This window comes from Caretta caretta, chromosome 25 (genome assembly GCF_965140235.1).
Source record: "Caretta caretta isolate rCarCar2 chromosome 25, rCarCar1.hap1, whole genome shotgun sequence".
NCBI classification, from domain to species: domain Eukaryota; kingdom Metazoa; phylum Chordata; order Testudines; family Cheloniidae; genus Caretta; species Caretta caretta.
This window is the reverse complement of record NC_134230.1, coordinates 6777370-7060047: the sequence shown is the minus strand read 5'-3', so window position 1 is coordinate 7060047 and position 282678 is coordinate 6777370. Positions and strand designations below refer to the sequence as shown.

At 50.9% G+C, this 282678-nt stretch overlaps 7 protein-coding genes and 1 long non-coding RNA gene across 15 annotated transcripts; 3 read left to right on the top strand and 5 right to left on the bottom strand.

Annotated features, from left to right (window-relative positions):
- Nucleotides 1-12208: 12208 nt before the first annotated feature.
- CACTIN (cactin, spliceosome C complex subunit) lies at nucleotides 12209-21075 on the bottom strand. The gene is made up of 10 exons (XM_048831142.2): nucleotides 20856-21075; nucleotides 19739-20228; nucleotides 18990-19085; nucleotides 18389-18534; nucleotides 18125-18287; nucleotides 17773-17887; nucleotides 16154-16346; nucleotides 15463-15585; nucleotides 13703-13980; nucleotides 12209-13013 (listed from the first exon to the last, which is right to left on the bottom strand). Exons 1-10 carry the CDS (start codon nucleotides 21035-21037, stop codon nucleotides 12523-12525), a joined length of 2277 nt encoding a protein of 758 aa, XP_048687099.1. The 5' UTR covers nucleotides 21038-21075; the 3' UTR covers nucleotides 12209-12522.
- Nucleotides 21076-25006: 3931 nt separating this feature from the next.
- Nucleotides 25007-27550, bottom strand: LOC125627240 (uncharacterized). Its single transcript, XM_048831153.2, has 2 exons — nucleotides 26250-27550; nucleotides 25007-25667 (listed from the first exon to the last, which is right to left on the bottom strand). Exons 1-2 carry the CDS (start codon nucleotides 26833-26835, stop codon nucleotides 25150-25152), a joined length of 1104 nt encoding a protein of 367 aa, XP_048687110.2. The 5' UTR covers nucleotides 26836-27550; the 3' UTR covers nucleotides 25007-25149.
- A 14152-nt stretch (nucleotides 27551-41702) lies between these two features.
- On the bottom strand, nucleotides 41703-118272 carry PIP5K1C (phosphatidylinositol-4-phosphate 5-kinase type 1 gamma). Of its 6 annotated transcripts, none has more exons than XM_048831143.2 (19): nucleotides 118110-118272; nucleotides 78723-78754; nucleotides 74192-74284; nucleotides 73677-73807; nucleotides 72865-72982; nucleotides 70300-70452; nucleotides 66670-66969; nucleotides 65786-65991; nucleotides 64008-64091; nucleotides 63449-63497; nucleotides 62418-62502; nucleotides 61303-61464; nucleotides 59135-59276; nucleotides 58825-58857; nucleotides 53093-53197; nucleotides 52548-52680; nucleotides 50574-50648; nucleotides 48167-48250; nucleotides 41703-47756 (listed from the first exon to the last, which is right to left on the bottom strand). In XM_048831143.2, the coding sequence occupies exons 1-19, from the start codon at nucleotides 118201-118203 to the stop codon at nucleotides 47754-47756; spliced, it is 2082 nt and encodes a 693-aa protein (XP_048687100.1). In that variant the 5' UTR covers nucleotides 118204-118272; the 3' UTR covers nucleotides 41703-47753. The 6 variants fall into 6 exon arrangements, with proteins under 6 accessions (XP_048687100.1, XP_048687101.1, XP_048687102.1 ...); XM_048831144.2 differs by having other exon boundaries at nucleotides 59135-59273; nucleotides 118110-118270; XM_048831145.2 differs by lacking the exon at nucleotides 118110-118272 and adding an exon at nucleotides 81399-81438.
- A 12388-nt stretch (nucleotides 118273-130660) lies between these two features.
- On the top strand, nucleotides 130661-190247 carry TJP3 (tight junction protein 3). Of its 2 annotated transcripts, XM_075123164.1 has the most exons (22): nucleotides 130661-130758; nucleotides 131750-131795; nucleotides 142831-142930; nucleotides 151031-151087; nucleotides 151542-151666; nucleotides 152399-152501; nucleotides 161637-162150; nucleotides 162687-162790; nucleotides 176006-176168; nucleotides 176880-176970; nucleotides 178272-178336; nucleotides 179484-179562; nucleotides 180050-180206; nucleotides 181431-181539; nucleotides 182703-182922; nucleotides 184867-185063; nucleotides 185637-185732; nucleotides 186428-186498; nucleotides 186908-187219; nucleotides 187659-187907; nucleotides 188340-188392; nucleotides 189667-190247. In XM_075123164.1, the coding sequence occupies exons 3-22, from the start codon at nucleotides 142832-142834 to the stop codon at nucleotides 189767-189769; spliced, it is 2967 nt and encodes a 988-aa protein (XP_074979265.1). In that variant the 5' UTR covers nucleotides 130661-130758; nucleotides 131750-131795; nucleotide 142831; the 3' UTR covers nucleotides 189770-190247. The 2 variants fall into 2 exon arrangements, with proteins under 2 accessions (XP_074979265.1, XP_048687097.1); XM_048831140.2 differs by lacking the exons at nucleotides 131750-131795; nucleotides 142831-142930.
- A 2138-nt stretch (nucleotides 190248-192385) lies between these two features.
- APBA3 (amyloid beta precursor protein binding family A member 3) lies at nucleotides 192386-206978 on the bottom strand. Its single transcript, XM_048831141.2, has 11 exons — nucleotides 206829-206978; nucleotides 203216-204494; nucleotides 202223-202262; nucleotides 200856-201001; nucleotides 199480-199566; nucleotides 197459-197617; nucleotides 196601-196780; nucleotides 195978-196190; nucleotides 194735-194854; nucleotides 193862-194002; nucleotides 192386-192590 (listed from the first exon to the last, which is right to left on the bottom strand). Exons 2-11 carry the CDS (start codon nucleotides 204446-204448, stop codon nucleotides 192519-192521), a joined length of 2391 nt encoding a protein of 796 aa, XP_048687098.2. The 5' UTR covers nucleotides 204449-204494; nucleotides 206829-206978; the 3' UTR covers nucleotides 192386-192518.
- An 11648-nt stretch (nucleotides 206979-218626) lies between these two features.
- MRPL54 (mitochondrial ribosomal protein L54) lies at nucleotides 218627-221829 on the top strand. The gene is made up of 3 exons (XM_048831162.2): nucleotides 218627-218785; nucleotides 219978-220134; nucleotides 221484-221829. Exons 1-3 carry the CDS (start codon nucleotides 218686-218688, stop codon nucleotides 221614-221616), a joined length of 390 nt encoding a protein of 129 aa, XP_048687119.1. The 5' UTR covers nucleotides 218627-218685; the 3' UTR covers nucleotides 221617-221829.
- Nucleotides 221830-229194: 7365 nt separating this feature from the next.
- LOC125627251 (mucosa-associated lymphoid tissue lymphoma translocation protein 1) lies at nucleotides 229195-259962 on the top strand. 2 transcript variants are annotated; one of them, XM_048831170.2, is made up of 17 exons: nucleotides 229195-229336; nucleotides 233934-234155; nucleotides 239031-239197; nucleotides 241126-241256; nucleotides 241682-241832; nucleotides 242697-242875; nucleotides 243175-243271; nucleotides 244212-244259; nucleotides 244607-244645; nucleotides 245417-245620; nucleotides 247122-247299; nucleotides 248576-248650; nucleotides 249968-250095; nucleotides 250224-250373; nucleotides 250949-251106; nucleotides 252103-252237; nucleotides 253208-259962. In XM_048831170.2, exons 2-17 carry the CDS (start codon nucleotides 234019-234021, stop codon nucleotides 253565-253567), a joined length of 2337 nt encoding a protein of 778 aa, XP_048687127.1. In that variant the 5' UTR covers nucleotides 229195-229336; nucleotides 233934-234018; the 3' UTR covers nucleotides 253568-259962. The 2 variants fall into 2 exon arrangements, with proteins under 2 accessions (XP_048687127.1, XP_074979276.1); XM_075123175.1 differs by lacking the exon at nucleotides 242697-242875 and having other exon boundaries at nucleotides 243175-243219.
- Nucleotides 259963-265839: 5877 nt separating this feature from the next.
- Nucleotides 265840-281562, bottom strand: LOC125627253 (uncharacterized). Its single transcript, XR_007353963.2, has 4 exons — nucleotides 281397-281562; nucleotides 269949-270003; nucleotides 269815-269868; nucleotides 265840-269526 (listed from the first exon to the last, which is right to left on the bottom strand). It is a non-coding gene; the product is annotated as an uncharacterized LOC125627253 (long non-coding RNA).
- Nucleotides 281563-282678: the final 1116 nt, after the last annotated feature.

The following is a 282678-nucleotide window of genomic DNA, read 5'->3' as shown; positions in this document are numbered from 1 at the left end:
TGGTTATGAGAGTATTCTATAAAAAGGAGATGTCTATATCTGTTTGATTAGTTGGTTAATAGCTAAGGTGCCGATGGACACAAATATATCTGGGTTTTGTAAGACCAATAAAATATCTTGTTGTGCACTGCAAGTGGCTTTTTGGGTGCAGCTCTTAACAGGGCTCCCCCCAGTAGCCTGGCCCTGTTAGCTCTCTCTGCCTCTCTTTGTCCCAGGGAAGGGGTGAGGAATATGTGGAGAAGATCACATGGCCCCAGGCTGTATTATGTTTCCTGGGGAATAGCTGTGGGGCTGGATGGGGGATAGGTACAAGCTCTGCTGGCTCTAGCCTGCCTCTACCCCTCTCTCCTGCCATGGAGCCAGGGTAGAATTAACACTCTTTTTAGGGATTTTTTTACTTAAATACATTTTTCTTTTTAAAATTTTATTAAAATTTAAAATTTGAAATTGACAACCCATGTTAAGGCCTAGACTTCATATAATCTGCTAAGATAATGTAAGCGAAATTAAAAAATACTAAACATGGTTCCTGCCAAAGTTTTTAAGAAAGTCAAAGCACTGGATAGGTGGAAGTCACTGGTCAGCACCTGGAACCCGAATTTGCTGATGGGGTAAATCAGACATTGCCGGCAGATGCAGAGAGACGATTTACTTCATTTCAGTTTATTCAACTCGTGCAATTCAACGACTAGGCCATTCAAAGTTGAGAAGCTGCTTGGGAGCTGAAAACCCAGGGAAGCTTATTTCCCTCCTCTAACCAATGAATAAAACTAGGGTTAAGAGAATGAGATCTACTAGTTCTAAAATCTTGAAGGACATGGAGACCAGAAACAACCAGTTCAAGTCACTAAACGCAGATAATACTTCCTTTTGTTTAATAAATCAGTATTAAATGCAGAACATGGTGCTTTTCCCCTACATATTCAGCACCTTAAGTTGGTTGTATTTAATTAATGAAAACAATTTTAAGATGCTGTTTGTGCATTTGTAATTGAATTCTTTCAATTTCCATCCAAATGCAGTTTGACACAAATTACAAGTGAAAAATTAATCATATCTAGTAAATAAGAAACGAGTCATTCACCATTTTCTAATGTAATAACTGTAAAAATTAAGAATCTCAATAAATGTGTGCTAAGCTATATAATTGCTTAAATAAAGATATACGTGTACAGATATAGTCTATCCTCTGTGACAAAGTTCTACCTTGGTGGGTCTTGTGCTTATTGGAGGATTTGCTCACCTTGGAGCTTCACGGCAGCCCCCAGCTTGGCCGTTTTTCTGAATTCACAGTCCAGGTCAACTCTTCCTGTGTCTGACCAGGAGTTGGGAGGATTTGGGGGGAACCCAGGCCCGCCCTCTACTCCGGGTTCCAGCCCAGGGCCCTGTGGATTGCAGCTGTCTAGAGTGCCCCCTGGAACAGCCGTGCGACAGCTGCAACTCCCTGGGCTACTTCCCCATGGCCTCCTCCCAACACCTTCTTTATCCTCACCATAGGACCTTCCTCCTGGGGTCTGATAATGCGTGTACACCTCAGTCCTCCAACAGTCCGCATTCTCACTCTCAGCTCCTAGTGCCTCTTGCTCCCAGCTCCTCACACGCACACCACAAACTGAAGCAAGCTCCTTTTTAAAACCCAGGTGCCCTGATTAGCCTTCCTTACTTGATTCTAGCAGCTTCTTGATTGGCTGCAGGTGTTCTAATCAGCCTGTCTTAATTGTCTCCAGAAGGTTCCTGATTGTTCTGGAATCTTCCCTGTTACCTTACCCAGGGAAAAGGGACCTACTTAGCCTGGGGCTAATATATCTGCCTTCTATTACTCTCCTACAGAAGGACCTAGACAAATTGGAGGATTGGGCCAAAAGAAATCTGATGAGGTTCAATAAGGATAAGTGCAGGGTCCTGCACTTAGGACGGAAGAACCCAATGCACAGCTACAGACTAGGGACCGAATGGCTAGGCAGCAGTTCTGCGGAAAAGGACCTAGGGGTGACAGTGGACGAGAAGCTGGATATGAGTCAGCAGTGTGCCCTTGTTGCCAAGAAGGCCAATGGCATTTTGGGATGTATAAGTAGGGGCATAGCGAGCAGATCGAGGGACGTGATCGTTCCCCTCTATTCGACATTGGTGAGGCCTCATCTGGAGTACTGTGTCCAGTTTTGGGCCCCACACTTCAAGAAGGATGTGGATAAATTGGAGAGAGTCCAGCGAAGGGCAACAAAAATGATTAGGGGTCTGGAACACATGAGTTATGAGGAGAGGCTGAGGGAGCTGGGATTGTTTAGCCTGCAGAAGAGAAGAATGAGGGGGGATTTGATAGCTGCTTTCAACTACCTGAAAGGGGGTTCCAAAGAGGATGGCTCTAGACTGTTCTCAATGGTATCAGATGACAGAACGAGGAGTAATGGTCTCAAGCTGCAGTGGGGGAGGTTTAGATTGGATATTAGGAAAAACTTTTTCACTAAGAGGGTGGTGAAACACTGGAATGTGTTACCTAGGGAGGTGGTAGAATCTCCTTCCTTAGAGGTTTTTAAGGTCAGGCTTGACAAAGCCCTGGCTGGGATGATTTAACTGGGAATTGGTCCTGCTTCGAGCAGGGGGTTGGACTAGATGACCTTCTGGGGTCTCTTCCAACCCTGATATTCTATGATTCTATGATTCCTATAGCCATCTGGCCTGACTCTGTCACACCTCGTTAACTAAAAAGTACGAACTACTGTGAATTGACCTTTCTTTAGCAAAATAACTGAAAGTACAAATGCAAACCAAAATTTAAACTGATTTATTTTTATCAAGGTTTCCAGCTTGGTGATTTAAATCAATCCATACGGAGCACCTGCTGGGAGCTTTGGGGTGGGAGATGGCTCAAGCCCCAATCTACGGTTTCTCCAGTGTGGCCACCATGGCCGCATGTGACCACCAGGGGTTTTCCCTGCGGCCATGGCAGTTTCCAGGGCAGCATCATCCCCTCCCCTTCCTACCTGTTGCTCCTGCGTGCGCCGCTGGAGACATAGGTGGGACACACGAGCCTTAAGAGCAAGGTGAGGCGGCGAGGAGGGGGGGAGAAGGCAGGCAGCGGGCGGCGGGGGAGGAGGTGAATGGCGGGGGGGCCTGGCAGATGAGTAAGGAGGAGAGCGGTGAGCAGAGGGGGGATGAGGAGACAAAAGGGGGGGTGGAGTGAGGAGGCGGGAGGCAGAGGGGTGAGGAGATGAGCAGGGGGGTGAGGAGGCGAGCTGTGGGGCAGTGAGGAGGTGGGAGGATGGGGGTGAGGAGACAGGAAGCGAGCTGTGAGGGGGTGAGGAGGTGGGGCTGGGGGTGAGGAGATGAGCGGAGGGTGAGGAGGCGGGGGTGGGGGTGAGCAGGGGGGTGAGGAGATGGGAGGTGAGCTGTAGGGGGGGTGAGGAGGCGGGGGTGGGGGTGAGCAGGGGGGGTGAGGAGGCGGGAGGTGAGCTGTAGGGGGGGTGAGGAGGCGGGGGTGGGGGTGAGCAGGGGGGGTGAGGAGGTGGGAGGCGAGCTGTGGGGGGGTGAGGAGGCAGGGGTGGGGGTGAGCAGGGGGGTGAGGAGGTGGGAGGCGAGCTGTGGGGGGGGTGAGGAGGCGGGGGTGGGGGTGAGCAGGGGGGTGAGGAGATGGGAGGTGAGCTGTAGGGGGGGTGAGGAGGCGGGGGTGGGGGTGAGCAGGGGGGGTGAGGAGGCGGGAGGTGAGCTGTGGGGCGGTGAGGAGGCAGGGGTGGGGGTGAGCAGGGGGGTGAGGAGGCGGGGGTGGGGGTGAGGTAAGCAGGGGGGTAAGGAGGTGGGAGGCGAGCTGTGGGGGGGTGAGGAGGCAGGGGTGGGGGTGAGCAGGGGGGTGAGGAGATGGGAGGTGAGCTGTAGGGGGGGTGAGGAGGCGGGGGTGGGGGTGAGCAGGGGGGTGAGGAGATGGGAGGTGAGCTGTAGGGGGGGTGAGGAGGTGGGGGTTGGGGGTGAGCAGGGGGGGTGAGGAGGCGGGAGGTGAGCTGTGGGGGGGTGAGGAGGCAGGGGTGGGGGTGAGCAGGGGGGTGAGGAGGCGGGGGTGGGGGTGAGGTAAGCAGGGGGGTAAGGAGGTGGGAGGCGAGCTGTGGGGGGGTGAGGAGGCAGGGGTGGGGGTGAGCAGGGGGGTGAGGAGGTGGGAGGCGAGCTGTGGGGGGGTGAGGAGGCAGGGGTGGGGGTGAGCAGGGGGGTGAGCAGGCGGGAGGCGAGCTGTGGGGGGGTGAGGAGGCGGGGGTTGGGGGTGGGGGTGAGCAGGGGGGTGAGCAGGCGGGAGGCGAGCTGGGGGGGTGAGGAGGCGGGGAGTGGGGGTGAGCAGGCGGGAGGCGAGCTGTGGGGGGGTGAGGAGGCGGGGGTTGGGGGTGGGGGTGAGCAGGGGGGTGAGCAGGCGGGAGGCGAGCTGGGGGGGGTGAGGAGGCGGGGAGTGGGGGTGAGCAGGCGGGAGGCGAGCTGTGGGGGGGTGAGGAGGCGGGGGTTGGGGGTGGGGGTGAGCAGGGGGGTGAGCAGGCGGGAGGCGAGCTGGGGGGGTGAGGATGCGGGGAGTGGGGGTGAGCAGGCGGGAGGCGAGCTGGGGGGGGTGAGGAGGCGGGGAGTGGGGGTGAGCAGGCGGGAGGCGAGCTGTGGGGGGGTGAGGAGGCGGGGGTTGGGGGTGGGGGTGAGCAGGGGGGTGAGCAGGCGGGAGGCGAGCTGGGGGGGTGAGGATGCGGGGAGTGGGGGTGAGCAGGCGGGAGGCGAGCTGTGGGGGGGTGAGGAGGCGGGGGTTGGGGGTGGGGGTGAGCAGGGGGGTGAGCAGGCGGGAGGCGAGCTGGGGGGGGTGAGGAGGCGGGGAGTGGGGGTGAGCAGGCGGGAGGCGAGCTGTGGGGGGGTGAGGAGGCGGGGGTTGGGGGTGGGGGTGAGCAGGGGGGTGAGCAGGCGGGAGGCGAGCTGGGGGGGGTGAGGAGGCGGGGAGTGGGGGTGAGCAGGCGGGAGGCGAGCTGGCGGGGGGATGAGGGACGAGGGACGAGGCAGCAACGGATATTGGGCCGCTCTGCAAATCATAACATCTTTATAGGCACAGTTGGTGTCAGCTCTGCCCAGCCTGCCGGATGGCCCATTAAGACCACCAGCTGTACGAGTGACCCACTGCGAGACGGCAGACACGCCTGGGGACTCAGCCAGGCGTGCAGGGACCTGCCCATGGACAGAACTCGGAGGTGTTTCCAGGCCAGGTGCTGGGCAGCTTGTCCTTGGGACAAAGAAAGCAGAGGCCACAGGGCAAGAGACTGTACAAAGCTGATGCAGCTCCTCCACCTTGTCTTCAGTCCTGCTTCCTACCTCTGGAGGGACTTTGCTACAGACTGAAGCTCTGAACAAAGGACTGAAAGACCCATCCCAGGTGTGGACGTTCTCCAGAGGCTGGATTTGAACCTGCCGTTTATTCCGTCACTGCTACAAGCCTGAACCAAGAACTTTGCCATTCCTGTATGTCATTGATTCCATTTAACCAGTTCTAGCTCTCATCTCTATTTCTTTCCTTTTTATGAATAAACCGTTAGATTTTAGATTCTAAAGGACTGGCAACAGCATGCTTTGTGGGTAAGATCTAATTTGTTTATTGACCTGGGTCTGGGGCTTGGTCCTTTGGGATCAAGAGAACAGTTTTTCTTTTACTGGGGTATTGGTTTTCATAACCATCTGTCCCCATAACGAGAGGCACTGGTGGGGATACTGGAAAACTGGAGTGTCTATGGTTAGCCAGCGGGGTGAGACCGAAGTCCTCTCTGTTTGGCTGGTTTGGTTTGCCTTGGTGTGCAAAGGAACCCCAACCTTGGGCTGTAACTGCCCTGCTCTGAGCAATTTGTCCTGAATTGGCACTCTCAATTGTGTCCCACCGAAGGCTGCATCCTTATACCAGGACTCCTGGATTTTCTCCCCAGCTCTGGGAGGGGAATGGGGCCTAATGGTTAGAGCAGGGGGCTGGGAGCCAGGACTCCTAGGTTCTATCTCTGGCTGTGGGAGGGGAGTAGGGGCTAGTGGTTAGAGCGGGGGGGGGACTGGGAGTCAGGACTCCTGGGTTCTATTCCCAGCTCTGGGAGGAGAGTGGGGTGTAGTTGGTTAGAGTAGGAATGTGATATAGCCCACCTAGGGACTATTCTTAGTCTCATCTGGCTTTGAACTTTACCAAGTGTGACAAAGTTGGGGATTTTTGTAGTGTTTTACATGAATAGTGTGTGTGCGCCTCAGTTTCCCTGTGTACTGCATGTTTAACAACATGGTGGGAGAGGATTTATTGTTGCAGAGGACCAGGTGTGACCTCACCTACTGGCCGGGACCCCTGGACATCAGCCTGGAGATGGGGAACCCTAACAACTGGTGACCTGGTGACTAAGAGGCCCACCCCAGCTTGGCAGTCAGTGGGTTCTGGCCAGTGGGAGGACAAAGGGCTGAGGAGAGAGGACCCCAGTGACCTGACCAGGCAGTTCCATCCAGAGGGAACAAAAGACAGAAGAGAGTGGGCTCCAGCGACAGTTTACCTGGGATGGAAGACAAAGGACAGGGGAGGAGCTGTTGGGGGTGGTGATATCGAATGCCCAGCTGGAAAGCACAGGGTCTCGGGACTGGACAGAGAGAGCAGGCAGAGCCTATGGGACGCAGGAGAGACTTAGATGTACTTGTCCTGAGGAAGGCCAGGCCTGATGCCCGGAGAGTTTCCTGCGCTGGGGTCAGACGCTCACTAAACCCTCCTGTGTTACGCTGGCTGAGAATCGCTCCGGTCTAGAGAACAGGGGGGGCATTATTCCCTAGGGGAGGCCTGGCTCCCACCGCCATGCTCTAATCACTTCATCATTCAGCCTCCCTTGTCCTCTCCAAGCGCAGGAAAAGGGTCCCTGGCCGATGGCCCAGCCATCCAGAAGAGGCGCAGCATGGGCAGAAGCCACTGAGCTCTTCGTTGTGCAGGTCCATTCACCAGTGCTGTGAGATGCCCCTGGAGCAGATCACGGCGCTGCGGCAGCTGCTGGCCACCATGAAGGATGAGGAGATCACCCTGCGCTCCAGCCTGGGCATTTTCAAAATGGGACGGCCTGCTTCCAAAGACCTGCAAAAGCTCGAGAAGGTGGGAACCCCTCCGTGGCACGGCAGCCTCCAAGGCCCAAGCTCCCCTCTCCTCCTTAGGGGGCAGCGATGAGGCTCAGTCAGGGTAGGTTGGAGGGATCATGCTTGCTCTGCTGCTGTCTGAGAGCAGATCCACATCCAGCCCCCAGGGTCAGCGCACTACCCTTGGAAGTGGGGGTCATAGCCAGCTGAGGGGGGTCCACTGCTGGACTGGCCGGAAAGTGGGCCCAGGTGTCTCTCCAGCTGTTGCTAAGCTCTCTCTATGCAGCGCCTTGCAGGCGCCGGACTACCTGCAGCACGTGTGGGAGATCACCGAAGAGTGGGAAGACAGTGGAACGAGTGGAAGACAGGAAGCTTCAAAACCCCGTGTAACGAGGCTGGTTCTGGTGGGACCCAACTGAGAGTGCCAATTCAGGACAAATTGCTTCAAGCAGGGCAGTTACAGCCCAAGGTTGGGGTTCCTTTGCACACCAAGGCAAACCAAACCAGCCAAACAGAGAGGGCTTCGGTCTCACCCCGCTGGCAATTCCCTTAGACACTCCAGTTTCCCAGTATCCCCACCAGTGCCTCTCGTTATGGGGACAGATGGTTATGAAAACCAATACCCCAGTAAAAGAAAAACTGTTCTCTCGATCCCAAAGGACCAAGCCCCAGACCCAGGTCAACAGACAAATCAGATCTTACCCACAAATCATGCTGTTGCCAATCCTTTAGAATCTAAAATCTAACGGTTTATTCATAAAAGGAAAAAGATAGAGACGAGAGCTAGAATGGGTTAAATGGAATCAATGACATACAGGAACGGCAAAGTTCTTACTTCAGGCTTGTAGCAGTGATGGAATAAATGGCAGGTTCAAATCAAGTCTCTGGAGAACGTCCACACCTGGGATGGGTCATTCAGTCCTTTGTGCAGAGCTTCCGTCTGTAGCAAAGCCCCTCCAGAAGTACGAAGTAGGATTGAAGACCAGATGGAGGAGCTGCAGCAGTCTTTTATAGTCTTTTCCAGGTGTAAGAACCCCTCTTTGTTCTTACTGTGGAAAATTACAGCAAAATGGAGTTTGGAGTCACATGGGCAAGTCCCGGCATACCTGGCTGAGTCACAAGGCGTATCTGCCTTCTCTCAATGGGTCATTGTATAGCTGATAGTCCTTAATGGGCCATCCAGCAGGCTAGGCAGAGCTGACCCCAACTTGTCTGGGGTGTCACCCAGAAGCACAGCATAAGTTTGAAATACAGATAGTATAGAGCCAATATTCATAACTTCAACTACAAAAATGATACACACATATAGACAGCACAATCATAACCAGCAAACCATAATCTCTCCATAGATCCCTTACACGACAACCTCTATACAATATTTGCTGCAAATATAGAACAGTGGTGGCAACAGTGATCTATACAGTTACAGGTTATGTTAATAATGTCACACCCTGCAACAGAGGTGATGGATGGAGACCGTGACTTATGGGCTCTTCCAGAAGCTCAACAAACTGAGTTGGGAGCTCAAGGTAAGAGAGGCTCCCCTGGCCCGGCACTGCTGGCTGGTCCCCTTGTGGTGTACAGGAAGGGCTCTTTGGAGGGCAACAGCTGGGGAACCAGGGCACTTGGAGGACAGAAGAGAGGGGGGCTCTGCACCCGGTTCCTGCAGACCGTAGCTGGAGGTCATTGGAGGGGCACTGTGGGATTGTGCTGGGAGGACCAATAGGACTGGTGCAGCTGCAGGGCCCTCACTTCCTGTCCTCATTAGACGTGGTGCAGAGGCTCACCCCGAGCAGCCCACTGGGGACGTGATCTCTTGTTCACACTGCATGAAGTTCTAGGGGTGGGTGTGATGCACATGAAAGGTGTGCCAAGGGGCCACCCAAATGAGTATTCCCCCCTTCCTGCTAACACCCCCCTCCCCAACCTGACATTGCTTCCTTTCCAACCAAAGCATCAGAACTGGGAAAGTACTGAGATTTCCAAGGTGAAGGTCAGGCAGTTTAAGAGGACGTTGCCCCTGATCTCAGGAATCTGGCCTTGCAGGAGAGGTAGGTATGGCTCATCCAAGGGCACTGTCTGCACACTCGCTGCTGGCCCAAGCTTCTGGGACATTGGAGAAGCTCTGCTGCCCTCTGGAGAGTGGCTGAAAGCTGCTCCTCCGTGGAGTAATATACGGGATACTGCGCCCCTAGCTCTGTCTGTGATGCCGCAGGATCCCACTGACGGAATGAATCGTCCTCTGCCTTTCCTTAGCTCCTGTCATCTGAGAAGCTCCCACACCTTAGCATGCATTTAAGAAAGAAGTTTCCCCACCCCTCTGTGACATGGGTAAATTCGCTGATCCCGTGAGGCCCAGAGAGGAGAAGGGATGTATCCAAGGTCACAGAAAGTGAGTGGTACGAATTGAAACCCGGAGTCCTGAGAGCATCCCCCCCCCCCCCCCGACTACGCTCCCCTTCCCCAATAGGAAAGAGAACCCAGGAGTCCTAACCTCCTGCTTTAACCACCAGACCCCACTCCTCTCCCACAGCTGGGGAGAGAACCCCAGAGTCCTGGCTCGCAGCCCCCTGCTCTAACCACCAGACCTAGATTGCCCCCAGCCCAGTCAGGCCTGTTGACACACAAATTGTCTCACTCTAACCACGGCCCACCCAGAGCGTGGATGCATCAACCCCGGTGTAAAGAGGACTTATGCCTACAGAGCTGGCCCTGAACAGGAAGGGGAACGAGCTATACTGGGATATGGCGTCTGTAGATCAGTATAACCCTGGCTCCAGGAGAGGCTGTGCTGGTCTGATGCATGGTTCAAAATCACCCCTGAGCTCCCAGGACAAATGCTGTGTTCAAACCAGGAAAGTCCTGCCTTTGCCTGTCTCCAAGCCCATACACCGTCCCAGTATATATGCTGTCCCCTCCCACATGCTATACCCACTCATACACTAGCTGGCGGCCTATATACCAGCTTCCAGCCCACATGCTGCCCTGGCCCAATACTAACGTCCAACACATACAATATCTAGCCCATATGCTATCCTGGCCCCCAACTGGCACCTCCCAGCCCACAGGCTCTCCTGCTTAAAAGCGCAGGCTCCTCTGCGGGCCAGACTTTGCTCCCAACTGGAATCCCTCAAGCCCTTGTTTATTGTCTCCTAAATCCTCGTGCTCATTAGCAGCTCCAAGAGATCATCTGTTCCCCGCCCCCATTAAACAACCCCAGGGATGCGCTTCACACTCTTAGGGGAGCTGGGGAGGATTGGCAGCCAGATTGCAGGCTGGTCTGGTCCACGAGGAATCTGAAAGCGGCGGCAGACAGCACTGGCCTTGTTATTTCTGTATCCACAACAGCCTTGGGGCTTGCACAAAAGCTTCTGCTTCTCACATCCCGTGCTCCAGCACCCTGGTGACCTAGAGGGTTCAATACGCTGAGCTGCGTTTCCAGCTCCCCGGCCTTTGCTGCCTCCTGCTCACGGCCAGGAAACTGCAATTCGAAGAGCTGAGGGGCCTGGGAGCAGGCACTGGGAGCGTGTGCCCTTCTTGGATGGGGGCAGGCCCTGGGCCCTCCTTGCCGCCCTCTCCCTGGGCCCTCAGCCAAGGCGAGATGGGTCTGGAGAAGGAGCTGTCAGGACCAGCCCGTGAGACTTCCACTTGGCTTAAAAAGGGGGGTGGCAGGGGGAGATGCAGCTGGAGAGGGGCAGCTTGGGAGGTGCCAGCTGCTTACAGGCCAGGACTGTCCTAGGCACGTGGCCCAGGTGACCGTCTGTAGAACCGGACAGCGCGCTCGATCCAAGTTCAGCAACAGAGCAACAGTTGGCGGGTAAAAACCTCCCTGCATGGCCCCGTGCTCACCCTCCCAGCTAGACACCAGCCCTCAGCTACTTTCATCTTAGCCACGGAAGGCAGTGTGGGTCCTGGAAAGGGGCAGAGGTGATATCAGCAGGAGCAGAGGGTGCTGGGCTCCCAGCAGAGAATTGAATCTAGGCTAGCTGAGAAGGGAGGGAAGCATCCCAGGGCAAGCTCCCAAAGCAGGATCTCTCATTGAAGGCCCCACAAGAAAGGGCGTTGAGGCCACTTCTGGGGAACATCTCCATTGAGAGGAGTCTGGCATGGGCTGCTCAGGCCTGGAAACCATCAGCAGGGGAAGGCCCAGTCAGCTGAGGACACAGAGTCAGCTCCTCGGTGCTAGGCCTGTCAGCACACAGGGTGCTGGCTGCTAGTGCGTGACCCTTGCTCCCTACAACAGGGGAGTTAGGAGCTTGCAGAGTGGCCTGGCAGGGCAGGCTGGGGTAGCAGGGGATAGCCCCACATTGAAGGCAGCCCACTGGTGAGCATATGGGGCAATTTGAGTAAAGAAGGCTGGGAGGCAGGATGCCTGGGTTCTATTCTGCACCTCTGTACCCCTCTGGACAATCAGGTGACAGTGGGGGGGGGCACAGAGCATGGCAAGGGGCTGGACTGATGCAGTCAGACTGGGGCAGCAGGTGCTCAGATGACTGATAGGGAGCCAAGGAGGCTCAAACGGACCCTGGAGAAGCAAGGCCCCAGCTGAGGGCTGAGCCGGGAATGGAGCGCGGGGACCTGTGTGCCGAGCAGCAGTCGCTGGAAGCTTGCAGCACTGTGCTGGCTGCTCACCATCCCCTCCCCCTGAGACACCAACTGACGCCTTCAGCCCCGCTACGCTCTCACTGGCCCCCAAGGTTGGGAATCGTCCCAGCAGCGAGGGGAAGGGGGCAGGTCTGGCACAGTGGTTTTACCTCATGCCATATCCCTCTGCTTGTGCACGCACACTTCCACACTAGTGCACCTGTGGGGGGGGAGGGGTTCTCAGGAGCGGCTGGTGGCAGCTCAGCGTCTGTGGTTATCTGGGATGGGCTGATGGCTATGGGCGGCGCCCTGGGATTCTAGCTTCCCACAGCAAGGATGGACAGGGGAGAGGAGGGGAGCTCCCATGGGAGCAGATGGCTTTTCCAGGGAGCGACTGGTCGAACTGAAGACACAGTTAAGCATGAGTGCTGGCCACCCTCCAGCAGCTGCCTTGCAGATGGCAGGAGGAGGATAGCACTGCCTCGGGGCTCTCCTGGCCCCTTGTGGCCCAGAGGCCATGCGGGGCTCTTGCTCACGGAGTGCCAGGTTTAGAGAATCGAGGTTTATTTTGCTGGGTGAGTCGCACCACACCCATCCCAGGATCCCCTACCAGAGCCCATTAAAAACACAAGGAGAGGAGAGCCCCCTCTCTGCCCTCCTCCCCCCCCGACACGAAGCAATATACAGAGTGCGCCAGAGGGCCCACTGGCAGGGAATGCCCCCACAGTACAGAGCAGGGGCTGCGTACGCAGAACCTGCACCCTTTGAGGTGAAAGAGCTCGCCCACGGCTCCGGCAATGACGCAAAGGGACCCCCCAAAAGGGAGGCAGCCCAGAGTCAACGGGTGGAAGGCCGACGCCCTCACCTGCGGTAACGGTACCGCTTGAAGTGGAACCAGAGCTGGAAGATGCCATTGGCGAACTGGCAGCGGAAGCCATGGCGGTGCGAGTACTCCCACTCGCGGTTGACAATCTTGAAGGCGATGTCCTCATAGGGCGGGCCAGCATGGAAGCGCAGGATGGCGAAGTCCTTGTTGTCCTGGCAGGCCTCCAGGAAGTACTCAGGCGTGGAGCGCTTGTCAATCAGGTCGGGGTAGAAGATGTTGAACTTGTAGCCCTGCACGATCTTGGGTGGCGGGTTGTCGAAGTCGTAGTGTGTCTGGTTGTACTTGTTCCACTCAAAGCCTGTGTGGACCCGGTTGAAGAAGCGGGGCTTCCGGGGCCGGTACTTGTCGGCCCATAGGTAGGCCTTGCCCGTCAGGGGCATCTCCACACTGAACTGGGCCTCGTCGGCTCCCATGCCCTCCTTGGCCCTGCGGAAGAAAATGTCCTCGGCGCTCTCGCTAGCATCTCCTGTGGAGAAGGGGCAGGAGGTTGGTTAGAGGGAAGCCTGGGGGGCAGGGCCTGCAGCACGGCTACTCCGGGGGCGCAGGCCTGGCACCCTCCCAGGGCAGCCCAGGATGAGGCAACACCACTGGATCTACCCCAACAGGACCCAATCTGGGAAGGGGGACTTGAGGCCTGACGGCTCCACCCCCAGCAGCCCGAGGCTTGCGCTGGGGGCCGGTCTGTGGCATACTAAGGAGGGAAGGGAGGAGCCCCTTCAATTGGTTACAATGCAAGTGGCCACGCTGGAGGCTGCTGAGAACAGGGGAGAGCAGAGGGCTCCGGCTTGGGCTCCAAGGGAATGGGCTGGCTGCTTGATACCCAAACCCCAGGTTAGTGGGTCCCAGGTCTGCTCAAGCTCCTCCAGCCCCTCATCCCACACACCCTGAGGCAGGCACAGACTCCCCAGGGCTTTGCCGAGTCTGTCCCCAGCAAGGAGGCTGCTAGGCCTTCCCCAAGGAGCTGTTCTGCAGCCCCCATGCGAACTGCTGTTATCTTAGAGACCCAGGCCTTGCGCCCAGTGGGGAAGGCCCTGAAATCTGGACATAGGCAGTGCCTTAATGAACTTGCCAGCCAGCACCTCTCAGTGACACAGAGACCCTGAGAAGATGAGCACACCCAGGCCATGGGGCACCCACGCCATCCAGCAGCTGTACCTGTGGCCTGGAGCTGTTGTCTCAAGAGCAGCAGCCGCTGGAGATCCTCCTCAGCCTCTAGCACATGGGCGTCGCAGGGCAGCTCGTGGGAGTTCAGCAGCCTGGGGCTGTACCTCCCGGCATCGTAGTCATCCAGGCTCTGCTGAATCAGGTCCTCCTCCATCAGCACTGCTTCCCCTTCCCCCTCGCCCTTGGCCTCTGCCTCTCCACCCCCCTCCGAGGAGGCTCCCGCTGTGGAGGGGCCAGGGTGCGCTGGAGCGCTCTCCTCTGGGTCCGGCCTGCAAGGCAGAGGGGAGAGAGGTTACGGCGCTGGGGGCCGGGTGAGAACCTGGACGGACAGGTCACACAGGGCAGGCTCAGGCAGCGTGGAAGGACAGTGAGGACAGCTCTAACGCCTGCGGGTGTCTGTGCTCCCACAGGGCACTGCCTTCTGCAGGGTGAATCCACCATGCCTCTTCTGCAGACACTCGTCCTACCTGTGCCGTCCTGGCACCGTCCAGCTTTTGCAGCCTACAGAGGCCAAACACAGTGAAGCTGCCTCACAAACATGAACGTTCCATGGGCTACTCCTGCTCCAGGGCAACCCCACCCTGCCCTTCCTCCCAGGAGAGAGGACTTCTGGCAGGCGGGGGCATGGGGATGGGCTGTTGATGTGACACCCCCAAAACACTACACTCATTCTGTTGTCCAGGGCTGGTGCAAGGCTGCTGAGGGAGGGTGGATGATCCATGCCCCAGAAGGGAAGAATCCACCCTGCAGTGCTCGTGACAAGGCACTGATGCTGGCCTCTGGAAGGATGGTGGCACCTTGATGGATCCATCGTCTGGGGGTCAATGGGGGGGGGGAATATTTGCCTAAAATGGCAGGAACTCGACTGGAGGGAACCCCCTCAGGTGCCGTTAGCCTCTGTGATTGAAGAGGAGTAGGTGGAAACGAGGAGAGGTAAGCCCAGAGATGGAGGGGGTCACATGAAACCTGCCCATACCTACGCTTCCTATCTGTGTGCACAACAATGCTCGAAGCCAGCCGACCTTCCCACTGCTTGGGAGCTGGCTCTTGGGAACTTCTCAGTCCAATCAACTCCCCCCAGCCCGACACGGCAGCTCAATAGTCAACCCAACTTCACAGGTTGATTTTAGAGAGGTTTGGGAATCCAACTGTTACTAAAAACCTCATTGCAAACCTTGTCCATGGGACACGCCAGCAACCCTTTGCCCTTCATCCACAGATCTCAAGGCACTTTATGAAGGAGGCTTCACTTGGTTAGCACTGCTGTGCAGATGGGGAAGCCGAGGACAGCAAGGGGAAGTGACTTCAGCGAAGTCACAGCGAGGCAGCAGCAAAACCTGGAACTGAACCCCAGATTCCCGTGCTCTACCTGCTAGGCTGTGCTGTTCAGCCATCACTAGGCCTTGGGGGATGCTCAGCAGAGGGAGTACTCTCAGGGGTCGGAGCTAAATAACCCTGCTTAGCTTCTGGCATCAGAAGGAAATTGCCCACCCTGTCGGATGCATACCGTGGAAACTGCAGAAGACATTATATACACACAGAGACCATGAAACAATACTTCCTCCCACCCCACTGTCCTGTGCATGTCTTCTGCAGTTTCCACGGTATGCATCCGATGAAGTGAGCTGTAGCTCACGAAAGCTCATGCTCAAATAAATTGGTTAGTCTCTAAGGTGCCACAAGTACTCCTTTTCTTTTTGCGAATACAGACTAACACGGCTGTTACTCTGAAACCTGCCCACCCTGTGTACCTGTTGCTGGGAGAAGACGGCTCCTTCTTCAGGATGGGGAAAAGAGGCTCACTCTCCACTCCCTGCTCCTGCTTCAGCTTGTACAGCTTCTGGCGCAGCACGTCCTGGTGCCGCTCCCGAAGCCTGCAAAGAAGTGACGAGAGCAAAAGGGTGAGGCCCCCAGCACAGCCTTCCCCTGAGCCCTCCGGGCTGGGACCCCCTGGGCATCCAGCAGAAACTCACTATGTTTCACTCACACAACACCAGAACAAGGTGCGAAACATGGGCTCAGCGCCCAGAGTCCTGCCCCGAAGGTTTCAGCAATGCTCCCAGCGAGACCTACACAGACAGGGCACGCAGCTGACTCCTGCAATCTGATGGTTCGTGATCAGGCAGCTTGAGCCCCAGTCATTGTGGGGGGCGACGAATGAAGAGCGGACTCCATATTAGCCTTTGTCCTGTGCAGCATCTGAACCAGTCACCGAGGCTAAAGGAGACGTTAGGCACTCTCCTTCCCCTCAACCCCAGAAGGGAAGCAACCCATAACCAGCTGGGAGGGGACTAAAATGCCCACGTCCGACTTGGCATCTTGGCACACCTCCCACTCCCGTGATCTGTGCCACAATTCCCCAATACCACCCACTGCAGGCAGGTGTTGATACCCCACCTTGAGGGTGCAGCCCTGACGGGATATGTTCCCCCTCCTGCTCACCTGGCCCGGGCCATATACGCTTTAAGCTGCTGCAGCAAACTCTCCCAGTAACCGATGTCCAGGTTGGGCCCCCCGGCTCGGATCTTGCCCTCGATCCCTTGGAAGATCACTTGCAGCTGGTTGTATGTCTTCCCCTTGAACACTGACTGCACGTCCAAGCTAACGGAGGCATTGACTCCTTCTCGGCGCTCTCCTGTCGCAAGACAAATGAGGGTTAACACGAGTTAGTCTCAATGGGCGCTAAGGGGGAGAATGACCCACCAGTTACTGAGCCACAATGCAGAGTCTAGGCCTGCACTGGGCCACCCTCCAAAATCGGACACTCCATCAGTGCACCTCACTGCCTGGTGCACGAACCCCACCGAACCCCTGCTGGATTCTCCCTGCCCAGATGTTAGGTATTGCTTGGCTAATCCCAGCACTTTCCGTCCAGCCAGAGCCCACCAGTTACAGACTGAAGGCCATTTGAACAGGGTCATTTGGCAGGGCCCAAACCCGCCTAGCACAGATTGCCCTCGATTCAGAGAATATTAGAGTTGGAAGGGACCTCACGAGGTCATCTAGTCCAACCCCCTGCTCAAAGCAGGACCTACCCCAACTAAATCATCCCAGCCAGGGCTTTGTCAAGCCTGACCGTAAAAACTTCAAAGGAAGGAGATTCCACCACCTCCCTGGGTAACCCATCCCAGTGCTTCACCACCCTCCTAGCTAAAGTTTCTCCTAATATCCAACCTAAACCTCCCTCCCTTTGATGTGCATTGAGTACCAAGCACCATTCAGGATGGGGGCCTGGGCTACGATGCACATGCCACACCCAGTCTTTTACCAGGCTCTTGGCAGAGAGTTCCTAACCCAGGAGCTTTGGCACAAGCTTGGGTTCAGGTGACAGGATCGTGCTCTGAGCGTGGGAAGCTGTCGCTCACTGTGCCAGTGGTTCTGCAGCGACCTCCGGGCCCCATCTCTTCGCAGGCAGGACGGAGCCATGGGGCCTCAGTTCCACTTAGCTCAAACAGGAAGAGCAATAACTGCACATGGGCACTCCCTGGCAGCAGCAACAGAAATTGCAAGTGCCAGCGAGCAAAGCTCTTTGATACAGGCCACAGAAGCAAGGCTGGGGAGCCGCAATCATGAGACTCAGGATTTTACCTGCCAGAGCTGACATCACCACTGGGCAGACAAGCAACTGTACACGTTACTGAGTTCTCTATACAAAGGCAAGGGAATTCACTTGGCTTGGTTACAGCCTCCAGGCTCAGCCTGCACCTGCATTCAGGGACAGCTGAGGGCTCTTTACTAGAGCCAGGCAACCGAGAGTTCCAGGCCCGGGAATCGCCCACACGCCAGAACCACGGTTTCATGTAGCTCTGTGATTATTTTACAGCACCCTCAAGCCTGCTTGGCACTATACAGACAGTGCAGACCTCACAGCAGGGAGGTCACCGCGTCAGTGACAACAGCTCAGAGCGGAGAAGCAATTTGACGAAGGTCAGAGAGTGAGATGGGGCAGAGCAAAAGCACAGGCCTCTACTCTAACTACTAGGCCATGTTCCCCTCTCTCACCCGCACTGCTGTGCATAAGCAATGCAGGTGCCAACAGCCAGCATTCTCCTCCCCCTTACCTGGGCCTTTTCCAGAAGCCTCTAGTTTACGGAGTTTGGCTATCTCGTCCTCAGTGATAATGGTCATGTCCCTCCAGAAATCCACATTCTTGCCCTGCTCCAGTTCCATATAAACCTGAAACAAAGAGCCATATGAAGTCAGAGGCGAAGCCTGGCCTGGTGCTGCTATTTGAATCAGGCCATTTGCAGCTGCAGGTGTTGCTATTCCAGTGAGCACTGGAGGCAGGGCTGATGAGCACCAGAGGTGGGGCACAGGGACAGCGTGCAAAGGACAGGAAGGAAGGTCGGACAGCACCTAATCTCCCCAGCTAGAGAATGGAGGCCTGGAAGCAGCAGTACTGGGGAGAGGTACCTGGATATCCTCCAGCAGATCCTCCATGTCGGAGACCGTCAGGCCATTCAGGAATGTGTATGGCTCATGCATTTCCACCGCCAGGTCATCATCCTCTGCACTGATGTACTTGGCCAGCAAGTCGATGGGTTTGGCACGGCCATCCCGGATCCGGATTTTTGATCTGCAGGTAACAAGAGAACACGCTGAGCTCTGGCTACCAGGTCTCAGACCGTGCCTGCCCCCAGCACACAGGCCTGAGACAAGTCGCTGGTGCCCACCTACCGCAGCTTAGCCTGGTGGAGGTGGAAGTTGTCCTCTTGCTCCTCCCAGGTTTTGAAGTGCTCCGCCTCCTTCTCCCGCTGCAGCATCTCCAGCTCCTGCTCGCGCATTGCCTTTTCTCGCTCCCGTTCCAAGCGCAGCTGCTTCACCTGTCTCAGAGAGAGGGAAAACTGTTGCAGTGCAGAGCCTGGGGCACCATCCATTCCCCAAAGGCTCAGCCGGTCCCAGCATGTGAACTAATGGATGCTATCTTCAAATCCAACCCAGTGCAAAACTGCCCCATTCCCCACGACTGGCCCTGCTGGCTGGGGGGCACTGAGATCTCTATTGGTTTAATAGCGTGTCATTAAAGAGACCACGGACCAGCTCATTCTGAGGATTCAGTATTGAGAATAGGACACCATCTCTGTGCGGAGACAAGAACCTGCTTGGACCACCACATCCCTGTCACCACACATGCCAAAGATGGGAGTGTTAGACTTGGTGGAGGCAGGGGGGAATAAGACAGCCACCAGTAACCAAGTGACTTATATTGGGGTCAGTGCCCTCGCCCGCATTAAGCTCCGCTGCAGATCACAGGCAGAGAAGGTCTATTGGCGCTCACCTTCTGCAGCTCCAGGCGGTTGTCTTCCTGGATTCGTTTGTTTCTTTCCTTCAGTTCTTTCTCCTCCAGGTGACCGATCCCTTTCTTCTCCAGGGCCTATAATCAATCACACACCAAGAGGAATTAGGCCCCCAACAGGCCTCTCAGTTGCCATTTGTGAAGTGGCAGGAAGTCCCCAACACAAGCCCTCTGCAGGGTGCTAAGTACATACCATCCACACACTCCACCTCACTGCAGATGATGCTGTGAAACTAAAACTCAGCCAGTGGCCCCCAGGAATTTAGCTGGGGCAGCCTCAATGTGGATACACAAGAACCCACCATCCCATTTAAATTAAGTTCTATGTAATGCATAGGTTTTCAGTGGCAGGCTGAATAAAACTGCACTGGATCTTTAAGAGAATTGCTCAAAACAAGTGGGTGCCTCTCCAGCATGTCCTCAGTGCAGGTTTCACCCTCACTTTTGCTTTGCTGTTCCTAGCATTTTCCAATTCCTCCCCCAACTCACTCCAGGCAAACGCGTACCTCCCTGCGCCTCATCATCCCTGACCCTGCACCATCACCCCTTGGCCCTCTCCGCAGCAGCTCAGCCAGTACGTGCAATGCTGAACAGACTGAGGGTCCATGGGGGAAGCTCTACCATGGGGAGCTGCACGGCCCTGATTATCTCAAGAATTGGGATGCTTGGGGGAGGGAAGACCTCATTTATCCCCCCACCTCACTGCCAGCTGAGGTAGAGAGAGGCCTCACCTTGCTCCAGATGAAGGTGCCTAGCAGATTGTTGTCCCCGAAGGGGTTATCAGTGTTGGTGTAGCCCATGTATTCCTCCCCCCAGCCCATCTTCTCACGCTTTTTCCTCTCCTTGGCTTCCTTCTTCGCCAGCCGCCTAGCCCTCTTCTCCTCTGGTGTTTCCAACGCCTTCATCATCTCAGCCTGCTTCTTCTTCTCCTCTTTCAGCCTGAGTCGCTCCTGAAGGCTCAGCTGTTGCCCCAGCTCCTCCCTGGAGCTGTGGGAACGTGAAGGAGAGGGAGATGTGACGGAGGACACAGAAGACCTGGAATGGGATCGCTTTCTTCTCCTCTCTCTGCTGCGGCCTCTTTTTTTCTCTCTCTCTGCCTCAGAGTCTGAGCTAGAGAAGTGATCCCGTGACCGAGAGCGGCGTTTCTTCTGGCTTTTGCGGTGCCGGTCCCTGCTTTTGCTTTTCTTCTTTCCCCATCTCTGCCTCTCATCAGAGTCAGAGCTAGAAAAAAAACAACGACACTCTAGTGACAGCTACCACCTCAGAGAAAGACTGCACAGCAGCACAGGGCTGACATAGCACCCTGCCCATCTAGCCGTGCAAACGTTCGTTCATTCACTCATCCTCACAACAGCCCTGAGATGGGTAAGCGCTCGCCACGTTTCACCGGCAGAGAAAGTACAGAGGTAAAGCGGGCTCCCTAGAGCCACGCAGCGAGTTAATGGCAGAGCCAGGGAAAGAACCCGGCTCTCGTGACTTTCGGCCCTGGGCTGGTGCCTCGCAGTCAGGCCGCCTCTCCTGCTGCCAGCTCGCAGCTTGCACTGGGGATGAAGCCACAGCCAGCCCGACAACGCACGTACGAGACTCAGGCCTCCAGGGGTGACCCAGGAGAAGGCTGCGGGCTGGGGCTGTGATTTCTCAGAGCCCTTCCACCCGAGGCTGGGCACAAAGGGGCTTGACGCCGCTTCGCTCTCGGGCCGGCTCGGACTGTCCCGGCACGGGGGAGGCGCTGGCGCTTTGGAGCGGGGCCCGGACCCGGGAGCTGGGCGTGAAGCGACGCGCCCCAGGCCAGAGACCCCCGGGCTGGGGCTGTCCCGACCCCGCACCGCGTCCGGGGCGGCGCCTCACCCCGAGCCCGGCTTCCTGCGCCGCCGCGTCTCGCGACCCCGAGCCCGGCCGCCTCCATCGCTGCTGGCGCCGCTGGAGCCGGAGCGGGACCGGCGGCGGCGCCTCCTCTCCCGGGACCCGCCCGCCTCCCTGCGGCTCCGGTGCCGCGAGCGCCCCGCGGGGCTCCGCGACCCGGACCCCATCAGCGCGCCGCTGCTCTCCGCCGCGCGGCCCCTTCCGGGCCAACGGGGGCCTCTCTCCCCAGCGGCGCATTCCCAGGCGCCTCCCAGCGCCTGACTGGAGCGGGCCTTTCCCCAGCGGTCCCGGCCGCCGGCTCCCACGCCCAGCCGCCCCCCCTCCCCGAGCCTCAGCGATACAGAGCGGCGAGGCCGAGGCAGCAGCAGCTCCGACCCCCTACTGCTGGGCTCTCCCGACAGGCACCTACTAGGGCAACCATAAGCGCCGGCGGCCTCGCAGGGATGAAAGCCCTGAGCGGGAGCATCCGGTGCGTCACGGCGATGAGGGGCGGGACCAGCCCTTAAAGGGGCAGGCGCCAGGAACACTTGCAGGCGTCGGGCCCCCGCGGAGGCCAGAGGCTGCAGCAGCGGGTGCTGGGCTCGACGCCGACCCGACCCGCGCACAAGGGGCCTCCGGCTCCCTGGGGCAGGAGCCAAGGGCAGGGCTAGCTCAGTGGTTTGAGCATTGGCCTCCTAAACCCAGGGTTGTGAGTTCAATCCTTGAGGGGGGCATTTAGGGATCTGGGGCAAGAATTGGGGACTGGCCCAGCTTTGAGCAGGGGGTTGGACTAGCTGACCTCCTGAGGTTCCTTCCAACCCTGAGATTCTATGAAGCGGGAGGTGATGGGCCAGGGCCCTGGTGTAGACAGCGCTCTGCCCTTGGGGGGGCTTCCCCCACTGGGCACAGCTGCCCCCGCCCGTGGACGAAGCTCTCCCGTCAGCAGAGGTGAAATCTTCGCTAAGCACTACAGGGATGCAGCCGCACCAGTAAACAAGCCCTGTGAGCATGGAGGAGCCCTGAGAAGGGGCTGGGGGAGGGGAGGAAGAGGAGGGTATTTTTACCTAGTTGTCATGGTCGATCCTTGTTTTTAAACACCCCTGCCATGCAGAAGTCTTGAGGTTAAACTATCCACAGCTTCTTTGCCACTCCTAAAGTCGGTTTCCCCTTCTCAGGCCGGACAGTATGGAAGCTTCTTGCAGCAACAAGTCCTGTAAACAGGTCACCACACCCTGTCCCCCCTCTTCCAAGAGGCTCCCCCTCTTCCAACACAAACTTCTTGTTATTACTTACAAAGCTTCCACAATTTAGCCTCACCCCCTCTGACCTGTCATAAGATCATAAGAACGGCCAGACTGGGTCAGACCAAAGGTCCATCTAGCCCAGTCTCCTGTCTTCCGACAGTGGCCAGTGCCAGGTGCCCCAGAGGGAATAAACAGAACAGGCAATCATCAACTGATCCATCCCCTGTCGCCCATTCCCAGCTTCCGGTGAACAGAGGCTAGGGACACCTTCCCTGCCCATCCTGGGCAATAGCCATTGATGGACTTAGGGTATGTCTACACTATGGAATAAGGTCGAATTTATAGAAGTCGGTTTTTTAGAAATCGGTTTTATATATTCGAGTGTGTGTGTCCCCACAGAAAATGCTCTAAGTGCATTAACTCGGCGGAGCGCTTCCACAGTACCGAGGCTAGAGTCGACTTCCGGAGTGTTGCACTGTGGGTAGCTATCCCACAGTTCCCGCAGTCTCCTCTGCCCATTGGAATTCTGGGTTGAGATCCCAATGTCTGATGGGGCTAAAACATTGTCGCGGGTAAATTGATGGGGCTAAAACATTCAGGGTACATATCGTCAGGCCCCTGTTCCCTCCCTCCCTCCGTGAAAGCAAGGGCAGACAATCGTTTCGCACCTTTTTTCCTGAGTTACCTGTACAGACGCCATACCACGGCAAGCATGGAGCCCGCTCAGGTAACAGTCACCGTATGTCTCCTGGGTGCTGGCAGACGTGGTACTGCATTGCTACACAGCAGCAACAACCCATTGCCTGCTGGCAGCAGACGGTACAGTACGACTGGTAGCCGTCATCGTCATGTCCGAGGTGCTCCTGGCCACGTCGGCCACGAGCGCCTGGGCAGACATGGGCACAGGGACTAAATTTGGAGTGACTTGACCAGGTCATTCTCTTTAGTCCTGCAGTCAGTCCTATTGAACCGTCGTATGGTGAGCAGGCAGGCGATACGGATTGCTAGCAGTCCTATTGCACCATTTTCTGCCGAGCAGCCATGAGATGTGGATGGCATGCAGTCCTTCTGCACCGTCTGCTGCCAGCCAAAGATGTAAAAGATAGATGGAGTGGATCAAAACAAGAAATAGACCAGATTTGTTTTGTACTCATTTGCCTCCTCCCCTGTCTAGGGGACTCATTCCTCTAGGTCACACTGCAGTCACTCACAGGAAAGGTGCAGCGAGGTAAATCTAGCCATGTATCAATCAGAGGCCAGACTAACCTCCTTGTTCCAATAAGAGCAATAACTTAGGTGCACCATTTCTTATTGGAACCCTCCGTGAAGTCCTGCCTGAAATACTCCTTGATGTAAAGCCACCCCCTTTGTTGATTTTAGCTCCCTGAAGCCAACCCTGTAAGCCATGTCGTCAGTCGCCCCTCCCTCCGTCAGAGCAACGGCAGACAATTGTTCCGCGCCTTTTTTCTGTGCGGACGCCATACCAAGGCAAGCATGGAGGCCGCTCAGCTCACTTTGGCAATTAGGAGCACATTAAACACCTCACGCATTATCCAGCAGTATATGCAGCACCAGAACCTGGCAAAGCGATACTGGTCGAGGAGGCGACGTCAGCGCGGTCACGTGAGTGATCAGGACATGGACACAGATTTCTCTGAAAGCATGGGCCCTGCCAATGCATGCATCATGGTGCTAATGGGGCAGGTTCATGTCGTGGAACGCCGATTCTGGACTCGGGAAACAAGCACAGACTGGTGGGACCGCATAGTGTTGAAGGTCTGGGACGATTCCCAGTGGCTGCGAAACTTTCGCATGCATAAGGGCACTTTCATGAAACTTTGTGACTTGCTTTCCCCTGCCCTGAAGCGCATGAATACCAAGATGAGAGCAGCCCTCACGGTTGAGAAGCGAGTGGTGATAGCCCTGTGGAAGCTTGCAATGCCAGACATCTACCGGTCAGTCGGGAATCAATTTGGAGTGGGCAAATCTACTGTTGGGGCTGCTGTGATGCAAGTAGCCCACGCAATCAAAGATCTGCTGATATCAAGGGTAGTGACCCTGGGAAATGTGCAAGTCATAGTGGATGGCTTTGCTGCAATGGGATTCCCTAACTGTGGTGGGGCGATAGATGGAACCCATATCCCTATCTTGGCACCGGAGCACCAAGCCGCCGAGTACATAAACCGCAAGGGGTACTTTTCAATAGTGCTGCAAGCTCTGGTGGATCACAAGGGACGTTTCACCAACATCAACGTGGGATGGCTGGGAAAGGTACATGACGCTCGCATCTTCAGGAACTCTGGTCTGTTTCAAAAGCTGCAGCAAGGGACTTTATTCCCAGACCAGAAAATAACCGTTGGCAATGTTGAAATGCCCATAGTTATCCTTGGGGACCCAGCCTACCCCTTAATGCCATGGCTCATGAAGCCGTACACAGGCAGCCTGGACAGTAGTCAGGAGCTGTTCAACTACAGGCTGAGCAAGTGCAGAATGGTGGTAGAATGTGCATTTGGACGTTTAAAGGCACGCTGGCGCAGTTTACTGACTCGCTTAGACCTCAGCGAAACCAATATTCCCACTGTTATTACTGCTTGCTGTGTGCTCCACAATATCTGTGAGAATAAGGGGGAGACGTTTATGGCAGGGTGGGAGGTTGAGGCAAATCGCCTGGCTGCTGGTTACGCGCAGCCAGACACCAGGGCGGTTAGAAGAGCACAGGAAGGAGCGGTACGCATCAGAGAAGCTTTGAAAACCAGTTTCATGACTGGCCAGGCTACGGTGTGAAAGTTCTGTTTGTTTCTCCTTGATGAAACCTCCCGCCCCTTGGTTCACTCTACTTCCCTGTAAGCTAACCACCCTCCCCTCCTCCCTTCGATCACCGCTTGCAGAGGCAATAAAGTCATTGTTGCTTCACATTCATGCATTCTTTATTCATTCATCACACAAATAGGGGGATGACTACCAAGGTAGCCCAGGAGGGGTGGTGGAGGAGGGAAGGAAAATCCCACACAGCACTTTAAAAGTTTACAACTTTAAAATTTATTGAATGCCAGCCTTCATTTTTTTCGGCAATCCTCTGTGGCGGAGTGGCTGGTTGGCCGGTGGCCCCCCCACCACGTTCTTGGGCGTCTGGGTGTGGAGGCTATGGAACTTGGGGAGGAGGGCAGTTGGTTACACAGGGGCTGTAGTGGCAGTCTGTGCTCCAGCTGCCTTTGCTGCAGCTCAACCATACACTGGAGCATACTGGTTTGGTCCTGCAGCAGCCTCAGCATTGAATCCTGCCTCCTCTCATCACGCTGCCGCCACATTTGAGCTTCAGCCCTCTCTTCAGCCCGCCACTTACTCTCTTCATCCCGCCACTTACTCTCTTCAGCCCGCCACCTCTCCTCCCGGTCATTTTGTGCTTTCCTGCACTCTGACATTCTTTGCCTCCACGCATTCGTCTGTGCTCTGTCAGTGAGGGAGGACAGCATGAGCTCGGAGAACATTTCTTCTCGAGTGCGTTTTTTTTTCTTTCTAATCTTCACTAGCCTCTGGGAAGGAGAAGATCCTGTGATCATTGAAACACATGCAGCTGGTGGAGAAAAAAAAAGGGACAGCGGTATTTAAAAAGACACATTTTATAAAACAGTGGCTACACTCTTTCAGGGTAAACCTTGCTGTTAACATTACATACATAGCACATGTGCTTTCGTTACAAGGTCGCATTTTGCCTCCCCCCACCGCGTGGCTACCCCCTCAACCCTCCCCCCTTCCCGTGGCTAACAGCAGGGAACACTTCTGTTTAGCCACAGGCAAACAGCCCAGCAGGAACCTCTGAGTGTCCCCTGAAGAAAAGCTCTCTATTTCAAGCAGGTGACCATGAATTATATCTCACTCTCCTGAGGATAACACAGAGAGATAAAGAACGGATGTTGTTTGAATGCCAGCAAACATACACTGCAATGCTTTGTTGTACAATGATTCCCGAGTACGTGTTACTGGCCTGGAGTGGTAAAGTGTCCTACCATGAAGGACGCAATAAGGCTGCCCTCTCCAGAAACCTTTTGCAAAGGCTTTGGGAGTCCATCCAGGAGAGCCGTGAATGCCAGGGCAAAGTAATCCTTTCACATGCTTGCTTTTAAACCATGTATAGTATTTTAAAAGGTACACTCACCGGAGGTCCCATCTCCGCCTGCCGGGTCCAGGAAGCAGCCTTGGGTGGGTTCAGGGGGTACTGGCTCCAGGTCCAGGGTGAGAAACAGTTCCTGGCTGTCGGGAAAACCGGTTTCTCCGCTTGCTTGCTGTGAGCTATCTACAACCTCATCATCATCATCCTCATCTTCTTCGTCCCCAAAACCTGCTTCCGTGTTGCCTCCATCTCCATTGAAGGAGTCAAACAGCATGGCTGGGGTAGTGGTGGCTGAACCCCCTAAAATGGCATGCAGCTCATCATAGAAGTGGCATGTTTGGGGCTTTGACCTGGAGCAGCCGTTCGCCTCTCTGGTTTTCTGGTAGGCTTGCCTCAGCTCCTTAAGTTTCACGCGGCACTGCTTCAGGTCCCTGTTATGGCCTCTGTCCTTCATGCCCTGGGAGATTTTGACAATGGTTTTGGCATTTCGAAAACTGGAACGGAGTTCTGATAGCACGGATTCCTCTCCCCAAACAGCGATCAGATCCCATACCTCCCGTTCAGTCCGTGCTGGAGCTCTTTTGCGATTCTGGGACTCCATCATGGTCACCTCTGCTGATGAGCTCTGCATGGTCACCTGCAGCTTGCCACGCTGGCCAAACAGAAAATGAGATTCAAAAGTTCGCAGTTCTTTTCCTGTCTACCTGGCCAGTGCATCTGAGTTGAGAGTGCTGTCCAGAGCGGTCACAATGGAGCACTCTGGGATAGCTCCCGGAGGCCAGTACCGTCGAATTGTGTCCACAGTACCCCAAATTCGAGCCGGCAAGGCCGATTTAAGCGCTAATCCACTTGTCAGGGGTGGAGTAAGGAAATCGATTTTAAGAGCCCTTTAAGTTGAAATAAAGGGCTTCATCATGTGGACGTTTGCAGGTTTACATCGATTTAACACTGCTAAATTCGACCTAAAGTCCTAGTGTAGACCAGGGCTTTTTCTCCATGAATTTATCTAGTTCTTTTTTTAACCCTGTTATAGTCTTGGCCTTCACAGCATCCTCTGGCAAAGAGTTCCACAGGTTGCCTGTGTGTTGGGTGAAAAAAATACTTCCTTTTGTTTGTTTTAAGTCTGCTGCCTATTAATTTCATTTGGTGGCTCGTTCTAGTTCTTGTGTTATGAGAAGGAGTAAATAACACTTGCTTATTTACTTTCTCCACACCAGTCATGATTTTATAGACCTCTATCATATCCCCCCTTAGTCATCTCTTTTCAAAGCTGAAAAGTCCCGGTCTTATTAATCTCTCCTCACACAGAAGCCGTTCCATAGAATCATAGAATATCAGGGTTGGAAGACACCTCAGGAGGTCATCTAGTCCAACCCCCTGCTCAAAGCAGGACCAATCCCCAACTAAATTGTCCCAGCCAGGGCTTTGTCAAGCCTGACCTTAAAAACTTCTAAGGAAGGAGATTCCACCACCTCCCTAGGGAACACATTCCAGGGCTTCACCACCCTCCTAGTGAAAAAGTTTTTCCTAATATCCAGCCTAAATAGAGGGGAACGATCACGTCCCTCGATCTGCTGGCAATGCCCCTACTTATACATCCCAAAATGCCATTGGCCTTCTTGGTGACAAGGGCACACTGTTGACTCATATCCAGCTTCTCGTCCACTATAAAAGACGATTACTCACCTTTGTAACTGTAACCCTTCTGCCCATCAGAGTTGGCAGCAAAAAGGGCCAGGTTCAGTATCTAGGGGTTCCATTCCAATAACACAATGCAAAACCAGCTCGAGCCCCCACCCAGTGACCTGGGAGAAATATATACCACCCCCGCTGGGCGCCTCTAAGAGAGGAAGCCCTCTCGCAAGCACAGAGTCTGAGTGTAGCAAAAGCCTTTTAATAACAGAGAGAAACAATGTGGCATTATGTTGGGGAAACACCACCAACAGGATTCATAACACAAGCCATGAGCAAAAAACCCACCCCAAGCAAATTGGGGGGTGTCCTTTCCCTTTGGTTCTTGAGTCCAGCAACCCAAGTCCCAAAAGTCCAACAACCCAAAAGTCTCTGTCCCTGGTCAGTGCAGCGCCAGAGTTCAAAAGTTTATCTGCAGAGTTTTACCTCCCAACCTGGGTGGAGATGGGGGATTAAGGGGCACCTTACGTGGTCCAAAGCCGATTGCCCCACCTCTCCATGGGGCTCCGCTCTACCAGCCATCGCTCCGCTCTGCTAGCCACACCCCATGAGCTGCTCCAGTTGCCCCACAAACCGCTCTGCTCCACCAGCCGCTCTGCTCCACCAGCCGTCCCATGAGCCGCTCCAGCCATCTCACGAACTGCTCCGCCATATATCTTCCGGCTCCCCCGCTACTGAACACAACACTCAGTGATTTCAGCTCTTAGTAATTTTAGCTCTTTTGTGATTTCAGCATGTAGTAGGGGAGTTTCAGTGCTGGTGTACCATTGGCCAAAAGTGAATTCAGCTCAGTACAGAGTATAAAAATATTGCTCGGGCATGTAGGAATGAAATTAGGAGGGCCAAATCGCACCTGGAGCTGCAGCTAACGAGAGATGTCAAGAGTAACAAGAAGGGTTTCTTCAGGTATGTTGTCAACAAGAAGAAAGCCAAGGAAAGTGTGGGCCCCTTAATGAATGAGGGAGGCAACCTAGTGACGGAGGATGTGGAAAAAGCTAATGTACTCAATGCTTTTTTTGCCTCTGTCTTCACAAACAAGGTCAGCTCCCAGACTGCTGCGCTGGGCATCACAACATGGGGAAGAGATGGCCAGCCCTCTGTGGAGAAAGAGGTGGTTAGGGACTATTTAGAAAAACTGGACGTGCACAAGTCCATGGGGCCGGATGAGTTGCATCCGAGAGTGCTAAAGGAATTGGCAGCTGTGATTGCAGAGCCATTGGCCATTATCTTTGAAAACTCGTGGCGAACGGGGGAAGTCCCGGATGACTGGAAAAAGGCTAATGTAGTGCCAATCTTTAAAAAAGGGAAGAAGGAGGATCCTGGGAACTACAGGCCAGTAAGCCTCACTTCACTCCCCGGAAAAATCATGGAGCAGGTCCTCAAAGAATCAATCCTGAAGCACTTACATGAGAGGAAAGTGATCAGGAACAGTCAGCATGGATTCACCAAGGGAAGGTCATGCCTGACTAATCTAATCGCCTTCTATGATGAGATTACTGGTTCTGTGGATGAAGGGAAAGCAGTGGATGTATTGTATCTTGACTTTAGCAAAGCTTTTGACACGGTCTCCCACAGTATTCTTGTCAGCAAGTTAAGGAAATATGGGCTGGATGAATGCACTATAAGGTGGGTAGAAAGTTGGCTAGATTGTCGGGCTCAACGGGTAGTGATCAATGGCTCCATGTCTAGTTGGCAGCCGGTGTCAAGTGGAGTGCCCCAGGGGTCGGTCCTGGGGCCGGTTTTGTTCAATATCTTCATAAATGATCTGGAAGATGGTGTGGATTGCACTCTCAGCAAATTTGCGGATGATACTAAACTGGGAGGAGTGGTAGATATGCTGGAGGGCAGGGATAGGATACAGAGGGACCTAGACAAATTGGAGGATTGGGCCAAAAGAAATCTGATGAGGTTCAATAAGGATAAGTGCAGGGTCCTGCACTTAGGACGGAAGAACCCAATGCACAGCTACAGACTAGGGACCGAATGGCTAGGCAGCAGTTCTGCGGAAAAGGACCTAGGGGTGACAGTGGACGAGAAGCTGGATATGAGTCAGCAGTGTGCCCTTGTTGCCAAGAAGGCCAATGGCATTTTGGGATGTATAAGTAGGGGCATAGCGAGCAGATCGAGGGACGTGATCGTCCCCCTCTATTCGACATTGGTGAGGCCTCATCTGGAGTACTGTGTCCAGTTTTGGGCCCCACACTACAAGAAGGATGTGGATAAATTGGAGAGAGTCCAGCCGAAGGGCAACAAAAATGATTAGGGGACTGGAACACATGACTTATGAGGAGAGGCTGAGGGAACTGGGATTGTTTAGTCTGCAGAAGAGAAGAATGAGGGGGGATTTGATAGCTGCTTTCAACTACCTGAGAGGTAGTTCCAGAGAGGATGGTTCTAGACTATTCTCAGTGGTGGAAGAGGACAGGACAAGGAGTAATGGTCTCAAGTTGCAGTGGGGGAGGTTTAGATTGGATATTAGGAAAAACGTTTTCACTAGGAGGGTGGTGAAACACTGGAATGCGTTGCCTAAGGAGGTGGTGGAATCTCCTTCCGTAGAAGTTTTTAAGGTCAGCCTTGACAAAGCCCTGGCTGGGATGATTTAATTGGGGATGGGTCCTGCTTTTGAGCAGGGGGTTGGACTAGATGACCTCCTGAGGTCCCTTCCAACCCTGATATTCTATGATTCTATGATTCAGTAGCCTGTAACTATATTCCTAATGGAATCAAAATTAGCTCTAAGAAAAGGAGTACTTGTGGCACCTTAGAGACTAACAAATTTATTTGAGCATAAGCTTTCGTGAGCTACAGCTCACTTCATCAGATACATTCAGTAGAAAATACAGTGGGGAGATTTATATACACAGAGAACATGAAACAATGGGTGTTACCATAAAGGATTTGTGCTGGAAATGGCCCACCTGATGATCACTTTAGATAAGCTATTACCAGCAGGACAGTGGGGTGGGAGGAGGTATTGTTTCATATTCTCTGTGTATATATAAAGTCTGCTGCAGTTTCCACGGTATGCATCAGATGAAGTGAGCTGTAGCTCACGAAAGCTCATGCTCAAATAAATTGGTTAGTCTCTAAGGTGCCACAAGTTCTCCTTTTCTTTTTGCGAATACAGACTAACACGGCTGTTACTCTGAAAACTGTAAGGAGAGTGATCACTTAAGATGAGCTAATACCAGCGGGGGGGGGGGGGGGGAGTGGTGAGAACGGGATGAGACAACGACATTCTACAGTGGAGAGAGAAGAAAGTGCAATTAGCATGTAAGGCCTTCACCAAAGGGCCCATACCACCAAGTATTAATACCTACCCTCAGCCTCTCTCAATTTGCTGAGTTTTGGACCCATGTCCCTTGCCTAGTGATTGCTACTCAGTTGATGGCGAGTCCCTCCATCATAACAAAAGGCCAAGTACAGTTCCAGTGTCCTTGATTCACATAATCAGGATAATAATAATTTATCCTTCCTGCCCCAATAACAGAGAAACTGGGGATCAGACAGCAGCCAAAGTGACTATTTGGGCTCATACTAGGAGCGGTGGGTGTGCCTATGCAAATGAGATCAGCCCCTGAAGTTCTTTTCCATAACTTGCCACAACTCACCACCAGATGTCAGGGTGGAGCTTATCCTGGCTCTGCTTACATAACTGTTGTTCTTCGAGATGTGTTGCTCATATCCATTCCAATTAGGTGTGTGTGTGCTGCGTGCACAATTGTCGGAAGATTTTTACCCCAGCAACACTCAGTGGGTTGGCTGAGGCACCCCCTGGAGTGGCGCTTCCATGGCGCCGGATATATGCCCCAGCCGATCCAGCGCCCCCTCAGTTCCTTCTTGCGGGCTACGTCGACAGAAGGGAAGGAGGGTGGGTTTGGAATGGATATGAGCAACACATCTCGAAGAACAACAGTTACAAAGGTGAGTAACCATCTTTTCTTCTTCGAGTGCTTGCTCATATCAATTCCAATTAGGTGACTTCCAAGCCTTACCTAGGTGGTGGGGTCGGAGTGAGATGTCGCTGAGTGAAGGACTGCTGAACCAAATGCAGCATCACTCCTGGAATGCTGAATTATCGCATAGTGGGCAGCGAAGGTATGCACCGATTACCAAGTCGCTGCCCTACATATCTCCTGTAGGGGTACGTGTGCCAGGAAAGTAGAAGATGAAGCCTGAGCCCGCGTGGAGTGGGCGGTAAGGTGCGTAGTTGGGACACCAGCCAAGTCATAGCACACATGAATGCATGATGTGATCTAGGACGAGATGCGCTGGGAGGAGACCAGAAGGCCCTTCATCCGGTCTGCCACAGCAACAAACAGCTGCAACATTTTCCTGAAAGGTTTCATTCGCTTGATGTAGAAGGCGAGGGCCCTGTGAACGTCCAGGGAGTGCAGCTGTTGTTCCCGTCGAGAGGCGTGTGGCTTCAAGTAGAAGACGGGGAGGAAGATGTCCTGGTTGAGATAGAAGACAGACACCATCTTAGGGAGGAAGGCCGGGTGGGGTCACAGCTGTACCTTGTCCTTATGGAACACTGTATACGGTGGTTCCGCTGTGAGTGCCCTGAGCTCAGACACACGCCTCGCCGAAGTGATAGCTATGAGGAAAGCTGTCTTCCACGAAAAAGTACAGGAGTGAGCAGGTGGCCGTCAGCTCGAATGGGGCAGCCATGAGTTTGGAGAGAACCAGGTTAAGATCCCACGTAGGGACCGGTTGTCGAATTCATGGGAACAGGCGCTCCAACCCCTTGAGAAATCTGCTGACCATGGGATTGGAGAAGACCGAAAGCCCATTTTCGCCCGCGTGGAAAGCCGAAATAGCTGCCAGGTGCACTCTGATGGATGATATTGCCAAGCCCTGCTGTTTTAAGGACAGGAGGTAGTCCAAGATGATAGGTACTGACGCCTGTAGCGGGGCCGTATGACTCTGAGCGCACCAGCAGGAAAAACGCTTCCACTTGGCTAAGTACGTGGACCTGGTAGAGGGCTTCCTGTTACCCAAAAGGATCTGCTGTACCAAGTGAGAGCCGCACAGCTCAGATTGAGTTAGCCATGCAGAATCCACGCTGTGAGGTGGAGAGATTGCAGGTCAGGATGACAGAGTCGTCCGTGGTCCTGAGTGATCAGGTCTGGCCACAGCGGGAGTGGAATTGGAGTGTCCACCGACAGCTCTAGGTGCAGGAGCTGTTACTTGTCCTGTGCGCTCCAGCAATGGACGCGGCTCCAACTGCAGTGCGGGAAGTGTCGGTGGCTGTCGAACCGACAAAGATGAAGATCAGTCAGCACCTGCTTGGGCTGCTTCTTCTTCTGGCCCAGAGACAGGGACCGGCACCGCGGTGGTGGAGGTGCCGGGGTGGCCTGACGCCACGAGTCTTTAGCAGAGTCTGAATGCGGTGCTGGACCAGTCGGTGCCACAGGGGCACTCCACACCAAAGACGACGCCGAGTCCCGGTGCACGGAGGAAGGGACCAGGCTACGTGCCGCCTCCATAAGGAGATGCTTGAGTCTAAAGTCCCGCTCCTTTTCGGTCCATGGCTTGAAGGCTTTGCAAATGCAGCACTTGTCCGCTTCGTGGGATTCCCCCGGACACCCTAGACAAGAGTCGTGGGGGTTTCCGCTTGGCATCGGTTTCAGGCAAGCCAAGCAGGGTTTGAAGCCCAGGAGAGGGAGGGATAGCTCAGTGGTTTGAGCATTGGCCTGCTAAACCCAGGGTTGTGAGTTCAATCCTTGAGGGGGCCATTTAGGGATCTGGGGCAAAAATTGCAGATTGGTCCTGCTTTTATTCCCACAGTATTCTTGTCAGCAAGTTAAGGAAGTATGGGCTGGATGAATGGACTATAAGGTGGATAGAAAGTTGGCTAGATTGTCGGGCTCAACGGGTAGTGATCAATGGCTCCATGTCTAGTTGGCAGCCGGTATCAAGTGGAGTGCCCCAAGGGTCGGTCCTGGGGCCGGTTTTGTTCAATATCTTCATAAATGATCTGGAGGATGGTGTGGATTGCACTCTCAGCAAATTTGCGGATGATACTAAACTGGGAGGAGTGGTAGATACGCTGGAGGGGAGGGATAGGATACAGAAGGACCTAGACAAATTGGAGGATTGGGCCAAAAGAAATCTGATGAGGTTCAATAAGGATAAGTGCAGGGTCCTGCACTTAGGACGGAAGAACCCAATGCACAGCTACAGACTAGGGACCGAATGGCTAGGCAGCAGTTCTGCGGAAAAGGACCTAGGGGTGACAGTGGACGAGAAGCTGGATATGAGTCAGCAGTGTGCCCTTGTTGCCAAGAAGGCCAATGGCATTTTGGGATGTATAAGTAGGGGCATAGCGAGCAGATCGAGGGACGTGATCGTTCCCCTCTATTCGACATTGGTGAGGCCTCATCTGGAGTACTGTGTCCAGTTTTGGGCCCCACACTTCAAGAAGGATGTGGATAAATTGGAGAGAGTCCAGCGAAGGGCAACAAAAATGATTAGGGGTCTGGAACACATGACTTATGAGGAGAGGCTGAGGGAGCTGGGATTGTTTAGCCTGCAGAAGAGAAGAATGAGGGGGGATTTGATAGCTGCTTTCAACTACCTGAAAGGGGGTTCCAAAGAGGATGGCTCTAGACTGTTCTCAATGGTATCAGATGACAGAACGAGGAGTAATGGTCTCAAGCTGCAGTGGGGGAGGTTTAGATTGGATATTAGGAAAAACTTTTTCACTAAGAGGTTGGTGAAACACTGGAATGCGTTACCTAGGGAGGTGGTAGAATCTCCTTCCTTAGAGGTTTTTAAGGTCAGGCTTGACAAAGCCCTGGCTGGGATGATTTAACTGGGAATTGGTCCTGCTTTGAGCAGGGGGTTGGACTAGATGACCTTCTGGGGTCCCTTCCAACCCTTATATTCTATGATTCTATGATTCTATGAGACCCAGGCATGGGCCCCGGTACCGGGATGGGGGAGAGGGGAGAAGACCCCGCTCCACCCTACTAAGTACAGTGATCTAACTACACTAACTAACTACTAACAACTATAAACAACTATTAACAACTAATTACAACTATTAACAGGTACTAAGAGAGAAAGCTAGGGAGAGTGGAGATCAGCTATGCTGTGCTCCACAGTTCCAACGGTTAGAAGGAACTGAGTGGGCGCTGGGTTGGCTGGGGCATATATCCGGTGTCATGAAGGTGCCACTCCAGGGAGCGCCTCAGCCGACCCACCGAGTGTTTTTGGGGTAAAAATCTTCTGACGATTGTGCACGCGGTGCGCGCACACCTAATTGGAATCGATATGAGCAAGCACTCGAAGAAGAACCCCTAGGTCCTTTTCTGCAGAATTGCTGCCTAGCCATTCGGTCCCTAGTCCGTAGCAGTGCATTGGATTCTTCCGTCCTAAGTGCAGGACTCTGCACTTGTCCTTGTTGAACCTCATCAGATTTCTTTTGGCCCAATCCTCTAATTTGTCTAGGGCCCTCTGTATCCTATCCCTACCCTCCAGCATATCTACCTCTCCTCCCAGTTTAGTGTCATCTGCAAACTTGCTGAGGATGCAATCCACACCATCCTCCAGATCATTTATGAAGATATTGAACAAAACCGGTCCCAGGACTGACCCTTGGGGCACTCCACTTGATACCGGCTGCCAACTAGACATGGAGCCATTGATCACTACCCGTTGAGCCCGACAATCTAGCCAGCTTTCTATCCACCTTATCGTCCATTCATCCAGCCCATACTTCTTTAACCTGCTGGCAATAATATTGTGGGAGACCATATCAAAAGCTTTGCTAAAGTCAAGGAATAACAAGTCCACTGCTTTCCCCTCATCCACAGAGCCAGTTATCTTGTTACAGAAGGCAATTAGATTAGTCAGGCATGACTTGCCCTTGGTGAATCCATGCTGACTGTTCCTGATCACTTTCCTCTCCTCTAAGTGCTTCAGAATTGATTCCTTGAGGACCTGCTCCATGATTTTTCCAGGGACTGAGGTGAAGCTGACTGGCCTAGTTCCCTGGATCCTCCTTCTTCCCTTTTTTAAAGATGGGCACTACATTAGCCTTTTTCCAGTTGGGAACCTCCCCCGATCGCCATGAGTTTTCAAAGATAATGGCCAATGGCCATACCCCTAATCATTTTTGTTGCCCTTTTCTGAACCTTTTCCAATTCCATTGTATCTTTTTTGAGACGGGGCGACCACATCCGCACACAGTATTCAAGATGTGGGTGTACCATGGGTTTCTATAGAGGCAATACGATATTTTCTGTCTTATCGATCCCTTTCTTAATGATTCCCAACGTTCTGTTTGCTTTTTTGACTGCCGCTGCACATTGAGTGGATGTTTTCAGAGAACTCTCCACAATGACTCCAAGATCTTTTTCTTGAGTTGTAACAACTAATTTAGACCCCATCGTTTTATATGTATACTTGGGATTATGTTTTCCAATGTGCATTACTTTGCATTTATCAACATTGAATTTCATCTGCCATTTTCTTGCCCAGTCACACAGTTCTGAGAGATCCTTTTTTAGCTCTTCGCAGTCTGCCTGGGACTTATCTACCTTGAATAGTTTTGTATCATCTGCAAATTTTGCCACCGCACTGTTTATCCCTTTTTCCAGATCATTTATGAATATGTTAAATAGGACTGGGCCCAGTACAGACCCCTGGGAGACACCCCTATTTACCTCTCTCCATTCTGAAAACTGACCATTTATTCCTCCCCTTTGTTTCCTATCTTTTAGCCAGTTACTGATCCATGAAAGAACCTTCCCTCTTATCCCATGTCTGCTTTCTTTGCTTAAGAGCCTTTGGTGAGGGACCTTGTCAAAGGCTTTCTGAAAATCTAAATATACGATATCCAGTGGATCCCCCTTGTCCACATGCTTGTTGAGCCCCTCAAAGAACTGTGTAGATTGGTGAGGCATGATTTCCCTTTACAAAAACCATGTTGACTATTACACAATAAATTATGTTCATCTATGTGTCACAATTTTGTTCTTTACTATAGTTTCAACCAGTTTGCTGGGTACTGAAGTCAGGCTTAGCTGCCTGTAATTGCCATGGTCTCCTCTGGAGCACTTTTTAAAAAATTGCATCATATTCGCTATCCTCCAGTCATTTGGTACAGAAGCTGATTTAAATGATAAATTACAGTCAACAGTTAGCAGTCCTGCAATTTCACATTTGAGTTCCTTCAGAACTCTTGGGTGAACACCATCTGATCCTGGTGACGTATTACTGTTTAGTTTATCAATTTGTTCCAAAACCTCCTCTAATGACATCTCAGTCTGGGACAGTTCCTCAGATTTGTCACCTAAAAAGAATGGCTCAGGTTTGGGAATCTCCCTCACATCAATCATGAAGACCAATGCAAAGAATTCATTTAGTTTCTCTGCAATGGCCTCATCGTCCTTGAGTGCTCCTTTAGCATCTCCATTGTCCAGTGGACCCACTGGTTATTTAGCAGCTTCCTGCTTCTGATGTACTTAAAATATTTTTTTGCTTTTACTTTTTGAGTCTTTGGCTAGCTGTACTTCAAATTCTTTTTTGGCCTTCCTAATTACATTTTTACACTTCATTTGCCAGAGTTTATGCTCCTTTCTATTTTCCTCATTAGGATTTAACTTCCACTTTTTAAAGGATGCCTTTTTGCCTCTCACTGTTTCTTTTACTTTGTTGTTTAGCCACGGTGGCTCTTGTTTGGTTCTCTCACTGTGCTTTTGCATTTGGGGTGTACATTTAAGTTGAGCCTCTATTATGGTGTCATTTTAGTGTAAGGTTAATGCCTACATTTCCAGTGTTGCTGCCCTCCAATCTCTTTCATGCTCTCTCTCATGCTGCCCCTTACAAGTGAGCAAAGCTTGCAGAAAGCCCCCAACTTGTCCTCAAAGTCCCTCTTAGGTAATATATTTGGGAATGAGAATGGCTAAGCAAGGGAGAGATTACTACTACTGCCCAGATTAACAATTCTGCACATCCCCTTTTACCCCATCCCACCCAAGCCTGCTTCTTGTCTCATCCATTTGTTATATTTGATTTTGTTTCGTGGGTCAGCTCTTTGGGACAGGGCCGTTCATTTGTTTGTACATCACCTAGTACAATGGCTTGTGGCCTTCAGGTACTACTACAATGTTAAATAGTGAGCTCTGGGAGGTGGTTTCTCCTTTCCCATCTCCAGATCCCTGAACAAAACAAAGAACCCATGGCATGGCTACATAGTGACCACTTCCTGTATTAAGCTGTTGCATATATTAACTTCTCACTCTTTAAAAGACATTTTTATTTAACAAAAGGGAAGTGGCTTTTCATGACGTAACTGTGGCATTCATTTGATTTCTTGCACACACTAAAGAAGTCATAACTCACCATCTAGTTCAGGGGTGGGCAAACTTTTTGGCCTGAGGGCCACATCTGGAAATAGAAATTGTATGGCGGGCTATGAATGCTCAGAAAATTGGCGTTGGATGTGGGAGGGGGTGAGGGTTCTGGTTGGGGGTGCAGGCTCCAGGGTGGTGCCAGAACTGAGGAGTTCAGAGTGCGGGAGGGGGGTCTGGCCAGGGGAGTGGGGGGAGGTGAGGGCTCCAGCTAGGGGTTCAGGCTCTGGGGGTGGGAGATGAGGAGTTTGGTGTGTAAGAGGATGCTCTGGGCTGGGACCGAGGGGGTTGGAGGGCAGGAGGGGGATCAGGGCTGGGGCAGAGGGTTGGGATGCAGACTCTGGTTCGGGGTGCAGGCTCTGGGGTGGGGTTGGGCGGTTTGGGGTGCAGGAGGGTGCTCCAGGCTGGATCGAGTGATTCAGAGGGCAGGAGGGGGATCAGGGCTGGGACAGGGGCATGGGGAGAGGCTCAGGGGTGCAGGCTCTAGGAGGCGCTTACCTCAAGTGGCTCCCTGAAGCAGCGGTATGTCCCTTCTCTAGCTCCTACGTGGAGGCACAGCCAGGCAGCTCTGCATGCTGCCCCGTCTGTAGGCACTGCCCCTGCAGCTCTCATTGGCCGTGGTTCCTGGCCAATGGGAGCTGCAGGGGCGGTGCTTGCGGCAGGGCCAGGGGCAGCATGCAGAGCAGAGGCCCCTGGCTGCTCCTATGTGTAGGAGCCAGAGAGGGGCCATGCCACTGTTTCTGGGAGCCACCTGTGGAGCAGCCCCCGACTCTGCACCCCAGCTGGAGTACCAGAGCAGGGTAAGTCCCAGACCCCACTCCCTAGTGGGGGCTTAAGGGCCAGCTTAAAACAGCTGGATCCAGCCTGCTGGCCGTAGTTTGCCCACCCCCAATCTAGTTCTTAGTTGGCCAGGATGCCAGTGTTAACACTTCTATTTTAGGAAACAAGTGTCAGGGGACTGGGATCTCAGTTATACATTTCATATGAAAAGTGAGATCCTTCTGTAGCAGTGTCCCATTCCACCCCTCCGGGGGTATTACTTCAACACTCTCTCTTCCCCCATGTGTACCACAAACGGATTAATCATTTCTTGCAGCACATCTGAATTGCTCCTAGGAGCTCTCCCATGCAAGACCTAGGTTAGATTAATTCTTCTTAGCATGCAAGAGAACAGGATCACAGCACAAAGCGATACACGCACAGCCATATCACGTGAGTGAAGAGGGACTAAGGGTATGTCTACCCTGAAAAGTTGACAAAACTTTTGTCTTTCACAGGTACTTAAAAAAGCCCCTCCACAAAAGACAAGTGTTGCCGATTCAAAGGGCAGTGTGAATGCGGCTTTGGCAGTAGCAGCACTCTCCTGCCAACAAAGCTAATGCCTCTCCTGGGGCTGGGTATATTTTGTCAGCAAAAGTGCCAACAAAGAGCTTTTACACACATTGACTTTTAGCGACAGCCTTGTCACTAAAAGCTGCATGATGTAGCCAGGCCTTAAGTGTGACGCTCTGTACCTCAGTGGAACACCCAGCACCCCCATACTCATCCTTGTAAAATGATGGTGTGGTATCTAATGCAAAGTTTGTCATGTTGGGTGTCTTTGGAAGACTGATGATGCCTGAGCATGGTTGTGACAGTAAGGTTATAGTAATGTTATAGGTTATAATTTCATGTGTATAGTTATGAGGCTGAAAAATGTGTCCTCATGGCTTAAAGCAAGCCCAGACAAAAACTCTCTAGCAGCAGAGAGGCAGTTCACACCTCATCAGGGTGTGGATGGGAGAAACCCAGCCCAGCCTCACAGGAACAAAGGACAATGGCCTAGGCAGCAACAAAAGAATCTCTTAGACTCTCGAGGGAGTCACCCCCCCCTTCCTTTGGTCAGTTTGGAACTGTGATAGGGTAATGCTCACCTGACTCTGAAGAGGAGAGTGGGGGGAGGGGGTGGGAGAGGGAAGGAGGGCGCAAAGCCAAGAATATGATAAAAGGAAGAGATATGTGCCATGCTCTCTCTCTCTTCCACCTACATCTACAGACACCACACCAAGTGACTGAAGCACTGATCAAAAGGAGAGATCTTGACTGAAAAGTAACCAGCCAGCCTGTGCTGAGAAGCATCTAAGTTTAGAAGGACACTGAAAGTGTTAAGGCAGCTTAGAATGTGTTTTGCTTTTATTTCATTTGACCAAATCTGACGACTTCTGCTTTGACTTATAATCACTTAAAATCTCTTTATAGTTAATAAATCTGTTTATTTTACCTGAAGCAGTTCCTTTGGTTGGAAGTGCGACAGAGACTCCTCTTGGGATAACAAGCCTGGTACATACCAATTTCTTTGTTAAATTGATGAACTCATAAGCTTGCAGCATCCAGCAGGCATAACTGGACACTGCAAGATGGAGGTTCCTAGGGTTGTGTCTGGGACTGGAGATATTGGCTAGTGTCATTCAGTTGCACAATCCAGAGAGCCGCTTACATGCCAGAGACCATGCGTGAACAGCCCAGGAGTGGGGGTTCTCACAGCAGAGCAGGGTAAGGCCAGCTCTGAGTCAAGGATTGGAGTGACCTAGCAGATCACTGGTCCAGATAACACCAGACAGGAACGTCACACTAAGATTTTGGTACTCAACACCCTTGTAAACAAACCCTGATCAAACACAATCAAAGCTAGTTTGTATGTAGCAAATCAGGATGGTTATACAGCATCCAGTGCAAGAGGTCCTATAGGTCAGGGTTTTTCAACCTGTGGGTCATGACCCTAAGTGGGGTCACCAAAGTGTTTCAGAGGGTCACATAAGCAGCTCTGGTCCTGTGGGTCTGGGCAGGTTTGCCTCCCTGCTCCAGGCATTGCAACCTTCAGCATCAGAGTGCCACTCAGGTTTGGTCCCACTGCCCCTCCATCGTGAGAGGTGGCTGGCTGGCGAAATTTGAGAGAGTGGTGCTGCCAGCCCATGCTCCAGGCTGCAATGCGACTTGCAAATTTGGTCCAGCTGGTCCATCAGGGGCGAGGCCAAACATGAGCGATGCTGCAACCCCAGAGGTCGCAACATCTAGAGCAGGGAGCTGAGTCCAGCCTGCCCCAAAGTTCAGGAGTGACCGCTGCAGGGCTCTGCAAACCTCCCCTGGAGCATTCCTTACCCTTAAGGGTAGGGCCCACCCCCACCCCCAGGGCCCATTCCCTGCCAGGGGCAGGACACAACCCCCTTCCCCAGGCCTATTTACAGGGTTGGGACAGGCCATCAACATACACAAATCGGTCCTGAGGCCAGAAAGGTTGAAAACCTTTGCTACAGGTTTCAGAGTAGCAGCCGTGTTAGTCTGTATTTGCAAAAAGAAAAGGAGGACTTGTGGCACCTTAGAGACTAACACATTTATTTGAGCATAAGCTTTAGTGAGCTACAGCTCACTTCATCGGATGCATTCAATGAAGAGATTGAGGCAACTGCATGATTACCCTATTTATTAGAGAGATCCTTTCCAAAATAAAGGAAGGGGGAGGAGGGGACGCAGAATGATGAGGCTGTTGCATACAAGTTGCAGTGGTTGTACATTTTGTACAGAAATTCCACAGCTCTGGGTTCAAAGGTACAGCTCTCCCCTCGACAAAAAAGAGCTTAGAGATTGTCAAAGTATTGTCGGATTCAAAAGTTCTAATAGAACCTGCTGAAATAGTTAAGGACATACAACGTTTCATAAATTACAAAGTAAAACATGAGAGAAGATTGACCTCAATGCAATTTAACAACAAAAAAAGGTTTTGCTTTGATCAGAGTTTAATGCGAGTTAACTCACTGCAAGTTAAGTGGAGTTAGCCGACATGTCTGTGACAATGGCTGTGGGCACTTCACAGGTGGGTCAGGACACAAACGTGTGGATTGTCCACATATTTACAAACGAATTAACCAACCAACTCGAGTGACAAACCCAAGTCTCAACAAAACCAGCAGTCCCTTTGTGAGGGTCAGGAATGAGCACAGGTTATGACTGTAGGAAACATCACCAACAGGTGAGAGAGGACTCTGCTATTAACAAGAGTATTGCCTTTTTAGCTTTCATGATTCCAGGAGAACATTGCATCTAAACTGTCTCACAAAATGCCTTAGTTTTAATACAGTACAATAGTTCAAACAGTATCCACTTTCTGAGCAATAGCAGCCATCAGAGACAAGACAAACTAGGGGTGCAATCTCACGCTGAAAGTATTTACAAAATTCTTTACACTAAAAAGGGAAACAATATTTTTAGGAACCATTCCCATGGGGTTTCGGGTAAGGCAATTAATTCACTAGACATTATAAATAGTTTGCTTGCCTCTGTGTTTACATCAAAGACGACATTATGCTTTATCGCACAGCTGAAGAACAATTAGCATCAATTTACGTTTCTCTGAGAAAAGACTTCCAAAAAAGCGTTCAGGACTTAAAACAAACAAAAAAAAGAAAAACACATGACAATATCCATGGATTCTCATCATTTTTTTTCCAGAGAAGAACTCCCCCCTCCCTCCCACAAAAAACCCTACTTACATTCTTTATGTGGAGCATACATACAAAATGACCTAATATGAACATCAGCTATATTATACTTGGTCTAATGTAGACTTCAAACAAATCAGACATGATCCAGTAAGTCTGAGCTCTCTCATCTGCCTTTCCATCTAAAAACGTGGGCAATGATGCTGGGTGGGAGTGTGAAGAAAAGATACCAAGGCTGGTTTTAGCTGCTCAGGGAAGGCTCTGCTAGAAGGAAAGGCTGGAACGTGTTTCAAGAGAGTCAACCGGCTGACGATGACAGGGACAGAGCTTGTGTCATCCTAATGCTGCCATCAAGGATCACAGTCATGCCAGCTTCAGTGCTGAGATTAAAACTTTTTGCGGTTTCACGAAGTGTGATTTCGACACACTCACCCAGATGATACTGGCGGGGGTGTGACAGCAGGATACTTGCAGTGACTGACTGCTAGCAGCAGTCAAGGATACAGCTACGGATCCCAGTCTCCTAGCAGAGCCTGGGGCTTTTGGGGGTTCCAGAAGTCTCTCTGGAGCTGCAGTCTGTTCATTTTCAGTGACTGAGCACACAGGTGGAGTCTTCTCCGGAGAAGCTGTTGCTCCTGTTCCCTCTGGGGAGTTCCCAAATGAGCACAGAACTCATTGGAGCGGAGTTTGTTTGGATGGTGCACCTGTTGAATCATTCAAACTGAGGCTTCTCCCGCCCAGGAGCTGATGAGAAAGGCTCAGGCTTGTGATGGAACAGCCGGCAAGTAACAGCCCAGAACCATGCACCTTGGCAGTCAACATTTTGCATTTCTTTGCTGAAGTGGGGTCTTAATTATACCCCCGTCTGCATTCCGCACCCTGTAGTCTGGCACGAGACACTCCCCTCGGAATCCCCTACACCAGAGCTCAGAAATAGCCTTAGCAGAAGCAATGGTCACCCACTTTGAACAGGTGAGATAGGCAGGCTGCAGGGATGATGGTGAGACAGTAATGACATGAAGCTACTTTGAAGCCTGGGGTCTCACTGGATTGTTCCACTAACATTTCAGTGGAAAGGGAACAAGGTGTCTCCTTTCAAAGATATAAGTAGACTAGATCTTGAAACAGGCGATAGTTCATAAGCAAACTGTCAGCTATAGTGAAGCAAACAATGAAAATCCTGGTAGATACAGTAAATGTAAGAATGCAACTTTCATACCACCCTAAGAATGAATGTGACACAGTACAGTTACAGCTCATGCTGTAGTGAGCAAGCAGATTGACTGCTGTTTAAACAGACACCCCTCAGTCTCCGAGAGGCCCCTGAGAAATTCTACAAACCCTTCCTTCCCCCCAATGCAAAGCCTCACCGTAGAACTAGGGCAGAATCAACCAGCAGAATCTCGTGATGCAACCCCTCTCCTCCCCGGCCCCAAAGAAAATGGCTGTGTCATCCCTAGAGGTAACTGACAGTAGCAGACCCCTAGCTCCATCCAGCTCTGGAAGTGGGAGCTCTCACATGCCACCTACTGTAGGATTAAGTCTTGCAAAGCTACTGTGCTGAAAGCCAGGAGGCAGGGGGAAAAAAAAAAAAAAAGAAGAGTCCAATTGATGGAAGAGGAGCCTGTTTTGAGCCCCAGGGTATATCTACACTGCAGTTAAACTCCCATGGCTGGCCTGTGCCAGCTGACTTGGGCATGTGAGGCTAATTGCAGGGGAGAAGTTCAGGCTTCAGCTGAGGCCCAGGCTCTAGGACTCTGTGAGGTGGGAGGGTCCCAGAGCTTGGACAGCAGCCCAAGCTGGAACATCTACACTGCAGTGAAACAGCTCCTTAGCCCAAGCCTGAGCCAGCTGGCATGGGCCAACCACAGGTGTCTTATTGCAATGCAGACATACCCTACAGCTCCCTTCCTTCATCCAGCTGCCTCTCCCATAATGGAAATGGGAGTTTAAACCTACTGCGGGGCACTTTGTAACGTACAAGACAACACAGCACAATGCTTTTGGGGATGGGACTGCACGTGAACAACATGGTTTATTTCTGACCAACTCCCCCTGCAGTGCGGCTCCTGGGAAGGGTTTTTTGATAATGTGGTTCTTTTGCATGTCCCAGGGTATCTGTATCTTTATAAGAAGTTCAGAGTCAATAACAGACCCTAAAATACTTGCTTGCTGCAAAGGGCTGAAAACAAGAGATTTACACAGATGAAGCTGCCCTAGAAAGTCACGGAGCAGAAAACCCTGTCAGCAAGGAGTAATTCTGGAACGGAGGAAGCAAGATCAGTTTTCCATCACCACAGAACAGGGCTCTCTGCTTCAGCCTCTAATGCGGGAGCAGACCAAGGAAACTCCACAGTTGCAAAATTCATCACCAGAAAGATGCTTTGTCTTTGCCACAGAGATACTGATTGGAGTGGGTGTATTGGATAGATTAGAGATATTCCAAATGGTTGAAAGTAATAATATCCTGCTCTTTATTCTTGGGCAATCAGAAGTGCCAAACTTCAGCATATTCTTTTAAAGGCATAAGGCTAAAGATTTGATTAGCTGCTTCCTTTCAGAGCCCTGAAATGCTGGCCAGAGATGGGCCTAGCTCATCTTCATTGCTCCTCCCAAAGCCTAGTTTACTAGATGTTGAAATCAAGGGCTTGGTTGAAACAGGGCGGAACATCTGTGCAGCTCCCACTGGCTTCATTTGGACCTGGAGCTGCTCAGTGCTTCAGAAAAATCACACTGTACGTTTAACTGTGTTCTGAAATCTTTTGCCTTTAGCACTCGGCAACACCTGAATCTACACACTGCTCACCTCCCTAGCTCCTTTGCTCAGCCTTCTCTTTGGAGAGGAGACAGCCAGGTGAGCGTGGGCTAAGCACGACAGACCACCAAATCCCCGAGTGAAGTTGGCTATACTTGTGTGTAATGAGAGAAGGGGCTGTGATTCGGAGAAAGCTTTTAGGAACCTGCCAGAGTTCCGTAGAAGATTCGCCACCTGACTCATGGATGTAATGGCAGCATCTGTGTTTTCACAGCTGATAATGAGAGAAATTAATCCTTTTAAACCCACCTGGATTCCAAAGAAAGGACATTCTAGACCAATCAAGATGAAGATCAAGTGGTGGAATAGCGTCTCCGAAGCCTGGCACACGTAGGGAGAGCAAGTCTTCGGCCTCTGCGGACCGGGATTGAAAAGTCAGGCTCCGGGTATTTAAAGAAAGAAGAGAAAAAAGTCACCAGATGAAAACCCTCAGAACGCTGGCGGCTCCCGGGAAAAGCTTCGACGCTCCCCTGACCCAGCCTGCCTTCTGGGACCTGAATGACAAGTATGTCCCGAGTGCTGCAGGACAGACTGTGGTACTAGCTCTTCAGTGCTTGGCACGCAAGCCTATAGACTGGGGACATCCTCTGACGGCTACTGCACAGGGCAGCTTGAGAACATAGGTTTGAAGAATGTAACAGCATTAAAAAGTGATCTTTACCCCTCACTTTACACGAGAGTCCAAGGAGGACAGAGACAAGCCCAAGCCCCCTCTGTGCTCAAGACTTTCTAATTCATGGGAGAGGAGATGGGATCGCTAGAGAAGTCAGGACCTACAGCTACAGTCATGAGGAGGAATTTGAAGTCAACACCGGGTCACTGCTTTGTGCCATTCATTGGTTAAGTGAAGCCAAATCTTGTCTGGTCTAAAGACTGCAGCCTGCAAAGATGCCTCTAGAGCACTGAGAGCAGCACTATTCACCTCAGAGGCCACATCACACCGCTGGCCTCCCCGGCTGCGCGTCCAATGGCATGTGTCACATGCCCAATACAGACGCTTCCAGCTGGGCTTCGCTGACTTCCTTCAATATGGGGGAAGGGTGGCATGTTGGCTTCAGCTATGAAGGAATACACGTGAACCTCTGAGCCACCCTCACTCGCTTAAGCATCAGAGTCATGAACATGCTGCTGCTAAGTGACTTCAATAGCCTGCAATGCCCAGCCGCAGCTGTCACAGTTCTCCTCCTTCCACACCCCATGGCCGAGGCAGCAGTCTGCCAGAACATCAGTCTGCCAGCAGATCAGGGCAGATCTCCAGCCCACCACTGAGCAGCACAGTTCATGGTGAAGGCAGAGCCCCACCATCTCCAACACCCAGAAGAGAGCCAAGCCAAGAAGCCATGCCATTACAGCCAGGGTTTTTTTTTGCTTCTCCCATACAGTTGATTGTAGAGGTCACTAGCGATTTCTAAATTCAGATCAAGTGGCATGTCTAACTCAGACTGGTTTAATATTAGAGCAATTCTAGTTACTGGCCTTGAATACATTGCATTTACATAGCACCTTTCAATCTGAGGGTCCAAGTGCTTTGACAAAGGTGGGGATCACCCACATTCACACATGTGGAAACCGAGGCACAGAGCGGCTAAGTGACTTGCCCAAGGTCCCACAGAGTCTGGACTCCTGACTCCCAGTCCTGTTGTCTGACTCCCAGTCCTGTTGTCTGGGGGTTAGACCACACTGCCTCCTCATCAGTGAAGCTAGGACTGGACCTGCCCTCCTCACACCCCCGAAGTGAAGATTGCTCTCTGTCTCCTGTGAGGTTTCACACTCTTGATGAAGCACATAAATAGAATATGACAACCAAAAAAAGTGCAGTAAACTAAATGTTTAAAAAAAGCACATTTGTGCAGTGTCTGTGCAAAGATAAAAAATAAATACATGATTAAAAATTAAAAAGGTTCACAGTATCACACATGGATAGGTAGCTGTAGTGGTGCCTGTCTGGAAACAGTCACTACCCAGGACTCTTTCTAGCCCGCTTTACATAGGAGCTCTGGGTGGGAGGTTTCTTTGCTGTCCATGTCTCGGATAGGTATAAATACACGTTTAGAGAACATTTCGCTCCAGCCTGAAACGCAGTGCCCAGGATCCAGCAGTGCAGCAAGCTCTTCCCCATTCCATCAGAACGACTGTCAATGAAAGGGAACACATCAACCTGCAGAGGGAAACGCTGCTCTCTGGGTCTTCAGTGTCTGCATAGAGATTACTGAAAGAGGCAAGGAGGAGGAGTTAGCAGGTGGTGGCTGTGCTGATTTCAGTTAGCTTCACACTTTGCTAAGTCCCCTATATAGAGCGAGAGAACCATGCTCCCTTTGTACCCTCAGGTAACAGAACAGTTTAGATCTGAGGACTCTGGCTCAATGAGGTTTGACTGTACTAGAAACAACTCAACAGAACCACCAGGAGTGTCGTCAAAGTGAACCTGCTTTCGGACTACACAGCAGATCTTGCCTGCTGCCAAAGAGCCAATCTAAGATGCAGCAGGACTACCCCAGCCATGCGAGTGCCACCCCTGCTAAAGCCAAGCCCCAGAGCCCCAAACCATATCCTGGCACCGCAGCCCATGTTCAGAGCTTGCCCCTCTGGGTGCACATCAAAGCTTTCTTGAACACTTACTGTATCACTCTCCTCATCGGAGACAGAGTGGACTTGAGTGCTATAGTGGAGAGGGGAGTAAACCCAACTCCTCTCGTCTGTAGGCTGCCAGAGTCGGCAGGGATAGTGCAAGAAGAGCAGCGGCAGAGCAGGGAGCGAGGGAGAGAAAAGGAGAAAATAGAGAGAGCAGGAAAATACAATAAGAACAGCTGTACACCCGGAGGAAGAACTGATTTTACAACAAGACTTCAGTGAAGGAGCCTTCCTCATCCTCAATACGTACCTTAGCCCCTAACAACGTCTGGGAGAGCCGCTAGTTGCGCTGCTAAAATGGAAATCTCTGTTCAGCTGCAGGGCAGAGGGCAACACTTTCCAGTTCCATGGCACCTTCCGTGTGAGCACCTCAAAGAGCTTTCAAGGCATTAATTAAGCCTCAAAGCCCCTGCAAGACCAGCACCAGCCCCAATGACAGATGGGGAACCAAGGCACAAAAAGCTAAGTGACTTGCCTAAGTCCCACAGCAGGTCAGTGGCAGAGCTGGAATTAGACCCCAGATCTCTGGACTCCCAATGCTGCATTTTACCCACAAGACCATTCCTTTCCCCATACCTTCAGCTGCAGTCGCATCTGCTTATGTTGGATGTTACTGTCATACTGTCACTTTAAAGTTAAGGGAGCTTTTATGGCAAAGCCAACAATATTTGTAACCCCCTTGTGCTGACGTGCCAAGCAAGGCGGTGGAAGTGCAGGGTTAGATCATGTTGGACCATGAAGAGGAGCTGGTTAGTCATCAATTGGAGACAGCAGGGAAATGGAGAACAGGGACTGGGGATGACAAAGGAGGCAACACAGAACTGGATTGTTTTGGGGAAGGATCCAGGGACTTAGCTACCCCAGAACCGCATTAATGCAACAGAAATGTGCTTCTGCTTCCAGACGAGCAGCGAGAGACTTGCAGTCGAACGCAAGGCAAGACACAGTTCAAGGGGGAGCCACTTTCATCGTCAATCAGTTTGGTTTCCCACCGTGGTGTCTGAAGGCACGAGGTAAAGGAAGCAGGGTTGGCACTGAGTCTACGACATACAGCTACAACCAGCCAGACAAGCTTCGGTGCACTGGGGGGCGGGGAGGTCTACGACACGGAACTCCAAGGATAACTGCAGGTTGTGCCAACAAGGAGCCGCTGGGGGGGGGGGGGGGTACCAGAATCCAGAGCTGAAGCTTTAAGTGGTGTGCTAGAGCCCCCAGAGCCCCTTCCCACTGTGCAGAGCCCACCCTGCTCCAGATCCTTTGCTCCCCATAGCTGAGAATTACTGCTCTGGCTGAGTGAGCCCTGAACTCCACCACCCACCTTCCAAGCCTTTCGTGAGCACCAGAGGCAGGTGTCTAGCGACAGCTGCTTTAGAAATGGGTCTGTGCTGTGTGGTGACAGAGGAGAAGCATTCTGAGTGTGGGCTAGAGTTAACCCCTCGGTGCTGGGACTTCCTAATAAATGGGGGACAAAGTGGGTTTACAAGATCCTGGGTGTGGGGGAGAAGAGGTTAACGATTCTCTCTCAACTCTCTCACTCCTTCCCCGCCCCATCTCGCCAGGCCCAGCCTGCACATTGCTCGCCACCTACATCCCATCTGCTTAATGCCCCCAGCCTCGCACCATGGCAGAGGAGGGGCTGGGAATACCAGCACCCATTAAACAGTCCCTTTGGACAGAGGCCTTGGAAGGGGAACAATTATCCCAAGTTTATAAATGGGGAAAACAAGTGAAAAGGTGAAGTGACACTCCCAAGGTCTCAGCCTGCTGAGGGCAGGGAAGGCACTGCACCCTAGGCTGGAGTCCCCAGCAGTTTCCCTCTTAGAGCCCCTAAGCTGTAGAAACTGGTCAGTATGTTAGACACCTGGAAATCAGCCAGTGTCCTAAAGGGCCATGTTTGTAGCTGAATTTTATCCTCAGCTTCATACCGGCCGAGTGATGTCTTCCTGGAATCTAGCCTTGGCATTCCAGCCTACATGGCTCCCAGGAGGACTTGGCCCAGCAGGACATGTAAATACAGGGCCATGTTTAAGTTAATGGCAGATGTTGCCAAACATGCTGGCACAAAGGATTAATGATAAAGCACTTGGCTAAATTCAGTCAATCTCATAACTGGCCGAGAAAAAGGGGGGCAGGAAGGAGGGAGACGCTCTCCCAATCAGCTCCATTACCCTGGGTCCAGCTGAGATCTTTGGAAAGAGGCTGTAGAGGGTAACTAACCAGGGGCTTGCTGGCCATGCAGCCTTTATCTGCGGAGCCTGAATTGCTGTGCAGACACCCCACAAAACAGAACTAGTCCCTGGGGCATCTAGGAGAGAGGGAACCGCTAGGCCTTTGCTTGACCCCAGTGTTTCAAAGCTGCAGTCTGGCTCCCTTGAGTGCTAGCGTGTTCACTTACAGTCCCAGAGGAAAACGAGGCGGCTCGGAGTCTGCGCTGGCGGGGAGAGTAAATCCAGTACCTCCCATCCGTGAACTGGATGGCACCAGGGCAAGTGAGGTGAGAAAGGAAACAGAGGAGAAAGGATGAAGTGAAAGAAAGGATGAAAGAGAACGCAACCAAGGGGCTGGGCATCTCCAGGTCTGAAAGGATTAGCTGGCAAGGGAGCCATGCGTGGGAACAGCCGAGCCCCATGCCCAGCCACGCTACTCTGCGCCTCTATTCCCCTGCAGTGAGTAGGGAGATAAAGTGCATCCCCATGCCCCTCTGTTGCTGCTTTAAGCACTGGAAAGCAGATCTTTCTCAAAGGTGAGTTTATGCTCCCTTGCGACTTCTCCTCTGGTCCAAGCATCCCTTCAGATTCCCCCCAGAATGCAGCTAGCTATTGGACAGGGCAGCCAGTCTGAACCAGCATCATGCTCAGCTGCTCACTTGAGTTACCACTTAAGCAGTTTTCCTAGGTGAGAACCAGTGGGAACTAAAACTCGGTGCATTTCCCTTCATCTCAGTTGTTTGGAGAGACATACCACAGCACACTACACATGGCAACGCAAAGCCAGAGGGCTCAGATGAGTTATGAAATGCTGATGATGGATTACACGATTTGTGCACACTGCTAGGCACAGCACACCAACCCATCCATCCCAACAGGCAGCATCCCTAAGAAAGGCAGGTGGGCTTGTCTATGGCTGGGTGGTGGGGGAATGGGGGGTTGAACCCTGCTAGAAGGCACTTCCCAATGAGAAGGGAAGTTACCAGAAGGCAGCTCGCACTCAACTGCCATCCACAGGCCAATAAAGAGCAGCAAATGTTAGGGAAAGCTGTTTGCATTTTGAATCGCATGCATAAAAAAACCAAAACAGACAAGCTTTTAAAACTGAGCCAATTCCTCCTGCAGCTCCCTGGAGCTGTCCAAATTACTCAGCAATGAATGAGCAATTCTGCAGTGGAGTCACATGAGCACAAGGAATGCCACAACATGATGCACGAATGCTCTAGGATACGCGATGTTTGAGGTACCCACTTTAGGGTGATCTCTGTTTCTATGGAAGTGCCAAATTGCAGGGCATGGCTCTTCCCTGCTGTAACTCCACTGCAGCCAAAACTAGCATCAACGCAAGGCTGAAGGTGTCAGCAGGCAGTCTGCCTCAACCTCTCCTTGCTGGCCTTTGGTAGTTCAGAGAGGAGGTACGTGTTGCTAGAAGTCTCCTCTCTCTCAAGTCTCCAGCAGGTGCTCAGACATTGCGAGAGCTGGTGGAGGGATACAGCTCAGAGATACTCCACGCTCTGCTGCCAACCCGGCAACCCCCTCACTTACTCCCTGCCTCAGTACTAGATTTCCACTGCACCATCTAACGCATCTGCCTGCAGGGAAAGGAAAAATCAGAGTTCACCACAGACCTCTGAGGTCAGCCAGCACAGTAACATCCTGTCCTGTCTCCAGGAGGCTATGAGGAAAGAATAGGATCTGAAGCCTCATCTTTTCAGGGAGAGAAACAATGAATTCTGCTCTGTGGGGAGGAAAGAACTTGCAGGGTAACTGTACGTTCAAAGCGACAGAGTCCCAGATATGGACAGCTGGCTTGTTTAAGCCTGTCAGACGTGTGCATGTAGGTAGCAAAGTCGCTCATGTGGTGGACAGGCATGTCTACAATGTACATTGAAATAGCAATGCATACCTATCTCCTGTGCTTGAGCACATGCTATGTTTGAGTTATCAAAGGGTAAAACCAAAGTTACTGGGATTTAAAACCTTTCCATCTAACCAATGAGTGCATGGGCGACTGACAGCCACGTGTTTCAGATCCACAGGACATACATTACCCAGGTTAGACTATTTCCCTTCATCTGCTGCTTTGGTATCTCAGATCTAGCTACAGCGCTGCCTGAACACGTTATGGGTGTAAGATGGACCAAGCAGACAGAGTATCTTACGAAGTATATGTCTGCAACTGGCACATCATCTTCATCTGAAGCCTGGCTGGCTGGCTCCGAGGCCTGGCTGGCTGTTTCCACTTCGATTGTAGCTGTGGCTGTTGCAATGGCACAGGCTGAAGAGGCTGCCTCCCTGGGTAAGAAGCAAAGAACGTGAGTCCAGTTTCCTCCATCAAAAAAGGATGGAGTTAATGTGATTTACTACAGGAGAGCTGAAGGGGACAGGAGACTGCAAATCTGGACACCATCACTGCTCCCCAGTGCTAAGGTGCAGATCAATGTGGGGTTAGAAGCAGAATCATTCAGCACCCTGGGTGAGGCACCTATGTTTTTGGAAGTTTGGTACCCAGAGTAAATCAGTCTTTGTGCATCTCAAAGCTGAGATGGAGACATCAGCCCCTTCCAGGCCCTGGAGTGCCATAGGCTGGCCAGCACCTGGAGGAGCTGCGCTGAAGCAGCAGTACCATGGGATTAGAGGCAGGAATTAGCGTTTCTTCATGGCCAATACCAACAGCAACTCCTGTCTTTTCCACATTGACACTTACCCTGCGTCGTCTTCCTCAGGAGCTATGATCTCAACATCACATTTGCTCTCCAGCTCTACGGTTATCTGCTGGAGCTCCTCTTCAACCCGAACCTCCTCCTGTGACCTGCAAAACCAAAGGTCCACAAGCCTATCTGCTCTGTTTCACATGGTCTCCTCCACCCCAGCGCTCAGGGTCTCCAAATACCACAGCACTGTAAGTCTGCTTTACGGCAGAAAAGCAATAGCCTCACGTACTGCAGCAGTGCTAGACTGGATGTGGCAAATGGCAGCCTTTTGCAACAGAAGTGGCCAGCACACCACCCATGGGCAGTTGCACAGCACACACATAACACAGCTACATTAGCTCCTGCAGTCAGAGTCTCCTAGCGTCTGGTCCTTGGGACAACCGTTTCCGACAGCCTAACTTTCCAGCCCAGAGGGTCAATCCCCTCCAAGTTCTGCGGCTGGAGGAGAGAACCGGGGCAGTGGGATTAGCTGGAACAGGCCGGCTGACAACAGGAGACCCTGCTTTACCTCAGGATGGCTAGCAGCAGGAAGCTGCCTGCTGTAGGTGAGAAAAGCAGAGCTGCACAGCTGACTCAGGTGTGCTGAAGCTCCTTGCCCACTTCTGTATTTCCTGCCATGCAAAGATGTTCACAGGTACTAAAGGTGAATGACGCAGTCCAGACGAAAAGCTCATGCTCAAATAAACTGGTTAGTCTCTAAGGTGCCACAAGTACTCCTTTTCTTTTTGCGAATACAGACTAACACGGCTGTTACTCTGAAACCTGTCATTATGCAAGGCACTGCATTTAGCCGTATGGAGTGGAAATCTATCAACTGCATGAAAAAACTTGTACAGATAGACAGACAGACATCATCTTCCTTTCCAAATGCAAACAGATGGACATCGTACCAAAAGGACTGAAGGTAAAAAATCCATTACAATCTACATACCACACAGACTATGCTGACAGCTTGTGCCACACGCTCTCAAAGAAACTGCGGAATCACCTGATCAAGATCCTCTACAGCAAACAGGGAAAGATTAAGAATGAGCTCTCAAAAATGGATACTCTCATAAAAAACCAACCTTCCACACAAAATTCCTCGTGGCTGGATTTTACTAAAACTAGACAAGCCATTTACAACGCACACTTTGCTTCTCTACAAAAGAAAAAGGACGCTAAACTTTCTAAACTACTACATGCTACAAGGGGCCACAGCAATGGTTCCCTCAACCCACCTAGCAATATTGTTAACCTATCCAACTATACTCTCAGCCCAGCAGAAGCAGCTGTTCTATCTCGGGGCCTCTCCTTCTGCCCCTCCACCCCCACGAACATGATACAGTTCTGTGGTGACCTAGAATCCTATTTTCGACGTCTCCGACTCAAGGAATATTTCCAAAATACCTCTGAACAACATACTAATCCACAGAGGTCTCCCTACCAACACTACAGAAAGAGGGATTCTAGATGGACTCCTCCTGAAGGTCGAAACAGCAGACTGGACTTCTACATAGAGTGCTTCCGCCGACGTGCACGGGCTGAAATTGTGGAAAAGCAGCATCACTTGCCCCATAACCTCAGCCATGCGGAACGCAATGCCATCCACAGCCTCAGAAACAACTCTGACGACATAATCAAAAAGGCTGACAAAGGAGGTGCTGTTGTCATCATGACTAGGTCGGAATATGAACAAGAGGCTGCTCGGCAGCTCTCCAACACGAGTTTTTACAAGCCATTACCCTATGATCCCACTGAGAGTTACCAAAAGGAACTACAGCATTTGCTCAAGAAACTTCCTGAAAAAGCACAAGATCAAATCCGCACAGACACACCCCTGGAACCCCGACCTGGGATATTCTATCTACTACCCAAGATCCATAAACCTGGAAATCCTGGGCGCCCCATCATCTCAGGCATTGGCACCCTGACAGCAGGATTGTCTGGCTATGTAGACTCCCTCCTCAGGCCCTACGCTACCAGCACTCCCAGCTACCTTCGAGACACCACTGACTTCCTGAGGAAGCTTCAATCCATCGGTGATCTTCCTGATAACACCATCCTGGCCACTATGGATGTAGAAGCCCTCTACACCAACATTCCACACAAAGATGGACTACAGGCCGTCAGGAACACTATCCCCGATAATGTCACGGCTAACCTGGTGGCTGAACTTTGTGACTTTGTCCTTACCCATAACTATTTCACATTCGGGGACAATGTATACCTTTAGATCAGCGGCACTGCTATGGGTACCCGCATGGCCCCACAGTATGCCAACATTTTTATGGCTGATTTAGAACAACGCTTCCTCAGCTCTCGTCCCCTAAAGCCCCTACTCTACTTGCGCTATATTGATGACATCTTCATCATCTGGACCCATGGAAAAGAAGCCCTTGAGGAATTCCACCATGATTTCAACAATTTCCATCCCACCACCAACCTCAGCCTGGTCCAGTCCACACAAGAGATCCACTTCCTGGACACTACAGTGCTAATAAACAATGGCCACATAAACACCACCCTATACCGGAAACCTACTGACCGTTATTCCTACCTGCATGCCTCCAGCTTTCACCCTGACCACACCACACGATCCATCGTCTACAGCCAAGCTCTGCGATACAACCGCATTTGCTCCAACCCCTCAGACAGAGACAAACACCTACAAGATCTCTGTCAAGCTTTCTTACAACTACAATACCCACCTGCAGAAGTAAAGAAACAGATTGATAGAGCCAGAAGAGTTCCCAGAAGTTACCTACTACATGACAGGCCTAACAAAGAAAATAACAGAACGCCACTAGCGGTCACCTTCAGCCCCCAACTAAAACCCCTCCAACGCATTATTAAGGATCTACAACCTATCCTAAAGGATGACCCAACACTCTCACAAGTCTTGGGAGACAGGCCAGTCCTTGCCTACAGACAGCCCCGCAACCTGAAGCAAATACTCACCAACAACCACATACCACACAACAGAACCACTAACCCAGGAACTTATCCTTCCAACAAAGCCCGTTGCCAATTGTGCCCACATATCTATACAGGGGACACCATCACAGGGCCTAATAACATCAGCCACACTATCAGAGGCTCGTTCACCTGCACATCCACCAATGTGATATATGCCATCATGTGCCAGCAATGCCCCTCTGCCATGTACATTGGTCAAACTGGACAGTCTCTACGTAAAAGAATAAATGGACACAAATCAGATGTCAAGAATTATAACATTCATAAACCAGTCGGAGAACACTTCAATCTCTCTGGTCACGCAATCACAGACATGAAGGTCGCTATCTTAAAACAAAAAAACTTCAAATCCAGACTCCAGCGAGAAACTGCTGAATTGGAATTCATTTGCAAATTGGATACTATTAATTTAGGCTTAAATAGAGACTGGGAGTGGCTAAGTCATTATGTAAGGTAGCCTGTTTCCTCTTGTTTTTTCCTACCCCCCCCCCCCCCCAGATGTTCTGGTTTAACTTGGATTTAAACTTGGAGAGTGGTCAGTTTAGATGAGCTATTACCAGCAGAAGAGTGAGTTTGTGTGTGTATGGGGGTGGGGGGTGTGTGAGAAAACCTGGTTCTATGCAGGAAATAGCCCGACTTGATTATGTAAAGAGTTGTCACTTTGGATGGGCTAGCACCAGCAGGAGAGTGAATTTGTGTGGGGGGGGTGGAGGGTGAGAAAACCTGGATTTGTGCTGGAAATGGCCCACCTGATGATCACTTTAGATAAGCTATTACCAGCAGGACGGTGGGGTGGGAGGAGGTATTGTTTCATATTCTCTATGTATATATAAAGTCTGCTGCAGTTTCCACGGTATGCATCTGATGAAGTGAGCTGTAGCTCACGAAAGCTCATGCTCAAATAAATTGGTTAGTCTCTAAGGTGCCACAAGTACTCCTTTTCTTTTTGCGAATACAGACTAACACGGCTGTTACTCTGAGTCCAGACTAGATTATACACGTGTAACCCAAGGGAGAGCTGTGTCTCTGTGGATTGTCTGCCATTTCATTATTATGGTACCACTGCTCCTTTTCAATCCAAGTGGCTAGTCACAGTGTGGGGCGATGGGGACATTCCAGTTGGGAACAGCAATTGGTGATAGTCAGGTGTTTCTTTGCAGAGAATATATAAAGTCCTGTGTCGCTGAACACAGAAGAAATCAAATACCAGGAAACAGTTTCTTTTGCACACAGCACCAAGAACATTCTTTTCAGCCTGCACCCCTGATCCAAATCCCTCTGCCCAAGTTTCTTCCAGGGTCAGACACGGTACTTTCAGCTGCTCCTTCCTGCTGTCTGTGTTTCTCTGGTACCCAGTGTTCTGCTTTCCCCTGCCCCACAAAACACCAGCAAAAACCTCCTGGGGGATTCACACACTCTTTTTGTCCTAGGTGTGGGCTTATCCTTACAGATATGTTAATTGAAGGATGCACTCACACCTATCAATCTCAATAAGGTTTTAACTCAACCCATAATGAGGTTTCATCCAGTTCATAATATTATTTAAAGGGACGGCTTATTTTAGAGAGGCTTAGGCCTGGTTGACACATAGCTACACCGCTCAGGGGTGTGGAGAAAAAAAACAAACAAACGTCCCCTCCCTACACACAGCCATGAGCACCAAAGCTATGGTTTCAGAGTAACAGCCGTGTTAGTCTGTATTCGCAAAAAGAAAAGGAGTACTTGTGGCACCTTAGAGACTAACCAATTTATTTGAGCATAAGCTATGGTGTAGCTGCAGCTAGGTCCATGGAAGAATGCTTTCCACTGATTTAGCTACCACCACTTGGGGAGGAGGTGGTCCCACTATGATGAAAACGCCCCTTCTGTTGCTACAGGCTGCATCTACACTACAGATTTATGCTGGCATAGCTATGCTGCAATAGTCCCTGAAGACTAGACATGGCCTTAGAATAGATTATTTGTTTGATGGTCTTCATGCGAGGGGTCAATGTTTGCTAAGTGGAGGACACAATCAGCTGGGGAAGAGAGACTTATTTACAGTGTCCTGGGTTTGTAAGAGATACCTAAAGATAGCGCAAACTCCCCCCGTTTGCTCATTTGACAGTGCTTGTGCACACTGCATAGCCAGCAGGGGGAGCTCTCATATAGTTCTATGGGACTCAGCTTGGGAGCTTTGCAGTTTCTTATAGCGATGGCTCTTTAAAAATCCCAGAGGGAATTCTCCAGATACAGCACACAGAACCTCAACAAACTGGGTACGGTCCCTTTTGTTTTCTGAGCAAATATTTTAAATTCACGTAGATTCATGTATTAATAAATGTGTACTTGCAGCACTTTTAGAGGATCTCAAAGGGCTTTCCACGCAAACATTAAGCCTCAGCCCCTTTATGAATAATGTAATTAGGCATCAGTTCCACAGGTGGGAAAACTGAGGCACAGAGGTAAGGGTCCATGTTTTCAAAAGCGTTTCTCTCCGGGTTGTCAGTTTTTAGGTGCCGTTGTAAAGTGCTTGGAGATCTACTGATGAGAATTGGTAGATAAGAGCTGGGGACTATTATTATTTAATGTTACAGAGGGAGAAATTCACCCATCTCTGCAGAAGGGGCCCAGCACAAAGCCTAGGCACCACTGAAATCCCACTTAAGCCCTCAAAATAGGCCTGAAGTGGTGTGCAGGCCTTGGCACTGTGGTTGCTTTTACTCAGCCCAGTCAGCTGAAGGGGATTTCTGGACACCAATTTCTAGAGCATGAAAGGATGTCTTACCTGCCATCCTGCCCTGGGGAGTGTGCACGCCTCCTGCGGAGACAAACCAAAAACCAAGTTTATCTGAGTGGCGATTTAAAAAAAAAACAAAAAACAAACGCCACAACAACCACGCCGTCCCTGAGAGGGCTGTTCTACTTGACAGCAATAATGAATCCCGAAAGCATGTTCCTCACTCCCGGGAGGGGTTTAATTAAAATCAGCTGGTAGCACTCCATGGCAGAGCACAGCACACACTGCTGATTTGTAGGGCAGAGGCTAACCCCAGTCAGTGACTCCAGGATAACCAGATTAAGAACACTGTCCTTACCTGTACCTGGGCTGCTCAGAGGTCTCCGAGGGAGACCGCTCAGGAACAGAGAGCGACGTTGAAGAGAGTGTCGTTGCTATGGAGGCTGTGGTTGCTTCTTCGAAGGAAGGAGGAGTGCAGGGTAGCAGGTCTGGCCTTCCTGCTATGCCGAAGACCAAGAGCAGAAAGACGACAGGAAAACAGGCTGAATGAGTTAAATACAAGCAACACTGGCCGGTCTCCAGCCAGCTGCTGAAGCCATGTCAGTCATAGATATTTAGGTGAGAAGGGACCATTATGATCACCTAGTCTGACCTCCTGCACAATGCAGGCCACAGAATTTCACCCACCACTCCTGCAAAAAACCTCACACCTATATCTGTGCTATTGAAGTCCTCAAATCGTAGTTTAAAGACTTCAAGGAGCAGAGAATCCTCCAGCAAGTGACCCATGCCCCATGCTACAGAGGAAGGCGAAAAACCTCCAGGGCCTCTTCCAATCTGCCCTGGAGGAAAATTCCTTCCCGACCCCAAATATGGCGATCAGCTAAACCCTGAGCATATGGGCAAGATTCATCAGCCAGATACTACAGAAAATTCTTTCCTGGGTAACTCTGATCCCACCCCATCTAATATCCCATCACAGGCCATTGGGCCTATTTACCATGAATATTTAATTACCAAAACCATGTTATTCCATCATACCATCTCCTCCATAAACTTATCGAGTTTAATCTTAAAGCCAGACAGATCTTTTGCCCCCACTGCTTCCCTTGGAAGGCTGTTCCAAAACTTCACTCCTCTGATGGTTAGAAACCTTCGTCTTAATTTCAAGTCTAAATTTCCTGGTGGCCAGTTTATATCCATTTGTTCTTGTGTCCACATTGGTACTGAGCTTAAATAATTCCTCTCCCTCTCCGGTATTTATCCCTCTAATATATTTATAGAGAGCAATCATATCTCCCCTCAACCTTCTTTTAGTTAGGCTAAACAAGCCAAGCTCCTTGAGTCTCCTTTCATAAGACAAGTTTTCCATTCCTCGGCTCATCCTAGTAGCCCTTCTCTGTACCTGTTCCAGTTTGAATTCATCCTTCTTAAACATGGAGACCAGAGCTGCACACAGTATTCCAGGTGAGGTCTCTCCAGTCCCTTGTATAACGGTACTAAAACCTCCTTATCCCTGCACCACCACTGGATCCACACCCCACGGGTAGCGGGCAGTCTTGAATGCTGTGCACCTGAGGAGGTGTTTGAGGGTGGTCATAAAAGTGACTAACAGCGCTGGCTTGAGCTAGGTGAGGGCTCAGCAGATTTCCTCAGAACAGCCCTACCAAGGAGCTTCACTCCCAACTCCACCAGTACAGAGCCTCCTGGCTGAAACATGTCATTGCAATATGGGCCCAGGGCCACTGGGGATTTAACACCATTGAAAGCTTCCTTGCTCATACCCCAAGCTGGCTTTGGGCTCAGACTGTCAGATCAATACCCACATGTGCTCAGACGATGAATGGAGCCCTCAGTGTTTCACCCAACTACGCTGTAAAGATGCCACATCTATGGGTCCAACTGGCTACTGCCTTTTACCATTCAGAACTGGTAAAGATAGTACAGATGTAAGTGATGCAAGGCTGTGGAGAATCAGACCCAGCTTTCTCCTGGCAAAGTTCAAGTCTTGTACTGTACAGTGGTACCTGAGCACCAACGTAATTGGGTTCCACATCCCCACGTATCCCCAATTCTCTTCTCACTAACAGCGAGATGGTCAACAAGCCAATAGTGTTTCCATGGTGTCTGGACTGTCCCTGTCATCACTGCGAGTGCCAACTGGCAGTGGGCACCTTGCAGCAGTGACGTCAGTGACCATTTTTACACAGAACCCCTAAGGTGCTGGCTCTCTCCAGAAGTGCAGGGAAGGGACTTCACCCTCTTCAAAGCTGCTGGCGCTGCTTAACCATATACGAGTTCCCTAATACCATGCCAGAGCAATATTCTGTTAACCAGGTCAGGGGGGGAAGGCAAGTTTAGCACCTGCAAAGCAAAGCAAGAAATGGAATGAAGAGCTGTTGATCCAGTTGCATACTTGGTGCACAGTGGGGGAAACTGAAAGTACAGGGGAGGATGCTAAGGAACAGCTACACACCTAGCGGGAGAGAATCGCCACAGGGCAGCCAAACCCACCACAACCGTTACCTTCGTCATCCAACGTGGGGTAACTCCTGGCGGCTCGGAGATCATACTGGGCTTCATCCTTCTCCGAGGGGATCTGGCTAGCTGAAAACGCAGCTGTTGGACCAGGCATCTTGACAGCTAACAAGGCACTACGTCCCTTCTTGGATGGAGACGATTTCAGAGCTGCAGTCAGAAGAGTTAAGGAGATGACACCACGAGCCACACTCACTGACTAGATACTAGAGAAACCATCCCACCCCTTGGATGAACATCCCCATAACACAGCAACAGAAGGACTCCGTCTCCAGGAAGGCCTAGCTGTGGGCTGTTGATACTGTTTGCCTAAAGAGCTTCCAGCTCTGAATCAGGAACTTCGGTTAGAAAGTTTGGTCAGCTCCAAACTGCAGTGAGCTCCAGCTTCCTCGCCAATGCAATTTCCTAGCTTAGGCTTGGACTGCTGTGGGGAGAGCCCAATTTCCCCACATAGTTAGCTCACATAAGGAAGGTTGACAGGAGAAAAACGAGTTCCTCTTGGCAAGCATTTGCCAGTCATGTGCTCTCACTGATGTCTTGAGGCATGGCATTCTCTGATTCCTACATACCTGCTTTAAGAACTCTATACCAGTTCTCCAACTGGGGGTCGGGACCCCTCAGGGAGTCACAAGGTTATTACATGGTGGGTCACGAGATATCAGCCACCACCCCAACCCCCCACTTTGCCTCCAGCATTTATAATGGTGTTAAATATATAAAAAAGTGTTTTTCATTTATAAGGGGGGTGGGGGTCACACACCAAGGCTTGCTATGGAAAGTGGTCACCAGTACAAATGTTTGAGAACCACTGACCTTTACACTGACACAAGGGCACCAAGAGAACTATGCAAAGGTGATTATACATACAGGTGTCGGGAGAACTCAAATCACTCATGCTTTTAAAACTTAACAAATGCAAAGGAGTGGGAGCAGGGAGATCAACTGGGGGGATGCAGCAGGGCTACGTTAGTATGGTAGAGCATGCAGTCAAGGTCTTCCCTCCTAGCAGGGTCAGGGGACATGGGGTGGGGGAGGCTTCCTGCCCATCTCAAAGGGAGGTGGTCCAGCGGGTGCCTCAGAATAGTGAGTCTGCATACACTTACAGGAATTCTTTCGGAACACTGTGTTGGTCATGAATTTGAAGAATCTCTCTGCATAAAAGCTGGGTCTGTGCACTGACACCGTGTCCTACAAACAAGATAGGTGATCAACATTATGCTTAAAAACCATCGCCTTATCAGCAGTGCCCAGTGAGTCTTCTTTATTCCAACATTTAATGTTGACAGCACCTTAAGCAGATCATTTCAGGTAAGCCTTTCCATTTTAACACTATAAATACGCTTGGAGCATGTCCTTCGATTTGACGGCATTTTGATGAGGTTCTCAGTGTATTATGCTGGGCTGGTGATTCTGCTGCTTAGAGGGTACCTAGATTTTTGGAGGAAGCAAATGGCCTGATTTCATACAAGAGGGTCCCCCGGCTTTGTTTGTTGATGTTCAAAGCACACTTGGACATGGTCACCAAAATTCAGCAACACAGCATCACTGCATTTTGGTTGTACTGTGCAGTTCATTTCATGTACTAAAGCTGAAATGGTCTTAGACAGCTTTGATGTTTTATTCTGCCTCCGTAACCATCGGCTTCTGTAAATGAGGCAAAGGCATTTTATAGAAGTACGTGTGTTTCTGATGAGCAAGTCCCACCTGAAGTCAATTTCGTAGCAGCACAATTTGCTGCTGTGGAACACATTGGAGTATCAGAGGAGAACAGGTAGACAGTGACTCCTCGTTAGTAGATAATTCACCCAAGCGGAAATACAAATATATCACACCCAGTGCTCTGTGCTAGTACAATAGAGAGACAGAGGACAGAAGCTTGTAGTGCGACAGCTAAACATTTGAGGAAGTGGGCCAAGCTAAGGGAACTTGAATGGAAGTACCACTCTACTGCCACAAGCCTACAGGTATGAAGAATTCCTCCTGTCCATTGGATTTACGTTGTACCCGCCGAGAGACTACAAACAGCAACGTAAATGGCACCAAACTGAATACAAGAAAGCAAAGTAAGTAACCCTGCAGACCACAGCTTGCTGACAGCATTTCTCACACAAGGCTGTGTGTGTTGAATACTCACCCCATCATGGACAAGGGCCTTCCAAGTGTGTTCTAGCTTCTTGATGAACCTAATTTTGAGAGAGAGTGTGTTGGACACAGGTTTGCCCTCCTCGCCCTGGCCAGACCACCTTTCACACCCTCCCACAGCAGAGGACAGTCAGCTGCTAATATTCCTTCCCATTCTCAGAGCATAGCTTTCCTCTCTCCAAGACAGCTGCGCTGATGCCTCTGAAGCGGAGGTTTCTAGGTCTCAGCAGCTGGAAGGTCAAGACTCCCTGGAAATATTGGAGGTGGGAGGAGCACAAGAACCACTCCCCTACACACTGTACTACCCCTCCAGAAAGGGGAGACTTTTCTTTAAGAAAAGCAGATTCAGCACCACTGGCTGATATAAATCTTCAAAATTAGCAAGATAAAAACTCACAGCTTTCAAATATGCATTGATAAATGTGAGTCAGATTGGGAAACTTGCTCTTGCAGACCGTCGTCTCAAAGGCAGGCTTTAATCTTTCTCCATACAGTATTAAAACCAGGTTTTATAGACGCTCAGAGGTCAGAGGATGCTCAAGCCCCCTTACCTGTAGGACTGAAGGATATCTATTATTCCTACGTGAAGCAGAAGGCGCTCTCCTTTGCCATTCACGGCTGGGATTCCTCCCATTCTGAAGAAAAGAAAACATTGTCACACTAAGACAGAGATGCCCTAGGATACTTGTGCTGTATGTCAGAGAGGAAAGACAGATATCCACATTAACCACAAGATTGTCCCCCTAGTAATCAGGTTGACTCTGGTGCAACAGCTTTCATTATAAGATACAGTACCTGTGGAGTTGTGTACTTTTCTGACTGAATGGAAGGTGGGGTTCTACGAGTCAACTTCTGTACAGCACTTGACCATATACAGTGCTAAGGTTTATTATGATTCAGGTGACTGCTTTCTCCTACCTGGGTCAGAGCACCCCAGGGTTCCTGTCCTACGGTAGGACATGGGTTCATGTTCAGAAGCTAGAGGTAAAGAACCGGCTGCAGTGCCGCACATGAAATGTGCCCTTCAGACACACTAAGCTAACAGCTTTCTGCCATGGCAGCCTAGGAGGACATTAAGACACCTGTGGCACTTCAAGGAGGCATCCGGGCAAACATCCCCTTCTCCCAAAAATATACGTTCGGACATCAAGACAGGGTGTTAGCTCCCACCACACACACACACCAGCTGCTCCCTACAGCAGTGGGGAGGTAAATCTTAGGATGCTCTTTTCAGGCAAAACGCTTTGAGAACCCTAGGGTAGAAACCCCTGTTATATTGTAAGGGCCAGACTGCTCACCAATACAGATAGCATAAGCCCTGGATGCAGTCAGTGGGAGTTGTGTGCTTATAAAAGCAGAAGCTTGGCCCAAATCTTTAAGCACAAGTTTGTTTTCAAACCGCCCCCCACCTCCACCCATTAATACCCATCTTGAATTTGCAGCACAATTAGTGTCAGCATGTGGTAAGCTGACATGCGGACATCAGGCTGTCCACTGGAATTAAGAGTTATTTGAGAGAATGGAAACACCAACGTATTTCCTGGCTCTTTAACTGTGCAGAATCCTAACTGTTCAAAATGGAGCAGCTGGTCTCTCAGCACACAGATGCCATCAGACAAACACAGCAACCCCACAATTTGTTAGTAAGGCCAATCCACCGAGCCATAAACACAAAATGCTGCAAGAGCCACATGCGGCTCAAGAACTACAGATAAGGCAGAGTGCAGCAAGCACCGGGCAAGCTTCCGCCGCCCACAGCTCCACCTGTGCACTTCCAATCCTCCCCGTCAAACCCCAAATGCCAACGCCTGGATCTCACCTGAGCAGAGGCCGGGTACTGCGAAGCAAGTCAAATCCTCAAACCACACTGGCATGCTAGGATTCCACAGGGAGCAAGTGACAGACTCATGACCCAAGCAGAAACTGAACTCCAAGCTCCACGGGCTAGGATAGTGTGTAGCCCCACTGCATCACCACACTCCTGAGCTAAGCCTGCCCCCATCTCTCCTCCCAAGACCAGTGCTGTGCCTACAGGCTGGTTCAGGGCCCAGTTACCTACTGGATGGGGTGCAATTCATGGTCCTGACCATTGTAAATAACAAAATGGGAATTGATAAAGTGTTTCAGAATGACAACGACCACATTTCACAACAAACTACTCCGTGCTACACTACATCAGCGGCTGTGCTCCATTTTCCTTAAGGCAGATGGGTCACACAGATAGCTCAAGCCAACGGCACAGGGTGGCAACCTTGAGGGATTTACTACTTTGGCTTTTTGCTTCCACCCACTCCCATTACAGCAGTACAAGAGAACCATTTTCACCTACGTGTCATCTGTATCTATGGACTCCCCCCGGGCAGCCCCACCCTGGATGGACTCCATGGCTGTGGAGTAAAGTGCCTTCTGCCCAACGGGACGCTTCTCATCAGACGTGCTCTGGGCTCCCTCAGTTTGCTGCTCCCGTTCTTGCTGGTCTATGTTATGCACCCCGAGCAGCAGGCTGTAGTCCATGATTTTAAAGCTTTCCAACACCTATAGGTTAGTATTGAGTTCAAGAACAAATCAGACAAAAAGACAGTCAGTCCAGTAAGTTCTCACATGCTACTTCAAAGGCAGACCCAAAAGCGTGGGACAGTCCATCTTGGTTACACAAAACTCATGCCAGCAACTCCTTAGTAGCAGCATAAGAGAGCATTAGAGTTAATCACCCTTTGTTTCAAAATACTTTGGGCTTGGTCTAACGGATCTCAGACACCCTTGCCATTGGTCTTTTAAGGGGGTTGCAGGATGGCAAAGCGTTTACAAGGGGCCAGCTCTGCTTCGTCACCTGTTGCACACTGTACAGCAGAAGCTCGTTCACCCCAATGACCTTGTTCTGGATGACTGAATTGTGTGAACTGGAGAATAAGTGAACAAATGTGATAGGAAAAACCAAGAATTCCACAGCATATGGCAAGCTGTGTCCCTGGGAGCCAAGTGTCATTTGGTTTTATGACATTTCGCAATGGATGTTCTCTGAAACTAGCAAAGTACTTAACTACTGCACTCTGCTTTTGGGTGAGCTGAGAACCAGGATGGAGACAGCTGGCTTTGGGTTTACAGATTAATGAGCTAACAAAAGCACAGGACACTCCATCTTGGTTACAGCTGCCTGAGAGCTAGAGACCCACAGTTTGTTAGTCCAGCTTTCTAGGTTTACCTTGCCCTTACCAAGCAGTCTCGCTGAAGTGTTTTCACCAGTGCACTGAAGGTGTCTGTGTCCAGCATTAGGCCTTCTGGCATGTCCTGCATGAAGTCCAGGTCCTTGAAAGTGGGGCTGGATTTCTCTTTCTCCTTCTTGGATGCCCGGCGTTTGTAGGTCGAACCTTTCAGGTCAAATTTCAGGTGCATTTTCACCACCCGGGGCAGGATATTGTTCATCACCACCACCCGAATGTTCTTGCCTCCCGACTGAACGCAGTACAGTCCATAGAACTTTGGCAGCAAGGTCCGTGGGTTCTGGTTCAGGTTCTGCAGTGGGGCAAGGAAGGCAGAAGGGGGAGGTTAGAAAGAGCCTTTGTGAAAAAACGACTTCTGCTTTGTTTAGTGCAGAACCCAAGATGAGATTGGCTTTGGGAAGGGTTCACAGATTAGCATTTGCGCATCCAGAATTTATTTTTACCTTGACAGCTTTGCAGGAGAAAGATCCCAAACAAACTTCAACTAACCATTTGAATGGCTCCATCTAGGATCTGGCTTTACAAACTGGAAAGACTGCTATGCCTTGACTTGCCTATAGAAAATAACATTTTGCACATCTCTCTGACAGATTTCCCCACAAACTGCAGCTAAGGAAAGGGAAACCTAATCATACCCCCCACCCCCAAAAAACCCCCCAACTAGTTAGTGGCAATTTAAAGTTTTAAAATATCAGATATCCTCATCCAATTGGAGACCTTACAACTATGAACTGTTCCCTAGCTCAGAACAAACCAATGGCATAACATTTATTACAACATCTCTATGAAGCCTCTCCAGAAGGATATACTATCATCTCAGCTTACCTTTAACAAAGTCAATTTATAGAACAGTCTGCCAGAGAGATCAGTTAACCCACCCCAACGTCAGGCCCATTTTAGGCAATCATGTTATTAGGAACGATATCACAAACGCAGCTTGCTTGCTCAGCGCTGGGAGGCTTTTAAAAGGAAACAAAAAGAGCTATGCATGCTATATGAGAGAAGAGATGAACCTGCCAGATTTCAAAACAAAGGAAAGCAGAAGCACAGCAAGTGTATGAAAATTTAATGCCCTTCATCTCATCTTTTCTAACTAGACCCATGAGTGAGTTTTCTTTATGAGCGTATCAGTCGATGTAGTGCCGTACACAAAGCCACCACTCCCAGCCAGCAGCTGAAAGCAGAACTCCACTTTCCAGAGTTAGAGCAACTCAGCACCAACCGTCCCGGTGTCTTGTCTGTCTCAGGTCATTTTACACCTCAGAGGAGTTTCTGACAGCAGCAGGGAGACCCTCGTAGCAATTAGCATAGTGTAACTTTACAACATATCGGACAACAGCACAAGCGCTTTACAACAGGGCGAGAAGTCGTGTTTGATCCTCTATAATTATTTTTATTATCCAACCATCTAAAGCTCCTGGGACAAGAAGAGTCTAGTTACTACTTTCATTTGAGATGTCCTAATCCTAGGAGCCTTGCCTAGCATGTTTTACTCCCTACAGGGAGTAAAATTTTCAAAAGCTCTCAAGTGATGTAGCTGTTTAAATCCCATTTTCAAAAGTGAGCCACTGACTTTCAGTTACACTCTGGAGCCTAGGTGCCTGAAGTGCTTCTGAATAATGATTCCTAGCTCTTATCCAGCTCCTTTCTTCAGTAACTCTCAAAGCACTTTACAAAGGGAGGTAAGTATCATCACATCCTTTTTACACAAGGGGAAACTGAAGCACTGGGAGCAGAAATGGCTTGGCCAAGCTCACCCGGCAAGCCAGTGGGATAGCCAGAAATAGAATTCAGATCTCTCCAGTCCCAGACCAGTGCTCTGAGTGAGGCAGGGACCTGAGGAAAACAGCTCATCAGGTAATTAAAGACTAGTACGATGCACACGTACAAAGGGAAGAGTGAAGGTTGTGTAGGTAACCTTAGCTCTGGCATTTCCATAGCACAGTGCTTCCCCTTTGCAGGCTTCAGGTTCTTTGAACACAGTTTTTTATCTGGAATTGGACCCTAAGATGCATCTGTGTAGGAGGAGACACTTCCTGCAACTGGGGGGACCCACCTTCCCTGCTACAGTGGGCTCCTGTTCTGGTTCTTATTTTCTCCTCCTGGAAAGCCTCTGCTGAGCCCCAGTGCACTGCCATGCTAACCCACCATGCTGCTGCACTGTAGAGCAGCCCACAGTCTGGGGTAGGTTAGAAAATACCAAGCTGCAGCCATGGGCTGATACAGGCAAAGGCTTCAGCTGACAGACTGGTTCCAGGGCCTTTCGATGGCAGGGACCCAAGATAATAGATTGCTGAGCAGATCACTATTAAGTGGCGCACACACAAGGGAAATTCAGGAAACAGTAGGGATGGGTACTCCAGAAACAAACACAGAATCATAGAATATAAGGGTTGGAAGGGACCCCAGAAGGTCATCTAGTCCAACCCCCTGCTCGAAGCAGGACCAATTCCCAGTTAAATCATCCCAGCCAGGGCTTTGTCAAGCCTGACCTTAAAAACCTCTAAGGAAGGAGATTCTACCACCTCCCTAGGTAACGCATTCCAGTGTTTCACCACCCTCTTAGTGAAAAAGTTTTTCCTAATATCCAATCTAAACCTCCCCCACTGCAGCTTGAGACCATTACTCCTCGTTCTGTCATCTGATACCATTGAGAACAGTCTAGAGCCATCCTCTTTGGAACCCCCTTTCAGGTAGTTGAAAGCAGCTATCAAATCCCCCCTCATTCTTCTCTTCTGCAGGCTAAACAATCCCAGCTCCCTCAGCCTCTCCTCATAACTCATGTGTTCCAGCCCCCTCATCATTTTTGTTGCCCTTCGCTGGACTCTCTCCAATTTATCCACATCCTTCTTGAAGTGTGGGGCCCAAAACTAGACACAGTACTCCAGATGAGGCCTCACCAATGTCGAATAGAGGGGAACGATCACGTCCCTCGATCTGCTCGCTATGCCCCTACTTATACATCCCAAAATGCCATTGGCCTTCTTGGCAACTAGGGCACACTGCTGACTCATATCCAGCTTCTCGTCCACTGTCACCCCTAGGTCCTTTTCCGCAGAACTGCTGCCTAGCCATTCGGTCCCTAGTCTGTAGCTGTGCATTGGGTTCTTCCATCCTAAGTGCAGGACCCTGCACTTATCCTTATTGAACCTCATCAGATTTCTTTTGGCCCAATCCTCCAATTTGTCTAGGTCCTTCTGTATCCTATCCCTCCCCATGCTTGGGTGCTACACAATAGCAGGGCAATAAACACACCCACTCTGCCACACAGCTGCCTTCACAAACCTAAGAACATCTGATAGGAGACAAAGGGGAGGAGAAAGTTTCATTCCTTAAGGCCTCCAACAGTTAAGGCATGATAATCTGCTATCCTGGGATACAACAGCAGTAAAGCTGGAGGAGGGTGCAAACACTTGTCAGGACATTGCTCAGCTATCTCCAGGTTTTAAGTGGGTTGAATTTTGTTTCCACATCAGGCTTCACAATAGGCTGTTCATTTTGTCATGTGTGCTGGGCAGGCGGGCAAAGGAAGCCCTACTAGGTTACCAAAACACCACCCTTTGTGGTGCTGTGGACAGGCAAGCTGTACATTTCTCCCACAAACCAATGTCCTGATACCCACCATATAGTAGCCAGGGAGAAGTTTCTGTAAGAATTCCGCTTCCTTGTGCATCACAGTTTTTATGATGAACTCGTCATCACTGGTGACATAGAAGAGGGAGCCGCTGGCACCAGGATTCGACAGCTCGATCAGAGGCTCGTTACATAATGAATACTAGGAATGAAAGAAAAAAAATAAGATGTCATTCATACACCACATGATAAACTAGGATCAGAATAATACATCTACAAGGCATTCCTAAGGCACCACCCCATGGAATCTAGACCAAGAGGTCTGGGATATTAAGCAGTACAGAAATTGTGAACCTTAAACTGGAGTTAATCTCACAGTGGATTGGGTGGAAGACAGCTTACAAAGAGATGCATATACTACAGTCCAGAGTGCCCTGACTGCTCACAGAGTCAAGCTAATCTGCCTGCCCTCAGTAACACCCAGGCTGCAGAACATAAAATCTTTTTATGCTTTGTGCCCTGTACCACCACCACATAAGGTTCTTTCCCTCAGTGTGTTAGGGTGCGCGCAGACAGAAAGATCAGATTTAAAGAGACAAGCCAGCTTGTTCAGTGTTCTGCATGTCTCAGTTCCAGAGAGGAACAAAGTGCACTGCCTGTTCCCAAGACTAGAGCTCTCCCATGTGCTCAAACATTAGAGATACATGGTTTGCAGAGGCGTCCCTCACACCCTCAGTGCAGCAACTAAAAGAGGTGGGAAACCACCCCCAGAAAACTCGCGTATCAGTAGGCATGTGGTAATTATGCTTCCCTGTATTCAGAACCCAATCCTGGAGCACAGAGCAGGGACTAGAAATCTGAACAGCAAGTTCCCAGAGCAGGGAGGCAGAGGTGTTGTGTGGATACAAATGCAAATGTCCAAAAACATTTGCATATGTCAGACAAAAGGGGTTAGGGCAACATTATGTAGGAGCTGATATTTGAAGAAAGTAAGGCAGAGGGGACATAATCAGAGCAATAAATTAAATGCTATCATTACATGCTGAAAACAGCTTACAGCACTGCATGGATTAACTATCCAAGACTTTATTAACTTAATTATCTCATGCATAATTAAAAGGCATTCACTGCCACAGTGGGCCAGAGAAAGGGGAAGCAGTGGCTGCAAATCAGATCTGACACCTTTGGAATTCAGGCAGGATCTCTCCCTCCCCCAAGTTTGTAACCACTATCAAATCAGCAGGCATTATCCCAGATGGCACAGATGGGGATTTCTGTTGTTGTCAAGCAGCCCCATCATACAGGCTCATTTCTGTTGGTATGTTTTCAGTCCTCATTTCTGACTAACTGCAGATACGGGCAAAGCGGTTACATAAAAATGGCACCTTCTTAAGACGATCTGCTCCTGCCTCCAACAAACTCCTGCCTCGCTATCAGCAAGATGAGGTGCAACCACTTACACACAGGAGTCAACTTTAACTGAGGCCTGACCTACACTTCAGTTTTAAACTGACGTTGCTCAGGGGTAGGAAAAGTTCACAAAGGACATTGCAGTTATGCCGACCTATCCCCTAGTGCGGGCACGACTAGGTAGATGGAAGAAATTCTCCCACCCCCTAGCTACCCCTCCCGGAGAGGTGAATTAACTGCAGCGACGGGAAAACCCCTTTCTCACAGTGGGAGGCAGCTACACTATGGTGCTACAGCACCCCCACAGCTGTGCCCCTCCAGCACCCACGTGCAGACGCGGCCTCAGTCTGTTCCAAAGCCAATCAGCGATCTTACGGGAGAACACTGGTTAGCCCTGACAAGCCATTTCAGCTCTAGGAGAGCAAGCTGGAGTCTATTCGGATTTTCACCTTACCAAGTGTTAACTCTCAGATTGTTCAATCTTTATTACTGGGGATGATGCATGAGGCAGCAAACATCTTCCCTGAGGTTCCAAGGGAGTTTAGAATACTTGTCTTTTTTTCTTGTAGACAGAGTAAATTTGTTGCATTGTCAGTGAGACACAGAACCCCACCATATCATTTTAACCAAATACACTTTAAAGACTCCATGACAGTAGATTATTCCATTCTTCCTTTAACAGAGGGTGCCCCAACAGACCTAATTTGCTGGGAATGGACTTGACAAACCGAAGCAGAAACACCAGAAGCCTCTCAGACCCACTCTTCCAGCTGGTCTTTCTCAGACTGTACAAGAAAAGAAGCACCACCACAGACTGCCTCACATTTGGGATCTGCTTAATGTACAGGATCAGAGATTCTCTCTAATCCCAGTACTGTACCTCAGTCTCCAGCTACCAAATATTAGGTGGGAGATGTTTGGCTTTCTTTGTGTTCTCTCCTCAAATTTGACCTCAACTCCCCCTGTGATACTGACCCTATCACTTGACTCCATGCCTCAGTTTCCCCCAGCTATTAGCTGGAGACTGAATTTAACAAAAATCCAAGGAAACCCCCTAATCCTGTGCAGCTGACTGGTCACATATCAGTCTGTGGTATGGCGTTTCCCCATCTTCAATTTTGCTGAGGCTTCAAGTAAAGCAGTTCTATCCAAGCCCATTCATACCTAGTACTAACCACAGAGAAATAAAGAACTCCATACATACCAAATAATCATCTGGACGAATTCCAAAGAGCTCCCGGAAGTACCGAAAAGCCACGGGTGCATAGGTTTTGAACCTGAAGTCAGGGTAATGGTGAGCTGGAGTGAGGTTACTTCCTTCACTGCATGGAAAGGATACAAAAAGAGCAGGCATGTTATTTCACATTAATGCCTCGCATATTTGCACATTTACACCCAGCCAGTTGATAGATACGAAAAAAAGGAAAAATTGAGCTTTGCAAAAAGGCATTCCAAGAAGCCACCAGCCTAGGCACAAAGATCTTGCCTGACCTCATCAGGACACTAGCAAAAAGATCTAATATTTTAACCATCTGGCAAGGAAACTCACTCCTTAGGAAGAGCAAATAGAAGTTTGCAAGGCTAGACGTATATACATACAGACTCTAGTTTCTGTAAGCCCTGCACATTAACAGCTCAGCCATGCAAAAGTTGAAGTGGTCCAATGAATATTGTTGGCTGGGGGGTTTCCTCAGTCTCAGTACAAAGATAATGTAACATCTGGAGGTGAAAATTCCACATAGGTAGGTTAAAAAGGACTACAATTATAAAGGCAACAAAAGCTTCAAGGCTAACAAGCCCAGTAAGCAGATATATCATAGCCCATAGTAAATCTAACCCCATCTCTTGAGCTGCAGCACCATGGATTCTAATGCTTCCAGTAATATGCCGGTAAGAAATAGGTGCACACTTGAAATTCTGAGGGCCCACCTTTCTGCTTAGAATGAAGCCCCTTTAAAATCAGCATGATGAAAGGAAACAGCCAGCCCCTGCATTTTGTTTCACTTGTCCTCTTACCTGGGAAAGAAAATGCTCTCCACCACGTAAAAATCCTGCATCAGGACGTCTCTCTCTGGCTTGGAGCTCAGGTTCCCCACTGTGTAACCAATCCCCAGCTGGATGGCCCCCTTCAGAGTGGTCGAAGTGGTCTAGCAGAAGGAAGAGAGCAGTCAATGCACATTCACCGTTAAGTTACAGCAACAGCCCCCAAATATAGGTATCCTTGATGCTCTGATCATGCTGATGCCTTGTGGGAGGTCTCAGATATTGGCTGCTTTGTAAGAGAACACCACTATAGAGTGCCTCAGGTTTCTATAGAATGACAGTTGTGAAATGCTTGTAGCGTGTAAGGTCAGCACAGTACACTGCAGGGAAATTTAATCAAATTGGTTAGCCAATCGCACACCTGTATTCCCCCTTTGTTTCTTACAGTTTGAATGACCTGTTCATACACACTTGATCGCTATTCTATTCTCAACCTCCCATTTGTATGCGTGGCCACTACCCTCCAGAAATCAATCAAGAGACGGAACCTTTTTGTAGGTAGTTTCGCCAGAAGCATCAACTCCTCGATGACCTATCTTCTTTCCTTGGCCAACTCCAGGCTGTCCTGATAATGATGGGGCCTGGGAAAGAGAAGTTTCCAGGTCAGAGTGGTGAAGAAAAGCTACGCTAGCGGAAGGAAGAAAAGAGGCACAGTGGTGCAGTCAGGACTAAGGTGCTGTGGTTATAAGGAATGCAATGGTCTGCATTTATTCCTGTGTAAAGATCTGCAGAGTGCATACAGATGTATCTGGCACCAGCAAGCTTTAAACACTAAATTATACATCCCTCAGGATGAGAGGCGAGTTGATAGCCAGCGAGTTTATCACACACAGGACTGTGGATCTTGACATACTGGGAGGAAGGATGGTCTTGGGTTAGGACACTGGATTGGGACTCAGATCTACGTTTGTTTCTCAACTCCATCAGACTCCCTGTGTAAAAGTCAGAAGGTACCATCATGATCCTCTGACCTCCTGTCTAATGAAGGCCAGCGAACTCCCCCAAAACAATTAGTTACTTAATTTCAGTACCTCAGTTCCCCATTTGAAAACTGGCGATACTTCCCCACCTCACAGGGTAATGGGAGTAGAACTGCATTCATGTTTGTGGGCACTGTGGGGATGTGAATCAAATACTAGACAGACAGATCACTTCGATGTACCAGGCCATTTGGGCTTTAGAGCTCAAAGCCAACCCCTTATACTCCATCTGAAAGTCAGCAAGCAGAGTGGATAATGAATCACCAGTGTTGTGTTCATGGGGAGACACTTCACTTAAACAAGCTGCTGTTTATGAACGACTGATTCACCAAGCCAGGTGAATTGTTGTAATTGTAGCAGTTTCCTCCAGAAACGTAGCAAAGGTGCGTAAAGTGCAGTCTGAGCACCAACACTAAAACGATAGCCCTTCTGTCCCGTCTTTCCTCCATTTGCTCCTTCCAGGATCAGCAGCAGAGCTCTACACATCAAGCCAACTGCACATTGTAAAGTTCAAGGCAGTGTTTCTCTGCAGTCCCACCCACCTAAACACATCTCTGCCTTGGCGTGCTGCTTGAATGACTCTGCAGTTGCCCACTACCTACGGCGGTGGAGAAGCGTCACAGGCGCCAACAACTTTCAGTGGACTCACCATGTACATCTGGGGGGAGCTTGAGCATTCTGCTTCTGTGACACCATTAACAGCTGGCCATGGCTTTAGACATGACTCATCTAGGCACAATTTGTAATGACCCAAGGCAGTCTCTCCTGGAGGAACACCGCATCAGTGGTATTGGTCTATGCTGCAGCACTTGACAATTTATCAACACTGAAGTTTACACAAAGGGAGTGAATCTATTCAGACTGCAGCAAAGTATTGCAATATTTCCTTCCAATTACCCAAGCTGCTAGAGCGCCTTCTGGACAGGACCAACTGGATGCCTTTATTTCTTTCTATAAAGATCTGTGTAGTCTTGGACATTTCTACAGCAGACTCCAGCCATTCTGACTACCATTAATCCACACATGTAGTTAATGTTACATTTTTCATCTTCCACCCAATGACCTCAAAACTCATTACAAACATGAATTAAAACTGTTGCAATCCCACCCCATGCTGTGGGTAATTAACCCCATTTTACACACTGACCAACAGCGGCACAGACAGGTTACGTGACTGAAGTCACATAGCAAGTAAGAGTTGGGGATAGAGGGCAGGGGCTCAACGCCCAGGCCCTTGTTCTAACCATAACAGAGCATTTCCTGTCCTAGAGAGGACTGGATCTTTATTTGTGCAATGAAATAAGGAGTTAGCCTGTCCAGAAGTTTAATTTCCCACTAGGTGCTGATTTTGGAGGTGTGAGAATTGCTAACATACTCCCAGAGCCATCTCTTTATAGAAAATTATAATTATTGTTAGACATTTAAATGGAGGGCCCATCACAGCATCTGGGTGCCTACAAACAATGACACCCCCCCCCACCCTGCACCAAACCTTATTACTCAAAGTCTGACACAGCTGGACCAAACAAAAATTGGCTGAATACTGTCCTAGAGATCAGGGGCTGGCACAGGGGACCCTCCCTGCTGCCAACTGTGGCGTTTAACTACAGAAACCAAGAGCGACTTAGCAAACTGTAACCTTATCCTAGCTAATGAGTGACAGAGGGGTGATCCCTGGGATCCACCCCCTATGTAATTAATAATCATCTCTTCTACTGTGCTTAGTAACATCTAGCTTCTACATAGTGCTTTTCATCAGATCTAAAAGCACTTTACAAAAGAGGTCAGCATCATTATCCCCATTTTACAAATGGACACTGAGGCACGGGGAGGGGAAGGGACTTGCCCAAGGTCTTCCAGCAGGCTAGTAGCAGCGTCAGGAATTTAGAACCCAGGTCTTCTAAGTCTGTCCAGTGCTCTACCCACCTGACCACACTGATGCACATTCAGGACTTTACAAACTGCACCTAGAAGCCAATCAATGGAGCATTGGGGAGATGCATCCACAATAACCCACCTCGCCCAAGACATTTATAGCAGCTTTTCTAATATTTGTTTTAACTCTACAACCACTAAATCTGCACAGTATTACTTAACAGTTAGCAAAGGGAGAAAAATTCAAGCATAAACAAGAGTTAGATGAATTTTAAGGTGAGATTTCAAAGAGTTGATGAGGCGCATACACTCAGTGGCAGCATTCAGAGGTGTACCAAGAGCAGTGGGATTGTCGAAAGGTACAGAGACAAGTGGTAGATGAGTAGCTTGCAGAGAGGGGGCGGGGAGGGGGATTAGAAGAGATGCTATATTTGCGTAGCTTATATTCATCACAGGCTGTTAAATCCATGAGTATACGAAGTTTTTGCTCTTATCTGTGCTTCATTCTCAGTGGAAACACTAACCAGAGCCAAGAGCTTACTCAGATTCTAAAACCAATGCCAAATACTGACCCACACAAGCACAGCAGCAGAGAGAGGGTGGGATTGGCAGCTACAATGTGTAGCATTGACTAGAAATCTGGTAACTAAAGTAGCAAACTGAGCAAATATTTAAAGGCCCGATTTTCAGGTGAGCACCTGCAGCTCCCATCAACTAGCTGGAGGATGGGGTCTGAAAATCAGGCTCTCAAGTTTAGTCTCAGCTCTAGGAATCTTAGCAGCAGCTTTCCCCGTTTCTGATTGAGACTTGCATGCTGCTTAATGAAGCTCAATTTATTGGGATCTCTATTCTAAGAAAGACAAAAAATGTGCTTTGCTGAGGTTCAAATACTTAGATGGGGGCCAGTTTCAGTACATACATTTGTTATGTTAGACTGTAGGTGCCCGAGTTGCTCAGGACTGGTGAAGGGTTACAGAGCTTTGACCAGAAGGCCAGGGATTTGATTTTGGGCCTGCATTGGTAGCCAAGTGCTTACATGGCTTTCGTCACTGTAGTAATAAAATCCTTAAGACGATCTTCTCAAAACCCCTGAGATGTAGGGATGTTTCATCCCCATTGGACAGTTAGGAAATAGATTAAGTGACTTGTCCAGGGTCATACAGAAAGGTTGTGGCAGAGGCAGGAATCGAATTTGGATCTCAAGTCCTAGCTCAGCCCAGTGGAGAGCAATGGTGAGATGGCCCACTTCAGTGCGCGTGCTCTCTCTCTCACACACACACACACGCTGAAAGCCTGTGCTATCAAAGTCATGTTGTAAAAAAAGCAAAAAATATCCAAGAAGTTAAAAATTGGACACTAATAGACTGTGAATCCCAGTGATCGAACCTGCTGAACTGTAGCAGTTGGGCCCAGAAATCCATCTGTGCACTTTCCCACATACAACCAATGAAACTGTTGCAGGAAAATTGTCTGTAGAGTAAGGGCGGTGATGGGTTGAGATTCTGCTGTCATTACAATGGTCTAGGATTCTTGGCTTGGTACAGATACATGTTGCTAAAAGTGGCTTACTTTAGCTAAAAGCCCATGCTTTCACACAGGTGTAACTTGTAGAGTCGAAATAGCTGAGAACTTAAACTGATCAGTAACAAATCCCAGTGATGAGTCAACCTGGTGACACTCAATAAAAAGAATTCTCAGCCATGCTTGTTGCAGTTTCCATTGCTCCACATGACTCAGACATTCTAGCCTTCAGAATGAGAATCCCTGAATATTACGTAGATTAGTTGGTGGGTCTCAGTCCAGTTCCAAATGGCCATATCAACGTAACAAAACCCATCACCATAATTTGCCCTACCACTAGCAGTCAGCAGACAGAAGGGCTGAATGGATCATGAAAAATACCCTCCCCAGATGTGATCACTATAGGTCAAAAACACCCCACCCCCCAATACCTTGCCCTGCTGCCAACCATTCTGTAGGAAGATAGAGGACCTCATTCTCATAGGCTGCCAACCTGGCACCTTCACCAACACCAAGATTTACTTAAAAAAACATGACTCTCCCACCTTGCACATTCCTCCGTTTCAACTGTGCGCCATAAAGGTTCTATTTGGGTTCTCTCTCCCCCTCTGAAAAAGGTTTTAAACAGTTGTATGCAACTCACCTCAGTGAGGGCAGTCTTCTTCAGTGCCAGACCTGAGGAGAGAAGAACAGTAGGTCAGTAGGAGGATGGTCACAGGCTCTTAGCAGGTGCATTTATCCCAACAGCTGATCAGTCGAGCAAATAGAAGAAACAAGGCAGCAATTTTTTGCCCAGCTTTCATTTCTGCAAGTGCAGGGGTCCCAAGTTAAAGAACAAGCCTGGACAACTTGGCTTTTAGAAGCTCATAGGTTGCCCATGTCTTCTTTCCTAGCTGTCGGTGGGGTTTTTACTCTAAAGGTGTTACATTGACATAACTTTCCCCTACTTCTTGCTGCTCCTCTAGTAATGGGACTGTGCTATGCTGAATAATTATTTAATTAAAGCCCAAAGAGGCTTTTATGATGCTCTCTTCTAGACGCTCAACAAGAGGAAAGACTGGTCTGAATTGAGCCCCAGATCTACTTAAAGAACCCCAAGCACACTAATGTATTAGCTTTCACAGCACCCTGGTGAAGAAGGAAGTATTATTCCCATTTTACAGACAAGGAACTGAGGCACAGATTAAATGACTTGCCTAAGGTCACACAGAAAAGCAAAGTCTGAGCATGTCCCATTAGCACCTTAACACAAGCCCATCCTTTTCCCACCTTATCTGTAGTCAAACTTTGCAGACTGAGCCATGCACGTTTCTAAATAAGAACAGCCCCCTTTGCTGTCTGAACCAGAGCACACTAACAGAACAAGGGGCCTTTGCAATGGGCTAATGCAGAGCTACTAAATTTTCATTCAAAGGGAAAAAAAAACCCAAAAAACAAAAACAAAAAAACCCAAGCAGTTATGTGCACATATCAACAGCTCAACCGCCCCTAATTCTGGAGAATTCTGGCTTTCATGAAGCTGACCCTGGATGACTTCAAGCATCAAGAGCTGCTCATAGAGGAGCCCTTTCAGCAATACAGCACACCCCTGCAGAGCTGCCCTAAAGGCTTGCAAGTTAAGTAATCATCTCCTTAAATGGAGAGTTCTGCTGGAAGAGCCAATGTGCTAAATGGGAGGGGAAAGCCCTTTTTAAAAAGAAATAATGGATTTCACTGTGAGGCTGCCTAACTAGCGTTACCTACTTTCAGTTACCTGGTTTGAGAGAGAGACACAGGCCTTGTACATGCTTCCAGGTTTACAGAAACGATAGGATCAGCAGACTATTGAACAATCCTTAATCCTTCTAAATGAAGGATTTCATGCTGCAAAGCAGAACACTGAAATTCATTCTGCACAGAACAAAGGCTCCATACCTGCAGCCACCCCTCCCCACTTAACCTGCCCTTGAACCACCAGGCAGACATGTAACTGATGCAGCTCCTGCTCATGGCCTAAATGCAGATTTCCTAAAGTCTAAGGGAGTAGCTGTTTCAGCAAGGCAGGAGGAGCAAGAGGATGTTTCTGTCCAATTCTTTAGGACTCATGACATGCCAGCATGGAGCAGTGCAGGCCAAGGGAGCCAGCGCTGCTGATCAGACTTTCCCATTCCGTCAGACCATTATGGGAACTAACGCAGCTTGACCCGAAAGCTCTTCAGAAAAAGAGGGGATGCTGTCAGTAAGCTGGGATGTGCCATACCCACCCTTCTTGAAGAGCTCAGAGATTTTCAACCAAGTGGCAGTACTACAAGATCTGGTTCAAAATTAGTATTAACAAGAATTTGAGATTAGCAGGAACATCCTAATACTGTGCTGACCCCACAACAATGCACCTACAGGGTCCTATGACAAGGGCTCCCTTCGGTTATATTTCAGGAAACAAACAGAAAGAAGAGCGCTTCCTACTGGCCACCTGGGGCTGGGCCCTTTCTGAACACATGCTGGAAGATGATCTCAGTGGCTTGGTTTTCACTAGGAATATTTAAAAATAAAAGTTTACCACTGCATCCATGGCCCAGATCCTGTGTTAAAAATATGAGGAGACCTGGCATCAACAGGCCTACAGCGGCTTCCACGGAGCAGGTCTAGGCAACCTGATGCTTTGAATGGTGATGGCAGGCTGACCACCCCCGGGCTCCCGATGTTGCTAGCACAGCTAGAGCTGAACCAGCCGTAGGTAGATTGCCCTAGGCAAACAGAACCAAATATCTTATTCATTTATTTTTTAAAAAACTCCCCCAAGTGCAACAGGTAAATGACCAGTAGGAAGGATGAGCAGAAGGGCCCTGGATTCCATTCCACTGCACTGTCTTCTTCTTCTGAAATACTGTTCTTTGCATAAATCGTATCGCTCACTCTCACTTCAGAGCTCACAGGACTAACCTCCGCTAGGACGACGAGCAGACAGAAAATCCTTTCACAACCATTCTAGGTCACAACATGGTCTCCTGTGTGCCTGTGCTGTCTATCCAGATTGTAAGTTCCTCAGGACAAGGCCCCTCTTCTCAATGCCAACAAACACGCCATCTACTCAAAGGCATGATTCAAAGGGCCAGATTCTGTTCCCAGTTACACCAGCATAGCCTTGTTGAAATCAATGGAGGTGCACAGTGTAACAGAGCAGGATTTGAGCCAGAGAGGCTATGTTTTCTATGCTGACTGTAGGAAGGTAAAGGCTAAGGCCCCTTCTGCTACAGCTTTGTATTCCACAGGAGTTAATCTTTCTGCACATTGTCCGAATTCCAGAGCAAGAGATTATCTTTAATTTTGTGATAATTACCATAAGCTGCTTTAGTGCTCAGCATCTGGAGTGTCTAATGTTGTCTGTGTTCCAAGTGCAGAGTCCACACTGATTGTCTGGAGTAGGGGTGATCAAAACAGCCACCTAGGGCAAGGGATCACAGCTCTTTGGAACAAATTTTGTTTCGGGGGACAACAGCATTGACAGTAAAAATCGGCTTTCAAAATAAACAGGCTTTCTGTCTGTGCAGAAATCGAAAGGATTCCATTGGCTACTCAGCGTGCAGCATTTGGCTGTGCTTATCTCTTAAGTAAGCTGACAGATGGCCTGGTGGAAAAAAACTGACTTAACTCTAGCTCCAGGCGTAATACAGCCACGAAACACAGCACTTGGGTTTATGGATGAGTTGGAGCTCTCCTTTAGGAAGTTTCCACACTGAACAAGCTAATTGAAACCGTCTTACTCAATGTAACTCGAGAAGTCCATAATCACACTGGGCCATTTTCAAGACAGCCACTTCATACAAGGGTACTCTACTGTAACTCCAGCTCTCTGCCTGTCTCCATCTCAGCCCTTGTTTTTAAAGGCAATGTATGTTCTGTACATTTGACTTGCTGCTGTCCTATCCCAACCAAAAAAAAAAAAAGGGCGGCACCCCGCCCCCCAAAACATTCAGAGCTGAGAATTCTGATTGCAGCACAATGCAACTCCCATCTCTGTTTGATTTAACCCTTACCCCTTCCCTGACTCTTCCTCTGGCTGCTGTCACAATTTCTTGTTCTTCCAATATAAGCACTCCTTGGGGCAAGGACTGAATTTATTTCTGAAAGCACCATGCACATTTACAGAGCTATACAGAGAGAGATTCTGGGAGCTGACTTCCACTTTTAGCATTCATTTATACTGTAACTTCCTTGAAAAATCATGGGTATTTAAACTGAGACTAGACACACTGGAAGAGAAAATTAGTTGTTTCGTTAACAAATAAGCACAAGTTAAAGTACTTTTAAACAACCCAATTTATTATTTGCATCCTACTTCTTCACCATCAAGGCAAGTCCCAAAGGACGTATCCTCCTTGCAGTTGAGCAACATCCAGATTGATCTATAGCTACCTATGACACTCACATACACCACCAGTAAGTGGCCCACAAAACATCAGCAGGACAGGATACAGGCTGAATTTTCAAAGCTACCTATATGGGGTGCCCCACTCCCTTACATTCTTTTGGAAATCTTGGCCACAGTTGTAATTTACAGCTGACCTAGCATATCAGATGTCAAATGCCCCTTTAAAGAGAATCCTGCCACATTCTGGGGTTCTAATGAAAAAACTGCAGCTAAATATAAAAAAAGAAAACTGATTTATTTTATTTTTATTTATAGAATAATTCGCTCGTTTTGATTTAATTTAATACTAGAATCTATATAAAAGTAAACACCTTAACTGAAACTGGTTTCACTCACAAGTTCTATAGTAGGAGATTCTAGGGTGCCAAAACAATCTTTTATAGAAGAGAAATAGGCCATAAAGCAAACTCTTCTCAAACTCACATTAGGGAGCAAGTGTGACTCACTGCCATAAAGATTGGCACCTAGATAATCAATGACAGAAAACATCTTAACTTTAGTTGTCTGCTCCAAAGCCCGCTGAACAGCCACGACTGTACTCAGGTGGAAAAATGAGGCAACACTTAAAGATTTAAATGACGACTGCAAAGCTTTCATAGAAATTAACTCAAAGAGCCAGTGGATTGGATGCCCTAGTGCAGTACAATATAACTGCACTGTGCTAAACGCAGGTGCACTAAGTTCTAATGGGCTGAACCTCCTCACTGATTTATTTGTGGGCCAACTTCCGGCCCTAGTTGTACAGCAGGGAGAATGCATGGAAGGAGACACAGGGTAAACTTAACAGGTGGCAAACTGGTAACATTTGGGTTGAGACTTCACATCAGGAAAAAACAATTGAATACATTTCTATTAAGTATTATGATAGGAGCCAGTGGCAACACAGCTAAGGTTGCCTAACCCTTTCCATTACTGTCCCGATGCTTATAAAGCGTTTGCCAAACTAAGCAATTGGGTTGAAATTCTTTATGCTAGGTGTCTATCTCAGGGTAAATTTATTTGGAAAGTTTCAGCCAAAACAGATCAGATGTTTCAGAGAAGGTGGTTTTGTTTTGGGGGATTTTTAGAGGGGTAAAGGTAATCAGATGTTTTCCCAATGCAGCCACAATTTTTCCCTCACTGTGCAGGGTGTTTAAGTTGAATACTAACTGTGGTGTGCTCCATGACTTTTCCAGTAAACATGGCAATGAAAAAAGGCTGTAAAGAGTTGTAAAGTCCCAAGACAATTCAATCTAAATAGGTTCAAGAATCTTATTTAGCTTAGCCCTAGGTTAGCTTAGTCTATTCACAGGTCTCAAAGCACTTTACAAAAAGATTTCAGAACTACTCCCATTTTACAGATGGAGACAAGTGAAGGAACATGTCCAAGATCACCCAGCAGGTCACTGGCAGAGGCAGGAATAGAACCCAGTGCTTCTGCCTCCCAGACCATGCTGCCTTCCCAAGAGTCTACAGTTGGGTGTGTGCATGTATAGGAGGCGTTGTCTACACCACACTTTCATCGGTAAAACTTCTGTCATTCAGGGGATGTGAAAAACACCCCCCCCCCGCCAACGACAAAAGTTTTACCAACAAAAAGCGTCAGTGCGAACAGCGCTGTGTCAGCGGGAGAGCTCTCCCACCGACAAAGCTCCCACCTCTCAGTGGGGATGGATTTATTTTGTCAGCATGAGAGCTCTCCCCTGCTGACAAAGAGTGACTACACTGCGCACCTTTTAGTGGTACGGCTGTAATGGCACAGCTGTGTTGCTAAAAGGTGTGTAGTGTCGACATAGCCTAAAAAAATCCGAAGACTACCCATATGCCGTTTCTAAGCCAAATTTCAGTAAAGGCAAAAAGGCCCTCATTGGCCAAAACCTATGTAAAGACTGAAGTTTTAAAATTAAGTTTTTCAGTTATTTAAGCACAAAGGAGAAACTTGAAAAGCTAAACGACTAAAGAAGAAATTTTCAAAGCTATTCCTTCAAAAGCAGCTAGATAGAAATTTGACAAAGCCACCAAAAATGTTCACTTCTGAGCTAAGAGTCACAAGAAGTTTCTATCCAAGGGTAACTCCTTCAGAACATTTACAGACATCTGATAATAGGGTCTTATAATGAAGATACCCCTACCACTACCGATGTTATTGCTACTGTGATGTTCTGCAGGGTAAGGCCAAGGAAGTAAAGCTTGAGTAGCTGGTGAATTTACCGAGGACTCATTTGTTGTTACAATCAACCTCAGATGTCAGTAAATAAGTACACTCCTGAATATGAAATGCCACTTAGTGGTGGGGGGAGGGATAGCTCAGTGATTTGACCATTGGCCTGCTAAACCCAGGGCTGAGAGTTCAATCCTTGAGGGGGCCATTTAGGGACCTGGGGCAAAAATTGGGGATTGGTCCTGCTTTGAGCAGGGGGTTGGACTAGATGACCTCCTGAGGTCTCTTCCAGCCCTGATATTCTATGATTATCCTTTTATTAGAAAGTTATATTGATAACACCAGAAAAAAAAATGCAGTAGACGGTGCATAACAGACTTTTGGCTGATCAACACTGGTTGTCCATTTTAGCAGTCGCAACATAGCTGAACTTTGGAAGATAGTGTCTGAAAGCACTGGACTACATTTTTATTTTGTGACTAGCAGTGACATTTAAAAGCCTGACATTTCTTCAGTGCTGACCCTTTCCAATCAACTAGAAGATTGTATGTTATGCTACTATAATGCAATGCATGTACACAAAACATTTTTATGTTTGTTCAATCTGCTCTGAAACTAAACTGAATTGCAGGAGGAAGATGATTGTATGAGGAGGGGGTTAAACTAGTAAAATGGGAGGGTAAAAAGAGGGAAGATTGAGCACTCAGATGGCACAAAATTGAGATGTTGAGAACAATATTAATCAAGGAACCAAAGGACATGAAGAGAAGGAATTCTTGAATTGCCTATATACCAAAGAACCATGCACATTCTTAACCTGTCTAGACAATACAGAGAAGCAAAGAGAGCATCAAGGATGTGAAGATTGCTTGTTAGGTCAGTTCTAACTGCAGCTTGTTCTGGTCAATGTATTACATTACAAAGCACTGGAAGAGAAAGTGGAGAGCGCAGAGGTATGAGCTATAATGAATGAATGAAAACACACATATTAGACATGTTAAGAGAAATATGGTAGGAAGTACTGGAAATGAAATATCCATCTTAAGAGACGGCACGATGCTGTTCTTTTCCATTAGAGACTGATCTTAAAAGAAATTAAGGAAAAAGCAATTCGGAAAAGATGCCAAAAAAGGACTTCACGCTGAGACTCATAAGCATCCTAAGTAGGCAAGCCAGCCAGGCAAGGTTGTAGAAGAGAAATCAGTGCTGGCATTCAGAATGCATCAAATGGAAAGAAGTGGACTGGGATGAAGCCAACCTCAGAGGGCCTCCATCTTGTCCCCACAACATGCAGTCTCAGTTCCTACCCAGCGGCACAGCACGAGGGCAGTAATTAGAGGGAAAACAGAGTAACATCACTCTGAAGGGGAAGCTATTTACAAACTGGCCTTTCCAGAGATCTACAATGACCTACTTTACCTTGTTAAATAGATAAGACTTCCCTTTAAAAAGCAACACAGCTTGCTGAGGATGATATACGTAAAGTAACCCACTATTTAAAAAAAAAAATACAGCACATCCCTGCGAGGAGCTGCTGTGGCTAACTGTACCCAGAACAAAGAAAATTCCTCAGTTTATGCCATTTGTGAGCTTACAGAATCAGTGAAGTAAAGCAATTTGAGAGGTTGTACTCATTAAGGGGGAAAGACAACATAAGATGAGCCTGTAAAAGGCAAGCAAACTTTATATACCGAAATGAATCCATTCTCCCCTAGAGCATTCAGGAAAATTCAGTGAGTTACTTTAGGCCTGTCTATACATAGGAGTTGCACCTGTTTAACTAACAAGCTATAAAACAAGTCACACTAGTTCAGCTGTGTTTAGATGAGGCATTCTACAGCACCATAAGTGAGCATGGTGCATTATAAGTACCACACAGCTCAAGCCCTGGAGAGCTTACCATCCAAGCAAGCTGTATCGAAGAGGGTAGAACTGAGTAGCATCCAGCTTTCCATAGCCACTGGCTGGAGCAGGCTTCACAGGAGACTTTCAGAGGCCCCCAGACATGAGTGGAGGTATCAGACTACTTACTTCAATTTGGCCTCTGGAGTAAATGACCCATCAGCAGAGAGGGAGAACGTCCAGCTACCTCCCAGTCCCACCACTACAGCTTCAACTGCTTGGTCCTCCATACTCCCCTCTTTATCCTCCCTTCCTTCCCTCCTCTACTCCTATTAATTCTTCAGCTCCCTCACAGTATGTAAAAAACCAACCACCACCACCACCAGGTGGAACTACCATGCCATTTGCCAACCAACATCTTCTACACTCTGATTGTATGATGCACACAAGTGTGCTGAAGAATATCCATGCAATCCTCTTCAAGATCCTTCCTATCCCACGAGCGAAGGAAGACAGAAGTCAGAAGATTATGAAAGTCAATCGCTGACTCAGTAAAGTGGAGTAGAGGTTTGTTTTGTGGAATGTTGGTCCACCTTCTATGGAGAGAGGGGGCTAGATAGTTTGGATGGACTCCACCCCACTAGAACGGGACCAATCACCTTGGGAACAGACTGGTCAGAAAAGTCAGGAAGGGGTTAAACGAATAACGAAAGAGGAGGGTAAAAAGAGGGAAAATATAAACTCTTCACTGGCACAAATCAAGATGCTGAGAACAATATTAATCAAGGAATCAAAGGACATGAAGAGAAGGCATTCTGGAATTGCCGATACACCAAAGCTAGGATGACAAAGAAGAACTGGAATTGCTCATTTGTGAACGTAAATTCGATCTAGGTGATATTACAGAAACCTGGTGAATGTTCTGCACAACTGGAATGTGAAAATTTATGGTTAAAACCTATTTAAGAAGGATTGAGTGGACAAAGCGGGAGGAAGAGTGGCACTGTCAAAAATGCCATTGCCCTGTTTCTGAGTAACTGATAATTCAGAAGAAAATAATACAGAATATTGATCCATAAGCATTCAAACAGATACAATACAAGGTCGGGTATTAGTTGGTACTGACAACCAAATCACACTAAGAAACAGGATGACCGCTACCTTATGCGCCTATCTATAAAGTGTAGAGGAAAAAGCTATGTGATCATGGGGGACTTCAACTGGAGTGACATATGCTGGAAGTCTCATGTTGCCAGTACTAAAACATCCTTGGAATTTCTAAATATTACACATGACAATTTCTTAACTCAAAGTGTTGTAGCCAACACAGGACAATTCGATATTAGACGTTGTCCTAACAGATAAAGAGGAACTGATCATTGAACTAAAAATTAATATTAGCTTGTGTACAAGTGTTCAAGACTTGATCACATTTATAATGTGCAAGTTGAATGAAGTCCAGACCAGTAAAATAAAAATATATATATACACACACACAGTGCTTTAATAGGGTGAATTTCACAAAGCTGAAGACAATTGTGAGCCAAATCAGCTCAGGGAAGAATTTAATCAGAAAAATGAGAATGAATACCAGATATCCCAAAAGCCACAAACCCGTAATCAAGGAAGAAGGCCGTGCTGGTTAAAAAACTGACCTGGTTTAGAGAGGAAATGAGGGCAGCTGTAACAAATAAAAAATAATAATATAACGAATGGAAGAAAGGGGAAATAGTAATGAATATAAATGAGAAGTTAGGTACTGTAGAAAATTGATAAGGGAAGGAAAGAGACAAGGAGAAATCTATAGCCAGCAGAGTTAAGGACAATAATAAAAAGAATCCTGCCAATCGTATTGGTCCATTACTCAATGTAGGTGGTAGAATTATCAATAATAATGTAGAAAATGCAAAGTGTTCAATAAATATTACTGTTCTATATTTGAGGAAAACAACAGATATATTCTCATTGTATGGTGATAACATTCCATTCAGCTAGTAATCTTTGGATGATGTTAAACAGAAGCTACTAAAGTCAGACATTTTTAAAATCAGCAGGTCCAGATAACTTGCATCCAAGACATTTTTAGAGAGCTGGCTGGGGAACTCGATGGATCATTAATGTTGATTTTCAATAAGTCTTGGAGCATTGGAGGAGTTCTAGAAGCCTGGAAGAAAGCGAATGTTGTGTTAATTTTTAAAACGGGTAAACAGGATGACCCGAATAATTATAGGCCTGTCATCCTGATACCAATCCTGGGTAAGATAATGGAGCTCTGATTCAGGACTCTTAATAAAGAATTAAAGGAGGGTAATGTAATTAATGCAAATTAACATGGGTTTAAGGGTAATAGATCCTGTCAAACTAACTTGATTTTTTTTAATGAGATTACAAATATGGCTGATAAAGATCTCAAAATGTAACCATAAATGGGGAACTGTCATAGAGCATGTGTGTTTCCAGTGGCATCCCACAGGGATCGATTCTTGGCCCTACTCTACTTATCAATTTTATCAATGACCTGGAAGAAAAGTGAAATCATTGATAAAGTTGGCAGATGACAAAAATTGTGGGAGCGGTAAACAATGAAGACAGGTTATTGATTTGAGTGATTTGACTGTGGTTCTCAACCAGGGGTCTGGGGACCACTGGGGGGCCCCAAGCAAGTTTCAGGGGGTCCGCCAAGCAGGGCCAGCATTAGACTTACTGTGGCCCAGGGCAGAAAGCTGAAATCCCACTGCATGGGCTGAAGCTGAAGCCAGAGCAACTTTGCTCCACAGGGCCTCCTGTGGTGGAGGGCCCCAGGCAATTGCCCTGCTTGCTACCCCCTAATACTGGCCCTGCCTTTTATATGCAGATGGTTGTTGTGGCACAGGTGGGCTGTGGAGTCTTTATAGCATGTTGGAGGGCCTCAGAAAGAAAAAGGTTGAGAACGCCTGTTCTAAAAGACCTGCTCTAGGAATTATTGTGGGGCAATTCTCCGACCTGTTTACACAGGAGGTCACACTAGATGATCATAATGCTCCTATCTGGCCTCAGAATAGATTAATCTCTTTCCCACACCCTTTGTCTTGCCTATTTTGATGGTAGGCTCTTCAGGGCAGAAAAATGTCTTCTTATATCTGTTTGTACAACTCCTAGCAAAAAGGGGCTCTGATCTGGGCTGGGGCCTTCGGGTGCTACCGTAATATAAATATTACTATGCAGCAACAGCAGAGAGCTCTGAGCCAGTGTCTATACCACACTGTACATGGTCTCTCTCAAGATAAAATGGGACTGGGGTAGCTTCAAGAATCCCAGGACACTCATTTTAGTGCCTCTTGCTGGCACAGTCTATAGCTGTGAACTCCCCCATATTTGGCTACAGACTGGCTAACCTAGTGAGGAGGGCTTTAAATTAGGTTCGAAGGGGGCAGGTCACCAAAGCCCACAGGCAAGTCAAAAAATACGGAGACCTGGGAGAAGGATCGGACTTTGTGGGGAGCATGGGCTGTTATAGCAGAAATAAGGGAGAGAACACAGAACTGGGAGTGGGGAGAGGGAAATCAAATCAGTATCGTAGATGTCCGAGTGCTAATGTGAGAAATATGGGGAATAAGCAGGAAGAACTCGAAATGCTAGTAAACACACACAACTATGAAATAGCTGGCATCACGGAAACTTGGTGGGATAATCCGCATGATGGGAATATTGGTACAGAAGGGTACAGCTTGCTCAGGAAGGGCAGGCAGGTAAAAAAGGGAGGAGGTGTTGCCTTATATATTAAAAATGTACAAACTTGGATTGAGGTTGAGATAGAAATAAGAGACAGACTTGCTGAAAGTCTCTGGGTAATGATAAAAGGGGTAAAAAAACAAGGGTGATGTCATGGTTGGGGTCTACTACAGACCACCAAACCAAGAAGAAGTGGATGAGGCTTTTTTTAAACAACTAACAAAATCATCCAAAGCCCAGGACTTGGTGGTGATGGGGGACTTCAGCTACCCAGACATCTATTAGGAAAACAACACAGCAGGGGACAGATTATCCAACAAGTTCTTGGAATGTATTGGAGACTATTTTTTATTTCAGAAGGTGGAGAAAGCTACTGAGGGGGAAGAGGCTGTTCTAGATTTGATTTTGACAAATAGGGAAGAACTGGTTGAGAATTTGAAAGTGGAAGGCAACTTGGGTGAAAGTGATCATGAAATGGTAGAGTTCATGATTCTAAGGAATGGTAGGAGGGAGAACAGCACAATAAAGACAATGGATTTCAAGGAGGCAGACTTTAGCAAACTCAGGGTGTTGGTAGGTAAAATCCCATGGGAAGCAAGTCTAAGGGGAAAAACAATTGAAGACAGTTGGCAGTTTTTCAAAGAGACATTATTAAGGCCAAAAGAGCAAACTATCCCACTGAGTAGGAAAGTTGGGAAGTATGGCAAGAGACCACCCTGGCTTAACCAGGAGATCTTCAATGATCTAAAACTCAAAAAAAAGAGTCCTACAAAAAGTGGAAACTTGGTCAAATTACAAAGGATGAATATAAACAAATAACACAAGTATGTAGGGATAAAATTAGACAAGCCAAGGCACAAAATGAGATCAACCTAGCTAGGAACATAAAAGGAAACAACAAAACATTCTACAAATACATTAGAAGCAAGAGGAAGACCAAGGACAGAGTAGGCCCGTTACTCAATGGAGGGGGGAAGACAATAACAGAAAATGTGGAAATGGCATAGGTGCTTAATGATTTTTGTTTCGGTTTTCACCAAAAAGGTTTGTGGTGACTGGATGCCTAACATAGTGAATGCCAGTGAAAAAGAGGTAGGATCAGAATCTAAAATCCTAAAAAGGGAAAGAACAAGTCAAAAATTATTTAGACAAGTTAGATGTCTTCAAGTCACCAGGGCCTGATTAAATCCTAGAATACTCAAGGAGCTGACTGAGGAGATATCTAAGCCATTAGCAATTATCTTTGAAAAGTCATGGAAGATGTGAGACATTCCAGAAGACTGGGAAAAGGGCAAATATAGTGGACCAATAAAAAGGGAAATAAGGAAAACCTGGGGAATTACAGACCAGTCAGCTTAACTTCTGTACCCAGAAAGATAGTGGAGCAAATAATTAAGCAATCAATTTGCAAACACCTAGAAGATAAGGTGATAAATAACAGTCAGCATGGATTTGTCAAGAACAAATAGTGTCAAACCAACTGATAGCTTACTTTGATAGGGTAACAAGCCTTGTGGATGGGGGGGGGGGGGAGAGAAGAGAAGCGAAGCGGTAGAGGTGATATATCTAGACTTTAGTAAGGCTTTTGATATGGTCTTGCATGATCTTCTCACAAACAAACAAGGGAAATACAACCTAGATGGAGCTACTATAAGGTGGATGCATAACTGGTTGGAAAATCATTCCCAGAGAGTAGTTATCAGGGGTTCACAGTCATGCTGGAAGGGTATAACGAGTGGGGTCCTGCAGGGATCAATTCTGGGTCCAGTTCTGTTCAATATCTTCATCAATGATTTAGAAAATGGCATAGAGAGTACACTTATAAAGGTTGCGGACGATACCAAGCTGGGAGGGGTTGCAAGTGCTTTGGAGGATAGGATGAAATGATCTGGACAAACTGGAGAAATGGTCTGAAGTAAATAGGATGAAATTCAATAACGACAAATGCAAAGTACTCTACTTAGGAAGGAACAATCAGTTGCACACATACAAAATGGGCAATGACTGCCTAGGAAGGAGTACTGCAGAAAGGGGTCTGGGGGTCATAGTGGATCACAAGCTAAATATGAGTCAACAGTGTAATGCTGCTACAAAAAAAGCAAACATCATTCTGGGATGTATTAGCAGGAGTGTTGTAAGCAAGACACGAGAAGTAATTCTTCTGCTCTATTCAGCACTGATTAGCCCTCAACCTGAGTATTGTGTCCAGTTCTGGGCGCCACAATTCAGGAAAGACGTGGACAAATTGGAGAAAGTCCAAAGAAGAGCAACAAATATGATTAAAGGTCTACAAAACTTGACCTGTGAGGGAAGACTGAAAAAATTGGGTTTGTTTAGTCTGGAGAAGAGACAACAGAGGGGACATGATAATGTTTTCAAGTACATAAAAGGTTGTTACAAGGAGGAGGGAGAAAATTTTTTCTTCTTAATCTCTGAGGATAGGACAAGAAGCAATGGGCTTAAATTGCAGCAAGAACGGTTTAGGTTGGACTTTCGGAAAAAAATTCCGAACTGTCAGGGTGGTTAAGCACTGGAATAAATTGCCCAGGGAGGTTGTGGAATCTCCGTCATTGGGGATTTTTAAGAGCAGGTTGGACAAACACCTGTCCGGGATGGTCTAGATAATACTGAGTCCTGCCTTGAGTGCAGGGGACTGGACTAGATGACCTCTTGAGGTCCCTTCCAGTTCTATGATATCTAGACTTCCTGCCCTATCGCATGAGAGACTTACACTGCGTGAACCTAGGGCCAGAGGAAAGAGCTCCCCTGTGACTCTACAATCATTTCCTGAACTCACTCCTATAGGAAGGAGACCACCAGCTGAACTGTAGCCATATATTCTTTGAGCTAATCATTGCACACTACATTATACAGCATAACCAGAGCTATGGAATAAGATGCCTTGCTCAAGGAACCTCTTTAGTATAAATGACTGCAACAAACAGGATACTTCTGCAGTAAAAAAAGGCATCTAACCAGGCTATTTCTAAGAAGTTCTTCAGCAGAAACTCATGCTGTCACAGGAAATAATCTGCTGTTATCCAGGATCACAAGGTGATTCAGGATAGCAATTAACTCATCCCACTCCAAGCCTAGACTACTTCTCACCATAGGGTATGCTCTTTCTCTCCTGACTCGCTACAACGGGGCATTCCTCCCACAGCGGGAACTGCTGAGCTAATACATACTGTGTTAAAATGTCTCCTTGACAACGAACCAGGAAACATTTACAGCAGAGAGGCCAGTTCCAGCTCTGAATAAGCAGAACAAATGCAGTGAAATTTAAAACAATGAGCTATTTTACTGTTTTAAATCAGCTGCATGGCTAGGAAGGGCTTTTCAGAGAGCTTAGCATGAACTGTATGATAGGTCATCTGGAAAATGAATCAAAAATCTAATCAAGAAGAACATACACAATACCTAGTCGCAGAGTACACTGCTCCACATTCAGCTGTATCATTATGTAATCCAGTGGTACGTTCAGACATTTAACTTTTGCAATACAGTTTTTTACCACTATAGACGAAGTGCAGATTTTAACCAAAAATAGTATTTCTTTCCACTTCTATGCCACCTGTCATTGGAGGATTTCAGAGATTAATCAAGAAAACTTCTTAACACACCTGTGTTGTCACCAGTTTACAGATGGGAAACGACAGGCAGATATGGGAGTGACTTTCCCAAAGGTCAACCAATGAGTCAGTGGTGAAGAAATGGAATCCTTTTCCTAATCCTTGGCTTCTTATTATTACAACCTCCAAAATCAAGCATTCACTATTGGCAAATTTTGACCTACAGACTAATTTGAGGTAGTCAACACCATTGGATCTCTTTTATCCCACAATGAGGGTTGTATAAGAACTGTAAGCTCTTTGAGACAGAAACCCATCTTCCTACATCTATGACATATCCAATGCCCTTTGACAGACACACCTTAGCAGCACATTATACTGCCATGTTGATTTGTAGCAGAGGAAATAAGGTCCTTGGACATCCCGCAATGGATGTCTCCAGAGCCAATCAATATCATTCTGAATGCTCAAAAGCTATCCCGGGGCGTGGGGGAAAAGGAGAATCTCATTCAAGAGCAAGAATGCACTCTCCCCAATCTACCCAGGAGAGAAATGTACTGTCTAGACCATCTCTGCTCCTGCCACATGACACTAGGACCCCAAAACAACAGACACTGAGCTTCCTCATTTGATCACTGGAGTTAACTGGGCAGACCCTACAGCTTTAGTATTTAATACAAATCACAGCTACTTTACCCTTTCTCTTTCAAGAATGGGGGCAGCAGGAGGTAGAACAAGAACCACGCTGCTCCTTTGGTTAGACTAAAAGGACAGGCTAAACTGACCATCAGCAGATTCCATCAGAACCACAAGCAACATGTTGGACAATTAACAAAGGGGTCTCCAACTGTCCCACAAGACCCCAGACAACCTATTCCTGACACTATATTGAAGCCTGAAGCTGACCTGGAGAAGCCTGACAAGAGCTGATATAGTCAAAGGCCTTAGAACTCAGCTCAGAATTAAATTCCCCTCCCTGTCAGATCCACACACTTTAGCAAAGCATTGATACTTCAAAACAAACCATGGATTCCTGCAGGAAAGCAAGGCGTAAGCAGCTTTAAAGCCTCTGGGCAGGGAGAGAAACTGATCTGCAGTGTCTCCGCTGGGCTCTTCCTTCTAACATGTTAATAAAGGGGAAGATTTAGTGAGTTCATGAGTTCCCCCAACCTACCTGGCATCACAGACTGCTTGGGAAAGCAGTTATTCTCCCCTTAGATACCACTCTACTCTATTTCCCCAGACACACCCCTTTTGTAATGGTACACGTTCCAGTGGGATTAGGTGCACAAGGCTCCATTCCAAACCTCCCGGCTTTGCACTGCAGAGGGGGTTTCCTCAAGCGACAGCAAATCAACCCACCTAGGGCCCTCTGACACTTGACCACCAACAGCCTTTGAGGAGGTGGCTAGTCCTCAGCTACAGAGTTAGCATGACAGTATGCGGCTATGGCTGACCCTGGAGTTAGGAATGAACAAAGAACCTGCAGCCAAATCGAAGACCTTCACTCAACTGACAAAGTATCACAAACTAACCAAACCAAAACCCTGTACCCAGTGGTCCTGGAGATTAGCACCGGGCAACATCTTTCCATACTAACCACACTTTGATCTCCACTGCCTGTGGTAATACCTCCGGAATTCCACCCCCCGCCCCCCAGTGGTTCTAGAAACATCCGGTGGGGCAGGGAGACCCAGTGCATTGCTCACAAGAACACTGTAGCAGACAGAAAGGAGTAGGGAATTTAAGTGGAACTGAAATACTGCTGATTTTCCCCCTTACAGAGTGCTCCACAGAATGATAAAATCAGAACCTCTGCACTACATGAGAAAGATGTAGGAGGGATAAATTAGACAGATATGTTCATTAACTATTTCCTTCATTATGTTGTGTTGCTAGAGGGGACGCAAGCTATCTGCTTACTACCAACCACTGTTCGAAGACTAGAAGTTACATTTACTAACTACAAACTCCTCCCCTCAAACTGCTAAAGACATTTTGGTACCACAGAGAAAGATTCTGGCCTTCTGGAAGGGCAAAAGATAGACACCCAGTTGAGAAACTAACTACTGAAAGAACTAAAGGTAAGTACATCAAAACACTCCTCTAAATCCAGTGCTAGTGGGGAAAAGGAGAAGATCCAGAATTTCACTGCCCTAGTACCAGGATCTGCTGGCACCGCTACAGTCAGACTCAGTGCAGGCGTAAGCAAGTACAACTCTGATGTCAGTGGGAACTCAGCACCACAAGATCAGACCCCAAAGATGTAACACCCTTTGCTCACAGTAAAAGCAACTGTCTGAATACTAAGGCCATGTCTTATGCGTCACTCTGGAAATATACCTGGATTTTTCTTAGCGGGTGGGGTATTTTCCGATTTGCTTGCAGCAAAAGCTGCTTGTCTAAATCCTCTAAGATTTAATTCTACTCTTGCTAACGTTGCATGACAGGGAGATTTTCCTGGGGGTGCTCAAAGCAGCACAGACGAACAGGGGATTTGTGAATGGGGCTGTGTAACAACATGCGTCACTGAACATGCAGCCCCTTTGCTAGGCTGCTCACATCACACTGACTAAACTCCTCTCCTTCATGAAGCACTTTCCAGTGGCCAGAGGCTAGAGCTTACAACGTTGAAGAGGCTGGGGGAGAGGAGAAGAGAAGAGGACATTAACATTTTATCTAATTTGAGGTTAATTTCAAAGAGAATGTTTCAACTTGATTTATTGAAACTGATTAAAAAAAAAGAAGAGTTCTTGTGTCTTATACGGCCCTCTTTAAATAATATGTCCAACATTTTCAGACAAATGTGGTTTTCAAGTTGGTGATGGCCCTTTAAAAATGTACAAGTATAGGAAAGAGAGGATCAAAGAGAGGCACCTAAACTGTTCAAACAAAACAAGCTCAAAGTGAGCTGCCAGAGACCATAATGAACCTTAAAGATGAAACTTCAGTAGAAATCCTATTTCCAGAGGAACTGTCAGTGAGGTATGGCACCTTGTGACTCAGCCGATAAGCTGAGAAGTATGGATGCGTTAGCTACATGACACTGTACACCATTCTCACAGGCGCCTCCAACATGGCCAAGCCAACCCCGAGCTGAAGAACAGGCCCTTCCTGGTACAGATCTGCAAGTTTGCTCAAAAGCAGACTGATAAAAACGAGGCAGTATCTCCAGCCCACTGAGCAGCGTTCTCTCTTATACTCCTAGCTTGGCATCTATTACTTCCATTTAACAAATACGGCTGTGTCAAATTTTTATTCATTCAGGAACGAGTTCTCCCCATTTGTGTGCCCAGACTTTGTAAGGGTAAATGGTCCGAGCTAAAGAACAATGGTCTTTTCAGACAGGAATCTTAAATTAGAATATAAATAGAGCAATAACATTATATATTAAATATAGAAAACTTCCAAAGACACTGGGGTTGCAATGTCAAGTATTCAAGACTTAGGAAGTGCCAGAATTAAGAGTGATCATGCAACTTTCATTCTGGCCTCCTGCACTGGTACATTGCAATAGTCGTGCCCACCGTCACAAGCAGTTAGAGGCAGAGCCAGAAACCGAACCCAGCTCAAGTTCTGGCCTAGTGCCTTGTGCACAAGAGAGAGAATCATTTCTCTTCATGCAACACACTGCCTCATTCACTGTCCATCCTGCACACTGAATAAGACAGGGATGCTTAGACGAGTAAGTTATGTCACATGCAATTCAAGATTATAGCTTGCAACCTTAAACTTAACATTTCTTAATGTCTGAGTGCCTGATTTTGCAACCTTAATGTTCTTTTAAGATCTTTACAATAGTTTCCTAAGATTCTTAAAAAACAGAAGTTAGATCATGTAGAACATGAAGACCCTCTGCATGGAGGGTTATAACCCAGAATCCTTGGGTCCAAGGCACAGACCTCTACCACTTGAGCTAAAAGAGTAAGTAGCCACCATTAGCCTCTATGTGGATGAACCATAAGGTGGCTTGACACAAACTTGCCCATGGCTTACACAACTATTTGTTAGACAAGAGAGGAATGCTGAAAATCTCTGGCTCTATTCCAGATGCTGTAGGAATAGTGGGAGATGTGGTCTGCACAGCCAGGCACATAAACGTCACACGTTCATTCAGGGCAGGGCACCTAAGAAGAAAGAGGCTTGGGTCTGTCATACTAGAGACAGAGCTCTATTCTTGGTTCTACTGGAAGTGACCTTGTGCAATCTCTCAGTTTCCCTCATATGTGAAAAGGGAGGGGGAAAAGTGATACTTGCCTACCTCTTAAGGTAGGCAGATGGACCCCCTCTCAGTGAGGGCTGTGAAGTGCACAGAATTAAGTCAGTGGAAAAGCAGGGACTGCTCCTGGGGGAAATCCGTGCAATGCAGAGGTTTTGCAGAAATTAATGTTGTGCATGCAGAATTTCCTTTCCCCCACAAAAATAGGCTGCAGTGCTGCTGGTCACTGCTAGGGACCGCTGGACCCAGCAGAGCCCAGCTTGCACCCAGAAGACACTACTGGGGCGAGGTGGGGGGCAGAGCTAGAGGGGTCCCAGCAACTGCAGTTCCCAGCACCCCCTGAGGGAAGGAGACAGCGGCACACAGAAAACTCCACACAAGCCTGGGACCCAGCCTCAGACTGATTCTCCCTCTGGATCCCTGGGCTCTGAGGAGTGGGGGGGGGGGGGTTTGGTGCTGGGGGAGGTAGGGGGTTCGGGTGTATTGGATGGGAGAGGCCCCCAGATGGGCTCAGGACAGGGAGGAGGCAGAGAAACACGAACTGGGTTGTCCTAAGAGTTTCTTTAACACACTACTCCTGGTGGGAAATTTCTGTGTCTCTATTGTTGCAGACATACTTGCTGACAGGTATTTTGAAATAAGTTACCAAAATAATTGGAACTAGCATGATTATGTAGTGTTATTTTGAGAAATAAAATTTGCAGAATTTTAAAATAGTGTGCAGAATTTATTTTTTGGGTACAGAATTCCCCCAGGAGTGTAAGACTAGAACTCATTATCTTTTCCTAGCTCCCAACCCAGCGAATTTTTCTTCTCAGACACAGGGAGTTGTGGCTGCTGTGATCCCTGACTGGAGCTCTAGCTCCGTGTCCACCATGAAAGAGGCTCAGTGGGGGCTCGCACCATGACCAAAGAAATTTTAACAAGCTCTACTGAGCACGTGTAAGTGGATGACTGGGAGGGGGAAAGCAAAAGGCAGTTATCTGACCCCAGCACTATCACTTTCAAGTTTCATGATCTTACTTCAAAGGATGGGGATGCTAGAGCTCAATGGAACAATGTGTAATACTGGCAAAGCTACTTTTCTTGCCCTCATTCTCAGAAACGAATGAACCACTGAACCAAAAGTCAGCCTGAGGGAAAGAGCAAACATGGAAATGTCCAACCCAAATGGTTAGCAAGCAACTGAAAAACAGGGCTCGTTATGGAAAGTGTCAAGCTACTTTAACTAAAGACAATCCTACCAGTTCTGCCAAAAATACATTCATCAATCAAATGCTCTTATAAATGATTACCCTCAATCCAAGTGCCTGTTACTCTCCTTTCACAACAGACTCAGACACTCCCTATTACAGATTAAAATGGTTTTCCACATCACCTTGGCACAAAAAAAAAAAAACACCTTAAGTCTGTCCCAAGGTGAAATCCAGCTTAATTTTTATGCTTCTGCAAATTCATACTGGTCAGTTTTAGCTTTCTGGTTGCTAATTAACAGTCATTTTCACATTTTGGTTTTTATGTATTAGTACAACACTGCAATGCTGAGCTCACTAACTAGGCAGAAGATGGTTTAAAAGGAAAAAGATTCACAAATCTCAATATTAATAGAAGTGTTTTCATGAGGTTTGAAGTTAGTTTTTCCAAAGTTCATTTCAGTCACTCTGCTTTTTTAAAAGCAACTTTGTCCATCCATCGTACCTTTCCATCTGAAAATCTCAAAGTACTTTACAAGCATTAAGCCCCAACACCTTGTGAAAGCTAGTTTTATGCCCATTTTATTAATGAGGAAGTGGAGGCACAGACACATTAAGTGACTTTTCCCCAAGGCCATGGAGTCAGTAGCAGATTCAAGAACAGAATTCAGGAGTCCTAATATCCTAATATCCAACCCTTATCATTTCTTCTCCAAATGTTCTTAAAATTGGCATCAATGTGGGGTTGCCATCCCTGTTCACACAAAACACAACGAGAGGTAAACCTAGTTTACGATTTAGAAGCAAAAACAGGCCTCCTGATTCCATTCCTTAGGCCTGGTCTACACTGGTCAAATTTAGCCATGTTAGGTCGATTTAAAAATGACTGCGTCCACACAACCAACCCCGTTCCATCGACCTAAAGGGCTCTTAAAATAGACTTCTGTACTCCTCCCCGACGAGGGGAGTAGCACTAAAATTGACCTTGCTGGGTCAAATTTGGGGTAGTGCGGACGCAAATCAACGGTATTGGCCTCCGGGAGCTATCCCAGAGTGCTCCATTGTGACCGCTCTGGACAGCGCTTTGCACTCCAATGCACTAGCCAGTACACAGGAAAAGCCCTGGGAACTTTTTAGTTTCTTTTCCTGTTTGGTCAGCATGGTGAACTCAGCAGCACAGGTGACCATGCAGTCCCCCTAGAATCGTAGCGTGTAGAATGTTTCTACGCTCCCCCTATTATCTCCATCCCTGCAGTTATTGCAGATTAGAAGATGAAAAAAAACACGCACTCGCAATGACATGTTTTCTGAGCTCATGCAGTCCTCCTGCACTGATAGGGCACAGCTTAATGCCTGGAGGCATTCAGGGCAGAGGCCAGGAAAGAATTAAGTGAACACGAAGAGCAGAAGCAGAACATCATTCTGAGGCTAATGGGGGAGCGAACGGCCATGATGAAGCGTCTGTTGGAGCTGCAGGAAAGCCAACAAGAGCACAGCCCCCCGCTGCATTCCCTGTATAACCGCCTACCCTCCTCCTCCTCGTGTTCCATAGCCTCCTCACCCAAGAACGCGGCTGGGGGAGGGGAAGAGAGGGAGAAAGGCCCCGGGCACCACTTCACTTCAGAGAATGGCTCGAGCAACAGAAGGCTGTCATTCGAACAGTTTGATTTTTAGTGTGGCTACAATAAGCCATGTGGCCTTGTCCTTCCCTCCTCCCGCACCCCACCTGGGCTACCTTGTCCATTATCTCTTTTTTTTAATAAATAAAGAAAGAATGCATGGTTTCAAAACAATAGTTACTTTATTTTGAAGGGGGGAGGGTGTTTGGCTTACAGGAAATTAAACATCAACAAAGGGGGCGGGTTTGCATCAAGGAGAAACACACAACTGTCACTGAAGCCTGGCCAGTCATGAAACTGGTTTTCAAAGCCTCTCTGATGTGCAGCACGCCTTGCTGTGCTCTTCTAATCGCCCTGGTGTCTGGCTGCTCAAAATTTGATGCCAAGTGATTTGCCTTAACCTCCCACCCCACCATAAATGTCTCCCCCTTACTCTCACAGATATTATGGAGCAAACAGCAACAACAATGGGAATGCTGGTTGTGCCGAGGTCTGACCAACAGTGCCAGTGAGCTTTTAAACGTCCAAAGGCACATTCTACCACCATTCTGCACTTGCTCAGCCAATAGTTGAACTGTTCCTTACTACCGACTAGGCTTCACAAGCCATGGGAGCAAGGGGTAGGATGGGGTAGGTGCGACTGTGCGGTGCTGCCAGCTGGGAGAGCAGCCTGAGGCAGAAGGCTCCAGCTCACAGGACAGCAGAGTTGCAGCGGAAGCAGTAGAGCCGTACACCATGGACAAGGATGGCCAGCAGTCCTACTGCACCGTCTGCTGTGAAGGCACCCAGGAGCTGCTGCTGTGTAGCAATGCCAGCTGCTGCAGGTGCTTCTGTGTTGAATGCTTGGAGGTCCTGGTGGGACAAGGTACCTCGGCCAAGGCAAAAGAGCAAGAGCCTCGGACCTGTTACATGTGTCAACCACACAAGTACTATGGGGTGTTACAGCGCCGACCGGACTTGAATGTACGGCTGTAAGACTTCTTCACCAGAGACAAAGGACAGAAATATGATGCACCTAAAATCTAAAAAGACCCGCACATTTCCCAGCGTCACTAACCTTGATAACAGAACGTCAATGATTGTATTGGCTACTTAAATCAGAGCAGCCCCCACAATAGACTTGCCCACAACAGCAGCGGTGACAATGAGCTGAGCGGGCTCCATGCTTGCTATAGTATGGCATCTGCGCGAGTAACCCAGGGAAAAAAAAGGCATGAAACGATCGTCTGCCCTTTCTTTCACGGAGGGAGGGGCGACTGATGACATGTACCCAAAACCACCCGCGACAATGTTTTTGCCCCATCAGGCATTGGGAGCTTAACCCAGAATTCCCATGGGCAGCGGAGACTGGAATAGCTACCCACAGTGCACCACTCCATAAGTCGATGCTAGCCACAGTAGTGAGGATGCACTCCACTAACTTAATGTGCTTAGTGTGGACATAATCGACTGTATAAAATCGAATTCTAAAAATAGACTTCTATAAAATCGACCTAATTTCGTAGTGTAGACATACGCTTAAATTGTCAGCATCTCATTGCAATAACTGTCTTGTTCCACTACAATCACAGAGTCAGGACTTAGATATTTAAAAACTCAGGTTTGCAGGGACTTCAGTGGCCTTTTGGGGGGTGCTGGGATGAGAAGGAAGGGCTATATATAGGTTTCAGAGGAACAGCCGTGTTAGTCTGTAGTCTATATATAGTTACACATGATTAATAAGTGAACAAGCCACAAAAAGTCATTAGCAAAATTTTAGGAAGTTCTCCCCCCAAGATTCTCATTTTCTTTAATAAGCATTTTCCAGCATTACTGGATCAGAAGCCATTTTCTTAGAAGAGAGCCCTAGAAAGTTAATCCACTAGTGACTCCTGTTTAATATTGAAGTGAAAAAAACAGACATTCAACCCTGACAGACTGAAGTGGAGAAAGAGGCTGCATAATCAGTTCTCTTTCATGAGAACAAACCGAAGACAGAAGAGATGCCCAAATGCTATGTCTAAGGAGACAGATCCTATACCCTCTACACTGGAAGGATTAACTTCCCACCTGCTTTCATGAGGAGATTTAATAAACCATTGCTGGAAAAAGAAAAGATTGAGTGGTAGAGAATGAAGCATAATTTGCATTCCACTAAAGAAGCTTAATTATTGATCTAATAATTGATGGTCTTAGCATTATATAATAAAGTTAGGAATGTAACAGATCCTGGTTAATCTTCCAGATCTCAGCTTTGATAGCTCAAAGAACAATCCTTGTGAACACAACAATATTACATGTGTTATATTTAAAACCAACAGGAGCCAGAAAACACAGGATTCCAGCGTGAAACATTTACTTCTCCATTCTGCCAAGGCAAGCATTAGCCCAGCAACTGAATAGGACATCATTTCTTAACTCTCTAAAGTGTTAAGACCCTGGAATAGTTGCAAGGCTGTTTTTATCTTAGTTCCAGCTTTGAATTTACATACTATTTCTACAGTTTGCATTTCTGTCAACAAACTCTACTGAGGTTTCAACACGGTGTCCATGAACACGTATGTGGGCAGATGGTGAGAAGGACCATTGTAGAGCAAATATAGAAAGGGAAGCTGCCCTTTAAAGGGACATCAATTTGAAACGGACAATTAAAAAAAGTACTTTCAGGAGTTCCATTTGAACAGAGTCCCTCGGACAATTTTTGTAGGTTTTCAAACACATTTCCTATCCCCCCCCCCCCCTTTTTTTTTCTTTTTAATTTAAAATTTCTCCTGTTATTGCACAAAGCCCAAAAACATACAGGGAACTGACTGACTTAACAGGGGAAGCAGGGAAATTGACTATATACAAAGTGCTCTTACATGCACAATGTAAACCTGAAAAACATTCCGTTAATCTTTCAATCACATTCATTTTAGGAGTTATTTGTAACCCTTGTAGGCAAGGAGTTTTCAGAGAGAAGGGTGGTTATTTAGTTGACTGACTTTCTTTAAAAATGGGGCGAGACATTCCTATTGTGAAGGGTTTACAAAAGTCAGTTTGCGAGATGAACAAAGATTTAGCTGAAAAAAATCCCTAAACGATCAAAATTTGCATCCAATAGAAATCTTCCATGGAAAGTGAAAGTCTGATTCCTTTCCCATCTCTTTCTATGGTGGAGAAAGAGCCAGTGTGTCTTTGGAAGTTTTCATCAGAGTCCATTGCGTTCCCTGCACACCACAAATGACAAACACAATGGATGAATGATTCTAGAACATCCAGTTGCATAGCCTTTGGGTAGCAGCAACTGAGAATGACTGGGAAAGTGCCAACCTGGGCAGGCTCTCACCATCCTCATGATGAGATCCAGGTAGGCTAGCACCAAGCACCAAAGCCCATGTAGCACTTTAGAAGATTCATTTTTCAAAGACAAACCAGAACAGTTTGAACCTTAAATCCACCAAAGAAAATTTGAATTGAAGTTTTCAATGCTACAATAAGGTCATATCTACACCTTTTAAAAACAGAACAGCCAACTTAGTGGTAGCTCTAAGAGGCAATGGTTAACCATCTTAATTTGACTTGTAATTGAGACTAACCTTCATTTCTAGGACTTGTGCCAAGACTGAAGTTTTTCTTCCTATTCCTTAACCTTTGAAGGCCCTGGGTGAAGTCCTGGCCCCAGTAAAGTCAGTGACAAAACACCTACTGACTTCCATGGGGCCAGGATTTCATCCCATTTCCAAAAAAGCACCAGTAATGAAATATTAACGATGTCTTATCTCAGCTGCTGTAACCACAGAGTTCCTACCAATTTTGTTAACACAGTAAGAGTGCTTTGTTTACAGGTTATTTCTATCACTACAATGCATGCCGATAAGATTTAGCACTTCAAGGCACTGCGATCTGCTGGGAGCTGTGTGATGATAAACTGATTTTACAGATGTGTCTTGAGTGATGAAAAGGTCTCAAGTCTGCCCACTGCATGGAAGCATTCATCTGACTTTATAACTCACACACAACACAAAAGGATTTAGCCAATACAATATGTACCAAAATTACTCAATTCCCAAGCTCCCCAATTTGGCCTAAAGTGACCTCAATTACCTGAGCTTCTAGAGAGTCCTAAACAAAAGCGAAAATCCACATACCATCCTTATTGACTAAACTCTCATTGCTATAGACATTATATGACTGGTATTAAAAATATGGTCATGCTGTTATTTCAGTGGTTGCTTCAGTTAATGCAACATTGCCTGGTTCACAACAACTCAAGACAAATGAATATTTACGAGCTTAGAAAGACACAATCAACTTGAAACTTTAATAGTCCCACTGCATCCCCTTTAAATATGTCCTTGTCCTGAAAAGAATAGAGAGTACCTTTAAACCTTTATGTTATACATACAGTCTTATTCTGCTCCACTGCTGAGAATTTTATTGGTATGTAATAAGCTATGACAAGAGAAGGTTAGGGTTGCAAAGCACTCCACAGCTAGAATGTGGCAGAATTGGGGTTGTCCACGCATCCTTCATTCAGTCCCCTTGGGCATATGCCTTATTCATAGACTCCAAGGTAGATGAGACCATTGTTATCATCTAGTCCAGGGGTTCTCAAACTGGGGGTTGGGAGCCCTCAGGGGGTCGCGAGGTTATTACATGGGGAGCTGCGAGCTATCAGCCTCCACCTCAAACCCTGCTTTGCCTCCAGCATTTATAATGGTGTTAAATATATAAAAAGTGGTTTTAATTTATAAGGCGGGGAGGTTGTACTCAGAGGCTTGCTATGTGAAAGGGGTCACCAGTACAAAGGTTTGAGAACCACTGATCCAGTCTGACATATATAATACAGGCCAAAGAACTTCCCCAAAATAATTCATAGTGCAGATCTTTTAAAATCAAGATTGGCTGTATTTCTAAAACAAACCATGGTAAGTTATTCCAGTGGTCAACTACTTATTTTAAAAAAAAAAAATCTACAGCTTATTTCCAGTCTGAATTTGTCTAGCTTCAGCTTCCAGCCACTGGATTGCGTTAAACCTTTCTGTGCTAGATTGAAGGGACCATTATTAAACATTTGTTCCCCATGCAGGTACTGTACTTACAGACTAATCAAGTCAACTTTTAACCTTTTCTTTGCTAAACTACATAGATTGAGCTTTGTGAATAATGCTATAAGGCAGGGATTGGCATCCTTTGGCACGCAGCCCACCAGGGTAAGCCCCTTGGGGGGGGGCCGGGCCGGTTTGTTTACCTGCTGCATCCGCAGGTTCGGCCGACTGCAGCTCCCACTGGCCACAGTTTGCCACTCCAGGTCAGTGGGGGCTGTGGGAAGCAGTGACCAGCACATCCCTCAGCCCGTGCCGCTTCCTGCAGCCCCCATTGGCCTAGAGCGGCAAACCGTGGCCAGTGGGAGCTGAGATCGGCCGAACCTGTGGACGTGGCAGGTAAACAAACCACCCCAGCCTGCCAGGGAGCTTATCCTGGAGGGCCGCAGGCCAAAGGTTGCCAATCCCTGCTATAAAGGCATGCGGTCTAATCCTTTAATTATTCTCATGGCTCTCCTCTGAACCGTCTCCTATTTACCAACATCCTTCTTGAATGGAGGGCACCAGAACTGGACTCTATTTCTCACGGTGTGACCACTGCTGGCTATAGAGGTAAAAACATTTCCACTCCTACTGGGGATTCCCATTTATGCATCCAAGGGTCACATTAGCCATTTTGGCCACATCATCATACTGGGAGCTCATATTCAGCTGATTATCCACCATGATCCACAAATCTTTATTATATTAGTCTGATCCACCGCATAGAAGAGGCAGAGATGGGGGCAGAACCCAGCTCTCCTCAGTCCCAGTTCAGTGCCTCAGAACTAAGAGGGCATCATTTCTCTTCCTATAACCCTGTGTCTCATTCACTGTCCACCCTTTGCATGGAATTAAGTTTCATCCAAAGCATGGAGGAGCTAGAGCACTTCAAAGAGAATATTGAGGAAATAATTTAACATTGACAAGACTATTTCCCCTTAACCTCATCCTCAAGCAGCTGATCAGCTGAAGTCAAGTTGCTGAAACTTAAAGAAATATCAACCTGAGGCAGAGCAGGCAATGAAAAATTTCAGCCCGAATAGTTGAGCGTTTGGAAAAATTATATAAGCAACAATAGGGAGCAACTTATCAGGGAAAGTGCTGGCAACTTCAACTATAGACGGTGCTCCCGGCTCTGCATAGAAGGGTCCTTCCTGCATAGTCAGTCTGCCTTCATGCTAAGGAAACAGTGAAACTGACAATACAAAGTGTTGCCAAAACCACAAAGTAAACAACCTAATCTTTCAGTTGTACCCATTGTAAATTATACCTATAACTATCACGCGCACACTATTTTCAGACAAACGTGATTTCTTTCAAGTGGCCATGCCCCTTTAAATGCTGTATCTCAAAAGTTACACACTCTCACTCTACACTTGTGCGCTAATGTACGGTAGACTCAACAAGCGTTAGCCACTCATTGCAGTTCACCTGGTGCTGAAGATGATTTAGCTGCACTCATTGCAGACAATCCTTATAACAATGGGTCGTTTTGATAGTGTAGACATGGCTTTGGTGAAATCCAAATTAACGCAATTTCCATTGTAAAAGCATCAAAGGCTGACTGTCTAGTTATCAGTGTTTGGATTTAAGGTTTATTAATAGGCACACAATCTTTTCCATATGTTGCTGAAGACTTTTACAAGGTTATACAGTAAAGGAGGAAGATGTATTCGAGCTACCCAGCTTCGAGTACAATACAAGTGCATTATCAGTGCTTTATAAATAACAGATACAGTACCAAGTGCATGCTAGGTCTTAACAGACCAGAAAGATGACAAGATCATCATCATAGAAAATCCCAAGGGGACATGCCTTCTTGCAGACTGAGCACCACTTGGATTGATCGCTACCTAGGTCCTTAAGGTGGCATGGCTGGATATTCACTTTATGTCCAACACTGACAGTTTTAGTGCCACTGAAGCTTCTCTCAACCATGTGATCATCAGCCATGTAGTGACACTGAAGACAAGATGACACTGCTCTCATCTTGTGGTCAACTGACATCCTGCTAATTTAAGATTAGAATAGTGTTCCACAAAATGGAAGAAAAAGTTGTTTGCCCTGTGTTCAAGTTGTCTGAAAAGTTCCCATGCTCAGCTTGTTTACAGATCATTTCAGAAGCAGTGTGTTTGTCACAAGATTGGCTTGGGCACAGACAAGTTCATAAGCAATAAGGAAGCACACAGCTACCTGTTGGTTTGCCAATATTTATCCCTGCTTTTCTGTGTAGTGTTTACAGATGAACGGGTAGATATACCCACTTCCAAATGAATATTTCTTATATGAAGATTTTTTTAAGCCAATAGTCTCATGGCAAAAGGCAGATTAATATTACTATTGCAGATACTGCTAATTCTAAATTAGAGACAAGACTGAAGAGCACATCCCCATCCTGAATAGTCTGTGAAGTGACTTGCACTCTCAGCACTATACAGATGGCTGTGCACTGTGATATTTCATTTATTGACATTGGGTCCCCAGTGACAGAAAAGCCATGCAACTGTACAGAGGGATAATTCTAGTCGGCACTGTTTATTACAGATGAAATTTGACTGCATGTGCAGTCTGAATACTATAATCATTCCCCTTTCCTGTTCTACAGTAAATATTTAAGAACACCATTTATATCACAGAGTCACTCACTGGCTTCACTTATTTAGATATAACAGAATCAGAAGGGCAGTGGCATTTTGTTTTACTCGGTAATATTGTAGGAAAAAATTAGTGACCAGTAAATAGCTCACTACGAACTCGAATTGCTCAGGGATGTGCAGTCGCCTCTGCAATCTAGAGAGGACAGAAAGAGGCCGGTTGAGCATCGCTGGCAGTTCCGAACAGCATAAATTGGTGGGAATATGTTGATTCCTCCAGATTTACCCACCACACACACTGAGTCAGTCTAGTTATTCACCACAAGCCAGTGAGGAAACTCACATGTAACCTGGAGAAGCCACAAGAACACATCGGAAAACAACTACTGTACACCTAATTATAGGTTGAAGAGATTTTGTTTAAATATGTGGGTGAGAAAGAGAAAGTGAGAAAAGCTATTGTCATCGGTTTTGGCCTTTTCTTTATTACTAGAAATGTCTCCCAGGAAGTTCTGAGGTTAATTAGGCTACCTACCACACACCACACAGCCCTACGAGCAGAATATTTGCCTAAAGGAAGGCAAGACAGCACTATTGGCTCTTAGACTATTCACAGGATTTCAGCGTTGGTGAAAGGTGTTGGATTGATATCTTCTACAGACGAAAGCCCTCTACTTCTCAATAGGTCAGGCATAGCAGGAAAGCCTTTCCCACTAGTGTGTGTCAACCCTGATCTCTGGATGTGCAATCTTTGGGCTCTCTGCTGGGAGCACTAGTTGTGATATAGATTAAAGCTAAACTCATTTCACACAGGCCACCAAGCAAGTTACAGGCTTTTCCATCACCTCCTTTTTTGGATTTTTGTTATTTAATATCATCATCAAGCAGCCTTTTGTTGGACATCACTAACTGACTGACTTATCTTTGTATTGGGTTACTGATGTTTTGCCATCATAAAAGGTATCAATACAGTGGAATTGTAAAGCTGCATGCAGTAAGGTGCTTGGCATGCCACAGATCTGCATTAAGGAATCTTCCATGCCACAAGAGAGAACATGTGGGTGCTTATGCGTGTACTGAAAGAGTACAAAGCAGGTACACAACCAACATGCTGTAAATGCAGGGTGGATCTGCAGGGCAAGCAATTTGCTTTGCCAAAGACTTACAGACAGTGAAAATATTTTCAAGAAGCACAGGAGTACTTGTGGCACCTTAGAGACTAACAAATTTGAGCATAAGCTTTCATGAGCTACAGCTCACTTCATCGGATGCATTCAGTGGAAAATACAGTGGGGAGATTTATATACATAGAGAACATGAAACAATGGGTGTTACCATACACACTAACGAGAGGGATCACTTAAGGTGAGCTATTACCAGCAGGAGAGTGGGGGGGAAAAAACCTTTTGTAGTGATAATCAAGGTGGGCCATTTCTAGCAGTTGACAAGAATGTCTGAGGGATGGTGGAGGCTGGGGGGGAATAAACATGGGGAAATAGTTTTACTTTGTGTAATGACCCATCCACTCCCAGTCTCTATTCAAGCCTAAGTTAATTGTATCCAGTTTGCAAATTAATTCTAATTCAGCAGTCTCTCCTTGGACTCTGTTTTTGAAGTTTTTTTTGTTGAAGAATTGCAACTTTTAGGTCTGTAATCGAGTGACCAGAGAGATTGAAGTGTTCTCCGACTGGTTTTTGAATGTTATAATTCCTGACGTCTGATTTGTGTCCATTGATTCTTTTACGTAGAGACTGTCCAGTCTGACCAATGGACATGGCAGAGGGGCATTGCCAGCACATGATGGCACACTCTCAAAGAAACTGCGGAACCACCTGATCAACATCCTCTACAGCAAACAGGGAAAGATTAAGAATGAGCTCTCAAAACTGGATACTCTCATAAAAAAAAACCTTCCACACAAACTTCCTCGTGGCTGGACTTTACAAAAACTAGACAAGCCATTTACAACACACACTTTGCTTCTCTACAGAAGAAAAAGGACACAGTATGCCAACGCTCTCACAGATCTTGGGAGACAGGCCAGTCCTTGCTTACGATCAGCCCCCCAACCTGAAGCAAATACTCACCAGCAACCACACAACAGAACCACTAACCCAGGAACCTATCCTTGCAACAAAGCCCATTGCCAACTGTATCCACATATCTATTCAGGGGACACCATCATAGGGCCTAATCACATCAGCCACACTATCAGAGGCTCGTTTACCTGTGCATCTACCAGTGGGATATATGCCAACACCCATTGTTTCATGTTCTCTATGTATATAAATCTCCACACTGTATTCTCCACTGAATGCATCCGATTAAGTGAGCTGTAGCTCACGAAAGCTTATGCTCAAATAAATTGGTTAGTCTCTAAGGTGCCACAAGTACTCCTTTTCTTTTTGTGAATAAAGACTAACACGGCTGCTACTCTGAAACCTGAAAATATTTTGTTTCTACAAGTCTCTTCAACTAGATTAAGGAATAGTAAAGTGCAGTGCAGAGGTACCTAATGTAAATTTATTATTGGGAACTCAAGCCACAGAACGAGAGCTCTTTTAGAATATATCAAACCAGTTCAACTTCATATCCTGCTCTGTGCACATGAAACTGAACAAGCTCAATACTTTGGGCCTATTGAGTGCATGACTAACTCTTTATTAATGTGGCTAAGAATGGAGCAAGTTCTGCTCTCAGTTGTATTCATGCAGGTTGCACAGCTGTCAGGAGACCAGAACAAGACACGGCATCTCATGGGAAAGCCATGTATTTGAATTAAAGGACAGTCACCTAGACTTTTAAAAATTAAGTAAAAATAACACTCTGATAGAGTCCCCTTTAATCTTTTTTAAAAGATTCCTTTATGAAAAAATATAGATAGGATTTCCAGGTGCTCTGCTGATATTTATACAGGTCCAAATGTACTTGGGCTCACCCCTCCTCTTGCCTCCATGCACTTGCATCTTCAGCAGGAGTAGCAAGGCAAAGCCTCTCTTCTAACCTCCTCTCCAGGACCTGCAAAGAACACCTGGAAACTGAAGTACTACTTCTCCCACAGTCCCTGCCCAAGCTCTCACTGCTCCACAGCCTGTAAAAAAGAAGGGGGCTCCCTGGCACCCAGATTTTATATTCCCTAGCATCAGAAGGGTCTAGAGAACAAGGGGACTCTGTGACCCACCAAGCTCCCATTGCAATCCAGCACTATAAAGATGTCTTGGGATTGAAGAAAGTGATTCTTAGCTTCTGCTGTTCCCCACCTCAGTGGGGGGATCCTAGAAACAGGAGACAAGCTCCTGGAGCTAAACTCCAACTGCTACTGTGTTACTGGTAAATACTGGGGAAGAGAAGGCTCAAGACAAGAAGTCAACAGATCAGAGTGAAACTGACTATGCACCAAGTATAGTCACTGACAGGCAGAAAAATGTTTTCCCTCTAATCTCAGTTTTAGCCATCTCTGCTGTAGTTACACGAGACTAGGGTAGAGGCAATCTTTTCAGACAAATGTGACTTTCAAGTCTATTACATCTTGAACAACTCTTTGTTCCCACATGCACAGAGATGGGAACTAATCATGTGCTGGAAAAAAAGCCTCTTAGAAAATACTAAGGTGCAACATCACCACTGCCAGAAGAAAGGCACCCGCCAGGCTCCTGCAAATTAATTCTGGCCTGCAGGAACATGCTCAGCAGTCCAAAGAGATGGATGGGAATAAGAAGTGACAAAGATGTAAGCAGCACCTGATGAGCACAGTACTCCAAACCTTTGTCAGAATATCACATGACCTTGTCAGACCTATTTCTGGATTTAATTTGTTTCAGCAGAAAGGTGCCTTCATGAAGAGAGCTAGCACTGTAAGCTGGACTTTGTTTTTATACTGCAAGATCTGTATATGGGAAAATTCACATTTTAATCAGATTACAGGCTCTTGCCAGAAGCACATAAATCATGTGAGTGAATTGCTTTAATCATTGGGCTCAAATTATACACTACTTGTACAGTCTCAGATCATTTTCTAAGGAAGACTTCTTCAGAGACCTATAAGAAAGCTCCCTGAATGGAATACAGCAGCAGCAATTCACTCAGTCCTACCAGTACTAGATTGGGGGGTATGAATCAGTGTTCACGCCGCACTGCCAGTCGGTACCCAGTGCAGGACAGGGAAGCTAATGATCCAGCCTGCGGACCAAATTTGGCAATGAATCCTCGTCACGTGCCACCTGAGGCATGTTGCACATATGCTAAGTAGTAGTACTGGATTATGCAACTAGCTGTTACATACAGATCAATGCTGGCTAAGCCAAAGTGTTAGTAAAAAAAAAATCAAGTCCAAAATATTTTAAAAGAGTGGCTAGAATACTCAGTGCCAAGCCGGAAAGTCTCTAGTTCTTATGGTCCTTCCTCAGCTCTCAACCTCCACTAGAAATCCTCCAGCCCTTCGTGTTCACTTCCTGCCTATTCTCATTTAAAGGGGCAATTAGTTTGCTAAACCAGTTATAACTTTAGTTCAAAGGCTTTCTTCTAATTTGCCACAGATGGGCTATGTACTGGGCTGACTTAGGGAGAAGCTATTGCAGAGGGTCTATAAAATGTCAATGGGTCTGGGGGTGGGGGTCTTCTAACTAGCCACCATCACCTTAACTGGCACCGTTTCCAAGGGCAGTGGGCATGCACCACAGCACCATGCTTTGAACCTTCATCACACGTGGGATGATATTTATATCTGATTCTTCCTCAAGCTTATAAGATCTGTCCATTCCCAGAGCGACCTCTCCAATTTCCTTTTTCACCACACTGGGAAAGATTGAACTGTTTCTGGCCTGCAGGTAGACTTCTTATCTCAGCTTTTTAATCTGCTCACTGGATAAAACCATTTCCCACATCCCTTGTGAAGTTACTTATGATTTTATCTTTGGGCTGAGGAAGAGATTTTCCACCAATGAGCAAACACTTCATTGTAATAGTGTTCTAACCAGCACCCCTAACACCAACATGTCAAGATTGACTGAAGCTATAATGCCAGTGTCCATGGAGGCTAAGAGGGTGAACACCTAAGAGTGAACAGACTCCACCCTGCACTCCCCCTTTGTCTCCAGGGAGGAGAAAGCAGACAGTGAGAAACACTGTACTGAGCCAGATAATGGAATCCAGCTATTAGATCATCTAGCCCATCTCCTGACAAATAGAGGGCTCACCCTCTAGACACTGGAGGATTCTAGTATTTTGCCCAGTCTAGCTTTTAAGAGTCACAAGTGATGGGGCAAGACTTGAAAAACTGACCAAACACCAACTAGATAGAGAGATCAGAAAGATGGCGTGGGGTGAGAGAGAAATCCAGGCCTCACCTCCCTAAACTGCTGCGATTCCTACAAGTATGTTTCCTTTGGACCCTGCTTGGGGGCACCATCTTTGTAACGCCATTATGTAGTTGGGGTCTCCAATAATTTGAGCCCCACTCCCTACAAGGAGTTTTTGGACTCTTCTCATTCCCTCAGAGCTTCCTGGATGCTGCTAATAGGGGGAGGAGAGAAGGATGAGGTCATTGCTATTCACCCTTCCCAACCATGCTCTAGGGACAGGTACTCTATTCTGAGTAACTCCGGGGCCTGCCAATACTGCTGCTTATCAGAGCTTCCCCGAAGACCTGCCATGTGAAGATAATGGGATTTTCACCACTTTCACTGCCGCTCACAGCAAAACTGAGTGAAGTCCTCAAGTGCTGCTTGGTAAAACTGCATGCAGCTGTCCAGGCTAGACTGTCTGCAGACTCAGGAAAATGGTACCACATCAGTTTACATGTGATTCAATTTTCAAAACTGTTCTTTGAATCATAGAATATCAGAGTTGGAAGGGACCTCAGGAGGTCATCTAGTCCAACCCCCTGCTCAAAGCAGGACCAGTCCCCAATGTTTGCCCCAGACCCCTAAATGGCCCCCTCAAGGATTGAACTCACAACCCTGGGTTTAGCAGGCCAATGCTCAAACCACTGAGCTATCCCTCCCCCCACAATGGCTAAAACCAGGTGGGGGGGGGGGGAGGAGCAGAGGAAGAAAGATCAGACTCTGCAGAAGTTGATGAATGAGACCCTTGTGCTCATGAATGAGCACTTCCTGCTTGCCAATGTCAAGTGTGATTTTTTCCCCACGGGACATCATGAAACTTCCAAAATTCCCCTTGGGAGATCCCTCCACAATTTAATCCATCTGATTGCCAGAAAAATGTTTCTGATATTCAGCCCAATTTCCTCTTACTTCCATCCCATGACTTCTAGTTACGTCCCTGTGCATACTGAGTCCTCTCTTTCCTTGAAGTTCACATCATGCCATTTCTCCCCATGCATTCTGGAGGCCTTTACTGACCTGGACAAGGCTGTTAATTAACTCTGTCAAGTTCATTTAATAAGGAAGCACAGCTCTCAGCCAATCCAACTGCAAAGTGGCTTTTGTCTATACCAGCAATCTTCCATTAATGTAGCAGCAACGGGTGCTGGTGCAGTGAGTTTCCAAAGCTTTAACCATCACATCAATCAGCATTTGTGTACAGCAGCTACAATGGTGGGAAACGTAGGAAAACTGCTAGTGGAGAAACAGAGGGTGAGACAAGGAGAAGTTCTATCTGGGAGGTATCCATCCCAAAATATGCCTGGAAGCAAAGGAACAGCGTTCCCATTCATAGGAATGCGAGTTCTCAAAACACATACGCACCCCGCTACTTCACTCAGTGCCCTGCCCTCACAGGACTTCAGTGTAGTCCTTATGGTGACAGCGTGCCATAACCATGCATTTGGGAATATTTCACAGAAGAATGCATGCAGTCAGGCTTAGGTCAAACTTTCTTTTGACAATGTTTTTAAAACGTTTTTGTGTGCTGCCCATCTACCTCCATTCCCGGTTACCTATTTTAACAGTCAGCACTTCAGGGCAGGGACCTGTCTATATCTAGTCATGTGGCACACTTGGAAAAAGCTATGTAAGTACCGAGTAAGCAGTTTTTCAAATGAAAACATTGACAACATTATTCTTTGCCCTGTATCTGCCTGGTGCTAGTCAAATGAGATTAGATCTCCTACAGCTTTAGGTCAGCCAGTGTGCTTTTTTTGGAGAAGGAAAAAAATTATCCACTCATTGTTTTGTTTTAAGTCAGCAGCTGAGCCATAGCTTCCACAGACTCCTTGCTGTGTCCTAAGCATCACAATAATATTCTGCTGTCCTCCGACACTCTTAGGAAATTAAAGAGATTTAAAAAAAAAAATCAAAAGAGCAAGTGAGATTTTTGTTGCTTTGTGACAAAGCGTTTTCTTTTTTCTACTCAGCATCAAAAGCCATAAAGCCTGCTGCCTGTATCGCATCTTGCTAAACAAGCCTCTCACTGTGCTCCAGAAAAGGAAGCCTAGAAAAATCTCTGATTTACTTTTTTAGATCTCTCTTGCAGCAAGCCACATGCAGTTGTTCCCTCCATTATCCTAGCAGTACTGACCAACTGAAGCAGAAAGTGCATGGCCCGGCTGGGAGTCTCTAGAAGTGTGGCTACGACCACCTTTTACAACATTTGGCTTATTAAACACTGCCAACCCCATTAGATGGCATCTCCACCAATTTCTGTAGTAGATTATTTAAGTTCTACTGCCTCTAAAAACCCAAAAGAAATCAGATCATTGTGTTGTGACATCAAAATTTAGCTGGTTCTGTTAAATACTATGAATAAATTCAGTGTTCAGAGCCAGAGATACTCAGCATCTCTCTGAAAGGGACCCACAATGGGAGTTGTTGTCCGCTTAACAACCTGGAATAGTTGCACCATGGTCATATGCAAAACTGAACCTAAAAATTGTAAAGTTATAATGAACTGTAAGTCAGCGAGCAAGAACAGATGCACAGGGATTTGCCCAGCAATGTGTTTCTGATTTTGACAGTTGAGACTCCCAAATTCATTTAATATTATCAGTAATAGCCAGGCCTCCTCAGGAGCTTGTTTCCAGCCTTATAATCACTTTCAAGCAGCCTTGAGAAAGCAGAGCTTTCTGATCTTGCTTTGGAAAAGATGAACTGATAACTTGACAGAAATATTTTCCTGTGACTGGAAAAGGTTCTCACAACTTATACGGGCTACAGGGGGGAGGTCAGAGGAAGAGCTTGAGTAAGCAGGGGGTTGGACTAGATGACCTCCTGAGGTCTCTTCCAACCCTCATCTCCTAGGATTCTATGAAAGCAATGAAGACCAGGGATGCAAGAGAGGAGACCCCTCCCATCCCATTCTCTATGGGAATGAATATGAACATAACATTGTAGTTTATCAAAGGAACAGAGCCAAATGGATGCGCACTTTCCAGAGAAAGTTGTGGTTGGTGCACAGGACTGAAACCCAGACTTGGTGTGTGATCCCTGGGCAAGTCATTTAAAAGCCCTAGTGTCTATAAAATGTGGTTTACCATTCCCCTACCATGCAGGGATGTTGCAAGGATAACGTCAAAAATGCCTGTGAGGCTACTCAGATATTACAGGGATAGGAGGGCTAAGAAAAGCCAACAAACCCAGGCAGCAATAGGCTTCTTGTCTGCTCAGATGTCACCTCCTAGTATTTGGTTGGGAGAAGAAGGGTAATTTTTCCCTAAGACCCTGCATGTTGCTGATATTCCAGCACTCTCCTTTCAAGAGAGATGACAGAGAAAGCCTATTCAGTCCCATCTAGTTCATCTCAGTAACGAAAGACTGTGCCCTATTCGCCAAGGCTCAGTCCTGTGTAGACGAGGCACCATCCCCTGATGTCCTACTGCTAAGCAATGGGGCTCCCACCTCTCTCATTCCACAAGCTGCTGCACTGCACTATTCCCTCCCCATGCCCCAGGGGCAGCCCAGATTGCCCCTGCCATTAGTACATTACTTTTAATGCCCCTCCCCGCACACAGCCCCTCCCCGCCCGAGCTGCAGGGTCTTCCTCACCACCCAGGGTGCTCAGCTCCAGGGGCTCCCCACCCTAAGCTGCCCCCTTCCCGACTCCTGAAGAGTGAGCAGCAGGGCAGTGCCACCCTGCAGAGCGGAGCAGCCCCAGGCTCGCTTCTTAGAAGGGGGCCCCCACAGGAGAGAGTCATAGAATATCAGATTTCGAAGGGACCTCAGGAGGTCAGCTAGTCCAACCCCCTGCTCAAAGCAGGGCCAGTGCCCAATTTTTGCCCCATATCCCTAAATGGCCCCCTCAAGGATTGAACTCACAACCCAGAGTTTAGCAGGCCAATGCTCAAACCACTGAGCGATCACTCCTCTCGATGCATGGAGGGATTTTGCCCAGGAAACATTATTGGGGTAGGGGGGGCGCTCAGCCCGGACGGGCGCCCCCCGGGGCAGTGCGGGGGGGGGGGAGGGGAGGGGCGCTCAGCCCGGACGGGCGCCCCCCGGGGCAGTGCGGGGGGGAGGGGAGGGGAGGGGCGCTCAGCCCGGACGGGCGCCCCCCGGGGCAGTGCGGGGGGGGGGGGGAGGGGAGGGGCGCTCAGCCCGGACGGGCGCCCCCCGGGGCAGTGCGGGGGGGGGGGGGAGGGGAGGGGCGCTCAGCCCGGACGGGCGCCCCCCGGGGCAGTGCGGGGGGGGGGGGGGAGGGGAGGGGCGCTCAGCCCGGACGGGTCCCCGCCAGGCGCCCCCGTGGGGAGAGCCTCAGCCCCCCGCCCCCCGGCATCCGCCGCCCGTTCACCTCCTGCCGAGTCCGGCCCCCCCCATCCAGCCTCCGGGCTGACGGCTCCGGCCTCGGCCGCGCTCTCCGCACCGTCCGGCACCTCCAGCTCCATGGCCGCCCAGAGCGGGCAGGCCCCGGCAGCGCCCCCGCGCGCGCTCCCCCGGCCCCGGCCCCGGCCCCGGCCCCGGCTCCGGCTCCGGCTCCGGCTCCGGCCGACGGCAGCAGCGAGGCGGACGCGCAGGAGAGCGGGGAGCGCGCCGGCCCGCGCGGACCATAGAGCCAGGAGCGCGGCGGCTAGAGGCGCCCTACGAGCCCCGGCGGCGGAAGGAGACCATAGAGCCCGCAGGAAGCGGAAGTAGCGAGCCCCCAGGCACAGAAACGGGGCCCCCATTGGGCGATGTGGGCGGCGGGGGCGGGGCTGGAGAGCGGGACTGGGCGTTGGAAGCCCACGGAGCCGGGAGCGGGGCCGGGCGGGTCACCACGGCAACACGGCCTCGCCTTCCGCGGGAGGCTCTCATTGGCCGAGCGGCCCGGCCGGCTCCACTGCTCCCGTGGCCCCGTGCTGGGGCGTGGCAGGACGGGGCGTGGCATCCCCCCGTGGCCCCGTGCTGGGACGTGGCAGGAGGGGACGTGGCATCGCCCCCCGATGGCACCGTCGCCCCGTGCTGGGACGTGGCAGGAGGGGACGTGGTATCGCCCCCGATGACACCATGGCCCCGTGCTGGGACGTGGCAGGAGGGGACGTGGTATCGCCCCCGATGACACCGTCGCCCCATGCTGGGACGTGGCAGGAGGGGACGTGGCATCGCCCCCCGATGGCACCGTCGCCCCGTGCTGGGACGTGGCAGGAGGGGACGTGGTATCGCCCCCGATGACACCGTCGCCCCGTGCTGGGACGTGGCAGGAGGGGACGTGGTATCGCCCCCGATGACACCATGGCCCCGTGCTGGGACGTGGCAGGAGGGGACGTGGTATCGCCCCCGATGACACCGTGGCCCCGTGCTGGGACATGGCAGGAGGGGATGTGGTATCGCCCCCGATGGCACCATGGCCCTGTGCTGGGGCGTGGCAGGACGGGACATGGCATTGCCCCCGGTAACCCCGTGCTGGGGCGTGGCATTGCCCCCGGTGGCCCTGTGGCCCCGTGCTGGGGTGTGGCATCGCCCCTGATGGCACCGTCCCCCATGCTCAGACGTGGCAGGATGGGGTGTGGCATCGCCCCCGATGGTCCCATGGCCCCGTGCTGGGGCGTGGCATCGCCCCCAATGGCACCGTCGCCCTGTGCTGGGACGTGGCAGGACGGGGCGTGGCATCCCCCCGTGGCCCCATGCTGGGGCGTAGCAGGACGGGGCATGGCATCGCCCCCGATGGCACCAGGGCCCCGTGCTGGGACCTTGCGGGATGGAATGTGGCATTGCTCTGATGGCACCACTGCCCTTGTGCCAGGATGTGGTAGAATGGGACATGGCATCCATGGCTTGACTTTGCAGCACCTGGATGCTTCGCACATTGGACTGCACATTGCCTAATACAATAAGCCCTGATCCTGGGGTCTCCCTTGATGTTACTGTTATATATGTGATAATGACTAATACATGTGAATCAGCAGCACTTCTGTCACCCCCTCCTCTCCCTGGTAGAGTCAGTCAGTTTCCGCTGTTGTTTGTGTGGGGTTTTAATTCAGCAGCAGAGGAGAGGAAAATCTTTTTAACTAGAGGGTCACGCTTCTGTGCCTGTGCATGCCGTGTCCATTGCACGCCCTAGGAGTTCTCAGCATCCCTCCATTCCCCCCATGAGCACCCTGTGTGCCACCCTCCCAGTCCCCTCTATTTCAGGGACTCCTTGCAACCCTCCCACCCACCTCCTCATTCCAGCAGCATTCTGTGCCTCTCCGTATTCCCCCTTCTCTCTATGTCAGTGTCCCCTCTTTCTAACTCCCCCTTCCAAGGATTCTCTGTGCCCCCATTCCCATCTTTGCTCCATTGTCCCATGCCCCTCTCCATTCTCCTTATTTTGGTTCTTTCTGGGAGAGAAGGCTTTCAAGGTGCCAACATTTTAAACCAGGCCAGATCAGAGCTGAGGGATGTTGTTATGCTGAAAGGCATTAATTTCTGCCATGAGCTGGCTCTTTGATCTACAGACAAAGGTGGTAAAAGCAGACACTCTGTTAACCAGATGGCAGGGGCTCTGTGTGTGCCCCATTTCCCACCCACCCCAGTTTTCACCACCATAAACAGGTTTCTGACCATTGATACCATTCCTAGACATTTTAGCATTAATCGGATGCAGCATTCAAAAATTATCATAGTACCGGCACACAGAACAATGCAGTCAAGTTATCGGATTACCAACATACAAACAGAGCAATGCAGTCAAGTGGAGTATTAGACCTCACTTTGCATCTGCACAAATAGGGAAATGTGATTGGGAAATGGATGGGGAAGAGAGGCAGTGAGGAGCAGTTGTGGAACCTGCAAGTATTTTACAGCATAGTTGAAACTGACTAGATTTGAAATTGATGCTCCCCCTTCCAATTTGAATCAGCAGCTCTGTGACCAACACCCTTAGGTTCCAAAGTTCTTTTCTCTACATTCTTTAAAATTCAGCCATGGTGTAAGTGAATGCAACAGCATTCCAGTCAATAGAAGTTTGTCCCCTCACATCAGGGCTGAACCGCGGTGAGGAAGTCATGCAAATGCCGGTGTCAGGCTGGCTTGGTCAATCTAATTGGTGATGTTAGGATGTTCGGTTTCTAAAGAGCCACTAACAATCCCTTAGGAAAGCTTTGTTGTCTAAAAGGAGCTCTTCAAAGAAATTAGCCCCGAGACACACTTTCGCTTTGGATTTCAAGGGGGGATCTCAGACCACATTCGAAAGAACCCACTCTGAAAAGCCTAGTGTAGACAAGGCAGCAAAAACATTAACATGTTACACCACTCGAAAGTCTAAGCTCCCAACCATTTGACCTATTTATCATGTGTTAAAACAGTGGTTCTCAACCTTTCCAGGCCACTGTACCCCTTTCAGGAGCCTGATTTGTCTTGTGTACCCCAAATTTCACCTCTCTTAAAAACTTGGGCTTTGGCTTCAGCCCCGTGTGGCTTTCTGCCCTGGGCCCCAGCAAGTCTAAGACTGGCCTTGGTGACCCCATTAAAATGAGAACTGCTGAATAGTATATAGAGCGCTATAAACATGTCAGGTTTCAGAGTAACAGCCGTGTTAGTCTGTATTCGCAAAAAGAAAAGGAGTACTTGTGGTACCTTAGAGACTAACCAATTTATTTGAGCATAAGCTTTCGTGAGCTACAGCTCACTTCATCGGATGTGTACTGTGGAAGATCTTTTTATACACACAAAGCATGAAAAAATGGGTGTTTACCACTACAAAAGGTTTTCACTCCCCCCACCCCACTCTTCTGCTGGTAATAGCTTATCTAAAGTGATCACTCTCCTTACAATGTGTATGATAATCAAGGTGGGCCATTTCCAGCACAAATCCAGGGTTTAACAAGAACCTCTGAGGGGGGTTGGGGGGTAGGAAAAAAAGAAGGGGAAATCGGTTACCTTGCATAATGACTTAGCCACTCCGAATCTCTATTCAAGCCTAAGTTAATTGTATCCAATTTGCAAATGAATTCCAATTCAACAGTCTCTTGCTGGAGTCTGGTTTTGAAGTTTTTTTGTTGTAATATTGCAACTTTCATGTCTGTAATCGCGTGACCAGAGAGATTGAAGTGTTCTCCGATTGGTTTTTGAATGTTATAATTCCTGACATCTGATTTGTGTCCATTTACTCTTTTACGTAGAGACTGTCCAGTTTGACCAATGTACATGGCAGAGGGGCATTGCTGGCACATGATGGCATATATCACTTTGGTGGATGTGCAGGTGAACGAGCCTCTGATAGTGTGGCTGATGTGATTAGGCCCTATGATGGTGTCCCCTGAATAGATATGTGGGCACAGTTGGCAACGGGCTTTGTTGCAAGGATAGGTTCCTGGGTTAGTGGTTCTGTTGTGTGGTATGTGGTTGCTGGTGAGTATTTGCTTCAGGTTGGGGGGCTGTCTGTAGGCAAGGACTGGCCTGTCTCCCAAGATTTGTGAGAGTGTTGGGTCATCCTTCAGGATAGGTTGTAGATCCTTAATAATGCGTTGGAGGGGTTTTAGTTGGGGGCTGAAGGTGACGGCTAGTGGCGTTCTGTTATTTTCTTTGTTAGGCCTGTCCTGTAGTAGGTGACTTCTGGGAACTCTTCTGGCTCTATCAATCTGTTTCTTCACTTCCGCAGGTGGGGATTGTAGTTGTAAGAATGCTTGATAGAGATCTTGTAGGTGTTTGTCTCTGTCTGAGGGATTGGAGCAAATGCAGTTGTATCGCAGAGCTTGGCTGTAGACAATGGATCCTGTGGTGTGGTCAGGGTGAAAGCTGGAGGCATGTAGGTAGGAATAGCGGTCAGTAGGTTTCCGGTATAGGGTGGTGTTTATGTGACCATCGTTTATTAGCACTGTAGTATCCAGGAAGTGGATCTCTTGTGTGAACTGGACCAGACTGAGGTTGATGGTGGGATGGAAATTGTTGAAATCATGGTGGAATTCCTCAAGGGCTTCTTTTCCATGGGTCCAGAAGATGAAGATGTCATCAATATAGCGCAAGTAGAGTAGGGGCGTTAGGGGACGAGAGCTGAGGAAGCATTGTTCTTAGTCAGCCATAAAAATGTTGGCATACTGTGGGGCCATGCGGAAACCCATAGCAGTGCCGCTGATTTGAAGGTATACATTGTCCCCAAATGTAAAATAGTTATGGGTAAGGACAAAGTCACAAAGTTCAGCCACCAGGTTAGCCGTGACATTATTGGGGATAGTGTTCTTGACGGCTTGTAGTCCATCTTTGTGTGGAATGTTGGTGTAGAGGGCTTTTACATCCATAGTGGCCAGGATGGTGTTATCAGGAAGATCACCTGGATTTGTGCTGGAAATGGCCCAACTTGATTATCATACACATTGCAAGGAGAGTGATCACTTTAGATAAGCTATTACCAGCAGGAGAGTGGGGTGGGGGGAGTGAAAACCTTTTGTAGTGGTAAACACACATTTTTTCACGCTTTGTGTGTATAAAAAGATCTTCTATACTTTCCACAGTACACATCCGATGAAGTGAGCTGTAGCTCACGAAAGCTTATGCTCAAATAAATTGGTTAGTCTCTAAGGTGCCACAAGTACTCCTTTTCTTTTTATAAACATGTCAGTGTCTGTGAAATTTTAGGTTTCAGAGTAGCAGCTGTGTTAGTCTGTATTCGCAAAAAGAAAAGGAGTACTTGTGGCACCTTAGAGACTAACCAATTTATTTGAGCATAAGCTTTTGTGAGCTACAGCTCACTTCATCTGATGCATTCAGTGGAAAATACAGTGAGGAGATTTATATACACACAGAACATGAAAAAATGGGTGTTATCACTTAAGATGAGCTATTACCGGGGGGGGGGGGGCGGAGGGGACCTTTTGTAGTGATAATCAAGGTGGGCCATTTCCAGCAGTTAACAGGAACATCTGAGGAACAGTGAGGGGTGGAGGGTGGGGAAATAAACATGGGGAAATAGTTTTACTTTGTTTTTCTTTTTGTGAAATTTTAGTTTGTACTGACTTCACTAGTGCTTTTCATGTAGCCTGTTGTAAAACTAGGCAAATATCTAGATGACTTGACATACCCCTGGAAGACCTCTGCATATTCCCATGGTTACACATACCCCTGGTTGAGAACCACTGTGTTAAAATGTACACCACCTTGCCTATGCTACACTTCTAATATGTTAGCTAGAACAGGTTAGATAGCACATTTTAACAATGCACCTTTAAATCCTAGTCTAGATTCTAGACAAACCCAAAGTGGCCTTTGGGCTACACCCTGCCCTCCTAGGGAACTGAGCCAAAACAATCCTCTTCCCCACTCTCCCTTTTATTCTTAACCCACATAGGCCCAGAACTTTACAGTCAATTATTACCGGTTGTTGTTGGCATCTTCTTTTTTGCTCATGTAACAGCACCACCTAGTGGTAGAGTTCTCCTCCTCTGTTGCCCTGACACACAGGATCTAGTAGTTCTGTGTTATTGGCATCATTTCTTCAACTTTGGCTGCACTTTTCCCCTCACCTTTTTATTTACACATTCCCCATCCGTGGCCCCACAAAGTCGTGGGATTTCCTGGTTAACCTCCTCCTAGCCCTAGCTAAAACAGCCATCTATAAAACCAGAGAGAAGAGGTTGGCCAATGAAGCATCCTGCGACTGTAGGGCCATTTTCCGATCCTCAGTACATTCACTTATCCGGGTGGAGTTCCTCTGGGTGGCGTCCACCGACTCCCTTGATGCCTTCGAGGAGCGGTGGGCGCTGTCCGAGGTTCTCTGCTCGGTGACCCCCGTCCGGTTCCCTCCGTCTGACCCTTTGATTGAGGGGAAGAGCAAGAGACCCCAGACCCAGCCATTGCCGCTGTGGATACCATCATCACAGTCACTTAGGAGGGGTCCTATCACACGTGGGTGTACGTTCCCCCCCCAAACTGCCCATCCCGCAGCTGTGCCCATCTTGTCAGGCACTCTCAGGAGAGGAATAATCGGTGACACTGGGCATGGCACTAGGTAACTCGAGGGGGTGGAAGACCACGAGTGTCGAGGAAGCCCCCCCGCTCTAGGCCACCAGGTAACTCAGGAGGGTGGAAGACCACGAGTGTCGAGGAAGCCCCCCCCCCCCCCGCTCTGGGCCCAGGCTAGCCTGAACACTTCTCCCTCCTGAAGGCTGCTGTGTTATACCTTGCAATTGCTTTTGTTTTGTTGCATAGTTTTGTTTTTTTCCTTTTTGGTGATTCTTTGTAAGTGTTATGCAAATAAAATTCTTTTCTGCTTCAAAAAAAAATAATTGTTTCAACCAAATACAACGTATGAGTCTCACCTGGGATGACAAAGCAGTTGCTGTTGAACATTACGAAATACATCACCCCTGCCTCCTCTCAAGGAGAATACTTCTCATGCATCACAGCCAATCCCTGCTTGACCAAAGGAGCAGATCCTCAGACCAGCCCATTGCACTGAAGCCTCCAATATGGCAGTGTGGAAGTTTTTTATTCAGGAGATGGGTGCATCCTGATTTTCATGGTATTTCACAGAGGGCAGGGTTAGAGTTGTCTGGCTATGACCTTGGTGACTCTGGTTGATTTCATGGGGGGTATAGTATAAGAAGATGGAGTAGGTAGATATATAGCTTTATATTACGTTGTTCTGGTGGTTTTGACTCAAATGGAAGAAGAGCAGTGTGAGTTCCTGCCCTCCCCCGTAAGGGCCCTATGAGGGGTGCTCTGCTTCTGCAAAGCTGCATGCCCACTTCCTCCTCAAGCACCACTCTGACATGGCCTAGCTACCAAACAACAGAAGTGTCACCCTGTGGGATGACTGTCCCACTCCCATTTCACAAAATGTGGCTGGACAGCACAGGGCAGCAGGAAGATGGTGTCACACACACAGGTGCCTGGGCATGGTAGGGGATGCGCTGACCTTGCAAAGGCACCTGCATACACCACCCTCCCCCTCCCTGTAAATGCTGGGACGTGGCTAGACCCTACATGGAATCTCTTCTGCTCCCAGTGCAGGAGTGCCTCCTCTTCTGCGGGGACATGGCAGGACCACACAGGGTTTGTGTGACTCGACTCAGTTCCACACTAATGCTTTGTACATTTGACGGTACTTTGTGTCTCGTCAGTGTCACTGTTTCCCCCCCCCCCCCCCCCCCCCCCCCGAGACAGTCACTTCCTCTTGATATTGGGAGCTTTTCCGTACAGCAACTGGGGGGAAGAGAAACATTTCTAAAACAGGCAGGTGGGATTGTAAAGGGGGCAAAAGAGGGAGCCGTCAGAACCCGCAGCTACTGTTTGCAGTGGACTAGATTTGACATAGACTCTGGTCCCTTTAACTGTGAATCAGTCATTGGTCCTTCTGGTCCAACAGCCTTTTCCATCTCTCCGCAGCTCCCTAATATTGGGTCCAATTCAGCCCAACTGTAAGTGCGCTCAGCTCCACTGAAGTCAGTAGAACCGTCCCCCCTTTCACCAGGGCTGTTGGCCCCTTGAGAGTGTGTCTCTTTCCCTTCCTTTTCTCTCTTTACAATACTTGTGTTGCTGGGAGGCTGCCAGCTGGCTATGCTGCTGCCAGTGTTTGTTTTCTGTGGTGGCAACATGACGTACTCTCCAGGGGTGAGGAAGTCACGAGGATGCCAGTGCCAGGCTTAGTTGGCCGATCTAATTGATGGGCACTCCGCCTGTTAACAAGAAGGACGATCCCAAAGCAGCTTGTTACAAATGAAACATCCTATCAGCTGTGGAAGATGCTTCATCTAAAAGAAGCTCTTCAAAGAAACGATCCCCTCGTGCCTCATAATAACCCATTTATCTTAGAGTTCTGCCTTCAGTATTGTCCTTTCAGGATACTGGGCTGAGAAAGCGCTGGCCTCCCCAACCCATTATGTCCCGTTTTCAACTCTCATGAGCCCAGGACTTCCCAATAACTCATGGCAGGCTGCTGGCAGGTCACCTCTTTTCCACTTAGAATGGCACCATCTAGTATAGAGATCTGCCCTGGCCTCTGATTTTATTTTCTCTCAGCCTTGTCTTCATTATGAGAGGGGGGGAAAGGTGTGTTTTTAACAGGTGTTAACCAATGGCAACACCCTAGAGAAGACTAGGAAGGCAGTTGTGGTTTAAATGTGTTAGCTGGTGTTAGGGTGACCAGACAGCAAATGTGAAAAATCGGGACAGGGATTGGGGGTAGTAGGTGCCTATATAAGAAAAAGACCCAAAAATCAGGCCTGTCCCTATCAAATCAGGACGTCTGGTCACCCTAGTTGGTGTGGTGTATTGAAAACTTGTTAAAATAAGTTGTCACTTTAAATTCTAAGGGGTTTCCTGCTCCTGCTTGCAGATGAGGGGGCTCCTAGAGAAGAGTGCAAATCTGCTCCTCAGCAGTGAGTCTGCAAAAGAGCCAGTCTGGTGCAAAGTGGGGTGAGTTGTGCTCCTCTGCTTTAGGGAGCAGCCTGCTTTGACTAGCTCTGTATTTGCTTGGTGCGTATTAGATTTCTGGATTCTAGGAAATAAAGTTCAACCTTCCAGCAAGGACATTTCTGTTTTGTTTCTAGCTCTGTGCATATGCTGTGAATGTAACAGCTGGTATAGGTTTATCTTGCCCTGCTAGGCCCTGTTAAAACTACAACTGCCTTTTCTTTACCAGGATATTAACATTAAAAATACCCCTTTTCTCTTTAGCGTAGGCATGGTCTCACTAGGGCCGGCTCCAGGCACCAGCGTTCCAAGCAGGTGCGCGGGGCGGCGGTCAGAAAGGGGCGGCAGCTTCTCCCTTCCGCCGGCCGCAGCGGCAATTCAGCGGCAGCTTCTCTTTCTCCTGCCGGCCGCAATTCGGCGGCGACGGGTTTTTTTCACAGCTTGCGGCGGCAAAAACAGCAGAGCCAGCCCTGGGCCTCACACCTACACACACCACCTGAATGGCCAATGTTGTCATCACTCATTCAGCCAAATACAACCAAATCTCCAGAGAGCAGCTATAGGCTCCCTCTGCAGCCTTTTTCTGCTGCCAGCTTCCTGGCTTTGTACCAGCCCTGCCTATTCCTTCTCAGCTGGTCTCCAGCATCAGTCCAGGGTTACCGAATTCCCCTCAGCTGTGGTCTATTTCAGGGCCTAGGGGTAGCAAAATCATTAATCCGCCACTGGTGAACACCCATCACACTTGATCAGTTTCTAAGCAGCATAAAACTTTTAAGTACTTCCTAATTAGCTCCTGTATTCCTTGATGGGTATACTGTAAACCTTTATGTACAGTTGGGGGCCAGGAAGAGTAAGGTGTAGTGCAGCCTTATTCTATAGAGACCGAGGCCCCCATCCTACAAACACTTATACACATGCTTGATTTCACCGCGGTTAGTTGTTCCACGGATGTCAGTGGGAGTACTTGTGCTAGTAAAGTTAAGCATGTGAGTGTCTGCAGAATCAGGGCCCTAGATAGATTCCACAACAGGAACACCCCAGCTTTTTCTAAGTAAATATTACCTAGCATGCCAATATGGCACCTGGGTGGGAAAAGCTCCCCTATGGTCTTGTGCCTTCAATTATTCTTTGATTATACAGATTTGATTAAGGGAGGAAGGGAGTTTAGTGGTTCATGCACTGGGAATCGGGAGACATGGGCTGCAGCATGGTCTGGGGAATGAAGGGAATCAGGAGACCTGACTCTGCTACTGACTTGCTGTTTGACCGTAGCCAGGTCACTTAACCTATATGTTCATCAGTTTCTCCATGTGTAAAATGGGAATTATAATACATACTCACTTTTATAAAGAGCTTTGAGATACTCTGATGGAAAGTGCCATCTAAGTATCAGTCACCATGATATGCCTAATCTATTAGATCAGTGTTCAGCTGTGTTTGTTTAATTTTGGAAGGCATGTGGAAGTTACCTGTTACTCCGGGACTGTCAAAAGATTCCTCACTGGGAGACCCATGTACTTGCAGTGTGGAACTGCCTCTGCCACTGTTCAATTTTATTTGGCTCTCCAGGGAGGAGATATCTGCTTGTTTAAAAATAGCCCCTTACCAATATCAGATGGGTTAAGTGAGATATCTACAGCTCAGAAGAGATCTGGTCTGTGGGTTGAGGAGGGAGAGAAAAAGCCCATTGGCAGTTGGTCTGTAATTTGGAAGGGTCAGTACTTTAAGGAAACAGCACCTTAGTTCCCCATTATTCTCAAAGCAATGGAAACCTGATTCCCAAGACAACACCTGTGCAGCTGCATAATGTGGAGTCAAACACTGTAGCTAGTGAGAATATTTAGCCTTCCGTATCATTCAAAGTGCTATGCAGACATTGACCAAGGAATCGTCACAACCCCGCATCAGAGAAAAATATCGTTATCTCCGTTTCACAGCCCAGGAAGCTGAGCTATAGAGGAACTTTCGGGCCTTGGTCCCCAGAGAGAATCCTGGTCGGAGATGTGATTAGAGCTGAGACGTTCCTCCCTCCTTGTTTTGTGTTCACACCACTAGACTGTGCTTGATAACAAACAAAGAGATGGACAGTTCCACGAGCAGGGATGAAATTGGTGGCCCTGCAGGCTAAGACTATAGCGTAATCCTGTCTCGTGCGCTGGGATGGAACGAAGCCGATCACTGCTGACGTTAGGGAAGAATTTTTTCTCCTTGTTCAGCATTGCGCAATCAGGCTGCTGTCTAAGGTGACTTTTATGCCCTCCTCTATAACATCAAACATTGACCACAGTCCTAGGGACACACAGCAGGACTTGGACTGTTGGCCTGGTTGGGGGTGGCAAATGGACCAAATTCCACACTGGTGCAGGCAAGCACTGCTCTACTGAATTCAGTGAAGAAAAACCAGCAGCCCAGCCCCGTGACTTAGCGATATTGTTCTGCAGTGGCCCCAGGGAGAGGGGAGTAGGGCAATTCTTACTGTTCTTTATTATTTGTATTATGGTAGCACCTATGCAGCTAAGGGTCAGTTGAGGATGGGGCTCCATTGTGCCAGGCGCTGGCCAGACAGAGTACTAGAGAGTCCCTTCCCTGGAGAGTTTCCATCCAAAACAGACCAGACCCAAGGAGGGAAGGGGGGGTAACAGACAAGCAGAGCAACAGGTGTAAATGTCACTGAGTGCTGCGTGTTTTGTTTAATCCTTCAGAAGGACTTTCATGGGTGCAGGGAGATTTGCTAGATGAGGAGACAAGGGAGGGAGCGGGGCCATAGAAACGGGTAGGGGAGATGAGGGATGGAGCATGCAGGGCAGGTGGGGATTGGAGCTAGCAGCTAGTCAGCACAGGGGAGAGAATGCCCCACTCTTTTTTGCTCCCTGGTGCTGAGGGTGCTGCAGAAGAGAAAGCCCTGGGGATGTGGGGGGGAGGGGGGACACGACAACTCTTATTGCTCAATAGGGACTCCTCTGGCTGACTGAGATGCATCTTGCCCACCTTGGCCAGAGGCTTGTGGTACTAATGCAGGTGGGAAGGTGCCTCGAAACCACAGAGTCATAGCAGGCTGGGGAGGAAAGAGCCGTTTGATCCCCCTTGCAAAAATGCCATGCCAGTTTCCCAGCCCAAGCACCCAGCCCCTCACCTGTCCTTGATCGGGAGATGCTAAGGAAGAAACACCCCTCCCAGGTGAGCAGGGGAGGGTGAGAAAGAAATGTGCAAGGCTGTTTTAGATCAGCCCCATCCCCTTGCAATACAGAGACTTGTCTCTCCTACCTATTAATTTTTTAGGGTTCCCCCAGGTATAAGGAGTATTTTCTGGCCTGCTCTCAGTCTTCCTGTATGTTTAATTGCCAGCATAATTGCCCAAGTCCTGTTTCCCAAAGGGTTAATTGCCCAAGTCCCAGTTCCCCAAAGTTACCTTTTTTTTCCGCCCTCTGTTTGCCTTCCAGTGTGTGGCCCACAAAGGGTTAAGCGAGCCGCCCTGAAATGAAAGCTGCTGCTGCATATTTCAAGGAGGCTCTACCTGGGGAGTGGAGAGTTGCCTTCTTCCTGGTAGGGGAGCACCAGGGAGTCGTCTCTATGTGTGGCTGAATCCCAGTGACTTTCTCTGTTGCTGAGGAGCAAACACCTCCCACTCCCCAAAGGTGAGTGTTTAATGCGGTGAAACTGTGGCTTTGATTTAACTGGGTTGTGGTGGAGGGAGAGGGAATCCCTCGGTGCTAGCCCACAGCTGAAAAACAATGTACTTTTTGACTTGGAAAAAGTACAGTTTGACCCATTTTGTCTGCACACCTCCCTGGAAGCCAGGAGAGGCAATAGAAGGGCCTTTCAGACCCTGCTGTAGTGTTTCCAAGGGACGGATGTGTCCAGAAGTACTTAAAGCTCCCTTGGAATGAGGGAGCAATGTTAAAAAATTCCTATTTACTTTTATAGGTGCTTCTTAAAGAATCAGCCTTCAAGTGCTAAACTGAGGGAGGGCAGCTCTAGAACTGAATTTTGCAGTTGGAACCCATCTCTAATGGCAATTTTGTAAAGGAAACTCACTGTTAGGGGGCTTATTTCTTCACCCGCTTACTTCCCTGGTCCTTCTCGCATGAACAGAGAGCAACGATACCCGAAGTCCAAAGGTGCAAACAATTCGATGTTTATTGGGGTGAACTTCCAGCAAGCATGATTCCCATTTCCTTCCTTAGTGTCCCCCTTCCCAGCTCTGACACCACAGAGCCTTACCTGTGTCCCTGTTCCCATTTCCGCCCCTTAGCAAAACATAATTCCAATTCCCCCCCTTACTTCCTGATTGATTACAGACTATATTGTAAAACTTGAGTTCAGCTTAGCTATACTTTAACCAATCATTTTACTGAAATTTAACTAACCAATCTTAACATATTGTAACATGATTATTTAACCAATTATATCCCACCACCTTAATTAGTTTACACCCAGCAAAATTAATTATACAGCAGACAGAAACAATCACAGAACCAGACAGAGACCATGCCAATAAACAATAGCAAAGTGGGAACTATAATGACAAAACAATACAGAAGTGAGTATTTCACATCCCAGCTATTGATAAGTGAGTTCTTGCCAGACAGGATGCTATCAAACTAAGTTTCCTTTTGCATTTTCTAGGCACTTCCCTTTCTCTGGAGGCGAAAGGCACTATCAGGACAGGATTGTATCCTAACAGCCCAATAGCACCTTATTTCAATGTGACTAGTTTGGAACGTGAGGATGTGACCGGTCGCTTCCCAGCTTATGGCAGCCTCTGCTGTTTAGCCAAAGGCCTTAGCCTGAGAACAGGGCCTCAGACTGTCACAGTAAGAGAAGCCCCTTATACCAGCAGACAGTGATTTTGATTCTTTTTTTATACCTCTAGAACTAGCTAAGTGATAAGAATAAACCTAAATTCTTAGAGTATAGGCCTTTATAGACCGGCCTGAATATCTTATATCCTAACACTCACCTTTCACTCTTGTCAGCTCTACATGATTTGCTGTGGCCAGTGACTTTAACACAGAGCTGAGCCTAGAGCCTGGAAACAGAAAGTTAAAATCAATTAAACTCCCCAGCATTTCATTTCAAATATGAGCTCTGAAGTGTTAGGCTGACTTCCCCAAAGCCTGACTGATTTCACTCATCTAAACTCCATCACACTGGTGTGTCTCAGGGGCCCTCCCCTGCACCCGGCAGCGAAGCAAACAGCTCTTTGCTGTAGCCACAAAGTAGCTTGCTTGGATGTAAACAGTGTCTCTGATGACCCTGAAGCATGTTGCTGAGCAGAGTGAGGCATAAGTAGGTGAACTGCAGACAACAAAGGCGCTTTGACGAAAAACAAGTTTTAAGAAATTCTAGGCAGCTTTATGTAGTTACTCTGGATTTATACAAGTGTAACTTAGAGCCAAATCTGCATATGTGACAGGATACACTCTCGGGGCCAAATCTATGCTGCAAATAAAACTAAGTCAGAGGATCTGATTATACCACTGTTTCCATCTGTAGCACAGATGGGACCTGATCTGAATTTAAGCCCTGGGGAAACGTCCTAAAAGCTTTTGTGTCCTTGCATGTTTGTTCAGCCACATCTCTGCTGGGAAGTAGGAAAGGAAAGGAAAAGACAAAACCGCTATTTGTAGTGCGCCCAGTGCGGTATATACAAACCAGGGGCCAAGCTCCCTGCCTCAGAGCTCCCAGCCTAAGACTCCAGTCCTGCAATCACATCATTCCTGTGGAGCCCTCCTGGATTGCTAGGGCCTGACTCAGAAACTGGTGGGAAAGGCATCATGAGTCGGTGGATTTTAAGAGACACTCTTAGACCAGACCCTCCCTGCCTCTAGTTTCCCCACAACTGTGGTTGTTTAGACTGTGAGCTGTCAGGGTCTGCTCAGTCGGTGCTTAAAGCACAATGACAAAATACTGGGCTGTTGCTGTCTCCTTCCTTCTGTAGTAGCCCTGTGCCATGGGCTGCAATGGGAGTCAGGCTCATAGGTGCTGGAACTAGGGCGGCCGGGGAAGGGGAGCTGCCCTGGCTTGAAGTGGTTCCATCACATACAGGGTTTACAGATTGGTTCAATAGCTCTCAGCACCCTCACTGTACAAACTGTTCCAGCCCCCCAGCCAGGCTAGGGCTATGGTCAGTGTTTTCGAGATACTGCTTGATTTAGCAGGCTGAGAGTGTGGGGGTGATTTCTGCAATGAAACCTGCCAAACTAGCTTCTCTGGCTGTTTGATTGGGTGTCTTCTCTCCCTCAGCATGGGCACACCCACCACAGCTAGGCTCGTGTTTAAGTGCCCCAAGGGTGGAGCAAAATTCCATCAAGGCAGAAGCAAACCTGTGCAGGCACTTGAATTGCTCCTGGAATCTTGCTCCTCAGAGTGCAAAAGTGGGGAGGATCAAGGGGAATTGCAGGGGAGGGGCTGCAGATCCTTTCCCAAGGGCCCTGGCAGAGCAGTGGGGGTGGGGAGGCCAAGGCTGGACTAGTGGAGGGGGCTGCAGGTCATTAGTAAGGGGTAGTGCTTTGAGGTAAACGTGTGCTTACTAGAGCTAGCAATCTGGCTGTCGCCTCTTCTGAGTCCCCCACTTGGACACTCCCATGTGCAGTGATAGTAGAGAGCCCTTTCCTGGGGACTGCATGTGTGTTCCCCTCTGGGCCTCCCTTCCTCAAAACCACTCGGTTTATCTTTGCACTAAGCCTCTCAGAACTCCCTGTGCTGGGCAGCCAATAAAGGAGAGAGCTGGGGCTAGGGGCAATAGAAACTGCTCCTCACCTTGGGCAATGTCGCAGGGTGGAGAATTCAGGACGGCTCTGATTGCCTCCCTGATGCCAGTAAAACTAGCCTGTTTTAACGCCCACTGTCCCGCCCTGCAGAGGAGTTTCGGGTCAAAGACTGCAGCCAGTTCAGACCTAGGCTAGGAGCCTGTTGATTGCATCTGCTTCAGCAGGTGTCTAAGCAGCTGGGCTCAGTCACTGAGCTATCTTTCCCTGTGCCACTCCCCACTGTGCTCTCTTTCTGGTTCCAAGAAAAGGAGGACTTGTGGCACCTTAGAGACTAACCAATTTATTTGTAGCTCACGAAAGCTTATGCTCAAATAAATTGGTTAGTCTCTAAGGTGCCACAAGTCCTCCTTTTCTTCCTGCAAATACAGACTAACACAGCTGTTGCCAGCACACAGTGCCAGAGGCGAGCAACAGCGGTGGCGGGCGGGGGGGGGGGGGGGGGGTTCGCTACCCAGTATGCTTCACCCAATAATCGCAACGGGGTGGAGAAGCAGAAAAGTTTATTTGAAGCTTCAAAAAGGTACAGGGAGATTAGAATCTCAAATCCTGTACACAGAGCAGAAAGTTACACAGGCTTTTATACATCCTTTCTTCAGCATACTTACCAATAGCAAGCTGCCCTAAGTATCCATATAGCCGGCCAATCCAGTTCCCAGCTAGTTTCCTTGTTTTTTGTATCATTTGTTAAACTATACATAAAGCTGCTTTATTCAGCATTGTTCTTCCATATCTGCCCTGTTTGGCCTTGTTTAGTTTCAGGCAGTCTGCAACAATATGTTGCAGATCCTCAGCATAACTGCTGCAAGTGTCTCCAGGCCGGGGGGGGGGGGGGGGCAAGGATACTTGGGCCTAGTGCGAGAGGGCTTCATCGACACTCGTGGTCTTCCATCCCCTCGAGTTACCTAGTAGTCATGCCCAGTGTCCCCAACACGGCTGTTACTCTGAAACCTTTCTGGTTCCAGTCCACCTCTAGCCACAGCTGGGGAGGGCCCAGCTCCCCATAAGGCAGGGGGATTCTGGGGAATTCCTGCAATCCTTCTGCAGTCCTAGCCTAGGAGTGAGCTCTGCAGCCTCTCTCTGGAGTTGAATCCTGGCCCTATGCTGGGGTTAGAACAGAGGCGCCCAGGGCCCAGCCTCGCAGGATTTGGCCCTGCCTACACCTTCCTTTTTGTTTTTAAACACAACAGTCTGCTTCTATGGCTCCTCTCTCTGATGGTCCAGTGCTTTACAAAGCCTCCCCGCCCCATTTTACAGGGGGGAGATACTTGCCCTCCGTGTGGCTAACTTGCCCAAGGTTATGGGCAGAAAGGGAACTAGCGCAGGAGTCCTGACCCCCAGGCTCCTGCTCTAGCCACCAGACAATGCTGCTTTTGTGACTCCGCCTGTGAAAAGATGATTCTGTCTAGAGTGCAGCTGCCCCCTCCCTTAATTTGTCCCTCTCCTCTTTGCACATCTTGGCTTTCCGAGCAGTTGTGCCGCCCCCCTGAGAAGGCTCGTGGCTCTGTGATGGCGAGAGCTGCACCGCTGAGATTCTAGAGCTTTTAGTCCAAATGTTCTGGTGTGTGTTTCTTTTGAAGTTGGGCTTCTGTATAAATTGGTACCCAGACTGGCTGCTTCACTGTGCCTGTCTGCACCGCGCGTCTCTCCCAAGATAGACGTGCCATCGCACACACGGTGATCACTAGCGCAGCAGGGATCTTGCAGTATGGAAATAAAAGGTCTGCTGAAGAGTAGCAACCAAAACAAAAATGCCCCTTGCCGGTGTCCCTAAGAAATGTGGCCCCACAGAATATCAAACACTATGGAATGTTCCCACTGACAAAAGCAGGGACAAAACTGGCTTTGTGGCTAATGTGTCGGACTGGGTGATCTGGGTTCTAGCTTTGGCTCTGCCATAAACATTTTGTGAAACTTGCTCTGTGCCTCAATTTCCCTGTCTGTAAAACGGGGAGAAAACAATGGCTTACTTCACAAGGATTTAATGAGACTTAAAGCCTTCATGTTTGTAAAGAGCTATGAGAGCTGTGGGATCGAATGCACTAACAACAGCGAGGCTACATCACTGCCGGTCCTTATCCCTATTGCACAGATGGGAAAACGAGCACACAGAGAGAGAGAGAACAGTTTGACCCAGGTCATGCAGCGAGTCAGCAGCAGACATGAAAATAGAACCACGTCCTGTAGAAGGGAAAATAATACATTACAGTTGTTTGGGTGAAGAGATTCTGTAGGACTGTAAGTGGGGTCTGAAAAGAAAAGATGAGATCCCTCCCCAAAGAACATCCTGATGATGTATGGCTTACGTATGGGTCTGTCACCTTAGTGGAATAGTCCTTAATTGTATGTATTCCAGCAACTGTGTTTTGTATCTTGCATGCATCACCAATCTGGGGACAGAGCATTTAAGTGGCTGGAAATTGAAGCTAGACATATTCAGACTGGAAATAAGGCATAAACAGTTAGCAGCGATGGTGATTAACCATTGGTACAACTTACCAAGACTCGTGGTGGATTCTCCATTATTGAGAATGTTTAAATCAAGATTGGATATTTGTCTTGCTAGGAATTATTTTGGCGCAATTCTCTGGCCTGTGTTATACGGGAGATCAGACTAGATGATCACAATGGTCCCTTCTGGCCATGGATTCTATGAATCTATGAAAAGTCCTTGAAGCAAATAGGGCTTCATGTCTTGATGGCAGAGACTAGAATAGAAATGAAATACTTCTGTATAGGGCCTGGGAAGAAAATCCCCAGGGCTCCCTAGAAATGAAGTGTCTCTGAGGTCCTCCTCACTGCTCCATGTGGTGGTCAGGTCATGAAAGTTGATAAGGACTGTGCAGTGTACGTGAGCTCAGAACAGATACCTGGACTCCAGATAATTGTTAAACTATCCATAATAGATACAGACAGGACTGACTCCCGTAGGAATAACTGGAGTCCTTTTTGGTAAAGAACTGGTGGTTCATGACCTGTTTGATCACGTTTCTCACCTTGGCACATCTCATCCATGGCTCTTCTCCCAGGAACCCGCCTGTAGATTTTCATCCAGGCAATGAGAACCATCTTGTTGGTTTGTTTTTGTTTATAACTTTGTATTCATTTTTCAAATACAACAAATATACCAAAACACCAGATTCAACATAATACAAAAGTAAAGACAGTAGGATAAAAGCAGTGAAGTAAGATATCTTTCTTCAGAGTATACATTAATCATAGACCTCTTAAAGAGTCATTCCAAATTGTTTTGAATTTTTCAGGCATACCCTTTCTGCAGAATGCCAGTTGTTCATTAGCTGCAAGGTCAGCTGTATCACTGAGCCAGGCATCACTATTTGGTGGGGATTGACCATTTTTGCAGGATTAACTTTTTAGCAATCAAAGATGCACATTGGAACCATGCTGCCTTGTTACCAGGTAATCTCCAGCTATCCAGAATATATACAAGAATGAAACTTAAGTGGGAGGGCTCCAGTTTAGCATACAATATCAAATTGGTCCTTTGACCCACCTCATACCAGAAATTCTTTATACAGGGGCACTCCCAAAACATATGAGCTAATGTAACACCAAGGGAATTATATTTCCAACAGTGGTCAGTATTTATGAGACCCATTACCATTAGCCTATATGGGGACAACTATATTCAAAAAAGTGTCTCTTTTGGTGAATGAGCTGTAGTCTCAGGTCTATAGTTGCTTTTTAAACATTAGATAATATTGTATTCCACTGGGCCAGAGATAGCTGTGTATCCAAATTTCAGTCCCAAATTTCAGTAGAAAGTTCGCAATCTTTGGCAGAGTTCTTTGGACCAGACAATAATAAAAGGATACCACTGGCTGAGAAAATCCAGGACATTTCCTTCAAAATAATAAACGTTCTGGAGCTCTCAATGCATCCAGTGCAAATACATGTAGAAGTCAATGCTTTAACTGAAGATATTTCCATGGTCCAGAGCAGGGCATGCCAAATTGTTGTTGAAGGTCTACAAGTGGTTTAAATTTATCCTTGTTAGTTAGCTGTGACACAGTCATAATTCCTGTGGCCATCCAGTCCCTCCACATCAAAGTTTTGCTGCTGATTTTAAGGATAGGATTGCTCCAGAGGACCACATCTACATGGAAAAATGGATGGAAGCAGAATTTTTTTAGCTAAATTTGACCAAAAAGTGGGAGAGAGTATACTAATTCTTGTTCAGTCTGAACCCAAGGTGGGGTCTGTGGGGTCATATCTAACAGCCACCAAGATGTCGGGCTTAACAAAAAGGAGATATGATAATTTTCCAAGTTGGGAAAATGAAATCCTCCCAGAGACAGGGGGAGCTGTAATTTGTTCAGAACCAGTCTAGGTTTCTTACCTGCACTCCTAAGGAACATTCTGAAAATATTATTGAATTTTTTTAAAATGAGTTTGAGGAATAGAAATAGGGAGCCCCCACAGGACATAACAAAATTCTGGCAAGGACATTCATTGTCAGTATATTAATTTTATCCAATAAACAAACTGAGGGTTAACACACTCTATCTCCCCAAATTGTCAGCCACTTGGGCATTAATTGGATCTGTATTTATCTTAGGAATGTCCTGAATAGTTTTGAGAATTGGTATTCTTAAATATTTCATATAAGATGATTGCCCTTGAAATTCCCAATTTGAGGAAAGGCCTTTGTGGGCATATTTGTTAATGCCTAAGATTTCTGATTTCCCCCAATTAATTTTATATCCTGAAGAATCCAGATTTATTAATAGTGGTTAGAAGGTTAGTGATGGTAACCTCAGGCTTAGACACAAATACAAGAGCATCATCCACAGAGCATAATTTTGTGCTCTTTTCGGACCACCTTGATCCCGTGAATATATTGACTAGCTCGGATGGCAATGGCTAAAGGTTTTAGAGCTAAATCAAACAGAGGAGGAAGGGGGTAGCCATGCCTCGTATCATTCTGTAATGGAAATGGGGTAGAAATAATACCATTGGTAACTACCCTGGAAATTGGGATAGAATATAAAAGATTCATCCAAGCAATACATGGGTCACCAAATCCAAATTTTGCTAACACAGGAAAAAGACAGTCCCAGACTATGCAGTCAAAGGCCTTTACAGTGTGTAAAGAAATGACACCTAAGGGCAATAATATCAATCAGTTGATGCAAATTATCTGAGCCTTGTCTATTATAAAGTAAACCTACCTGATTTATGTGTATAATATGGGATTGGACAAAGTTCTCTCATACAGCAAGAACTTCAGCTAAAATTTTAGCATTACAATTGATTAAAGAAATTGGCCTGTAATTACTATATAGTTCAAGGTCTTTCCCAGGTTAGGAATAACAGAAATTACAGCTCCTTTAAGAGTAGGTGGGAGGGTTAGCTCATCCTGGGCCTCACTGAACATATTCAATAATCTAGGTGTTAAAATTTCAGATAACATTTTGTAAAATTCAGTTGGGAACCCATCTGCACCAGGAGTCTTTCCACCCTTTATTTCTGTTATAGCCTGAGTCAGTTCTGTGATTTCTAGAGAAGCATCTAAAAGTTCCTTTTGAGAGTCCGAGATCTGTGGCAGAGACAACCTAGATAACTTTCTAGTGGACTATCTTCCCTCATCAGCTACATAAAACTGTTGAAATTCTTTGAATATCTGACTGTGTTGTATATAACTTATTGTTGCTATTTGTCATGGTAGCAATCTTCTTTCTGTTCACTTTTTGCTTAAGTCTATATGCCAACAGCTTGCCAAATTCCCAGCAGTTTTGCTTTAAACAGATTACAGCAAACTTAGCTTTTTGGGACAGATGTTTGTGATTTCATGTCTTAGATTAGGGGTGGGCAAGCTTTTTGCCCTAAGGGCCACATCTGGGTGTGGAAATTATATGGCGGGCCATGAAAGCTCATGAAATTGGGGTTGGGGTGTGGGAGGGGGTGTGGGCTCTGGCTGGGGGTGCGGGCTCTGGGGTGGGGCCAGAAATGAGTTCAGGGTACGGGAGGGGGCTCTGGGCTGGAGCAGGAGATTGGGGCACCGGGGGGCTCTGGCTGGGGGTGCAGGCTCTGGGGATGAGGAGTTTTGGGGTATAGGAGGGTGCTCTGGGCTGGGATCAAGGGGTTCAGAGGATGGGAGGGGGATCAGGACTGGGGCAGGGGCATGGGGAGAGGCTCAGGGGTGCAGGCTCCAGTCGGCGCTTACCTCAAGCAGCTCCCGAAAGCAGCAGTTACTCTGGTGAGCTGTTGGGTGGATGTCATGGCCCAAGTCCTGCCTGGGGGCCCGTAGGCATGGATGCAAGATCTGCGATCCTTCACAGGGTGTTAGGGATGAACTTCCCCAAGGGGTAGGGGTGTCTTGCACCTTCCTCTGAAGCATCCGGTTCTGACCCCTGTCAGAGACAGGATGCTAGACAAGCAGGGGAATTGGCCACGTCTAAGAGACGGAGTTTATGGTAATTCTACACAGCAGCGTGAGCCCAGACTCAAGCCAAACCCACCTTGTGTCCACACTGCAAATGCCTTAACCTAGGGCTCGGAGCCAGGCTCCCAGGAACCTGCAGGGCTGGAGGGCCCAAGCCTGTGTTGAGCTGGGTCCTAGGGTCTGGGCCCTATTGCTTTCCTGCGTGCACGTGGCCCTGGCTTGACTCAGGTCCCAGAAGTCCTCTAGATGTACCCCAGAGTTCCCGGCAGCAGACAAGCAGCGCTGCCGGCAGCCAGTGCAGCGGCCACATGCGCCATTGCTGCCTGGCCGAGATGCTCCCTGTTCCTGTCCTCTTGCAGGGCAGGCAGCAGCATGCAGCACGCCCAGCCCTGGAGCCACACTGTGCCACTCCACACTTGGAGCCTACATTTTATGTCAAACTTCACAACAGACAAAAATAAATAAAAAATTAACCAACCCAAACCCCTTCATTGAACAACCCAGTTACAAATGAAGAATGGCAGAGTTTCACTGTGACAGTTTGACGGCCCTTCTGCTCAGAACAGGTGCACAGGGGCATTTTCCGGCCTAGAGCTGGAGAGCCCGGCTCTCACGTTAGACGGCTGTTCAGTATAAGCCTTCTCAACCTGCCGTCGGTCTACGGAGACGGCCCCCAAAGGAGGCATTATATGGTTTGAGTCCTAATGCGCTCATGGGTGCCTGAGTCCATCCGTAGCATCGGCACAGTTAGGAAACAGGGTGGGCAGTAGAGTTTTCCCCCAGGCACCATGCCCACTCCTGCTCTAGGACAAACTCTTTGGCCCGAGGGCCACATCTGGGAATAGAGATTGTATGGCGGGCCATGAATGCTCACAAAGTTGGGGCTGGGGTGTGGGAGGGGGTGAGGGCTCTAGGGTGGGGCCAGAAATGAGGAGTTCAAGGTGTGGGAGGGGACTCCGGGCTGGGGAGTAGAGTGTGTGGGGCGGGGGGTGAAGGCTCTGGCTGGGGGTACAGATTCTGGGGTGGGGCTGGTGTCACGGAGTCACAGAGCGATGCTCTGGAACTACTCCATACGAAGCTAGGCAGGACACTGGGGGAGCCTCCTCTCTGTGAGCAGACTGTCTCCAGGGCAAGAAGCTCACACCTTACACAGCTTCGACCTTCCTGGGTCTGACCTCGGAGCACTCAGCATCCCCTTCTCACACCGTGCGCTTCCCACAGCGAGTCCGCCCAGGCGGGGTCCTGGGGAAGCCAGAGGGCCCTGCACCCCAATTCCGCAGTCAGACGTGACTCTCAGCTAGCCAGGAGAGCAGAAGGTTTATTAGACGACAGGAACACAGTCTAAAACAGAGCTTGTAGGTACGGAAAAAAGGACCCCTCAGTCAGGTCCATCTTGGGGGGCCAGGGAGACCAGAGCCCCACCTGGGCCTCCCTCCATTTCCCCAGCCAGCTCAAAACTGAAACTCTCTGGCCACTCCTCTGGCCTTTGTCTGTTTCCTGGGGCAGGAGGCCACCTGATCTCTTTGTTTTTGAACACCTTCAGTTGGCATCTTTGCAGAGGAAGGTCATCAGTTGCCTGGAGACAGAGTGTTGGCCATTCTCTGTGCAGAAACCATCACACTGGCCCTCGAGGGCTCTGCAACAATCACACCCCCTTATCCCGCCACCTAGATACTTAAGAAATGCCTAGGGGAAACTGAGGCACCCACACAGTATTCAGAGAGAACATTAAGAACTTTCCCACTTCGTCACAGCTGGGGATGAGGAGTTTGAGGTGTAAGAGGGTGCTCTTGGCTGGGACTGAGGGAGGGTGGGAGTTTGAGGTTCAGAGGGTGGGAGGGGGATCAGGGATGGGGAAGAGAGTTGGGGTGCGGAAAGGGATGCAGGCTCTGGCTGGGGGTGCAGGCTCTGGGGTGGGGTTGGGGATGAGGGATTTGGGGTGCTAGAGGATGCTCCAGGCTGGGATCAAGGGGTTCAGAGGGTGGCAGTAGGATCAGGGCAGGGGGTTGGGGCATGGGGAGAGGCTCAGGGGTGCAGGCTCCAGCCAGCTCTTAACTGAAGCGGCTTCCGGAAGCAATGGCATGTCCCTTTTCCGGCTCCTACGCAGAGGCACAGCCAGGCAGCTCTCCATGCTGCCCCATCTGCAGGCACCGCCCCTGCAGCGCCCCTTGGCTGCGGTTCCCGGCCAATGGGAGCTGTAGGGGCGGCGCTTGGGGCGGGGGCAGCGTGTAGAGCAGAGTTCCCTGGCTGCCCCTACATGTAGGAGCCAGCGGAGGGGCATGCTGCTGCTTCTGGGAGCCGCGTGGAGTGGCCCCCAACCCTGCTCCCCAGCTGGAGCGCAGGAGTGGGGCAAGCCCCAGACCCCATTCCCCAGCAGGAGCTCAAGGGCTGTCTTAAAATGGCTGGCGGGCTGGGTCCGGCCCACGGACCGTAGTTTGCCCGCCCCTGGGCTAGAGTGTCAACACTGGTAGGTGGTGGGGGTGCTAGAATTTTGGAATATGTTTCCTTTGACTTGGGCCTGTGCACCACAGTATGGATGCCAGAGCACTTGGTTTGACCACAGATGAGACAATCCTTCGCCTAGGATTAAAATGCGGTGTAGACGGTCAAGACCAGGGTTCCCTGACACAGGTGAGCTGACCCAAGTCCCACTGCCCCTGGGCTTACATTGCTGTGTAGACATGCAATGAACTCCCCCTGGAGCTAATGACCATCACAAACCTCCCCACCTTCTGCACCAAGAGAGTGTGTCTGTGTGTGTGTGTGCGTGTGTGTGTGCGCATAGGCGCCGACTCAGTGGGTACTCTGGGGCTGGAGCACCCACAAGGAAAAATTGGTGGGTCCTCTGCACCCACCGGCAGCTCCCCGCTCCAGCTCACGGCCGTCTCTGCCTCCTCCCCTGAGCGCGCCGCCGCGTCCTGCTTCTCCCCCCTCCTTCCCAGCACTTGTGCCGCGAAACAACTGTTTCGCGGCGCAAGCGCTGGGGGAGAGGAGGAGGAGGAATAGGGCAGGCTCCGGGAAGTGGCGGGACCGGGGTGGGGATTTGGGGAGGGGTCAAATAGGGACAGTGAGGGGACGGAGTTGGGGTAGGGGGGGCGCGAGCACCCACCGACGCCAACAAAAGTTGGCGCCTGTGTGTGTGTGATTACCAAAAAAAAATCCACAACAAAACACTCCACTGCACACACTTCTTCCCCTGCGGAGAGGAGGAGAGAACAAACGCATGACAGATGTTAATCACCGTGCTTAATGCATGACTGGAAGGTGCCCAGATCCTGTGGTGATGAGGGTGGTATAAGAACCTAAATAGAAGAGAACATGTTAGGCCCGTTCCCTTTTCACTCTGGGCTGACCTTGGGGCTGTTTGTAATCCTGTGCTCATACCAGGATTCTCCTATTGCCTTTTCCAAATGTAAACATCTGTTGCAAAGCAAAGAGCAGACTTACTGCGAACAGAGGCAAAAGCCCGAATCCCTGCGCTGCTCTCTGCGTGCAGCAAACAAGGCGCTGAGTGTAGGCTGTCAAACAATGCTGCACATGAGAGAGAGGAATCCTGCAGGTGTCCTGCAGCACTCAGCCTGACACAGAAAATCACAACCAGCTCCATTCCTTATGGCCTGCTAAAGCCAGAGATAAAGGAACATCGTGGGAGGCTACAGGAGAGGTGAGCTAATCTAGTCGCTCCCAGACTGCAGCCTGCAGAGAGATCCCATGGAACCGGCTTCTCCACGTTTCCAGCTGTTAAAATGCATCAACAAACTTTCCAAATTGCTGTCATTTGCCCCAGGGAAGTGAGGCCGAATGCTCATGAATGGCAAGACAGATGGCTCGTGATCATGAATAGGAGGAGAGGTGTCCACCAGCCAAGGTGTGGTCCATGCTATGAAATGTGTGAGGATGCAGCGTGGGCTGACCCCTCCTCGCCAGAAGGATACTAATGCTTTGTGCTTGTATAGCTCCCTTCAGCGGGGACGTCACAGTAGCTTACCCATGTTAATGAGCATTAATTTGATGCCAGCTATGCCTCTGGGGGATACTGCAGTACTATGTATAGCATAAGGATTAGGGGTCCCATTTTACAAATGGGGAAACTGAGGTGACTTGCCCAAAGCAGTGCGAAGTCAGTGGCTGGAGAAGGAACCCTGGAGTCCTGACTCTGGGTCTGCTTATGGAGTGAAAGCTGGGCACAGGCTCATCCACCGAGCTAGCCCCAGTAACAAAGCAGGAAGGCTTCAGAGCGGGCTAGTGAGCTCAATACAGAGCCAGAGCCCATGCCTGGCTTAGGGTGACCAGATGTCCCGATTTTATAGGGACAGTCCCGATATTTGAGGATTTTTCTTATATAGAAGCCTATTACCCCCAACCCGAGTCCCGATTTTTCACGCTTCCGGTCTGGTCACCCTGCCTGGCTTGTAATGCCCGCTCTGGTGCCCAGGCTGCGCTGTCTTCACTGCTCCTGGAGTTAGCTGGGGCCAAGCCAGCTGCAGTAGGTGAGCCCAGGCCAGCTTTCGCTGTGCAGATGGACCCTCTGGCTTTACCACGAGCTCCCATTACCTCTCAGAACCCAGGAGTCCTGGTGCCATTAAATCTCATCTAGTGCAAATCCGTTTATGGTGACTGGGAACCATTCTCTTGTGGATGCATCATTAGTGGGATGGCGGGGTGGCAAAAACACTCTTTGCTCGGCATTCTCCTTCCTCCCAAGAGCGCAGAGAGGCTCCCTGCCTGGGGCAGCTGGAATCCGTGTCCGGCGCCCTTACCTGCATGCTGCATTCCCTGTTTCCTGCCTGCACCTAACCTGCAGCTCTCTAGCCAAAGCCAGCTCTGTTCCCCTGGCCCAGCTGCCGGGAAATCCTGGCCTGGAGCCTTGTACCAGATGAGAACGAAGTCCAGGCAGGAGACTGGCTGGGACCACAGGTCAGCTGGTCACCTGAGCGCACGTCAGCCTGGTCTCTTGGAATAGGTGTGTCCCGCACCTGGCTGTGTCAGCAGGAGGCGGGCCGTGGAACAGGGGAGGAGGCGGAGCAGCAGGTGTAAGCCCCCATCTCCCTGGGAGAAGGAAGAACTGATTGTAAAGTGCCCGAACCTTGCAGCTGACCACAGAATCTCTCGGCCTCTGCACACCTGCTCCACATAGATCGTCTCCCTTGCTGCTTGGAGCTCCTGGAACCTTTCGTCCCCAGGGCCAGCCCTGCCCATGGGAGCAGCCAGCAGCCTGGGGCTTTGTGGAATATGGCTGTAAGATTTCAGGCAAGTCTCTTTCTCCAGCAGGTGTGTGCGCGTCCAGCGAAACAGCTCCTGGGCCAGTAGCTTTGCAAGTGCTGTGTGTGGTGACAGCCGTCGTGGGGCAGGGGAACAATCTGAAGGGAGAAACAGGGTTTATCTTGCTCCAGTTCCGCAGCAGCCTGTTCAAAGGACAGCAATTCCAGGCGAAGAAAACAATCTTATCCAAGCAGGGGTGGGGAGGGGAGAGGGTTGGGAACTCCCCAAAGGGCAGCGCCGCAGGGTTCCGTTCTCCGCTCTTGGCTCTGCACAGCGCTGAGCGCTGTCAGCTGCTCTGCCCGTGTGCAGAATGTTGTGCTGGTGATGGACCCACCCTGGCTCCTGTGGAGAACAGGTACGAGGCAGGCAGCAATCGTGAAAGTGTCCCCTTACGCACTGCCCCCAGCCCTGACCTAGAGGGGCCCCTCCAGTGGGGAGACCAGCCTCGCGGCCCATTCTGCCCTGAGCGCCCGGGCCGAGCGTGACCGCCGGGCATCGGGTGTGATGGCTTCCGTGATGGGCTTGCTCCTCCTTGAGGACTGGCTTTGTGCATGGATTGAGACCTGCCAAACGCATTTCGCATAGGGCCTCCAACAGCCAATGGCAGCAGCTTTTGCTCACTCCCAGCCTGGCTGAGATCTGAACCAGCAACCTAGTTCAAGAGGGAAGGAGATGCAAACATCAGGATGATTCTGAGGAAAGTCTGCTCACAGCCCACCCTGCTCCCGTTAAAGCCAATGGCAAAACCCCCTTTGACCTGGACTGGCTCTGTGCACGGTGCAGACATGCTCTGCATGTGGTTGCACCATCCTATCGCTTCTCATGCTGTAGAATCATAGAATTGGTTGGAAGGGACCTCAGGAGGTATCTAGTCCAACCCCCTGCTCAAAGCAGGACCAATCCCCAATTTTTGCCCCACATCCCTAAATGACCCCCTCAAGGGTTGAACTCACAACCCTGGGTTTAGCAGGCCAATGCTCAAACCACTGAGCTCTCCCTCCCCTCCAGTAACCTGCAAACATTAATTTTTTCAGGCATATCCAGATTTGGGTGGTGGTGTATTTTGCTTTCTTGTCACATTGTGTTTACTACTTTGCTATGCCAGCTGTTCTGAGAAATGCTGTGCTGGAGGGATGCTCTGTCTGCTGAACCTAGGGATTCCACCTGATGCGTAATTTCCCCTGCAGACGGAAGGTTTGGCTAGAAAGGGGCCTGAATCAGAGCTCCCTCAAACTTTCGGGGTATTTTAAATATGGATCTGAAGTTTGCGGCTTGCTCCCTTCTCTAATTGTATCCTGCAGTGCAGCAACTGCAGGGCCTGGTCTGTTCACTATTGACTGTATCAGCTCTGCAGAAGGAAGCAAGATGATCCAGGTTTGATCAGTCTCTGCAGCTTGTGGATTTCAAACCCTCTCTCCAATTCCTGGAGTCTTTTTGTCCACCTGTCCTTTTTGCTTACACCACCTTTTGGCTGTTTTCATCTGTCCTTCTTTAGGCATCTGGATGTCTTTCCTGCTCGGGATTCCTCCTCTTGGGTTGTGGAATGCCTCTTGTCCTGCTAACAGATACACTTTCAGCTGAGGGAATGATCAGCCCGGCTGATCTGCTTGGGTTGGGGGGTTGTTTGTGAGTGGTTTTCTCAACGCTGATAAGAGCTTTTGGGCCTGAGCCTCCACACTTACTCTGGTTCGGTGTTGGTGTAATTCCACTGACGCAGTCCTGGGGCTAGGGTTGCCAATTTTGGTTGGATGTATTCCTGGAGCTTTCATCACATGACAATCTCTTTAATTAAAAATTACTCTTTCATTCCTGGTTTCAGAGTAACAGCGGTGTTAGTCTGTATCCACAAAAAGAAAAGGAGGACTTGTGGCACCTTAGAGACTAACCAATTTATTTGAGCATGAGCTTTCGTGAGCTACAGCTCACTTCATCGGATGCATACCGTGGAAACTGTAGCAGACTTTATATACACACAGAGAATATGAAACAATACCTCCTCCCACCCCACTGTCCTGCTGGTAATAGCTTATCTAAAGTGATCATCAAGTTGGGCCATTTCCAGCACAAATCCAGGTTCTCTCACCCCCCCACCCCCCTCCCAAAAACCATGTGTGTGGTTTTTGGGAGGGGGGTGGGGGGGTGAGAGAACCTGGATTTGTGCAGGAAATGGCCCAACTTGATTGTCATGCACATTGTGTGGAGAGTTGTCACTTTGGATGGGCTATCACCAGCAGGAGAGTGAATTTGTGTGTGGGGGTGGAGGGCGAGAAAACCTGGATTTGTGCTGGAAATGGCCCAACTTGATGATCACTTTAGATAAGCTATTACCAGCAGGACAGTGGGGTGGGAGGCGGTATTGTTAAACCTGTCATATTCTCTGTGTGTATATAAAGTCTGCTGCAGTTTCCACGGTATGCATCCGATGAAGTGAGCTGTAGCTCACGAAAGCTCATGCTCAAATAAATTGGTTAGTCTCTAAGGTGCCACAAGTACTCCTTTTCTTTCATTCCTGGAGACTCCCAGCCAGTCCTGGAGGGTTGGCAACCCTGCCTGGGGCAGAGTCAGGGCCGTGGTGGTCACTGAAAAGTGACCAGTCCTAGGTGATGCGGCTGGTGCTGGAGGTTCATTCTCTGGATGCCGGCTGTTGGTTTTTTCACTGAGGGGACAAAGGTGCTGGGAGGGTGGTGCCTGATGTTCAAAACCAGCTGCTGAGGAGGAGCAGAGACTGGGAGATCTCGAGACTTCACCCTTTTCCGGGGCTGGCTGTTAATGCTCAAAATCGTGGGGTGGGTGGCGGCTGGAGCTGGCACAATGGGAGAGCATTTTCCACACAGCTCTGCCAATTTTCTGGGGTCCAGCCTCCCTGCAGACAGTCCTACCTTCGGCGGGGGTATGGTCTGGGTTACTTGATCAATCGCGGATCCTTTCCCACCTCTCGTACACCAGGCTGTCCATCAAGATCTGAACTGCTCGGTGTTTGGTTACCGTAGTTTTGAGACTGCAGGTGCCTAATTAACGGCCTTGCAGCATGGGCCTGCTCATTCAGAATGCACCGTCTGCTCCGTACTTGAAACCAGGCTGAGAACATGCAGGCTTCTGCTTTTACCTTTCTTGGACCACAGACCTCACGCTGCTTCATTGTGCATCAGTGCGCTGGGGAGCAGGGGCTAGGGTATGGGACTGGAGTTCTGTTCCTGGCTTTGTCACTCCATGTGCTCTGGGATTAGTCACGTCTGTGTTCTGTACCTCAGTTTCCCCATCGGTAAATGGGTGATATTATTATTGAACTCTATTATTGGAAACTGCTGTATAAGCACTTACTGTATGTTGTTAACCTATAATTTACCGTTTATTAAATGCTGTACCAGTGCTCATTGTATGTTGTCCTTTGATAGACCGACATGCAGTAGGAACTGTCATCTGTCCTTGCATATTGGCTGACCTGTAGATAAACCCGATTCCCCTCCCTAGTTTGAATAGATACTTTAAAGTCACGGGCCCGTGTGTAACCTGGTGGACTGTATCTGGTGCAGTCTGACCCCTGGGCAGGCCAAGGAGGAGGTCTGCAGTAACCCAATTGGTGAGGCTTATAACATGCAGCTTTTCTAAACTCTGTGGGTTACAATAACGGCAAGCGCAGCATTTGTGGGTCTTTGACTCCTAATCACTCTCTCCCTGGAAGGCAGGAGTTTCATTTTGGCTAAAAGCCCCTCTGCTTCCCACATGGACGTGGACTGCAGACAATTGCACTTGAATCCCCAGAGGAAAGGCCAGTGAGGTGATTCACATGCCGCCCGCCTGATCCATCTGGGGCTCTGCTGCTGCTGTGTCCACTTGAGCTGGGTTCCGAATTGGGGCCGTTGCAGGGCTACTGATGCTTCTCCAGCGTCTGGCAGCCGACTGACTCGGAACAAGCTCCTGCCTGCGTTCTGGCCAAGGCCTGAGTTCTCCAGCTCCCCGGGGCAGGCCGTGGAGGTGGTCAGTGTGTGCCCTGCTCTCCGCACCATGCCAGCCTCACTTGCCTCCTCCAGGGACTCCGCTTACTGGGTTGGTGTGTTTAAGACCCTCTGTGGGAACACAAAGAGGAGGAGTGAGCAGAGATAGCAAGGAGGGGGCACCCGCTGTGTGCTCTGCTAGCTAGTCACTGCTAGCTAATGGCTCAGCTTAATTCTCAAGTGCCCATGTGAATTGTTTAGCAATAAGTAACCATGCAGGCTTCTGCTCTTACCTGTTCTTGGATCACTGGCCTCCTCACGCTGCTTAATTCCATGCCAGAGCATGGGGCAAGGGTCTGGGGCTAAGTTCTGTGCCTGGCTCTGTCACTCCATGTGCTCTGGGGTTAGTCACGTCTCTGTTTGCATTTCAGCTTCCCCAGCTGTGAATGGTGCTATTAGTATTCGTAGGATTGAGCTCTGTGAATGGAAAAAGTGATATTTGCACTTATTGTTGTCTTTTGATAGACAAACATCCAGTAGGAACTGTCAGAGGCTGATTTGTAGATAAACTTGGTCCTTCTTCCTAGTTTGAATAGATTCGTTCAAGTCAGGGACCCATGTGTAAGGTAACTGACTATCACATCCGATGAAGTGAGCTGTAACTCACGAAAGCTTATGCTCAAATAAATTGGTTCGTCTCTAAGGTTCCACAAGTCCTCCTTTTCTTTTGACTATCTCTTGTGCAGCTACTGGCTCTGGGAAGGCAATGTTGATTTTCACAATAAGTAGACGCAGTCCTGGTGGAATTTTCTGGTCTCTTCCCTCCTCCAACTTTCTTTCTCCGCTCCCACTGTTCCCTTCTGGTGGAGAATTCAGGATTAGAGCCTGCAAATCTGGGACTGTCTCAGCAGGTGTAATCCACAACACAGACTAAACTGGGCCCTTTTAAACAGAACCATTATGGGTATCAGGTTCCAGAAATTAATGAAGAAGCTTTCTCCCTAAATGCTCGAAAAACATCAATAAACCTCCCTAATCCCCTGTTGATGTAGACTGGTATAATCCCTGTTTCAGTTTGGGGAAACTGAGGCACGAGTTAATGAAGTGATTTACAGTGCTTCTGTCCCTTGCTATAACACTGCCTCCCTGGCTTCATTTGATCTCATTGCGTTCAGATGAGCCTGCTGTTGACCTCTGTATGCTGAGAGTTGCCGTCTGTTTGTAGCACACTTAACTTCACTGGCCTGGACACACCCTTAATAGGAGCTCTCTCTGCAGCTGAAGAGGCAAGTCTTTTATTTAAACCCTGGGTTTACGGAGGAGGGGGACATGGGAGCCCTAGCCATGGCCAGTTACCTCCTTAGGAAAAAGGCAGCTTGTTTCTTTGCAGCTAAAAGTGATTTCTAGTAGGCCCAGATCTCTGGGGGTCTAGAGAAGTGACAGGAGCAAATTGGCCACCCCTCCCCCGTCTCTGGAGACTGGGGCAACAATCTGATTTTGTTAATTGACCGTCCTGTTTTCCCCGGGCTCCCAGGTTACAGCCATGGAGGAGATGGTCATCTGGGAGCAGCACACTGTGTCGCTGAGCAAGGTGAGCCGGCCCCACCCCTTTGCTTGTGCACCCTCGGGAGGGTGGGCGTCGGGGCTTTCATCGTGGGCAGTGACACTGCGGATCAGCCAAGCCCCCTGACTGGAGCCCTCTGCCTTCCGATGTGACTGGGCTCCTAGCAGCATGAGCTGCTTCCCCATGGGGCCCTGCTGACGCCAGCCTGGCAGCGCAAGCCAGCTGGGGTGACCCGAGAAGTGCCTGGCCAGTGCCAAGCAGCCCCCCAGCAGCGTGAGCTTCCTTGTGGTACTGAGCTAGCTGGGTCTGGCCGCAGGAGCCCCTTCGTGGCAGCGATGCAACTAGCCTGCCAGGGAAGTGGCTTACAGCAGGGCTTAGCAGCCACTCAGAAATGCCTGCCCACCCCCCGTGCCCTCCCCCTTCCATCTGCAGCCGGCATCCTCTGTGCAGAGCCTGACCTTGTATGTATCTGTCGCACTAGGACCCTCGAAGGGGCTTTGGCATCGCCATCTCAGGAGGCAGGGACCGTCCCAGTGGCTTGGCTGGGGACCCCTCTATCGTTGTCTCAGATGTGGTACCCGGTGGACCAGCAGCTGGCAGGCTCCAGTGAGTGGCTGTTGGAGCCGGAAGGATTCACTGAGGAAAGCGTTGTGAGCAAAGAGGATCCAAACTTCCCCAGGTTCTGGGGTGTCTTGGATTCGGGTCCCTCTCTACTCAGGAGAGGAAGCAACACTTCAAACACTTGCTGATCTGCAGCTAGGAGTTGCTATCGTCTTCTCTGTTTTGCAGATGGGGAAACTGAGGCACAGAGAGGGGCATGATTGGCTGAAGGTCAGCAAGGGAGTCAGTTAGAACCCGGGAGGTCCTGGCTCCAGTCATATGCTCAGAACATGCCTCGTGGGGGTTGGGAGGCAGGTCTGCTGGGGTCACTAGTGTGGGAGGAAGGGGAGAGTAGCAGCTGCTGGGAAGGTCCCTGCTACACTAGCTCCCTGAGGGGATCTGCCTTTCTAGCTGCTGGCTCCTGCCTTGGTGTCAGGAGGCAGACTGGGGGGTGGAGTTGGGGAAGGAAGAGGCCAGTGGGGGTGCAGATTGGAGGACATGGGGATTTTGGACCTGGGAGGGTCTCCTGCCCTTTCTGGGGTGGGACCTGCCTTTTCAGAACTGCAAATGAACATGCTCCCCATCAGCAGACTGTCCGGGGGTGAAACGTGGGTTAGACTGTCACTGCAGAGGCATTTGCCTGGGCTGAGGGGCTGCTCCTAGCCACTCGGGAGCCTTATCGCACTCTCCCCTGTGCCCTGGCAAGGGATCTGCCTGACTTGAGTCTTTCCTTTCCAGGACGAGAGATCACATTGTGATGGTGAACGGCCTTTCCATGGAGAACGTGTCCTCCTCCTTTGCCATCCAGACGCTCAAAACCTGTGGCAAGTTAGCTAACATTGTAAGCATCCTGCCTGGGAGGGGCTGACTTGGCTTGGGTGGGAGGAGAGGTAACAAGGGTCCAGCGTAAAGCCTTGATGTGGGGCAAGTTTTCCCACCTGGATGTTCCACTTGTCTGTCCCTGGGTTAAACGCAGCCCTCATGGAACTGGCTGCAACTCCCTTGCGCAGTTAATTCCAGTGAGAATGTGTGTTGTGTCCCAAGCTTGAGTCCTATCCTCACACTCCGTCCTTAACTGGACTGTGATGATGCTACTAACTCCAGTTTTCTGGCCCATCAGAGGGTATAAGCTAAAGCCTGAGTTAGTGGATCCTGGGAACTACAGGCCAGTCAGCCTCACCTCAGTCCCCGGAAAAATCATGGAGCAGGTCCTCAAAGAATCAATCCTGAAGCACTTACATGAGAGGAAAGTGATCAGGAACAGTCAGCATGGATTCACCAAGGGAAGGTCATGCCTGACTAATCTAATCGCCTTCTATGATGAGATTACTGGTTCTGTGGATGAAGGGAAAGCAGTGGATGTATTGTTTCTTGACTTTAGCAAAGCTTTTGACACGGTCTCCCACAGTATTCTTGTCAGCAAGTTAAAGAAGTATGGGCTGGATGAATGCACTATAAGGTGGGTAGAAAGTTGGCTAGATTGTCGGGCTCAACGGGTAGTGATCAATGGCTCCATGTCTAGTTGGCAGCCGGTATCAAGTGGAGTGCCCCAGGGGTCGGTCCTGGGGCCGGTTTTGTTCAATATCTTCATAAATGATCTGGAGGATGGTGTGGATTGCACTCTCAGCAAATTTGCGGATGATACTAAACTGGGAGGAGTGGTAGATACGCTGGAGGGCAGGGATAGGATACAGAGGGACCTAGACAAATTGGAGGATTGGGCCAAAAGAAATCTGATGAGGTTCAATAAGGATAAATGCAGGGTCCTGCACTTAGGATGGAAGAACCCACTGCACAGGTACAGACTAGGGACCGAATGGCTAGGCAGCAGTTCTGCGGAAAAGGACCTAGGGGTGACAGTGGACGAGAAGCTAGATATGAGTCAGCAGTGTGCCCTTGTTGCCAAGAAGGCCAATGGCATTTTGGGATGTATAAGTAGGGGCATAGCGAGCAGATCGAGGGACGTGATCGTCCCCATCTATTCGACATTGGTGAGGCCTCATCTGGAGTACTGTGTCCAGTTTTGGGCCCCACACTACAAGAAGGATGTGGATAAATTGGAGAGAGTCCAGCGAAGGGCAACAAAAATGATTAGGAGTCTGGAACACATGACTAATGAGGAGAGGCTGAGGGAACCGGGATTGTTTAGTCTGCAGAAGAGAAGAATGAGGAGGGATTTGATAGCTGCTTTCAACTACCTGAGAGGTGGTTCCAGAGAGGATGGTTCTAGACTATTCTGAGTGGTAGAAGAGGACAGGACAAGGAGTAATGGTCTCAAGTTGCAGTGGGGGAGGTTTAGGTTGGATATTAGGAAAAACTTTTTCACTAGGAGGGTGGTGAAACACTGGAATGCGTTACCTAGGGAGGTGGTAGAATCTCCTTCCTTAGAAGTTTTTAAGGTCAGGCTTGACAAAGCCCTGGCTGGGATGATTTAATTGGGGATTGGTCCTGCTTTGAGCAGGGGGTTGGACTAGATGACCTCCTGAGGTCCCTTCCAACCCTGAGATTCTATGATTCTAGGGCAGACTAATGCTCGAGTTCATACAACTTGTCAGCTGCTAACACCACCGCTCTGCAGTGTGGATGCAGGCTTGCTCCACTCGAGAGCCGCTGGTCCTCCTGTGCCTTCCCACAATTCCCCCCATGGGCCCAGAGAAACAAACAAGTTCTTCAATAATTTACTGAGAGTGAATTCAAAGAGCTGGCCAGTGAAGCAGTTACTGAAGTGCAAAGAACTATGGGACATGCTCCCAGAAGTCTTAGTTCCACCCAGGAGTCAGTGGAGCGTCAGTGTTTATTTCCCCTCCTACTGTCCTTGTAAACTGCTGGAAATGGCCCACCTTGATTATCACTACAAAAGCTTCCTCCGGCCCCCTCCACCCCCCAGCTCTCCTGCTGGTAGTAGCTCACCTTTCCTGATCACTCTTGTTACAGTCTGTATGGTAACACCCATTGTTTCATGTTCTCTGTGTATATAAAATGTCCCCACTGTATTTTCCACTGCATGCATCCAATGAAGTGAGCTGTAGCTCCCAAAAGCTTATGCTCAAATACATTTGTTAGTCTCCAAGGAGCCACAAGTACTCCTTTGCTTAGTGTGGACACCGCAGCTGGAGAGTGGCTGCTCTCACTCAAGAGCAGCAACTCGAATTAACTTTGTAGTGCAGATGTACCCTGAATAAGTGAGGCCTCATCCACTTACACCAGGGCTGAATTTGGGTCCACTTTCTACCAAGCATTTCATGGTTAGCTACAGCCCTGGTTCTTCCACCCCATGGCTTGTTTAGAGTGGCATGTCTTGGTCCCTGTTAACCTGGCAAATTACCCGCAGGAATCAACAGCATCTTAAAATATTGCAGGGCACTAACTCCTTGCAAACTTTTAAAATTGTGAAAGAGGATAACTCTAGAAATAATTACAGCTTTCAGAGTAGCAGCCCGTGTTAGTCTGTATTCGCAAAAAGAACAAGAGTACTTGTGGCACCTTAGAGACTAACAAATCTATTTGAGCATAAGCTTTCGTGAGCTACAGCTCACTTCATCAGATGCTCACGAAAGCTTATGCTCAAATAAATTTGTTAGTCTCTAAGGTGCCACAAGTCCACCTGTTCTTTTTCTAGGATTAACTGTAAGCAATTGCAGCTCAAAGCCAACTGCAAACATGCTGGGGTGGTGAGTAGCAGCACCAGAAGTAAAACTGCATCCGCACTTTTGTTTAAAACTGGATTTTCAAATCTCTCTAAAAATCCATGTACGTAGACAGATCTGAAAATAGGTACGTCACACGTCAGTCCAGGGCCTGGTCCAGAATTTGTAGTAGGAAACTGGGAACCAAATTACCCCATATATAGGCTGCCCCCAAAAATGACCTATTAAAATTTTAGCTTCTAACCAGAAGTTCCTGGCTCCAAGTCCTGTGCTCGCTTCTGTCTCAGGCCAGTGTTGGCAGAGTGGGGGGAGCCCTCAATCAGATGGAGAGCCCTCGTAGATCATGCCCTTCTGAATGGGCCCTACTCGGCAAAGTGGCTCTGGGACCTTTGTTGCTGCTCTCGTGGAGCTGCTCTGAATGCCTGAGACTGCCTCAGGGTATGTCTACACTACGGAATAAGGTCGAATTTATAGAAGTCGTTTTTTTAGAAATCGGTTTTATATATTCGAGTGTGTGTATCCCCACAGAAAATGCTCTAAGTGCATTAAGTGCATTAACTCGGCTGAGCGCTTCCACAGTACCGAGGCTAGAGTCGACTTCCGGAGTGTTGCACTGTGGGTAGCTATCCCACAGTTCCTGCAGTCTCCGCTGCCCATTGGAATTCTGGGTTGAGATCCCAATGCCTGATGGAGCTAAAACGTTGTCGCGGGTGGTTCTGGGTACATATTGTCAGGCCCCCGTTCCCTCCCTCCCTCCGTGAAAGCAAGGGCAGATAATCGTTTCGCGCCTTTTTTCCTGAGTTACCTGTACAGACGCCATACCACGGCGAGCATGGAGCCCGCTCAGGTAACTGTCACCCTATGTCTCCTGGGTGCTGGCAGACGTGGTACGGCATTGCTACACAGCAGCAGCAACCCATTGCCTGCTGGCAGCAGACGGTACAGTACGACTGGTAGCCGTCATCGTCATGTCCGAGGTGCTCCTGGCCACGTCGGCTGGGAGCGCCTGGGCAGACATGGGCGCAGGGACTAAATTTGGAGTGACTTGATCAGGTCATTCTCTTTAGTCCTGCGGTCAGTCCTATTGAACCGTCTTATAGTGAGCAGGCAGGCGATACGGATTGCTAGCAGTCCTATTGCATCATCTTCTGCCGGGCAGGCAAGAGATGAGGATGGCTAGCAGTCCTATTGTACCATTTTCTGCCGGGCAGGCAAGAGATGAGGATGGCATGCAGTCCTTCTGCACCATCTGCTGTCAGCCAAAGATGTAAAAGATAGATGGAGTGGATCAAAACAAGAAATAGACCAGATTTGTTTTGTACTCATTTGCCTCCCCCCCTCCCCCATCTAGGGGACTCATTCCTCTAGGTCACACTGCAGTCACTCACAGAGAAGGTGCAGCGAGGTAAATCTAGCCATGTATCAATCAGAGGCCAGACTAACCTCCTGGTTCCAATAAGAACAATAACTTAGGTGCACCATTTCTTATTGGAACCCTCCGTGAAGTCCTGCCTGAAATACTCCTTGATGTAAATCCACCCCCTTTGTTGATCCCTGAAGCCAACCCTGTAAGCCATGTCGTCAGTCGCCCCTCCCTCCGTCAGAGCAATGGCAGACAATCGTTCCGCGCCTTTTTTCTGTGCAGATGCCATACCAAGGCAAGCATGGAGGCCGCTCAGCTCACTTTGGCAATTAGGAGCACATTAAACACCACACGCATTATCCAGCAGTATATGCAGCACCAGAACCTGGCAGAGCGATACCGGGTGAGGAGGCAACGTCAGTGCGGTCATGTGAGTGATCAGGACATGGACACAGATTTCTCTGAAAGCACGGGCCCTGGCAATGTGGGAATCATGATGCTAATGGGGCAGGTTCATGCTGTGGAACACCGATTCTGGGCTCGGGAAACAAGCACAGACTGGTGGGACCGCATAGTGTTGCAGGTCTGGGACGATTCCCAGTGGCTGCGAAACTTTCGCATGCGTAAGGACACTTTCATGGAACTTTGACTTGCTTTCCCCTGCCCTGAGGCGCATGAATACCAAGATGAGAGCAGCCCTCACGGTTGAGAAGCGAGTGGCGATAGCCTTGTGGAAGCTTGCAATGCCAGACATCTACCGGTCAGTCGGGAATCCATTTGGAGTGGGCAAATCTACTGTTGGGGCTGCTGTGATGCAAGTAGCCAACGCAATCAAAGATCTGCTGATATCAAGGGTAGTGACCCTGGGAAATGTGCAGGTCATAGTGGATGGCTTTGCTGCAATGGGATTCCCTAACTGTGGTGGGGCCATAGACAGAACCCATATCCCTATCTTGGCACCGGAGCACCAAGCCGGTGAGTACATAAACCGCAAGGGGTACTTTTCAATAGTGCTGCAAGCTCTGGTGGATCACAAGGGACGTTTCACCAACATCAACGTGGGATGGCCGGGAAAGGTACATGACGCTCGCATCTTCAGGAACTCTGGTCTGTTTCAAAAGCTGCAGGAAGGGACTTTATTCCCAGACCAGAAAATAACTGTTGGGGATGTTGAAATGCCTATAGTTATCCTTGGGGACCCAGCCTACCCCTTAATGCCATGGCTCATGAAGCCGTACACAGGCAGCCTGGACAGTAGTCAGGAGCTGTTCAACTACAGGCTGAGCAAGTGCAGAATGGTGGTAGAATGTGCATTTGGACGTTTAAAGGCGCGCTGGCGCAGTTTACTGACTCGCTTAGACCTCAGCGAAACCAATATTCCCATTGTTATTACTGCTTGCTGTGTGCTCCACAATATCTGTGAGAGTAAGGGGGAGACGTTTATGGCGGGGTGGGAGATTGAGGCAAATCGCCTGGCTGCTGGTTACGCGCAGCCAGACACCAGGGCGGTTAGAAGAGCACAGGAGGGTGCAGTACGCATCAGAGAAGCTTTGAAAACCAGTTTCATGACTGGCCAGGCTACAGTGTGAAAGTTCTGTTTGTTTCTCCTTGATGAAACCCCGCCCCCCCCACCCCCCTTGGTTCACTCTACTTCCCTGTAAGCTAACCACCTTCCCCTCCTCCCTTCAATCACCGCTTGCAGAGGCAATAAAGTCAATGTTGCTTCACATTCATGCATTCTTTATTCATTCATCACACAAATAGGGGGATGACTACCAAGGTAGCCCAGGAGGGGTGGTGGAGGAGGGAAGGAAAATGCCACACAGCACTTTAAAAGTTTACAACTTTAAAATTTATTGAATGCCAGCCTTCTTTTTTTTGGGCAATCCTCTGTGGCTGGTTGGCCGGTGGCCCCCCCACGCGTTCTTGGGCGTCTGGGTGTGGAGGCTATGGAACTTGGGGAGGAGGGCAGTTGGTTACACAGGGGCTGTAGTGGCAGTCTGTGCTCCAGCTGCCTTTGCTGCAGCTCAACCATACACTGGAGCATACTGGTTTGGTCCTCCAGCAGCCTCAGCATTGAATCCTGCCTCCTCTCATCACGCTGCCGGCACATTTGAGCTTCAGCCCTGTCTTCATCCCGCCACTTACTCTCTTCATCCTGCCATTTACTCTCTTCAGCCCGCTACCTCTCCTCCCAGTCATTTTGTGCTTTCCTGCACTCTGACATTCTTTGCCTCCACGTATTCGTCTGTGCTTTGTCAGTGTGGGAGGACAGCATGAGCTCGGAGAACATTTCATCTCGAGTGCATTTTTTTTTCTTTCTAATCTTCACTAGCCTCTGGGAAGGAGAAGATCCTGTGATCATTGAAACACATGCAGCTGGTGGAGAAAAAAAAAAGGGACAGCGGTATTTAAAAAGACACATTTTATAAAACAGTGGCTACACGCTTTCAGGGTAAACCTTGCTGTTTAACATTACATACATAGCACATGTGCTTTCGTTACAAGGTCGCATTTTGCCTCCCCCCACCGCGTGGCTACCCCCTCAAACCTCCCCCCTCCCCTTGGCTAACAGTGGGGAACATTTCTGTTCAGCCACAGGCAAACAGCCCAGCAGGCACGGGCACCTCTGCGTGTCCCCTGAAGAAAAGCACTCTATTTCAAGCAGGTGACCATGAATTATATCTCACTCTCCTGAGGATAACACAGAGAGATAAAGAACGGATGTTGTTTGAATGGCAGCAAACATACACTGCAATGCTTTGTTGTACAATGGTTCCCGAGTACGTGTTACTGGCCTGGAGTGGTAAAGTGTCCTACCATGGAGGACGCAATAAGGCTGCCCTCCCCAGAAACCTTTTGCAAAGGCTTTAGGAGTACATCCAGGAGAGCTGCGAATGCCAGGGCAAAGTAATCCTTTCACATGCTTGCTTTTAAACCATGTATAGTATTTTAAAAGGTACACTCACCGGGGGTCTCTTCTCCGCCTGCTGGGTCCAGGAGGCAGCCTTGGATGGGTTTGGGGGGTACTGGCTCCAGGTCCAGGGTGAGAAACAGTTCCTGGCTGTGGGGAAAAATGGTTTCTCCGCTTGCTTGCTCTGAGCTATCTACAACCTCATCATCATCATCATCTTCTTCTTCGTCCCCAAAACCTGCTTCTGTGTTGCCTCCATCTCCATTGAAGGAGTCAAACAACACGGCTGGGGTAGTGGTGGCTGAACCCCCTAAAATGGCATGCAGCTCATCATAGAAGCGGCATGTTTGGGGCTCTGACCCAGAGCGGCCGTTCGCCTCTCTAGTTTTCTGGTAGGCTTGCCTCAGCTCCTTCAGTTTCACGCGGCACTGCTTCGGGTCCCTGTTATGGCCTCTGTCCTTCATGCCCTGGGAGATTTTGACAATGGTTTTGGCATTTCGAAAACTGGAACGGAGTTCTGATAGCACGGATTCCTCTCCCCAAACAGCGATCAGATCCCATACCTCCCGTTCAGTCCGTGCTGGAGCTCTTTTGCGATTCTGGGACTCCATCATGGTCACCTCTGTTGATGAGCTCTGCATGGTCACCTGCAGCTTGCCATGCTGGCCAAACAGAAAATGAGATTCAAAAGTTTGCGGTTCTTTTCCTGTCTACCTGGCCAGTGCATCTGAGTTGAGAGTGCTGTCCAGAGCGGTCACAATGGAGCACTCTGGGATAGCTCCTGGAGGCCAATACTATCGAATTGTGTCCACGGTACCCGAAATTCGAGCCAGGAAGGCCGATTTAAGCGCTAATCCACTTGTCAGGGGTGGAGTAAGGAAATCGATTTTAAGAGCCCTTTAAGTCGAAATAAAGGGCTTCATCGTGTGGACGGGTGCAGGTTTACATCGATTTTAATGCTGCTAAATTCGACCTAAAGTCCTAGTGTAGACCAGGGCTCAGAGCAATCTCCCGTTAACGGCCCTTCTCACTCTGCAGCAGCCCAGCACAGAACAAACAGTGCAGTGTGGACTCACTGTGAGCAGAGTGCTTCATGCATCGGGGGGCTCTGGCTGTATTTTAAGGATGACTCTAGACACACCTGACTTGAGAGGCTGTTCCAAAGGCATGAGCCAGCGGGGAGGAAGGCACAATGTCAGGAGGGGGCAAAGGAGACAAAGGGCATGGTTGGGTCATGAGCATGAGCTGAGGAAGGAAGGGATGCGGGGAGGGTGGAGGTAGGCAGGCAATCAGCTATGTTGGGAGGTCTGCGATATGCCATTGCATTGATGGGACTGGCCACTTGTCAGTCTGGCTGCTTACTCTTCAAAGAACAGATGGGACTGTGTGGCTCCTGATATGTCCTGTCCCCTCCATGTTTAATCTGAGACAACATGGCTCCTCCTTTGCTCATCTCCCTTTTATCTGTGCCTGTTGAACCATGGAACAGTCTGGATCCCATTAGTTGGCAGAGTCCGTCACCTCCAACGCACACACGTAGGAGTTACAGGAAGGGACTCGTGGGGCTGGTCTTCACTTCAGTCTTACCAGTGTAACTATTGTGGCTCGAGGTGTGATTCCTGAAATAGTTACACCAGGCTAAGCCCCAGTGTGGCTGCAGTTACATCAGTGTAAAGGCCCCTTGTCCTGGTATAGTTATTTCCCTTTGCTGTACTGGTACAAAGCACCTTTCTATCAGCACAACTGCGTCCTCGCGAGGGGGTGCTGAACCGGTTTGTCTGTGCCAGTGTAGTTCAAGGGCGACAACTTTCTAGTATAGAAACCAGGGGGCTCCTCTGTCCCAGCTCTGTCACTGACTCTCTGTGGGGCCTTGGGCAAATAACGTAATGTCTCTGTGCCGTGGCTTTCCCCATCTGTAAATGAAGATAATGTCACTCTTCTCCCTCTGTGAAGTGCTTTGAAATCAGGGGTGGTTCTCTTTTGGGAGTGCTGTTTGTGTCTAACAGAGTACGTGTCATTTGCCAGCCAATGCTTCTTCCTTCCCACCTGCAGACAGTGAAGAGACCAAAGAAAATTCAGCTTCCTGTAACCAAAACCAGCCAGCCACTATCCAGCGACTCCTTGCACTCTCCCAACACCGTCCGATATGATTCGGATGAGGAATTCGGGTACCAGGGAGACGAGTCGTCGCCGCGGAGCACAGGGAAAGGATACAGGTACGACAGTTACAACCGGAGCCGGCCCCAGGATGACGCGGATTACAGTAGAGGCTACGACGGAGACTCCTCCAGTGAGAGGAGCTCCGGCCACTATCGGGATAACAGCGATAATCGAAGGCAGGTGTCCAGAAGTAGAAGGCGGAGCCAGGATGGCAGCAACAGGAGACAGAGGCAAGACAGTGGCTCTGAAAGGCAGAGTTACCATAGACAACGCTCCACCAATGGGTATGGCCACGAAGAGGACACCAATGGGCTTGTGCTAGTGTCTGGGTTCAAGAGGCTGCCGCGCCAGGAGGTACCAATGAAACCCATCCGCTCTGTTCTGGTGAAGCAGAAAGAGGGCGAAGGTAAGAGGCAGCTTCCCTATTCTCTCTCCACCAACCCCATCCCGTGTTAATGAACCATCCTTCTTCGTTGCAGTCTGGTGGAGGCTGCCTGGCGTGCGGGAGGGACAGAACAGGATGACTTTGAGGACTCAGAAATTAAGGACCTTTAACACCAGCGAGGCTGAGCAGTGGTGCATGCTTCCTACTGGCTGTTGTCTTCACTGCTCTGCCCCAGAGGGGATGCCTTGGGAGGTGGAATAGGAAGGAATATCTTCACTTCTACACTCACTGGGTCTGGGGCCACATTGCACTGAGTTAACTAAATCAGTTTAGAAACCGAGCTAGTTAAATGCGTGCAATTTGTGTATGCACACCAGGCCTTAGCGACTGGAGTTTATGGCCTGGCTCACCCTACAGCTAGAGCCGTGAGGGGAGGGCAAGGGTTCCCACTGCGTACTGTGGGCTCATAGCGAGGGCCTGTCTCCCTGATATCCCAGATATGGTATTTCTCTCGTTCCATTCCCTGAACCTGACTTGTCTGTCTCTCTGGGGCGCAGAATACGGCTTGAAGCTGGGAAGCCAGATCTTTATCAAACACATAACGGAGACCGGCTTGGCTGCCAAGGACAGCTTGCTGCACGAAGGGGACCTCATTTTAAAGGTATGCAGAGGCCTGGAAGGATTGGTGCACTCATCAGCTTGTGCCTGATGCTGGGTTTCAGTGTAGGGTGTGACGCTGTCTATGGGCCGGGCTGTCTGGAGATTCTCGGGAACTCTCTGCACTAGGAAGATGAGGCTGTTCTGATAACAGATGTTAAACTATTTCTGCCGGCCCCAAAATGGCTTTGAAATGTCCGCCCTGCCAGTGTAGATGGGGTAACTGGCTTCAGCATCACTTGAAAGAGGCTGTTTTGACCCCCACCATCAAAAAAGGTTCCTTTCCCCGGTGCAGATGCAACCTTAGAGCTGATGGGAGGCACAGCAGAAACTCCTCTCCAATCTGCTCGTGACTTGGGCATTGCTGTCATGTGGTTCAATGGACCAATATTAAAAAACAAAGTGGTGGTGGGGGGAAAACCAGTAAAAGTTAATAATGCTCCCCCAGCCTTAGGAAATACAGTGTGAAACATGGACCCGCAACCCCACAGCTTGAGAACAGAAGACGGAGCGGGGACCTGATTACAGTCTCCAAATACATTAAAGGCTGTTACAGAGAGGGAGGTGATCAATTGTTCTCCATGTCCACTGAAAGGAGGACAAGAAGTAATGGGCTTAATCTGCAGCAAGGAAGATTTAGGTTAGATATTAGGAAAAACTCTCAGGGTAGCGAAGCTCTGGAACAGGGTTCCCGGGGGGGGCCCTCTGGAATCCCCATCCCTGGAGGATTGTAAGACCAGGCTGGACAAAACCCTGTTAGGGATGGCCTAGATTTACTTAGTCCTGCCTCAGCACAGGGGGCTGGATTTGTGGCCTCTCAGGGCCCTTCCAGCCCAACATTTCCCTGGTTCTATCAACAAGAATGCACAAAAACACACACTCTGTTCCCCAAGCAAATCAATTCTACATGACCACAGGCCCCAAAGTTCCACTCAGACAGCCTGAAAACTGCCCTCTCTTTGACACCACTGTCCCGTGGATTAATCACGATTGCCTACCATTTTCAGTTTGGAGTCTAGCCCGCTGATTAGGTTTATTGCCATAGCACCAAGGAGCCTAGTCATGGCGCAGGAGCCCAGGGCGCTAGATGCGAAAAAACACAGAACAGAGACACAGATCCTGCCCCAAAGAACTGACAATCAGAGTAAAGTTACTCGGATTTATTTCTGACAGCATGTGGTGCATGGAGCTGAGTTTTGGAACTGTGAAGTTTGTGTTCTGTGAGACCTGAAGATAAGCAATTGATGTATAGTGAGTGATGTCACTTACATGAAAGCATTGAGCTGTAGATATGAACCTATCCTTGTTAGTTTGATTTTTGTAGCGTATTATGGGACGAGAACTTAAATTCTGACTTTTGATTACGGAGGTCTCCACTTCCAGTAAGTTATTACATGCAAACACTCCACACTGTCCAGCGCCTCTTTATTGGTAGATATTAACAGGTAACCGATGGTTTGCTTGTCCGCTCCAACAGTTACGTACTTCTTTTGGCTGATGAATAGGTTTAGCTGGTTGAGATCATGTGACACAGTGGTGTGGGGGTCTGGCCCTCTGGCACGTAGATTAATCTGGGCTCTTTCCTGGCCAGGAGATATGTGTATTCCGCCTCCACCCCTTGGCACTTTGCAGAGGGCAGAGTTCAGGCTGCCTCGGTGTGACCGTGGAGGCTGGCTGGGTAGGGTTCAATTGCAGAGGAGTGGACAGTGTGTGTCTTTGTGAGTAACTGTGTGTGTGTGTGTGTGTGAGCGGGTGCTGATAAATGGCTTCACACTGAATTTCCCAGTTTTGTGTGAGAAACAGGTCAAATTGCACAGGACAGAGTGGGGTATGGTGAGTGGGTGTTTTGATGATTGAGTTTCTGTATTTGAATGTTTAAATTACGGCGATTGCTCCCTGTGTCTTCTCGGTCTGAAAGTTTCTAAGTAATTTCTTGTTCTTCTTTGATTGTTCACGTCCAATTAGTTGTGCACACGCCACGTGCATGGATGTCGGAAACTTTTCCCCTTAGCTGCTCCCGTCAGGTCAGCAGGGGAGCCCCCTAGAATGGTGCCCTCGTGGCAGGGGATATATTACCCTGCTGGCCCGACCCCCCCTTCAGTTCCTTCTTACCATCCGTGGTGGCGCTGGAATGTTTTCTCTCTCTTGCGAGTGATCCCTTAGCCTTTCAGTCTTCTAGTTAGAGTTCTTAGATAGTTGCCAGTTTGTTAGAACTCCAGAAACAATGGAAGCTAGTTCCAGCACCAGCCTTGGGCTGCGGGGCAAGCCGCAAGCACAGGGTTTCAAAGCTTGCGCCACGTGCTGCAAGTCTATGCCTAACAGCGACCCCCACGAGCGCTGCAAAATCTGCAAGGCCTTTTAAGCCGCTCACCAAGAAAGAAAGAGACTTTCGCCTTAAGCAGTTGCTCATGAAGTCGTGTTACAACCACCGGCCTCTGACTGACCGGCCCTGGCCCCAGCTTCCTTGCTGCGAAGTGCCCTGGCATCCCCGCGCTACCCGGAATCACCCAGGCACCGTAAATCACTGGCACTGAGACAGGACGACCAACTTCAACACTGGTCTACCTCTCCGACACCGACTAAGTGGCACAAGCAAGGGGAAAGAGGGCGCTCTCCCTGAAGAGCTACTAAGCCGCTCAAAGACGCTCCTGGCACGCAAAGACACAATGCAGGCCCGAGCCAAGAACCAGCACCGTCGACTCCGGCCCCATAGGCCCCATTGAGTCCGGTACCCAGCAGTGTCAGTGCCAACGAAGGCTTGGAGAAGGTCCTCGAACACCCCTCCACACCTGACACTTTCGAGGCAGCAAAAGACCTCACTGACTTGTCAGCGCCAAACCCCCTGCCGTGCAGGGAGAAGCCTCCGGCACCACCTAAAAAGGTGCCGTCCAGAGGGAAGCTGGCAATGGTGTGCTGCTCGAGGTCACCGTCATGGCGTCCAACTAGTCCCCTGCGCCCATGACCCAGCGTGAGGTTACGGCACCAGAGGCGAACAAGCCTGCGGCGACTGCACGCCAGTCCCCGACTTACCATTGGTCACCCGGCACCGGAGTATGGACCCGATGACCTTGAGATAGGTGCAGTGGAGGAGGTTCCACAGGAGCTAACGGGAAAGGACCCGGAGTATGGACCCAATGACCTTGAGATAGGTGCAGTGGAGGAGGTTCCACAGGAGCTAAGGGGAAAGGGGTTTTACTCCCGTTCTTTCTAATCCCCAAGGTCTTCGACCCATTTTAGACCTTCGCAGACTCAACAAATTTATGGTCAAGCTCCAGTTCTGCATGGTCTCCCTGTGATGTTATTGACATAATCTGGGATCGTATAGATCATCGTTGCAACCAAGGCCCTGTAGTGGCACCAAATCTTATATAAAGGGGGTCAAATGAGGTATCTAAGACAAGGTTATGGTTTGCTGGTTATGATTATGCTGTCTTTATGTGTGTATCATTTTTGTAGTTATGAATACTGGCTTTATGCTGTCTGTATTTCAAACTTATGCTCTGCTTCTGGGTGACACCCCAGACAAGTTGATGTCAGCTCTGCCTAGCCTGCTGGATGGCCCATTAAGGACCATCAGCTGCACAACTGACCCACTGAGAGAAGGCAGACACGCCTTGGGACTCAGCAAGGTGTGCAGGGACCTGCCTAGGGACAGAACTCTGAGGTGTTTCCAGGCCATGGGATGGACAGCTTGTCTTTGGGACAAAGAAAGAAAGAGACCACATGGCAAGAGACTATACAAAGCTGCTGCAGCTCCTCCACCTTGTCTTCAATCCTGCTTCTGACCTCTGGAGGGACTTTGCTACACTGAAGCTTTGAACCAAGGACTGAATGACCCGTCCCAGATGGGGATGTTCTCCAGAGACTGGATTTGAACCTGCCGTTTATTCTATCACTGCTGCAAGCCTGAACCAAGAACTTGGCCATTCCTGTATGTCATTGATTTCATTTAACCAATTCTAGCTCTCATCTATATTTCTTTCCTTTTATGAATAAACCTTTAGACTTTAGATTCTAAAGGATTGGCAACAGTATGATTTTGTGGGCAAGATCTGATTTGTATATTGACCTGGGTGTGGTCCTTTGGGATCGAGAGAACCTTTTTTCTTTTACTGGGGTATTGGTTTTCGTAACCATTTGTCCGCATAACGAGGGGCACTGGTGGAGATACTGGGAAACTGGAGTGTCTAAGGGAATTGCTTGTGTGATTTGTGGTGAGCCAGTGGGGTAAAACCAAAGTCTTCTCTGTTTGGCTGGTTTGGTTTGCCTTGGTGTGCATAGAAACCCCAGCCTTGGGCTGTAACTTCCCTGCTTTAAGCAATTTGTCCTGAATTGGCACTCTCAGTTGGGTCCTGCCAGAACCAGCATCGTTATACTCCCTAAGCACTATTATTCCATCTTTGGATCCGGGGGATTGGTACGCTGACCTCGACATGAAAAACACATACTTCCATATCGCTATTCATCCGGCGCACCAACACTTCCTCCAGTTTGTCATAAACCAAGATCACTACCAGTTCATGGTTCTCCCATTTGGCCTGTCCACAGCCCCCCGAGTGTTCACGAAATGTATGTCGGTGGTGGCAGCCTTCCTGCAGAAAAGGCAGGTTCGAGTGTACCCATACCTCGATAACTGGCTTTTCACAGGTCTTTCCAAGGACGAGGTCCAGTCCCACATGACGATGTCATGGACACATTTCCACAGACTGGGGCTCCTCCTCAGTGTATCCAAATCTTCTCTCATACCCACTCAAAGGATAGAATTTATAGGGGCAGTCCTGAACTCGGTACAGGCGAAAGCGAACCTTCCAGAGTCCAGATTCCAAGCCATAGAGTAGATTGTAAAATCAATGCTTTGGTATCCCACTACCACAGTCAGGTATTGCCTACAGCTAATAGGACATATGGCAGCATGCACATACGTGGTCAAGCATGCCCGACTGAGACTCGGACCCTTGCAAGCGTGGTTCGCACTGTCTTACCGTCCATACAGAGTCCCCCTGGACCTTGTGGTGATGATCCTGGCACAGATTCTAGAATCCCTGCGCTGGTGGCCGGACCAACCAGTGGTCTGTGCAGGGGTCCCCTTCGCCAAGCCCCAACCTTCTCTGACGTTAGTAACAGATGCGTCAGATCTGGGCTGGGGTGCACACTTTGGGGACCTGAGGACACAAGGCATGTGGTCGAGGGACAAGATACTTCTCCATATCAACCTGAAGGAGCTCAGGGCGGTTCGTCTGGCCTGCCAAACCTTTCATACCACTTTGCAAGGTCACAGCATGACAGTCCTGACAGACGACACCACTGCCATGTTCTATATAAACAAACCAGGCGGAACCCGCTCCTCACCTCTGTGGTGTGAGGCTCTTCTTCTCTGGGACTTCTGTATAGCCCAATCCATTCCTCTCGAAGGATCCTACCTCCCAGGAGTGCGGAATGAGCTTGCCAATCGCCTCAGCAGGTCATACCACATGCACAAATGGTCAATCAGATTGGACATCATACAGTCAGTCTTCCAGAAGTGGGGTTATGCCCAAGTAGACCTTTTCGCCACCAAGAGCAACAGACAGTGCCCTCAGTTCTGCTCATTCCAAAACCACAGTCCAGGCTTGATTGCCGATGTGTTCTTAATACCATGGGGCGAGGGTCTGAAGTATGCCTTTCCTCCTATCCTGCTTGTCCACTGGGTCCTCCTCAAAATTCACAGAGACAGAGCGATGGTAATCATGATCGCCCCATCTTGGCCCTGACAGCATTGGTATACAACCCTATTAGAGCTGTCCATAGGTGCCCCAATTGCTCTGCCCCTTCACCCAGATCTAATCACGCAGGACCATGGGCGCCTCCTTCACCTGAACCTGCAATCTCTGCATCTCATGGTGTGGAAACTCCATGGCTAAACCCCATGGAGAGCCAGTGCTCTCAGTCGGTCAGACAAATTCTCCTCGGCAGTAGGAAACCTTCCACTAAGGCTGCCTACCTGGCGAAATGGAAAAGGTTTTCCTGTTGGTGTGAACACAAGCGCCTTCAACCGCTCCAGGCTACTATCCCAGTTATTTTAGAATACTTCCTACACATTAAACATCAGGGTCTATCCCTTTCTTCCATCAGAGTACACCTGGTGGTCATTTCAGCTTTCCATCCAGGGGAGTCTGGGCACTCGGTATTTTTTAATCCCATTGTGGGGCGATTCCTCAAAGGTCTGGAGAGGGTGTTCCCGTATTCTCGCCCACCTGTCCCAACCTGGAACCTGAATCTGGTCCTCTCCAAACTCATGAGCCCACCATTTGAGCCCCAGGCCACTTGTTTCCTCCTCTACCTTTCTTGGAAGGTGGCATTCCTGGTGGCCATTACATCGGCAAGGAGGGTGTCCGAGCTGAGAGCCCTCACCTCTGAACCGCCTTACATGGTGTTTCATAAGGACAAGGTGCAGCTTAGACCCCACCCTAAATTTCTCCCCAAGGTGGTCTCCCAATTCCACATGGGTCAGGACATTTGCTTACTGGTGTTCTTTCCAGAACCCCACATGAGCCCAAGACACCGCAGCCTACACACGCTGGATGTTCGGAGAGCCCTGGTGTTCTATATAGAGCACACAAAATCTTTCCACAAGTCGACCCAATTGTTCGTCGCCATAGCTGACAGAATGAAGGTGTGACGAAATGGGACTGTTCTTAATGTTTCCTCTGAATATTGTGTGGGTGCCTCAGTTTCCCCTATGCATTTCTTAAGTCTCTGGGAGGTGGGATAAGGGGGTGTAATTGTTGGAGAGCAAAGGCCAGTGTACATAAATGGCCGAAACTCTGTCTCCTAGCAACTGATGGCCTGGGCCCTTCCCCCCTGCAAGGTGATAGCTAAAGGGTTGGAGAACAAAGGAATCAGGTGACCTCCTGGCCCAGGAAAGGGACAAAGCCCAGAGGAGGAGGGGGTGGAGGATGAGTCAGTTTGGGCTGGCTGGGGACATGGAGCGAAGTGAAGACGTGGTTGTCTGGCTCACTGCCCCCCAGAATGGACACGGCTGAGGGGTCCTGTTCTCTGTACCTACAAGCTCTGTATTAGACCGTGTTCCTGTCATCTGATAAACCTTCTGTTTTACTGGCTGGCTGAGAGTAACGTCTGACTGCAGAATTGGGGTGCAGGACCCTCTGGCTTCCCCAGGACCCCGCCTGGGTGGACTCGCTGTGGGAAGCACACGGAGGGGCAGAGGATGCTGAATGCTACGAGGTCAGACCAAGGAAGGTGGAAGCTGTGTGTCCTGCAGACAGTCTGCTCACAGAGAGGAGACTTCCCCAGAGTCCTGACTGGCTTCGTAGGGAGCAGTTCCAGAGCATCGCCCAGGGACTCCATGACAGAAGGGTCTTCCTGTCTCTGCGCAACGCATATCGTCCTGGATCACAGACTGCATTTGCACGTGCTATAAGTTGGCCAAGGTCCCAGCCCCAGCAATTACAGCCCATTCAACCAGATCACAGGCGTCTTCATCAGCCTTTCTGGCTCAGGTCCCTATCCAGGAGATCTGTAAATCAGCCACCTGGTCTTCAGTGTACTCGTTTACAGCCCATTATGCTGCTAACCAACAGGCCAGAGATGATGCGGCAGTCGGCAGAGCTGTTCTTCAGTCAATCGTTCCATGACTCCTACCCTCCTTCAATGGTAAGCTTGGAAATCGCCTTATTGGAATGGACGTGAACAATCACTTGAAGAAGAAAAGATGATTACCTACTTCTCGTAACTGTTGTTCTTCAAGATGTGTTCTTCACGTCCGTGACAATACCCACCCCCCTTCCCCTCTGTCGGAGTCAACGGCAAAAAGGAACCGAAGGGGGGGTCAGGCCGGCAGGGTAATATATACACCGCCATGAGGACTCCACTCTAGGGGGCTCCCCTGCTGTCCTGACGGGAGCTACTAAGGGGAAAAAGTTTCCGACGTCCATGCACCCGGCGCGCGCACACCTAATTGTAATGGACGTGAACAACACATCTCAAAGAAAAACAGTTATGAGAGGTAGGTAACCGTCTTTTCCATAAGATTATCCAGTTCACCTCCTCCACCCAATATGGGTGGAGCCAGCTCTGCATCACCCCCCACAGACTCACTTTGGCACAGGGGGGATTCTGTGGGGGTGGGGGAGCAGAAGCTATTGCTGGGATGCCACTTAATCATAGAATCATAGAATATCAGGGTTGGAAGGGACCTCAGGAGGTCATCTAGTCCAACCCCCTGCTCAAAAGCAGGACCCATACCCAATTAAATCATCCCAGCCAGGGCTTTGTCAAGCCTGACCTTAAAAACTTCTAAGGAAGGAGATTCCACCACCTCCCTAGGCAACGCATTCCAGTGCTTCACCACCCTCCTAGTGAAAAAGTTTTTCCTAATACCCAACCTAAACCTCCCCCACTGCAACTTGAGATCAGCGATTCTCTGCTGCTGGAATGCCCCTGGAGGCTATTAGAGACACAAGACGGGAGGGAATCTCTTTTATTGGGCCAACTTCTGTTGGTGGAAGAGACAAGCTTTGGCGCTCTCGCAGAGCTCTTCTTCAGGTCTGGGAGGCTATGGAAGGTGGGGAGCGGAGGAGGAGGAACAACTTTAGGCTGTGCTTGGGCTGTTCTAACCTATTCCTGGATTGATCTGCCACAGAGATGGGGCAAAACCTCCCCAGTTGGTCCTTGCCCCAAAAAGGACTGTCCTCAATGCCTGCCTGCTCCAAGGCATCATCTCGCCTCTGAGACTCTCCTCCTCAGTGCTCCCAACAGAACAAAGGGAGGCGGCTACTAGATCCCAGTTCTTCTCCGCTGAGGAGCAGGTGGCTGAGCTCACAGCTCCACTCCAGCCCCATTGTAACTGTTCGGCCTTGGGGTCAGACCTGCCATTCTGGGACATGAGGATGGAGCCTATCGGAGCCAGCGCGGAGCTGAACTATTGCGCCTGCTCTCGTGGCTCGTCTTGCCCTTTCGTTCTCCTGATCATTCTCTCCCAAGCCCTTGCCTCTGCAAGAGCAGCTATTTTATCACCTCTCTGGCTGCTGGTTTGGCCATTGTGGCTTTGTCTAGACTGGGACTTAACCGTGGGGTTATTAGGTCACGTTCATTAGATCAGGCTAGTTAACATGATCTATCTTAACCCAGACAAAGCCTGTATGTTGTTGGATCTCCAAAGAGGACTTCAGAGGAGCCTCTTAAACCTTCCGTCTAGCCTTTGTCATGACGGACACTCACTCTTGTGAGTACTTTCATGCTCAAAACCTCCTGTTATAATGCTGTGCTCAAAACTCTGTCTTGGTAGTTGTTCTGCGCAGACACCTCTGCTGTTTTCACCACTTTGCTCTGGGCAGCCTTGGTTTTGCTCACTGATGTTAGATGTTTTTTTCATCTAAGACCTCAGCTGGAGTACTGTGTCCAGCTCTGGGCCCCACACCTTAGGAAAGGGGGGGACACTGGAGAAAGTCCAGAAGAGAGCAACAAAAATGATGAAAGGTCTAGAAAACACAACCTACGAGGAAAGATTGGGGAAAGTTGGGTTTGTGTAATCTGGAGAAGAGAAGACTGAGGAGGGACATAGTCTTCAAGTACATAAAAGGTTGCTCTGAAGAGGAGAACGATAAATTGTTCTCCTCATCCACTGAGGACAGGACAAGAAGCAATGGGCTTAAATTGCAGCAAGGGAGGTTTAGGTTGGACATTAGGAAAAAGTTCCTAACTGTCAGGGTAGTTAAGCACTGAAATAAATTACCTGAGGAGGTTGTGGAATCTCCATCACTGGAGGTTTTGAAGAGCAGTTGGACAAACACCTGTCAGAGATGGTCTAGATAATATTTGGCCCTGCCTCGGTGCAGGGGACTGAACTAGATGACCACTCGAGGGCCCTTCCAGGCCTACGTGTCTGTGGTGACAGCCCCGTTGACTAAATGGCATGAATTCTTTGCTGTGTGGTGCATTCTGTGGAGTCTGCACCATGGCTTGGAACCCATAGGGCTCCAAAAAAGACACATCCCCTGTCTGAACACCTGGAGCAAGCTTTGTGGGTTTGGGTGTTTTTGGAGGGTTTCTTTGTTTTGGGGGCTAGATCGTCTTTACCGACAGAACCGTCTGGGCTCGGATTGGGAGGTAGTTAACGGCACAGCCCCTAGTGTGGACACAGCAGATTGCTATGTGCTCCTCAATGCCAGAGCAACTGCACCTGCACGAGGGGCTTGTACCAGCATCACTGTGTATCTGCTCCTAACCCACTAGAATTGACGTGGTACTGTGTGCGTGTGCGTATGTCTCAACCTGAAAACAGCTACCTTATTTAAACCCAACATTACCATCGAAAATTCCAAACATGCCAAATTTTATCATTTCAAATACTTAATTCAAAAAAGTATCCCAGAGGGATCAGAAGGAGATAGTTACAAGGAAGGGCCTGGGGCAGTGTTAGCCACAGAGCTGCCATCAGCGCCTGCAACATACTGTCTAGATGAACTGAGCATTCGTGCAAACGGGGAATGCGGTGGCCTGCCTGCCCCAGGGTGGAGTTTGGCCCCTGAAAACCTGAACAGAGGAGAGTGCTCATCTGTTACAGTGAAAGACAAGTGCACACAAAGAACCCAATCTACAGTCCTTTCCCCTGGCCAAAGCAACCCTCTGGCCTTGTCTGTGCAAAACCTGGAACCGAAATGACGGAGGCTTTGTCTTCACTGCAGACAAGGTTACTTAGTGGAGAAAAGGCACAGACGGGTTTTATCTCAGCAGAGCTAGTCAAGGTCAATGTTTTACTAACCAGTTTATTTAATAGTCCCTGCCCCCTCCCAGCCAGACTTCTACATAACCTGATCTCTACAAATGAGGACACCACTGCCGCTTTGTGTGTGTGTGTGTGGGGAGAAGGGTGTGATTTATTTTTTAAGGCACAAAAATACAGAAGCCGAAGTGGATTTGTTCAAGAGGCCCTGGTAAGAGCGTCAGAATAGACAACAGTCCTCAAGGAATCAATTCTCAAGCACTTAGAGGAGAGGAAAGTGATCAGGAACAGTCAGCATGGATTCACCAAGGGCAAGTCATGCCTGACTAATCTAATTGCCTTCTACGATGAGAAAACTGGCTGTGTGGATGAGGGGAAAGCAAGAACGTGTTGTTCCTTGACTTTAGCAAAGCTTTTGACACGGTCTCCCACAGTATTCTTGCCAGCAAGTTAAAGAAGTATGGGCTGGATGAATGGACGATAAGGTGGATAGAAAGCTGGATGGATTGTCGGGCTGAACGGGTAGTGATCAATGGCTCCATGTCTAGTTGGCAGCCGGTATCAAGCTGAGTGCCGCAAGGGTCAGTCCTGGGGCCGGTTTTGTTCAATATCTTCATTAATGATCTGGAGGATGGTGTGGATTGCACCCTCAGCAAGTTTGCAGATGACACTAAACTGGGAGGAGAAGTAGATACGCTGGAGGGTAGGGATAGGCTACAGAGGGCCCTAGACAAATTGGAGGATTGGGCCAAAAGAAATCTGATGAGGTTCAACAAGGACAAGTGCAGAGTCCTGCACTTAGGACAGAAGAATCCCATGCACCGCTACAGACTAGGGACCGAATGGCTCGGCAGCAGTTCTGCGGAAAAGGACCTAGGGGTGACAGTGGACGAGAAGCTGGATAGGAGTCAGCAGTGTGCCCTTGTTGCCAAGAAGGCCAATGGCATTTTGGGATGTATAAGTAGGGGCATAGCGAGCAGATCGAGGGACGTGATCGTCCCCCTCTATTCGACATTGGTGAGGCCTCATCTGGAGTACTGTGTCCAGTTTTGGGCCCCACACTACAAGAAGGATGTGGATAAATTGGAGAGAGTCCAGCAAAGGGCAACAAAAATGATTAGGGGTCTGGAACACATGACTAATTAGGAGAGGCTGAGGGAACTGGGATTGTTTAGTCTGCAGAAGAGAAGAATGAGGGGGGATTTGATAGCTGCTTTCAACTACCTGAGAGGTAGTTCCAGAGAGGATGGTTCTAGACTATTCTCAGTGGTAGAAGAGGACAGGACAAGGAGTAATGGTCTCAAGTTGCAGTGGGGGAGGTTTAGGTTGGATATTAGGAAAAACTTTTTCACTGGTGAAACACTGGAATGCGTTACCTAGGGAGGTGGTAGAATCTCCTTCCTTAGAAGTTTTTAAGGTCAGGCTTGACAAAGCCCTGGCTGGGATGATTTAACTGGGGATCGGTCCTGCTTTGAGCAGGGGGTTGGACTAGATACCTCCTGAGGTCCCTTCCAAACCCGAGATTCTATGATTCTATGAACTATAATTAAACTCGATTTGCAAGTGTGTTTCACAGGCTGGGCACATCAGGAGGTGCTGCTTGTCTGGAGAACTTTCTAAACGTTCTCACTTCTGTTCAGAAGCTAGGAATGGGCGACACTTGATGATTCCCTGTTCTGTTCATTCCCTCTGGGGCACCTGGCACTGGCCACTGTCGGAAGACAGGATACTGGGCTAAATGGACCTTTAGTCTGACCCAGTGTGGCCGTTCTTATGTACATAGTCAGAGGTCTTTCTGTGGTGAGAGATCCTTCCACCCAGCCATCAGCAGGTGGTTTGGGGACAGAGGGAGAGCAAGCGTGTGTGTGTGTGTGTGTGTGTGTGCTCACGCTCCAACCACATACCTCCTTCCTGGCTCAGCTTCCCATTTATCTAAGAGCTAATGATATTTCCCACTGCGGTTGTGAAGTGCTTTGAAATCTCTGGATGAAAACCCCTCTCTGAAGTCGTGGTGAGTATTGTTGTTAACATGTCTGCTGTTCCTCACTGTGTGTGTACACAGCGTGATTAAACTCCTTGTCCCAATTCCCACGTGGATCTGCTGGGCTCCCTGCCTGCCTGCATTGTCCACAGGAATGTCTTTCCCTGATTCCAGCAGGGTAGTTATGGGCATCAGAGCCAGCCTTGGCCCTGCCCTGTTAAATCAACAGTCCCATCCCTCCCGTTGGGTGCTCTGATATGAGGCACGCTGGCTGGTGTGTGGCGTGTGTGTTTGGCTTGGTGTGACTGACTCAGCGCTGCTCCCCAGCGTGGATCTCTAGATGAACTGCCGGGGGTTAGTGGATCTGGGCTTAGTCTGGTCTATAGGCTCGTTTTCGCTACACCTCTGCTCTCGGCTGTGTCCAGGCACAGGGAAGGCTGCAGCCTCCCCCTGAGCATGGTGCTTGGCAGGCAGCTCTGTAATCCTCCGCCCCCTCTCTCTGCCCCTCTGGTTAGATTAATGGCGTCACCAGCGAGAACATGTCTCTGGCTGACACCCGCAGGCTGATTGAAAGGTCAGAGGGGACGCTGAGGCTGCTCGTGTTCCGGGACAACCGGCAGTTCCTGGTCAACATCCCCCAAGTGAGGGACAGCGACAGCGACAGCTCGCGGCTGGACGGTGAGCGGAGTCACGAGGGCCCGGGGGAGCCTCCAGGTGGAAGGAGCCAGGACACACGTGTTCTGTGGCTGACTTGGGTACAGGCGACCTGCCAGTGCCATATTCAGTGCTGGGGAGGGGGGAGAACACACCAGGGCAGTAGCAAGTATCTAGTTGCTGTCTGAATTCAAAGATCATGGTGACCTAATTGCCATGGTGCTCAGCCATTTGGAAGGTCATTGGCCCCAAGCAAGAGCCCCAGACGGCTGTTGGACTCTGAAGGGTAATTACTGTTCGGGAGCCTCTGCAAAAGCAGAGTCATCCGGCGACACGGCCTATGCAGTGTGCTCGGTGCACGCCAGTCCGGCGAGGGCTGGGTTTGTGTCAGATCTGCTCCTTGCGTAGGTGCAGTATGCTGGGCAAGCGGGAGGGAGAAGCCAGGCCCTGCCACTGGGCGTCTGGGGAGGTCGGGGGGGAGCCGCACATGGCAGACTCGTGGTGTTCTCCAGCGCATGGCAGGGCTGTGGGCTCTGAGCACTTGGTCTGTTGCTGTCTCACTGCATGAGACAGCAAGAGTCCTCCAGTCCTTCCCCAGAGCCCGAATGCCCAGAGGGTCATGCGCCCTGTCACTGCCATAGAGCTGAGGAGGGAAACGAACCTCTGCCCTGGCGTGCCTGGCTCTAGCGTGTGAGCAGCTACTGTGCTGTCTTATCTCCCCCCTTTGTGCTCTAGACATCTCCGACATTGGCTCCGAACTGTCCCACCCGCCCCCAGCACAGAGCCCCCAGCGGGCTCCAGAGGCCTCCAGGACGAACTCGCTATCGTAAGCCACTTCCTCTTCCCCCTCAACCCTTCGAGTCATCAGACCCTCGCTGTGCCACCCCAGGTGGAGGGGCCGCTCCCCTTCTGCCCCGGCTGTGTTCCCCAGCAGCCAGCTTGTCCTGAGACACCGTCAGACCCGGGAGACAGCCCCGGTTTGGGTGTGGATGAACACTGCTCAGACGCTGATTGGCTCGGTGGCTGCTCTCTGCCTGTCCCCTCTGTAACATGGACTAACGCTTGTGTATGAGTCCTCGCGGTGCCCAGGAGCCAGGGCCGAGCAGTGCCGTCAGTAAGGTTATGTGGAGCTGGGCACTGAGTTTAGTTTAAAGGTGACTTCCCCATCTTGGACCTGCACTGCAAACCTCGTCCAGTTTTCTAGGTAATGTTCCTGCTCCAGCTGGAGCAGCCTAAGCGGAGTTCCCGGGGCGTCTGTCAGTTGGGTCCCATCATGTAACCGTCAGGAGCCTCTGACTTCGCGGCCCCAGAGAACAGCAGCACAGGGCCATCCAGGGGGAAACCTACAGCCCAAGCAATGATTACACTGCTTGGCAGTCGCTGGTCTCTCCGCTGCCAGGACAGCCCCTGGGGATGGTGCCTCTCTAAGGGCTCCTTGGTGGGTGAGGGAGGGGCTGGAGCAGGCACCTGTGTGTGGGCTCAGGGAGCAGAGCGAGGCAGGAGATGACACTTGGAGGAGAAGGCAGGGGCGGCATGGGCATCTCCCTGCCGGATCCAGCCGGCAGCTGGTCTGTGGCTTGTCCGAGAGGAGACTGGGTGATGTGAGCCATCGGAGCTCTCCCGCTGCAGGGCCTGCGCCCCAGAGAACAGCCCTTCCCGGGGGTGGCAGCCTGGCAGAGTGGGCTGCCTGCTGGTGAAGAGCCGGGCCCTGCTGCACAGACTGCATGTTTCTTGGCGCAGGAGTGTGTGCCCGTGCAGTGTGCAATGTGCTCGCAGTGGGTGCAGTGCCCAGTACAACGGGGCCCTAGCCCCACAAGCACTGATGCTCCTCCGGCTGGCAGCACCACTGAGCATCTCCAGTCCCCTCAGCTCTGTTCCCGCCGCCTCCCACGCGCTTGCTGCGGGGTGAAGGGGAGCTCCAGGAGCTGGGCGGAACCAGGCAGCCCAAAGAGTGTGGGTCCCGGGCTGTCCCCATGCCTTCAGCCTAGCTCTCTCAGGCAAGGGGCTGCTGCTTTTTGGAGCTGTGGGAAAGGGCTCTCTGAATGGGACCAGGGCCCCCTTCCCTGTCCCACAAATGGAGGAGCAGCAGCAGTCCTGCTTAACTCTCATCATCTCTTTTTGCTCTAGGGAGGGGAGCCAGCTCAGCAGGGAGACAGCAGCCGCTGTACAGGAGAACGATGCTCCTCTCCCAGGTGAGTCCTGGCTACCGGGTCTCCTCCGGGCGAGGCAAGGAGCCTCGAGGCTGAGTCCAGCCTGCCCTGCTCTGGAAACTGGGCCTGCACAGTCTCTCCCCTGCAGGCTGCTGGTTCATGCCCCACCCAGCAGGATCGTGACCAACTGCGTATTGGGAATGGGCTGATGTATCAAGAACCAGGAGCAATGGTCGCAGCGTGGGAGGTCTAGGTTGGATATTAGGAAACACTATTTCACTAGGAGCGTGGTGAAGCACTGGAATGGGTTCCCTAGGGAGGTGATGGAATCTCCTTCCTTAGAGGTTTTTAAGGCCCAGCTTGACAAAGCCCTGGCTGGGATGATTTAGTTGGGGTAGGTCCTGCTTTGAGCAGGGGGTTGGACTAGATGACCTCCTGAGGTCTCTTCCAACCCTGAGATTCTATGATCTGGTTCCTGGCACTCAGGTGTCTTCATGGCAGGAACCACCAGCGTGGGTAGGAGTCACTGGAAGTCTGGCTGCCCAGCTAAGCAGAGGGGTCAGGACTGAGTGGGGCCCTGGAAATCGATCTCCTCGCTTGTCTGGAGAGGAGGCCTCTCCTGGGCACGGCCGAAGATACGTTGCGGGGGCGGGTGGCAGCTGGGGGGAGGGGGAACCTACCCTGCCGCTCTCTGTTCTGTGGTGAAGCAGAGGCCATCAGTCTCAGAGCCTGTCGGTAGGGGCCGTTCACCAGCACTGACTTCCCAGACGTGAGGCCAGGCTGATGATCGTGGCTCTGAACAGATGCTGTGGGCCGAGCTCCCAGCCGGGCCGGGCAAGCTGCTGTGTTCTGGCAGCTGCCTGGTGTAGGCTCGGGCGCCCTGATGGCCCGCATGCATCTCTCCCTTGCGGCGTCCTGTGCTCTCGAGCCCCTGCAGAAGGGCGCACTGCTCTCTGGCGGTGCTGCCTGCCACTCTGAGGGCAGCAGCATGGACCTCCCCATCTTCATCAGCCATCTCTGGAGCACTGGGCCACACAGCATACCCAGGCAGTAAATGGGCTCTTTGCTCTTGAGAAGCTCCTAAGACTCCCTGTTTCCAACCCCCCTGACCCAGCCAAGTCCCTGCAGCCCTCAAAGCAGCTTGAATGTCCAGGGCTGCTCCACCTTACCCCACCCTCTCCCATTGCAGATTCTCAGGAACCTGCTGAGGAGAGTGCCTACAGCGTCTCCTATGACCACCCTGCAGCCAGAGCCAGCGAGGAGGATGGGTAAGCTGCTGCCATGTGCTGGTAACTCGGAGACCTCCTGGTTAGCTGGGGAAGGAGCCGTGTCTAGGCGCAGGTATTGCGGAGGTCACGGGGCTGTGCAGACAGAACAGGGCCCTGCCCAGATGCAGCACAGTCCTGGCAACAGCCTGCGGAGAAGCCACTCAGCAGTGGGCTGGCAGGGGGAGTGGGCGATGGGACTGGCCAGGGAAAATAGCTGGGCTTTAAGAAGAGCTCTGAAGCCAAAGGGGAAGGCTCTCAGCAGGGGGTGAGCTCATGGGGCAGGATGAAGCCAGCTCGGAGCAGGGCGGGTAGGAGGAGCTAAGGGTGACCCTGGCTCCTTCAGACAAAGGCTCTTGTTTGTGGTGGTGAAGTGCCCTTGAGCCCTCCCATGCTGGCTGTGGATGATGAGCTGCTGGAACCCGTCTGCCCCGACGGCAGCGCTGACTTTGCGGCTCCAAGCTCACACTGCGGTTCTTCCCGGTTGCAGGTACAGCCCGGACGCCAAGATCGTGCACTTTGTGAAGGCCAACACCATCGGGCTACGGCTGGCTGGCGGCAATGACGTGGGCATCTTTGTGGCAGGTGTGCAGGAGGGGAGCCCCGCAGACAGCCAGGGGATCAAAGAGGGGGACCAAGTTCTGCAGGTACCACCGCAAACAAGGGGGCAGGGGAGGGAGAGTGTCTGGAATGAAAGTGCTGCTGCGTCAACGACCCACCCTGCACAAAGCTGGGGTCACAGAATCACAGGATATCTGAGTGGGCAGGGACCCCAGGAAGTCATCTAGTCCAGCCCCCGCTCCAAGCAGGACCAACCCCCAATTTTTGCCCCAGATCCCTAAATGGCCCCCTCAAGGATTGAACTCCCAACCCTGGGTTTAGCAGGCCAATGCTCAAACCACTGAGCTATCCCTCCCCCACGGGTCCTTGTCTGGTGTGGGTCTTACTGTTATTGGGAAGTAGCTGAGCCCAGGAAGTGCAGGGGAGCCCAAAATCTTGGGATTGTTTCCTGGCTCAGCTCCCTATGGGTTGGGACATCCCAAACTCTCACTTTGTTATATGGCGTGACCGTCTCTAGCCTCCCAAACCCCTCACTCCCAGCAGCCCTGTGTGGAGAGTCACCCGCAAATGGAGTGCCATGTCCGACCTTGCTGGAAGCTAATCCTGGGAGAGAACATGGGAAATGCTTCTCCCAACCTCTAGTCCAGTCCCCTTCCTCCAGCCTGCCCCGGCCAGGAGTGTACTTCTCCTGGCTGTGCTCGCCCAGGAGCTGTCACGCCCTCTGGCAGTCCAGCACTGAGCACCTGCTGCATGTCTAGAATACCCAGAGCACGTCCGTGCTCTTCCCCGAGGCATCCGGGCCCCCTGCTCTCCTTGAAGCGCCCCTGTGTTAATCTGCAACGGCCACCATCTCAGCTGGCAGTCCAGGGATTGAACCGGGGAGCTCCCGGAGCTAAAACCACAAACCGCTGCAACTGGAGCGATGGAGCCGTGGCCCTGTAACGGCTCAGCCTCTCTGGGTTGGCCTAAGGGGAGACCCAGATCAGTCACCTGTAGGCTGTATACACAGACTACATAGGCTCCCCCGTCTCCCTCTGAACCTGCTTGTGCGGTCAGTGTGACTGACAGGGAAACATAAGCACCAGGGTCATGGAGCTGGGAATAGCACCCAGGAGCCCTGACTCTGGGCCTCGGCTCCAGCCATTAGCCCTGCACTAGCCTGGCTTGTACAGCCCGGTCCTGCAGTGCCGGAGCGTCGTCACCACAGCCCCATGTGGCCTCCCCGTGCAGGCCCTGCCCCTTGGCGTGTGCTGCTCCCACCCAGGAATGGACGGGGGACGCCGGCGCTAAGGCCCTTTCATCTCTGGCAGGTGAACGATACCAGCTTCCAGAGCCTGACCCGGGAGGACGCCGTGCAGTATCTGCTGTCCCTGCCACAGGGCGAGGAGGTCGTTCTGCTGACCCAGCGCAAGCAGGACAGTAAGTGACCAACTGACCTCCAGGCTGCAGCTGCAGGGTTGCTGGGGCTTGTGTGTTAAGGTCCCACTCCAGGCTCTGGCTGGTCCTTGCCTGTGACTAAGCTGCCAATGTGCACCCGCGTCTGTCCCTTGGGAGCCCAGCGTGACTCTGCCCACGTGAGTTTCCTCCTCTTTCCCCTGGGAAGTTGGGCAAGAGACAAGACCAGCCTGGGACTTCCCAGAACTCTGGCTCCCCTGGAGTGCCCAGGATCCCAGCTGTGCTGGACGGGCCCAGGCACATCCCCTGTTGGACTGAGCACAGGTGGGTGGGAGAGTTAACCCAGCCCTTGACTGCATCCCAGAGAAATCCTCCAGTGCTGCAACACCTGCTCCAAACGCTACACCGCGAGCCACCATGCCAGGGATCAATGCCAGCCTCCAGTGCAGATGGGCTGCACCCGTGTCAGACAGGGCTGGCATCCGTGAGGCTAAATGGCACCCGTGTGACACCAGAACAGCCATCTGAACCGAGGGGCAGGGCTGGTGTAGCTACACTCATGCCGGTAGGGAGACCCAAAGGAAAGCCGCATGTCCCTATGGCAAATCGCTTGTTGTCTTGGGTTGAATCCAGGCCTGGGTTATAGTCTGGGCTCTTGGTGCCTGATCTCTCTAAGGGGTCCCACTCCCCCATCTACCCTGTACCTTTTCAGGGTGGAACTGGCCGAGCTCCCAACCAGAGCTGCCTCCTGCTTCGTCCGGCCACTCGCTTTTGTTCCCAGCCTGACATATGTTGGGGTTGCTGCGCTGCACGCTCCTGCTCCCCGACCTTCATTCATGGTGGGGCGGTATCCATCCCGCCCAATGCTCTGGCCTGGGCTCTGCCCATCTCCCTGGACGCTGAGCTCACGCTCCCAGAGTTTCCATGGTTGCGAGGGGTTCACCTTCCTTCCAGCTCGGTTGTGTTGCTGATGGCTCCCGTTTTTCATGAGCCATGCTGGGGGACTCTGTTCCCTCTACGCAGACGGTCCCTGGTTCTCTGCCGGGGTTTTGAGACCTGGGCAGTATAAGGTGCTGCACAAATGCAGCCGACCCGTCTCTCCTCCATTTTCCCCGTGTGCTGGCCCCCAAATGCCCCCTCCTCTCTGGCCACCTCTCCCTGACAGGCCCTGTCTTGGCCTTGCCCAGTCTACAGGAAGATGGTCAAGTCCAACGTGAGGGACTCGTTCCACATCCGCACACACTTCGACTTCGAGAAGGACGCTCCCTCTGGGTTGAGCTTCATGCGGGGCGAGGTCTTCCATGTTCTGGACACCATGTACCGCGGCAAGCTGGGCAGCTGGCTGGCCGTGCGCATGGGCAGAGACCTGCAGGAACTGGACAAGGGAATCATCCCCAACAGGAGCAGGTAGGGCAGGCCGTGGGGGACAGGGTCCTTGGCATGAGTCTCAGAGCAGGGGAACTGAGCCCTGGGGCTGAGCAAAGGGCAGCGGAGCTACTAAGGGAGCTGTGGGGGAGACGTCCTCCAGTGTGGATCACAATAACCTTCCCACCCCAAGGCATCTGCAGCTGGGAGCCCTGAGGGTGTTTACTCAGGGCCCATGATGCTCCCATGGCGGGAAGTCATCAATCCAGCTTTCTGCCCTGGACTGCAACAGAGCAGCAGGACCAGCGGGCTGTCTGCCTGCAGCCAGGGCCTGGGCAGGTGGCTGCTATGGGACCAAGAACCCGCCAGCCCCACATATGCGAATCTGATGAGGTTCAATAAGGATAAGTGCAGGGTCCTGCACTTAGGACGGAAGAACCCAATGCACAGCTACAGACTAGGGACCGAATGGCTAGGCAGCAGTTCTGCGGAAAAGGACCTAGGGGTTACAATGGATGAGAAGCTGGATATGAGTCAGCAGTGTGCCCTTGTTGCCAAGAAGGCCAATGGCATTTTGGGATGTATAAGTAGGGGCATAGCGAGCAGATCGAGGGACGTGATCGTTCCCCTCTATTCGACATTGGTGAGGCCTCATCTGGAGTACTGTGTCCAGTTTTGGGCCCCACACTACAAGAAGGATGTGGATAAATTGGAGAGAGTCCAGCGAAGGGCAACAAAAATGATTAGGGGTCTGGAACACATGACTTATGAGGAGAGGCTGAGGGAGCTGGGATTGTTTAGCCTGCAGAAGAGAAGAATGAGGGGGGATTTGACAGCTGCTTTCAACTACCTGAAAGGGGGTTCCAAAGGGGATGGCTCTAGACTGTTCTCAATGGTAGCAGATGACAGAACGAGGAGTAATGGTCTCAAGTTGCAGTGGGGGAGGTTTAGATTGGATATTAGGAAAAACTTTTTCACTAAGAGGGTGGTGAAACACTGGAATGTGTTACCTAGGGAGGTGGTAGAATCTCCTTCCTTAGAGGTTTTTAAGGTCAGGCTTGACAAAGCCCTGGCTGGGATGATTTAACTGGGAATTGGTCCTGCTTCGAGCAGGGGGTTGGACTAGATGACCTTCTGGGGTCCCTTCCAACCCTGATATTCTATGATTCTATGATTCTATATGCTGTCCTGAGCTGCTCTGCCCCAGATCCCTGCCAGCCTCCCAGCCTACCACGGAGGGAGGCCCGTGCTTCTCTGGGGCAGAGAGAGGAAGCTCTGTCCCTGCATTGCCTCGTTGGAGGAAGCATGGTCCAGTGGTAGCCCTGGGAATCTTGGCTCTGCCACAAAGTGGCCATGTGTCCTGAGGCCAAGTCATGTTCCAGGTCTCTGCCTCAGTTTACCCATCTGTGAAATGGGGACAATGGTTTCTTCCTGGGAGGCAGTGGGGGTTGTTTGCAGGGCAGCCTGATGCCCTAGGATTGAAGGGGCTGTTGCACAGCATCTTCCTGCCATGCCTGCAAGGTTAGACAGGGCAGGACTCGCGCCCTAGCACTGCTGGGCCATTGCTCAGGAAGGGAATTGGAGGCCTGTTGTGCCGATGTGGAAATCCAATGACCCAGGCCGTGTGCCCTGCAAGGAAATGCACCCTGGGTCTCGCTGCACGGGGCTGTGCCATTTAGACCTTCTCTCTGCCCTGGCACACGGCTCCTGGGATGGTCTGTGTAACGATACTGAGCGCTCGCAGTGTCTGCTGCTTGCCAGCCCCTCCCACCGGCAAAGGGGGGCACCAAGGGAGGAGGTGAGTTGGTATCGGCCCCTGGAGGGGATCCCAGGCGCCCTGGTTCGCAATGCTGGAAACGCTCACCAGCCCTGGACCGTGGGACAGACTGGCTGTGCCAGAGCAGGGACAGCGAGGTGGTTGGTTCGGGGGCGCCCCGAGATGCTTTGGGGCTCTCGATGCTGACGCTGCCTCGCCCTCTGGTGCAGGGCTGAGCAGTTCGCCAGCTTGGAGTCCGTCCTGAAGGCCACCTCCGTTGCCAGCTCCTCCGGGGCCCGGGCCGAGTTCTGGAAGCTGCGGGGCCTGCGGGGGGCCAAGAAGAACCTGCGGAAGAGCCGCGAGGACCTGTCGGCTCTCACCAAGCAGGGCCACTATCCACCCTACGAGAGGGTGGTGCTGCGGGAAGGTGGGCATGGCTGCCAGCCCGGGGCTGTCCCAGAGGAGCAATGCTGGGGGGCTGATCCTTCAGGCTGGAGGAGGGAAGGATTGGCCTGGCTGGAGGAGGCTGGCTGCTGCTGGCCTGTCCATGTGAGGGGAGCCCTGCACTCCCTTCCTGTTGGCCCACTGGGCTGGGCTGTCCCCTGGGAGGTGTTACCCCAGGCTCTGCCCATGCATGGGCAGCTGCTTTGCATTCCTGTTCTCTGATGAGATGGGGGGGGGGTCCCCTGCCTGGAGTGCACTTGGGGCCTATTCCTCACCGGGCCTTGCCCTTTGGTATCTTCATGGGAGCTGCCAGCCCTGACCCTGCAGCCGACAGCCTGAGGCCTCTGGCGTATCTGATCCTGCCGCTCGCAGCCATCCCCTGGGCTCATCTACGCCCAGCCCGGGAGGCAGAGTGCCCGTCCCACAAGTTACACGTCACGGTGGCACAGGGACGGGGGACCTGCCCGAGGCTGCAGCGTTTCAGTAGCGGGGATGGGGTCACACCTTGTATTTCATGTGGTGCCCAGCTCGCTGAACCCCTCTCCTCTCCCCGCAGCCAACTTCAAACGGCCAGTCGTGATCCTGGGGCCCATCTCTGACATCGCCATGGAGAAGCTGAGTGCCGAGCTGCCTGACGAGTTTGAAATCGCCCGTAAGTGCAGCTGGGAGCGTCCGACAGGCCCTGTTCTGGCTGGGGTCCTGTCCTGGGATATTACGTGGGGATTGCAGGGCTCCCGTGTGCGGCCAGCGTAAGGAGGGGGTGCTCTGGGCAAGAGCTGGCGGACCCACATGGCCTGCTGAAGTGTTCTCTCTCAGGCACCCAGCCATGGCTAATGCTGAGAGCCTCCTGCAGCCCAGGGGCCCTTTCAGGGATGTGACCCTGATCCCAGCTGCTTCCTTATCCTGGGCCTCCACATTTCCCATGCGCAGTGTGTGTCTCTGCCTGCCTGTCCCTTCTGCCCCCCCATGTGCCAGCTGCTTTGTGACATCATCTGCCCAGCCTGCTGATGGCTTCCTCCTGAGCTAGACAGGTCAGGAGCCTTCTCTCCGCCCCCCAGTTCGTGCACACCCTCTGCAATGTCTTGGGGCCCCTCTCCGCCCCTCCATGCACACCCCCTGCGATGCCCTGTGCCCCTCTCCACGCCCCCCCCCTCCCAGTCCGTGCACACCCCCTGCAATGCCCTGGGGCCCCTCATGCCATTTCCCACCACCCCAAACAGCTGGGCTGAGGAGCTCTCCTGGGATCAGTAGCAGCACAGCTGGGCCAGGGACACTTGGGGACAATCAGTGGGTCCGGCTTGGAGACGCTCTCACCGTCTCCCATGCCGGGTTGTGCTTGTTCCCCAGAGAGCGTGACCCGCGACGAGGCATCATCCAAGGTCATCAAACTGGACTCGGTGCGACAGATTGCTGAGAAGGTGAGGCCCCCGCAGGGCCAGGGTTAGCGAGGGATGCTCTGCCCTCCCCGAGCCTCTTCCAGCCAGGGCCTTCAAGCCTGCCCACGCTGGCTGCCTGCTGGGAAGCATGCGTCACCCCAGTCCACAGGGAGAGAGGTTGGGTGTCTTGCCTGAGTGAGTGCAGAGCTAGGAATCAAGCCCAATGCCCTGACTCCTGCCATGTCTGCCCGCTGCTCGGGAAGTGGAGGGCGAGGCCAGGCAGTGGGGATCCCCCTTCTCGGGGGGCGGGGGCCCAGAGAGCTGTATTCCAATGCTCGTGGCAGTGGATGGCCCAGCCCCTCTTGGCTGGTGTTCTGAGGCAGGGGAACCACGCCGTAGGTTTCCCTTCCCGCCCCCAGGACCCTCACCCAGCCCCTCTCCTGCCCCCCAGGACAAGCACGCGCTGCTGGACATCACGCCCTCAGCGGTGGAGCGGCTTAACTACGTGCAGTACTATCCCGTGGTGGTGTTCTGTGAACCCGACAGCCGGCAGGGCATCAAGGCCATGCGCCAGTGGCTCGCCCCCGGCTCCAAGAAGAGCTCCCGCCGCCTCTACGCGCAGGCCGTCAAGATGAAGAAGAACTACAGTTACCTCTTCACGGCCACCATCAGCCTCGGCGGAAGCACCAACACCTGGTACCAGAGCCTCAAGGAGACCGTCCGCGCCCAGCAGGCCCGGCCTATCTGGACAGCGGAGGAGCAGGTACCCGGAGAGGCCTTCTCGCTCCTCCAGGCCCCCGCCTTTCTCAGCTCCCTCCTGCCTGCCCTGACTGAAACGGGGCATCCCCTGGGCGGGGCCCGCCGCCCCATCGAACCGCCAGGGAGCCGGCATTGGAGTCTGCCTGCCAGCCCTGCTAATTCCCTGCGGCAGACATGGCTCTGATCCCAACGGCCCCGGCCCGCTAGGGCAGCCCTCCGGGCACTAGCGGGAGTGGGGAGGACAGTGCCTCAGAACTACGTGGAGGGGCTCCCCTGGCCCCCTGCTCCTCTGCAAGGCAGCTGAGATACAGGGCCCGAGGGAGACCGAGACCTGGGCGCCAGCGCCATGGAGCCAGTGCAGACGCCCACCTCGGGCAGCACCGTGGGTCACCGCGGGCCCTCTTGGGCCTGTTGCCAGGTGACCCCATCTCCTCTCCCTGCAGGCGGATGCCTCCCCAGAGGAGGCCCTGGACCTGCTGAACCAGCAGCGCTCCCCCAGCACAGGGGACCTCACCTGCGACAGCCGCGCCAACAGCGACTACGAGGACACGGATGGCGAGGGGGGGCCCTACACGGACAACGAGCTGGAGGACGACTATGCCCAGACAGCCCTGGCCCGCTCCTCGGAGCCGGCGGAGCCCCACAACCCAGATGAGCATGTGGCCGTCTCTCTGGCCTGTGCCGCCTCACGGGTGAGCAGGGCAGCGCGGGCAGGGCACTGGGGGGTGCAGGGGTCCGACATTGCCCTGGCCGGTGGCTTCTGGGGAAGGGGGCAGGCGGTCTCTGCCCTGGTCACAGAGGGCATCGCTAACCCCCATCAGAATGGGCACCAAGGGGTCCCTTTGTGAGCAGCCTCAGCAGCGCCAGGGCAGCTGAACTCCGCTCTTCAAAGCCCAGGGTGAGGGTGGGCAGGGGAGCCTGGCCCAGCTCTGGCTGTGAGGTGCCCGTTTCAGGGGCAGGTGGGGGCACTCTCCCTGGGGCAGGCAGCAGGCCAGGCGGGCCAGAGGGCTGGTGCTGCCTCTCCGACCGCGGAGCCCCTCCCAGGGCAGTGCCTGGGGCTGCAGCGCCCCCGTCTGGAGCGCTCAGCTCTGCAGCCTCCAACGACTTTCTTCTGATTCCAATAGGATGGAGACCAGCAGCCTCAGGGCCAGTGGAGACAGGATTACAGCAGCATCAGGTACCAGCAGCCTCGTCTCTCCTGCCCCAGCAGGCGTGACACGGGAAGTGAGGGGGTGGGGGGTGAATCACGTGCTCGGAGCATCCTTCCTGCCAGGACTAGGATTGCTAACTTTCTACTTGCACAAAACCTAACACCCTTGCCCCACCCCTGCTCCCGGCTCCAGGTGCAGGCTTCAGGGTGGGGCCAGAAATGAGGGGTTCAGGGTGCGGGAGGGGGCTGGAGTGTGTGTGGGTGGGGTAAGGGCTCCGGCTGGGGCAGGGGATGCGATGCAGGGGGAGGGAAGGGGAGGAGGGACTTGAGGTGCATAAGGGGACTCTGGGCTAAGGCTGTGGGGTTCAGATTGTGGGAGGGGGCTCTGGGCTGGGCCAGGGGATTGGGGTACAGAGGGGGGTGTGAGGGCTCAGGCTGTGGGGTGGGGCTGTGACTGAGGGGTTCGGATCGTGGGAGGGGAATCAGGGCTGGGGCACAGGGGGGTGAGGGCTGGTGGTGCAGGAGGGTGCTGTGGGCTGGGACTGACGGGTTCGGAGGGTGGAAAAGGGATCAGGACTGTGGCAGTGGGTTGGGGTGTGGGAGGGGTCTCAGGGGTGCAGGCTCCGGGCATCGCTTACCTCAAGCAGCTCCCAGAAGCAGTAGCATGTCCCCTCTCTGGTTCCTATGTGGAGGTGCAGCCAGGTGGCTCTGTGCGCTGCCCCATCTGCAGGTGCTGCACCTGCAGCTCCCATTAGCCACAGTTCCCAGCCAATGGGAGATGCAGCACTAGGGCTTGGGGCAGGGGCAGCATGAGGAGCCGGAGGGCGGACATGCCCCTGCTTCAAGGCGCCACACGGAGTCACGGCAGGCAGGGAGCCTACCTTAGCCCTGCTGCACTGCCAACCCAACTTTTAAAGGCCTGGTCAGTGGTGCTGTCTGGAGCCGCCAGGGGCCCTTTCCGACTGGGCGTTCTGGTCGAAAACCGAACAGCTGGCACCCTCGCCAGGACACCAGTTCTGCTCGCTGGCTCTGCTGTCTGAATCCAGTTGTGAGGGGGGTTAATGCAAGTCACTGGATTCCTTTTAACTTTCCCATCCTTCTGGTGGGGTCTGTGGGCTCCGCACAGGCTCAGCGGCAGGGAGGGGAATGTCAGCCAGGGCCAGTTCTGAACCCAAACCAGCCATGGCCTGTGGGCCACTGTGAGCTCTTCAGCCGAGTACCCTGGGGGGGGCGTTCTGCAGCTGCTGTCCCTTCCCCGGCTCCTCAGCCAGGGCCTGATGTGGCATCTTGCTGCCCTGCAGGGAGTACGAACACAACGCTCTGAAAAAGAAGTTCACGCAGGCCCGGGCCTATGACTCTGATGAGGATGAAGGCTACGACTGGGGCCCAGCTACAGACCTGTAGCCACAATGGCTTCCAGGATTCCTCGTTATACACCACCGAGCTGCCTTCTGGGAAGTGCCTGCCAAGCTGCATCGTCCCCTTTCCACCCTGGGCCGGCGAGAGGAGCCCCTGTCCATTCTCACGCGGGGTCGGCTCCCTCCTGCATACCCCCCTCTCCAGAGCGGGGCTGTTTGGTTTTAATCTTCCTGAACACAAGGCTCAGGGCAGCGTGCTGCTGGCTGGCTAGCAGCCAGCCTGAGCTTTTCTCCTGGGCTCCCAGCCTCTGCCCACGTCCTAGGCTTCAACTCTCCTCCACGTCTCTGCCAGCAGAGCCCAGGTCTCAGCCCTGTCCTAGCTGCCTGCAGTGACGTTAATGTGCCAGCGTCCCTGGCAAGTGCAGCTCTGCCCACTGAGCGTCACCAGGCAGGACACCCTGGCACCCTGGGTGGTGCTGTAAATAGCTCTGCCTGTGTTTGTAATAAAGGAATCCTTTTCACTAGCCCCTGCTGCCTCTGTATCCCCCGGCGGAGGCGGGGAAGAGGTGGTGGACTGGGCTCTGCTCCGAGCCTCAGTAGAGGAGGCTGGCGAACGAAACGCAGGGCAGCCGTGAGGGAGCATGCCCTGCAGAGGAGGGCGGCAGCGTACCTGTGCTCCCGCCTCGCTGCAAGGGAACCGAATGAAGCCAGGCTGCAGGCAGCTGGCACATCTCGGCCGGGCTAACTGCCCCCCTCCAGCTCAGGGCGCTGTTAGTGCAGCAGCCAACTTTCCTCGTCAGCCGATGGGGCACATCTCTGCACCGTTATTGCACAACTGTGCACACACAGGACAGACAGCTGCTCCTAAAAGCCCGTCCTGAGATGATGTGTGCCAGGGAGCGGCGCTCACGAAACACAGCGTCTGTCACTGAACCAGACACCCCCACAAAGCTCCTAGCCTTAGCCATGGGTCCAGCATCTGGCATGTGGCTGCTGGTGGCCTCTGGGGCTAGATGAACCCTGACTCTGGGAGGTCCCAGGGCTCCCTCCATCTGAGGCTGGAGCTAGGGCAAGCTCTGCCGGCTGATAGGGACACTCTGAGCAGCTGCTCGCCTTCCCCAGCCCTGTGCTGTTCCCTACACCGCCTCCCCTAGGAAGTGGGGGACTCAGCCAGCAATCCCCGGCCAGAGCAGGCCCCAGGACCTCATATGCCCACAGTGCCGTCCTTCCCATGCAGGTCGGTTGCCTGGCATTTCACTTACCCAGTCAGTCCTAGACACGCCACAAACAGCCTTTATTCCTACATCAGCCAGCAGTACAGGTTAAAACGCACAGCCCCGGGCTTCCTGCAGCTGATGGAGCACCCAGGACTCTGATTTAGTCCAGGGGAAACAAGGAGGGTGAGAACAGCTGTTACTGGACCAACTTCTCTTGGACAAATGTTGGTCCAACCTCCCTCACTTTGTGTCTCATGCTGGGACCACCACTGCGATTAACTTAGTACAAGTAGCCTTCCGCAGGGCCAGCCCTGCCTACAGAAACGGCCCAGGGTAGAGGCTCCAGCAGCAGAGTGGGATCGCAGCGAGCCCCTTTCTCCTGTGCTCCCCCACCCAACACACCGTGGCTGGCCAGGTCTCTGCTGCCTGCTTCAGCCTGACGTTCCCCCACGCCCAGTGCTAGGCCCAAGCCAGGTCATGCTGCTCCTGCAGCTTCTCTCAGAACGAGGGCGCAGCTGACCGACCCACCCCACCGTGGGGCCAGCTGGCAGATGAATCTGGCTCTCATGGCAGGGGTTGCAGGCCCAGCCTGGTCCCAGGTGCTGGGGGAGGAGGGGTTACAAACAGCATTAACAAGGCAGAACAGGAAAGCAGAGGGAGTTTCCCCTCACATCCCAGCAGGTCCAAGAGGGGCCGTGTCCATATGGGCAGCACCCCCTCCTCAGCCTGAGCTGGTGTTACACCTGGTATCGCTGGCAGTTTGATGGGCCCTCTCAGGCTGATGGCAGGACAAGGGAGGGAGCGGCCAGGGCTAGGCCTGTCGCCCTTGATCTGTAGTGCAGACTGAGCCGGGATTCAGCAGACACGAGGCAGGATCTTCCTCCTGCAGGCAGCGAGGAGGGGCAGAGCGTGGCACCGGCTCCCTGATGCCCTGCCACTGGCTAGAAAACTCTCTCTGCCCACACAAACCACATCCTGAACAGCCTCCCCTGCAGCCAGGCCCTGCTCCGGCTCCAGCAGGATGCACCGAGTGCGAGCGCCCGTCTGAGCCAGTCGAGTCGCTGCCCTTTGCAAAGCAGGGCAGGGGCCAAACCCTGCCCCCATGGCAACTCCAGAATCTCCTGCCAACGCCTGCGCTGACCCGAGAGCAGGTACGTCCCAGCCAGCCACGCACACGGGGCCAGCTGAGCCAAGGAAGCCCCTGGCATTCTCCAGGGCCCATCCCATCAGCAAGGCCCCGCTCCCCACTGTGTGGCGCAAGCTGGAGACTCCAGCTGAGTGAGCGGAGGCCCAGGAGAGGAGCCAAGGAGTTTGGGTCCCTGACTCTAAGGCCTGGTGCAAAGCCCCTCGTGGTGAGGCCAGGCAAAGCACATCCAGAAGAGGCAAAGGGGGGTTTGCCTTCTGGGTCCCTGCATGAAACAAGAAAAGTGGCAGGATCTGGCCCCCAGCAGGCCCCGAGGGAACTGGAGATGCAGTGACATCCTTTCCTTGTGGGCTGCTGCCCCAGGCCGGGGCCCCAAAGCCACGTAGCTGGTACATGTGCAGAGCCACAGACGGGGTAAATGCAAACTCCACCCTTCAGAGGAAGATGGGCTGCTCCTGGCCTGTCAGTAACCGGTAGGTGGAGGCCGGCATGGTCTTGATATGGACCTAGAGAGATAGAGAATGAATCAGCTGGGAGAGCTCCATACAGAAACACCCACTTGGGCTCAGAGCCCTGTACACGCCACTCATCTGCCCCAGCCTCTCTGGGCCTGGGAGAAGGACCCAGGGGAAATGTTTCATGCTAAAGCACAGTTTAGAGATACTAAAGCACTTTACATGTCCAGGTACTGGCTGCAAGAGTTACTTCTCCCCCGTCTGCTGAAATGCAGCTGCTGCTGGGGTGGAGCTGAGCCACTGGTTTGAACGGGGCACAGCTCCCCGTGAAAAACGCAGGTTAGGACAGGATGTGGAGTTTCTTGCCCAGGCTCAGGGCAAACTCGAAGGCCTGACAGAAAAGACCAACAGTTCTTAGCAGAAGCCTGAACCTGCCTAGGCCTGCAGGGGAGCTCAGGCCAGGTGGCTGGGATTCCCATGCTAACCTGCATTAACCCTGCCAGCAGGCTTAGGGACGGGCTAGGGCAAATAGCCATCACTTTGCCATCCCTACTGCAGCCTCCAAAGCCCTGCAGCAGCCTGTCGCTTTCGAGAGCGAGCTGTGCCCCACCTGGGGCATTAGTTCAGTGCCGGCATGGAGGGATGGCGAATCCTAGGCATCATTTGCTACAGCACCCGCAGTTCCCGAGGGGGCTGTGCTGCCCTGCGGGGGGGAGAAGACGGCAGCTGGTCCCTCCCTAATAGAGTTTGCAGCCCAGGGCATGGAAGATCAGCCCCTGCTTGAGGCTCCAGGTGCAGGCAGAGGAGGAACAGAAGGGGCAGTGAGAGCAGGGAGCTGCAGGAGAAAAGGCTTTGCTCCCAGAGTCCAGTAGGCCGAAGAGGTGTGCTGCTCAGCAGCGTGACGAGGATCCCCTCCCTAGCAGAGGGTGCAGCTTGCAAAGCAGGACTGGGAGTTGAGATGAGCACCCAGGAAATTGTGGGGCTGGGGGCAGTTGGCCCATGTCAGACCCCCCTAAACATAGGGCAGAGGTCTCAGGGTGGGAGTCAGCCCTCCTCCCCAAAACAGGGGAGGGGGTCTGTCCCAAACCAGCCTCCCCAGCTGAGGTAGGGGGCTCAGGGCAGGAGTCTACCCCGTACCTGCCCTTCCCTCCCCGCAGCCAGGGCGGGGGGGATCTGGATGGGGGTCTGCCCTGTATCTGCCCCTCCCGTCCCTGAGCCATGGCAGGGGGCTCAGGGCGAGGGGTCTGCCCCATGCCAGCCCCCCCAATGGGGAAAAGGGCCTGCATGCCCCTGCTGCACTCCCTGGCCTCAGGCCAGCTCACCTCGCTGATGGCCTGCGTTAGGAGCTGGATGATCTTCTCGTGCGGCGTGGCCACCACGCTCTGCCCGTTGATCTCGATGATGCGATGGCCCACTCGGATGCCGCCCCTCTCCGCTATCCCCCCTCGCATCAGGCTGCAGATCTGAATGGCCGGGGGCACCAGTGAGAGCAGGCCAGCCCCCGCCGCCAGCACGCCATCTTCCGCAGCCTCCCCAAGCAGAGCAAATCTTGCCTGCCGGGAGAGCCCATGAAACCCACCCCTGGGCCTGCCCCTCCCGGCACGTTGCGCTCGCCAGCCATCGCGCCCCCTTACTGCTCACTCAGCACCACGTTCCAGCACCCTTCTGCGCCCTGGCAGCTGGGGCTCAGCCCCCCACAGGACCGGCCCTGGAGGCAGCAGGGCTGGGTCACCAGAGTCAAGGTTCCGAGCTGGAGAGTGCCAGAGAGCTGGGGTCCAGGAAAGGCCATGGTCACGGGGGTCCTGGCACAGGGACATCAGCCTGGCAGCTGGTGCCGTGGGGGCAGGGCGAAAGCAGACAGTCTGCGGGCGCTGGGGTAACGCGCCCAGGCCTCGCTGCTCACCCCCTGCTCCCTACCCATGGCACTGACGAGGCCCTGCATGGAACCAGCCCCATCTCTGCCCCTGGGGCTGGGACCAGAGATTCTCTCCCTCTCCTGGGACCCGATGCCCACCGGGGCCACATGCCTGCCGCTCCTTGGGCAGCTGGAAGTTCTCCCCTAGCTCAAGCAGCGCCAGCCAGCGAGCCTGGAGCACAAGAGCCTGAGTTCTCGCCCCAGGTATGGCATCTGTGCTGGCCAGAGGGCCCCTGGCCCTCCCCCCGCAGTGCCGCGCCCCGGGGCTCTCGCCACTCACAATGCCATCCTCCACGCAGAAGCCCAGCGGGTACTTGGAGTCGGGCCGGCGGACGATTGCCGTGGTGACGGGCGGGCAGTGCACGATGCTCAGCGTCACCTCGGTCTGCGATTTCAGGTCCTGCCAGGGGCGGGGCTCATTAGCGCCACAGGGGAATCAGGATCGGCCCAGCCGTGGGGGGGCAGACAGGGGGCAGGTTTACGCCCACTGGCCCCATGACACTCTCTGGGGCCATGTGGGGGAAGGGAGGGCAGAACTGAACACGACCACTGTGCTCTGCACGCCTTACTTGGGGGCGGGTCTAATTACCACCCTCCTTTTATGGGGGGGAAGGGGGAAACTGAGGCATAGTCTTGCCCAAGGTTACACTGCAGGTCAGGGAAAAGAACCCAGGAATCCAAGTCCAGTTTGCCCTGCTCCCACCTCTAGGCCATGCTGCCCTCTGGTGCAGTGCTGAGCTTGTCCGTGTTCTGCTCGGACACCTCCCAGAGGAAGTGTCTCATTGGATGCCCCCAAACGCCTGAGCCTGGAGCTGATCCTCCCAGGGCCAGGGCAAGCTTGAGTCCCACCTGCAGAGGGATCTGAGCAGAACACTGGGAGCCAGGACTCCTGGGTTCCCTGGAGGCAAACTCTTGCAGGCTTAAGTCTGGAAGGTCTCACTGCACCCACGGGGGCTCTTGGGCCCAGCCGGCATCCCAGCAGTGAAGGCTCCAGCCCCTGCTCCACCCCCACCTGGCTGCAGCCCCAGCCCCAGCTTGCACGTCCCTCAACACTGAGCGCGAAGGGCTGAGCGCCTCTGATGGAAAGGTGGCTGCTATCACAGACTAAGGGGCCCAGGAACTGAGTACAGGTCCCCCCCCCACACCCCTCTACACTCCCTCCCCATTCCCACCATCCCCCTCCATTGTCCCTTCTCACTACCCCCGACCCCCAGAACCCCCTCACCATTGTGCCCCACCATCCCCATTGCCCCCTCCTCAGTCCCCCCAGTCCCACCATCTCCATCGCCCCCTTCACAGCCACCCTGCCTGTTTCCTTCCACCTCCCCTCGCCCCCTCTCCACTGTCCCCTGATCCCCGTCACCCCCTCCACAGCCACTCCTGCCCCACTGTCCCCTCACCCCTCCCAACCCCCTCACCCCTCCAACACCCCCTCCTCACTGTCCCCCCAACCGCTTCCCCAGTCACCCATTCCACTGTCCTCCCTTCCCCCCCCTCCCCGCATCTCCCCTTCCCCTGCTCACCCGGATGATGCTCTGGCAGGTGCTCAGGGGCAGCCCCACCAGACTTGTCCCGTTGACGGACATAAGCCGGTCCCCGATGCTCAGCTCCCCGCACTTCTCCGCAGGGCCGCCATGCATGAGGTTGGCGACGACCACGGTGGGTAGGATGGAGCCCCAGCCCGACTCCACCACAGCGACGCCCAGGATCTCCCCCTTCTGCTTGCGGATGCAGACCTGCAGGCCGGGCGGAACGCAGGGCCCACTGAACTGCGGAGCGGGCGCTGGGGGACCTCGGGGCTGGCGACACCGTGCAGCCGGGAGCTCAGGCTGCAGCAGGCTGCGGTGCAGGCACCAAGAGGAGTGGGTGGCTTGCAGCTACTCCAGACCTGGATCCCAGAGGGTGCAGGTACACCACTGGCAGTAGGGGGCCCCGGAGAGGCTGTAGGGAGCGGGGCCTGGGCACTTGCCCCAGGGGAGCCCCCGGCTACTCCAGGCCCGGCTCCCGCAGCAGGGCGCTGGCAGGTTGCAACACAGGAGGCTCCCAACTGCTGCAGACACCAGCAGGAGGCGCTGCAGGGAGCCAAGCTGGAGCACTGGGTGCCAGTGAGCTGATCCCACCCCCGACCCCTGCAGGCAGCTCTTACATCCTTGCAGTTCTCCTGCTTGGAGAAGTGGGCCAGGTCCCCGTTGTGCAGCTCCTGGCTCTCCAGGGCGCGGCTGTCCTGGCCAGGGGAGAGTTGGCTCGGGTCGATGCCGCTGGCCTGCAGCAACTGCTGGTATGCCACGCTGAAGGCCTGCCCGATGGCCTGGGCAATCAGCTGAGCCTGCAGGAGGAAGTGTCCCGAGGTTACCCCGGCAGCGGGGCGCTGGGCCCCAAGCGCCTGTGGGTACAGGGCTCCACCCTCCAACACCCCCAGCACCCGGGAGCCTGGGCAGTGCCAGGGGGTCAAAGCCAACCCATCTGCCATCCCGCTAGCCTATCTGGGGCACAGCCAAACACTGCTACAGCAGCTGCAGAGAACCTGGGATGTATTGTGGGGCGGGGGTGGGACCGACACTTCCAACCCCTTCTATGGACAGATACCCACACACCTCTCCCCTTCCCTCCCCTCCCCAGGTGGGGCCCCCTTCACAGCACAGACACCCTCATGCCTCTCGCCTCCAAAGATCCTTCCCCCCCAGCCCTGGCTTTCTCCAACAGTACAAAGGACCCCCCACCCTACCCACTCTCCAGGTGGCTCTTTCCTGTCTCCGAGCTAGACCCGAGGCAGCTGGAGATGGGGGTGAGCGAGCTCCCAGGCACAAGGCCCAGCACAGCGGCAGGGAGAAATGCAACTGAAACGCCTCACGGAACAGCAACACCTGGAGGCCAAGCTGAGAACCCCCAGCTCATGACGCCTACTGGGCTTCGGGTAGGACTGGGATCTGGAGCTCCAGGCTCGAAGCCTGCGTAAAGCCAACGCGCAATGCTCCACCCCCTACCCCGTCCCGCCCAGACTCACGTCCGCAGAATGGAAGACGTGGCAGATCATCTTGTAGAGCCGCTTCTCCTGCGAGGTGTCTGCCCGCCGCGGCAGCTTCCTGCGCGCCATCAGCACAATGATGCTGCCGATGTCCGCAATGTAGGAGATGGTCTGGAGCGGATGGTCCATCATGGCCTCCTGAGGGAGGGGGCATGAGAAATTCAGGGGTGGTCTCAGTGGACAGCTGGAGTGCCAGCGGGATTATGGGAGCACAGCCTCCAAGCCAGGGGAGCCTGTTAACCGAGAGGAGGGAAGGGTTCTTCACGGCCTGTTTAAAACCCTGGGGCTCTAGTGGCTATTTCACTCAAACGCCAGCCACACCGTTGGGAGAACACCCATCTGAGTTACAGGTTGGACACGCCTTCAGCCAAGGACTCCTGAGCCACTCATAAGAACGGCCATACTGGGTCAGACCAAATGTCCATCAAGCCCAGTATCCTGTCCTCTGATAGTGGCCAATGGCAGGTGCCCCAAAGGGAATGAACAGAGCGGTTATCATCAAGTGATCCATGCCCTGTCACCCAATCACAGCTTCTGGCAAACAGAGGCTAGGGAAACCATTCCTGCCCATCCTGGTGAATAGCCATTGATGGACCTATCCCCCATGAATCTATCTAGCTCCCTTTTGAACCCCGTGATAGTACTGGCCTTCACAACATCCTCTGGCAAGGAGTTCTAGAGGTTGACAGTGTGTTGCGTGAAAAGATACTTTCTTGTGTTTGTTTTAAACCTGCTACCTATTAATTTCATTTGGTGGCCCCTTGTTCTTGTATTATGAGAAGGAGTAAATAACACTTCCTAATTTCCTTTCTCCACACCACTCATGATTGTATAGACCTCTATCATATTCCCCCTCAGTCGCTACTTTTCCAAGATGAAAAGTCCCAGTCTTATTAATCTCTCCTCACACGGAAGCCGTTCCATACCCCTAATCATTTTTGTTGCCCTTTTCTGAACCTTTTCCAATTCCAATGTATCTTTTTTGAGACAGGGCGACCACATCCGCACACAGTATTCACGGTGTGGGTGTACCATGGGTTTCTATAGAAACCATACGATACTTTCTGTCGTATTATCCATCCCTTTCTTAATGATTCCCAACATTCTGTTCGCTGTTTTGACTGCCGCTGCACATTGAGTGGATGGATGACTCCTGTGGGTCGTGCAAGGAGACCTCCAGCAAAGCCAGCAGAGACCTGACTGCACATGCCCGATGGTTACACAGGAGAATACGAATCCTCCCCGGCTTTCTCTATCCATCCAGTGAAACTGCCGCGTAACCCTGCCTGGACGCTCATGCTGAGATTGACACCTCTTGTGTACTGATGTTGTTTAGCTCAGTAATCAATCAAGAGAAGCCAGGTTTAGATTAATTTAGGAGCAAGCCCAGGAGGCTCTGTAGCAGTGGAGCACTGAACACAGAGGAGGCCTAAGGTGGAGGCACCAACACTCTGGGGGCTCCGGAAAAAAAACAGACTCCTGAATCAGTGCCTCCCTCTCCCTCCCAGCACCTCCCCAGGCGTTGGGGGAGAGGGGGCGGGAAGAGGCGGGGCGGGAGCTTGGGGGAAGGGGTGGAGTGGGGGTGGGGCCTGGGGAAAAGCACCCTGTGGCACATTAGAAAGTCGGCGCCTCTGGCCTAAGGAATGCACAAAACCAATTGGTTTTCCCTTTACATGTAAACTTTTAACTGCTGCTGGGTCCACCCCAGAGGTGGCTGCATTTTGGCAGCAGCTGTGCGATCCCCACTGATGCCAGTGGATCCTCCAGGAGGAAAGGCCTCTTTACCCAGGTGGGGTCACAACCCCAGCACACCTGCACCACGTACAATCGATCGCCTTAGGCCAGTTCCCTGCACGGGCCAAGTGCCCTGATCCGAGCTGGAGGGGGTGGGGTGCACAGAAGGTGACGTCCCAAGGCCGGGAGAATTCTAACAGAAACAAGCCCAGTTCTCCTAGCACAGGTGACCCACCCCCTGTAACAACATCCCCTGTCCTACACACCTGCGAGTCGGCCGTCAGGACCTTGATCCTCTGGGTGGAGACAAACAGATCCACCTCGGTCATGGGCTGGGACTCCCCCTCCGGCGCCTGCAGCATGGTAAGGACAAAGCACCCGTGTGCGTGGTCACCAGTAGCCCCAAGGCAGAGGCTCAAAGCAAGGGACTTGGAGCCAGGACTCCTGGGTCCTATTTCCAGCTCTGCCCTAACTCTCTCTGTGACCAGGAGTGAGTCACCACTCCTCTCTGTGCCTCCGTTTCCCCTCAAGGAGCAATGGGTCTCCATGAACATGCAGTCTGGGGTGCTGGGATGGGCGATGGGGTACTAGAATTCACAGCCCATTGGAATGCCAGAGCTGGCTAGCAGCAGCTAACGTGACAGATTGTGTTTGCTTTGTCTTCCTCTACCCGATCTCTGAATGACTCCTGTCAAGAGCAACCCTCAGTGAGCACTTTACAGACAGCCCGCGCAGGAGGAATCAATCAGCTTCTTTTTACAGGTGGGGAAACTGAGGCGCAGAGACACCAGGCCTGGCCTAGTGTCACCCAGTGGAAGAGGTGGGACTGGAACTCAGGCCTCCTGACTCCCTGGCCTGTGCTTTGACCACTGCTTCCTCCCTCTCGCCTCTCTGCATCCCACTTCTGGAACCCTGTTCGAATCAAACCTCCCCACTGATCCCCCCCACACCTTCCACCCAGTCTAGCGAGTGGGAGCTCAGCTTCCAGCTGCAGCCAGACCCAGGAGTGACCTGCTTTCACTGTTCTTCACACCTGCTCCCTGCAGCCTACAGGTCTAAGTATAAACAGAGCTACGCACCTCGGAGAAGTCAGCAGCACCCTCTTCTGGAGTGGGGCCCCGGAAAATGGGGGGGGTCCCTATTTTTTCACCCACCAGTCAAAGCTCAGCTGCTGGCTGCAATGGCAGGGGTGGGCAAGAACCTGATGCAAACACAGGCATCGGCTCGTGACATGCTCAGCTTTGCCCCGCTGCAGCCGAGGGAACGGACAAGGATCCCACCCTCGGGGCCCACGCTTCCCTCGACCTGCTTATGTGCCAGGCCAGCCCAGTGAGCCCAGGAGCCACCTGCGACGGGCGCAGGGTGGGGAGGACAGAGAGCAGAGGAGGATGCACACTGTGCTCTGGGCATGGGAGAGGGCACCTCCTTGGCTGCATCGATGGGGGCACCGTGGCTGGGCAGTCCCAGACAGCTGGGCTTTGGCTCCTGGCGGGTGAAAATCAACTAGTGCGAGGAGCTCATCTCAGCAGCCTCTGCCCCCTGGGCTGGATGCTCCTGAAGAGATGCAGGCGGCAGTGCCGCCCCGAGGGGACCGGCTCGCACGGACTAGTGACCGCTCAGTTCACCCGGCGCCCTCACCCACCTTTATCCTGTCCACGGCCTCCTGGGCCTGCGCCATGCGGACGCTGGCAGGGGGGTTCCTCTCCGAGACCAGCTGTGTAGAGCCTAGATACTTTGCTCCGAAGATCACTCCATCCAGGAGATCCTCCGGCTCACAGGGGCCTGCCACTGAGAAGCCAGGGGCAGGTATCAGCAAAGGCAGGGCCTCCCTGCTCCTCCCCTCCCTGCAATGCCCATGGCCTGAGACACCGGTCTGGAGCCAGACCCAGCAGCTGCTGACTGCGGATGTGGGGGGACATGGCCCCTCTCAGCAGCCTTTTATCCGGGGGACCAGGTCACCCCAGGCCTCAGCAGGGCGTGATTCCCATCTCGCTCCCCCCGTTTAAAGCTGGAGCACCCCCTGGAGCCCCAGCATTCTTGCAATGAGCGAGATCAGCCCGGGCACGGTGCCCCCTGCTTTACAGGCCTGAGCCCCCCGTGGGAAAAAGTCCAGCGCGTACCCCTCTGCGGAGCAGGGATAAGCTCCCCTCTCGACACAGAGACCTGCATCCAGCCAGGTCCGGGCAGCGGGGCCAGGGCCTAGCGAGGGCCAGGCCTGAGCAGCAGCAGACACCACCAGAACCGGCGTTTCTATCCTGGCTCTCACGCCCCTCCCAAGGCAGCTCTCCGTTACCCACCGCCGCTGAGCTCCCTGCAGGCACTGCCCCATTCCGAGGCGCCCAGATCTCGTGGGGGGAGCTGCAGGGGAGTTGGATCCGTCCCCAGCCGGGTATCCTGCATCACCTGCTGCCTCCTCCGTAGGGCTGGGAAGGCCAAGCCCCCTGTGGCATCTCCTTGTCCTGCATGTGCCACGTCGGCAGCCCCAGAGGCTGATGGCACCAATAGTGGCCGGCCAAGTGCCCCCAGCCCCCCCCCACACACACATGCCTGAGCCGGAGCCACCCCTTCCTTGAGCAAAGGGGAGTGCAGCCTCCTCAACCTCCCTGCTGCGGCTGCCCTGGGGGACCCCAGTCACAGGCAGCCACAAGAAGGTTTACACAGCGTGGGGACCCGACTGAGACCCTCCGAACTCGTGTCACATAGGCCACAACAGGTCACTTGTGACTAGAGCAGGATTCGAACCAGTGTCCTCAATCTGGCCCCTCTCCCAGGACTTGGCAGCCAGAAAGCCTTCCTCCCATGAGCCAGGGCAGTGAAAGACACGCCCCCGCCCTTCATAAATCCCCTCCCCTTTCTGGCCGGGCTGGGCCGGCCTGCCATGCACTAGCCACACAGCACCCAGGAGGGGCTGCCACTCACACGGCGGCCCACGGGCTGGTGGTCAGAGCAGGTGACAGGGAAGCAGGACGCCTGGGTTCTATCCCTGTTACAAGTGGACGAGTAACTCACCCTCTTTGAAGGCCGGATAGGCCGCCTGGGATTCTTTAACCTACAAAGCAACCATGAGAGCAGTGAGTGTCAGCACCCAAGGGGACGCAGACGCCGGGACGCCTGCCGGCCACCTCCAGCCAAGTCTCCAGTGATGGGCACAAGACCTAACTAACCCCCAAGCAGCAGCCAAAGAGGAACCGAGAGCAGCAGCAGGACAAGGCCAGAGGGCTCAGTGTTCTGGGTGCGAGGGGCAGAGGAAGGGGCGGGCCAGGGATGCTGAGGTCGGTGGGCAGCTGCTGCCAGGGTGGAGGCCTCTGGGTTAACTCAGCAGCCTGGGATCGGCCAGAGCCGTGTGAGCCCCAGCAGGGATGCAGGACGGTCAAGCTGCTGGGAAGCCTGGGTAGGGGATGTTCTGGGGAAAGGGCTGGAGGGGGGCAGGGACTCCAGTTGGTACCCGCTGCCAGCCCATCATGCAGCACCCCCAGAACCGCTCTTCCCATGCCAGACCCTCCGAGGCCAGTGCCATCTCAGCTCGCAGTGGCCGGATGTGTGAGACTCCCACGCACACAGTGGAGAGCAGACCTTGTCCCCGGCCCTGAGAGGGTCCAGACCTACCCCAACCCAGGCTCTGGGCTTCGGCAGCCCCTACACATGACGCTGGGCCCCTTGCTTGGCTACAAGGTAACAATGCGTGTCAGCAGCCCCTCGACCTGCCGGCTGCCCTCGGGAACGCCTCCCCCATACCCCACACATGGCAGGGAGCCAGGGGCAGCTGCTCTCCGCATCCTGCTCCCCTCCACCACCCCGCCCCCCGGCCTGGGAGCGGCCGGCAGCGACTCTTGTGCCAAGGGCTGACCCCCAACCACCCCGCGTAGCCGTTGACACGGGGATCTGTCAGAGCGCTCAGCTCCAGGCCTGGCATCGAGGTAGCTCAGAGCCCCACCCAATCCCAGGGCCCCCCAAGACAAGGTGCCCGGGGCCAGACCTCCAGCCAGCATGCAAAGCACTCACAGCTGTGCTCCTGGGGGAGGGCTGCTCCAGACCCTGGCTGGGAGGAGGGGACATGGCCACCCACACGGGCTCTGGGGAGCTGTCCCAACTGCCCGGGGACACACAGGCAGAGTCTCTCTCGTGGGCTCCCCCTCTCCGATACCACCGGCAGGAGCCTTCTGCCTGCGAGCTGCCTGGCTGTGAAGCGGCCTCCTCCGCCTGCTGGGCCACTGGGCTCTCCTGACACTGCAGGACCTCCCCGTCGCTCCCAGCCAGGACGTCTGACCTGGCGAGGGGGGTCTCCTCAGTGGCCTCCGCTGGGAGCCCCCCCTCATGGTGCAGGAGGCTTAGCAAGTCCTCCCGGTCAGCCTCTGCAAAGAGCAGGCCGTGGCTCTCCTGGCTCCTCCGGGAGCAGGCGGAGGGCTGAGCATGGCAGGGCTGCATTGCCAGGCCTCTCCCCATGGCAACGTGCAGCAGGCAGGGAGGGCACTCGCCCAGCAGGCCCCGGCAGCCGCCAAAGGCCCGTTTGTGGGGAAGTGCTGCGTCTCCCCCAAAAGGGCCTGCGCCACAGTCCGACGCCAGCAGCGGGTCGTCCTCCAAGGCAGGCAAGTCGTCGTGGAAGCTGGGGCTAAGGATCTGGAGCTGGGCAAGGAGGCCCTGGATCTCCAACTGGTCGTCATCCTCCACACTCTCGGCCCACTCCTCCCCTCTCAGGTGGGCCTCAGGCTCCTCATCCAGGTCCATGCAAACCAGGTCACCCTGCTCCGTGCTGGCCGGGACTCTGGGACAATCCACCCCCGGGTGGGCTCCCTCTGGGTTCCCTTTCCAGTCAGCATCGCTCCCAGGTGCTGCAGTGTCCTCGCAGTCTTCCATCCCCCCTCCCAGGTCCCTGCAAGCATCATCACGTGCTTCCCCAGCTGCCTGGAGGGCTGAGTCCAGAGCAGCTGCGGGGCCGGGGGTCTGCAGGCCCCTCAGAGGGCTTTCGGGGACAGTCGGCTCTGCGATGGCTGCACCAACAGACAGTTCAGCCTCAGCTGCAGAGGGGTTGAGGTTGGAGCGCAGGGCACTGAAGGGGGATCCGGGCTGCTGCAGGCTGCGCAGGCTTTGTTCACAGGCCGTTGGTATGGCCAGTGTTGGCGAGGCCCCTTCCTCCAGGTCCATGGCTGGAGGCTCCAGGAGCTCCCCGGGAAGGTTGTGGCTGCCAAAGCCAGGCCCCGGGTGCACATCGGTTTGGAAGTCCATGCCGTTGTCCATCACAGTCGCTCCTGCCCAGGTGGGGGAAGAAGAAACTCGCCCTACACTGAGAACAGAAGGAAAGAGGTATTGGAGGTTAGACATGGGCAGGACTGAAAGTAAGAGCAGAGACAGCTTCGTAGACCAGATCCTCACAGAGCTGCCTTGAGTCAGGCCCGCGGAGGATCCAGCCCCTGATCTTCTGGATGGAAATCAGCAGCGGAGGCTGGGCAGGGCTGAATTAACAAAGGCAGCTGCAAAGCTGTTCCTGCCATTGCAACCCATAGGGAGCAGCCGTGTGGAGTCTCCCACGCCACGGACCTCAGGCCCAGATCTTCCGCGGCAGTGAGGATTGAAATCAATGGGAGTAAGGTGCGGGCTGGCACTCAGACTGTGCTGGGCAAATCTGAAAACCCACATCAGTCTCTCTGATGCACTGCACGTTACACTCATCAATGACCGAATCTCACAGGGCCCTCCTCGGAGGCTGGCTAATCTCACTGTCCCTAGTTTACAGAAGGGGAAACTGAGGCACAGAGCCGTTAAGGCTGACATTTTGCAAAGGTGGCCATTGACACTGGGAGCCCAAGCTGATTATTTCAGAGGTGCTGAGCCCCCTCGATTCCCGCTCGGAGCTGTGGGCACTCAGCACTTCTGAAAAATCAGCCCCCTTCCAGGTTTCTCAAGTTGGGCACCCAAAGCCAGTAGCCTCTTGTGAGAACTCTGCCCTAAGGGACTTGCCCAAGGTCAGGCAGTGAGTCAGTGGCAGAGGGGGGAGGGATAGCTCAGTGGTTTGAGCATTGGCCTGCTAAACCCAGGGTTGTGAGTTCAATCCTTGAGGGGGCCATTTAGGGGTCTGGGGCAAAAATTGGGGACTGGTCCTGCTTTGAGCGGGGGTTGGACTAGATGACCTCCTAAGGTCCCTTTCAACCCTGATATTCTATGATTAACCAGGAACAGACCCCCCAGGAGTCCTGACTCACAGTCTGGTGCCCTGAGACCACATTAACAATTCTCGCTTTAGTCCCTCTCCAAACATTATCCACTGTCTAACCTGAAGAGGGTGGGTGCTTCCTTGCCTGCAATGGGGCTCAACCCCCGCTCTTGGTACTGCTGCAAGGAATCCAGCCCCAAGGTTCGTGCAGGAGACTCATAAAAAACTCCTTCTGAAGAGCTATTATGTCCTCCTCTGCTGGGCAGTGTTCCCCAGAATCAGTTGCTTTCCCCTGGAGGGCGGGGATCCACAGATGTACACTGAGATGCTGGGAAGCACCCTCAGACCCCAGCAGGACAAGGCTGGAGGTCACCATGCACAGCTCAGTGGCTGCTTCCTGTGTCTCTCCCAGCAGCTGTGCTGAGAATGCTGAAATCGCCCCCCCCCCCCCACAAAGTCTGCTTCCCCTCTGTCAGATCCCGGAGGTAGAAATGTCACAGCCCCCTAGGACCCCCGCATGCCCCCTCACACTGCTTACATTGCATGTTAACATCTGACACACAAACAGGGAGGCCTCAATCAAGAATCACAGGTTTCAGAGTAACAGCCGTGTTAGTCTGTATTCGCAAAAAGAAAAGGAGGGCTTGTGGCACCTTAGAGACGAACCAACTTATTTGAGCATGAGCTTTCGTGAGCTACAGCTCACCACTGAAGTCCATGGAGCTGCTCCTGATCTACACCTGCATCACTGAGAGCAGAATCTGGCCCCATAACCACAATCTAGCCTTACAAAATTACTTACTGCCCCAACACAAGGGGGTTTCATTAGATTGGGGAGTAAAACCAACTAGCTAGGCCCCAATTTTGCAATCAGACGCTTCTAGGCTTCCACCCCCAGGAGCTGCCAGGGCACCGACTTCATTGCAGCTCCACTGGGGCAAGGGGGGCCGACTGCAGGATCTGAGTCGCTAAGGTGATAAAAGGTGGGCAACTAACTCCTGTGGCTAGTAAGTTGCCCACTTTTTGACGATGCCTGGAGCATCATGACTAGCGAGCCACATCTCGCTGGGGAGGGACAGCTCAGTGGTGTGAGCATTGGCCTGCTAAACCCAGGGTTGTGAGTTCAATCCTCCAGGGGGCCGTTTAGGGATCTGGGGGCAAACACTGGGGACTGGCCCTGCTTGGAGCAGGGGGTGGGACTAGATGGCCTCCTGGGGTCCCCTCCAGCCCTGGTATTCTGTGATCTCCCAGCAGTCCCCATGTAATGCGCAGACCGGATCCCCTCGTTCCGGGCCAAGCCCTTCCACGGATGCAGCCAACTTATTTCCACGGAGCTCCTGCTTTGACTCCCCCCTTTCCGGGGCTGAAGGCCAGGAAGGGGATGCCCCGGATCGGCCGGGCAATGCTGGCCCCAGGACGGGGCCAGGGGAGCACTGGCCACACGCCGGCCTGGCGGCGCGAACTTACTTCCAAGAAAGTTTCAGCAACTCCGGGAGACGCAGCGGCGCAGGAACCCGGGGTCAGTTAACTCTTGCCGCGCCGCAGCCGCCCCAGGCGCCCCCCTCCTGCCCGCAGCTGCCCTTGATGTGGCTGCGGAGCGAAACTTCGCTCGCCCCCGAGCCCCTCCCTCCCGCTTCCAGCCGCCCGGGGCTCGTCCCCTCCACCGAGCATGCGTGGGCCCCGCAGGCTGCTGGGGGATGTAGTTCTGGGCCGGGCCGCGCAGCGCCGAGCACGCGGGGCGCTGCTGGGGGATGTAGTTCGGAGGCGCAGTTCCCAGGCCCCTCCCCGCGGTGTCGGGGGCCGGGCGCTGCAGAGCCGCTGGCGGTGCCGAGGGAGCCCAGGTGTCCCGTTCTATGGGGACAGCCCCCATACCTGGTGCTTCGTCTTATTTGGGCACCTAGAGCCCCCCCCCACCGCCTGCCCCGATGGTTTACACTTGCCGCCTGGTCACCCTGGCGGTGTCGATCCGGAGGAACAAGGGAAACCAGCGAGAGACGATCTTTGCCCTTCGACCCCATTCCTGCAAAGCTGCGAGCAGGGTCCTAACTGTGCCTACACGGCTCAGGTGGGGGGGGGGCGTGTCCCCTGCCCCCCAGTTTCCCACCACAGCAGGGTGCAAACAGGAAAGCGAGCTGCGGCTCCGTGCTCTGCGGAGGAACCCCCAGCCCTCAGCCGGGGCCCTGGAAGCGCTGTTGGCTGACAGGGCTGCCCCCGGCTCTGGGTGGTGGGAAATGTACATTCCCTGGCCGCGCACTGGAGAGCTGTCTACATGGTTCTGTCCTTCCCCACCCCTGCGCAGAGCTGGTCTAGTGAGGTTTCCAATGCCCCCTCCGGCTGGGCAACTGAGAGCCTGTACACCCATTAGCACCCCCCTGCCAGCCCACAGCCAGCAGCCGCGCTAGCAGCTCCTGGACCAGGGGGACACTCAAAGCCCTCCATGTGGGTAGGTAGCTCCCTGTCACCCAGCTGGTAGGATGAAAGCCAGGAGAGAGCAGTTTCTGCCGAGCCTTGGCTGATACCTGGTGAGTGCTGATCTCCTTAAGTCTCTCCCACAAAGCTGATCAGTTTTATTTTCCGTGTCACACTCGGTGCTGTCTTTAGACATTTCAGTTGCTCCTGATGGAAATCAGAGGAAGTGATTGTACATAGCTCTGATTCTCAATCAGAAAATAAAACATGTTTTCTTTCTTAAATTAGTCTACGGGGAATGACTGCCTAGGAAGGAGTACTGTGGAAAGGGATCTGGGGGTCAAAGTGGACTACAAGCCAAATATGAGTCAACAGTGTAACGCTGTTGCAAAAAAAGCAAACATCATTCTGGGATGTATTAGCAGGAGTATTGTAAGCAAGACACGAGAAATAATTCTTCTGCTCTGCTCCCCGCTGATTAGGCCTCAACTGGAGTATTGTGTCCAGTTCTGGGCACCACATTTCAGGAAGGATGTGGACAAATTGGAGAAAGTCCAGAGAAGAGCAACAAAAATGATTCAAGGTCTAGAAAACATGACCTATGAGGGAAGATTGGAAAAATTGGGTTTGTTTAGTCTGGAGAAGAGAAGACTGAGAGGGGACATGATAACAGTTTTCAAGTATGTAAAAGGTTGTTACAAGGAGGAAGAAGAAAAATTGTTCTTCTTAACCTCTGAGGATAGGACAAGAAGCAATGGGCTTAAATTGCAGCAAGGGAGGTTTAGGTTGGACATTAGGAAAAACTTCCTAACTGTTAGGGTGGTTAAGCACTGGAATAAATTGCCTAAGGAGTTATGGAATCTCCATCATTGGAGATTTTTAAAAGCAGATTAGACAAACAGTTGTCAGGAATGGTCTAGATAATTAGTCCTGCCCCGAATGCAGGGGACTGGACTAGATGACCTCTCAAGGTCCCTTCCAGTTCTATGATTCTATGGACTCTTGAGACTTTCTACAATTCCTGGAGGGCTCTTTCTTAATCCTACAAGGCTGTTACAGCCTTAGAACATAAGAACGGCCATACTGGGTCAGACCAAAGGTTCATCTATCCTGTCTTCCGACAGTGGCCAGTGCCAGGTGTCACAGAGGGAATGAACAGAACCGGTAATCATCAAGTGATCCATCCTGTCGCCCATTCCCAACTTCTGGCAAACAGAGGCTAGGGACACCATCCCTGCCCATCCTGGCTAATACCTTGGAACAGGTTTCTTTATTAACTTCCTTAATATTTGAGTAAGCCCTTGAAAATGACATTGTTTAGAGGGCAAATTTTCTACATAAAATTTAAGACATATAGTGTCACTTTATATTTTAAGACACGGTTAATAATCATCCAGCTGCGTCACTGTAGATACATACTCAGGATTCCTGTATTACATTATGGAACTGAACAGTTTCCAGAAGCTAAAACAGGCTTTTAGATCAGTCATTTGTAAATGCATTGTATAAACAGATTACAATGGTTAAGACTTTCTTTCTAATTACTGGCTATCTTAACAGGAAAAGAAAACACTTTTCCATTAGAAAAAGGTGATAACTTTTATCTACCTTCAGGTGTGTCAGAGCTGATAGGAAACCTATGTTGGCAAATCTGTTGTAATATTTTCTTTCCAATTATCACTTTAAAAGCTTTTTGTCTTTCTTTTTTTTTAAGCTAGTGCCAAAACAAATTTGTTTTCTAATTTGTTAGTTATTCCATGTTTTAGAAGAATGTTTGAGAGGAAACTCAACTACTTTAGACTTCATAACTTTTTAATGAGAAATGAGATATACAAAGTAAGAGTGCATGTATTTTCTTGCTTATATTTTTCCAGACGATAATATAAATTAAAATTAAAAAGTGCGTGGGTGTTTGAGGGTGATTGGTGTGAGGTTATAAGGACAATTGTATTTAGTAAATATTCTGTATTCATTTTATTTACCAATTAAAGTTATTAATTCTTGTACTAAGGCTCCAAAACTGACATAGGAAAGTAAATGCAAAGTAATGCACATTGGAAAACAAAATCCCAGCTATACAAATGATGGGGTCTAAATTAGCTGTTACCACTCAAGAAAAAGATCTGGGAGTCATCGTGGAGAGTTCTCTGAAAACATCCACTCAATGTGCAGCTGCAGTCAAACAAGTCAACAGAATGTTAGGAACCATTAGGAAGGGGACAGATAATAAGACAGAACATATCATGTTGCCTCTATACAAATCCATGGTATGCCCACATATTGAATTCTGCATGCAGATCTGGTTACCCCATCTCAAAAAAGATATATTGGAATTGGAAAAGGTACAGAAAAGGGCAACAAAAATGATTAAGCACGGGTTCTCAAACTTCATTGCATCGCAACCCCCTTATGACAACAAAAATTACTATACGACCCCAGGAGGGGGGCCGGAGTCTGAGCCCACCCAAGGCCCACTGCCCCAGGCGGGAAGGCCAAAGCCCAAGGGCTTCAGCCCAAGGCGGGGGGCCTGTAACCTAAGCCCTGACACTCAGGGCTGAAGCTGTCGGGCTCGAGCTTCAGCCTCGGGCCCTAGCAAGTCTAACGCCAGCCCTGGCAACCCCATTAAAATGGGGTCGTGACTCACATTGAGGTGCTGACCCACAGTTTGAGAACCACTGGATTAGGGGGATGGAACAGCTTCTGTGTGAGGCGAGATTAAAAAGACTGGGACTTTTCAGCTTGGAAAAGAGACGACTAAGGGGGGATCTGAGAGAGGCCTATAAAACTTGACTGGGGTGGAGAAAGTGAATAGGGAAGTGTTATTTACCCCTTCTCATAACACAAGAACCAGGGGTCACCCAATGAAATTAATAACGCAGCAGATTTAAAACAAAAGGAAGTACTTTTTCACATAACGCACAGTCAATTTGTGGAACTCATTTCCAGGGGATGTTGTGAAGGCCGAAATTATAATAGGGTTAAAAAAAGAACTAGATAAGTTCCTGGAGGATAGGTCCATCAATAGCAATTAGCCAGGATGGGAAGGGATGCAGCCCCATGCTCTGAGTGCGACAGTGTCCTTAGCCTCTGTTTGCCAGAAGCTGGTAGTGGAGGACAGGGGATGGATCACCCGATGATTGCTTGTTCTGTTCATTCTCTCTGAAGGACAGGATACTGGGCTAGATGGACCTTTGGTCTGACCCAGTATGGCTGCTCTTATGTTCTTATGATACCTCAAGATTTGGAATTGGGAATAACTTGGTGTATTATCTCCTGATTGTTCTAAATTTACATATAAACTTAAAATATGACTTTAACTGGTGTTTGTATATATTTTTTCTTTCTTTATATAGGAATTAGATACAATGCTCCTGTCAGACAATTTCTAAGTTATCTGCAAAAAACCTAGAGTTTATAAAAAGAAAAGGAGGACTTGTGGCACCTTAGAGACTAACCAATTTATTTGAGCATGAGCTTTCGTGAGCTACAGCTCACTTCATCGGATGCATACCGTGGAAACTGCAGTAGACATTATATACACACAGAGACCATGAAACAATACCCCCTCCCACCCCACTGTCCTGCTGGTAATAGCTTATCTAAAGTGATCATCAAGTTGGGCCATTTCCAGCACAAATCCAGGTTTTCTCACCCTCCGCCTCCCCCCCCCCCCCCACAAACTCACTCTCCTGCTGGTAATAGCCCATCCAAAGTGACCACTCTCTTCACAATGTGTATGATAATCAAGGTGGGCCATTTCCTGCACAAATCCAGGTTCTCTCACCCCCTCACCCCTCTCCAAAAACCACACACACAAACTCAGTCTCCTGCTGGTAATAGCTTATCCAAAGTGACCACTCTCCCTACAATGTGCATGATAATCAAGGTGGGCCATTTCCAGCATAAATCCAGGTTTTCTCACCCCCCCACCCCCACACACACAAACTCACTCTCCTGCTGGTAATAGCTCATCCAAAGTGACCACTCTCCCTACAATGTGCATGGTAATCAAGGTGGGTCATTTCCAGCACAGATCTAGGCTTTCTCACCCCCCACCCCCCTGCGGGGGAACACACACACACACACACACACACATAAACTCACTCTCCTGCTGGCAATAGCTCATCCAAACTGACCACTCTCCAAGTTTAAATCCAAGTTTAACCAGAACGTCTGGGGGGGGGTAGGAAAAAGCAAGGGGAAATAGGCTACCTTGCAAAGACAGACTAACACGGCTGTTACTCTGAAACCTAGAGTTTATAGGTGCCTAAGTAACTCCTGGAATTATGGTTAATATTGCCCCTCCCCCACCGCAAATCTGAAATGGTGCCACTGGGGCCCTAAATCTCATGAAGATGCATTGCAGGTTTGGCTCTTAAGCTAGTACCTTGCATTATGGGGCCAAATAGCACGACTGAGTTAATTGCACTAGTAAAGTCCTGCAACCTGACCAGTGCAGATGGGTCCTTGTGTCTGTGCGGAGTTGACCTCAGTGGGGTTCCTTATGGGTGCAGAGGTCTGCCTAGGAGGCCAGATCACGACTGGATGTTTTCCTGAAAGCTCTGCTCTAGGAATTCATTTGGGGACATTCTCTGGCCTGTGTTCTAAGGGGGTCAGACTAGATGATCACAATGGTCCCTTCTGGCCTTGGACTCTCTGACTCAATGAAGGGATTTATTATGAATGGTTATTTATATTACTCCCATAGCACCATTTAGGAATTGGGAGACTGGGAGAGACCTTGCGTTTTTTCACCTTCCTCTGCAGCATGGGGCATGGTTCCCCCGCTGGGATCATCTGTGCACATCTCACCTAAACAATTTCCTGCCACCACATGGACCTCAGGCTTTGGTGGCAACATGGCCTCTCCCATTTTCTGCCTGCACCATGCTACAGTTTAGTCTCTAGAGGACTGAAATGCTACTCCAGAAGTCTGCTCAGGAGCGCGAACTTACCTGCATAAATATTTGGAGCAGGCAAGGGGCCAGGATTATTCCTAACTAGAATCTGCTCTGCGCTCTTGTTCTAATCCTGCAAGTGCTTAGATTAATGAGTAGGCCAATTGATTCAACTGGACTATATTCTTACTGGTAAATTCACACACAAGTGCCACTGTTTGCATGATCAGGCTTTGGGTGCTTGTATTGCTGAGCAATGACAAATGGTGGGAGTGGCTTAAAGATCATGAGATTTTCAAAAATAATAAATTGTAGCTTCTCTGTATTTGCTTTCTGGTTTTTGCACCTTTAGGGGTCCATTTTCAAGCTCTCCCCTGCGACCACAAGGGCCAGAAACATCCTTTTCTCAATTAACATAAGCTGAGAGTCTCATGTAATCACATGACTCTGGGAGCTGGGGCTTTAAGAAAAACCCCAAATATCATGAAACTCCTGATAAAATCAAAGAAGAGTAGGACTAGAAGGGACCTTGATAAGTCATCTAGTCGAGTCCCCTGCACTGAGAGTTTGCAGCACTAGATGCAATAAGTTAAATAATAATTATTAATTAACGTAAGCTATTATTATGACATCCCACTTAAGTATAATAATAGTGATATTCATAATAAATAGCAAGGGGTAATAATGACAAATGAAGGTGTTCTTGCCACTCCATAGTTGCATTGCATTTTGCAGTTAAAGCAGAACTAAAATCCTTAATTGTTTTAATAATTACTGTACCGTTGTTTAGCTTCCACAGCCAGGAGGGACTGTTGTGATCATCTTAGCCTGACCTGTCTCACACAGGCCAGAACACTGCCCTGAAAGAATTCCTAGAGCAGCTTTTTTAGAAAATCATCTGTGATGACTAATAAGGATTCTTACCATTACAGTAATTATAGAATACCAGGGTTGGAAGGGACTTCAGGAGGTCATCTAGTCCAATCCCCTGCTCAAAGCAGGACCAATCCCCATTTTTGCCCCAGATCCCAAATGGCCCCCCTCAAGGATTGAACTCACAACCCTGGGTTTAGCAGGCCAATGCTCAAAACACTGAGCTATCCCTCCCCTCCAGAACTAGCGCATTAGGGTATGTCTACACTATGAAATTAGGTCGAATTTATAGAAGTCGGTTTTGTAGAAAGTGTTTTTATACAGTCGATTGTGTGTGTCCCCACACAAATGCTCTACGTGCATTTAGTTGGTGGAGTGTGTCCACCGAGGCAACCGTACAGAGGCAACCGTCGACTTCCAGAGGGTTGCACTGTGGGTAGCTATCCCACAGTTCCCGCAGTCTCTGCCACCCATTTGAATTCTGGGTAGAAATCCCAGTGCCTGATGGGGCTAAAACACTGTCGCGGGTGGTTCTGGGTACATATCGTCAGGCCCCCCTTCCCTCCCTCCCTCCCTCCCTCCGTGAAAGCAACGGCAGACAATTGTTTTGCGCCTTTTTTCCTGGGTTACCCATGCAGACGCCATACCACGGCAAGCATGGAGCCTGCTCAGCTCACCGTCACCATATGTCTCCTGGGTGCTGGCAGACGCGGTACTGCATTGCTACACAGCAGCAGCTCATTGCCTTTTGGCAGCAGACGGTGCAGTATGACTGGTAGCCATCGTTGACGTAGTCCTGGGTGCTCTTTTAACCGACCTCAATGAGGTCAGGGGCACCTGGGCAAACATGAGAGTGACTCAGCCAGGTCATTTCCCTTTTAAGTTTCGTCTCATGGCGATTCAGTTCTATCGGCAGTGCACTGTCTTTTAATCTGCAGCCAGCAGAAGATGATGGCCAGCACTCATACTGCACCGTCTTCTGCCGAGCACCCAGGAGATGATGATGGCTAGCGGTCGTACTGCCAGCAAGATGTACAAAGATAGATGAAGTGGCTCAAAACAAGAAATAGACCAGATTTGTTTTGTATTCATTTTCTCCTCCCTCCCTCTATCCGTGAAATCAACGGCCTGCTAAACCCAGTTTTGAGTTCTATCCTTGAGGTTCTGAGTTATATCCTTGAGGGGGCCATTCTGTTTCTCGCAAAGCCACCCCCTTTGTTGATTTTAATTCCCTGTAAGCCAACCCTGTAAGCCATGTCATCAGTTGCCCCTCCCTCCATCAGGGCAACGGCAGACAATTGTTCCACGCCTTTTTTCTGTGCAGATGCCATACCACTGCAAGCATGAAGCCCGCTCAGATCACTTTGTCAATTAGGAGCACATTAAACACCACACATATTATCCAGCAGTATATGCAGCACCAGAACCTGGCAAAGCAAAACCGGGCGAGTAGGCGACATCAGCGCGGTGACGAGAGCGATGAGGACATGGACACAGACTTCTCTCAAAGCACGGGCCCTGGCAATGTGGGCATCATGGTGCTAATGGGGCAGGTTCATGCCGTGGAACGCCGATTCTAGGCTCGGGAAACAAGCACAGACTGGTGGGACCGCATAGCGTTGCAGGTCTGGGACGATTCCCAGTGGCTGCGAAACTTTCGCATGCGTAAGGGCACTTTCATGAAACTTTGTGACTTGCTTTCCCCTGCCCTGAGGCGCAAGAATACCAAGATGAGAGCAGCCCCCACAGTTGAGAAGCAAGTAGCAATAGCCCTGTGGAAGCTTGCAATGCCAGACAGCTACCGGTCAGTTGGGAATCATTTTGAAGTGGGCAAATCTACTATGGGGGATGCTGTGATGCAAGTAGCCAACGCAATCAAAGATCTGCTATGAAGGGTAGTGACCCTGGGAAATGTGCAGGTCATAGTGGATGGCTTTGCTGCAATGGGATTCCCTAACTGTGGTGGGGCGATAGATGGAACCCATATCCCTATCTTGGCATCGGAGCAGCAAGTCGGCGAGTACATAAACCGCAAGGGGTACTTTTCAATAGTGCTGCAAGCACTGGTGGATCACAAGGGACGTTTCACCAACATCAACGTGGGATGGCCGGGAAAGGTACATGACGCTCGCATCTTCAGGAACTCTGGTCTGTTTCAAAAGCTGCAGCAAGGGACTTTATTCCCAGACCAGAAAATAACCGTTGGCGATGTTGAAATGCCTATAGTTATCCTTGGGGACCCAGCCTACCCCTTAATGCCATGGCTCATGAAACCATATACAGGCAGCCTGGACAGTAGTCAGGAGCTGTTCAACTACAGGCTGAGCAAGTGCAGAATGGTGGTAGAATGTGCATTTGGACATTTAAAAGCGCGCTGGCGCAGTTCACTGACTCGGTTAGACCCCAGCAAAACCAATATTCCCACTGTTATTACTGCTTGCTATGCGCTCCACAATATCTATGAGAGTAAGGGGGAGACGTTTATGGTGGGGTGGGAGGTTGAGGCAAATCGCCTGGCCACTGGTTACGTGCAGCCAGACACCAGGGCAGTTAGAAGAGCACAGGAGGGCACGGTGCACATCAGAGAAGCTTTGAAAACCAGTTTCATGACTGGCCAGGCTACGGTGTGAAAGTTCTGTTTGTTTCTCCTTGATGAAACCCCCCCAACCCTTGGTTCACTCTACTTCCCTGTAAGCTAACCACCCTCCCCTCCTCCCTTGGATCACCGCTTGCAGAGGCAATAAAGTCATTGTTGCTTCACATTCATGCATTCTTTATTAATTCATCACACAAATAGGGGGATAACTGCCAAGGTAGCCCGGGAGGGGTGGTGGAGGAGAGAAGCACCAGGAGGGGTGGTGGAGGAGGGAAGGACAAGGCCACACAGCACTTTAAAACTTATTGAATGCCAGCCTTCTGTTGCTTGGGCAATCCTCTAGGGTGGAGTGGCTGGGTGGCCGGAGTTCCCCACACCACGTTCTTGGGCGTCTGGGTGAGGCGGCTATGAAACTTGGGGAGGAGGGCGGTTGGTTACACAGGGGCTGTAGCTGCGGTCTGTGCTCCTGCTGCCTTTCCTGCAGCTCAACCATACGCTGGAGCATATTGGTTTTATCCTCCAGCAGCCTCAGCACTGAATCCTGCCTGCTCTCATCACGCTGCTGCCACCTTTCAGCTTCAGCCCTCTCTTCAGCCTGACACTTACTCTCCTCAGCCTGCCACCTCTCCTCCCGTTCCTGCACTCTGACATTGTCTGCCTCCATGCATTCGTCTGTGCTCTGTCAGTGTGGGAGGACAGCATGAGCTCAGAGAATGTTTCATCGCGAGTGCATTTTTTTTGCCTTCTAATCTTCGCTAGCCTCTAGGAAGAAGATCCTGTCATCCTTTAAACACATGCAGCTGGTGGAGAAAAAAAAAGGGACAATGGTATTTAAAAAGACACATTTTATAGAACAATGGGTACACTCTTTCACGGTAAACCTTGCTGTTAACATTACATACATCGCACTTGTGCTTTCGTTCCAAGGTCACATTTTGCCTCCCCCCAGCACGTGGCTAGCCCCTCCATGTGGCTAACAGCGGGGAACATTTCTGTTCAGCCCCAGGCAAACAGCCCAGCAGGCACGGGCACCTCTGAATGTCCCCTTAAGAAAAGCACCCTATTTCAACCAGGTCACCATGAATGATATCACTCTCCTGAGGATAACACAGAGAGATAAAGAACGGATGTTGTTTGAACGCCAGCAAACATACACTGCAATGTTTTGTTCTACAATGATTCCCAAGTATGTGCTACTGACCTGGAGTGATAAAGTGTCCTCCATGGTGGACAGAATAAGGCTGCCCTCCCCAGAAACCTTTTGCAAAGGCTTTGGGAGTACATCCAGGAGAGCTGCGAGTGCCAGGGCAAATTAATCATTAAACTTGCTTGCTTTTAAACCATGTATAGTATTTTAAAAGGTACACTCACTAGAGATCCCTTCTCCGCCTGGTGGGTTCGGGGGGTACTGGCTCCTGGTCCAGGGTGAGAAACAGTTCCTGGCTGTCAGGAAAACCAGTTTTTCTGCTTGCTTGCTGTGAGCTATGTACAACCTCATCATCATCTTCCTCGTCCCCAAAACCCGCTTCTGTGTTGCCTCCATCTCCATTGAAGGAGTCAAACAACACGGCTGGGGTAGTGGTGGCTGAACCCCCTAAAATGGCATGCAGCTCATCATAGAAGCGGCATGTTTTGGGCTCTGACCCGGAGCGGCCGTTTGCCTCTCTGGTTTTCTGGTAGGCTTGCCTCAGCTCTTTAAGTTTCATGCAGCACTGCTCTGGGTCCCTGTTACGGCCTCTGTCCTTCATGCCCTGGGAGATTTTTTCAAATATATTGGCATTTCGTCTTTTGGAACGGAGTTCTGATAGCACGGACTCCTGTCCCCGTACAGCGATCAGATCCCGTACCTCCCGTTCGGTCCATGCTGGAGCTCTTTTGCGATTCTGGGACTCCATCATGGTCACCTCTGCTGATGAGCTCTGCACTCACCTGCAGCTTGCCACGCTGGCCAAACAGGAAATTGAAATTCACGGGCCTTTTCCTGTCTACCTGGCCAGTGCATCTGAGTTGAGAGTGCTGTCGAGAGCGGTCACAATGGAGCACTCTGGGATAGCTCCCGGAGGCCAATACCATCTAATTGCATCCACAGTAGCCCAGATTCGACCCGGCAAGGCCGATTTCAGCGCTAATCCCCTTGTCGGGGGTGGAGTAAGGAAATCGATTTTAAGAGCCCTTTAAGTCGAAAAAAAGGGCTTCGTCGTGTGGACGGGTGCAGGGTTAAATCGATTTAACGCTGCTAAATTCGACCTCAACTCCCAGTGTAGACGCTAGTCACTGCCCATGGGCACTGGGCACAATCCGAATTTAAATTGCCATTAATCCACAGGAGCAGATTTACAGGAAATACAGTTCGGGCCACCGAAAGAGCCTGCCCCCATCTCCCGCCTGCACCGCCGAGGGGAGGGGAGTGAAGGAACTACACCTCCCAGCATGCTCCCCGGTCCCTGCCGGACTGCGAATCCCAGCCGGCCCCGCGCTGCGCCCCGCGGTGCCCGGGCGGGGGAGGCCGGCGCGCGGCCCCGCGCGTGCAGCTGGAGCGAGCGGGCCCATGGCAGCCCGGGCGCTTGTGCGGGCTCTCGCGGCTGGGCGCTGCCCGGGCGCCGGCCCCTTCTGCAGCGTGCTGGCTCGTGGCTATGCCAAGAAAGCAGGTGAGCGTGGGGCCGGGCCCCCCCCGCTGGCTGCTGGGGGCCTGGGGTGCACTGAGTGGCTGGGACTCAGCTGGGCGCTCCCTGCTGCCCTCCCCGGGACCCCCGCGCTTAGGTCGGGTGGCCCCGCTCCCGACAGCCCCCTGGGGCCCCCAGCCCTAGCGCTGCTTGCTGGGAGCAGCGGGCTTGGAGAGGGGGCGCTGGCCCCTGTTTCCATGGTGTGGCTGTGTCCAGGCTGCGGCTCTCACGCCAGCAGCCCCCGGGCGCAGCCTCGGCTGGGTTTCGTTTCAGAGCAATCCCCTGCCACCGAGATTTCGCCCTGCCCGTGAGGGAGGAACATCTACCCCGGGTGCAAGCTGGGAGTCAGGACTCTTGGGTTCTGTTCCTGCTGGCGGACCTCTGCAGCCTCTTGGGCGAGTTTCTCTTTCCCCTTCTGTACCTCAGTTTCCCCATGTTGCAAATCCATAATACCAACCTCATTGGAGGCGAGGGGAGGTAGGATTGGTCCAGCACTTGGGGCACTAGCCATGGATTTGGGAGACCTGGGAGCCAGAGACGACCTGTGTGTCCCTGGGCCAGGCAGCCAGCCTCAGTTCCTCACCTGTAAAAGGGGGGTCCTACCTCCAGGGCATTGGGAAAATAACTACACTGCAGATTGTGAGGGGTCACGTGCTGTAGTGATGGCATCCTACCAGCCTCGTAGATTGCTGCCCATTTTGCTCTGCGCTGAGGTCCTCCCAAGTGTGTTTGGACATCAGCGTGGTGTGGGGTTTAATATGCCCACTCCGACTGCCCCAACAAGAGAGGCTCATTGTTTTGCACCACAGTGGCCTAGACTCTCGGAGGTAATGTGACCCTAACTGGACTGAGAGCTGCCTTGACGTCACGGTGCAGGCACGTCAGAAATTCACAGGCTTCTGCTCCTTGCGTTGCCGGGGGCTGGGCTTATGGGGAGTCAAAGTGAGAGGGTTGAGTGGTACAGTTGCGGCGCATTTGAGGTTTTCCGAGTCAGTGGACGTGCCTCCAAAGCTGCTCACTTGTGTCGCAAGAGTGTTTGGTCTCTGCCCCCTGTGAAGTAGAAATCGCAGGCGGAGGAACTTGGTAGGACCATTGCTGCTCCCTGCAATAGTCCGGTGCCTCCCCCCAGTGCCGAGGCGGCTGGGCGCCCTGCTGACATCTGTGTTTGTCTCTGCAGCAGTGAAGGCCAAAGGGAAAGGCTTCAGTAAGGAGGAGCTGAAAGGCCCGGAGGTGTGCAAGGACCCCGTGCTGCTCACCACGCACGCCATGGGAGTGAACTTCTACAAACAGGGCCCGGAGGTGGCTCTGAAGGACGACTCTGAGTATCCTGACTGGTGGGTGAAGCCTGGTCTGCCCTTTCCCAGCCACCCGAGGCACATGGAGACTAGTGGTTAGAGCAGGGGCCTGGGAGCCAGGACTGCTGGGTTCCATTGCTGGCTCCATCACTGACCCCCTGCGAGACCTTGTACCTAGCTGTGCCAGTCTCTAACATGGGGTTAAATCAGGTTTATGGGATATATTGTGCCCCACAGCTGAAAGGGGAGAGCAAGTTGCTGAATAACTCAGGTTGTGAGCTCCCTGGGGCAGGGTCCGGGGGTTTTGTTGGGTTTGTGCAGCCCTAGCACAGTGGGGGCCTGGGTCATGACCAGGGCTCCTGGGCACTACCATAATACACCTAATAGATAATGTAGAGCCCCTGTAGCACCATGGGGTCCTGGGTAACGATGAGGGCACCTGGGCGCTACCATAATACACCTAATAAATAATGTACAGCCCTAGCACTGTGGATCTTGGACCCCGACTCGGGCTCCTAGGTATTACCATAATACACCTAATAAATAATGTACAGCACTTTGTATAGTGGGGTTCTGGGCCATGACTGGGGCTCCTAAGTGCCACCAGAATAGAAATAATAAACAAGCAGAGCTGTCACCCCCTCTACAAAGGTGTCGTGTCCCCCCTTCATACTCCCCCCCGGCACCCCTGCACTTGTGAGTGTCTGACTCTAGCCATCTGCAATGCTTGTGCTGTATCCCGGCACCCATGGCCCCCTGCAGAACCAAGCAGCGTCCCGCCCTGTGGCCTCCGAGGGCCAGACCCTGCCAGTGCTTAGTCCCACGTGTTTGTGGGATCAGGCCCTGAGCAGGGGGTCCTTCCTCCCCCATCTGCCGGGGCTTGACCAGCCGAGCTGAGCAAGTAGGGGGAGTTTCTGGTTTGCTGGTAATTCTGAAAAGCAGGAAAAATATTCATTTCAGATGGAAGAAAACATTTTGGTTTGATCTTGTCTTTCTCAACATTTTTTATTATTTAATCAAAGGAAAGCTGGACATGCACCTCGCTTGGAACCAAAAAAATCAGAACATTTTGTTTTGAAAAGGTGGAAATGAAATGAGATCATTCTTCCCAACCAAAGCAATTTGGTGCGTGTTTGTGAAACTTTTCAGTGTAGCTGAATCTGCATTTTTCACCAGAAAAGCTTTGTGCAAAAAATTGGGCCCAGCTCTGGTGACCCTGGCTAGCCTTAGGGCGCTTTAAATGATGAGGCGTGCTCGATGGCAAGTGACCGCATGAGACCAGGAGCTAGCTGGAACCTGAGCGGGCTGATGCATCCCATCACCTGGGTCAGGATTAAGGGATCCCGCCTGACCTAGAAACTCACTCTCTCTTGTGCATTGGTCCCCAGGCTTTTCCAGATGCACCTCGGCCCCCCCAAGACACTGGAGGAGCTGGACCCTGAGACGCCCCAGTACTGGAGGCTCCTGCGGAAGCATAATACCTGGCGCCGCAACAAACTGAGCAAGAGCAAGAAGTTTTAGGGCGGGGCCTGTATGGTGACAGTCCTGTGCCCCCGGGCCTGGGAAGGATGCTGCACTGGGGCTCGAGGTGGGATTTGGACGTGTCCTGTGAGACGGAAAACAGATGCAGCTGGGCGGGCCCCTGAGCTGGGATCAACTGGCACCTCCGCCTGGGCAGAGTCTCTTATTTTTACTTTGAATACTGACGACAATAAATCATTGGCCGTAACTGGACAGCGTTGGTGGGTCTGTCCTGTTATTTGAGCCCTGTTACCCAGGGCTCAAATCTTCATGCATCCCCCTCTCCACGGCATCCGGCGCATCGCTGGGTCATTGGCTCCCTTTGAGGGCTGAATCAGAGTAGCAGTGGTGTTACCCGGTGTTCTTTCAACCCAAAGCTCTTGGTAACTTTTACTCTGTGCGAGGTGGTGTCAGGAAATAAATCAGGGGAGACACGGCCGTCCGACCGATAGATGGCTGGCACAGGAGGCCAGGTTAGATGATCACAAGGTCCCTTCTGGCCTTACAATCTATAAATCTATGAAAAAAATGGCCAGGGGCTTTGCAGAGCCGTTAAAGACAGTGGCACGTGGCTGGCCGGCCCAGGCTGTCTGTGCGTACAGCAGCATGTGGAGTAGCAGATGCTTCAGGCCCAGCTAGCTGGGTACAAAGAGTGTAGACGGTGAGACGTGGTTTAGGTGAGCAGAGTACAGTAGAGAGCTGGACACACCTCAGCCCCCAGGTTTGTCCTCTCCATGGCTGTCTACAAGCCCAAGCAGTGCCTCCCACGGCTGCTTTTAGCAGAGTAATGTCCCACTGCCTCCACCTGGCCAGAGCCTCTCACTGCGGCCTGTCGCTGTGTGTGTAGTGTCTGTACTCAGCACACTGCTGTAAATATAGACATCGCGTTGGGCAGGCATCCTTTACATGTGGTGCTGGGATTTTTTAATTTTATTTCACAGCGTGAGGCTAGAGGCTTCATTTTTAAAATTATTTCCCCCCCCCCCAATGAAAGCCTGGAATTTGGGGTTCAAGGAGCCAGCTTCCAGAAAGGGCTCTGCTTTGCTGATCCACTGTGAGCCACCATGGGTTCACCCCTGTCTCCTGCGTTGCGTCAGACCAATGGTCCATCTTCCCCAGTAGCCTGTCTCTGAGAGTGGCCCGTACCAAAGCTTCAGTGTTTAGAACAGTGCAACTGTGGAATGATCCCCCCAATCCCAGCTTCCACTTCCAGTCGTCAGAGGTTTAGGTTGCTCCATGCGTGGGGTTGCGTCTCTGACTATCTTGGCTAATAGCCATCGATGGACTTCATCCTCCATTAATTTACCTAGCTTTGTTTTGAATCCAGTTATGCCATCACAGCATCCCATGGCAATGAGTTCCACGCACGAGTTGTGCATTATGTGAAAAGTACTTGCTCTTCCTTGTGTTCAGCCTGCTGCCGCTTAATTTAATTGCGGCTTTTGTTTTGGGAACAGGCAGTTAACCCTTTTCCCACGCCATTCATGATTTTATAGACCTCATATCATTCTACCCTTAGTCGTCTCTCTTCTAAGGTGAATAGCTGTAATCTTAGTCTCTCCTCGTGTGGAAGCCGTTCATCCCTGGATCATCTTTGTTGCCCTTCTCTGGACTTTTTCCAGTTCCACTCTGTCCTTTTTGAGATGGTGGCAACCAGAACTGGACAGTATTCAAGGGGTGGGCGCACAATGGATTTATACTGTGGCATTATGATATTTCCTGTCTTCTGTTATCCCTTCCCTACCAGTCCCTAACATACTATTAGCCTTTTTGACAACAAGAGGTACGCTTAGGTGATGGTTTGGAGCTTTTCTGAAAGAGCCTTCAAGGAACAGTGGGAGCAATGGATGAAATTGGTTAGTATCGTCAGCAGGTGGGCCAAGGGGAATGGCTCTGTGTCCAGGCCCTAGGACAGCACAGGGCATGGAGGATTGATTTCAGCTGCAGATTTGAATCATAGAATATCAGGGTTGGAAGGGACCCCAGAAGGTCATCTAGTCCAACCCCCTGCTAAGGAAGGAGATTCTACCACCTCCCTAGGTAACGCATTCCAGTGTTTCACCACCCTCTTAGTGAAAAAGTTTTTCCTAATATCCAATCTAAACCTCCCCCACTGCAACTTGAGACCATTACTCCTCGTTCTGTCATCTGCTACAATTGAGAACAGTCTAGAGCCATCCTCTTTGGAACCCCCTTTTAGGTAGTTGAAAGCAGCTATCAAATCCCCCCTCATTCTTCTCTTCTGCAGGCTAAACAATCCCAGCTCCCTCAGCCTCTCCTCATAACTCATGTGTTCCAGTCCCCTAGTCATTTTTGTTGCCCTTCGCTGGACTCTCTCCAATTTATCCACATCCTTCTTGAAGTGTGGCGTCCAAAACTGGACACAGTACTCCAGATGAGGCCTCACCAATGTCGAATAGAGGGGAACGATCACGTCCCTCGATCTGCTCGCTATGCCCCTACTTATACATCCCAAAATGCCATTGGCCTTCTTGGCAACAAGGGCACACTGCTGACTCATATCCAGCTTCTCGTCCACTGTCACCCCTAGGTCCTTTTCCGCAGAACTGCTGCCTAGCCATTCGGTCCCTAGTCTGTAGCTGTGCATTGGGTTCTTCCGTCCTAAGTGCAGGACCCTGCACTTATCCTTATTGAACCTCATCAGATTTCTTTTGGCCCAATCCTCCAATTTGTCTAGGTCTTTCTGTATCCTATCCCTCCCCTCCAGCGTATCTACCACTCCTCCCAGTTTAGTATCATCCGCAAATTTGCTGAGAGTGCAATCCACACCATCCTCCAGATCATTTATGAAGATATTGAACAAAACCGGCCCCAGGACCGACCCTTGGGGTACTCCACTTGATACCGGCTGCCAACTAGATATGGAGCCATTGATCACTACCCGTTGAGCCCGACAATCTAGCCAGCTTTCTACCCACCTTGTAGTGCATTCATCCAGCCCATACTTCCTTAACTTGCTGACAAGAATACTGTGGGAGACCGTGTCAAAAGCTTTGATTTCAAAAGATTGATTTCAGCTGCAGATTTGAACTGTGATTTAAATCAGCAAGCAGGAAACCTTGATTTAAATAATCAAATTGCGTCTTGTTTTGCATTTGCACTTTTTAGTTATGTTTCTAAAGCAAGGTTGATTCTCATTGGTGGTAACTATTAAAACAGGTTGGTTTGCCATTAAAATAGCCTTTTTGCTAAATTTGGTACTGGCTTTTGCTAATCACGAGGATACACTAGAAATGTACATACTTATTTAAGCAATTACATATCTAAATGTACATTTACTCAGATTCTTAATTTTTCCTATTTTCTACCATTAGAAAACAGTGAGCAATGCATTTCTTATTTACTAGATGATTAATTAGTTCTCCTTGTGTCAAGCTGCTTTTGGATGGAAATTGGGATTCAATTAACAATGCACAAACCCAGCATTTCCAAATGTGTTTTTCATTCAATGTGACGGCCACAGCTATGTTGGATACATACATCAGGCACCTGCCTTTCTGTAAAGCTTCAAGAGCAAACATCCTGCTTCATATTCTATGGGATTTGATGTACAGGATTAGGGTAAATTTAGGGCCTTGACCCAGGTTGTCAATAACTTCCCATTTAAGTAGGTTTGTTTTAAAAAAGAAAAATGCACTTAATTTAAATGTAAAAGAATTGGATTTTGTGTAAATCCCCCTGAGCCCACCTTGCTGGGAGTGTGAGGGATGCTCCTAATCTGCAGCCTTCCCCTGGCTGGTGCTTGTTTGACTCAAGGATGCCACAGAGGTTAGAAATGGGGAGGGAGGGGATGTGCCCCGTAGCTCTCCAGAAGGTAGTGTGTGCCCCTCCCCCGGGGATTTACAAAGCACCCTCCACCTCCACACACTCTCACTTCCCCTTTGGCTCCCCCATTCTCAGGCTGTGCAGTCGAAGGAGGCTCCTCCACTCACCTGACCCCGCGGAGGGAGGGAGAAGCGTATTCACCCATTCTGCCTTCACGTTTTCTAAAAGGGAGCAGTGTCTAGTGGTTGTGGGGGGGATTGGCAGCCAGGACTCCTAGGTTACATGAAAGGATCTGCTGCAGGATGCTAGGCAAGACCCGTTCCTGCTTCTCCCAAAAGCCTGGCACAAAGAGATCAAGATCCACACCCACACTCCTCAATCATGGAGCAGAGCCCACCTGGCTGTGCCCATCCAGGCCTCCCCCACTTCTCTGCCAAAGCACCTTGATCCTTCCCAGCCCCGCACTTCCAGCCCCCAGTCCCCCCACACCCCTCCCTTCAGCTCTGCACAGAAAAGTCCTGTCTCAGTAGCATCTCCACCTTCCCCCCATCAGCTGTTTATGTAGTTACACTAGAAACTGCTCCAGAAGCGCAGGGAGTTTGCTCTGGGGTTTGGGGCAAGCTGCAGCCGCGGTGGATCATGCAGGATTCCTGGGGCATGGAAGGGCACAGAGCCAGCTGGTACCTGCACAGGTGGAGATGTTACCTAGCAGCTCTGTGTCCTTGGGGAATCAGGGCGCAGTACCCAGCCTCTGACTCACTAAAGACCTCCCGCTGCCCAGCCTCTGCTTGAACCAAAACCGATCAGAAGAAAGATGTACAAAAAGCAATGAAAAGGCTGTGGGAGACACCTAAACCCCTGGGATAAGGGTGACAGGATTAAAGAAACTCCCGTAGCCTCATTTGCATCAAAGATGGAACAGGGAGGCATCTCTATTAGCATACAGAATGGAGAACAGAGATTCCAAAGCAAGAACCCCTTGGAACTCTGGGACTATAAAAGCAGGGAAGCACTGCATGATGAGAGATCTCTGCTCCAGGTGTTAATGAACCCATGCCTGCACCCTCCCAGCTCTGTAGTTTCAGACCAATTCTAGTAATAAATCCTTTATTGGTATCCAAAATACTGAAGCTCCCTAATTGCATTGTGAGCTCCCTCGAAGGAACACTGCCCATAGCCAGGAATGATCAGTTCCTATTGTCTAGCCTGAACAAAACAACTTTGGTATATTCCCTTGAGCCATAAGTTTACACATAAACAAATCTAGTGTTCTCCCTCCAACCATTGTTGTTTCCCTACAAAAACCCCTACCCATGCTCAAATAAGTGCTCTGATGCCTGGATCCAAAATCTGCATCAGTTCTATTGGGACTTCATCTTCTCCTGACTGATCGTGCTGGGGGCTCTGCCTGACTCCAGCACTCTGGACCCTCAGCTACCACCACCACCTCGGATCCCCAATCGATTCAAGCTTCACGGAATGGCGAGAATCCAGCTCTCTCTCTCTCTCTCTCTCGGAATAGCCTTCTGACCCTGGCTTGTGTGATCAGTTATAGTTTTCTAAACCTGACTTTTATAATCCAATTTAAGTTAGATTTAATATTATCACTGTTTTAGAATCATAGACTTTAAGGTCAGAAGGAACCATTATGATCGTCTAGTCTGACCGCCTGCACAACGCAGGCCACTGAATCTCACCCACCCACTCCTGTAACAAACCCCTAACCTACTGAAGTCCTCAAATCGTGGTTTAAAGACTTCAAGGTGCAGAGAATCCTCCAGCAAGTGACCCGTGCCCCAAGCTGCAGAGGAAGGTGAAAAACCCCCAGGGCCTTTGCCAATCTGCCCTGGAGGAAAATTCCTTCCCGACTCCAGATATGGCGATCAGCTAAACCCTGAGCATTTGGGCAAGACTCACCAGCCAGACACTCAGGAAAGAATTCTCTGTAGTAACTCAGATCCCACCCAATCTAACATCCCATCACAGGCCATTGGGCATATCTACCGCTAATAGTCAAAGATCAATTCATTGCCAAAATTAGGCTATCCCATCCCCTCCATAAACTTATCAAGCTAAGTCTTGAAGCCAGATATGTCTTTTGCCCCCACTGCTCCCTTTGGAAGGCTGTTCCAGAACTTCAGTCCTCTGCTGGTTAGAAACCTTTGTCTAATTTCAAGTCTAAACTTCCTGATGACCAGTTTATATCCATTTGTTCTTGTGTCCACATTGGTACTGAGCTTAAATAATTCCTCTCCCTCCCTGGTATTTATCCCTCTGATATATTTATAGAGAGCAATCGTATCTCCCCTCAGCCTTCGTTTGGTTAGGCTAAACAAGCCAAGCTCCTTGAGTCTCCTTTCATAAGACAGGTTTTCCATTCCTCGGATCATCCTAGTAGCCCTTCTCTGTACCTGTTCCAGTTTGAATTCATCCTTCTTAAACATGTTTGTTTGGCTCTCCTATGGTTATTACCTGGCAATAAATAACTTTCATGATTAAGATGGCTGCTTCTCTCTCTCTCTTCCTCAATCCCATCATGGGTGTTTTTTTTTTTTTTTTGGCTTCCCCATTCACTTTGCAGCAACGCTCCTCGTACCCAAACTAAAGATCCCTGCAGTGCCCAAAAATCCTGTGGGATTTGCTCGAGTGGGTTACGACCAGAACAATGGTAACGTGAAAGCGGGGATAGGGTTGTGCTGAACCTGGGGCATAGGCGGGTGGCAGCTTGGACGTGCTGCTCAACCCGGCCTGCTGAGTCCAGGGACGTGTAAGAGGTCAGTTGGGGGGTGCTTATTGACCCTGTCCTCCCAGATGCGTTAACGTGTGTGTGTGTTTGTCTGATTCTGGGACTGGAAGAACCCAGCCCTGGGGAACCAAGGTCCTGCAGGATCGCTCCACTGGGAGGGGACTTGCAGCAGGGAGAAGCAAAGCTCCGTGGGAGAACACAGTGTATAAGCAGAATCCCCCACCCCCACAGAAAAGTAACCCTAATAAATGAGTGTTCCCCAAAGTAACGGGCAAATCTGGTAACATAGGAAACCGTTCACTGCTAAGTCCCAGGTTCCCATTCGGGCTGGGAGTCACCAGACGCTCCTGGGGCCAGACCCCCATGGGCATTTCTGTACCTACCTCCTATCTGGGCCTTGGCGTCTCCTGGCTGTTGGCTAGCCTGTGTGTGTCAGTGAGTCGCAGGGCAGCCCCATGGCATGGATGGGACTCAGGAGAAGCTAAGGCTTGAACTGGGACACGGAAACTGAGCAGGTCCCCCCAGAGCAGCACCCCGGGTGCGGGGCAGGGGGATTTTGTCCTGGTGCTGCTCATGTTGCACCTGTGGCTCAGTCTCCAGAGCTGGAATTCACCTCACCACCCAAAGCTGGCACTGCCCAGCCATGGATTCTCAGAGAGGCTGGTGTAAGCCAAGAACGACCCACTTCCCGCTGGCATGTGGAGGGCAGGGTGTGTGCACACGCATGATGGAGTTGCCTGGGGCCCTGGGTGTCAGGGTAGAGGTTCCTGTTTTAGCTGGTTCCATTTGAAGGCCAGTGTCTGGTTCCCAGGGCTCAGCTGTGTGCGCTGGGCTGGGCGATGGCCATGCAGGCCAGCCCCACCTCAGGGGCAGCGCTGTGGGAGCAGAGGGGTCTATGCTGGGTGTGAGCTGGGCCCCAGCACGGCTGCAGTTAGGGCTCAGGAAGCTGCTCACAAAAGCAGAAGTGCCGTGTACTGCAGCGTGGGGGGACTTTTGTTTTTAACCCTCGTTTCCTGTGCGTGGGCTTCAGAGCTCGGTGACACGGCTCTGCACAGCTGGGGCGCAGGCAGTGTCTGTGGACGGGCGTGTGGAGGGCTGCCATCTCCAGGCTCTGAGCAGCGCTGGCAGGAGCAGGTGGGCTTCTCCAGCATCCCGGCTGTCTCCGAAGGTGTCTCTGCTCTGCCAGGGGTGAGTACACTGTTGCTGACTCCTTGCTGCTCAGACTTCAGCCCTCCCCTCCACTTCCTCCCAGGCTCCCCTCCCTGCGTGCCTCTTCCCATTCACCGCTTGGCCCCAGCAATCTCCCCTGTGCCCACCCTGCGCAGGCCGTGTCTGCAAAGCCTTAATTCCACCCTTCCAAGCATCCGGCACCCTCAGCTCCATTGCCATCAGCCTCTTTGAGGATCAGGCCCTAGGCTGGTAAATCCAACAGGGAGGGGCGCAGCCTCCCTCGCAGTGCCAGCAGGCTGGTCGCAGGAGAGAAAGGACATGCCTGTGGTTAAGGCAATGGGGGGGCAGGACTCCTGGGTTCTATTCCCAGCCCTGCCAGAGAGTTCCTGTGTGACCTTGGGCGGGTCACTCTTTCTCAGGCACTGTGGGTCCTGCTATTAGAGCTGCATGAGATGGAGCCAATAAGAGGTTGCTCAGCTCCCCCCTAACCAGGATCAAGGCAGGGCAGCTCCCCACTTGGGTCGCTACGATAACATTGCAATGGAGGAAAATAACAGAGAGGAGCTCCAGGGCTGGAGGAAACTGGAAGGGGGGAGGGTTCCCGGCAGTAACCCCCCGACCCTTAGAGGTCAGCCAGGCTTACAACACCTCTAGCAGGAGTCTGAAAAATCCCAGCCCTCCCCCCACCCCCATTCAGTCTCCACGTATTCAGTCTTAACACGAGACTCAGAGGCTGAGGCTGAGACAGTGCAGCCTAGGGGTCAGAGCACGGGACGGGGAGCCTGTGACATACCACAGTACAATCCAGACTAATGAGCAGCTCAGTCGTCCTGGTCCTGCAACCTTGGTGCCTTACGATGCCTTGCTGAAGTGGCTTCCACCTGGGCCACTCACAAACAGCTTCCAGCATGCAAGCCACACCCTGTGTGTCTTTGTGCAACTGCAGCCTGCCAGCCACACTGAGGTTACACACCCTGCTCTCACCAGCCTGGGTTATATTGCAGGGTGACACCAAAACACCCCCAGTCTTAGACGGTCCCTCAGTAATGTATGTCCTCTCCTGGACAATACAAGCTACATTAAGTCTATTTCTTTCATAGAAATAATATGCACACAACTTGCCACCCCCAATGGAGTTTGTCAGTCACTTTAATTTAAACACACTGGGTTAGATAAAAGAGTAAAACAAGTTTATTAATTACAAAGAGAGCCATTTTCAATGAGTACAAGTAACAAGGCAAAAAAGTCAGAAATGGTTACAAGAACAATAGAGTTAAGACATTTCCTAATGCCGAACTTAACAAACTCTATCAGATGCAAGCAAAGTTTCTTACCATATACTTTCAGCAGTCTTACTGACCAAACCCTGTAGGTTAGGACCCCTTCTCCAAGAATCCAATGAAGGCTTCCTTTGTTGCTTCAGGTGCAGTGAATCTGATGGGCAGGGAGAGAGAAAGAGGGGACCGGTGGGGTTTTTGTCTTTCCTTTCTATAGTTTCAGTCCTCCTCTTGAAAAACATTTCCAGGTGGGCACTAGAAGGAAAAGAGTCTGCATGGAAGGATGTTCCCTGCTGCTTTTTCCTCATCGTTTAAGCTTCCTTTGTTTCCCTTCCAGCTGATGACTCTGTTTACTGCTTAAATGCAAATTAAGCAGAGGACACATTCCTTTGTTTAGGACAGGCCTGTTTGCCACCCTCAGTTTGGAACATGTTTTAATAAAGCCACACAGTGGCTTCACATACAAGGTTACCACACAGGTTTTATCAGGACGTTACTGATCAACAAATTATGAGTTTTCAAATGATATCTCACAAGGAGTACTTTGTACAAAGATTATTACAATAGTGTGTCAGGTGTGAGTACAGGGGTACATCATTCTGCCACAGAGCCGAATTCCAATCCTGATGCCAACACTGAGGCCAGTGCCCACGTGTCTTTCCCAGGCGCTCTCCCATCCAGGCCTGGGAGGCGGCTATTAGTACATTACTGTATCCCCCCTGCCCTAAACCCCGCTGAAACCCATCTACCAGGTCCCAGGGGCAGGATCACTCTGTCTGGGGCCCTTTGCCTAAAACAAATCAGACTCCAGCTCAAGCCTCCACCCAGGTCTGGGTTCCTACTTCTGGCTCTGGGAAATTAAAATAACCCCTCCTAGGTCCCCTTTAGAGGGGGCTCTTCCCCCTCGCCAGCGCTCAGCGCCCTTGGAACACGAAGAGCTTTTCATCGGGGAGAAACCAGTCCAAAGAACCATGATAACCCAGGTCTAGATTTACCTGTAAGAACCTGAGCCACCTAAACCAGGCATCAGGCGTCTGGATGGCCTCACGGGCAGAGACCCAGGACTCCACTGGCTTGTCTTCCTGGCAGAGTTACCTCGAGTTACACTTCCAGCGTCACCCCTCGCTGGAGTCCCACAAAACCCTTCACTGCTGTGACGGTGCTGTTTACACCAGCTGACTGCTCTGCCCCCTCCAGAGCACAGGCTAACGAGCTGCGCAGCATGGTGGCAGGCTTGCTCCACTGGCCTGCTGCTCATCCTCCAACACCTTTCCACAATTCCGCCCCTGCCGCACCAGCAAGTCCAGAAAGGACAAACGAATTTCCACTTACTGCAGCGCCAAGGCCTTCTGTCACGCCCGAGGAGGGCCGCACCCAGTGTGGACACAGCAGGTGGGATTCCACAGTGGAGCTGCTCTCATGCGAGCAAGGCTAACTCGAGTTCACTGTGCAGTGAAGACAGATCCCAGGCTGTCCACAAGCCCCACCCCCCTAAAGCCCTCTTGTGGTTCTCATCTGCTGGTCTGCTCCCGCCCAAAGAGAACCGTGCGGCTACCCGGCCCAACTCTGCAATATCAGCTCCGGTCCTGCTGGCCCAGGATCCTGGGAAGTCAGCTCTGGCGGGCGTGGCGAACAGGGTGCCGTGGGCTGACAGAGATCTCAGCCACGTTCCACTGCTGCTGATGGCTACAAGGCCAGCTCTGCATGATTATCTCCCCCACTGCTCCAGCCCCACAGGTTCACTCCACACAGGAACCAAACTGCCACGTGGGGAACCCAGAGCAAAACAAGACCCTTGAGTAGGAGCGAGAACCCCAGCTCCTTGCAGCGATCCATCCGGTCTTTGCTCCAAGATTTCCTCTACTCTGAGGAGGATTTCATTCACTTTCATTTCACTCCTCGCCCCTCGGGCCAGGTGACCCCACCCTGGGCATATTCTGGCCAAATCATCAGCACTTTGGAGGGTTCAATACTAATCTATTGTCATTGACACAGTCAGAACAGAAATCAGTTCCAACCAGAGCGTCCAAGGGCAGCAGAGGGAATTCTGCGTAAGCAAGATGCATCCAGGAGGCTAACTAGAGAGGGCTGTTCCCCTTCTCCCCATAAAGTGTGCAGAGCGCCAGCCCTAGGGAACATCTACATGCCTTTTACAACCCAGGGCAGCGAGTCTGTGGTGCTAAAATCAGCTGTTTGGCCTTGGACTGAGCCTGAATGGCTACACACAGAAGGGGGGGAATATGGGGGCGGGGGCGGAGTCATGTGCCCCATGAGATTTCGGCCAGGGTGGGAGTCGGGCTGAACACAGCTGAGGGGGATGTGCCTGGGAAAGGCACCAGCCCCCAGCCTCACTAGGAGGCCCCAGAGCAGGGAAGAGAGGTGGGGCGTGGGGAAGCCCACTGAGTCCCGTTCCCTTCCTCGCCCGCAGCTCAGCAGTCGGTGTCCGGAGCTTGCTCCAGCCCGGGAGAAGGAAGCGGGGAAGGAGCTGTGAGGGGCGTGGGTGGGGACAAGGTGGTGCCAGCTTGGAGGGGTCTGGGGGGCGCAGGGAGAGTGGGAAAGGGACCAGATGCGACACCGTCACATGCCCCCCCAAACCTTTAAATTGTGCCTTCCCCCCAGAAAGAGTTACGGGTGGTTTCTGTCTAGCACCAGAGCGTAAGCCCCACGTGCCCAAGTCTTCAGACCCAGGCTTTGAGCTCTTGCCGTGTGGACGTACTCTGTCTTCTGGCCTGCGCCCTACGGCCCCATCAGAGGGCTTGAAACTCCTTGGGTTTCGGCTTATTTTGTGCTAGAGTGTTTTGTGCTAAAGTAGCTAGAGATCCTTTGATAAGTTCTGTGTCTCCTGAATGTACCAGCTAGGAGGAGTTTGGCATTTTAGCTGTCATGGCCTTCCAGAACAGGTAGTAAGTGGCCGTGGACCTCATGTTCAGTCAGATTATTTTGTTGCCTGTTGATCATTCCTTTGGGGGTGGGGGACAAAGGAGGGGGGGTTGTACCCCAGCAGAATGGGCTGTGGGTTCAGCCTCCTAACCCGCGCTGCCGCCCTGTTGGCACTTCCCCGGTTGCAGGCTTGCCTGACTCTCCCCCCTTGCTGGCCCCCGGGCTACGGGATAGGGAGCTGCTGCTCCAAACAGCCAGCACTCCTGAGGGGCACTTTGATGGGCGATTTGTGGGAGCAGGGATGGGTGTCAGGCCAGGGAGGGCGGCTGCCCGTGGGAGATGCCTAGCTATTTTGCCCCCTGCTCTCAGTTCAAACAGGAGCTATTCAGGAGCCGTTGGCTGTGTTGCCCTCCTCAGAATGATTCTCCGCCAACGCTGGCTGTGTTTTCTGTGCCCAGGTAGATGCTGGTTCGGGATCAGCAGGGAACAGGCCACCTGCCACCTCCCAGGGCTTGAGGCAGAAGGAAGGGGCCAGGCGGGTCAATGGCTGACGGGAGTGTGCCCATCGGCACCCTGGGAGAAGGTGCCTTGGCCAGGCTCTGTGAGCTCCTGGACAACTGCAGCCGGGGCTGGAGGAAACTGGCTGAAATCGCCGGTGCCGAGAAACGCTTCAAATGCAGGTGGAGGAAGTGTGGGGGCACAACAGGCTTCGGGCACCGATCCGGGCAGCGCGTCCGCGGGCGACATGTCAGTGCAGCCTCGCCAGCCTGCCGGCCCCAGTGCATGTGCTTGTGTGCAGCGGGGGCTGGTGCGGGGAGTGCACGTGTGTGTGTGTACGTGCAGACGCGGGGGGTGATGTAGGTGATGCTCCTGGGTATGAGTGGTCACACTCTGTGTGTGTGTGTGTGTGAGAGGGTAGGGGTGTCATCGCAGTGTAGGCTGTGGTATGACGTGTGTGTGTGTGTTTACAGTGCGCGCTGTTCCAGTGAAGGCTGGGGGGGGGTGTGTGTGTGAGAGAGAGAGAGAGAAAGAGAGAGCTGTCCCAGTTAGGCCCCATATGTGTGTAGATGTCACAGGGCAGGCTGTGGGGTCTGTGTAGAGTGTTTCCTGTCCCAGTGGAGGGTGTGTGCTGTCCCCGTTCAGGCTGTGGGGGGTGTGGGGGTGGGGCGTCCCAGTGCGGGCTGTGGGGGGTGTGGGGGGTGGGGCGTCCCAGTGCAGGCTGTGGGGGGTGTGGGGGGTGGGGCGTCCCAGTGCAGGCTGTGGGGGGTGTAGGGGGTGGGGCGTCCCAGTGCGGGCTGTGGGGGGTGTAGGGGGTGGGGCGTCCCAGTGCGGGCTGTGGGGTGTGTGGGGGTGGGGCGTCCCAGTGCAGGCTGTGGGGGGTGTGGGGGATGGGGCGTCCCAGTGCAGGCTGTGGGGGGTGTAGGGGGTGGGGCGTCCCAGTGCGGGCTGTGGGGGGTGTAGGGTGTCCCAGTGCGGGCTGTGGGGGGTGTGGGGGTGGGGCGTCCCAGTGCGGGCTGTGGGGGGTGTAGGGGGTGGGGCGTCCCAGTGCGAGCTGTGGGGGGTGTGGGGGATGGGGCGTCCCAGTGCGGGCTGTGGGGGGTGTAGGGGGTGGGGCGTCCCAGTGCGGGCTGTGGGGGGTGTGGGGGGTGTGCTGTCCCCGTTCGGGCTGTGGGGGGTGTGGGGGTGGGGCGTCCCAGTGTGGGCTGTGGGGGGTGTGGGGGTGGGGCGTCCCAGTGCGGGCTGTGGGGGGTGTGGGGGGTGTGCTGTCCCCGTTCGGGCTGTGGGGGGTGTGGGGGTGGGGCGTCCCAGTGCGGGCTGTGTGGGGTGTAGGGGGTGGGGTGTCCCCGTTTGGGCTGTGGGGGGTGTAGGGGGTGGGGCGTCCCAGTGCGGGCTGTGGGGGGTGTAGGGGGTGGGGCGTCCCAGTGCGGGCTGTGGGGGTTGTAGGGGGTGGGGTGTCCCAGTGCGGGCTGTGGGGGGTGTAGGGGGTGGGGTGTCCCCGTTCAGGCTGTGGGGGGTGTGGGGGTGGGGCGTCCCAGTGCGGGCTGTGGGGGGTGTAGGGGGTGGGGTGTCCCCGTTCAGGCTGTGGGGGGTGTGGGGGTGGGGCGTCCCAGTGCGGGCTGTGGGGGGTGTAGGGGGTGCGGCTTCCCAGTGCGGGCTGTGGGGGGTGTGGGGGTGGGGCGTCCCAGTGCGGGCTGTGGGGGGTGTAGGGGGTGGGGCGTCCCAGTGCGGGCTGTGGGGTGTGTGGGGGGTGTGCTGTCCCCGTTCAGGCTGTGGGGGGTGTGGGGGTGGGGTGTCCCAGTGAAGGCTGTGAGGGGTGTAGGGGGGGGTGTCCCCATTCAGGCTGTGGGGGGTGTAGGGGGTGTGGCGTCCCAGTGCGGGCTGTGGGGGGTGTGGGGGTGTGGCGTCCCAGTGCGGGCTGTGGGGGGTGTGGGGGGTGTGGGGTGTCCCAGTGCGGGCTGTGGGGGGTGTAGGGGGTGGGGTGTCCCCGTTCAGGCTGTGGGGGGTGTGGGGGTGGGGTGTCCCAGTGCGGGCTGTGGGGGGTGTAGGGGGTGGGGTGTCCCCGTTCAGGCTGTGGGGGGTGTGGGGGTGGGGTGTCCCAGTGAAGGCTGTGGGGGGTGGGGCGTCCCAGTGCGGGCTGTGGGGGTTGTAGGGGGTGGGGTGTCCCCGTTCAGGCTGTGGGGGGTGTGGGGGTGGGGTGTCCCAGTGCGGGCTGTTGGGGGTGTAGGGGGTGGGGTGTCCCCGTTCAGGCTGTGGGGGGTGTGGGGGGTGTGGGGGTGGGGTGTCCCAGTGCGGGCTGTGGGGGGTGTGGGGGGTGGGGCGTCCCAGTGCGGGCTGTGGGGGGTGTAGGGGGTGGGGCGTCCCAGTGCGGGCTGTGGGGGGTGTGGGGGTGGGGTGTCCCAGTGCGGGCTGTGGGGGGTGTAGGGGGTGGGGTGTCCCAGTGCGGGCTGTGGGGGTTGTAGGGGGTGGGGCGTCCCAGTGCGGGCTGTGGGGGGTGTAGGGTGTCCCAGTGCGGGCTGTCGGGGTTGTAGGGGGTGGGGCGTCCCAGTGCGGGCTGTGGGGGGTGTAGGGTGTCCCAGTGCGGGCTGTCGGGGTTGTAGGGGGTGGGGCGTCCCAGTGCGGGCTGTGGGGGGTGTAGGGGGTGGGGCGTCCCAGTGCGGGCTGTGGGGGGTGTGGGGGTGGGGCGTCCCAGTGCGGGCTGTGGGGGGGGGTGGGGGGTGGGGCGTCCCAGTGCGGGCTGTGGGGGGTGTAGGGGGTGGGGCGTCCCAGTGCGGGCTGTGGGGGGTGTAGGGGGTGGGGCGTCCCAGTGCGGGCTGTGGGGGGTGTGGGGGTGGGGCGTCCCAGTGCGGGCTGTGGGGGGTGTAGGGGGTGGGGCGTCCCAGTGCGGGCTGTGGGGGGTGTGGGGGGTGGGGCGTCCCAGTGCGGGCTGTGGGGGGTGTGGGGGTGGGGCGTCCCAGTGCGGGCTGTGGGGGGTGTAGGGGGTGGGGCGTCCCAGTGCGGGCTGTGGGGGGTGTAGAGGGTGGGGCGTCCCAGTGCGGGCTGTGGGGGGTGTGGGGGTGGGTGTCCCCATTCAGGCTGTGGGGGGTGTAGGGGGTGTGGCGTCCCAGTGCGGGCTGTGGGGGGTGTGGGGGTGTGGCGTCCCAGTGCGGGCTGTGGGGGGTGTGGGGGGTGTGGGGTGTCCCAGTGCGGGCTGTGGGGGGTGTAGGGGGTGGGGTGTCCCAGTGCGGGCTGTGGGGGTTGTAGGGGGTGGGGCGTCCCAGTGCGGGCTGTGGGGGGTGTAGGGTGTCCCAGTGCGGGCTGTCGGGGTTGTAGGGGGTGGGGCGTCCCAGTGCGGGCTGTGGGGGGTGTAGGGTGTCCCAGTGCGGGCTGTCGGGGTTGTAGGGGGTGGGGCGTCCCAGTGCGGGCTGTGGGGGGTGTAGGGGGTGGGGCGTCCCAGTGCGGGCTGTGGGGGGTGTGGGGGTGGGGCGTCCCAGTGCGGGCTGTGGGGGGGGGTGGGGGGTGGGGCGTCCCAGTGCGGGCTGTGGGGGGTGTAGGGGGTGGGGCGTCCCAGTGCGGGCTGTGGGGGGTGTAGGGGGTGGGGCGTCCCAGTGCGGGCTGTGGGGGGTGTGGGGGTGGGGCGTCCCAGTGCGGGCTGTGGGGGGTGTAGGGGGTGGGGCGTCCCAGTGCGGGCTGTGGGGGGTGTGGGGGTGGGGCGTCCCAGTGCGGGCTGTGGGGGGTGTAGGGGGTGGGGCGTCCCAGTGCGGGCTGTGGGGGGTGTGGGGGTGGGTGTCCCCATTCAGGCTGTGGGGGGTGTAGGGGGTGTGGCGTCCCAGTGCGGGCTGTGGGGGGTGTGGGGGTGTGGCGTCCCAGTGCGGGCTGTGGGGGGTGTGGGGGGTGTGGGGTGTCCCAGTGCGGGCTGTGGGGGGTGTAGGGGGTGGGGTGTCCCCGTTCAGGCTGTGGGGGGTGTGGGGGTGGGGTGTCCCAGTGCGGGCTGTGGGGGGTGTAGGGGGTGGGGTGTCCCCGTTCAGGCTGTGGGGGGTGTGGGGGTGGGGTGTCCCAGTGAAGGCTGTGGGGGGTGGGGCGTCCCAGTGCGGGCTGTGGGGGTTGTAGGGGGTGGGGTGTCCCCGTTCAGGCTGTGGGGGGTGTGGGGGTGGGGTGTCCCAGTGCGGGCTGTTGGGGGTGTAGGGGGTGGGGTGTCCCCGTTCAGGCTGTGGGGGGTGTGGGGGGTGTGGGGGTGGGGTGTCCCAGTGCGGGCTGTGGGGGGTGTGGGGGGTGGGGCGTCCCAGTGCGGGCTGTGGGGGGTGTAGGGGGTGGGGCGTCCCAGTGCGGGCTGTGGGGGGTGTGGGGGTGGGGCGTCCCAGTGCGGGCTGTGGGGGGTGTAGGGGGTGGGGTGTCCCAGTGCGGGCTGTGGGGGTTGTAGGGGGTGGGGCGTCCCAGTGCGGGCTGTGGGGGGTGTGGGGGTGGGGTGTCCCAGTGCGGGCTGTGGGGGGTGTAGAGGGTGGGGTGTCCCAGTGCAGGCTGTGGGGGGTGTGGGGGTGGGGTGTCCCAGTGCGGGCTGTGGGGGGTGTAGGGGGTGGGGCGTCCCAGTGCGGGCTGTGGGGGGTGTGGGGGTGGGGCGTCCCAGTGCGGGCTGTGGGGGGTGTGGGGGTGGGGTGTCCCAGTGCGGGCTGTGGGGGGTGTAGGGGGTGGGGTGTCCCAGTGCGGGCTGTGGGGGGTGTAGGCGCAGGATCTGATGGTCATGGCTGTGCCAGTGAATGGAAGTCGGGGGTGAGGAGAAAGGGCCCCCAGGTGCTCTAAGGATGGTGGGTGTCTCAGCCTGGATCCCCTACCCGGGAACGTTTCCCCGGCTGTAGCACATCTCCTGCCTAGATCTCCAGGTGGGTTGGGATCATTATCCCTGAGACACAGGCCACCCCGCAGGGCAGAGCCAGGCTGAGCTGAGCACCTGGGTCTCCTGCATCCCCATTCCCCGCCCTCTCCACCAGACCACGCGGCCTCCCACTCAGAAGCTGAGGCTGTCTCCCCAGCCACAGGATTGAAAGGGTTCATGTTGTTTTGTGTTTGCTGTGGGTTCCCAGCGAGGAGGAGCTGGAGATGTGTTCCCTGAAGGTCCTGGAGCCCTGCGGGAGCCCCAGCCAGTGCCTCCTGCAGCTGCTGTCAGAGCGGGACTGCACCCTCAAGTACCTGCTCTGCTGCCTGGATAAGATGGGACACACCGAGGCCTTCCAGTTTCTCTCCAGTGTCGGTACGGGCTGGTGATTGGAGCGGGGACTGGGGGTCAAGATGCTGGGGTTCTGCTCCCCGCTCTAGGGTGAGAGTGAGGCTTGGTGGCTGGGTCTGGGCGTCAGGGAGCAGGGGTTCTTCTCCTGCTCTAGGGTGGGCATGGGGTCTGGTGGCTGGGTCTGGGGGTCAGGGTGTGGGGTTCTGCTCCCTGCTCTAGGATGGGAGCGGGGTCTGGTGGCTGGGTCTGGGGGTTCTGCTCCCCGCTCGAGGATGGGAGCGGGGTCTGGTGGCTGGGTCTGGGGGTTCTGCTCCCCACTCTAGGATGGGAGCGGGGTCTGTGTGGCTGGGTCTGGGGGTTCTGCTCCCCGCTCGAGGATGGGAGCGGGGTCTGGTGGCTGGGTCTGGGGGTTCTGCTCCCCGCTCGAGGATGGGAGCGGGGTCTGGTGGCTGGGTCTGGGGGTTCTGCTCCCCACTCTAGGATGGGAGCGGGGTCTGTGTGGCTGGGTCTGGGGGTTCTGCTCCCCGCTCGAGGATGGGAGCGGGGTCTGGTGGCTGGGTCTGGGGGTTCTGCTCCCCGCTCTAGGATGGGAGCGGGGTCTGGTGGCTGGGTCTGCGGGTTCTGCTCCCCGCTCGAGGATGGGAGCGGGGTCTGGTGGCTGGGTCTGGGGGTTCTGCTCCCCACTCTAGGATGGGAGCGGGGTCTGGTGGCTGGGTCTGGGGGTTCTGCTCCCCACTCTAGGATGGGAGCGGGGTCTGTGTGGCTGGGTCTGGGGGTTCTGCTCCCCGCTCGAGGATGGGAGCGGGGTCTGGTGGCTGGGTCTGGGGGTTCTGCTCCCCGCTCGAGGATGGGAGCGGGGTCTGGTGGCTGGGTCTGGGGGTTCTGCTCCCCGCTCGAGGATGGGAGCGGGGTCTGTGTGGCTGGGTCTGGGGGTTCTGCTCCCCGCTCGAGGATGGGAGCGGGGTCTGGTGGCTGGGTCTGGGGGTTCTGCTCCCCGCTCGAGGATGGGAGCGGGGTCTGTGTGGCTGGGTCTGGGGGTTCTGCTCCCCGCTCTAGGATGGGAGCGGGGTCTGGTGGCTGGGTCTGCGGGTTCTGCTCCCCGCTCGAGGATGGGAGCGGGGTCTGGTGGCTGGGTCTGGGGGTTCTGCTCCCCGCTCTAGGATGGGAGCGGGGTCTGGTGGCTGGGTCTGGGGGTTCTGCTCCCCGCTTGAGGATGGCAGCGAGGTCTGGTGGCTGGGTCTGGGGGTTCTGCTCCCTGCTCTAGGATGGCAGCGAGGTCTGGTGGCTGGGTCTGGGGGTTCTGCTCCCCGCTCTAGGATGGGAGCGGGGTCTGGTGGCTGGGTCTGGGGGTTCTGCTCCCCGCTCGAGGATGGGAGCGGGGTCTGGTGGCTGTCACTGGCGGTCAGGACTCCTGGGTTCTAAGCCCCGCTGTGGGAAGGTGTGGGAGGGCTCTGTTGGAGCAGGGAGCAGCAAGGCAGAATGGCTGGGTTCCAGAGAGTGTGAGCTGATGGCTGGAGCTGGGAGCCAGGACTCCTGATGGTGGTTGGAGTGGGGGACCCAGGAATTTATAGGTGAAGGGAAATTGTGTGAGGGGAGTGTAATGGGAACTATCTAAAACTACGGCAACTTACACACAAGCCGGATTCTTGCCGGAGGCTGCGTCTACACCGGAAACGCTGCAGCCCCTCTAGTGCTTCAGCAGCAGGGGGTTCTCCCGTGGGGGAGCTAATTCCTCTCCCGCAGGGGCGGAGCTGTGTTGCTGGAAGAATTCTCCCCTTGGCTTAGCGTTAGCTGTGCTGGGCGTTTGGTCGGCTTCACTGTGATGCTCAGCGTGTGGATTTTTCACATCCCTGAGCAACGCAACTGGGTTAACGTCTGAGTGTAGACCAGGCCTGTGACATATTCCTGGGGGGGCCTGATTGCCCAGGGGTTTGTTCTTTCCTCTCTTGCAGTCCAAGAGTCCATCAGGATCGTGGTGCAGCCCGAATCTCAGGTGGTTACAGAAGGGACCACAGCGTCTTTCACCTGCCGGGCGACGGGGCCCCCGGGACTCAATTACCAGTGGTTCTGTGGGAAGCAGGAGGTGAGGCTTGGGGAGGGAGGAGGGAAAAGGGAAAATCTCCAGCTTAATAAATTAATCAGTCAATAAATCTGCAGCAGCAGCATGGTCTGGTGGGAGGAAAACAAGTCCCAAGGCCTGGCTGTTCCACTGACACACTGAGTGGCCTTGGGCGAGTCAAATTTGGGGGGGGCCCAGCTTGAGACACAAAGGGCCAAGCAAAGCATCCCCAGCTCCAGCTGAAGCCAATGGATTCATTGGTGCCTGGACAGTGCAGGCAATGCTCAGAGCTCTGTGTCAATGTTAGGTGGTATTATTAGACCATGCAGCCTCCCAGCACAGTCCCCGTGGAGGGTGGGACACTTGGGGATGGATGGAGGGCGCAGTGCCAGGAGGCTGCATGGTTTCTGCTCCCTTCAACCTGGCATGTTTTATTTTGTGCCTGTTAGGTGCCCGGTGCCACCTCCCCTGAGCTGGTGATTGACCCAGCTACTCTGCAGACCCCGGACTGGTACATCTGCCGCGTTAACCACAGGGCCAGCTTCACGTTCTCCAGGTGGGCCCGGCTCCAGGTCAAGCGAAGCAGCAGCCCTGCCTCAGGTAGGAGGACAAGTCGCAGGGCTGCTTGCAGCAGCGGCAGGGAAAGCAGCTGGCAGGGCCAGCCAGGCAGTTGAGCTGTCTGGGGGCAGCTCCGTCTCGGCACTGTGTTGACTTGCAGATCCTGCCCTTTGGGCCTGGCCGAACCAGGAGGGCCGTGTACCGTCGATGTGGGTTTCATGCTTGTGCCTGGGATGGGCCTGCTGCCCAGTGGTACCAGCTGTGTCCTGTCCTGCAGTCCTTTCGCATGCCGAACTCCCATTGACTTCTGTGGGAGCTGTATATATGATCCCAGCCCTTAAACAGACTGCTTTACAGGCTGGGGTCACCAGGCCTTCCTGCCAGTGTATTACAGCTGGGGAAGGCAGTGTGGTCTAGTGGGTAGTGCACTGGACTAGGACTTAGGAGTCCTTGATGCTATTCCTGGCTCTACCAGTGGCCTGCTGGGTGGCTTTGCCTCTGTGCCTCAGTGTCCCCATCTGTAGCCCATTGGGGGGCTCCTGCCCTCAATTCGTAAAGCACCGTGAGCTCTGTGGATATAAAGTGCTAGATAAGGGCTCAGGACTGCTGTTATGATGATTAACTGGAGGGGCCGGACAGTCTGGTCAATGCCCCAACTGGTGCTGTGAGCAGAGGGCAATCTGGGCTCTGGTGTGACGGAGTGCGCCGCTGCTCAGGCTGAGATGGGGCAGTGCCTGCTGGGATATACAGTCTCCACTGGCTGTGCCTCTGTATTGCCCACCTGCTGCAGGACTGCAGCCTTGGCTGCCCCTGCTTGAGCCTGCCCTGGGGCCTGGTCCCACATGAGGACTCCTGTGCCTGAGTTGTCCTGCCCAGGCTAGCGCTCTGTTCTCCACCCCCCTCCAGCGAGCGGCTATTGCCCGACAATGGTGGGACTGCAGATCCTCTGTCAGCCCCAGCCCTGCACCTTGGACGAAGGGGACTCCCTCCAGCTGCGGTGTGTGGCCATCGGGAACCCACCACCCCAGTACCAGTGGTTCCGAAACGGGAGTCCGATTGAGGGGGCGCGGAACTCCCACCTCCAGGTACCCTCCCTTGGGGTCTGGGCAAGGGCTGCAGGCTGGGCAGGAGGCCTGTAATGGGTTGCAGACTCTCGGTAACGTGCTGTGGGCTCAGCAGCCCAAGGTGGGGGGGATCTGCAGTGCAGGACAGTGAGCGAGGGGTAATCCCCGGTTCAGCTCTCCAGGCCTAGCCCACCCAGGCACCTTCTATTGCATTCAGTGCCCGCAGTCCCCAGCTCACCAAAGGCAGATTCCTGGGGGCTCTAGCCCAGAGTGCAGAGTCCACCAGCTGGAACTTGCCTCTTCCTTTCCCCTCACTGCAGGTGAAGCTGGTGACAACCGCAGAGAGAGGCCGCTATGCCTGCAAGGTATTTAACCTCTTCCAGGAGCTGTGGAGCCAGGCCACAGAGGTGGAGATTGGTGAGGACTCGTGTCAGGACTCGGGATCTGTAGCCACCCCCACCGCAGGCCATTGGCAGGCTTGGAACGGGGCCTTCAGAACCAAAGCTCAGTCCTCCATTACTCGACCTAAAGGAGCAACTTTGTGCACGGGTAGCAGTAGTAGGCTGTTACCCTCTGTTGACCAACCGCTAGAGAACAGAAGCAACATTTTGCTCGCGTGTTGGACCCTTGGCACACTGAGCCTGCAGGCAGTCCCCACCCCACCACCCTGCCCTTTGCACTCCAGGTTTGTTGCCTGTTTAACAAGTCCTCAGCAATCCCTGCAGGAGAGCTCTGAGGCTGCTGGGCAGGCTGTGAAGTGATGTGGTCAGTCCTATGTGAAAATCAGATAATCATATGGGTTACATGCTAGTCACATGGCTTGGTGCAGCGGGGGAAGGTGCTTGATATCACAGTGATGGGCCTAGGCTGTCTTTTAAACCCAGGGAGCTCAGCAGGGGTCTCATGAACAGGTACTGGGGGTCACGACCACACTGGCTTGCTCATATTGTTAAATGGATGGGCCCCAGCTGCGTCCTGGCTAGACTGCAAGCGGGGGTGGGGGAGGAGTTGGAGACCCTTATTAAAATAATCCTCTGCCATGTTGGCCTGGAGTTCCCACCCCGGCATGGCCAGGGTCAGAGTTCCTGCCTCTAATACCTTTCTGGAGGCGTTGTGCGGGGAGCGGTCCCACCAAGCCTCGCCGAGGCCTGGGGTTGGGGGAAGAGACCACAGCGCCTCCTTATGGTGCTTCCTGTGCCTGTCTGCCAGCCCTACAGGGAGGACGGGGTTTGGGGCAAGGACTGTGGCATGAATGATCTCGGGCGTCTGTGGCCCCAATCAGCAGCCGGAGCTGGCGCTCACAGGCAGCCCTGCTCATCTCACCAGCCTCACTGCTTCACCCTTTGTTTTGTTCCAGGCCCACAGCTGTTTGCCTCCGGAGGCTCCTGGCGGGAGGAGGACACAGGTAGGTGAGGCCCACGTGGGTCCCACCCGGACCTAGGAGCTCCTATCTGAACACAGCTCCTCTGGGGCAGGTTAGGCATTGTCATGGCAGGCGTGGCTTTTACATGTGCTAGTTAGTGGACTGGACTTCTTCTTTGTCCTCACCCAGCTTAGCTGGCTGCTGGGGGCCGAGTGCCTGCCCTACGGCCCAGGGGAGTGCTGCTCTCAGCATCTCTCCATGGGCAAGGGAGCTCCTGGGACTTGTGTTGTGTTGCTAGGGTTCCCACCCTGCCAAGGGGGGGCAGGGTCTACCAGCCATGGTGCCTATGTTGCGCTCAGAGAGGTGATCATGTGTCCCATTCTTTCCAGGGAGTGCTCCAGAGCACAGCGGCCCCAGCCAGCTGTACGGTAAGAGGCTGCATCCAAATCCCCAGGCCAGACCTCCATTTAGAAATGGATCGAGAGATACAGCTCTCGGCCTTCCCCGCTTCATACGTGCATCCTCCTCCTGGTGCCAATGCAGGGACCCATTCCAGACTGTTCTCCCAGCCAGCCCCTGTCTCAGCTGGCCTGTGGAGAAACATGTCTCCCACAACCAGGTCAGCTGAGCCATCCTCACGCGGGCTCCTCCCCGTGGATTGGGCATTGAACCAATGTGGATCCAGCCCTGCCCGTGGACGTGAGAGATGGAGAAGCGCCATCAGACCAGCCCTAGGATTGGCCTGGCAATGCAATCTCCAGGGCTCTGTCCATCTCCCACCTCCTCCACGGCTTTGCAGCATGTCCTACTGCCCCAAAGATGCACCACCCCCGCTGCAGACCTGGCATCCACTGGCAGGCAGCGAGGGCAGCATGCTGGCTATTTTAGTCAAAGCGTGGCCTTCAAGGGAGAGCCAAAGGCTTGTCTGGAGGGATGAGCCAGCTGGAGGGAGGGCTCTGCCTTCGTTTGGAGTAGAGGTTTAGGCCCAGGGCTAAAACTTGGGTCCGACTAGTTACATCCCTGCTCTAGAGAGCCCATCCACAGCAGGTGGGGCAAGAAGCTGTCTGGGGTGGTGCTGAGTGTGAAGGGGAGATAGAAGCAGGGAGAGGATGAAGGTTCATCCCAAAGGGCCCAGGAGGGTTCCCCTCGTTCCCTCCCCAGGCCCTTCACGTGTTCCTCTTGTCCTTCTCCTGGGGCAGCCACAGACAAAGTGGCCCTCCTGATGGGCAACATGAACTACCTGTACCACAAGCATCTGAAAGCACCCATGGTGGACGTCCATGAACTGACCAACCTGCTGCGCCAGCTGGATTTCAAGGTGGTCTCCCTGCTGGACCTGAGCAAGGACGAGATGCAGATGGCCGTCAACGAGTTCCTTCTCCTCTTGGACAAAGGAGTGTACGGTACAGAGGGAGCTCCCTATGTTGCTGGGTAGGGGTAGGAGAACTCCTTCTTTACTGGAGGAGGGGATGTCTGTGTGGTGTACATTGGTCTACGCGGGAATAGGCCATTTCCTTCCAGGGCCCCGGCCCCTCTGGGCAGACTAGTGCAGGCTGGGAAGGGCAGGACTTCTTCACCAGTAAATACACAGGAAGGTTTTCATGAACATTTCAAAGTTTTCCCCAATTTTAAACTTAAAAAATGTTACCCCCTCGGTGGAGGCACCCGTTTCCTACCCTTCTTGTGGCTGGGAGGTTGGGCAGCATCTCGGGGGCTCAGGCAATAAAAGCAGAAGGTGATACGGTGTGATAGAGCGGGTGTATTTTAGATAGTTGTATCATTTCTCTTAATCACCCTCATTCACTTGTCCAAGTGCCAGAAGGGAGTTAGCACTGAGTGATTGTCACCAACTTTAGACTGTCTGGGAGGTGTGGGATTGGTAACAGCCCGGTGGTGGTCACAGACTCACCATGGGGTAGCAAGGAGCACTGGTGAATGCCCTTCCTTGCTCTCACTAATGCTCAGCACTAGCCTGGCCCACTGTACCTGTTCAGCATGCCATGCAGCCCAGGGACCAGCGTCACGATAACTCAGCGTTATTATTAAACATGTCAATGGAGGTGGCGCCTGGGCCAGTGCTGGGCGCTGTACAGACATACAGAGGGCGCGGAGCTTACTGTCTGAATGACAGGAAGGTAATGGGGCCATAAGGAGAAGTGAGTGAGCAGGAGGGAGGGATGGGGCGACAGGAAGACAAATGTAACAGGAGCTGGGTATCCCCTAGCTCGACAGGTGCAGTGGCCACAGTAGCAACCTAGGAGATGCCCACAGGAAAGTGCCCCAGCAGACACGGGGGCGAGGAGGGACTTGGAGGGACCAAGGGATGGCTGGAGGATTCTGTCTGGGTGCCTCCCCCTCGGGACAGGAGAGAGCACACGGATGCCGGTGGGAGAAGCCAAGCATGGGGCCCTGGAGGCTGGATTGTTAGCAGCTCAGTGGGAGCTGCCCGGAGATCAGGCCCAGCATGCTGGGTGAGGCCGAGCTGTGAAGGCTCTGTCATTAAGGACAGGGTTTGGATTAGCAGGCTTTGGCGGGGTGGCATAGCCAGAACCTGGATCCTGCTGAAGGCCTAAGGCAGGACATTTCTGGGCTTCTCCTCCTACAGTCTGGCCAAGAGAGGATCCCACAGTCCATTGCCGCAAGCAGGAGAGGGAACTCCAGTCAGTATATCCCCAGGGATGGGCGGGAGGAACATGGCGGGCTGAGGAGGGTTGTGTGTAGATCAGACGGAGAAATGAGTGGGAAGGAGGAGGAGAACCTGAGCCCCCCCGGAATGGACTTTGCAGCCCTGGATGCAGTGGGCTGCAAGGCCAGCATTAGGAGGGTGGCAGAGACGGAGAAGGTGTGAGAGCAGCACAGACCGGTGCAGGTTGACGTGCTCTGCTCCTGCTCTCCCTCCCCCAGGTTTGCTCTACTACGCTGGCCATGGCTACGAGAACTTTGGAAACAGCTTTATGGTTCCTATTGATGCGCCAAGATCCTACACCTCACAGCACTGCTTGTGCGTGCAGAGTGTGCTGCAAAGCATGCAGCAGCGGCAAACCGGCCTCAACATCTTCCTGCTGGACATGTGCCGCAAGAGGTGAGCACACCAGAGCCAGCCGCCCAGGCGCGGCAGGGCCAGGATGCGGCACTCGGCACAGTGCATACGCTCTCCCCTCCCGCAGACGCAGAGGGGGCACAGTTCTTGGCTGCCTGCTTTGAGGGCCTTGGCTGGAAGGTACTGTGTAAGTGCAAGGGACGTACGCAGCACGGGCGTGTGAAAGCAGTCCCTTGGCTTGCCAAAACACCAACACTCTCACATATACAGACACTGGTGCAAGCACACGTGTGACCACGCTACCAGGTGTGAAATATTATAGCCACACACTCTGAGGTCATGCACACCATGTGTGTCCATGTGCACACGTAGCTGCCTGCGGGCCTGTGTATACCCAGGGGTTCCTACCCAGGCGCACGCAAGAACATGCACGCAGAGGCAGCCACCATGCATTCCCACCCACAGGCGCATCGCCCCACTGCCCAGTGAAACCAGCTGTGATTACTCCTGAAAGGGGATGCCGGACAGAGAGAGAGAGAGGTCCCTTGTCAGAACTAACTCCAGTGCTTCCCCGGAGAGCAGCCATCCCCAGGGGAACCCCTGTGGAAAGGAGAACAGCAACAAATCCACAGCCAGGGGGCCAGAGTTCTTCTCCAGATACTCTGTCCTCTAGCCCAGTGTCCCGTTGGCGGCTGCCTGGGCTCCCAGCCCACACAGATGTTCTGCAAGGGCATGCCAGTCACCTGCTGTAGGGCACTGAGCAGCTAAATACCCTTGGCCATTGAACCTGTGCAGCCTGACTGCTGCTAAGCTGGCAAGTGCCATGTTGCCCCATCACTGGCAAATGACACTATTCAACCAAGTAAAGACACTGTAGCCTCCAGGCGCAGACAGATTTAGATCTAGGCGCCCGCTTTTAGTATCCCGCTCGTTGGCCGATCTAACAGGTCTTCCCCAGCTAGGAGTACTGCACTGCTGCCAGTTGGTGTCTCCTTGTGTTGGCACAGTGGCTTCATGCTAACCAATCCATCGGGCTTGCATTGTTTCCAGCCCAGTCCACGTTTGTTCCTTACAGCATGTTTTGCAGGGCTTTGTCCTGTCTGGGCCTGGGGGGCCCAAGCAACAGGGCTCCCACCTGAGGGACTAGCCCACTACCTCCCAGAGCTCACTGATAGGCAAGGCTCAGGCTGAATAGCATGAAACTTTCCTCTGCTCTTCTGATCAGAGCCCATTGGCATGGCCCAAGCCCAGAGGTCCAGAGCGACCATGGATTGTGTAGGTTTCATGCCCCTCATGAAGTGCTTCCATTTCTTTCCAGGAACCTGAATGATGACATCATCCCACAGGTGGGGGCGCTGCAGGTCACGGCCAACATCGTCTTCGGCTACGCCACGTAGGTGCTCCCTGTCACCTCCTGCTGGCCACAGTCACTCCTCATCTGTGTCCTCCTGGGGCTTGAGTGGGGGAACGGGTGCAGGGTCCATTACAGGGAACTGAACCCACCAGTCACTCTGCTTTGGGAGAGCTGCTAGCAGGGATGTGTCCTGCATGGGCCTCCTGGGAGAAAGGGCAATAATGCAGCATACCTCCATATTGCCTCTCACCCCAAGCTCTCCAAGAGGCAGCCTGGTCTAGAGGTTAGAGCACAGGGAGTCAGTGTCAAAAGAGCTGGGTTCGGTACCCCATTCTGCAGCAGCTTGGGCATGTCAGGTCCCTGCTCTGTGCCTCAGGCTCCTTCCCCCATCTATAATGTGGCCGTAACAATTCTTGGCCACCTGCTTTGAGCTCCTTGGCTGGAAGGTGCTAAGGGACTGTGGCAGAGCACTTTTAATTCATTACGCATCACAGTCCTCTTTGAAGGAGGTAGAGTTATCATCCCCCATTTAGAGATGTGGAAACTGAGGCACAGCAAGCCAAGCTGGCATTCCACCGCCCACATGGCTAATCCATGCCAAGCTGGACAGAGAACCCAAGTGTCCTGCCTCCGAGTCCTGGGCTTCGTTCTCCAAACAGCACTTCCCCCCAGCTGCATGTGCTGTGTATTTTGTTCAGCTCCACATCTCTGTCCCAAGCCAGAACTTCTCCCCTCTGTAACTTGAGGGGAGGGGGCAACTTTCTAGGGCTGCTGCTGCTTTGGGGGGGTAGGTACGTCTGTCTCTCAGGCCTGCTGAGCTCTCGTGGTGGGGAGCTGTGTCATGAGCAGGCTCTGCAGGAGTGGAGAGCAGGGGGAATCCCCCCTCAGACTGGCCTTGGAGAGCAAAGCAAGGGGCCGGCTCCGGGGCCGGGGGCTCCACGAGAAGCAAGGCTCTGGTTCCCATTGAACCACAAGGGCAGCAAAGTCCCTGCAGCCCTGTGAAAAACCCAGCTTTAGAACACAAGAGGATCCAAACTCTCTTCCCCCCTCATCTTAGCTATTGGGCTGCCTTGATAGGCCCTAGGCCCAGACCCAAACCTGAACTTCCCCAGGTTGTAAGGGTGTCTGGAGCCAGGATCTTGGTTCCGGCCCATCTCTGGTGAGCCATCCTGCCTGAACCCGAAGCTTCCTCAGGAGTCTGAATCAAGCCAGCTGCTGTTGAGGCCAGGCTCCCAGGAGCAAAGTCTCAGTACATTCTGTGCTGAGTGGGAGAAAGGGAGCAGTTGGGTGTAGAAGAGTCTTCACCCCTCCTATGAAGGAGCTCCAGGCCTTAGCTCTCTTCTATGCCCCTCTCAGATGTGTGGACGCAGAGGCCTACGAGCTGAGCCAAGGGGAGCTGTTCAACGGCATCTTCGTCAGCTTCCTGAAGCGATGGCTGCTGGAGGAGGAGAAGATCACGGTGCTGCTGGACAAGGTGGCAGAAGGTGGGTTATCCAGGGGCGAGGGTAGAATGGCTCTTCCAGGCCAGCCCGTCACACCTCAGGACTGTCTGCGAGCAGCTGACTCACCACTGTGCTGAAGTCGTTTGCCTGGCCCTGGTTGTGTCTTCCAGACATGGGAACCCTGGAGATCACGAAGGGCCGGCAGGCGCTGGAGCTGCGGAGTAACCTGTCCGAGCGACGAGCCCTCACCGATCCAATTAAACCATCTGAGGGCCCAGAGGAGATCTCTGTCAGGAACCTGCAATGGGCCAAGGCCCATGGTGAGCATCATGGCCCCGTCATCCCTGCTGACAGAGCAGTGGTGAGAGGCAGACAGCGAGAGAGGCCTGTCCTGGAGTTGGGGGGAAGGGGGTTACTCAGGGAGCCCCCAGGGATTGCAGTGACTCGGGGAGGTCTCAGCCTATGGAGCAGGCATTGCAATGCAGTTACCCAGAAAGCACGGGAGTGGGCAGAGTGCCGTCAGTGCAGCCAACCATGGAGAGCCAGAGCATGAGGGGCGCACAGCTGGGCCCAGCAGGAAGCCTAGATCTCGTCAAACTTCTGCAAATGGCTTTGCTGCTATTGGCCCAGCTCTGATCAGGACAAGCACTGCTGGGATGGTCTTAGTGTCACAAAGCAGCTGCCATCAGGGAGCTCCACACTGACCCTGGGGACAGGACCCAGAGCCTCCTCCGCTCTCAAAGCGCAGGCCCCTGCCATGTGAGCTGAAGGAGAATCTCCATTAATAGTGTTAGTAGAAGAGGGCCCAGGACACACGGCTGAGCGGTTCTCATTCTGACCAGTGGGTGGCAGTGACACACACACGCGTATCACGGCCCCATTTCTTTGTTTGCAGTGCTTCCCGAAAGCCGATACCTCCAGTTCGACTGCGGGGCTCGGGTACAGCTGGGTTTCGCAGCTGAGTTCTCCAACATCTTGATCATTTACACCCGCATCGTCGAGATGCCACAGGAGATCACACGATGTGAAGCAAAACTCACAGATGTCCCGGAGGTGAGAGGCCCAGTGCCAGAGCCTGCCTGGCTCAGAGACCTGGCTCGGGATAACCGCGGGGTTGGGGGTTCAGCGCTGTGAACAACGGGGATGTGAGAGCAAGCGCTCGGCTAGGCCCATTCCCACGGGGGCGTTTCCCCTTCACTCCAGAGAGTGGCTCAAGCAGCAAAGTCCCAGCTGCAGGGCAGCCCAGTTGGAGAGGTACTGCCTGACCAAGTGTCCCGGCTCCTACTCCTGCTCTACAGGACACCGGGGAGACCCCAGAAGGTCATGCAGGGATGTCAAACAAGGGGACGGTACAAAGAAACTGCCCCTGTGGCAGGAGCCAGCCACAGTTTGCAGTCCCTGACACGGCTCCCACTTAGCGCCTAACTGGCCTTTGGAATTCTGCCTTCACGCCTGACACCGTACGAGGAGAGAGGGCAGAGGAAGGCGCACCACAGAGGAAGGGGGTCAGGCTGACAGGCAGGGCCCTACCGCTCAGCTCATCACCCCCTCCCTGGTCTCCCCAGAGGGAACAAGAAGCTTGCCTTATATAGCCCCACCTTTCCCAGCATTCCTTGCTGACCCCCCCTTCTGGACTGAACACAGAAAGAGGCTGTGCTGTGCTCGCAGCCTCCCTTCAAGGCAGCTGCCTCTTACAGGCACGACATCAGTGCCAGTGTTGCCAACTCTCACGATTTCATTGCGAGGCACTGGCATTGGGTGTGTTCCTTGAGCCCCAGCTCCTGGAGTCATGTGAAGATGCAGGAAGCTCACTCTTCATTTGGCAAGCGAGGACATGTCTATCCCTCCTGGCCGCAGTGAAAACGTGACCCTTAAAGGCTCTGAGCACGGAAAGCAATGAACCAGACCCTCCCCCATTATTATTTTAAAAATCTCATGATTTCGGGGGCGCTGACTCATGATTTCGGACCACATGGGGTGGGCGGTTCCCCAGAGCCTGATGCCCTCTTGTGCCTTGGCTGCCTTTGATGACAGTGTTGTCTCTGGCAGGAGCTGGACGTGGATTTGAAATTCACCAACAAGGAGAGCCCAGAGGAAATGGGGAGCAGCCTCGCCTTGGCCTGGAGCCTCAGTTTCCCCGATTGTTGCCTCTACAGCCGCCTCTGCGGCCTGCAGAAACTGAGGGTAAGTGCTGCCCCGCCCTGTCGGTGCTGGTCCTGGTGAGACCGCTGGCTGTGTAACCACACCCAAGGTGGAATGGACTCCAGCTCCCTCTCCTTTGGCTGCACAGCTTCCGCAGGGCCAACAGGGGCTAAAGGCGGGGAAAAAATAATGACCCTGAACGTGCAGAAGGAGGCCAAATGAAGCTCTAGTGTACATGGGCTGGCTCACTCCACTGCCTTCGGGGGACTCCTGCGCCCTGACACTGGGGTTCGGATCCTTCTCAACAGGGCACTCCAGCGCTGGACCCCCTGGGGAAGGATTGCTGGGCTTTGCTGGAGTGAGTGACTGTTACCTTTGGGGCAGGGACTGTTTGTTCTGTGTTTTTACAGCGCCTAGTGCAGCGGGGTCCTGGTCTGGGACTGGGGCTCCTAGGCGCCCTGGCAACGCACATAATGAATAGCAGCCTCAGCGGGCAGGAGCTCCCCATGCTACTACTGAATGTTATAGTGAATGGATCCAATGCATCCCTCAAGTAACACCCAAGTTATTATCTAGTGGCACCTAGAGTCGCCAGCTGACAGAGGGCCCCATTTCCTGGGCAATGCACAGACAGTCCCTGCTCACAGACACACGCCAACAGGAGCCAGACAAAGGCAGTAGCATCCCCATTGTATAGCTGGAGAACCAAGGGGGAGAGAGGTGAAGTGATTTGCCAAGGGTCTGTGGCAGAGCTAATTTGACCCAGGTCTCTGGGTTCCCAGGCCAGTGCCTTCCCCACAAGTTCATCCTGAATGGTGCTGAGCCCCTGGAACAGAGTCCCAGCAGGATGGAGTTGGCACCATCAGGAGTCAACGGACCAGCATGGACCTTGTGACTGGTGGTTAAGGAAAGGGCAGTGGGGAGTGATGTAGATGTCTTAAGGTGATAACAGTGTCACACGGTCCAGTCACATACCCACCTGTGGTAACCGCAGTTTGTGGTGTCGTTGCAGAAGGAACTGGTCTTCACCGTCTGCCTGCAGTACCAATACCAAGGACTCGATGACTTCATAGAGGAGAGCCAGTCAGTAAATATCGGGAAGCCACTGATTGCAAAGCTCAATCTGTGTGTCAGCAACGGGCCAGGGACAAACACCCCACTGGCCCATGCAGACTTGTGTGCAGATGCCTTGACCGGCTCATTCCAAAGCATCAGGAGCATGGAGAACCCCGAGTCACCAGCTGCGTCAGAGACCTACCAGAGTCTGCCTTGTGACTCGCACCTTGGCAACTGGTGTTCTGAGGATGGCCAGTGGGTAAACACCCCAGAGGAGAACCTGAGCCCTGAGTTCCCAGGCTCTCACTCCATGTAGCGCTCGGGGTCTGGCATAAACGTCACCGTCCACTTCTTTTCCCCGTGTGGACCGAGGGAAACTGCTAGGGTCAGCTTCTGCCTTGGCCTCCACCCCATGCACAGTTCGGGGGGAGGGATAGCTCAGTGGTTTGAGCATTAGCCTGCTAAACTCAGGGTTATGAGTTCAATCCTTGAGGGGGCCATTTAGGGATCTGGGGTAAAAATTTGGAATTGATCCTGCTTTGAGCAGGAGATTGGACTAAATGACCTCCTGAGGTCCCTTCCAACCCTGATATTCTATGATTCTCTGATCTGGGCCTGAGGACCTTTGGTGGGACCCCAGTGCAACGAACTGTAATCTGTGGGGGTTCTTGGGGCAGTTGGCCTTTACATGCCTCAGCTCATTACATTTAAAACATCGCCCAGCTGCCTGGTCACTGGGGTGAGGTGGGTTGCTGGAGGACAGTGTGGTGGGACAATAAGGTGTCTGGAGTGTTCCTTGGGGTGTAGTTAAGGCCTTGGGCTGCCCCCAGTAGTAGGGTGTGGTCTGAAGGTGTCTCTTCTGGTATCCGCTCCAACTGCGACCAGGGTTGTTCCTCTCTCCTCCCTCTGTTCCGGTTTGCCCTGCCTATCTAGTGGTTTGGGACTGCTCATATTGATCAGCATAAGAAGCAAGACTTCCTGCTGAGTCCATTTTCTTATCCCATAAACACTGTTTTATTTCCTCCTTGGACATATTCAGGAATTGCTCCTGTATCATCAAATACTGCATTCCTCCAAAGCTAGTTACATCCCGTCCTTTGAGCCATTTATCAAACAGATCTGTCATCCAGTTTACATAAGCCACATTACTTAGTCCAGGTCCTCTCTTAAGGGCTATAAATTTTACTCTGAAAGTTTCAGGTGTAACTTGAAATTGTTTTAAAACCAAATCCTTGAAATTATTAGTCAGAAACCTCCTCAATAGGCATCTTATTGGATATGTCCAGAGCTCTTCCAGTCAATTTTACGACCAATATGGTCATCTTGTGAGCTTCAGGAATTTGATGGAGAGTGCACAGTCTCTCAAAGGTGAAAAAATATTCAGCATTATCACTGGATTCATCATACTGTGGACATAGTCACTCCCATTTGTGGATTGTTGGGGAAGGATTGTTAGGGTTATTCGGTATATTCTGCTGAGCCTTTGCCTTCTCTATCTCCAATGCATGCTTCCTCTCTTTTTCCCTCTCCTCCATTTCTTTTTCCTTTGCCTCCATTTCTTTTTCTTTTGCCTCCATAGCTGTCTTGTGGGCAGCTTCTTCTGCGTCCACCCTGGCTTTTTCTTTGGCTGCTTGTGCATCAGTCTCCATCTGTCTGAGTTCTACCCACCTTTCATGTTCCTTCTGTCGTTCCTCAGCTTCCAATCTGGCTAATTCCAGTTTCTGTTGGACATTTCATTCTGTCATCCTAACCTCTCTGTGTTTAACCTAGCTATACCTGAGAGTTAGAAAGAAAAAAAAAACTGGCTTGCAAAATTTTGCTGTGCTGTAACCTGATACCTGATAGCTGTTCTCAGCCTACAGAAAAATCCTTTTATTATGGAGCTGCTCTGTCCCCCAGGCAGAGACAGAAAAAACTCTAACTGCTTTCAGCTTAAAACCTGCTTCCAAGCAGCCCAAAGGGGAAAAAAAATTGTCCTTTTAAAATCCTACTGTGCTTCTGGTTCAATGAACCCACTGCTCTGCCACCATGTCAAGGTTCCTTCCCCACTCTGAACTCTAGGGTACAGATGTGGGGACCTGCATGAAAGACCCCATAAGCTTATTCTTACCAGCTTAGGTTAAAAACTTTCCCAAGGTACAAACTTTGCCTTGTCCTTGAACAGTACGCTGCCACCACCAAGAGTTTTAAACAAAGAACAGGGAAAGAGACCACTTGGAGACGTCTTCCCCCAAAATATCCCCCCAAGCCCTAGACCCCTTTCCTGGGGAAGGCTTGATAATAATATCCTCACCAATTGGTAACGGTGAACACAGACCCAAACCCTTGTATCTTAAGAACAATGAAAAATCAATCAGGCTCTTAAAAGAAGAATTTTATTTAAAGAAAAGGTAAAAGAATCACCTCTGTAAAATCAGGATGGTAAATACTTTACAGGGTAATCAGATTGAGAACATAGAGAATCCCGCTAGGCAAAATCTTAAATTACAAAAAGACACAAAAACAGGAAGACATATTCCCTCCAGCACAGCAAATTTTACAAGCCCTTAAATAAAAGAAAATCTAACGCATTTTCTAGCTAGATTACTTACTAACTTTAGAGGAGTTGGAAGGCTGCATTCCTGATCTGTTCCCGGCAAAGCTATCCCACAGACGGACAAAACCCTTTGTCCCCCCTCTCCAGATTTGAAAGTATCTTGTCTTCTCATTGGTCATTTTGGGTCAGGCGCCAGCGAGGTTACCTTAGCTTCTTAACGCTTTACAGGTGAAAGGATTTTTCCTCTGGCCAGGAGGGATTTTATAGCACTGTATACAGAAAGGTGGTTACCCTTCCCTTTATATTTATGACAGGAGTGCAGCAACTACACCAAAGAACAATGCAAATCGCCATGTTTGGTGCTCATTGGTGCCAGGTGCTGTTCAGCAGCTCCTAACAGGCCTGACAAACTCACTAAACCTAGTGCACTGTTTTCATGGCATTTATCCAAAACTGATATCATGGGAGGTCTCTAATGAAAGCTTATGACATACTGAGCCTCATAATCAGTGAGATGTATGTATGGTTGATATTTAAGGAATTGTGTATTTGTATTAATTTCAAAGTCTGTGTCTAAGGCAGGGTCGACAAGCAGGTTTTTGCCAGCCAGAGGATGTATGGTCACCTGCCTGCCTCAGTTCACATGTCAATTAAGCATTGTAGCCCAGCACAACGGAAGCCCTGTTTGCATAAGAAGTCAACATGAGGATGTGAAGTCAAAATAAAATCAGCACACCAGAGAATAAACCCTGGGGCAGGGCATCATTCTGCCTTTGGGGACCAACAATGAACTTGGGGGATAGAAGGAGAAGTCAAAAGGACACCTCTTTTTTATCCTGCACCTGAGGAAGTAATCAAGCAGCCAGGGTTAGAATCGCTGCAAGCAGGCTTTGGGTGAGAATGGACAGCTGACAGGTGATTAGCCTGGTAAAGTTAAGTTTAGTCTCTAGAAGGTGACTATTGATGTTGTATATGTAACTTTTCTGTTTCCATTATCCTTATTCACTATCTCAGTAATCTTTTATAATAGACTTATGGTTGTTTTCACTATTAATATATCTCAGTGCTGTGGTGTTATACAGGAGCTGATCCTGAGTTGATTCAAACAAGCTTGTGTGTGCATTGTCCTGTTAGGGATAGCAAACCTGGTATTTCTGTGAGTAGCCAGTGACAGGGACTGGATATCACAGGAGAATGTGTCAAGGGGGCTCAGGGACTGGGGTACATCTATAGTTAACCTGCAAGGCGAAGACAGGGCTGGCATAGCCCAGAGAAGAATGTTTGAGTGACTGAAAGGCAGGTGTTGTTAGAGAGCTGACACTCAGCCAGGCACAGGCAGGACTTCTTCACAGTGGAAGCAGGGGCTAACAAGGTGACTCACTGTCCTGGGTACCCTGAGAATCATCACAGGATCATGCCTTGATCACATTTATAGTATGCAAATAAAGTCCAGACTAGTGATATACGTATGTGGTGCTTTAAAAGGGCCAGTTTCTCAAAGCTGAAAACAATGAGCCAAATCAGTTGGGAGGAAGAATTTAATCAGAAAAATGTGAATGATAATTGGGAATTGTTTAAGAACATTTTATTAGATGCAGTAAAGTCACAATCCCACAACTGATAAAGACGGCCATATTGGTTAAAAAACTGAGCTGGTTTAGAGGGGAAGTGAAGACAGTTATTAAAAAAATAAATAAATAGTATATAACAAATGGAAGAAAGGGAAAGTTGATAATAATGAATATAAATCAGAAGGTAGGAACTGTAGAAATTGACAAGGGAAGCCACGGGACACAAGGCAAAATCTACATCCAGAAAGTTAAGTTTAATAAGGAGTTTTTAATGCACATTAGGAACAAAAAGGATCCTGACAATAGCTTGGTCGATTAGGAGATGGAATTTGTAGAATTATCAATAATAACAAAGAAAAGGCCAGTCAGCCCGACTTCAATGCCTGGGAAGCTACTAGAGCAATGTATAAAACATTCCATTTGTGAATACCTGGATGATGAAGGGGTAATTACGAGCAGCCAGCATGAATTTATTAAGAACAAATAATGCCAAACTAGCTTGATTTTCCTTCTTTGAGAGGGTAAGTGATTTGGTGGATGGGGCAATGCATTGGACCTGGATTTCAACAAGGCTTTTGACAGTCATGGAACATCAGGAGATCATCTAGTCTAACCCCCTGCTCAAAGCAGGACCAATTCCAAATTTTCACCCCAGATCCCTAAATGGCCCCCTCAAGGATTGAACTCACAACCCTGGGTTTAGCAGGCCAATGCTCAAACCACTGAGCTATCCCTCCCCTGCAGTCCCGCATGGCAATTTGATAGTAAACTGGAGGAATGTGGGATGAGCAGACCTACCATTAGGTGGATGCATAATTGGTTAAACAACTGCAAACAAAGAGTAACTATTAATGGAATGATGTCAGATTGGAAGGAGGTCTCAAGTGGGGTTCCGTAGGGATCTGTTGTTGGTCTGGTGGTGTTTAAGATCCTTTTTAGTGACCTGGATGTAGGAACAGAGAGCATACTGACCAAATTTGCAGATGACACACTGCCGGGGGGAGGGAGAGTTTGCCAATGCTTTGCAAGATAGAGCTAAAATTCAGAGAGATCTTGATAGATTGGAGAAGTGGGCTACAGGCAACAAAATGAAATTCAACAAAGACAAATGTAAGGAGCTACACTTAGGGAAGAAAAACCAAATGCACAAATACTGAATGGGGGATAAATGGCTTGGCAGCAGCACTGCTAGGAAGGATCTGTGAATTGTGGTGGATCACAACCTCAACATTTGAGTCAACAATGTGATGCTGTTGCAAAAAAAGCAAATGCAGTTTTAGGTTACATTATCAGAGGTATAGCATGCAAGTCACAGGAGGTGATAGTACTATTATATTTGCTGCTGGTTAGCCCTCAACTAAAGTACTGTGTCCTTTTTTGGTCACCAACATATAGCGAGGAGGTAGAGAAACTGGAAAGGATCGAGAGGTGAGTGACAAAGATCAAAGGGATGGAATGCGAGCCATATGAGCACAGGCGGAAGGAACTGTGTTTGTTTAGTTTGGAAAAGAGGAGATTAAGAGGAGATATGATCGTGGTTTTCAAATACTTAAAAATACATTAAAAAGGTGGAGAAAAGTTGTTCTTTCTTGCCACAGAGGGCAGGACATGAGGCTACAGCAAAGCAGATTTAGATTAAATCTCAGGAAAAAATTCCTAACTGTAAGAAGAGCAGGACAATGGAACAGACTGCCCAGGGATGGTGTGGAAGCTTTCAAAAGGAGGCTGGAGCCATCTGTCTGGGATGGTTTAGACACAACAAATCCTGTGTCTTGGCAGGGGGTAGACTAGATTACCCTTGCAGTCCCTTCTAATCCTATGATTCTAAGACAAAAGTGTTCAATAAATATATGTGTTCGGTATGTGGGGGAAAACATGATGTAGTCATTTCATATGATGAAAAGGAGCATAAGCTTTCATGAGCTACAGCTCACTTCATCGGAGGCTGTAGCTCATGAAAGCTTATGCGCAAATAAATTTGTTAGTCTCTAAGGTGCCACTATTACTCCTTTTCTTTTCGCGAATACAGACTAACATGGCTGCTACTCTGAAACCTGTCATTATGCAAGGCACTCATTTCATATGATAACACTCTTTCCATTCCACTAGTAGCTCAGGCGCATGTTAAACAGCAGTGACTAAACTTAAGCATTTTTAAATCAGCAGGTCCAGATAACTTGCATTCCGAGAGTTTTAAAAGAGTTGGCTGAGGAGCTTGCTGAACCCTTAATTTTGACTTTCAATAAGCCTTGGAGCACTGGAGAGGTTCCAGAAGACTGGAAGAGAGCTATTATGCCAATTTTTAAAAAGGGTAACTGGGATGAATTGGGTAATTATATGCCTATCCATCTGACATCAGTCCCTGGCAAGATAATGAAGCAGTTGCTATGGAACTAGATTAATCAAGATTTGAGGATAAGATAATTAATGCCAATCAACACTTCTTTTTGAAAATAGATCCTGTCTTGATATCTTTTATTGAAGAGATTACAAGTTTGGTGGATAAAGGTAATAGTGTTCATGTGATAGGGTAGACTACAGTAAGGCATTTGACTTGGTACCATACAATGTTTTGATTAAAAAATAGAAACTTAAGAAAATTAACACCGACACATTAAGTGGATTAAAAGCTGCCTAAATGATAGGTCTCAAAATGTAATTTAACATTTTTATTAATGACATGGAAGAAAACAAAATAATCACTGATAAAATTTGCAGATGACACAATAATTGGGGGTAAATAATGAAGACGACAGATCACTGATTCAAAGTCATCTGGATTGTTTGGTAAATTGGGTGCAAGCAAACAATATGCATTTTAATATGGCTTCCTGTAAATGTAGACATCTGTAAAAAAGAAGGGAAGCCATAATTACTGGTTGGAGGCCAGCATTTTTTGTGGTACCACACTATTTCTATTTTTTCCATTTTTCTCAAGTTTTTAAAGTGGAAATATTCATTTTTCCATTTTATTGCAAACCCCCCCCCCACACTTTTATCATACAATACTGTTGTATACAATCAGTTGCTGATCACTTGCTGTTCAGACTCCCTGTCTCTATAGACTGGTAAGCCTTTGAAATGGAGTCTACTGAAAAGTAAAACCCAGACCTAGCTTCTCTGGCCTGCTGGGTGTAGTCATGCTGTCTCTTCCCCCACTTGTTAGCTTGATAGCTTTATTTATCTGGCATGCCAAGGTGCCTTCATTGTCTTTGCCTACTGACCAAAGTGGTCCACACATGCTGACCCCCTCCCCCAAATAACCTTGTGAGGTTTGATGGTTCTGTTTAGCAAACATGTAAATTGCAATTCCATTGTCTCTGCTTGACCCTGCTTCATTTGTAGTCAAGACCTGTGCAAACCTGTTTACCAGCTCCCCCTGACATGCCTGGCTAAAACACACTTTAGTCATAATTCCAGTGTATGTCTTTTACTCTTAATACACATTTCATGATGCCTCACAAGGCATATTTTGTACAAACATTATTACAAGGGTGCGTACAGTGTGAATACTGGGGTGCTTAGTGTCACAAGGCACATGGAAGCTGCTGCCCCTGGATCCTTCAGGCTGGCAGGGGTAGTTGCTTGCCACCACATCTGGATCCTTCAGGCCCATGGGATGGAGTGCAGATGGCCGTGTTATGCCACCATTGGATCCCCGAGGCTGGTAGAGGTGGGTGTGGGAAGATGGATGCTGTTGCCACAGGATTCTTGAGGCCTGAGGAGAGGGTGTGTTGGGGGGTGGGGGGGTTGGAGATAGCCAGGTGCCACTGCCACAGGATCCTTGTGGATCACACGGATCCGGTGAGGGTAGAATCCAGCTGCCGCCACCACCGTGATGGCAGAACCCTGCAGCCCTCCCCTGGCCCCAGTGTCACCCTCAGTGATCCAGTAGCGGTGACGCACAAGCGCCTCCGACCCTACCCCCTAGGGATCCCGTTGTGCCTCAGGGGTCCAGTGGTGGCCACCTTCAGCAGCCCACACCCCTCTGTCAGCCTCAGGGATCCTGGCTGTCCCCTCGCCCCCGCTGGCCTCAGAGATCAAATGATATGGAGCATCCAGCCGAACACTGTAACCGCAGGAAGCAATCCTGTTTGATGGCACCTGGTTATCCCCCACACGCTCCACATTCACCAGCCTCAGGGATCCACTAGCAGTGGCATCCAGTTGCCTGAACTCCCAACCCAGGGATCCAGTGGCATCGGCCACCAGACGCTCCTGGCTGCAGCAATGCCCCAACCAGTGCCAGGGATCCATCCCCAGCCCCCACCTGGCCAGCCTCAGCGATCCAGAGTTACCAGCCTCAGAGATCCAGTGGCACCTGACCACCTCCCCAAACTGGTCTCAGTGGCCATGGCACCCAACTGCCTCCACTCCCAAAATGGCCTCAGGGATCCAGTAGCAACAGCACCTGATTGCCCCCATATCCCCAGCCTGGCCTTAGGGATGCAGTGGCAGCAGCATCCAGCTGCCTCAGGGATCCAATGGCTGTAACACCCAGCCTCACCAAATATCATGTTCCTGTACCAGATCTGGACTGGCTAGAGTGCTTGCTAATCCGCACCAGCTGTGTTCCTCATCAGAGCCTTTGATTCTCTGCTAGGTATGGCTGAGACAAGGTGGGTGAGTGTGATGGGATCCCCAGGGTACAACCTGGAACTGGGGTACCCTTAACTCTTCAGCCTATGCTGTCACTCACAATGCTTTGCTAGTGACAAGCAGCAAATCCCTCTGAGTGCTGTTATCACTCAGCACAACAGCATGTGGAGCCCCATACCCAGCTAAATTGCATGAATGCTTTAGCCACTCACAAATCACACAGAGAAAGGCACCAACAAATCTTCCAAGCTCCCAGCCTTGCACCCGAGAACTCTACCATCTTGCCCTGGTCAGAAGCCTGACGAGTATAAGTTCATTACCCAGTCCACCCCTCCACCCCTTGATGTGGAGAGGACACACACTAGCCTTTGGGCATAAGCTTTCGTGGGCTAAAACCCACTTCATCAGATGCATGGAGTGGAAAATACAGTAGAAAGGTATAAATACACAGCATATGAAAAGATGGGAGTTGCCTTACCAAGTGGGGGGGGACAGTGATAATGAGCCAATTCAATTAAGGTGGAAGTGGGCTATTCTCAACAATTGACAAGAAGGGGTAGAAATCACTTTTGTAGTGCTAATGAGGCCAATGTAATCAAGAAAAGAAAAGGAGGACTTGTGGCACCTTAGAGACTAACAAATTTAGTTGAGCATAAGCTTTTGTGAGCTACAGCTCACTTCATCGGATGCATTCAGTGGAAAATACAGTGGGGAGATTTATATACACAGAGAACATGAAACAATGGGTGTTACCATACACACTGTAACCAGAGTGATCAGGTAAGGTGAGCTATTACCCGCTGGAGGGGGGAAAAATCCTTTTGTAGTGTTAATCAAGGTGGGCCATTTCCAGCAGTTGACAAGAACGTCTGAGGAACAGTAGCTGGGGGGGAAATAGTTTTACTTTGTGTAATGACCCATCCACTCCCAGTCTCTCTTCAAGCCTAAGGTAATTGTATCCAGTTTGCAAATTAATTCCAATTCAGTAGTCTCTCGTTGGAGTCTGTTTTTGAAGTTTTTTTGTTGAAGAACTGCCACTTTTAGGTCTGTAATCGAGTGACCAAAGAGATTGAAGTGTTCTCCGACTGGTATTTGAATGTTATAATTCTTGACGTCTGATTTGTGTCCATTGATTCTTTTACGTAGAGACTGTCCAGTTTGACCAATGTACAAGGCAGAGGGGCATTGCTGGCACATGATGGCATATATCACATTGGTAGATGTGCAGGTGAACGAGCCTCTGAGCGTGTGGCTGATGTGATTAGGCCCTATTTATGTCCCCTGAATAGATATGTGGACACAGTTGGCAACGGGCTTTGTTGCAAGGATAGGTTCCTGGGTTAGTGGTTCTGTGGTGTGGTGTGTGGTTGCTGGTGAGTATTTGCTTCAGGTTGGGGGGCTGTCTGTAAGCAAGGGCTGGCCTGTCTCCCAAGATCTGTGAGAGTGATGGGTCGTCCTTCAGGATAGGTTGTAGATCCTTGATGATGCGTTGGAGAGGTTTTAGTTGGGGGCTGAAGGTGACGGCTAGTGGCGTTCTGTTATTTTCTTTGTTGGGCCTGTCCTGTAGTAGGTGACTTCTGGGTACTCTTCTGGCTCTGTTAGTCTGTTTCTTCACTTCAGCAGGTGGGTATTGTAGTTGTAAGAATGCCACTTGTGTTTCATCAAAGACAACTACAGGATCCTTTAGCAGTAACCTGTGGTTATCATTGTATTTTTTTTTAAACAACGTAGTAGAGGATTATCTTTTGATCGCATTTTAAAATTGTACACCAATGATTTACCAGAAAATGACCACCTGGTGGTACAGTTTGTAAAAGGGAAAAGGTGAGGCATGCCCAGTCTTGTTTCAAACATGTTTCAACATGTCCAAACGTGTTTGTCTTGTCGTGAATTTAAAGAGGCGCATCAATAAAGGACACCTTGAATTTTGTTTAGGTCTTTTATTTTACACAGTTAACCATGAGATTTTTCGTTTTTTAGAAGGGGTGCTGCTACTTATGGCCTTGACAGGCTCCACCCGTGTTTTTAGACGTTCTAAAAACTCTTTGTTGGTAACATGCCCTGCAACAGACATAGGCACGTTCAGCTCCGCCAAGGCTTTCATAAACACATTCCACCCCTTAGGAGTCCTTTTGTTAGCAAAAGAATAATTGCCGGTGACCCCTGTGACAAAATCGAGCATGTGAGATTCCTCGATCGTTTCCCCCCAGTACACAAAATTGCCATTATTGGCCCAAGCAGAAACATCTTTACGCTGTTTGAGTTTATTTAACAATATTTCAGCTTTTTACTTTTATAGCGAGGATTTACCCCCTCCAATAGCTCCTGAACGACAACGTCCGATGAACCCGACCCCCAGGCTTTCAGGAGATTGAATTTCCTCTTGCTCTTGCTCGGGGAGAAAGAGGTTTATTTTAGTCTTTTCCATTTCACCATGCTTGGCCAATACCAGATATCTTTGCAGAACCCCCTCGTGAAGTTTAGCCTCCTCGTAATTTTTGAAAGTTTTTTGAAGACTGTCTTTCATTTCTGAATCCAGTTGGCATGTGGTTGTGGTTCTGATATTTTCTTCTCCGCTAGAAGCACGCTTTATCTGTTCTAACTGATGTCTAGGAACGAGGTACAATTATTCAGCGTGTTCCATTATCTGTTAATTAAAAGGCCTGACAGTAGAGGGAGTGCAAAGCTTAGCAAAGGTCCGACAAAGCCCCCAGCCTGTTTCACAATTAGCTTTTTTCATTTGAGTGATAGCTTTTTATCGCTCAGCTTTTTAATAATTCCCTGTTTTCTTTTTAGGATGCTTATTTGTCAGGGTTTTAGAGGTACGTTTCCTTTTAAAGTGTTGAGAGCTATTTCTGAGATGGCCACTACCAAGTCATCAGAAGCCGAGCAGAGAATCGCTTTTCTTTGCTGCGGCTTGGCTTTGATGAGAACTCTTAAAAGAGCCAGGTTTTTCTGCACGTGGCTAGACATGTTTGTCAGGGGGTTACTCTGGAAGTTGGATAAAAATAACTATTTTTTATGGGATTTTTTTAAAGGTGTATACACAGGGCCAGTCTGGAGGAAAAAGACCTGTTCTTAACCTGAAGGCTTCAGGCGCTGAAGCGTTTAAATCCACCAACAGATACCCATAGGGTTTTTTGGTAGCGTCCTCAAAAGGCTCCAAAAGGAATTGTCTTTCACCGGGGTACATTTGCCGGGCCAGAGTGGCGATTTGCAGTTTATCGCGTGGGTTTTTAAGAAAAACCATACATTTGGTATTTAAATTAATCACTCGGCTTTTTTTCCCCTGACAGAACATGTTTTGCACAATGTACATAATAACACTTAGGTTTTTGTGGGGTATGTATTTTGTAAAGGCATTTTCAATTTCAGACGCAGACTCCATTAGATCATCTATAATAACCATATTTACTTTATTACTTTATTACTAGGAAATAAATGTTCATCATTAAAAGTATTAGGTAAACCTTCCAAGAACATAATACATGGACATTTTTGCAGCAACTCTTTATACAACGGTTGCCAACAGCTATAAGAGCACACAATATTTTCAGGCATACAGGATAACAACTTATTACCATTTCTAACAATTCGAGGGGCCACAAAGCAAACGTGGCTTTTCATAATAATCAATTTAGGGTACAGCAAGGTTTTAAAATCCACTTCAAGGGCTCTTTTGTCATAAACGACTTTTGGGTTTTTTTTCAGTGTTCTCGTTTCTATCGACCAGTGCTTTTTTACCCTTTCGATTCCTGGCTGCTGTACCACAATTTCCCAGACGAGTTCTTTTAAGCTTTCAAAATTAATTTTTTTGCTATTCCCTGAGTTGAGCGTGATCCCTTTTACTTTCATGCAGATCTTACCGCTGAACAGTTTGTATCCGTATGTTTTAGGCCCAGCGGACACAAACTCCACGATATGTTCATCTGGTGGTATTTACCTGGTCAGATCCCCTAAATAATCCCCTAGGAGCGGGTTCCTCTCCCCTTCTTTACTCACAAAAATTACAGCGTCCGTATCGTGACAAAGACACCGCTCCTGTAAGTGGTCTAACAGACGGTAGAGCTCTAGCCTGGCATAACTGTGGTAAAGCACGCTATAAACACGTTAGTGTTGCTGGAGTGGGTGCAGCTTTCTTTTGTGTAGTTCCAAGACACCACAGCCATGTCATCGTCGATAAACTCGCACGCTGACACGTTGTAATAAGGTACAAAGACGTACTTGAAGAGCTCGTCGGGGTCAGTTACTATACTGGTGTTAGTCAAATTTGTTCGCTGACCAAATTTCCCCCCCAAGGAATTTAAAAACAGCTTTGAGATTTGCCTTTTCGTGGGGTTTACTTTAATTTTGTTTAGACGCAGACACACGTCTTCTCTTTCACGGTACTCTTTAACGTACCGGTTTTTTTAACTTGTCCGTACACCAGTGAGGGAACTCCGAGGCCTCTTGTTTCTGTCTCAGGTGTGTTTTAATGTAGTTTGAAAACAGGGCGTCTGAAGAGCAGTTAAAATGCCAGACTTCATAAATCTCAGCGATTCTGTATCCTTTGTCTAAAGCCTCCACCAACTCTACTGTGAACCAAGTTCCTGTTAAAGCCCTCTCCTCCTGACTGTGCTCGCAGGGGTCCTTTTGTTTTGTTTCTGCACAAAGGGCGCATGGGGGAACATGAGTTTTCCACCGACCCTGTATGGTAATATGGGGAAATACAGGGCTCTTGGAGGGTACACTTTAACCTTGGTGATGACAGAGTACTGTCTGATAGCCCCAAAATGCTCATACACAATACCGGGGTGTCCCACAGGGTATTGTTTATTCTTGTTAACAAAAGAGTAAAGGCCGGTAAAATCGTAGTAATGAATCTGCTCCCCGGGCTGTGGTTTGTAATAAAGGCAGATGGTTTTCGTTCTACCCCCGTAAAGGGTGTCTTTAGGAACCAAAGTTTGTGGCAGTTTTTTTTCTCGTCAAAAGTCCCCCACCCGGTTATCGTTAGCTAGCATAGCCAACCATTCGTGTTCCCACATGGCCGTTACCTCAAACCCCTGTCTTTTTAGAAATTGCGCCTTAATCAGGGTTCGGTCGTACAGGTGTCTGTAGGTCGAATTAAGCAACGGATTGTGGTCATTTTCACAATAGCAGATGGGGCAGCCGTGAAAAAAACATTCGTTAAATTCAAAGGCTGTGGATTTACCTGCTATGACGGCGTAACCATCCAAAAATAGGACCCCCCACTCCCCACCCTGCAAAGCGTGTTGGATGTAAATGGTCTCAGTGTGGGCTACGTTCAGCAACCATTGAATGGCCGGGGTGGAATATCTCTTCTGCTATTTGTGGTAATTGTTTAATGGCAGAAGGGCTATGGTTCGCGGTTTTAAAAAATTAAATCGGTACATGGCCATCCAAATCGAGGCTAATGTAAGGTACTGAAAGGGGTCTATACACTTAGTGACCACCTTCTCATCATCCTGTCCTGGGTTTTTAACAATCTGCTTTTCTGTCATTTTTATAACTTTATTTTTGAACCGGTCGCAAGCCTCTCGCAAAATTTCAACATCTTTTTGACAATAATAGCGCAGATCTTTTTGGAGATCGAATTTGTTTTGGCGATTGTGTTGGTACCAGTTCAGAAATTCCTTTTTTTCTTCAGGCAGCATGTATTCTACTCCAAACTACTCTATCCCGGGCATAGGCCCCACATAGTTCTGATTTGCAACAGTGTTAAAAAAAGCGCGGAAAGTACCCCTTAACTTCCTCCAACCCCATAGCTTTGAGTAACTTGCTAAGTTTTGTGGGAAGAAAATTTAAAGAAGCTATAAATCTAATGTCTAAGTCCATCACCGTTACGCACATTCATTTCCCCCCTTGTGTTTTTTCTTTAATCAACTGTCTAAGGATAAAATAACAATCGTAATCTTTAGCATTATGAGCAATGAATGGGTATCCCTTAAAGCATTTGTCTACAAAGGTTCAAACAAACTCGCTAACGCATTCTTCTCCCTTAAATTCCCAGCTGGTTTCTTTATTTAGATACAAGGCATAAACATAATTTGGCACCTGTAGCCCATTTCTTGGATGCATTAAAAATCATAAAACACATAATCCTTCCCCTCTTCTGGAGACCAAATTTTATGTATATAACACTCATAACCCTCTATGTTGTCGGTCTTCTGATAGCACTGGGGACATTTTTTGCTTTTACACCTGTGATTTTTAACCTTGTAGAAGCCGCAATTACTGCAAAGACTTCTGTTTTTACAATCAACTTTACCGTCTTTTACCAAAGCGTTGTGCCTTTCTAAACAGGCCTCGGGCCTGCAAAATAGTTTAGAGCTGTGGGCATCTCTTTTTTCAGTGGCCACTTCAAGGCGCTCGGCGCTATTACACGTACGGCAGTGATTTTTACAGGCTTGCTGATGTTTGTGGCTGGACGTGGCTTATCAGTAATTGCACAAATACGGCGCGCCTATAAAGGCTTTAATATTTAGGATGCCATAATAATGTTTGTCATGTAACAGAACAAAACCAGTTTTGGGCGGTGTACACCAGCCGTTGTAAAAAAGCGCAAGTTTCCATTTTCATGATACATAACGGTCTACCCCTAAGCGCTCTTCAAAAGCGCTCCCGTCTGTAAAGTGAATCATTTTTTGGTCCGAAAACCCCAGCTCCTGATGGAGATGTCTGGCTGCCTCTAATAGTTGGATATCTGTAAGTTTTTCATCTGATAAAAGACCCAGCACGCTACCGGCAAAACACAGTTTGTTACCTTGGTTATGTAAATCAATTAATTTTTTTCTTTTTTCCGATGATTTTACTGTACATGATAGTTTTTAAGGGCCTTTACAGCCCCTCGCTCCCCCACACCACCAGCCCTGTTTCTAATATGTTTATGTTTTTAGGTTTCATGTTTAGTCACACCCTCCCTTCCACCTTTAACACACTTTTGGTCTAAAACCACCCTTTTGTCTGGAGCATTTTGCTTTTGAAACACCTCAACGATTAGCTTCGAAAACTTTTTATCTATTAAACGCTTCAGAGATGTACAAACACGAAACAGCTCATTACAAACAACAACTGATGCAGCAAGACATACAGGGAGGTTTTTACTTGTAGCAGAGATTTTGCTTTGCCCAGAAGCCGGGGGGCGGGCCTCTTGACTCTGCTCAAACCCAGCCCTGGACACAGCTGCTGCTACAGGATTGTTTGCCTTTACCCTTCTCAAAGCTGGTTCCTTCGGGGCTGTAAAGGCTTGGGGCTGTTGAGAACTAGGGGTTTGAGTTCCTTTGGATTGCTTACCAGTGTCCCCGGCCCTGCAGAGGTAGATTTTTTTTGGCCCTGGTGGTGCAGGGCAGATCAAAATGCGGGGGGGGGTAACCCCCTTGCTTCTATATGCTGCTGTTTCAGTGGTAGATTTTTTGGCCCTTTTTAAGGATGGCTGGTTCTGTGTAATGAGGTTTTGGATGTGCTCAAAATCAAAGTGTCTCATACCCTTGCTTCCCACTGTCGCTGATTCAGAGCGAAATTTCTTGGTCCCCTTCAACGTTTCTTCTTGAGAGATAACACTCGATAAGTCTGTCAATACACATAAACAAAATGTTTTTAGCACCTAAACCTGTATGTTCTTTTTATTAACAGCCACAAACATATCCCCGACATACATGTATCCCACATAACCCACCCCTTCACGCTAAAGACCTTTAGCTCTTATGTAGTACAGCTCCAGACTCCTCAACAACAACCCGCAAAACATGTTTACAGTAAAACCTTTGGGGCCAAGGTGATTCCTCTTTTTACTAACAACAACAAACCCCTAGAAAAAATGTCCACTATTTCAAACACATATTTAAGAACAAATCATACCGTCTTCTGTCATTTCAGGAAACGCTGTCTGTTGGTTTTGACTTCCATCTTGTTCTAAATTTTTAAAAATAAACTTCTTAAAACCATTTTTTTAAAAAATAAACCATAAACGTGTAAGATATGAAGCCGCTTACCACGATTTAAAACTTCTAGTGCGGAATCTGGTATGTCAAGAAAAACGGCCTCGTCCTGTTTGAAAAAAATATTAACTTTTAACTAAGCACAACACAGGCAGAGAACAGGGGTAACACACACCATAGTCATTTTTCTTATCATGTCATTGCGTCCCATCAGCGGTGTTTCTTTAACAGCCTTGTCCAGTTTTCTGTCCCTATTTATAGGTTTACACCTGTTGAAAAAAGGGCTTGGGGCCCCTAAAATTTAAAACCATGGGGGTATAAGGGTCATTTTTTTCTAGAAAAAAAGATGGGGAGAAAGGGGCTACATACTTTAGCTTTAATGGTTAAAAGGTTCTTATGTTCTATAGTAAGTGTGTTTAAACAGTTTATAAAAAGACACTGTAAATGGTAATATGCTCATTAACATATCTGTAACCAAAAGCTACAACCTTTATTCTTTAATTCAATTGTTTATCGTATGTTTTGGTCAGCATTTGTTACAGGGTCCTCTTCCTTTAAATAAGAGCAGAGCAAGCGGCCTCTAAAGAAAAAAAAAAGCGGGAACCCTAGGCTACATTCTTTACCTCTAATGGTTAAAAAGGTTTTATTTTATACAGTGAGCTTATTTACAGTTAAAGTTACTGTTCTTTTTAGTACAAGTCTTTGGTATCATTTTGTTTTGAAAACAGGCCTTGGGCTTTCTTAGTTCTGACCACAATGGCTTCTTTTTTCACATCGTTTTTACTGACCATGTTAGTCTAAAACTTTTTTGTGTTTTTAATTCCTGAACTGTTTCTGCAGGCTTACCTTTTATTAAAACACTTATGCCCATGGGGCTAAATAAAGGAGTGTTTCAGAGTAACAGCCGTGTTCGTCTGTGTTCGCAAAAAGGAAAGGAGGACTTGTGGCACCTTAGAGACTAACCAATTTATTTGAGCATAACCTTTCGTGAGCTACAGCTCACTTCATCGGATGCATACTGTGGAAAGTATAGAAAATCTTTTAATACACACAAAGCTTCTCTACAAAAGAAAAAGGACACTAAACTTTCTAAACTACTACATGCCACAAGGGGCCACAGCAATGGTTCCCTCAACCCACCCAGCAATATTGTTAACCTATCCAACTATACTCTTAGCCCAGCAGAAGCAGCTGTCCTATCTCAGGGCCTCTCCTTCTGCCCCTCCACCCCCACGAACATGATGCAGTTCTGTGGTGACCTAGAATCCTATTTTCGACGTCTCCGACTCAAGGAATATTTCCAACACACCTCTGAACAACATACTAATCCACAGAGACCTCCCTACCAACACTACGAAAAGAAGGATTCTAGGTGGACTCCTCCTGAAGGTCGAGACAGCAGACTGGACTTCTACATAGAGTGCTTCCGCCGACGGGCACGGGCTGAAATTGTGGAAAAGCAGCATCACTTGCCCCACAACCTCAGCTGTGCAGAACACAATGCCATCCACAGCCTCAGAAACAACTCTGACATCATAATCAAAAAGGCTGACAAAGGAGGTGCTGTTGTCATCATGAATAGGTTGGAATATGAACAAGAGGCTGCTAGGCAGCTCTCCAACACCACTTTCTACAAGCCATTACCCTCTGATCCCACTGAGTTACCAAAAGGAACTACAGCATTTGCTCAAGAAACTCCCTGAAAAAGCACAAGATCAAATCCGCACAGACATGCCCCTGCAACCCCAACCTGGGATATTCTATCTACTACCCAAGATCCATAAACCTGGAAATCCTGGGCGCCCCATCATCTCAGGCATTGGCACCCTGACAGCAGGATTGTCTGGCTATGTAGACTCCCTCCTCAGGCCCTACGCTACCAGCACTCCCAGCTATCTTCGAGACACCACTGACTTTCTGAGAAAACTACAATCCATTGGTCATTTTCCTGATAACACCATCCTGGCCACTATGGATGTAGAAGCCCTCTACACCAACATTCCACACAAAGACGGATTACAAGCCGTCAAGAACACTATCCCCGATAATGTCACGGCTAACCTGGTGGCTGAACTTTGTGACTTTGTCCTTACCCATAACTGTTTTACATTTGGGGACAATGTATACCTTCAAATCAGCGGCACTGCTATGGGTACCTGCATGGCCCCACAGTATGCCAACATTTTTATGGCTGACTTAGAACAACGCTTCCTCAGCTCTCGTCCCCAACGCCTCTACTCTACTTGCGCTATATTGATGACATCTTCATCATCTGGACCCATGGAAAAGAAGCCCTTGAGGAATTCTACCATGATTTCAACAATTTCCATCCCCCCATCAATCTCAGCCTGGTCCAGTCCACACAAGAGATCCACTTCCTGGACACTACAGTGCTAATAAATGATAGTCACATAAACACCACCCTATACCGGAAACCTACTGACCGCTACTCCTACCTACATGCCTCCAGCTTTCACCCTGACCACACCACACGATCCATTGTCTACAGGCAAGCTCTGCGATACAACTGCATTTGCTCCAACCCCTCAGACAGAGACAAACACCTACAAGATCTCTGTCAAGCATTCTTACAACTACAATACCCACCTGCGGAAGTGAAGAAACAGATTGATAGAGCCAGAAGAGTTCCCAGAAGTCACCTACTACAGGATAGGCCTAACGAAGAAAATAACAGAACGCCACTAGCAGTCACCTTCAGCCCCCAACTAAAACCCCTCCAACGCATTATTAAGGATCTACAACCTATCCCTCACAAATCTTGGGAGACAGGCCAGTCCTTGCCTACAGACAGTCCCCCAACCTGAAGCAAATACTCATCAGCAACCACATAGCACACAACAGAACCACTAACCCAGGAACCTATCCTTGCAACAAAGCCTGTTGCCAACTGTGCCCACATATCTATTCAGGGGACACCATCACAGGGCCTAATAACATCAGCCACACTATCAGAGGCTCGTTCACCTGCACATCCACCAATGTGATATATGCCATCATGTGCCTGCAATGCCCCCTGCCATGTACATTGGTCAAACTGGACAGTCTCTACGTAAAAGAATAAATGGACACAAATTAGATGTCAAGAATTATAACATTCATAAACCAGTCGGAGAACACTTCAATCTCTCTGGTCACGCGATTAGACATGAAAGTTGCGATATTACAACAAAAAAACTTCAAAACCAGACTCCAGCGAGAGACTGTTGAATTGGAATTCATTTGCAAATTGGATACAATTAACTTAGGCTTGAATAGAGACTGGGAGTGGCTAAGTCATTATGCAAGGTAACCTATTTCCTCTTGTTTTTTCCTACCCCCCACCCCTCCTCAGACGTTCTTGTTAAACCCTGGATTTGTGCTGGAAATGGCCCAACTTGATTATCATACACATTGTAAGGAGAGTGATCACTTTAGATAAGTTACCAGCAGGAGAGTGGGGTGGGGGGAGAGAAAACCTTTTGTAGTGGTAAACACCCATTTTTTCATGCTTTGTGTGTATAAAAAGATCTTCTATACTTTCCACAGCATGCATCTGATTAAGTGAGCTGTAGCTCACGAAAGCTTATGCTCAAATAAATTGGTTAGTCTCTAAGGTGCCACAAATACTCCTTTTCTTTTTGCATAAAGGACTGTGTTTTTTCAAGGGTTTATTCCTTTACAAAACTTTCATCTCTCTTTGTTAAAAAGTACAAAAAACCCCCAAGCTTCTTCTCTCTGATCCAGTGGTTAACAAAATAAGGAAAATATAAACTGTCTGTTACTAAAAACCTGGGGTAATTCTGCCTGCTCTATTTTATTGAAACACCCCTGTAAAAAAAGGGCTGTGTCTTTTCAAGTCAATATAAAGCAGAGCTTTATTCCATTACAAACCGTGATGTAACTAACTTGTGTTTGTAAAAAGCAGGCTTCTTCTTTCTAATCACAGCTATCAGCTGCAAAAGCCTGTTGTTTTATATTGGGCTCACTAAAAAAAAGAAAGACCAATGCTAGCCTAAAACCTAGAAAAAAACTTTGAAAAATGGCTTGTTACTAAAAGCGTATGGTTTTAACTTTTATGAAAACCCCCTTCTAAAAAACTACATGGCGGAAAAGATGCTGGGTGTCTGTTTCTTTAGATAAGAATAAGGCAGTTAAAAGTTTGGGGTCTTGGACCTATAAAATTGGTTCAGAAAAATAAACTCTATAACGTCATTGTAAAACAACCTCTGATTGGCCCGATCCAAAGGCGGGGATAACAAGTCTGAAAGTTTCTAAACGGTGTCGCTGCCTCATTTTACAGAAAGACAGGCAAGGAAAAAAATCTCTCTCTGTCTTCAATTCAACCATGTGCTCTCTGTCTTTCCTCTGCTCTTTCTTATAATCTATCCTGATACTGAAGGCTTTTTTATGACTTATTTTATCATTTGTTTGCTAAATTACTTTTTTAGAGCTAGCTTTTAATGTTTCTTAATATTATTTAGTGCTTTTTTTAGTCATTTTTTTATCAGGTGCTTCCTAAATTTCCTTTTTAATCTTGTTTTTATAGCTTTTAATGTAAGGTAAAGATCCTCTTTAAATCTTGGGACTACAGGATTGGTTCCACAAGCGCATTCTGTGACCTAGCTGTAAAACAACCTCTGATTGGTCCAAAAGGAGGGGCTAGCTCCCAGGAGCGCTGCCCAAACCAGCTATCATTTCGCTACCAACAGTCAGTGGGGCAGGATGTTTCGCTCTGCATGTGTTCAGTAACACAAACACTCTATTCTTTACCAACTGCTCTCCTTACTCAATCCCCCTTTTTCAATAAACCTTACCCAAACGTCTCTCACTCTTATCTTTCAATGTATCACATTTTCTATTCTTTTATAGCATACCATCATCTTTCTTTTCCTTAATAACCTGCCCTTTAACAACAGCTCTCCTTACACAAACACCTTTTCTCAATACTTTAAACTGCTCTCAATGTATCCAAGCACAACACTTCCCTCATTCAAACGCGCACAAAATTGTTTTTTTCAAAATGGCCAATGGCGCCAAACTTCGGCGCCAACGGAAACGGAGTGGGAAGGCTGCACATAAGCTCTAAAGAGGCGTGGAAACCTGTTAAAAATGCATGGTGAGGAGTACTATCGAGGCATTTTACTACTTAGAGGCATTGCCATCAGATCGAGGGACGTGATCGTTCCCCTCTATTCGACATTGGTGAGTCCTCATCTGGAGTACTGTGTCCAGTTTGGGCCCCACACTACAAGAAGGATGTGGAAAAATTGGAAAGCGTCCTGAAGAGGGCAACAAAAACGGTTAAGGGGACTGGAACACATGATTTATGAGGAGAGGCTGAGGGAACTGGGATTGTTTAGTCTGCGGAAGAGAAGAATGAGGGGAGATTTGACAGCTGCTTTCAACTACCTGAGAGGTGGTTCCAGAGAGGATGGTTCTAGACTATTCTCAGTGGTAGAAGAGGACAGGACAAGGAGTAATGGTCTCAAGTTGCAGTGGGGGACGTTTAGGTTGGATATTAGGAAAAACTTTTTCACTGGGAGGGTGGTGAAGCACTGGAATGCGTTCCCTAGGGAGGTGGTGGAATCTCCTTCCTTTGAGGTTTTTAAGGTCAGGCCTGACAAACTCCTGCCTGGGATGATTTAGTTGGAGATTGGTCCTGCTTTGAGCAGAGGGTTGGACTGGATGACCTCCTGAGGTCCCTTCCAACCCTGATATTCTATGATTCTGTTATGTGCAAAAAGCTGAAGTACTCAATGCTTTTTTGCCTCGGTCTTCACAGACAAGGTCAGCTCCCAGACTGCTGCACTGGGCAACACAGCATGGGGAGGAGGTGACCAGCTCTCAGTGGTGAAAGAACAGGTTAAGGACTATTTAGAAAGGTTGGACATGCACAAGTCCATGGGTCCAGATCTAATGCATCCAAGGGTGCTAAGGGAGTTGGCTGATGTGATTGCAGAGCTACTGGCCATTATCTTTAAAAATTCATGGGGATCAGGGGATGTCCTGGACGATTGAAAAAAGGCAAATATAGTGCCCATATTTAAAAAAGGGAAGAAAGAGAACCCGGGGAACTACAGACCGGTCAGCCTCACTTCAGTCCCAGGCAAAATGATAGAGCAGATCCTCAAGGAATCCATTTTGAAGCACTTGGAGGAGAAGAAGGTGATCAGGAACTGTCAACATGCATTCAGCAGGGGCAAGTCATGCCTGACCAACCTGATTGCCTTCTATGATGAGATAACTGGTTCTGTGGATATGGAGAAAGTGGTGGATGAGATATATCTTGACTTTAGCAAAGCCTTTGATACAGTCTCCCACAGTATTCTTGCCAACAAGTTAAAGCAGTATGGATTGGATGAATGCACTATAAGAAAGTGCACTAGATTGTCAGGCTCAACGGGTAGTGATCAACAGCTCGATGTCTAATTGGCAGCTGGTATCAAGCGGAGTGCCGCAGGGGTCAGTCCTGGGGTCGGTTTTGTTCAACATCTTTATTAATGATCTGGATGACGGGATGAATGGCAAGTTCACAGATGACACTAACTGAGGGGAGGGGTAGATATGCTGGAGGGTAGAGATAGGGTCCAGAGTGACCTAGACAAATTAGAGGATTAGGGCCAGGGCTGGCCTTACCATGAGGTGAACTGAGGTGACTGCCTCAGGTGCCAGACTGGGGGTGGGGGGTGCCACTAGGACCCAGAGTGTAGAAAATTGTTTCTGCTGCTGGCCCATATGTAGTCTCTCTGCTCTAGATGCACAGAGATGGGGGAGCGCTGTGCTGGAGGGAAGAGGGCACGAGAGACAGAACAGGCAGGCAGGAGAAAAGGTGAGAGGGAATAACAGAAAGCAGCAGGAGCTGCAGGGGGAGAGAGGAAGAGGAGCCTCTTATGTACCTCTCTAGCACCCCAGGAGCCTGGACTGATTAACCCCAGCTTCTCAGCGAGCTTCCTGTTTCCTGCTGCTTCCCTGAACCCATTTGAGGAGAACAGGCAGTCAACTGAAGGAGCCAATAAGGCCCTTAAGAAGCTGATATCTTCCCTCACTCAGGCCCTGCTACCAGCCTGCTTAATTGTCCCCTTCAACTGAGTGTTGAGAGCCACTGTAGCTGGCACAGGACAGCAGTCATGAGTGAAAGAAGAAAACGCCCCTCTGGGTCATCACTCAGAAAAAGCAAGCAAGCAAAGGAAGCTTTTCTATCTAAGCAGGAAGGAGCTCTCCTGAGATACACAGACACAAATGTTCACGGTGAGCTTTGCAAAATGAAGGTTGCAGAAAGCTTTTACAAAATGCAGTGGGCATTTTAAAATGGAGTTTGGGGCAAGTTAAAATGGAGTTTGAGTTACAATATGGACAAGTGAAAGGAATGGCAAACAGTGAAAGAAGTTACAATATAGACAAGTATAATGAATGAGAAACAGTGAGCAGAAGTTACAATGTTGAAACAAAAAAGAAAAGGAGTACTTGTGGCACCTTAGAGACTAACCAATTTATTTGAGCATGAGCTTTCGTGAGCTACAGCTCACTTCATCGGATGCATTCAGTGGAAAATACAGTGGGGAGATTTATATACACAGAAAACATGAAACAATGGCTGTTACCATACACACTGTAACCACAGTGATCAGGTAAGGTGAGCTATTACCAGCAGGAGAGCGCCGGTGGGGAGGGGGGCCTTTTGTAGTGATAATCAAGGTGGGCCATTTCCAGCAGTTGACAAGAACGTCTGAGGGACAGTGGGGCAGGGAAGGGGGGGAAATATATATGGGGAAATAGTTTTACTTTGTGTAATGACCCATCCACTCCCAGTCTCTAGTCAAGCCTAAGTTAATTGTATCCAGTTTGCAAATTAATTCCAATTCAGTAGTCTCTCGTTGGAGTCTGTTTTTGAAGTTTTTTTGTTGAAGAACTGCCACTTTTAGGTCTGTAATCGAGTGACCAAAGAGATTGAAGTGTTCTCCGACTGGTATTTGAATGTTATAATTCTTGACGTCTGATTTGTGTCCATTGATTCTTTTACGTAGAGACTGTCCAGTTTGGCCAATGTACATGGCAGAGGGGCATTGCTGGCACATGAAGGCATATATCACATTGGTAGATGTGCAGGTGAACGAGCCTCTGAGAGTGTGGCTGATGTGATTAGGCCCTATGATGGTGTCCCCTGAACAGATGTGTGGACACAGTTGGCAACAGGCTTTGTTGCAAGGATAGGTTCCTGGGTTAGTGGTTCTGTGGTGTGTTGTGTGGTTGCTGATGAGTATTTGCTTCAGGTTGGGGGGCTGTCTGTAAGCAAGGACTGGCCTGTCTCCCAAGATCTGTGAGAGTGATGGGTCATCCTTCAGGATAGGTTGTAGATCCTTGATGATGCGTTGGAGAGGTTTTAGTTGGGAGCTGAAGGTGATGGCTAGTGGCGTTCTGTTATTTTCTTTGTTGGGCCTGTCCTGTAGTAGGTAACTTCTGGGTACTCTTCTGGCTCTGTCAGTCAGTGTAAGTTTCAGCGATCTAAGCAGGGATTGGATTGAAAGTGAAACTCAATTAGCCAGTTATTGGGGTAACCGGTTTTTGAATGAATGTTGTTTCATTCATAAAACTTTGCTTATGAAGTTATATTAATAAAGTGAACAATTAAAAACAATTTCATTGATCAGTTCTAGACCCCTCCCCGATTAATCACTGAGATTCGGAGGCAACAGAGACTGTGCCAGGGAGGGTGGCTTCTCCTCACCTCCGTTGCTGGCTTATGATGAAAATGGCTCAGTAGGCTGTGAGCCTTGCCTCTAGAGAGAGAAGGGCTACTTGGAGGGTCACAGTGAGCCTCTGAGTCTAGTGAAATCCTCCAGAAAGTACGGGACCCACTGAGACAAGGACAGAGCTTTGTCACACTCTTTACTGGCAACATGTTCTGAAAAGGCTCGTTGCCATTGTGAGAATGCTCGCGACCCAACACCTAGCCCTGCGTGGCACTTCAGATCAGCTGTATGTGCCAAACAATGGAAACTTCCTAAAATTGTGGAGTTGTTGGCTGAGTTTGCTGCTGTACTCCAGGAGCCTCTAAGAAGAGTCACCACCCAAGAAATGTACACACACCACTACCTTGGAAAAACAATTCAAAATGAGATCATACAGTTACTGGGAACAAAAGTCAAACAGAAGATTGTGGCAGATCTGAAGTCAGCAAGATATTCCTCTGTTATTCTGGACTGCACACCTGACATCAGCCATACGGAACAAACGACTTTAATGGTTCGTTTTGTAACAACAACAGAACCTCGTGAAAATGTCCCTGCAATGGTGACGGTCCGAGAGCATTTTCTAGAATTTATTGACATTGATGATACTACAGGAGCTGGTATGACACATGTGCTTCTTAAAAAGCTGGAAGATACGGGAATTGAGATGGTTGACAGGAGAGGTCAGGGCTATGATAACGGTGCCAACATGAGAGGAAGGAACAGAGGAGTGCAGACATGGATCCAAGAGTTAAACCCTGGAGCTTTTTTTGTCCCATGCAGTTCTCATTCATTGACCTTGGTGGTCCGTGATGCAGCATCAGCTTCTAGTGAGGCTGCTGAATTTTTTAATGTAATTCAAAGCATCTATGTATTTTTCTCTGCATCAACTCATTGATGGCAAATTTTGAAGCAACATCTGGGAACATCTTCTCTGACACTGAGACCACTGAGTGCCACACGATGGGAAAGTCGAGTGGAGGCGATAAAGCCTATCAAACACCAAATTGGGAAGATAGATGATGCCATAGTTGCCATTATGAAGGATAATGCTATGACAGGAACTGTTCATGGGAGAACAGTGTCAGCGGGAAATGGAATCACCAGAACCATACATAACTTCAAATTTCTGTGTGGTTTAGTGTTGTGGCATGACATACTGTTTGAAATAAATGTTGTAAGCAAGAGACTCCAAGGTGTTGACCTTGATATATCTGGCGCAATGGAACAACTGGACAAAGTAAAGTCATACCTACAGTCTTACCGGTCAGATGAGGGATTTGAAAACGCTCTGAAGAGTGCACAGAAGTTGGCAGAGGAACTTCACGCTGAAGCTGTTTTCCCACCCATTCAAGAATACAAGAGTCACTGAAGAAGAAGACATTTTGATTACAAGGCACGGGATAATCCCATAAGAGACCCAAACAACAATTCAAAGTTGAACATGAAAGGTGGGTAGAACTCAGACAGATGGAGATTGATGCACAAGCAGCCAAAGAAAAAGCCAGGGTAGAGGCAGAAGAAGCTGCCCACAAGAGAGCTATGGAGGCAAAAGAAAAAGAAATGGAGGCAAAGGAAAAAGAAATGGAGGAGAGGGAAAAAGAGAGGAAGCATGCACTGGAGATAGAGAAGGCAAGGGCTCAGCAGAATATACAGAATAACCCTAACAATCCACAAATGGGAGCAACTAGGTCCACAGTATGATGAATCCAGTGATATTGCTGAATATTTTCTCACCTTTGAGAGACTGTGCACACTCCATAAAATTCCTGATGCTCACAAGATGACCACATTGGTCACAAAATCGACTGGAAGAGCTCTGGACATATTCAAGAAGATACCATGACAGGAATAGAGCAGGAAGAAGGCAGAATTGAGACCTTTCAAAGTTTTGGCCCATTCGAGGGGACATGGGGGGCGTCCTTTGAGCTCCCTGCCTCAGGTGCCAAAATGTTGTGGATTGGCCCTGCACCCAAGTGCAGAACCCCTTTGAGAGCCCAGGAAGGTGCAGTTGGGAATTCCTTCCTGTGGGGCACCCTTAAGCCCCTTCATCCCCAGTCCCCCCAGGGAAGAGCTGAGAAAGGAAAAAAAAAGGAAACGAGCTGCTGCCACCAGCTAATTAAACAACCTGCACAAATCTCTTAGGACACACAAATCCAATTCTCTTCTTAAAAAAGGTAAATTTTATTAATAAAAAAAGAAAGAAAATACATCAGCGATCTCTGGCTATTTCTAGTTTTTAAAAGAGCAACTACAAGGATTAAGCACCAAGAATAGCTTCCTTGAGGTCCAGCATAAAGGTTACAAGCAAAACAAAAGCACCTGAGGTTAGCACACAGGACTCCACAAGCCATAACGAAATAAGAGGGATAAACCTAATCGCATCTTCCGAGACATTTCCTGATCTGCTTACATTTCTGGGGTTTTAAATGAGTAGTTTCTAGGTATGATACTGATGATTTTTTCATACCTGGCCCAAGCTTCTTACAGCATAACTGCTGCCCTGTCCACCTCTCCCCGCGGAGAACCACAGACAGACAAAAGAGGAGTTGTTTTTCAATTTTAAAAAGTTCTAGCCTTCCCATTGGCTCTTTTGGCCAGGTGCCCACTCCCTTCCTCTTACCTATGCATAGCAGGGAGACTTTTTAACCCTTTAGAGGTAGAGCAATTAGAGAACAGCTACTAAGAGGGATTTTATAGCTACTGCCTGGCTGGATGTCCATAAAAGGAAGCTACCTCCCCCACCACCTTCATTTATCACACTGGTCCATACCTGGTACAGGAACATGACACTCCCCAGGCCCCACACTGTGCTGGCTAGAAATGCCTCAGTCACAGAGGCAGTTGCGGTTGCTTCCTCCTTCTCCCTTCAGTTTTGGCTCCCTTGCGAATACAGACTAACACGGCTGTTACTCTGAAACCGTTCATATGAACAGAGGATTAGCACTTTCCCTTATGGAAGGGAGCTTAAACAAAAAAAGGAAGTTATTCCCTGCCGTGCAATGGGCCAGTCTTACCATTAGGTGGCACCGGTGACCCACACTGGGTTGGTACCACCAGCCTGTCTAGGCTGGGAACTATGGATGTGACTCCTCCCCTCGTGCATACACACCTGCAGTAGCTGGATGAGAATTAGCACTACCAGTGTAGCCATGGTAGTATGGGCAGTAGGACCACAGGCATGGCAGAGCTTTGCCAAGAACGTACCGACTGGCTTGCTACCATGGCTACCAGCTCAGTAAGAGCTCCCACAGGTATGGGTGGGAGGAGGTATTGTTTCATATTCTCTGTGTGTATATCAAGTCTGCTGCAGTTTCCACGGTATGCATCCGATGAAGTGAGCTGTAGCTCACGAAAGCTCATGCTCAAATAAATGGGTTAGTCTCTAAGGTGCCACAAGTCCTCCTTTTCTTTTTGCGAATACAGACTAACACGGCTGTTCCTCTGAAACCTCCCACAGGTATGTGTACGTGAGCAGAGGAATCACACCCCTAGCTGGTACGCAGTCTTGCCGGAATACCCCTGTGACAAATACAGCCCAGCACATGTGGGGAGGGGACTCTGGGCTGTCCAGTGCAGTTTTGCCCTTCATTGCCCCATAGGCACCGGCCTGGCCGTTCTCTTCCACGCTGGATGTGCTTCCTGCTGCTTGGTCCCCTCTCCCAGTGCACTCCCTGCTCCCCTGGGCAATGCTTATCAGCTGGGGGCTAACATGTAACAAATTGAAGCCCCTATTTCCTCTCCCCCTCTCAGGCAGCAGCCGCTTCTAATAGAAGGAGCTAGACGGGCTCCTCCCCTTTGTCTCCAACTGCTGCTACAGGCCTCCAGGCACTTCTTTGCCATGAAGAGCCTGAGGACCCTTAGAAGCCAGGCCCACACCACACAAATAGCTCACTCTCTGCTAAACACCAGCAGCCTCTATGCATCACAACTTGGGAGAGGCTATTTTAGGAAGCCAGTTTGTCAGAGCACAGCAATGCTTGTCTCTGGGATCTGCACTCCAGCCTATGGCTCCTCTTGTGAGTCAGTGACTGCTGTGAGACCCATGAAAGGAG

Excerpts from the sequence above, each read along its gene's own strand:
- TJP3 (XM_075123164.1), top strand. The coding sequence starts at position 142,832 with ATGGATGCCAGAGCACTTGGTTTGACCACAGATGAGACAATCCTTCGC. Across the intron at positions 162,151-162,686 it reads GAAGCAGAAAGAGGGCGAAG|AATACGGCTTGAAGCTGGGA; the intron begins GTAAGAGGCAGC and ends TCTGGGGCGCAG. Across the intron at positions 185,733-186,427 it reads TGACGAGTTTGAAATCGCCC|AGAGCGTGACCCGCGACGAG; the intron begins GTAAGTGCAGCT and ends CTTGTTCCCCAG.
- LOC125627240 (XM_048831153.2), bottom strand. The coding sequence starts at position 26,835 with ATGCAGAGCTCATCAGCAGAGGTGACCATGATGGAGTCCCAGAATCGC. Across the intron at positions 25,668-26,249 it reads AGGCGGAGATGGGACCTCCG|CTGCATGTGTTTCAATGATC; the intron begins GTGAGTGTACCT and ends TTTCTCCACCAG.
- PIP5K1C (XM_048831143.2), bottom strand. The coding sequence starts at position 118,203 with ATGGAGCTGGAGGTGCCGGACGGTGCGGAGAGCGCGGCCGAGGCCGGA. Across the intron at positions 78,755-118,109 it reads GGGGCCGGACTCGGCAGGAG|GTCTGGCACTGAAGAAGACT; the intron begins GTGAACGGGCGG and ends TTCTCTCCTCAG. Across the intron at positions 63,498-64,007 it reads GATATCCTTCAGTCCTACAG|GTTCATCAAGAAGCTAGAAC; the intron begins GTAAGGGGGCTT and ends TCTCAAAATTAG.
- MRPL54 (XM_048831162.2), top strand. The coding sequence starts at position 218,686 with ATGGCAGCCCGGGCGCTTGTGCGGGCTCTCGCGGCTGGGCGCTGCCCG. Across the intron at positions 218,786-219,977 it reads TGGCTATGCCAAGAAAGCAG|CAGTGAAGGCCAAAGGGAAA; the intron begins GTGAGCGTGGGG and ends TTGTCTCTGCAG. Across the intron at positions 220,135-221,483 it reads GACTCTGAGTATCCTGACTG|GCTTTTCCAGATGCACCTCG; the intron begins GTGGGTGAAGCC and ends ATTGGTCCCCAG.
- CACTIN (XM_048831142.2), bottom strand. The coding sequence starts at position 21,037 with ATGGGGTCCGGGTCGCGGAGCCCCGCGGGGCGCTCGCGGCACCGGAGC. Across the intron at positions 19,086-19,738 it reads GCACCTTCATCTGGAGCAAG|GCCCTGGAGAAGAAAGGGAT; the intron begins GTGAGGCCTCTC and ends GATTGATTATAG. Across the intron at positions 16,347-17,772 it reads GGCTTCTGGAAAAGGCCCAG|GAGAGCGCCGAGAAGGAGTC; the intron begins GTAAGGGGGAGG and ends GTCTTGCGACAG.
- LOC125627251 (XM_048831170.2), top strand. The coding sequence starts at position 234,019 with ATGGCTGACGGGAGTGTGCCCATCGGCACCCTGGGAGAAGGTGCCTTG. Across the intron at positions 241,833-242,696 it reads AAGCAGCAGCCCTGCCTCAG|CGAGCGGCTATTGCCCGACA; the intron begins GTAGGAGGACAA and ends ACCCCCCTCCAG. Across the intron at positions 242,876-243,174 it reads CGCGGAACTCCCACCTCCAG|GTGAAGCTGGTGACAACCGC; the intron begins GTACCCTCCCTT and ends CCCTCACTGCAG.
- APBA3 (XM_048831141.2), bottom strand. The coding sequence starts at position 204,448 with ATGGACAACGGCATGGACTTCCAAACCGATGTGCACCCGGGGCCTGGC. Across the intron at positions 196,191-196,600 it reads AGCAGGAGAACTGCAAGGAT|GTCTGCATCCGCAAGCAGAA; the intron begins GTAAGAGCTGCC and ends CCCGGCCTGCAG. Across the intron at positions 194,855-195,977 it reads CCTGCCAGAGCATCATCCGG|GACCTGAAATCGCAGACCGA; the intron begins GTGAGCAGGGGA and ends CGCCCCTGGCAG.